Source organism: Uloborus diversus, chromosome 7, assembly GCF_026930045.1.
Source record: "Uloborus diversus isolate 005 chromosome 7, Udiv.v.3.1, whole genome shotgun sequence".
NCBI classification, from domain to species: domain Eukaryota; kingdom Metazoa; phylum Arthropoda; class Arachnida; order Araneae; family Uloboridae; genus Uloborus; species Uloborus diversus.
In genome coordinates, this window is record NC_072737.1 from 116208018 (window position 1) to 116421208 (window position 213191).

The window sequence follows — 213191 nt, forward strand, 5'->3', positions numbered from 1 at the left end:
CGTAAGTGGGTGTTTTCACCCTCCAATGAAAACAGAGCACTTTTTCGTTCGTCTATTTCTGATGAAACTTGGGAAAAATTACTGGTTATTAAGTCTTCAGAATAAAAATTATATGTACACTAGCAAAAATACCCGGCGTTGCCTGGGTTAGCAATAATTATCAGAAACAATCGTTATTTGCATTTGTTTTCTGTTTTATGTGAAAGAACTTACAACACACCTTTTTGACGTGACTTAAAATCTAGCTTCTTCCTTACTCATAAAACTAAAGTAGCAGTAAGTAAAAAGAGCAAAATAGTACTCATTTAGAAACGAAAACACGAAATTTAAGCGTATACAAATTTGAAGAATTTCCGAAATATGAAATTAAACTTCACATGTTTAAAAAGATTTATCAGTTAATACTTTTTTTTTTTTTACATTGAGTCTTACCTTCTCTGTATGTCTATTGAAGAACGAACTGTTTAAAAAAATGTAGCCGTGCCCGTGATCCCCTTAAACTTGCTTTAGTTATTTTGAAAAATCTCAATTATTGTGGGTTCTAGGTGCGATTTAAAATATTACCGAATTTGCGGGAATCGTTTTGGGATACCTTGGATAATGCTCCCTCGTCTTACTTTGTAAAACGGTATGTTACTAATTTTTGTTAAAGAGATATTGTCGCCATATGCTAAGATACTTTTGGTCACCATAAAATGGCGCTAAACAATTTCATCCGTAATGTTTCCAAAATAAGTAGTAAAATTTGGCGATGGTTTGAATTTGTGCACAAAGTCACATTAATGGAAGTTTTTGTGCTGTTTATGGATTTGCCTAATTTAGTTGCTGGGTTATTTTACAGTAAAAAAGGATTCTTTGATTGTGACGATATTTTGTTCATATGGTGAAAGCTGACAAACATTATTACGTAGTCTTTGACTTCAAAAACCGTGACAGTTGAAAAAACTGCCAAATGCATCCGCTACTGAAATCTTTCTGCATGAATTTTGGCGAGGTTTCTGCTGTTAGATTGCATAATGATTAAAAAAATCCAATCAGCACAAATAATAAAAAAAAACCATTAATTACACTAAAGTTCCGTTTAAAAGGAAAATAATCAACCAAATCTATAGTTATTATTAGCCAATCTTGAGGAAAAAACGTTACTTTTAAATTTGACTTGAGAAAAGCCTCAAACAGTCAGACGAAACACAAAAACATTCAACAATTCTAACTATGAACTGGGAGTTGAGATGATACACTAAATAATGAATTGGGTTGAGGAAAGCCTTCGAACATGGAACAAAAAATGCCCATAACTCGTTTTTCATACAACTTAGAACTTTCTAACAGATGCCATCTTCAGCAGAAAAATAACCGCTTTCGATGGACACATAATTTTAATATGTGCACGTATTTTTTAACCGTCATATTGGGGCATTTATGCGAAAATTTGGACAAATTAGAATAAAAAAGGGACTATCAATCGGATTTTTATCGAACTGGTCTACAAACCTCCCCAGTACCAAAAAGAACAAACGCTGAAAGTTTCAGCCAAATCTGCCGGGTAGTTTCTGAGATCTAAGGGAACAAATTTACCAAAGTCCATTTATATATATATAGATAAAAACGTGGTAATGTGTGTGTGTGAAGTAGATTTTCAAAATATTGAAAAAAAATCAAGAAATGCAATCGCTGCTCCTTTGAATACGAAATAAGTGGGAGATTTATTTTATTAAAAGAATTTACTCTTTATTAATTCGTGCTACATAAAATTGTAGTATAATATGGCATAAAAAATGATGGAAGTTGTAGAGTTATTTGCTTTTGAAAATTTTGTTTTTTTTTCCTTGTAATATGTTCTTAATATATAATGATGTGTTTTGTAATAAAAATCTGAGAATAAATTAATTGTAGATTAATTTCATTCAACGCACGTAATGATTTGATACCGCATTCAAGTCTTCCGCATTTTCAGGTATTTGCATTTTATTAGATAGTCTTCTGCATTTTATAAGGTAAGGGTTGGCAGGTCTGTATTACATAAATGTAGGGGTAATTGTAGGTCAATTGTCCGACACGTGAAGAAAGAATCGCCGTAAAATATAGAACTCTCGCGACAATCTGCTACTTAAAATTTTGCGATAAAATTATTTAAATCGTTAAAAATGTAGCTTGAAAATTAATGACCTTTCTTCTTAAGTTCTTAATTATTTGTTTTATGTAACAAAAGCAAAATATAGAAGTGTGTTTAGTCAGAATTTAAAAAAAAATATTTTGTGCATTTAAAAACAGAATGCCAATTTTTTCCAGTTCTTTCACTAAATAGAAAATTAGTAAAATTCTGGTAACTTGATAACCGTTAGACATTTTGTATCAAAACTTCAATTCCTTCCTTCCCCAGAATTCTAGATTTGAGCCTGTGACCTCTTGATCTCGCACTGTTGGCACGAACTGGGCTATCAGAGGGTCAAAACAAAGTAATTTATTAGGTCGAAAACTTCCGAGTTGTGGTCATTCGTGCGGCTGTTCGTATTTTGTGACCTTTCGAAAGTATTCTTTAAATTGCCCGAGTTAAAAATACAGTCGAATCTTGCTAACTCGAAGCTTGTAACTCGAATATTCCTTTATCTCGGAGTTTTCATCGGGTCCCGAATTCTTGAGCCAGTTGTGGAAACTTCCCATCACTCGAACTCAGAGCCCGACTATGATTTTTAAAGACACTGCGCACGAAATTTATTTGGTGCTCCCCCCCCCCCCCCCCCCGTCCGCTTATTCTATAGTGAAGATATTTTGATACTTAGCGTTAACGCAGCCACATGCTAAATTTAGCGGTACCTTTTATTACAATAATTATCCATTATAATATAAAATGTTTTCAAGCTTTGTCCGTTGTTGTAAACCGCAGACATTAAAATTATCTATAATAGAACTTTAAAAAAAGCAAAAGTGCGATATGCAATGAGTCCAACGCAAGCTTTACCTACAGAATTGGTGTCCCCAAATGTTGGTGACCTGGGCCCGTGCCCCATGTGCATTTGGCCCTTGCGGAACTACTGAAAGCTCGAAAAGTTTTAGCCGGTCCCTTGAGACTTCGAGTTATCGAGAGTTGACTGTATTATTTTATTACTGTGAAAAAATATTATTCACTACTGAGCACAAAATATTTTATTTTGTTTGAAAAAAAGAAGGAAAAAAAGCATTTCAATCTATTGTAATTTTCCATAACTTACTTGCTTAAGTAAAGAAGTATCAAAAGAAATTCGAATTCCATAAACTTATTAGCTTTCGTTGAAGAAAAAACATTGAAAGTGTAAAACAAATAATGAAAACTTGTTTTGCCTTACATAACATATTTTTAGCAAGAGTTCGTTTACATTTTTAAATCTTATTTTTGTTACGCAAACGTATCTCATTGTCTGCTCAGTTTTTTTTTTTTTTTTTCTTTTACTGTAATGCTGTTCGACAAACTTCTTTATTACAATAAACTGTTTTTGTTTTTATGCTGAAAGCCAGAAAATTTTACCGTGCAATCTAGATGCTTTAATAATAGAACATACTTGTTTCTTCTCAAAATTCTTTCACTTTACTCTACTTTTTTTCTCTCTCAAATCTCAACCGCTGTCGTTAAGTTGTTCTGTGGGCATACATTATGGAAGTTTATTTCCTTCTGACATTAATGGAGTTTTTTCAGTCAATAATTTTAAAATTTTTTTGATAATATTTCGAATATTATTAGTTTAAGCTATCTCTTGAAATAATCTTAGTCCGGCTTTGGCAGCAGCAAGTTTCTTCTTTTTGCGTCTGAAAACGGACTTTCCACTGACGTAAATGGGATGGTCAAGCGATCTATGGGTTCGATTTCATTCTCTCTCGAACGAAACGTGAAACGAAATTTTCGCTGCAGCAGTGATTTCCGTGGCGAAGTCAATAGTTATCTTCACTCCCCCGCCCCAAATTGGATTGAGAATTTTGTCAAACGAAAAGTTTTTTTAATCATTATTATTATACAAATTAGGCTCCCCTTGCCCCCTTTGAAGAACTCACATGAAACCAGTTTCAACATCTGCCGACCGAATTATCGAATAAAATTATTATCATATTGACTAGTATGTTGTGACCATCACGAAACTTTCTTCTGTATCTATCTTATGTTGTTGTTGTCGTGTGCCAGCCTGGCTTGCAATTTAGGGTGCGATGCTTCACTTTTCCAACTGTACCGTAATTTGGTGTGATGTCCGACTTCCACAGTAGGGGGGACCGGGGTTAGTTGTTGCAATTTTTTTCGATATTTTTTTTACGCTAAACTACTTCAAGTATTTACACGTATGAAACTTTAACATGCTTCTAGATTGTTTAACATTCATAAATTATTTAAAAAAAAATGATTAGAAGCCACTACTCCAAGATATTTCAAGTTTTTTGAATAGATGTAAATTGTATCAACTTACCGCTCCACGGGGCATGTTGTTACTCTATATGATGTTAGTTGTTACATGAGATATATTTTAGTAATAAAATGAATTTTACACATTTTGAGGTTTATTTTGTAATAATTTTAAGAATTCTTAACCACGTTAAAAACCAAAAACTTTTTGGCTTTACAGATTTACTACATTAATGACTTATTCTGATAAACTATCATCATCATCATAATCATTGTCCGCGCGCGCGAATTACAATTTTTACAAATATATAATTTATCAAACTTAGCACATCGGTTATATGCCCATTTGTCACAATTACGACACTAAAGCCATTTAGTTGGTTTTTCGGATTCTGTGTACGGTTTAGCGCACTTTATGCAGTAGCAATCTTCATCATCTTCATCCGAAGGACGCATTGTTTGGACGCACTTTTTTGCCTTTCTTTTTTTTTTGTCTTTTTTGATTTCTTCTCCGTTAGAGACAATTTCTTTTTCTCAGATTTTTGTTTCGCAGCTTCGGCTTGCAAAATATTTTTTGCTGGTGTATCTGTTAAAGTGGCGCTGACCTATGGTTTCCGCTGGCGAACCGTCTTCACTTCTGCACTGCCTGCAGCGTTGGAGAAAGACCTACATTCGAATAACACATTATTTATTATTATTATCATTGTTGTAATTATTATTGTTATTTATTCAACCATACCTATTAACAATAAAATGAATCATAGAATGAAAGAGATCAGAATTATTGTTATTATTGTTATTACTATCGTCGTCCAACTACAGTATTTTATATGAATTAAATCATGCAATTAAACAGATCAGTAATACTACTTACCACCACTAGCAGTTTTCATCTTACTGCAGAATCTCTCTAGTATCATGAAATTCATCGACTGCTTTTCGTAATGAACTGCTTGCAATTACTTCTTTAGCCACTGCCAGGTATGTTTCTCTAGTTGTTTTGCCTCTGTCCGTCTTATTTTTATAGTCCCCAGCCATTTCACCTTTAAAAAGAAAACATAATATTAAATTAAAACTTGCATGGGAGCAAGTTGTTACTTGTAACTACTAACCCCAACAAAACTGTAACAACTTGCTCCATATGACGCCACTTCAAATCTTGGCACATATTACAGGTATTATATCTTTGTACAAAACTTTTAAATATGTTAGCACTTACCTTAAAATGTAGGCTTTCACGTGGTATAGAAATCAATCCGTTATCTGCAACGACTTCGTCACAAATAGAAAAATAACAGCGGAAAGATAAATTACTTCCAGACCCAAAAAGCCGTTTTCCTTGAGCACTCTCCCTGCCACTGACTGCAAGCACTCCAGTGATCGTCAGGAAATGCAGATGGGTGAGTGCTATCATCAAGTGCAAAGAAAGTCAGTTTCTCCTGGCGGTTAATTTTAAATTCGAATGTAACAACTTACCTCATGTAACAACTAACCCCGTCTCCCCTACACACATGCCATAAGGTCCCGTTTATAGGCTAGGCAACCATTCACAGCATAACAACACATTAAGACAAGGACAGGAGAGAGAAAGTACATCCATACTCGAGCCGGGATTCGAACCCGGGACCTCCCCATCGCGTCCAACCTTCTCTGACCACTAGACAGGGCGGGCGGCATTTATCTTATATATTTTAGAAAAAGAAAAAAGCTTAAAAATAGCAATTTGTAGTATTTTTTTGTGAAATTTTCATCAATGAAAAAATAATTCGTTCTTTATCTAACAAAAATTTGGGCATCCCCTACTGCACTTCTACCAGCTCTTGTCCCCAGAATAATTTACACACACAATTCATATGTATAGACATGTACTCGTATACATACCTGCAAAGATATTTTTAATTCTACTAGCGTATTACACGCATTGAAAATCGAAAATGAGCCTCGGAAACTTAGCCAAGCGCATTTTTGTATTTCTGATAAAAATGTAGCATAGCGTTTGGGGAACAAGTAATTTTTAAAATACTGCATTAAAAATCTTTTTTTTTTTTTTCAGGACACAAAATGTCAACAATTATTAATTCTAAAAAGTAAAATAGTTAACGTCTCATTTTTGTTAACTTGTTAACTTCCGTACCCTCTTGAAAAATTTGACTGGTTTTATGTATTCCACTCTTCCGTAGAAATTTTCATTCCTGAAAAAAATATTAAGCAGTATTTTCACTCCTCTAAAATTATTAGCAGTATTTTCACTCCTCAAAAAAAAAAAAAAAAAAAATCTAGCTGTATCTCAATATGTACGTCCGCGCGCACATTTGGTAGTAGCGGAAAAACTTTTTTTTTTTTTGAAAATATCTCTTAAAACAGTTTTTGGACTCGGTTGAAAAGAACATTCTTCTCCGAGGTAAATATGTCCTTGATGTCACTCTCCCCCGCCACATATCGTCTGCGTCACATTCCGTCCAATTTTAGTCTTTTTTTCTCGTTTTTTCTTCTTTCTCCATTTGCCTGGTGTTTTGTGAGATACGATTCGAGCGGCAACGCTTGAGTTGCGCGCCGTTTCCCCCGTCTCTCGCCCGTGAGGGAATGGCCAGTGTTCGGATTATCACAGCCTCGTCAGGTGTGCCCTTTCAGCATGCTCAAGTTCTGCCAAGGATATGTGGTGCCTCAGCGTGCAACAGGTGAGCAGGTGCTTGAACTCGCAGTCTCTGGAATTGAAATTCACTAATTGAATCATTTACTGCAAGAATCAGTCAAGCGCTAAGTTTTAAAATTTCGAAAGAAAAAGAAAAAAAACTTTTTGCTTCTTTTTAGTTTTCTAAGAGGGATTGTGACTAAAAATTATAGACATAGATTTTTCTTTGCTAAAAAAAGTATAGATAAAAACGTTTAACACAAAAATGAGGGGACCGATTTTTTTAACGTCAAAAGAATTTTATGTAAAAAGATTTGCATAAAATTTCACAAACTTCATTTGTCCGAGTGCCTATATCATTTCGTGATCACTTTTTTTTCCATGTTAATCTCCAATCCTTCTCGGTTTTCCAATCAAATATATTTCACTGTATGTTTATTTCTGAAAAAGTATTGTAATCCCCATCGAACAATTTAGTATGACAAGATTTTTTCTCTTGAATAAGAAAATTGGGTGCTTGACTTGTTCCTGAAGGTTCATTTCACAATATTTTGGACAGTTATGTAGAGTCCGTAACATGACTCTTTTGCCGTAAGTATTTAACTTGCTGTTTCATTAGCAGATTATTTTGCTTTGAGTTTGTCTTACCATTACACAAACTCAAATTGAAATGATGTGCTAATCAAACAGTAAATTTAATAGTTCTGGGGAAAAAGTGTCATGTTACGGACTCTACATTTGTCCAAAATACTGTGAAATGGCCCTGAAGTAAAAGATTACATTGATGAATCTGTTTGATTTGGGGGGGGGGGATTGCCAACTCTCTTACGAATTTCATTCAGAGAGCAGCAAGTACGAATTTGTTTTTTGTTTTTTTTTTGTAATTTAACTGAAAAGTTCAAGCGAAAGTAGAACGGGGAATTTTTAAATTTTTACCCAGCATATTTTTAAAATGTATTCCTTATAATTATTCGACCTTCATCCCCAAAAAATTTTACGCGTCTCGTCTGCTTACTTAAAAGTTTTCAAAATTTGTTAAATTGGTTACTGTGTGTCAAAACTATATCTCTAGAACATTGATAGAAACGCAAGAGAAAATTATAATTGGTAAATATGGTGGCTCGGTGAAAACTCGAGATTTTTTATTATATTTTTTTTAAGTTTAATTATTAAAATGTTTGTTAAACGGAGTTCTGTGTACTTTTTTATTAGTACATTTTTTGTTCTTACTCTACAACAAATTTTAATTTCTGATGTGGGGGAGAGGAGGAAACGCAATTGATTGAGATGCGATACTTTTTGAACGTGCTCTTTTCACTACTTGTTATTTAAATTCTAATTTTTGTTGCTTCAACTTCATTTAAAATGTTGTAGCAGATATCTAGTAAAATAAACATGCATTAACTATAAATCTATTAAGAGTATTTTGTTAATTTTTATGGCATTCATTTTTGCCTCTTTTTCTTGAAATTAAGTAATATCTTCATTCATAGTCCTTTTTGTTTGTTATTATAAGGGCAAAAATGCCTTTTCTTGAGAACGCTTTATATTTTGTTCTCCTGTGGATTTTTTTTTTTTTTTTTTTTTTTGGGGGGGGGCACATTATCTGCAAAAATTATTCGGCGTACAGAGTGCAGTATCTTTGTACTGTAAAAAGGATCGCTTCTAGAAAATAATGGGCAGCTAAATGTGCCCAATTTCTGCCAGTAACTTATCTTGAAAAAAGAAAAGGGGGAATATTTTCCGCTAAAATCTAGTAACTTTCCTGAAATTTTTCTGGAATTTTCCTGAAAAATTCAAAAATCTCCCCGGTAAAAGCTAGTCGTGTCTCGAGAACCTTCAGAGAAAACTTAGGCAGGTTTACTATAACAGCTTGGCACCTTATTGTTTTATCTTTATCAAGAAAACTCAAAAAGCATGATTCCAAGCATGGCCAACGCTAAGACAGAATTGCAATTAAGTATCAAAAATCTATCTCTCCTGCAATTCTTGCAAATCTACAGAATCCAGAGACTTATTCGGGGGAGTTTATTCAATCTGGACGGGCCGTAATCGAACTGAAACCGATACACTTAATAAATACGCTCACTTAACTTTAAACTGGTAGCTAAAATTATGTTCCACAGCAGTGAGAAGTCCGCATTCATTCAACAGGTAACAATTCAGGAAACTTTCAGACAAAGATACTTAATTTTCCCAGGAAGTGGATGAAAACCTGGAATCGGGAAACGTTCCACGGATATTATCAACAACGTTGCGGAATTATTTTACCGTGTAGTATTACGCATACTACAAAATCAAAAATACAGACACTTTCGAAAGTTGACATTTTTTCGAATTTCTAGAGACGGAGAAATATTGCTCTGTAACTTTTGTTAAGCAAAAAAATATGTTTGAGCGATTCACAACTCTTCAGTTGCTAAACAATCACGCGTGTATCAGAGGAACAAAAGAAATTGACGCAAAGTTCTTTTAATCATCCTGCATCGTATAATGCTGGGGTTAGCTATTCCTTATTCCATGAGTTTTCGAACAAGAAGTTCCGTGTAGAACTAGACGAGCCTACTTTCCCGTATACCCATACTACTTTAGTACCTGATCAATATTCTCAAAAATAGCTTAAAATCGCAAATTTTTTCAAGCATATTTTTTTTAAATATTTTAAGCTGATTTCTAGGAATAAAATATTGATTACTTTTCTTCAAAAAAACGAACAAATAAAATAGCAGCACCTTTTTAAACAAAGCAGCTAATACACTTCTTTCCATTAAAAAAATTTTTTAGCAGCTTTCAAAACGAAAAAATAATAAGTTTATTAAAATAAATACATCATGTAAAAAAAATCGTTTCTTTTTCCCCTGTTGCCAAAAATAATTTTTTAAACGAATTAATGCACTTACCAAAATAAAAAAAAAAAAAAAACAATAAAATGTCAACTTAAAGAAATAATTTTCATTGTCAAAAAAAAAAAAAAAATCGTCTGCGCATATTTTTCGAGTTTATTCACCGAAAACTGAATACCTAAATTAAAACTTTAGCGTGAAAATAAAAACAAATTATATCAACAATAATTATTTCACAGTTAAAACCACAGCAGCGGAGTCGGAGTCAATCTCATTTTGGGATAAAAGAGTCGAAGTCGAATATCCAAGAATCGGAGTCAGTCATTTGTACTACGTGTATAAATGTTTGCCAAAGCTACGAAGTCAGAGTCGAAGTCGGGGAGTCGGAGTCCGATTAATTGTCGGGAACAGGAGTCAGAGTCGGTGTCAGGTGCCCCTAAATTCTCGGAGTCGGAGTCGGGAGTAGGTCGTCAAGAGCTATTTCCAACAAAGTTTGTGTGAAGTAAATCCGCCTTTAAGTTCGGAATCTATATTGACTTTCAGTTTCCCCTTAGGCGCTAATGTTAAGAGATTTGAACTGTTCAAAATTGAACGAAAACTTGTTCAAATCAAAAAGATATTTTCGATACATGTTTTTTATCAAAAGTTTTTCCCTACAAAGTTTGTTTGAAGCCACTTCGCTTCTAAGTTCAAGATTTATTCGTGATTTGAATTTCCCCGTAGGCGCTAATGTTAAGTTTTTTTGAACTGTTCAAAATTGAACGAAAAATTGTTTAAATCAAAAAATTAATTATGGGAATGAGATGTCCTCGCCGAGATCTTTCTAACAAAAAAAAATTTGTTCGAATCGGACTATTCATTCAAAAGTTATTAGGGGGGACAGACCGACAGACAGACAGACCGACAGACATTTTTCCCCATCTCAATACCCTACTTTCCAATTTTTAATTTTTCAATATTTATCTAACTATTTTATTTATTTTTGACTTTTTTTTGTTTTTCGGGATATTTTTAAGATGTATTAAGCCTTCTTTCATGCTTTTTTCTTCTTTCTCTGATTTTTACTGGGAAAGTAGGCTAAAAAGTGTCACTTACAATTATGGAAATGTAAACATTGCCTTCACAAATTTTTAGCTCATCACGACGTTTAGTTTTCAAATAATTATTTCCGGGATTGCAGAAAACTTGACAGCATACAAAAGAAACATAAAACTGAAATTTAATATGAAAATGTTTGAAATTTCATAAAAGATGCAAATTTGAAGGACTTTATAGGCTTTATAACTTCGTCGACCAATATATGTGGCAACTTATTATTTTTTTAATAAAAATCGTAAAAAAAAGGAAAAGTATCGCCGATACTCTGTGAATTCTTTTTGATAGTTGAAATATCATTTCGGGTGATGTAATTATTTTTTACTTACTACATTGCATGACTTGCAGCAAACCGTACATGTAGTCTGGCTCTAATAAGTTGGCTTCCGATTGGCTGAAGTTTAAAAGATTTCATTTGTTAAAATAAGGCTGAATCAAACTGGTTTTCTTTGCCGACAACTTTTTTTTTTTTACATTTTACCTAATCTAATAATGTTTCCCTTTTCTACTCAAAAGTAAATGAGGTCGTCCAGGGCTGAACATATTTCCACCAGACCACTTTTCATCTCATCCAAAAATTCTTATTGACAGGCAAAGCGATTGTGTTAGTGATTTTCAATGTTCGCAAACATGTATGCAATCAGTCAAATGGCACATTACAAATCCAATTTCTAGGAAAATGACTGATATTTTTTTCATTTTATTAATTTAATTATTTATTTTTACCAAAATTTACTTTGATTGATACATCATATAGCCGGAGTATTGTCACAACAGAAGGGAGGGATTTTATTACCTTGTCTGTCAATAAACTTAATGGCGGATTTACCACATCGCACATTTCGCTATTGTGAGGGGTGTCATAACCAAAAGATGTAAATTTGAAGGACAAGCTGTAAGGGAAGGACACCAAACTCCCGTTGGGAGCTACGATAATGCACATGATAAATGTTTTGCATTGCTCCGTGATAGGTAAATGGGGCCTCAAAAACGCATTGCGACTGGCCCCAAAACTTACAAACCCGCACAGTGTATAATCTCAGTATGCCAACGTATTGACGACGAATTACATATTAGAGCCTCAAGAGAAGAAGACAAAAAAAAAAATCGGACATGTTTTCCCTCCCGTGAATGCTGAAAAATGCGGAACCGTTACATTCTAAGTCACACTCCTATTCCAAAAATATCAGCGTTGACATTTCACTCTGTCAGTGAGGAATGTTTCTGGAATGTGACTTTCTTAGCCGTAATTTATCTGTGTCCTCAATTGATGTTTTTTGTTATTTTCCGATAAAACTGCTGCAGGTAGAGATTATTTTCTCAGCGTCTTAGTCTGAGCAATATTTTTTCTTTCAAATTTTCTTGAAAAACTTTTATATTTTGAGATTTTATTTATTATCGTAGGCTGCACTTTTAATCAGGGGGCCCCGATGGAAGGTGTTACTGTGACCTCCCAAAATTTTCCTTATCTGGGAAATTTAGGGATATAATTGCAATTTTTAAATGTCCAAAAATCTCTTTTCATTAGATGTGCATACCCGTGTTCTATCTTTCGTTAAAATTTGGACATCCGTCTGTCAAATTTTTGGAAACGGGCGTCCTTGCTTTTAATACTCTGTCAAGTCTAGAGACCAACTACAAAATAAATTTCTCTTAAAGAATAGTTTCCGAATTATTTTAAAACTCTTCTTTAAACTGCAGCAGCTATAGGAAGGTTAACGGTACGTAGAATAAAAATAAAATTAAGACACGATGTTTTTATTTATTTATTTTTTTATGGAACTAAAGTGAACTTAATTTCATTCTCAGTTCCAAATTTTTTGAAAATATCTTGATTAAGTTATCTTTTTGTGGAAAGTGAGGCGAAGTAAAATGGTAAGATATTATTTTATACAATTTGATGCGACACTTATCTGGAAATATTTCTGTCATGTTACTTGATGCCAGGGTTTGTGATTTTGTTTTGATTTTTTAAAAAAAAGTTGGATTTTTTGTATATTGGAATCGGATTTTTTTGATTAAAATTAGATTCTTTTGATTTTTTTTTAAATGTTTGAAAGCTTGTAGATATTAATTGCTTTACATTTAAAAACATAATATATTTCATGCAATTAGATGAATTCATTCAGCTTATTTTTAAAATTAAGATCAGTTCTCTAACTGTTCAATAATTTTTTAAGATTTATAAATACTTTATAATGCATGGATAAGATGGGATTTTGTTTTAGGCTTTGCTTGAAAGATAAGGTTTCCATCATCGTGTAAGTTTTTAGTGTAAAATATATTGTTTAATTACATTTCTTAACTACTCGTATATTAATCATGGTTACGGATTGCAATACCGCACCAAAAATAAAATTCCGGTATTCGGTATTTTTTTAACATGATACCGGAGTACCGGTATTAGTAATTTCTCAAAAAACATTCAAAAACATCATGTTTTACTGCTATATTGCATTATTTTGTGCAAAAAGGGCATTTTTTAATTATTGAGAACAAATATAAAATAAAGGGATAAATATCATAATAAAAAATCAAAAATAGCTAGAAACATAATGTATCTGTTTAATTTTTACAAAGCGTGGTACTCATTTTACTGAAACAATTTCTCGCAGTTGAAAATATTTTTTCTGAATTCACGCAGGCTGATGGTACTATTAATTAGCGCGATACACCTCCTGTAGTTGCTTGAAAGTCCTTCATCTTGAAATAATTCGGTCTTTAACTTGTTGGTTTTGAAAAAATCACTTGTGTGAGTAGTGTTTTTTTTTTTTTTTTTCATTATTATTTATAGCTGAACAGTTATTACTATTATATAAATATAGTAGGTAACTGTTCTTCAAACGATCTTTGCCAGTTTTTTTTTTTTTTTTTTTTTTTCAAAATTTTTTCAAATTATGTCTATTTTTAAAAATATGCTCCAAATGATGATCATGCCTTACCTCTTTGCGAATATTAAACGTGTTGTAAATATTATCTCGCTTGGTATAAAGCTGAATAGCGAGACAGAACAGCACGCTAATACCGGTGACAAAAAATATTGTTTGCTATACTAAAAAAAGAAAAAGGCTTTCTCAAAATTTAGTACAGTTGAGACAAATATTGAAATATATTTATATCATAAAGAATCCCTGCAATTGATGATTTAAATAAACTGTTCATAGCACACACAAGATCGTAATTACACTTAAAATTAGTTTTTACTACAGAGGGCAAGTCAAGGAAATGGAGAAAATAAAAACGTGGTTCACATAAACTCACGAAAGTGTGATTCATCACACCATCTGATGATGAAAGTATTATTTTGTAATATTTCCACTTTCTTTATTCATTTCTATTCTATAAATTCGTGTTTAGAAGCCAAATTTAACTTCAATAGATTGATTTTGGAAGTCTCTCATCGAAAAAGAAATTTAAATTTAGATTAACAGTAGTTATCTAATTAGCTGAATTGAAAATATTCTTTAATTAAATACTATTTATTATTTTTAGCTAATATCGAAAATACCGGTATTCTACTCCATCAAATTTCGCTATTGCGAAATTACAAAATAGCTCCAAATACCGGTATACCGGTACGTATTGCAATCACCAATAATGGTGTATAAGAAAAACTAATTTTTTGTTTTGTTCTAAACTGAAATTTTGGAGTAAAAGAAATATTGCAAAGAGTGAAAATCTGTTGCACACACAAAAAGAGGCATCTATGTAGTTTTGCATGGTGAAGTTAAGATAGTGTAATGCAGTGTAGTTAAATTTAGAGCAATACATTTTTTAAACGCAAAATGAATTCATAAAAATAAAAGCAAGTAATTTAATTAATGATTTTGTTAAAAGAATAACTTGATTTAAATCATGACTTCTGTTACGCTGATTTAAATCAGCGAACCCTGCTTGATGTAGATGGTTTGAGTTAATAAATACATGGTTTTTAAGATCAAGGTTTTTGAACAATACAAGTCATTTTCGGAAGTTGACTCTTTTATTGTAATATTTGAGCTACATATAAAATAATCGTTATGTGGTAAGTTCTCGTTATTAACATTAGAAATATTTATTCAGTGCAGTATTTATTCAGAAAGAGAATATTAAGCATGTTTTATTTTTAAGCTTTTGATAGTGATAAGCATGCGAGAAAAGTAAAATATTTTTTTTTCATTTTCTTATTTATTAATTTTTTTTATTTACGTATTAATTAAATCCTTTACATATATTCATTTATTCATTCACTTATTTTCTTAGGCATTCACTATTTTATTCACTCAATTATTTACTTATTAATATTAAAGTATTTATTCAAAAAATATTTAAATTTTCACTTAGCTTAACATTAGGACAAAGAGATAGTTTTCCTCTTTTATTTGAAGGTGTAGAAATTAACTGCCAGAAATGAAAAATAACATTTTAATGCTAATCTTAAAAAGTTTAGCTTCTTTTTTTTTAAAATATAAATAATGACACTAAATATTTTATGATTATTTCAAAGAACTCAAGATCGTCAACAAAGAACTCGCTTTGCTTGACATAAAATGGTATTAAATATGAAAAGTTCTTAGCAGTAAAGTTCAGTAATCGAATATCTTACAATGCTACATTGCTTAATGTCATGAGATCATTTATTATTTTTAATGATGTTCTAAAAGAATATTACATTGCAATTGAAATTAGTCTTCTCTTACAAAATAGGTTTGATTTCAAAAAAATACAATTCACTCATTTATTACATTTTGAAACTGGCTGTGAGCTCTCGTATTTTTCTCTGTCCACCTGTTTCCTATTACTTCAGTAGACATTCTGAGTTTTTGTTGATATTCAATTTTACTCTTTCCTCTTCCTAAATTCCCGTTGGGGAAAAAAATGCTTTGAATATATTCTTGATTAGAACACTTTCGATTGTTTATGCGCCGTCGACTACGGCAGAACAATGAAGATAAAATTAATAATGGCCGAGGGAAGACACGTAATGCCGTGATTTCATTCATAATTATTCGGTTCTTTTTGTCGGAATAAATATTTATCCCGAATAGAGATGGTCGAAGTTGGAGTGATTACCGTGACTTACAAGCGATGAGTAAAAAGGAAATACGCACAAAATCGCACGCCATAGCGTTAAAATTTCAAGGTTAATCCTCACGCCTATTGAACTTCGTGCAATGTAGGTGTTGAGACTTAGGAAGAAATAAATCGTGAGAGATTTTGCAAAAGATCAACGTTGTTCTTACAGTGATGTGTCTGATAAAAACTGAGCTCAGTCAGTTTTTATCAGACGCAGAAGACGTTTACGTTCGGCCTTGTCAGAATATAATTACATTAAAATTTATAACTTTTCCTGATATTATTATTATACAATAGCTGATATTATTATTATTTACTAGAAAATCGTCCGTTAAGGTATGACGAGTGAAAATTGCTTCTGCATTTAAACGTAGCAATTGTCTGTTTGTTGATCTTTTGATAGTTGAAATTTTAACCCTAACTCCAGTGAATTAACCCAGTAGATAGAGTTCATTGTTGACCACTTTTTCGTTTCTTCATTCTCCAAAAATTAGTCTTACCAGTAAAAGAATTAAGTTACCAGATCCAGTTCAGTCTTGTCAAATAACTGTGAATGTGAAACATTGCCAAAAATGTTATGAAATTATCATGTCGCGGTGCGAGTTTTATTGTTGATGACGTCAGGAGCTTTACTCGATCATTCGCTATTATATGGATGCCTCAATTGCCAAATCGATGAACTCCTCTTAAAAAAAAAAAAAAAAAAAAAAAAATCCTCAATTCTGCTTTAATAGTTTTTTTATCAATGCTTAGCATGTGAATTTATATTAAGTTCAGTACATTTCTGACCATGTGGTGGCAGAAAATGTAACACGACGGCCTATTCACTCCTATGGATAAATTTTCTTCATAACTTTTCTCGACTTTTTGTTTTACGGAGTTAATCGATTTGGCAAGTGAGGCATCCCCATATTATGAGGATATGGGGAAAATTAGGGAAATGATGACAAGTATAATTTTAAGCTTCAAGTTCTGTTCTTGCTCTTAGTCCTCGAAAAAATGCAATGAAGCTTGAACGACAGTTCTTATGTTTGGAATCATATCATTTTTGCGCTGACGAAACAATGTATGTTTCTACGATGTTTTCGTTGTCTTCCCTCAGTGTTGGGAAAGTGTTCGATATTGTTCAGTTGTCAACGCTAAATGTTCGATATTGTTCAGTTGTCAACGCTTTTCAAGAGCGTTTCGCCGCCACGCCGGCTGGCCAGGAATGAAAAGTGAAATGAAAATGTTTAACTTTGTTTCTCTCTCTCTTCAATATGTTTTGTTTTACGAAGTATTTTCTCGTAAACACGAATTGTATTAGTACTATACTGGGTTCACGGAAAGTGTAAGTTAAATGTAAATGAAGAAATATGCCATTTGGAAGAGTCAACCACGTGTTTGGTGTGGTCAATAACAAATCAGCGCCTAGCAGACGACGAATATTGGTATAAAATCCCCAAAAGTGGCAAACCTGATTGCAGCCCATTTGTTTTCTTTAGGGCTATCTTTTCGCTGAGCAGATTATAGCTCTTTAGAATGGAAGTTAGGATGTCTGAAATTAGGCAACAATAACATGAAGTTCCTCGCAAGCGAACTTTTGATATTAATTCAGTATACTGAACAGTCGTATAATCGTCTAAATCTAAAGTATACTTTAGTCGACACGTTTAGTGTCAAAAACTTTAATGATGGCCAATATAAGAACAAATACTAGCTTGATGTGATGGCTTTGATATGACGAAGAAAAGGTTGTCAGTTGAGGTTCGTTTTAAGATAGCTCGACTGTGTTTTTATTTATCCCTCATTGCTCAAAAATCTCTCATCATTTTTGCTCTTGACTTGTCCTATTAATTTCCACCAGCTGCTTTAGAGACCTTTGCTGTCTTGGTTTTGACTGTATGCAAAATCTGATAGTTCCTCAACTGAACTATTTATTTATTTGTTTTTGTAACAACACTCAACACTCTTTCTCTCTCTCTCTCTCTTGTGAATGTGAATTCATGAAACTTAATTTGTGTTCATTTTTGAAAAACAAATCTTTTTAACCTGTGTGTGTGTATAAATAAATTACAATGTTTAAAAAAAAAAAAAAAAAAAAAACATTAGCCCGTTTATATTTATAGTGTCGGCACTGTTATCAGTATGAAGTTAAAAGTGTGAATATGATGCAAGAAATAAATTCATGCCGTTAAAGAAAATTGTTTTTATGCGATTGAATGATAATGCTTCTTTGAATGATCAGTTTGCATTACGGAGAACTGATTTGACTGTCGTAATTTTTTCTAACTGCCTTATTATTTCGATCATAAAGTTTTTACTGTTCCGTTTATGGTCCTAAACAAATCCTTTGAAACGATTCTCTTGATTGGGTTCGAGTTTGATCAAGTGGTGAGAAGTTTCTTCTGTCGATTCTTTAAATTTTCTCGGTGTCTTTGACCTTCTTTTGTTATACAAGAGTACGTAAACTATAATTGCAAGTGAAACAATCGACTCTATGCTCCTATTTAGAGTCAGCGCTTAAACTTGAAAAGCTCTCCATTCGAGGTCGTACTCTATCTTTACCATTTCTTTAGAACACGAAATAGGCTGCGAAAAGTACCGTCTACGAATACTTCCGACTTCTTTTTTCCTGCGTGATTGTTTTATGCTCAGCCACAATAGTTCTTTTGATACGATTGGGCGTCTTGTAATCTTCCAATCGCTGAGAGAGCGGATTTTGTATGGATTCTGATGTGAAGCCGTAGTTGTGTTCTTTTTTTTGTTCATTTATTTTGTATGTATGTTTTGTTTTGTTTTCTTCTCTGCAGTTTACTTGTTACACCTCATCATGTAAAGACTCAAGATTTCTGAACCGTTCGAGCATTGCTTAAACATCTCACCACCCACAACTATACTAAAGGGTGTTTTTTTAGAGGTATAGAACTTTAAGTTCAAATAAAACATTATTAAATGATATAAATCGCCATGAGTTTGGCTTTATTCGATAGATGATTTTTTGCCATTTTTATTTAAATGTGATTTCTGGTATATGGCCACTTCGGCTGGCTTGGAGAACGTCTAATCGAGAAGTCCAATTTTCTATCACTTTTTGCAGCAATGGGGGCCGTATGTGAGTGATATGTGGCGAATGTTCTTGTCCAAGCCGTCAATCGTCTGTGGCTTGGCTTATCGGTGTAGGCCTAAGACTTCGCACAGCCCCACAAAAAAAAAAAAAAAAAGTATATAAAAGTATAGTCCAGCGTAGTTAAATCGCATGATCTCGCAGGCCAATTCACGGGTTCATTAAGCGAAATTATTCGTTCACCGAAAGTTTCTCTCAATCTATCAATTTGTGACACGCGCTGTGTGGCGTGTTGCACCGTCCTGTTGTCTATTTATTCATGATGAAATGGCAAACCAAACTAAATACAAAACAAGTGACAACTATCAAAATGGCCCACAGATCAAACATTGTTCCCGACTTAAAAGTCTATACCTCTTTAAAAGACAAAAAAAAAAAAAAAAAAAACACACACACACACACATTGAAAAGAAAAGCAATGTTTCCGTATTGGCACAGCCAAGCAGGAATTCGGGGATAGATACCTCCCTCCAGTGATGGTCCCATCAATTTTTCTGAGGGTATACTCCCAGTAATCCATTACGGACAATGTGTGTATGCGATCATATACATAATATGTTATAACATGAAAATTTTTGATGCTTGAGGGTTAACGCTGTGTCTAAAAAATGTTTGAGAGTATACGGCGTATGTGGAGTATACCCTATGAGAACATCATTGCCCCCCTACTCCCTGAAACTCTGAAATTTTAATTTTCTGGCAGAATTTTCTGCAAAAGAATACGTACACGACGAAAAGATTGAAAATACTGAACCTCATATCATGAATACAATTTAATAGGAATAACTTCGCAACATCTTGGTACTATGATAGGACAAAAAATGGTAGTAAGACATGCAACGATTAATAGAAACTGGTTATAGTAATCAGGAAATATTTTAAAACTGAATGAAACTAAAAATAAATCTACATCAAAAAGGAATCTAAGAAAAAATGTATCCTAGCAGTTACCCTCAGTTGAATAAGAAATAGTTGTGCAAATTATATTAAGGGGAGTCAGTACCCTAAATATTTTCTAAAATTTGATTTTTTGATTTTTATATATTTTGAAACTCCATTTCAATACTTTTTAATGATTCAAACTTCTTGATCGTGCTGATATTAGAAGTAAGTTAAGAAGTGCTTCAAAAAAAGGTAAACATGTGTTGATAAGGTATGATTTTCCCCTTTAAATTGCAATATCTCGAAATGGTATTTTTGAAACTAAATGTTCCTTTTTCTCAGAAACTAAATTGTGTTAGGCTTTGAAATTTTTATCACCTATTCCATATATCTAGTTGCATATACTGAAGTAAAATTTTTCTCATATTCCAAAAATATTTTTTTATAGAGCTGATTTCGTGTTGCAAAATGGCATTTTTTTGAACAAAATACAGTGACTTACGCATTAGAATTTTTTAAATAAAAACTAAGCTTCCTTTCTGTAAAATTTTACTTCAGTATAGAGAAAAGAGTCTACTTAAGATACAGAAAAAATTTCATCATTGTATCTTAAATAGATTTTCAGAAAAAGGTACATGAACCTTTGCAAATTAACATTAATGGTATAGGGGGTACTGACTCCTCTTAAAAATACAAAATTAATTCTAGCAATTATTATTAAGAGCAAGAAATATGTGTTGTACTGTTACTGCTACATAATTAAACACAAATTGTAAGTAATAGAGGGACGACTTGTGGGGGAAGTCGATAAGTATTATAACTCCAATATTTGGTGTTGACAGTTTGGAAAACAGGGAAGTTTGTTTACTTTGTCTCCCACAATTTTCTTTCTGCTGACTATCTCACCAGTCAGGGAAAAAACGCTTTCCGATAGGACAGAAGTTGCCATCACTGTCAAACACTTAAACGCAACTTTTACCAGTTCTTGAATTTTAAAGTTATAATTTCCACCGTAGTAATGTATAGGTATTTCCTTTAGTTTAAGAACTGAACCTTGAAACAGACTGCAAGTTCTGGCAGGAATGTGAGTTCAGTATATCGTCGCCTCAGAGCAACAGTAGACATCTAACCCCAGGAATAACAGTAAGGTACCCTACTGTTGCACTGAGGCGACGATATATCTGAGCATATTATGCATGGTAGCTCACACAGGAACTCAGCTCCTGCACGTTTTAAATTTAAGCGAACTTTTATATATTTTATTGGAGTTCAGACTATACGCGTGTGAAAATGAGATCTGCGTTTGAGAACTATTGGGCTTTCAGTACCCTTTTTGTCCGACAGTAATTCCTTTTGTATATAGTATAAGGGGTAAGGAAATTGATGTCCACATTTCCGACAGTTAAATGTTTTCGGGTCAATTTATAGATACTGTCGGGTTTTTTTTTTTTTTTTTTTTTTTTTTTGACGATCGATGTTTTGAAACATTAATGTTTTTCAATCGAAGTCGCTTTTTTGTGAGAAATTCTATTATAATTTTCAATTAAAATACAAAAGCATCAACATCGAAAAAACATCGATGTTTTAAAAACATGATGTTAAAAAACCGATGTTTTAACAAAAACATCGATGTCGCACCCCTAAATGAGAATCCCTGTATATGTTATGTACTCATTTCTCCTTGTCCCCCCTCCCTTTTTGGGAAACTGAAATGACGGGCCTGGTTTGATACTAAGCAGTTTGGGACAAAGTGAATTCTTATGCCAGCCCGCCCACTCTTAATATGAATCCAATGGCAACAACACTCCAATTAATAATATGGCTCATAAACACTTAGTTTTTAATCGATCTGAAATTGCCCTTTTATGTCCCAACTGAAACCAATCTCGAACTTTTTTTACAAGAAGAAAATGCTAAAACTCTCCTGCCTTAATTGGGGGCTATCTTGTCAGAGTGATCGCTATGCACCAGTGCCCATGTAGGTTCTTGACGTTTCTTCTATGAAGTTCGACAGTTTTATGTTTTAAATAACCTTCTCCCCCTTTTTTTATGCAGCTAATTTTAATCAGTTTCTTTTTTGGACGCATTGTAGTTGCTGTTTGGGTTAGTGGGACGCTCATTTATATTTTCATACTTCATAATGAAAATTGTATTTATAAATTTCATGAGGATAAAATACAAACACTTCATTTTGTTACAAGAAATCGTAATTTGTGCTCAAAAATTGCAGATTTAATTCATTAATTGATGTGTTACTAGTGGATCTATATTGGCTATCAATAGAAGTAATCTGTAGAAATATATATCTTTAGATCTATGGAAATGAAATGAATCCATCCATATAATCTATAGAAATAAAATGGATCAATCCTGAATTACCGAAAACACTTTTAAAACCTGGCGGAGAAACAAGATCGATTACTTTTCTTTCAAAAAGTACTCAAACTTCGAATTTAAGGGAAAGCTGAAGAAGGTCGAATGGAACAAAGTAATTGAAAAAAAAAAGCGTTTTCTCCCAGTTATAACCAGTTTTTAAACAATACTACAAATAAAATGTTTACATTCATTTTCATGAAAATCAAAAAATGCTTTTTCTCCCCTTCTTTTCTTATGAATTTTATGGCTTGAAATTCGAATTAAATAACGTTATCAATAAAATTCAATTCTTTTAGTTGTGTAATGTAGGTTGTCAGGTGATTTTAAAGTTAAATTACTCTTAAAATTCTTTTTTTTTTCTTTCTGCGAAGTTAGTACAGTCGAACTTGGTCTATTTCGAATGTCAAGGGACGGAAGAAAAATTCGAGATAGGGAGGTGTTTCGGGACACAGAGGTTTTGATTAAAGTTATAACGATAAGCTATTGGTTCTTTTGTATTGATAATGTTGATCCTTTTACAGTATGAGATGTTGCGATGCATTTATATCGATTGCAAGTTGATGAATAAAAATAAAGAGAAGAAAGACTAAAAAGAATAACTTTAAGAATAAAAATTATCTTTCAATTACTATCGTTCAAAAATGTTGAGATTTTTGTTTTTTCATCAATCGAAATAATTTAAACATTAGAATAGAGCCTAAAACGATAGTACATAACAAAATAACTGTTCTCAATGACTCGAAAGAAAATTGTTTTCACTGTCCGAAATTCCGACTTCCTCTCACTTGTTGTTTCTAAAGGGATGTAATTTCTAGAAAATTTGCTCCTTTTATATTGCTGGCAGTTGAGAAACGTTTTTTATTTCCAACTTATTGTATTGATGAAGATCGCTGGGAATCAAATGCGAAAAAGACAGTGTTGTCAAAATTCGAGATGTATAGGCTTTCGGCAGTATTCATTCGAGATTGACATGTGAGAAAACATTGAATTTATGCTATAAATGCAGAAAAAGTTTTAATTTTCGGCATAAAGAGGTTTTCGAAATAGGCAGGTTCGAGATAAACAGGTTCGACACAGATTACAACTAATGCACCAATTCTTATTTCCACTTTTTTCCCCTTTTTGAAAATTTACCTATCCGTATTGCGCTATTCCCATCAGTTAATTACCTTTTTTAAGGAAAATGGAACTCTTTTAAAATGATACTTTTTCGAGAGAGTGACTGTTACGGGCTGATGCTGTTATTTGCTGGCTGGCACCAGTTATCGCTGTCTTCTTTCGAGGTCACGTAGCGGGAAACTTTCTTTCAAATTTTAGTCGAATTTAATATTTGACGTCTAGCATTTTACCTCGTCTCAAGGTCAAGGATTTCACTCTATTTTCTATTGTCCTATCAATGCGTATGTTTTTAGCTTATTTTTGGCGAGACAGGATTTGTTGCCTTCTCAAATTATAATGAATGCCGCTGCGTGCGCAGATTCACCGAAAGAAAAAACTTCGGAAGGGAAATTTAACTTCTTAAACGAGTTTTCGATGACGAGATGGCATCTTGTTTACATACCACCTTCTATTTAGTATTCAACATTGGGTTAATAGTGTAAAACGCCCCCTTAAAAAAAAGGAAATAAAAAAAGACAAGAGTGGTAGATTAGTAAATTCTCTAAAATGTTTATGACATGAAATGCTAAAATTACACTTTGACCGTGATACGCTAAAGAATTATACTAGATCATCTAGGTATGCACTTTTTGAAAAACAATTCCCTGAGGCTTACTGAAAACGTTATATTTGAATATTCGAATTATTAACATAGAAATTAAGCATTCAATGAAGCAAGAGGATAGATTTTATCATGGTTTGTTGATACTATGTTTTTCGTAAATACATTTTTAACATTGACCTTGTTTCTGTTGCATCCAGGGCTGGCAAGTTTCTGCCGGGGCGGTTAAAACCACTGGTAGAAACCGGTTAAAACCGGCATGGCAAAAACCACTTTCTGCCATATTTACGGCAGAAACTGGCAAAAACTCTCAAAATGACAAAAAAAAAAAAAAAACTATTGACAGACAGTAGAAAATGCATGGAAAAAATAATTAATTGTTAACCAAAGCACAGTTTAATTCACAATATTATCACAATTCAGAATCAAATGTTACACTGTTTGGACCCAGCAGTTGCTTCTTGGAAAAGGTGGTTCCAAAAATCTAAATAGTTTCTCAATTTAATATGCACGAATGAGAAACTTTAGACTATTCTTGAAACTTTCAAATTGTATATTTTTTAAACTGGTTCATCATGTAGTAACTAGGGTAGTGGTAAAAATTCGACTAGTTTCGAGAAGTGGGGCCAATTTGTTTTGCAAAGCTGTGATATTAGGTGCAAAATCTAGATTAATATTGGCAAGTAAAATTTGACACTTTCTTCTTGAAGCACATGATAATTTCAATCACAAGCGATGTAGATGAAGCTTATTTGCTAGCAAATTACAAACAGTAATGCCATTTTAACTCTATATGTCACTCCTCTATCCAAAGCACGCATATGATTTTCGTCCTTTGTTAGATTAATCCAAATATTACAAGCATCAGCAATTGAAAAGTTCCCTTTCTGACCTAAATCAAGGGCACTAGCATAACATTTTATTTTTTACAATGATGAAATGAAGTTTAATTTTTACTTTCTTCTATATATAATATATAGAAGAAAGTATTGGATTCGTGCAAATTTTCGAATTTCGAATTTTGACGGATTCGAACGTTTTGAAGTGTGCTGAGTCCATTTCGACTATTTTTGGAAAATGTCTGTCTGTCTGTGTGTATGTGTGTGTGTGTATGTGTGTCACGTCTGTGTGTGACCAGTTTTTTGTGGCCGCTCTACAGCAAAAACTACCGCATGAAATCGAACGAAACTTGGTACACATATGTGCCCCTATGTGAACTTGTGCCCATTGGTTTTTGGCGCGAATTCCTCCAAGGGGGGTGGAGCAATGGGACGTTTTTTTGAGTTACGCGTGATTGCTATTCCTCAGGAAGTAACTGGCGGAATCAAACAAAATTTGGTCCATATTTTGCCATTAACAGGAGCAGGTGCTGATTCAATTTTGGTGTCAATAACTCAAACGGGGGTTGAGCTATAGAACGTTTTTTGTCGTCAATTGTGACTGCTGTATCTCAAGAAATAATGAACGGAATGAAAGAAAAATTTATCGGCAAGTAGCCCTTAGTAGGTGATAAAGAGCTGATTTTATTTTGGTGTCAACAGCTAAAAAGGGGGTAGCGCAATCGCCCGTTCTTTTTTTTCCATTGTGAGTGCCCTATCTCAAGAAGTAATGCTACGTTCTGGTTGAAATTTGGAATATATGTGAATCCATATGTAAACAGGCTTTGGTTCAATTTTGGCGCCAAGAGGTGCTGATTTATTTTTATTATCATTATTTTTTAGCGAATAAAAATAGTTTTATTAATGCAACAATAAGAAAGATAAATCGTAATAGATTGTCGTCTGCGTATTTCTCGTGATTTTAATTGTATGGAAATGATCGGAAATATTATCTCAATGATTTAAAAATTTTAACTGTTGCCATCTTATGTTTGTTAACAAGTAAAATATTTGTAATTAATTCAAGCAAGGCTTTTAAAATAACTTTCAATTTTCGCTCTTTGCTTTGCTTTTGCAATAATTCAGACATTGGGATGGTGGTCAAGTTTTTGCATGTGTAATTTCGTTTTTGTTGGGAATATTGCTTCCTCGTCAAGCATGGGGAGGGATCAGAAAAAAAAAGAAAAATATAGAAGAAAGTTTCGTGATGGCCACAACATACTAGTTTAGTTTACCTAAACAAATATCATTTAGTAATTACTTTAATTTTTTAAGACAATTTTAAGTTTTTGCCAGTTTCTGCCGGTTTTAACCGGTTAAAACCAGTTTCTGCCACTGGCATGGCAAAAACTAGTTTCTGCCGGCAGAAAGCCAACCCTGGTTGCATCTCACGGCTAGTGTTGTGCAACAACATTACACAGAATGAGCAACATTTAAGATAGTTTAAAATTGAAAAAGTAAATAAATAAAAATTAGTTATGCATCTTTTGTTATATGCTAGTATAAAACTGTGCTAGATCAAGGTTAGTCTCTGCTGTCCCCTGTTGGACATTAGATCAGTGGTTTCTAATTTGGGGGTAACTACCCCCAAAGGGGTGAATTGGGATTTTCCGAGGGGTAAGAATTAGTACAAGAATTGAGTCAATGTTCTCTCACTAAACAAAATTACTAGAAAACAAATAAAAAAAAATTCTAAATCGGTAATCGTTGTGATTTATTGAAAAGGCTATGTACTTGGAGCTCTACTTACGATGTACATTGGCCGAAACAACAATTCTTAAACAAATTGTGACAACTAAGCAATATCAACTGTCTCAGTGACTACTGGATTTGGTAACAAATAACTAAAAAAACAGGTACTTTGTAGTTTAAAGAAAATAATGCAATAGCAAATTTGTTTTCAGACAAGAACTTTCTTTTGTTGGGGGTAGGGAGGGGGGTAATTGCTAATAAATTACCCAATTTGAGGGAAAGAACCTTAAAAAGTTTGAGAACCGCTGGGTTTGACAGATAGCACCCCTGCCTTTTTAACACGCTTTTATTAGCTTCACCTGTATGTATGTATGTATGTATGTATTCCGTTACAAGATACATACATGTATGTATGTATGTATCTTGTAACGGAATCTTGCAGCTCAAATTTCGCCCAATTCTCGCGATCGGATTCTTTTGAAATTTGGCATGCGACCTCAGACCCGATGACAATGCAATATTCTATATACAAATTAATTAATTAACTCTTTTAATTGTTAATTTAGTCCAATTTTAATCAATATTTTGGCATAAATTCAACAATGTGAAAAAGGAAAAATTTTTAAAAATACATGAAAAAATGCTCGGAAAAATTATTTAAAAATATCTACAAAAACCTTTAATTTTTCTGCATCAGACAAAATTTGTTCCAATGTTCCAAGGTAATTAGAACATGAAATATAATTGTTTTTAACTAATTTCATGCCAAAATTTAGGTGAGCCTTCAATTGGAAACTCATTGTTGATCAGACCATTGTTGAACAAAACTTTTATTCAAATGCATCTCAAATTTTCAAAGTAATATAAATATGATTGCCGCAAACATACATTGATGACTCACAGTAGCTTCCCATCGGGGTGCGCTTGTCTTAACTTTAAGATATTACCTCGTACTCGTTTTATAAATAATTTCGTCCCCCGATAATTCTCCAACATAAGACTAAAAAACAGAAAAATAAAATAATAGTTTAAAAAACTAAGAAAACACACTTTCGTAGCAAAATGAACTAAAAAGTGAAAAATAATCTTTGGATGATAGTAGTTGACCAATCACTTAATTTCAATGTAATACAAAAAAGCGTGGGGGGCTTCTTATCAGTTGTCTTGAATTTCTTCCATTTGTTGTCCAAGCAAAAATGTAAATAGACTACACCCCACGCTTTTTTGTATTACATTAGAATTAAGTGATTGGTCAACTACTATCATCCAAAGATTATTTTTCACTTTTTAGTTCATTTTGCTACGAAAGTGTGTTTTCTTAGTTTTTTAAACTATTATTTTATTTAATAGCAGAACGGCTTCAAAAAATAACTCGTTACTGATTACTAACAACATTGCAAAGTTCATTGACAGCCATCTTGCCTTTAGAAAACGAGGTGGCTTACGCCTTTCCCATCTTATTATACATAACCCTTGCTCTACTACCTGCTCCACGCGTGCCCATCCACCCCTAATCGTATTATCTGCATGGGCGAGGTTACATGGACTTCTCCTATGCCCATCCTTTTTCCCTTTGCCGGATGTCGTTTGAGTCTCCATTGATCATTAAATTGGATGCCTGTGGTGTATCAGGGAGTTATGATACCAGGAAGTGCGTCCAAAATCACTTTTTGAAAGGTGTTTATTTTGTTTAAATGTGTAGGTCTAGGTTTTAAATCAGCTGCTTTCCCTCGTTTAGTTCCTCTGATTCAAAGAGGGATTTTTTCCATTTGTTAGCTTTTTCCTTGGATATTAGTAGGCTTGCCAGATATCTGAAATGTTCAACCGGGACACCGGAGTGCTCCCCCCTCCCCCCGCGCCGCAAGTATTAAAAAAGGGTACACACCCCTGGCTGGCTTTTAGAATATTTTAGAAGACAGCTCATTTAATTCATTCTCATTGCTATGGGTAAATACGGTCACTAATTATAAACCTAATACAAGGGTAATAAGAAATGAGACAAGCAGATAAATTTAAACATTTTATTTCCTGTATGTTAATATTCACAGCTATTTTAGTAAGAAGAAACACTTTGAATGAGGATTCAAGAATTGAACAGTATTCACATCACATACACTTTTCTTTGTCAAAGACTTTTTAGTTTTAATATTGTTGTAAAAATCCACATAAGCTAAACGACAAAGTAATTATCCTAGATAATCCTTTCCAGTTAATTGTTTTTAGACTTTTTTGGTCATCTGTAATCAAGTTTATCTTTTACCGGGACATGAAGTAAACCGACCGGGACACCGGGATTTTGTCTGAAAACCGGGACTGTCCCGGTCAAAGTGGGACGTCCGGTAAGCCTAGATATTAGTATTTCTATTGAATTCTTAGGATATTTCCATTTGTCATTAGCATATTAGAAAATTTCCTTCAATCATTGAATTTCTTTTCTAGAGCATCAGGGTAATCTCTTTAGGCACACAAGAACTTTTTCATTTGTTCTAATCAGAAAAACAAACAATAGTGCAGGGCTGACCAACTGGCTGCCCGTGGGCCGCATGCGGCCCGCCAACGTCTTATTCAGCATATTTCTTTTTCGACATTTTATGGTATCAAGAAGCATCCGAGACTACTATTCTTGGTCAAGCCGGGGTCCTCAAAATTTCCTCTTGATCGCTCCTTTACTCCTTTCATTGTATCAGGAGAAAAAAGGTACAGGACATCTACAGGTCAAGGTCAAGCAGTCCTACCTTGCACGCTGGTGTTCAAACGAATTCCTAGAAATAGTATTGCCTCGCGTTGGCGGAGGGAGACAGGGAGAGAAGAGAGTAACATTTCAGATAAGCAAAACCTGCCTGCAATTGGTTAAAAATCCCCCCCCCCCACCACTGTCTCTACGGACTGAAAATAACTTCAATGTTTGGAATCATATATTTATGCAAAAGTGCTTTTTCGGCGATGAACTTTATTAAGAATCGCCTTCGACAGTTCATTGTTAGACTTTCTTCGGCTGGCAACGACTAACATCGATGTTGACATTCTTGCCCTTGTAAAGAAGCCGGATCGGCCTCAGTTTTCCCATTAAAATACAAGCGAATTGTTTTATAATCCTTTTGTTTCATTGTTTTATAATTAATAATTGAACTATTAATTGTTATTGTATAAGAGGTAAGAGGTTATTGTTCAACCTAAAATAACTAAACACTCTTTAAAAACGAAAAGCAATTCTTTGCAATTTGAAATATTTCGTCAAATAAGCAAAAAATACAATAAATTACATTAACAGTAGCTTTAAAATGTAAAAAAATAATCACGTAATTCTATTGTTTATGGCCAAAGTCGCCAAGCCACAACGTTACTGTAATCCAGCCGATCATAAAGCGAAGCGAACTCCGACCGATTAGCGGTCCGATCTTTTGAACGAAAACTTTAAAATCCCGCTTTCATTGCTGAACATTTGTCTCACTTGCGATCTTTCCTTGCGTACTTGGATGATCTTCATATATTGCTTAATTTGTTCTTTTCACCAAAGATAAAAATCTTCCACTGCACTGACCTTGTGCACAGAGCTACCCTGTTGGACTAAAATAAATTTTGTTTCGTCTTTAAATTCCACTATCTTTTCCTTTAATTATGTACTGAATTGTTTGATAATCCTTAAAGTGTTCTTACCATTGGTGCCGAAACTCAGATGGATTTGAGCCTAGAAACAAATGTTGCTAGGTACAGTACTTTCTGATCATTTGGTTAGGAAAACTTAAAGCACCGATCCGGCCACATGATTCAACTACGACGAAAGAAGACACGTTTACCCGATTTCTTCCAGTTCTTTAGTTCGAAATATATCAAAGGACCTAAATTCATTGCTTTCAATTTAGAGAGAGAGAGAGAGAGAGAGAGAAATGAAGACTTCTCTCTCTCTCTCTTTACATTTTATCTATTCTCAATTCGCAACTCCAATAAACTATAGGGGGCACTGCAGCCACTGTCTAATGGTGGATGAAAAAGGTAAAACAAACAAGTGCCGTAACTTATAACTTGCTTTGACGCTTAGTGAATGACAGTATTTTTTCATCGTGTTTGTGGGAAACTTTTTTTCCTATTCTTCTGAAATTACATTACACCATAAACTGACTGAAGCCCGTAATTTACCCCAAAGAAAACACGTGGAATGGAATGTTTTACCTTTTTTTTTTAGTATTGTTAGTCATCGCAAGGTAGCGTATTCGAGCTCTGGAGTTGCGAATTGACGTATCACAGTAGGAAATTTCATTACAAAAAGCAGAGCTGGCTTTCGTATTGTCCTTTGGCAATGGGTTAAATATTTATTACAGTTCTCGCTCAACAATAGGTTAAAATAAATATTAATCATTTGGGAGACATAACCATTCAATGTTTAAATTAATTAATTAATTAACAAAAACTTTTCCGTTTCGATCCATCGCGCTTCGAAACCATGCTTGCCACATCTTAATTACACACAAAAAATTTGATCAAAATCGCTCCAGCCGTTTAAAAGCTTTATGGTGAGAAACGTCCGCACTGAAGATTTTTATATATTAAGATTTAAAATTAAAAAATAATAATAATAAAAAACAAAATGTGTAGGATCTCAGCTTCTATGAACTCCCATGCAAAGTAAGTCCTGCTTTAACGTTGTGTATTATTAACATAATATTTAACGTATTGTATTCGTAATATTAACGTATACGTAGTATTTATAACTTAATATTTAACGTAACGTATCTTAGAGAGGGAGTTTGCCTTTTATTCATTTCTCCCTTAATTTAGAAATGACTGCAATTTGAAATATATAACGTTTCACAGTTTAAGGAGTTTTATAATACTTTCGTAACAGCTAATAATTTTCTATTCCATAAACTCTTTTTTTTTTAATCTACAAGTTTAAAACGTTTGTTTTAAATAATTTGGAGCCAGGTGTAATGAGAGAAAGACAGCTGATGTTACTGAACTGTTGTTATATTTTGGAAATCTCTTGTAATTGATATTTCATTCGTAAAATCCCTTGTAAAATCCCTTTCATAAAAGCTTTTTAAATTTTCTGCTCCCCCCTCTCCTCTCTCTCTTTTTTTTTTTTTTGTAAATTTCCAAAGAATTATTTTCTAAATTTTTCTCTTTTTTTCCTTGTTTCTTTTTCCAACTCCAAATCGTCTGCAATGCTGAAATATAAAATTATTCAACATTTCTGAAACTTTTCAAAAGGCAGATGCTCCACCCCTTGCCCATGCTCAGCGCCAAAAAATTATGAATCACCGCCTCTCGAAATCTCGGGATTTAGCAACTTTCTATCATTCGGTTGAACGCTCGAAGAGCAACATCAACGTCCTCTGAAGAGTTCTTTTCTCTTTTAATGCTTTTTCCGGCATTGTTGTCGACTTATAATTTGATTTTCCTCTCTTCAACAACGCGATCTCGAAAACCTGTTTCCGCGTCTACTCCCCATCCCGGGGTCCAACGGCGTGTGACCTACTGTTTTCACTACTCTAGTGGTCTGTTGTGCTGGGAAGCCGCTTGTATCAAACCGTCCCGCGCGTGTGCTCAGAGCGTTGGATTTGTTTTCTCTTTTTTCATCTACTCGCATTTGTTCGCTTTGGAATACGAGAGAAGGTTGTTTCGGTTGCAAATCAGGTGAGTGCTGGTGTTTGTTTTTATTTTAGTTTTTGACGGTTCTTTTCTTGAGAATATACAATACAAAACCCGATAACATTGTATGAGTGAGGAGGCTTCGGAGCAACGTACAGACAAAAACTACAAATACAGTCGACGCTCGATATAACGACCATCTCCGTTCCAGAGAATAAGGTCTTTATAACGAGTGGTCATTATAAGAGATAGAATTTTTTAAAAATATACACATGCATCCTGCACGTTTCGTTGTTCCAATACAATTGGCACTTTTTTAAAGATTCCTGTAAAATGCCCAAATTATTTTTTATCATGGGATTTTTTATTTTTAATTATGGGTGCAAAATATTATGACAAAATATTTATAAGTAGAAAATATAGGAAAAATTGTATTACACTACTTACAAATTATTTATTTTCTGAAGATAAAATCAGAAAGAGTTACTTTCCTTTTAGCACATGTGATTTTTGCAAAGCATAATTTTCCATTTCAGTTATAGATGATAGTGCTTAGTGTTTTTCTTGCTTTTCAAAGAAACACTAAAAAGTCTGTCAAGCATTTGAAACATTTTTCATACTGGGAACTTTAGTCTCAATTTCTTCATCTGATCATGATACATTAATTTGTTTTTGTGCACAATATCGAGAGTTACTTCCTTTCTGACAGACATGTGTTTGACACATTCTAAATCATAATTGATTTTAGCATAACAGTCAAAGTTTAACACTTCATTTTTTTAAAGAAATTTCTTACAGCATTTCATCTTCATCGAAATTTTCATCTTGTATTGCCTGACAAATCATTTAAGCATTTTTCCTTTGCTTTTTAAAATCAGCATGGTGGAGGCAGTTCTTGATGGTCTTTTCTGAATTCCATGCTGATTTAGAAAGATGCAAAGCTGTAAGAATACCCACTTTGTAATCTTCACCTTCTTCGTAATGAAGGTAATTTCAAGTTACATATTAGTATCATTGGAAAAAAACACCAAGAATAGTGTTCGCTGAATTCGGTCGCTGTATTGGATTAGATGATGCAGAGCGGTCGTTATACCGGAAGCAAATTAACATACAGTTCATTGGAACAAAGTTGGGACTATTACCTCTGGTCGTTATAATGGATTGGTCTTTATAATGAGTGGTCGTTATAATGAGCGCCGACTGTACGATGAAACCCAGGGACGGATACAGAAAACTATTTTATAGGTGGTTATGCTGAAGAATGTCCCCACCCTCCACCCCTAAACGAACCTACGGTTTTCCGTACGAAAAACTTTCAAACTGCTTGGGGGTAAATAAAAAGCATTAAATCGGCCAGAAATAAGGCACATAATTGGGAATAACAAATTAATTTCAAAAGCAACGAAACGAAATAATAGTTCAAATATTTACTTTCAAAAATAATTAATGAATTGAAAATGTACACCAATCGTTTACATTCGTATTTTTTACAAAAAAATGTTTAAACACAATGTGGGCGGATACCGTTTTGTGGCCTTCATGACTCCCCCCCCCTTCCTTGTATCCGCCACTGATGAAACCCTCAACCGTAAAGTATAAATCTTTATGAGTAAAAGGGAAATTTTAATTTATTACTTTTTAAAAAGTCCTCGTTTGTAAGAAGAATATTTTGACTGCTGGGGGAAATTTGTGATGAGTGAAAAAAAAAAAAATAATAATAATGACTGAGGTAAAAATTCAGTTCTTTACGAAAAACAATTAATGAGTTGAGAGAAAGACCAAAGTAAGGACTGAATTTTTTTTTAACTCAAAAAATCTTAAAAATTGAAACTTTCCTAAACCCAATGTGACTAGTAATTAGTTGAAAGGATACGGTAACACAATGGAATCTCTCTGTATATTGTCCTTAAATATAAAATGTTGACTGAACGAGGTTTTGAAATATGAGTGTGTAATGAGTGAAAGTAGAAATAATGATTTGTCAAGAAAAATTCTCTCCTTAAATTCTCGGTTTTAACGTATGGTACAGAAGGTTTGTGTACTTGGACGAGTGCTTTTTCGAAAAATTAAGGAAAAAGAAGTAGTGGTTTTAATAAACGCTTCTTATACAGAAATAATGAAGTGAAAAAAATTGTTAAGTTCAACGAATAGGTGAATTTGTTGAAAAATTAATTAGTGATAAATTACAACATTAAAAAATAATCTGTTCTGTGTGATACGTGTTCTCTATTTACATTGTTATTTAAATAAAGAGTTGTATGCATCAAAGTTTCGTTGTTTTGATGAACGTTTTTCCTTAATTTTTCACTTCTTTGAAATAAAATGTGGTTTCATAATTATTCTAATTTAAAAAGAGAGATGAAGAAAAGTTTCATGAAAGTTTTGCTGAGTAGTACTTTATTTCAAACTAGCTTTTACCCGCGGCTTCGCTCACGCTGATGTAGTTTTTTTCAATCGATTCAAGTTCATTGTCAACACAGGCAGAGGTCAAATAGTTACCAAAAAATGGTTTGTCCCCTGTTTCGCCGACATTTCACATTGCCTCCCCTCTTTAATATATCAAAAGGTATGATTAAAACTGAAAATCAGGGGGGAGGGACAATTGAAATCTCGGCGAAATTAGGAAAGGAAGACAGCCAAAAAATCACACAATATAAATTAGGAAAACGTTCAGGAGTTGTTAAAGAAGTTAGTTTGGGTAACTCTCAAAAATCTCAATTTGAGTGGGGTCAACAATTCTTAAATAAAGTCAATCATTTCACTTATAATCCCAATCCCCGTCAAATGATGTTCAACGCTACACCGGCTATCTAAATTATTGTATAGCTTCTTACCGGAAAAATCGTCTCAAAAAAGAGTTAACAGTCACTACAAATCCTGATTTTAATAAATTTCCCTTTAGAGTGAGGCACGCCCCCGTTGGCATTTTGGCGTCAAAAACTTTAAACGTTTAAACTGTTGAAAATTTTCAAAAACCTAACTTAATTTTGGGAGGTGGGGGGATGGTAGAGGGCAAGTTCTATATGTAAAATATTTTTTCAGCGTTTTGTTGATTTACATAGAGTAATCAATAATTGTAGTAAAAAGTAAGGCTTCAAAAAGTCCTGTTTCTAATGCAAGCAATCATAAACTACATTAATGTTTTATGATTGCATGTTTACATGAGCTAACTTCAAATGAAATGACAAGACGAATGAAACATCTATTGGTTGAAGTTTCGTGTCAAATCAACAGAGAAAAGTGAAATCTTTTCCCTAAGTTTCTGTAATGTATTTAAAATTTTAATTTTTTTTAAAGTCGACCTATATTTAAATCACAAAATTTACTTTTACAGTTGTACATCTAATAAGAACTATTGCAACAATGATAATAGCTATTTTCGAAAATTAAAACATTGAATTATTAAAAAGCCTTTTTATTTTCTCTTTTTTCATTTCATTTTATATGCTATAATTCATCAAACAAAGAAAAAGACAAATAAACTAATGCAACTCATAGGTAATAAAGAATTGATAAAAAAATTAAGCGATTAGTTAAGTTCATAGTTTACAATCAAGTTTTGTTAGCAAAGGAAGGAAAAAAATAGAACAGTCCCCTTCTTAATAGTATACAGATAACTCGGGTTTCTGTCAATGTTATTGATAGAAATTTTGCATTAATGTTCGACCATATTCTTGAAGTAAACAACCATCTAATAAATGCGGCGTTTCAGATGTCGATAATACTGATTGCGCTTACAATAATTGAAAAATAAATGCAGTTTAGTGTAAATGGAAAATCGCCGTGGCAACGAAGGAAAAAAGAAAATAATAATGTGTTTATTAGATGTAAATAGTTACTAAAAATCGATGAAATTAAGATAGACAAAAAGGAAATTCAATGAAAGAATTAGCGTGAAGGTAGTGGTGTTTTGTATTATATGGATAAAATAAGTGCAGTCGCAGGATAAATATCGTTTATTGAACCATCATCATCATCACTGGCTCGACCCATTGTGTGTCCTGATCTTCCTTAAGTTTCTTCCAGTGCTATCTATTTTTCGCTTGACTTCTCCAATTTGAGGATTCGATATTTTTGAAGTCGCCTTTCAAGCAATCCAGCCATCTAATTTTTGGTCTTCATCTCAGACGTCTGCCTCAGTTGGTCTTGCATTTAGAATCTTAAGTGGGATAGACTTAAAAAGGTACATACGGATAACATGTCCTGCCTTTCATTACATATCTCGGTATAATTCTTTCAATGTCTGCGATTTCTACTTCAAAACTTTTTACTTAATCAGTTTTCCCTTGGTGCTGTTTCCTCCTCTTCTTCTTCTCCTTTTTTTTAATTCATAAAAAAAACTAAACAAAACAAAAAATACTGTTTCCGGTATGTAACATAGTGAACACTCGCATTTAAATATCGAGAGTAAGAGAAACACGAAATGCTTTGTTCGCTTTTAGTAAATGTACTTGCCTTAATTGCTTTTTGAAACAAATGCGATTCTCAGCACTAATAATAATCATTCCTTTTCGCAATGCGTAGCACAATTGAGGCCAGAAAGAACAAACTCTTTTGTCTTATTATAGTAATTAAACGTGTATGTATCTAAATGCGAAAGCTTAACTCTTTTTAAGTACTGTAATTAAAAACCAGTTCCGTGTTATGAAAATAGCCTCTTGAAGAAAGAAAACGATTTGCTTAAGCTTAATTGTTATCGTCTGAACCGTATTAAAAATGCTGGCATTACCCCCCGCCCTCCCTCTTATGTAACCTTTCTCGTTGCACAAATGAAACTTCTCGGCTGGACGTTTCTGCCATACGTCATAATGTATCTGAAGATTATGTCATTCTTTTTCTTGTCATTCATCGGTCGTGACTTGCTGTAAATCGTGAATTTATCTTAAGAGGGCATCAATGGCGAACTTAACTCGTGGAGCATCATCGAATATGCTCGTCTGGAAGGCTAGACTCCATAAATAACGACCTCTATTGTTCAACATAACCTTTACTTCCCCAATGGAATGGACATGGTTTCACGTCAAGAAACTTCCGGCGAAAGTGTACGCAATGTCTTCTTAATCTAACGATTAAAAAGATTAAGTTGCCAATTTTACTTGGTATGATTTCTTTAGTGAGTTTTGCGCCCTGGGCCAGTGGCGGATTTGCTGGCTTAGGCCTCAGAGAAGAATGGAACTAGGAAAAAAAAAATCCTTCATGTGCCTTTTTGGATCCTCTTCGGGGTTCCTATGTGATGAGAGATAAGATAAGATTTATTAATAAACACATGTTTACATAACAAACAGTAAACAAAACAAAATAAAGTTACACATCTTAATATATATATTTCTTTTTTGCGAACGTTTGTAACCATAAGGCTTTTAAACGGCTTGACCGATTTTGATCAAATTTTTTTGAGACCCTAATTTTATTGGGACTCCTTGCAACTGCGACACGGCAAATCCGCCCCCGGTTGTCCCTGATTGTAACATATTACGTTTTTTCTTTTGTGCTTTGCTTCCTGTTGATTGAAACAAAAACCTGTAACTGTATACCATCAAGTAACTTTCACTCTAAGGTAGGGTGTTTTTTTGTCTGCGATCGGAATAGCAGGATACTCTTTTGTTGGACCAATTCTTTTCACTATTTTCACTTCCTCTATGTAACTTTTTTTCATCATTTCCGCCTTAACTTTTGCCTTGAAAACAGTTTGATGAAGTGATTCTTTTCCACACATTACAATTTTAGCCTCGCTAACGTTTACCATCCTAGATTGAAATAATTTTATAGGCTTAAACGAAAAAGATTCTTGAGGGAGCAAAAGATGTTATTTAAAATGGATAATGCTGGATGTTTAGTATCTGAGGATGAATGATGAGTTCCGCTGAAGACTGGAGGAACTTAGTTTCTCTTAACATCGATAAAGTGCATTTAGTTCTTTAATTAGCAACGAAATGGAAATTGATCTTAAAAATTGACAGAAACAAATTTTCGCTTCTACAATGCAAGAGTCGCAACAAGGTGCGAAATACAGGGTTACTACAAATGTTTCATTCGTTTTGACGAAACGATATATATATCCAAGGTACAACGATGAGGGGAAAAAAAAGTTCCCACAAACTGCACAACATTGCGTTAACCAGATGATAATTTGTTTGTTTGTTTTGTTTTTGATTGTGTGTCTATGTGTTACAATATACGCAATGTTCATGTGGTCTTACAGAGTTTTGGGGACACATTATTGATCTTCTTTATGTACCACCACTACCAAAAACATTAAAAGTAATCAAGGATAGCATCCATGCGCCAGTGATGACCATTACCGGGACGGCGCGGCGCTACAAAATGTGTGGGGCGAGTTTTATCTACGCAAATGTCATTTCTGCTGCAAGGATGCTGTCCTTGTGTTCTTATAAAACGCTTTTGACGGTGGGGGCACAAAAACAGAGTCATTAATGTGCCCTCAAAGCACTGCAAGAACAGATGAACATCACGCATAGTGTTACACACACAAAAAGTAAATAAATAAATGAAGCTTTTAAGTTGTATTATTTTTGGCCCGATGAAAAAAACGATAAATTTCAACTTAGTTTGGTAGTCGGTTGTAGCCAAATTCAGTGACAAGCGTATAACAGGAGCACATGCAACCATACTTTTGTCTCTTTAAGAATTTTCTCAAAAAAAAAAGCGCATTTGTTGTCGTAATCGAGTCTAATCAACTCAAGGAGGATTCCTTGAATCAACTGGTAGTTGTGCGTGGTAAATTTTGAAATCAGCTGGAAAATCTCAAATAGCGGACAGTTTCTGAAACCCCAGATCCTCGAGATAGGCGTACAATGTGTATCACTCCTTGTTAGCGGACAGTAAATCAGCCGAGTTTCGTTTTATTTTTGTGTCTGGTAAGATTTTGCTCAGCACTTTTTGAGGCAAGCATTTTTTCTACTCCTTTACGATGTACTGGGACTAACCAGTACCGATAAGGGGATTAACAGCCCTTTTTCTTCGAAAACAGGAGCCTTTTAAGTCGAAGCTTATGAAAGTTTTGTTTCCATTTCATGCCCGAAATTCCAGCAAAAAAAGAAGAAAAAAAATCTTTCACTATAGCATGGGAGAGGAATTTATTAAAAAAAAATACTCTCGTGTAACTTAAGGGTAGCCCCCCACCCCCTACTAGATTTTGGGAGAGGAGCGGCTGCGCCGTGTCCTTTCCCTCTAGACGCTGATGAGGAATCAGCAGTATTGCCGGATTAAGTGAAAAGTAGCCGATTGGGATACATTTTGCTACCATCAAAAACAAAAAAGGTGCTGAAACTCAACGACATTGATTGACTGGTTTTGTCCAGCTAGGGGAAACAATTTAGAAATGCCTTCTTATTTTATTTTCCCGGAAGATTCACCGGATTATTTACTTATTGGGTAAGTTCACTTATATTCGCAATACTGTATGTGTAGGTTTAAAATATGAAATTAAAATGTCATTGTAAATTCAGACTCCCCAATAGCGAACACTCCCCGTTAACGGACAAAAACTTTGGTCCTGACGGTGTCCCCTATTGGGAGGTTTGACTGTGTATATTTTTCACTACACGCATAACAGAAGTGACTTGTAAATATTCAGGTGAACCAAATGACTTTAATTTTCGACCATGGGCAAAGCCGTGCGGGTGCCTCTAGAAGAGAGTAAAACATTTCCTTTGCTTTCTATTTACGTGATTAACATGTAAATATTTTTTGCAAAAATTCAAATCAACACATTTCCATAATGGAATGTTTAAATCATTCTTCTTGCTATTGTATAATCGTTCAAATAAATGCATCTCTATAATGAAATACACATCTCTGTCTCAGGGCATAATCGATTAACTATTTTCTATACTGAGGAAATCCTTTCATCGTTAAGAACTTTTTATTCATCCGATGAATAAGAGTATGAAAATGGCTGTTTAGCTTTACCGTAGAGTCGTTTATTCGTCGCGATCTATTTCGGTATTAAGTACCTTGACCTTGATATTTTTAGAAATAAACGGTGCATTCTACTGTAATAATAACAACTGATTAATAGCAGTTTTATTCCGCTAAAAAAAATTTAAATATATTTTCAGTTCTAATAGCGTTTCAGGTCATAAACTTTGTCTTCATTGTGGCAGTGAGGGAAGTTTTCCCCTGATTTCCCCCTCTTTATAAACCATAATAAAATACAAATTTGTTTTTAAAAAAACAACTAAGCTTGTAAAATATTTTTGTAGCACTTATTAAGTTGTGATCAACGTTCAGAAATTAGACTGTGCTTTGAGAAAAAAATAAAAATAAATAAACGTTCAGTACGAATGAAAATAGGTGGAACGTACAAAACACTTGCTTCTACTCTGATGTTGAATTTCGCTCATATTTTGTCCACGTCTTAAAATATTTTTATTTTAGATTTTCAGTAAACGTTTCATTAGGCTTCAAAAAGTGTAACAATATAAATTTAATAATAAACAACGAAATATTGAAAACGAAAAAATTTCTGAGTCGAGTTATGAGTTGGGGGAATGTGTAACTGTCGGTCTGTTTGTATGACTCCTCCCCCCCCCCACCCCATATAACTTTTCATGGAATAGTTAGATGGGCACATTTTGAGCTGACGAAAACAGTTAAGCCCAGTGGGAGAAAGCCTCAACTTTTTATGTAAAAAAAAAAAAAACACCCAGACTAAAAATTATTTTTATCCCCAGAAATGGAGTTGTTTCCTTCAGTCAAAAGTAGTACTTTTAGTCACTGAAATTGATAGAATAAGCAAAAAAAAATAAGATGGGACTCAGAAAATTCTTTCATTTCCCAACAGTTATTTTTTAATTAATTTTTTAAAATGTCCGATTTCTCAAACAAGGCGTCGACTTGATGACGTCACAAATGATGCTCTTTGGCGCAACTTTCTACTGTGTTTCCACCTTATGATGATCAAGAAACGAATTAAAATTGCGCTCTACGCTTGCTATCAACAATATCGTTGCCAACACACGTGAGTAAAGATGCGAATTAAATATTTTGCTCTGTGAATGGCAACATAGAATGGCCTTTCATCATTTGTGATGTCATCGGCAAGAAATGTGAACAATGGAAGCGCACCGATTTAAGTAATTTTTTAAAAATATTAAACTTAAACAAATTATTTTAAAAATGGTCATCCTATGTTTTTAAGCATGTTCTTCCAGAAAAAAAAAAAATACTTTTAAAATTTTGGAAATGACCCCATTCGAAGCAGTTGCCGAGTTTCTGACTAGGGTAATATGACGAACTTAGCATTTCTGTAATTCTTTCATTGACTACTAATTGTTTCCTTGTCATACTCATTTCTCTTCAGAATAACTTTGGCGATTTTATTTTTCATATATTACTTAATATGTTGAAAAATCTTTTTTTTTGACGAAGTTGAAATGAACGGCAAATTGTTTTCCTTTTTTATAGTTTGAAGTAAAATAGGGTTCATTTGCATATTACGTTAAAAAGGTTCAGGCTTTGTTTGGTAGTTCAAATATTAATTTTTCAATACTTCAGATTCGAGATTTTGCACTGTGGGAAATTTTTGCTACTACTCACTTATGTGTTTCTCCTGCTTTTATACTCAGACACTCAAAGAAAAGGGCAAGAATTCAAAATATTCCTTCCAAGAAATTTATTAAAATTTGAAATGTACTAAAACCGCAACGCCTGATAGTTGAAAGGAATAAGTGTGATATATCGTTTGATACTAATCAGTTGATATCGTTTCAATTTTTTAATCCAATAATATAATTGAATTAAACTGAGAACTCGGTGCCTTTGTAAAGAATAAAGTTTGATGTTGTTTTTTTATCGCTTGTTACAAATTGTTTTGATATCATTTTGGTGTTGATCAGTTCCATAATAAGCTTGTATGCTTAAATACTGAGGAGAAAAATGCTTGAATTTTAACTGTTTCTAGTAAGAAATTCATTAATAGTTGTAATTTTCTGAAAACCAAGTAATATCATTTGAAAAGGAAAAAAAAATCATATAGTTTTTATTTTAACTAATGGTTTTATTTTTACGTAAAAGAGATATGCTTTGTCTTCAAAAAATTGTTTTGGATGTTGAAAAATTTAACCCAATAGATATTTATATTATTAGGAAATCGATATTGATGTACGAGGATGTAGGCTTGTTTAGTTTTGCACGAAGTTATTAGAATGCTTACATGGAAAACATCAGCTTTTTTTTCCCTTATTTTAAAAACTCATGTACGATTAGTGCTACCTTATTGGCAGGAATGAGCGATTTTCTTACGAATATGCATATTTGTTTCAGTAGTTGACATAAGTAGCCTTATAACCTAAAAAGTTTAAAATCCACGTGAGAATTTGCCGTCATGCTAAACGAACCTTCCCATTCGATAAAGTTAACATATGATAAAAGTTCATTTTCAATGTGGTTTTTCTTTTCATTGCCTTTGGACGAAAAAGCGAAAAGTTTTCAAAATGTCTGCATTAGAGCTGGAAACACCTATCCGATTTTTTCATTGTTTGTATTTTAATAACTCCTCTTGTATGCTTTTAAGTACAGTTATACTTGAGAAGTTATGAAAATTTAAAAAAAAAATGTGATTTATCGTTTTTAGCTTGAATGCGGACCTTATTTAAATTTGGACTACCTCCTTTTTGCAGCAAACCCTTCAATTTCATTTCACATTTAGAGAAGCTTTGGAAACGAATGGAATTTGAGCTGCTCAGAGCTCAGCGGGTTTTAAAAAACCACATGCAGAAAGAAAAACGGAATGTGAAAATGTCCAATATTCATCTTTGGATCGCATAAGAAGCGCCTTCAGTGTTTCCTCCCTAAAGCTCTAGATTAGGAATTCTCAATAGTAGCCAGTGGCTACCAGAGTCGTAAAAAAGCCACTTTAGACTTTTGGTAGCGATTTTTTTTTTAAAAACATATATTTGTTCAGCGCAAAAAAAAAAAAAAAAAAAAAAAAAAAAAAACTGATGCGCTCCCTCGCTGAACTGGAAGCGTGTTGTCGTAGCGCGGTATATACGATATGATTTTTAACAAATTAAGAAACACATGGTCGCCACTTTTGGCGACTAAGACTTAATTTTTTTGGTAGCTATTTTTAATGAACTAGTCTCCCATTGGCGACTGGCGATCTCTAATCTAGAGCTTTATACTCCCCCCCCCCTTATTAATCATTACGTTTCTTCGTACTCAAAGTTTTTCTCCTTTTTTTTTTGCAATTTAAGTTGTGTTATAAATCCAAAACTTTCTGTTTGGTAGTACATTATTAGATGTCAATTAGTGATTAAATATTTTTCTTTCTATTGTTTTTACTCAAAATTATGATGAAAACACAAAATACGATAGATTGAATATGACCTGAGGTTCTAAAAATGTCTTCCAGTCTTTCAAAATGGCGTCATATTATTGTTACATTTTCCTAGTAATGAGAATGGGAGGTTAGATCTCGAGTTCAGTGATTTGGTTGTTGAACTACGTTTTGTTTTCCAAATTAATTATGCCACATAAATACAATGGTCTGCTTCTTTCATTCAAGCGATTTCATTATGGAACTCATTGCTTTGTTTTGCCGCTTCCTTTTTGTTTCAAATGGGGGGGGGGGGGGGTTACATAATACACTTTTCCGATCAATGTTTCATTTTTGTAATTTGATATGGGTATTATGGATGTAGATGTAGTTCGACTGATTTGAATAGTTCTAAAAAGCTTTTGACTGTGTATGGTTTCTCTGTTGTATTTTTATGATCATTTTTGTTTTAATTTATATCGTTCAATGAAATGTTGAAATCATTATCATTTCTTTCCACAAAGTATTTTCAATTGTTGAGTAGATGTCTTGGAAAGAAGAAATGATATATTTTATTGATAATATCATCTCGTTATTATTAGTCTTTGAGAGGAAGTATTTCTGGTGTAGGTATCTTTATTTCTTGGTAACAGGTGGAACTGTTTCATTAGGGAACTTATCTAAAAAAGCATCAATTGCTATCCTAAAATGCATGTAATGTATTATTGAGGCTTTTCCCCTCACTCTAACATTTAAAGTGTTCTTTTTTGATGATAAAATAAAGGTAATGAGAAAATAATTCCTTGCACGAAATCCTATTTTAGCAATCAAGTCCTTTTTTAAAATGTATGCATAACTTAAATTATTTATATCTTTAAAATTCATTATTGAACAGTAAATCTGCATACATTTTTAAGATTTTACAATTTTACAGACACTAAAGTTTATTTTCTAAGGGCATCATTGATACTTTTCACTACGAACGTTCTCTCTCTCTCTATCGGAGGAGGGCAAGTCTACCAAACTGACAAGGGGCTGCCTTGGCCCTGGACGGCCCTGAATTGAATTTGGAAAGAGAGCAGGAAGTCCTAATTAAGGGTCTAAATTTCAAATATGCTTTGCTGCTAATGAGAACCAGAATTGCTTTTCTTGCATTTCTTCAAATTTTCACTCGTTTCATAGTTGCAAAATTAAGAATAAAAAACTTTGTTATTTTCCTTTTCTGACATTAGAAATTTTTAAAAAAAGAAAAAAACTTCTGTTTTACGGTACAAAACATTTCAGGTTTCGGGGGGGGGGGGGGAGGTCGCTCCTCCCCACTCTGGATACGGTCCTGACCTTCCGAGTAGTTAATTTGATGGTCAAATTCTTTTAGGAGTGAGGGAAATACATCAAGTTCGGAATAACACGTTTGAATGCTGATAATGGAGTAAACATAGAATTTATAGTCCCTTGGAATAAGCAGTAGTCACTGTTTTGAATAATTTATCTTTATATATATATAAATTTCAAACATTTAAGTACTCGCTCACGTTCCTTTTGAATCATTTATTCTTATAACATACGCTTTATTTATTTATCCTTTTGTTTTTCATCATTTCTATCCTGAAAATTAAATTTTCTTCTTGGAAATTTATTCAAGTATTAAAATGCTGAAACGCGCGATGTGACATAATTAGTTCGTTAAAAACGCATTCCCGTGAAATTGGTTTCATACTTTTCAGCAATATAAGTGTTGCATTTGTCCCACAGAGCCGTTGAACAAAGTTCCTTAACCGTACAGTTGTAAATAAAAGTAACTCATGAAAGGTAGGCCAAATAAAGGGAGGAATTATATTTACGTTTACTGTTACAGAGTAGAATGCAAAATTGTACGGCTCAGATACCAATGTAATGGGCGCTGAGACGGATGGAGAATGAGAACAAAAACTATTTCTATTGCTTTATGTACCCTAATGTAATGAGATTTATAACAATCTTTCAGCAGTTTGATAATTTTTATGATTATTATTAGTATTTTGTTTTACTTTTATTTATTTTTCGAAAAACCTTTGCCAAGTCAAAGGACGTAACACTAAAGAACGGAATTAGGTTACTAAACTTTATTATGAAGGTATCCTTGAATTCTATGCCATGAAAGGAGGAAAAAGAAAAAAAAATCAATTGATTGTCGATTAAACATCTGAAATGCAATTCGACTGAATGTGAGGAATTAAACACAAACAGAAGGAAAATAAAGAACCGTAACTAACTGCGGATTTCAGAAATAATTATTATTTAAAACATTGTTTTCCAGCTATACTTGGAATGATAAAGCACGCAATAGAACATGATTTCTTAATAGTAAGCACAAGAAGCTTATGAATTAGGTCGTGTTATATGCATTAAAAAAATCATTAACATATTCTAACAAATATGAATCAAAATACCTAAAAAACCGAAAAATACCGAAAAATTTAAAAAATGTGCATTGACAATACTTCAGTTTCGTCGATAATTTTGCCTGAACTGAACACAAAATACTTAGCCATTCTATTTTAAAATTATTTTGTTATTCACGCGATTAATATTTGGTAATGAACAGGGGTATACAAAGGGAGGGTCATGGGGGTCTTGACCCTTCCCAAACCGTCGACAAATTATAGGCCCACGTTTTGCTCAAACACTTTTTCCTTAACTTAAATACATTATGTTTACGTATTTTTCATTCTGTTACCTTTTCTTCTTGATCGTAATTGTAACTTAATTGCAATTTAATACATGACTTGTCGTCATGTATTAAATTACAAAATGTGATTAGAGAAATAAAACTTATAAGTTAAACAATAGTAACTAAAATGAAAATACATATCGGCCTCGCTTCAAAAATAAATAAATACAAAGTAAATGAATTTAATGAAAATAAATATGCAATAAAAAAGGGAAATAAAAATAAATTAAACAGCAAAAAACTAAATGAAAGAGATCTTAGTTTTACTCTTTGCATCTTCGTAAACAGCCTGTTTTTGATGCAACAAACTTCCCCTGTGTTACTTTTGTTTTTTTAATTGCTTTCATTTTTTCTTGATGACCCTCTCTGAGGCTTAAATACCCATGTAATTACCACCCTTTGCCAGAAGGGAAAGGAGAGGGACCTGATCACGGCATACTAGAGTCCCTATATAGAAGCTACGGCTATATAGAAAAGGGACTCTAGGCATACGACGCACGACACACAGTAGCAGAACTTGGCGATTAATCGCTGCACACAGTGTAAAACCTTTTTTCCGCTAAAATTGAATCGCCAACTCGCCTGTAAAGTTGTTTTCTCTAATAACTAACTTTCCTTAAACTGGGAGAAAACGAATTGATCTCTACGGAAGTATCCAGTCTTATGCGAAGCTGTATGGTCTTTGATATGACTATCTGTTCTTTCTTATTAGCTCTTCAGAGGCTTTTGCAAGAGGAAATTGTAAAGTGATTTTTTCGGATAATCTTTAAAAATGGCCTAGAAAGAAACAGAAGATTTAAAATTTTGCCTTCTTTTAATGTTTTATTTTACTTGAAGATAGTGGAGAAAAATCGTAATTCTTGAAAAAATTTCGATTTTGAGTAGGTATGTAAAGCTTTTAGTGGTTCTGAGCCTGAACACATACTAATATTTGGAAAACGTGGAAAATAGCTTCTTATAGTTAAGCTTCTTTTTTCTTACTTAATAAACTTAAGGTTTTTTTTTTTTTTTTTTATTTTTAGCAGTAGCACTCGAACAAAGGATTCATTGACTATAGTGCACTCAGCACTAACACGTGAAGACAGAGTGAAATGTAAAAGTGCAACACACAAGGTAAAATATAAAAGGTAAACTGTAAAGCTGTGAAATGTAACAAGTAAAAAATGAAAAGGTAAAATGTACAATTATAAAATGCAAAATTGAAAAATTGTAAAAGTATGCAAAAGGATAAAATGTAAAAACAAGTAAGAAGTTAATAAGACAATCAGTCTCTTAGCCCCTGTCTTAAGTCCCTGTAGCTTTTACTCTGCCCTTTCAGTATCTATCATATGTGTTTCCAGACACTTCCGGGTATTCCCTGAGATGTACCGCATCCATAACAGTGTCGCTACAGCATAGTGCATAGTTTGGTAAAGAAAAGATTTTGAATTTAAGTAGGTGTCTCGCAAGGCAATCATGTCCTGTCTCTTTACGAAAAGCTGCAGCATCGTATATAAACTTGATGTTGTACAGTGTCCTGCATCTCATTAATCTCAGCCAGAGTTTAAATTATCGTCCCAATGAAGGTGTGATTTCACTGTATCTATGCTTGCCTTTCGAGGCACAAACCTTTTCCCGTGTGAAAAAATGGGTTCCTTGTAATCTCAAAACACGTGTATGCTTCCAATTAGAGCATCACAACGTTGCTGTCATATTTAATTCCAATATTGTTTTGCCCCGCTATTAAGTTCCCATTAAGAAACAAAAAATGCTGTTGTACATGTTTTGTCTTCTTACGCTTTGAACCGTAAATGTAACGATGTTTCTGTATTTCTCAGGAATACAAATGATTCAGAATTATATCTGTCCATCTTAGAATGAGACCAAAAAACGGCAAAGTTATTTTAGAGCTCAGTTGAGAAGTATGTTATCTGTTTAAAATAAATGTGTGTATTTTCAGCATAATTGCGTTATCGTTCCCAAAAACCATTACTTCAATCGGTACTCGGAACGGAGGAGTAATTCAAATTTTCTTACAAATTCATCGAAATTCCTGGATTGATATCTCCGTTCATAATTGTAGCATGTTGGAAATGTTTTGAGGAATGTGCCCGTGAAGCACGAAATTATCGTACCAATCAAAAGGCGTTATTTTAAGCGACTTCTTTTAGGATGTTAATAGTGCTTGATTTTAAATCAAACGCCAAGATTAAGTTGAAGCGTACTGAATATGAAAATTTCACACATGGATTACTATGTTAGTTTAGGAATATTTGAGATTATGGTCTAGAACAAGAATATTTAACCTTTTACAGTTCGGAGAACCCTTTGAGCTTGCCGTTTTAATGAAAGAAAAGTTTTTTGGAAACTTGACTGTTTTTTTTTAATTAAATTATTTTTAAATATGGAATAAATTTATTTTTGTCATAAAATATCTATTATATTTGATTTTGCAAGTAAACCGCACTTAAGAATCCGATCTTTTTAAAATCCTACTGAAATTTTGAATATTTGATTAGGCAAAAAGTGATCACTGGCGCAGTGTTTATTTATTTATTTATTTTTCTTTTAGGGCGGAAGGGGGGAGGGGGTTACGCTCAGTTAATGATACACAAAAAAAAGTACGTGAATTGAGAAAAATTGAGAACCATTGCAACATAATCAGCATAGAATAAATACATAAACAGAAAGCTATAGAAACCTTCAGAAAGCATCGCTCTTAAAGCATGTAAATTGATGTATTATCTTACAATATGAAACCCTTACTACAAAATTACGATATAAACTTTTAAGAATGCCTTTTTAGTTCCGCGGACCGGATTCGTTCCATGATCTCTAAAAAAGCTTTTCTCGTGTTTAAATGTTTTCTCCTGCTTTCAGGAAATTTTCAGTTTTGCCGAGTTGATAAAAATTCTGAGGATCGTAAAATATCTCTGGCTCTGGAACAGACTAATAGAAATTCGTTTTTCAGAAAACAATCTATTCGCAACTCCAACAAACTATAGGGGGCACGGCAGCCACCATCTAATGGCGGATGAAAGAGGTAAAACTAACGCATGCCGTAGTGTAGAAAATACTAATAAGCCTAGTAATTTTTGTTTGTATGCATGACTTTTTTGTTTTATTCTTTTTAAATTAATTTTTAAAGTCTTGTGGATATTCTGTTCCACGTAGAAAGAAATTAGAATTCAAGAAGCATTACTAAACGTTAGAAATTAATGCAAAACATGTAGTTTTTTGTTCTAAAGCAGCCATTTCCACGATGTTGAATCCGATATTTATCAGTTCTTAATGGAACTATATTTTCATTGTGACCATAAGAGCACTATAAATATTTCATGTAACAAATCCTTTGTTTACCAGTGTTATCAAAAGAGGAAGATGATACTTCTTTGTCTTGTTTGGCTAGTGTTAATTGTTTTATATTTGTAGCTGAGTTATTTCTCAAATTGCCGAATCGGTGAATTTTATTTTTCTTCTGTTCCGTATGTTTCTAATTTCTGAATTATGATTTAATTCTGTCATGCATCATCAATAACATTCTCACGGATACATGGTGGTAGTTTTCTTTTTAATTGATCTTCCATTATTTCTTTAAACTAATCGAATTCTGTAATCTTTCTACCATTTTATTCCACACATGATAAAAAATAAAAATGATTTACAACTGACGTGCGAAATCTCGCCAAGGGTTCTTTGCTCGCAGAATCCACTATTTTGGCGATGAAAATTCTCAGCGTTAAACATTTTTCATTTCATTCTATGATAATATATTCAAGAAAATATTTTGCAAACTGTCCATTCCAACTAAATGCTACAGTAAGATTAGGTTAGTTAAATTAATTATTTTTAAACTAGGCGGAGATGAAAGCCCTAATTCTTTTGCTAATGTTATCAAATCCTTCTTTCGAGCTTAAGAATAAAAAAAAACCCCCATATTTTTACAAATTCACACAAAACAATAAAAAGAAATTTACCTGGTATTTGCAACTCCAACAAACTATAGGGACGCTGTAGCCACTGTCTAATGGCGGATGAAAAGGGTAAAACAAACGCACGCTGTATCGTATAAATTGCTTCATGCTTAGTAAATGACAGAAATTTTTGTTCGTATAAATGATTTTTTTGTTCTTCATCCTTTTGAAAAGATTTTTCAAAGTCTTTTGATTATTCTGACCCATGTAGAAAGAGATGATGAGAAATCAAAAAGCATTACGAAAGTGAAAAATTAATGCAAAACACACACTAAGTTTTGTGAAGCAGCCATTTTCACGATGTTGAATTCGATATTCATAAATTTTTGGTTCACTTCGAACAACATTTTCATTTTGTACTGTTTTTTCTATATATTAGTACTTATTATGTCCAGTTTTGTGACATTTCCGGCATTTGTTGACATTTTCGTCACATAGTGCACATACGTGACCGTAAAACTGTCAAGAGTAACATTCCTAGATAATTTATTTCTATGACTACTATATGGTTGAATATTAAAAGAGGAAGATGATATTTCATTAAAATGCTCACGGATATGTAGTAACAGTTCTGTTTTAAAATCATCATGCATTTAATTCATTCGTCATGGAAATTATTTAACTGATAATCGAAATCTTGTCAAGATACATTATACTTTCACACAATACTAAAACCATAATCCTATAAGCAGATTTTTTGCAAAACTCTTCCACCGATAATGACAACTTTTGCAGAGCAAACAAGTAAAGTTGGCGCAATATTTTAGCGATAAAAATTCCAAGCTTTTATTTTTTATTTTTCAAATTCTTTACGTTCTTTCTGGATTTTTCAATCCGTTCTGTGATAAATATTCTCAAGAATATTTATTTACATACTGTCCATTTCAGTTAGATGCTGTAGTAGGGTAGTTCTCAAAAGGTGGGAACAAAAAAGTTAACTTTGAGCAATTTCAAAAATTTTCGTCATGGAAATTATTTAACTGATAATCGAAATCTTGTCAAGATACATTATACTTTCACACAATACTAAAACCATAATCCTATAAGCAGATTTTTGGCAAAACTCTTCCACCGATAATGACAACTTTTGCAGAGCAAACAAGTAAAGTTGGCGCAATATTTTAGCGATAAAAATTCCAAGCTTTTATTTTTTATTTTTCAAATTCTTTACGTTCTTTCTGGATTTTTCAATCCGTTCTGTGATAAATATTCTCAAGAATATTTATTTGCATACTGTCCATTTCAGTTAGATGCTGTAGTAGGGTAGTTCTCAAAAGGTGGGAACAAAAAAGTTAACTTTGAGCAATTTCAAAAATTTTCGAATTTGATATCAATTTTGCTTTTATTCTATAGTATGCATACCTAGAACACAATATATGAACATGAAAAGACAGCAGGTATTTGTAAAAATTGTTAATTAGCAAATTAAATCAGCAGTCTGTAGGTAACAGATTTTGGACATTGTTGTCCTGTAGGTAACGGATTTTGGACATCATCATAATGTAAGTTTCACCATTTTTGACAACTGTTAATCTGATTTTTAACTTTTCCAATGAAAATTTTATTTACTACTTTTTGAATTTTGCAATTTAATGATAAAGAGGATATTAATGAAGTACTTGAATGGCTATACATACTGCTCTTTACATATAATAAAGTTTTGGAATGATTTTGAAGAAGTTGATGAAAGGTAGAAAAAAGCTTCATGGAAATAATTATACAAACTTGTAGTTTGATTTATTGGGACAAATAAGGAATAAAAATGGAGACAAATAAATACGACATATATATTTTTAAAGGAAAAATAAACAAAATATGCTTTAAGAAAGAATGTAAAAAATGACATCAGTTTTAATAATGAATATTTTTTTCTAATGTCATAAGAATTAAAACGATGTCTAAAAAAAATTATTGAAAAAAGAAATTCGTATTTCTATTTGGAGATCGTTAAATTATGTTTAAAAGAAAGAAGAGAAAAAAAATTTTCTAAAATAATAAAAGCGGCGGGGAAAAAAATTGCTAGCGCAGGTGATAAAGGCGCCAAAACTGGTGCAGCTGACGATTAACTACATTTGTCAAACTGGAATCCCCCTCTGGTAACCTTTAGCTTTTCGGTTACTGTGTTGTCGCCAACGGAGGTTTGCTTGGCGATTTTCGCGCAAAATGGCTTTTGTTCGATCATAACCAGCCATGTTTCTACTGTAATTTATGTATTGTTCAATGTGTAGCGTATTAATTATGCAAAATACCAATGGATTACAGAAGATAACATCATAATAATCTTTTTTATTGATGTTAGAAAACAGTGGATTATAAAAAAATTATAAATAAACGGACAGAATTATCGGCGTCAAGATCGTAACGCGATTTGGACATCTCGCATGTACGTTTAAGAAAAATTATTTTTCTTCTAAGATACTGCATAAAAGCTTATGAAAACACTTTTAAACAATTGAAAACTGATTCTGAGGATCGATAAATACCTTTAAAACGAAAACATCATATACTTATAGTATGTTCCAATCTAAGTTGGCACTGAAGGGAAAGGTACGAGATGTGCTACTCCGCGACGAGAAGTAGTTCTAGTAAATTTGGAGGTTTAAACGGGTGTAAATTCATAAATGATGTGAAAAAAATAGAGACTGTATGTGGTTGAGACATGTAGTTGAAGTTGTTGTGTGTTAAATATGCTTAATTTGTAAGAATTTGATTACGAAAGGAAAATCAAAGCGCCGTAACTCGATTTCTGTCTTGGCGAAGACTTGAGTCTTCAAGGTTAACCTTGGCGGACTTCCTGTAGACTGGCAAAACCCCCAGAACTCGTTTCTCCCCACTTCGCATCGCCCAAGGAAAAACATCTGATTGTCATTATGACTCTTGAATGAACTCTCCACATTGTGGTCAAAGCGTTTTCGCTATTTCCGCCTGGTCTGTTTTCTCATTTATGCTTTTCATCGTTATTTCCAAGCAATTGAATACATTTTTAAAAACTGTTTTCGTGAGTAAGAAATAAAAAATGAAATGAAAATATTAGTTTTCAATTATTTACATGCTGAAATTACAAATTCACCAGGATTTTTTTTTTTTTCTTTGAATTTGAGATTTATTTACTTGGTAGTTTTAAATAGCTTTCGCTTCTTACATAATGAGCCCAAACTTCAAGAAAATTATTGTGAAAAAATGGAAGAAAGCCGAATTTTGTTTGAATGTAATGAATACTTGTTGTGTATAAATCCTTGCTACGGCAAAAGTCTTTTTTTTTTTTTTTTGGATCGTTTGAAAAGTTTATGGAGGAAAAAAAATAAAATGCTCTCACGTATGTACAGATACACTATTACAAATTTACACCGATGAACTGCTGCATGAAGAAGTTTTACTTTTCATTTTAAATTTGAAACATACACATCTCTCTCGAAATACGAAATTAATTCGCCCCACCCCCTCGAGGTTTAGAACCCCTCCTTAAATTAATTTTTTATAGGAAGTAAATTTACTCACTCCCAAAGTATACTTATAAAGTAGGATGCATTAACTACGCTAAGGTAAGTAAAATAATTTTTAATATATTGAGTTTCGGGGTTAGTCATATACTTTCACAGTCACGCAAAATTGAGTGCCATAACTTTTCTATTTGCACAAACCTCGATGCATTTTCGTTTATTATTTTTAACTTTTTTCATAAATAAGTTGAGCTTAAAATCGACCTTTGTTTTTTTTTTTTTTTTTTTTTGAAAAATTCAAAATGAATATCTTTTCTAAGCTCCGGAATGCAGTAATAGCTAATTGTTTCCATGAAGTTTCTAAGTTTTTTATTTGAATAGAATTTTTTTAAAAGGGCGATCTTTTTTTAATTTTTTTTATCAAAACTGGAGATTTAATCATTGATCTTTACCGTTATTACTAGAGTGTATAAAAGGAAAACGCTTAGACAGAGTTGAAGTATATTATTTTAGACAATAAAACAACGTTGAATAAAACAACAAATTTGCCGAGAATTGCAGACACGTGTTTCGGGGTTTCAAGGAACACCCAGTTTTAATGCAGAAAAGTGAGCACAATCTTTTTTTTTTTTTTTCGATGAAAAAGGGGCTCCTTGAAACCTCAAAACAGGTGTTTGTAGTTCTCTTTTTAACGATTTAACGCTGTTACATTTTCTTTTACTTTTCTGCACAAAGGTACTTCTTTGATTCATATACATATGTATAAAAAGACAGAATGGCACCTTTTCCCAATTCCGAAGTAATGGTTGGCATGAATTATTTGTTAATTACTTTGTGACCGATAACTCTCCGCCGCTGTAAAATGAAATCCCATTCACAACCTTGCATTTGTGATAAAAATATGAAATTTTTTGTTGTTTCGTTCTTGGTAGTTGAAATTATTTTTTCTCCCTCGCCAAATTCGGCAAGTCGCGCCGCTGACTGGCACGCGCCCTACGCAGAGTAACCTCGTTTCCTTGACAACGGCTGCAATTCGGCTCGCCTAGCTTTCCCTTCAGTGCCAACTTAATGTGAAACGAAGTATAGTTCTCAAATAATAGCATTGTAAAGATCGCAACTTTTGGACATGCATCAAATTTCAAACTTACTTTTTTCTAAAATCGTTTACAAAGTAAATAATCTGTCTTTACTTTTGTTATTTGTGTAAAATATTAACAAAAAATTATTCAGTGTAAGATTCATGCCTTTAATTTTTTTTTGAAACGTATGGAAATAATTTAAAAAAAAATTTTTTTTAATGGTACATTTGCTCAGTTAACGTTTTGGTATGTCCAAAATTGTGCTATTTAGCAAAGAAAATATTTTTTAAGGGCATTTGAAGAGCTTTTTTTCCATAATTTATGTCAATTCTTGTCTCTATACAGCATTATAATTTACCTCAAAAATTTTAGAGTTAATTAAAATGAAAGTTGTTTGGTGTTGAAGCTTCAAAGTTGAAGTCTGTGTTTGCTCCCACCTTTTGAGAACTGCCCAGTAACAAGGTTATTTAAATCAATTATGTGGAATTAGGTTAAGGAAAAGCAGTAATTTTTCAGCATGGCCCTTGTGTCCAGCCAATATTATTAAGTCCGCTTTTTTTCATCGAAACGAAAACCTAATATTTATTCAAATTCACTCAGAACAAGGTAAATAAAATGTGCACTCACAGTTATTTTACAGATATTTTTGATGTCACGCTGTTGGGATGATGATTCCAAATGCTGAATTACGCAAATAAAAAAAAAAATACACAAAAAACTGCTTGTTTTGCCCAAAATGGAACACGTGGAACGCAATGTTTTACCTTTTTCAGCAATTTTATAAATCACCGCAAGGTAGCGTATTCGAGCTCTGGAGTTGCGAATAACGTTATCCTCTTTCAAAAAAAAAAAAAATGCATCGAACAGACGAGAATTTCATGAAGTTTGTTAATACAGGGTTTTCTTGTGTTTACGTTTTCGTCATTTACGACAATCATCTCACTTTTTAGAGAGAAATAAGGAAAACTGACATTATTTTGAGAAGGTCGAGAATACCATAAAGGGACGAAATAATTTCTGTTGCTGAAAGCAATCTAAAACACATCGAATGCGTTAATAAATACTCATAACAAACTGCCTATGTTTAACAACAGACACACATGAAACGCAATGTTTTACCTTTTTCTTTAATTTTATAAATCACCGCAAGGTAGCGTATTTGAGAGCTGGAGTTGCGAATTCCTTTCGTGCAACTTGTCGTGTTCTCAGTTTGACCGAAATTTCTCCTTTTTCTAATGAGAAAATACAATCGTAACAGTGTCCATCTAGAATAGGTAACCATGCGATGACCCAGATGGGTCATTTCGATTCGTATGTCCTACTTAAAGCCCTGTATCCGTCTCTTAAGTGGCGACACACTTTGATCTATGCACTGCGTGCCGCTTTCGACTGCGATTGGAGGTGAGCAATCACGTGGGCTCAGTCCGCCATTTTGTGTCGCTGCCTGTGTGATTTCCGTGATTTCACTGTGCGGAATACCAGATATTTTCTCTTTGCTATTCGTAATTTTCATCAAAAGCTATTTTAAATGTGACGATGCCTTGGTGTAGTGCATTTGGATGTTCAAACAGTTCAAAATCGGGTCACAAGTTGTATCGATTACCTATGGGTAAATGAAATGAAGTGCCGCCTCATAGATTATGTAAATATTTTATCATAAAGAACTGACATCTGTTTGGTATTTCAAATTAATTTTGATACATCTACCTACTCCATGTATGTATCATGTACTTTTCGCACATTGCTTAACGTAAAAAATAGTTTGTGTGGAAAACATCATTTCAAATTTCAAACACTTTTCCACTAATAGTGAAATACTGTTGCAAATACAGATATATTCTGTTTTTCAATTCAATTCTGTGCAATTTCAGATACTTTTTGAAACTTTTGTTGAAATCGTAATATTTTTTACTTTTCATGAAAATGTCTGATAGTTTGTTGATTTTTATGGTATGATAAGGATATTTACTAAAATCATATATAGTTCCTTCAAATATTGTAAAGCTTAACTATGTAACGGCACCTAATAAATTGCTAGCAGCAGTAAAATATTTGCCCAGTTTTTAAAACTGATAGTTCTGAGTTTAAGAGAACAAAGCCGTCAAAATTTAAATATGCTAATTATTTTTATTTATTTCTAGTGAAATTTTTCTATTGTTTAGTTAGTTTCAAAATGTCTCAATAACTGTAGCAAAATTGTTTTAAGAAAACATAATTTTGCTTTTAATTGTGTCATAGGCATGAGTTTCAGTGTGTTGCCAAGTTAATTATTCATCTATTTTGTGCTAAAAACTCAAGATATTAAAAATGTGAAATTATTTATTAAAAAAAATTAAGTTTCTTTGAGATTGCAGTAACATATAACTCAAGCCAATTTATACAATTAAATGAAGATTTTTTTTTTTTTTTTTTTTTTTTTGTCCGGAAAAATGCTGTTTTCGTTTAATTATTACTTCGACGCGAAAATTTTTCAATAAAAAAATATATATGATTTATTCTAGTGTCTGTTGATTTATTAAAATTCATTATTGCAATTTATAACAGTTCGTCAAAGATGTAATCTGCACTCTTTTATTTGAATTCCTATTGGTATCAAATGATTCAATTAATATTATTTTTTTTAATATTGATTTAAAACTGGTTAAAACACTTTATTATGATTTTGTTGATTTTTTAAGAACTAGTAGTATTTTTAAAAATCTGGTTTAAATGAAAGGCATTTTTTAATGTAAAATTGTCATGAGAAACAAACAAGTGTTGGTAAAACGCAAAAAAAAAAAAAAAAAAAAAAGTCCTGTTGAAAATAAACCTTATTAGTTAAGGCAAAAAGAAATTTTGCAATTTTTTAGATGTGAATGATTTTCCATAAGAAAACTACACACATTAGTAATATAAATGATACATGAATAAGTTCAAACTCTTGCCCAAGTTACAAAAAATTCATAACGTAGTTAATTTAGCTCACTACTTTTCTACTACACCAAATTTCTAATAATAAATCGCATATTCAAAACACTTCAGGTAATTTGTAACTCAGAAGGTCTTTATGGTGGGGAAAAAAAAGAAATTGCTCTTAAAAATATCGAAAATTCCTTCGAAACACATTTTTACTAATATGCGGTTTAATAATAAAAAATACATTTTACTAAGATAAAATTCAACATTTTTGTACGTATATTTTCAGTTACATAAGTTACCCTAAAAAACCTGAAAACATTCGTTGATAAAAAGATACTTTTCAATGAGCGAAACTCTGTATTTTTCTACTATTGAGATAGGGAGAAAGTTGCGGAACGACACAAAATGGCGGACGCTGGAGTGTGTCGCCACTTAAGAGACGGATCGAGGGCTTTAGTCCTACTATGAGCTAGTTTTCCAAGAATGGCTGTACACACCCGCAATTGTCTGTTGTGAGTATATTTTCCGGCTTAGTTTTGCAGGATTATTTCATTCTTTATTTGTTGTTACGCGGTGGAAAATTATTTAAAATTCGTCTCCAGTTTACTTAATAACTTTTTTTTTTGAATTTAACTTGAAGCCTCACGTTATTATGATTAACCCTCAACTGGTGAAGGATTGTTTTTTCTTTTATAATACAAGTGGTGAGGTGATGTTTATGTAACTCCTACATTTTTTTCTTGTCCCCTCCATAAAATGAAGCACATTTAAGAAGCAAATTTTCAAATGATTTTTGTATTTATTTATGTAAATACAACTGAAACTGTACCACAAGTGATATACGTGTTATATATAAGTAAAGCGACACGTTTAAACATTCAAAACTTTTGAATGCAAAAGCCCAAACCGTTTGGCCGGCCCATCATTTATGGGGGGTGGGGACTGTTGACCCCCTCCCCTCCTTCCTCCCGCCTTTGAAAAATCAATGTATTTCCATACGTGTGGGTGGACGCGGTTTTTCAGTAAATATGCATTGAGTAGAAACTTTTTTCAACTCTTCCTCCCCCCTCCTTCCTTTTTCACAAAGTGTCGCGTTTTCACCTCCTCCCCCCTTTTGTCTCTTGTCACGGTATTTTTAATTGACTACTCTTATTTTAAAAAATGCGTGATGTCACATTTCTTGTTACCCCCCTCCCTTCCCCCTTGTCACGAATCCTCCTCCCCCCTCAAAACGTGACATCATGTGTGGGCAGCCCCTTAGGGCCTCAATCGTTACTCTGACATTGTTAAAGAATGCTTTTAAAGCAGCTTTTTAGTGTGATTCTGTGCATTTCGACAATTGGCATTTTGGTATGGTAAATGCTCAATGGAAATGCGACTTCTCCCCCCCCCCCCCCCATCATCTAATTGCATTTTTACTGTCTCATTTTCTTTTGCCAACTGTTTGTTACTTCAGGCAAAACAAGGACTTTAGTTCAAGGGAAGTAATTGCCTTGTCAATTGAGGCACCACTGAACTTCGTTAAATGATTTCCGAACTACTTCTCTCGTTCAGACTGTCAACTCTCAGCCTGTAGCATCGATATCCTCAGTAATAATAGCACTGGTCGGTTCAGAACGGACACGCTTTGTTAGCTCTTGCTCTTCCTTTGTATTCAATTCATTGAAATTTTCTCCCTCATCTCTCATCAAATCCTCAGCACGTATCCTCAACCAAACAAATGCGCCAACGTAGGGGAGTGTGTCGATTTTTTCCCTTTGAATTTGTTGTGATAGACGGTTACATCCTTCTTTCTGTATTGATTTGAAAGATCGACCTTCTTAAAAATTTCCATAAACGAAAATAGGTTTCCAAACACGAATTCAAAACAGCAAAGAAAAAAAAGCACAAAATATACCTAGTTCCAAAAAATGGCGGAAAGAAAAATGAACAAATGAAATAAAATATTGTTTTATGATTCTGTTCTGGCGGTTCAAAGTAGAGCGAATTGCGACAATTATAATTGCAAACTATTTTTCTCCCTATTACGGAATAAAATCCGTCAGTGGATCAGTTAGTATTCTTTGCCAAATATTCTACTACATATGTTCATCCATGTAGTCTTCCATATACCTTATGTGTAGGTACGTCACTTTCTGAAAAAAAAAAAAAAAAAAAAAGCTTGCTTTGCTGATACGACAGCTCAGATATAACGAAATAATACCCATTTTTCAATACGACTGCTGAAAAGTGTCATAAGCTCAACACTTATTTCGCTGAAAAAAAGAAAGTTCCTTCCAACCTTGAAGCTGCTCTGTCTACCAGGGGTTCCCAAACTTTTCCTACTCGCGGCACTCATTGAAGAATTAAAATTTTCTCACGACACCCTATTCTATCTCTATTATACGTATGTTTTCATACCAAGCGCATTCGTGGCACCCTTCGCTTATCTCTGTGGCACACCAGGGAGCCGTGGCACCAACATTGGGAACCCTTGCTGTATGCAATAATTTGGCTTTTATAACGGAAAGTTTATCATTTACTAGCTGTTCTCAGCATGAGTGCAATGCCACCTAAAGAAAGGGTTTGCTAAGCTATAAGTTACCACCTCCAGCCAGGGCTTTTTTTTAAGGCAGAACTACATGCAACGTACCAACAGCTCGGTCATCCCATCCAGAGACAGCAGTTTCGTCTTTGTTTGAACTCATCAGTCTGGAATAGGGAATAACCGAGCTGGAAGAATAGATGTCATCTCATTGAAGCTGAGAGTGCCTACAAACTGGTAGATAAAGTAAATTTTAATTTTTTAGAACACTTGTAGTTCCATTAGACTCTGCAATAACCTCATCCTTGACATTGGCATCCAGTGACATACCTTGCGGAAAATTATGTAACATTTCATGCATTTATGCTCGTACATCGTTTATCATTTGGCGACAGGTAATTTCCTTCGATTTATTCGCTTATGTTTCGTGTGCGATTTGAAGTGAATTAACGTCAGACGATTTTGACAGACCGCATAGCCGTCACAAAGTCAAACAATTCCTTCGGATGAAATTATTTTAAAAGGAAGTGCAACAATTTCTCTCCAATTGTGCAGTTTTACTCAAACCTTTCCCTGCACTGTATTTCATGTCTGTAATTTTTCATAGAAAGAAAATTTGCAGTCGTACCGTTGAACTTCTCGTTTTCCTCGAAAAGCTATCGTTTCAGCTGTGTTCTTCAGGCATAATGGCGCTCGAAACGTTCCGCTTTCATTGATTCACGATCTCTTCTATGCCTGTTTTCTCAAGGTTTTATGTATTTGGTTTCCCTTTTTTTTTATGCCGTCACGCATCGAGATTACAGATGTTCATTTCTTGTTTTGGCAGTATTTTTGAAAACTGATCAATTGTTGAATTCTAACCATTTTGTCTTTTATGTTGTTCGAGAATATTACACAATTTTTAATGATTTACAGTCTGTCTATATCATTCTTTTTAATGTTTTTGCCTCTTTCTGGAGACAGTTCATTACACTCATATTTGTTTAATGCTGTTGAGGCACATACTTCATTTTTGATGTAAATCTGTGAAAAGTAACGGACAGGAAAAGTAAATATTGAGCAAACGGTCTTTTCAAAAATTATCCCGAAAGCATTGGGGAAAATGGAAACATAAAACAGTTGGACGTTTGTTTGTATTACCTTTGAATCTTTCATTAATTTTCAAGTAGAAAATGTGTGGCAATCTAAAACATTAAAAATTGAAACAGTACTCATATCTTCTTTCCCTGTGCCGTCGTCCATTTCATCCTTAGAAGGTGTATGGAACTGATCACTATTTGGTCCTCTCTGTTTACGTTCATTTTACCTCCAAAACAAGGACGGATACAAGGGAGGGGCGATGGGGGCGATTGCTCCCATCTTACGCCGAGATGCAGGAACTCATCTTCGGAATATTTTCGATGCTGAAGTTTCAAAGGCGTAATTTTAGACTATCTTTTTAAAATGTTACGAAATAAAGAACGCTCCCTCGAAATTTTTTCAAAATTGTAGTTTTGAAAGCGTAATTCTAGCTTTAGAGATAGGTGTCGGAACTTTGTACAAGAAGTTTTTCAAAGTTCCAAAAAAAAAAAAAAACACACACACACACACACATACACAATTTTAGACGATTTTAGTTGATATGGCTCTCTTCCGGAAAATCAAAACAAAAAAGGCAATTATAGGACACCTTTGATGACGTTGAGGTAAGGGATAGGGTTCAGTTCAGTCCTTAGGATTTTTTTAGATACGTAAATTCCAACAAAAGAAGAAGAAAAATTTAATTTGAGACGATCTTCCATAATGTTAGGGTACGGAGGTTTGGGAATAGAAAAATCTGAAATCAATCGCCCCCTCTTTGAATACTTTCTGGGTCCGTCCTTGCTCCAAAAGGAATTTTACTTCGTGAAAAATACCAAAGAGTGTTTTCACGTCCGGATGAGCTGCGACTGAAAAGTTTTGGGAGGTGGGAGTTCTTGGTTTGCCGAGTGGAACTCCGAATTTTACCGAATGATAAAATACGAACATCGTCACATACCTGCATTTAATGCGAAGAGACATTGGTCATCATTGAAAAAAAATTGCAATATTGCACAGCTGCCTCAAAATTTTCCGAATTGTCATACAAAATTTGCCGAATTAAGAATTTTTGGGGAGGTTTACACGGACCATCCATCGGGGCGCCCCTTTTCACGTTTTAAAACAAACTTTAGCTTTATATCTGCATACTCTATAAATTGCTACTTTATCCTTAGAACACACATTATCATAGAATTGCAAGAATATAAAATTTCTTTAATAATGGTCCATTGACTTTTCTCTTGTGCTCTTATGTTCATTTGTATACAGTTTTTACATGTGTTTCCTTTCCTTTCCAAAGCTTTTATCTTTTGAAACCGCATTTTTCCTTTTCAAATAAGTAGTTTTTCTGAATAATAGCAATTTATATTGAAATAGTATTATTGTAATACCCAGTTTGTAATGCGATTTATATTTAGTTGATCACTAGTTGATTTGAATTAAAATATTTTACTTTGCCTGAAAATAATCAAAATACTCTCCGAGAAAGAAAAATTGTTACAAGAAGCTTAGAATCCCTAACTCCTTTTAAAAAACCGCTTTTACAGCTTGTTATTACTTGTCTAGCTGCTGCCAATTTTGTAAGACTATTTCGAATTTATAATTCTCCCTTCTTACATTTTCGTATTTTTTCCTTGACGAGGATTTCCTCATAACTCCATATGCTTAAAGGTTAACTGATAGATTTAGTTCCTCAGTTGTTGTTGTTGTTTTATAATTTAGTTGTAATAACCTTCTCGACTTTACCTCATACACAAGTGATGACTTAAAATGCTTAAGGTCCAAGGGTGCCCCGATGGGGGATCACCGTGATTTTCCAAAAATGCCCCTATGCAGCATATTTGGCTGATGATTTCTGACGACTATGAGTCGGAAAATTCGGAGACATAATGGGGTGGTTTCCTTCAGTCAAAAGTACTACTTTTAGTTATTGAAATGGATAGAATGAGCAAAAAAAAAAAAAAAAAAAATTACATGGACCCAGAAAATACTTTCATTTTCCCAACATTTTTTTTAGATTAATGTTTTAAAATGTCCGATTTTTCAAACAAGGCGTGGTCTATGACGTCACAAATGATGCATTTTGGTGCATCTTTCTACCACAGTATCTTGTTAATTTGTCACATAATGGTCTTGTAATTAGGAAGTTATTAACTTGTCTTCCGTAAAATTCTTCAAGTTACAAAATGCCTTTTTTTGCCGAATTAAGTTGGAACGAAGGGGCGAAACGCCCTCCCAAGATCTTTATAAGGTTTCTACTTTAGTTACTCTTATGAAAGGTGTACTTTATTTGTGATACATTTGTTGCATCATTGCGGGGAGCAGAGCAAAAGCTGATTAAGCATCTGGTTTTGGATTGGACCGGTATTAAAATATGTGTGCCGAAATCGGAAGGAGAAGGGTTATAATCAGACCGACGAAAGTTGTAAAATTTTAGGAGCACAAAAACATTTTTAGGTTCCAAAACAAATCATTAATTAAATCCTGGCTACGCCACTGTTTCAACGCACTATTTTCATCTACAGTGCTAGCCAAATTATTAGACTAAGACTTTTAAAAGCAAATTCTTTATTGATTACGTAGACACATTAACGAACAGTGAAATAATTATCTAATATTTAGTTTGCATTCCCTTGTTCTTGATGAGCATTTTAAGTCTTTTTGGCATACTTTTCACAAGGTTTACACCATTTCTGAACTTCTTTAAAAAAGGAGGTAAAAAAATTGTTTATACTCACTATTATATATACTCACCTACACATACTCACTAATTACCTAAAACTAACATTGAATATAACAGAACACACTAATATAAAGAACTAGTGAACTGTTTAAGCTGATTGAGGTTATGTTCCTGGTAGGTAGATAAACAAAGAACATAAACAAAGCAGACGGTGCTGCCACCTGCAAACATTAAATTATGCTAAAATAACGTAATAATCAGCGTACAGCATGTACTGTACTTTAACAGAAAAATAAATAGTATTTTAGTACAAATGGTATACAAAAAAAAAACTCTTTAGTCTAATAATTTGGATAGCACTGTATTGTGGCCGAACTAAGAACTGTTTTCTCGGATGCTAAAAGACCCTTTATCAAATTACGTCATCTGCATGACCTTAAAATTTGGTGAAATTTCAAAGAGATTGTTTAACTTAGAAAGACACGGTAAATAATTTAGATTGAACATTGTAGCTCTCAATATCGTTGCAAAAAGAGAATGTTACACGTTCATAGTAAACGCTAAATTAAAAATAACGTTAAATGTGCTTAAACATTTTTGAGACATTTTGATAAATTTCTTGAAAATTCTAAAATTTTCAATTTAAAATTCAATTTTGTTGAAATTGTTCTTTTCTAGAAACTATCTCTCCCAAGTAAAATAAAGTATGATTTTATTCCTCTAAAAATTATCTTATTAGTCTCGAAAAAAATCGACGCATTACCCATTGGAATTATTTTTGACATTTCGTGTGCAATTTGCTGTTTTCGTTTTAAAACGCATTTCTTTTTTCAAGGCCAACTTGCTGAATAATCATTATGATTGATTAGGCGTTCAACTTCGTGATTTATGTCTTGTTTAATGCTACTTCCTTGAAAAAAACGGCTTTCATCTTTTGAAGCTCAAAATCTGTGCAAGATAAAGCACATAAGTAAATAAAGAAAATTCTTCCCTATGTGTTTTTTTAAACTGGCCTCGAATGTAAACATTACAGAGTGTTTGAATGCAAATTCTGAGGTATAAGACACCCCACCTTACAAACTAAAGGTTAAAAAAAAAAATTTTTTTGTTATTTTCTTCTTAAAAGTGGGGTTATACAACTTGAATATTATTGGTTATGAAAGAACTGCTCTTCACATTGCGTGATTAAAAAAAACACACACGTACTTGATTTTTTAATACACTAGTATTAATATACAGTGAAACCTCTCTGAGCTGCCACCTGTCTTAAGCGGCCACCCCTCTAACGACCACTTCTTTGAGGCACGGATTTTTTTGCCCATATACTTAATGCTAAAAAAAACCCTAGCAACGGCCACCCAACCCTTCTGAACGGCCGCCGAGTGAATGCGCCCATTCCATTTTTCAGGAAAATCTATTCATTTTCTGTTTCTAATCTGCAGCTTTTTAGTTCAAAGAGGAGAATTCTTATTGGCCTTTAACGAATTCCGATAATTTTGGAGTAAACATTTCACTCATGTTTATTTTATTAGTTGGTCAGTGTTTGTGTGTAATCTGGGTAACAACATTGTCGGAGATCATTTTTTGAATCTTGAACTACGCATTGAAATTCTCAGCAATATGAACGTGGAAAATCGGCGAGAGAATTAATAGAGTACGATTTCGAATACTTTCCAGCACGAAACCGCAATGGAGAGCTTTGTTAATTACGCTGCCGACTGAGACAAACATTTTCTGGTTAACGATTCAGCGAAAATAAGCGTTTTTCAATCAAATCTAATATTACTTTGGGATTGGTTTAAATTAACTAATCAGTTCGCTGTGTGCATTATTAACGTCTTTTGAGCAAATACATTTTTATGCCTTTCAGGCTCTAATTCGGCCTCTGACAATCAATTAGCTAATACGTTGTGTAATCATGAGCAAACTAAACTTTCAACTGAAATGATTTTGGGGATAATTAATAAAGCCATCGAAAATTCAGATGCAATGACAAATAAATTAGTTAGAGCAATTTATTTGTCAGTTTGAATTGAAAAACATTTGAATTGCAACAAGCAACATTTTGAATTCGATTTGGTGAAGATTGAAAATTTAAGTCACAAATTGTACCCTTTCTTCGAAAAATGTAAACAATTAAAAAATATATACTATTTCCCTTTTAGAACGACCTCAAACTCCATTCTATGTATTAGACTTGCTTGTATTGTGTATTATAGAATTATATTACAACTGTACCGAAAACCCTTTAAAGCGGCCACCCCCTCTGAACAGCCGAAATTTTGCCGAACGGAGGGGTGGCCGCTCAGAGAGGTTTCACTGTATAAAACTTCCAATGGCAATAGATCAACGCGGGGTTCACAATAGCAACGGAAGCTACAGATGCTCTAAGCTGAAAATTCGAGAGAAATCTTTTGACACATCAACTGTAGTACGTAAGCATAATTCTCTCAAAGAAAGTGACACATCCGGCAGCAGCATACAATCAAACAAGAAGTTCCGTCTAGAACTAGACGAGCCTACTTTCCCGTATACCCATACTACTTTCTAGTACCTGATCAAAATTCTCAAAAATAGCTAAAATCGCAAATTTTTTCAAACATATTTTTTTTAATATTTTAAGCTGATTTCTAGGAATAAAATATTCCTTACTTTTCTTCAAAAAAACGAACAAATAAAATAGCAGCACCTTTTAAACAAAGCAGCTAATACACTTCTTTCCATTAAAAAAATTTTTTAACAGCTTTCAAAACGAAAAAATAATAATAAGTTCATTAAAATAAATACATCATATAAAAAAAATCGTTTCTTTTTCCCCTGTTGCCGAAAATAATTTTTTAAACGAATTAATGCACTTACCAAAATAAAAAAAACAATAAAATGTCAACTTAAAGAAATAATTTTCATTGTCAAAAAAAAAAATAAAATCGTCTGCGCATATTTTTCGAGTTTATTCACCGAAAACTAAATACCTAAATTAAAACTTTAGCGTGAAAATAAAAACAAATCATATCAACAATAATTATTTCACAGTTAAAACCACAGCAGCGGAGTCGGAGTCGAATATCCAAGAATCGGAGTCAGTCATTTGTCCTCCGTATATAAATGTTTGCCAAAGCTACGAAGTCAGAGTCGAAGTCGGGGAGTCGGAGTCAGATTAATTGTCGGGAACAGGAGTCAGAGTCGGTGTCAGGTCCCCCTAAATTCTCGGAGTCGGAGTAGGTCGTCAAGAGCTATTTCCAACAAAGTTTGTTTGAAGTAAATCCGCCTTCAAGTACGGAATCTACATTGACTTTCAGTTTCCCCGTAGGCGCTAATGTTAAGGGATTTGAACTGTTCAAAATTGAACGGAAAATTGTTCAAATCAAAAAGATATCTTATATACAAGTTTTTTATCAAAAGCTTTTTCCTACAAAGTTTGTTTGAAGCAAATTCGCCTCACAGTTCGGAATTGCTTTGAATTTCCCCGTAGGCGCTAATGTTAAATTTTTTTGAACTGTTCAAAATTGAACAAAAAATAGTTCAAATCAAAAAGTGAAATATGGGAATGAGGTGTCCTCGCCGAGATCTTTCGAACAAAAAAAAGTTTGTTCGAATCGGACTATTCATTCAAAAGTTATTAGGGGGGGACAGACAGACAGACCGACAGACAGACAGACCGACAGACAGACAGACAGACAGACAGACCGACAGACATTTTTCCCCATCTCAATACCCTACTTTCCAATTTTTAATTTTTCAATATTTATTTAATTATTTTATTTATTTTTGACTTTTTTTTGTTTTTCACGATATTTTTAAGATGCATTAAGCCTTCTTTCATGCTTTTTTCTTCTTTTTCTGACTTTTACTGGGAAAGTAGGCTAAAAATGATCAGAGTTACAACTGCTTGATTGTATTGATATTGTCATTTCTGATATTCGAGCTCCCTTAATAAGTCCTGACGCACATCCGTTCTCACTTGTAGAACTTCTTGTTCATATATACAATTCATTAAAGTGGCAGTGATAGTTTAAAAGTTATGGTAAGTTCTTGTTCTTTTTTCTCATTCATCAGTCATCGCCAACTCTCCAAACTATACGGAAATAAAATAATATTTCGATTTCATTCAAATGAGATTTTTAAATTATATTTTAGAGAAGAATTGCAGATGAATCTTATCACGTTTTTTTTTTTTTTTTTTCGCAATACGAAGGGAAAGGTAATGTCGTAATGAATCTTTTTTTTTATCTATACTCTCAGCATCATTATTGTTTAGCTTTCAGTACTGTGTAATTAGCTTTGTGATTAATTACATTTTATTAGACATTCCGCCCGAAACTGCTTTCTATCCTAAGATGTTGATTAGAATAAATAAACAAATTACATTTTGTGTTTTTGCAAATAATCTAAGAAACAAATCTTCTTTTTTTAAAATTTAAAACGAGTTTCCCTGTCAGCAAAAATGAGACGTCCATTTGATTGAACATTTTACTGATATTCTAATCAAATATATATATATATATATATATATTAAATATTTTATTTATTATTTCATAAATAATTGACAAGAATGTAACACTTTTCCTGTCCTCATCTTTTTTCTTAAACGATCTACCTTTTTCACTTCGTTTAGAGTAAAAAAAAATTTGCCTGTTATTAGTAATTGTTAGTAGACTGAATTGTTTCACAAAAGTCTTGTGAGGTCTCACAGAATGACAGAATGATTATTTGAAATATTGTGACATATATACTCTAACGCTTTATAGGAACATCAGACCATAATTAAATCTTTTTCATGATTTTGAGATTCAGTTCTTGCAGATTGCAATGAAATACAGCTGGGAAATAGCCGATGTAAGCTAGCGCTTTATTTGCACAGTTGAATGTCTAGCTTTCTGACAATACTCCAAACAAATATGTTTGCCACATTCATAGCGGCGAAACGAATAAATTTCCAAGATTTTCTTTTGTATTATTTTCCCTTTGAATTGCTTGAAGAAAGTAAGCTTCTTCCAACACAACCACAAAGTTTATTACCAAAAACGTTTGTAAAATTTCCGTAGCAAAAAGACTTAAGAGTTTAATTTTATTTTTTGCAACGTTTGAGGCTTTAATAAACTTCATATCGCCTCAAGGCTTTTCCTGGTGGCACAGATACTCGTATTAAGCTTTTCATAAAAAGCTGCTTGATGGAATTACACGTTTTTGAAATGTTTATCTTAGACATCCATTTTTGTTATAGAATGTTGTTTTAATTATACCCGTTTCCTGATTTTGAGGAAGTAATTGTGATTTGTTAGATGTTTCATTTATTTGTGGTGCTGATAATTTATTGTTTTACTTCCACTTGAAAAATAAATGACTGCAAGAGTTATATATAAAGAGCCGAGCTGTTTGAATTTTGCAGTAAAACTTGTCTGGTATTTTAACTCTCGCGGGAGGGAGAAACATGGGTCTAGATTTTTTTTTTTCCAGGTGGATAGAAAAGAAAAGAATTGCTGTCTAAGAAAGAAAAATAAGAAGGGGAAGTGCTCTTTCTTAAACTAACTGCTAATGCAGTTTGCAGTTCAGTTTATATTCAGAAATTCTAATCATGTACATTGCCGGCAAAAAAAATCTTTACATTTGGTTGGCAATTAAAAACTTTATATGCAAACTTCTTTTTATGATTTTACTTGGCATACTCCCTAACGATTTGGCCGAATACCAAATAATCCGCCTAATTGTGGCCGAACATTCGTTGTTCGGCCAATTTCCAAAAGAGCATGCCAAGTAATGTGACGTGGAAAAGTTATGTAAAGTTTTTAATTGCCAACCAAATGCAAAGATTTTCTTTGCCGATTCTGTACAAACTATGCAGAATTAATTTTTCTAGTTTCGTGAAAGTATCTCTTATACCCACGGAAATATAAGCATTTCTTTCAAAAATAAGATTTTTTAAAAAGATTTTTGGCTCATAACACGCGGAGTTTTCTGTCAAATGTTACCAAACTTTCAAAGTATTTGACTGCATATAAGAGAAACATAATAATAAAATTTGAAGTTAAAATATTAAAAATATGATGGAATATGAATGTTTAAAGCAGTTGAATTTTCACTGCGCATGCGCGAAAGATAGCAATTTATAACCTTCCTAATCCAAAGCCCAAGTAGATCCTATACCTCGTGATAAAATTTCAGCTCGATGTCTTAAAAATTCAAAAAGTAATACTTTGATAGGCGACGACTCGTGAGGGACGTTCGCAAATAATCTGTTTTTATCATGAATCACACTGAATGATGGATGGGAAGTGTTACCAGTTTGCGAACAATCCCTTAGGATTCGTCGCCTCTCCAAGAATTATTGAAATTCGATTCCTTAGATCGCTGATAACTTTTTGACTTTTTAAGAAATCAATCTGGAATTTTTTATCACAAGGTGTAGGATCAGTCTGGGATTTGGATTATGAAGGTTATAAATTGATATCTTTCGCGTACGCGCAGCGAAGATTCAACTGTTTTAAATGTTCATATTTCAACAAATTTTAAATATTTTAATTTCAAATTTTATTATTATGTTTCTCTTGCATGCTGTCAAATATTCTGAAATTTTAGTTACGGTTGACGGAAAATTATGCGTGAAACCAATCGAAAACCTTAAAATAAAATTTGAATTTTTGAAAGAAATGCTTATATCTCCGTGGGTATATAAGAGATACTTTCACAAAAATATAAAAATAAATTCTACATAGTTTGTACAATGCTGGCAAAAAAAAAAAAAATCTTTACATTTGGTTGGCAGTGAAAAACTTAACATAACTTTTTCTTGTCCATGATTTTACTTGGCTCACGCCATTGTGAACTAGCCGAATACCAAATATTCAGCCACAATCTGACCGAATATTCGGTATTCTGCCAAATAACTAGGGAGCATGCCAAATAGAATCATGACAAGAAGTTTCCATGTAAAGTTTTTAATTGCTAACTAAATGTAAAGATTTTTTTGCCGGTACTGTATTATCAGAGTATTCACCCTATTTTTCCACCCCTAAGAATTATTTCTCATCTTAGTTGCTCATAAGATGAAATGTTTTCTTCAATGCTTTAAAAAGTGAGAGAATGGAGAATTTAATGTATTAATGATTAATGAACTGTAGGTTAAATTTTAGATTCTTGTATTCTACAAATGTTGAACACGAAGAATAAAGACAGATTCAGCCGTAATAACTTCTTTACTAATAATAAAGCTGAAAGTCTGGATCTCTGTGACGCGGATTGTGCCTAGACCGTTCTGCCGATTTTTATGAAACTTGGCACAAAATTAGTTAGTACTATGGGGGTGTGAACCTCGAAGCGATTTTTTAAAATTCGATTTTGTTCTTTTTCTATTCCAATTTTAAGAACATTTTACCGAGCAAATTATCATAACGTGGCCGAGCAAATTACTATAACATGGGCGAGCAAATTGACATAGCTAATTGGCGAGAAATTCATCATCCATTAAAGAAGAAAAAACAACGTCAAAAAGCGCAAATTGCAGATTAAGGATGTCTTTTCATCCATAAGCCTGCTTTTTGCATTGAAAAAGACGTTCCCTATAACGCCGAAACACGTGTCTGCATTAATCAGCAATTTGTGCTTTTTTGACGTTGTTTTTTCTTCTTTACTGTTCAGCACAAAGGTATTTATTTATCTCATCATCCATTATTTGTTACTATGCAGGCGAACCAAATCGAGGCCTTCGAGATAGGAAGGCCATCCAACTAGCAAATGACGTCATCGTTCGTCGATCCACAATGATATTGGGAAGTGAGTGCTTTGATTAGTATTTTGGTTTAATTAAACTCTTTGGTTTATTTATTATTGTCTTCTACTATTTTAGTAGTATTAAAACTTCTACCTTTTCATTTGAAAACATAAAAAAGGAACCAATAATCATACATTAAAAAATACACTGAGCTTAATTCATAGTATTTCACATAAAAACATTTATAAGTCTTACAAATTATTCAAATAACTAAACACGATTTTATTTTACAATCTTGTAAAAACAAAGTGATAAATAAACATAGTTTTATTTTTCATTTGAAATTTTTTTTAACACTAATCGCATTTTAACTACTCGTATATTGTATTGAAACATTGAGTCTTAAGAAGTATTCAAATAAATAAATAAACTTTCATTTTACAATTACATCAAAACAAAAAATAATTTTACCATTGTATTTGAATAAGAATAAAATGAAATTTTAAAATATAAATAAACATTTTTACTAAAGTAAACGAGAAACATAACTGCAATATGTTTCAAAGACATAACATCAAATTAAAATACATAATACCAGATTATTAATGTTAACTTAGCTTAGCAAATTTATGCTTTTAAAAAGACATGAATGTTTGGGTGCCATCCCCCAAAGTAAACGGTGCCCTACCTCCTTCAATTATGAAAACTTCAAGAAAAATACCCCCATAAACATCTCCCCCATCTCCCTTAAAATTTCAAGGGCACAGTTATTTATAACTATAGCCGTCGAAAAGCTATCATTATTATGAGACTATGATTCCTACCCCTCCCCCCTTCGGTGGGCACTCTCGAAAAGTTACACAGGAATTCAACTTGAAAAACGTTAATTAAAGAATGAATTATACAACATCATGAATACTGTATGTTATACATAAAAAAAAAGTATTCAATATCAAAGCAGCCTTTTTTTTTTAATTGGAATTTGGCTACTTTTCCATTTTCAGCTTTTTCTGCTGCTAATGATTCTTGTGTAGGGGGGGAGGGGCTTTAATAGTTCATCATTTTAGGCTTTTGAAAAATTATTTTAAAGAGCATTAACTGATGACAAAGTAACCTTTTTCAAAAAACTTCTCATAGAATGACCATTTTATCAACTTTCTTCAATACTTAAAACTTCATATATGTTAAATTTAGATCAACATTTTGCTGAGTAGGCTCTTTTAGGAATTCAGTGTGACATTTTTGTGACAGGGGGAAGGGAGAGGATAACAAATAGTGTGACATCACGCGTTGTTTATAACAATATGCTCATGTTGAACAGCGTTACATGTAACAAGGAGGGGGGGGGGGATTTGTTCAAAATTTTGCAACATCCTTTATGGACAGCCCCTTAATTCAATTTATGTTACAGTTTCAGAGTTCCTGAAAGCTTTTTAACAGAAAACCCCAAGGAGTTCAAAAATTATATAGTTCAAGACATTTTGCCTTTTTTAAGCATAACAAACAAGCATAGAGCATTTGGCAAAAACACGTTGTATCCACTGCTAAAAAGTAATCTTTCGCAAGCCCAGAAATCATGAATACCGTTAACTCAACCACAAATTTGTACATAAATATCATAAAACTTAAAGACAACATTGCAAAAAAAAAAAAAAAAAAAACATATTTTTTTAAATTTGCACACAGAACCAGCTTGTTTGAATAACATTGCAGGGGCGTAGTTGGGGAAAATGTTTGAGTATCGAACCCACCACCTGCGGCGTTCAAAGCTAATCTTCTTACCTCAGAACTACGGAAGCCCATCAAGGAATGTTTTTTGATCAAAATAACACATGCTAGCGTATGAAACAATTTAATCGAAATCGAAAATATAAGATTAGTTCAGTTAAAAGCCTGTTTCAATAAACTTGTTTACATATTAACTGAATATCAACACCAAGTTACGTTGCTTCTGATGGCAACAAGTATATTCGCGGAAAATTTTGACACATGTATATTGTCAGCTTGGAAAATCCATTTCGAATGAATGCGTGTACAAGGTTGAAAAAATAAAGAAATAAAAAGTTGCAAGTTAACCGTTTCAAATATTAAAGCAGTATGCTGAAATTACAAATTACAGACAAAGATATCAGAAAGGAAACTGACAATTGTTTGTGTAATGGAGGAAAAGTTAAGTTACCTTAACTGCATGAAGCATAAAATGTTAATTTATCTATCTGAGAAAAGTACTTACCTCCGAACTTTAAAATTTATTCCATGAGGCGCCCGATTTTTTTCTTCTCATGCAGGTTGTTCGGTAGCGCAAATCGCTGACTCCCTTTCACTTAGCAGACACTCAGACACTTACAAGACTTATTATATATATATATTTTTTAATTGCCTCTACATTCCGGTACGTTTAAAGGATGAGATAAATCCAACAGTATTGTGTTCAAAAATGTGCATCCGAAGTTACATATTTCCTATTTCATCTATTTCAACCAGAGAAAGCAGCACTACTGTGTGCCTGCAAACTGCACTGCTTTCAAAGTTTCGCGCCAAGTTCAAAGATCGACGACTGGTGGCGTAACGAAGCAGGGGGGAGAGGAGTTGTCTGGCCTGTTATCACGTGGGTCTCGAACAAATGACCTTTTAATTTTCTAATGGGCAAAGCCGTGCTGGTACCTCTAGTTTGAAATAAAAGTAAATCTTCTATTGCATTTAGAAATAGTTCAGTTAATGTGTGTAAACTTTGAAGTGTTGAATTTCGAAGCAAAGGGAAATTGTGGTGCATAGTGAAATGATAAAATTACTCTGTCAGCAGTTCCACCTATTTTGTGTTATTTTAGTTACGGCATTGTACATGTAGCTGCTTGCAGTCAAAGAATATTGAGTATATGATAGTACAAGCTGTTTTTAAAATTCTCATATTTTAATACTACTCATAATGTAATACTCAATACGCTCATATTGTGGTATTCAAAATATTCATATTATAATATTCAAAATAATCAGATTTTAATATGTTGTGGTAAATCAGTAATAGTTTTGTTATGATAAATAGATCTCTTGTAGTTAATATTGTAAATAGTAATTCCAACAAAATTTAAATGCAGAAAATGGTTCAAGTTCGGTAGAAATGACGTTTGGGGTAGTCTATGTCCTAGCCAGAGGAGTTCAAATCTAATTGGGCACCAAGTTCCATAGCAGTTCCTTCTTCAATCATTGGTGTAGGATTGTCCAACGTTTTTCAATTCATTTAGAAAACAATTTATTACTGTCGTTGATAACGGATTTTTAACTTGGCAAGTTAATGGAAGATTATGTTCTCATTCGGACACTTAATTGAAAAGGAAAAAAATAAAAATATATTTTTTTCGTGAGTTTTCGGTGCACTGATTTCTCTTCGTTATCAATTTCGGGAATATTTCGATTACTGGAGGTAGCTTTGTGTAGTTTCTAAACTAGATCTTGCTCTATACGTCCGAACAAAGAACAGATCAAATTATTTAATTGTGATTTTGAAATAATTTTTGCATAATATATTCTTTGCAGAATTCAGAAATGTTGTGGGCATTATACTTTTGAAACATTTTGATCAAGATGAACTTTCACATTTTATTAGCTCTTCCTTGTAGGGGGACTGAAAAGGAGAAAGTTGCGAAAACCGGCCTCGATCTATCAACTGAAAGTAGCCATCTTCAGCAGGGCTACGGAGTTGGTGGGAAAATAACCAGTTCCAACCCCTTTACCCTAAAATCACTCCGACTTCTACTCGACAGCCGTAGCAGAGCTGTAGACTCAGAGAGAAAATTACCGACTCCGACTCCTTTACCCCAAAATCGATTCGACTCTGACTCTGCAGCCAGGGGCGCCCGAGCTGAAATTTTTCTGAGGGCAGAAGTTCTCAATTTGCCGAATGGAACTCTAAATTTCGCTGAATGATAATTTTGCCAAATATAACTCCAAATTTTAAGGAATAATGATTATCATCATGGAGTCACAGCGCATTAATCAAATAATCAATTTTTGTTTTAGCGATTTCCATTCTGCAATTGTAAATTCATATATAATTGGTCTTGACATTTTAAAGCTTGACCGCGAAGAGAAGGCGGCTGACCTTGAAGCAAACACATCATTTATATTGTTTGTTATAGGTTGGTTGTAATTATTTTGTGATAGATAGGATCAATGAGAACGACTCTCACTTTTAGATGCTTTCTGGTTGATTCTACCTATTACAAATGATACAAAATGAGATTTCGCTTCAAGGTCATCCGCCTTCTCTTCGTGGTGAAGCTATAGCTAGATATGTTTGTTGATGGAAATCCCTGTGTTACTGGAACAATTAGAATTAGTGGACCTTCTATTCAAACGAAGAATAATATTTGTTTTATTCACAATAAGTTCTCTTAGTCCTTAATCATCCGTACAGAAAGTAACGGTCTGGAAGAGATGAGGGGTATAACAACAGAGCTCATCCCCAGGATAAGTGGGGCGTTACGATCCATTCGCCATCCGCTCTGGATCCATTCATCTATGCAGTTTCTCAAAGACCCAAGACTGCTGCTGGGGAGATTGGGAAAGGGTGAAAGGATAGTGATTTAAGGGAGTTGGTGTGGGTGTACTTGGTAAAGCAATCGGATTCAGATGGTACATTTGAATGGAAAGGTGTTCTTGTTTTTGACTGTAATCGGATTAGGATCACTACTATCGCAAATTTCCATTACAGTGCCAGATGCTTGGCTGTTTGTTCGTAAATACCCATTATCCTTATTTATGGCATTTTTACTTTTCAGCTTAGGTAAATGTTTTATCGAAACGTAAGATAATTCACTTTTTCTTTTGTTTGTAAAATTGGAGGTTCGTGTCTTGCTTCGTAATCCTTTCCCTCTGACGACCATGCATCTCTTATTATGACGGTGGCCTGTGGCCTTTTTTTTTTTTGGATAGCTAAAAATTGTAACGATTTTATTGGTGTTGTACCATTAGGTAGTCAACGTGTTTGTCAAAGCCTCTATTGTGTGACTTGATGTATGATATGATAATATGGTTACATTAGTAAATGTTTACAGTTTATTTTCGTAAGCATAACAATTTATATTTTTTAAGAACGTTAGTGGGTTGTGGGTTGAATATCCATTCTTTTCGGCGAAGAAGTGACGGATTCACTTGTTAATTGTCCACCAATTTGCAATTGACCCCCACAACTATTAGGACCTAGAAGAGGATTCCAAAATGCAGATGATACATGTTTTACAAATTTCTGTGGTAGAGGAGTGTGCGTTTTGAGAAAAACGTGTATACAGGTCCCCCAAAGAACACTGATAATTGGATCCGTGCTCTTTGAAACCTTTGACTTCAATGGGAGGTAACTGTGACCTCTTAAAAATGGTCTTATTCGGCAAACTGTGACTGACAATTTAAAAAATTTGAAGTCTGTCACAGAATTGCAAAATTACGATTTTTTAAATCTTATTTTAATGATGCCCAATGTCTCTCTTCATTAGATGTACGTGTAGGTACGCATGCACTAATGCAACTGATCCGAACCTTGTTGCGTACCACTTCCAATATCTGAAAGAAATCGGTTTACCCCTTGTAATCAGTAACAGTTTAAAAAAAGTTGATAATAATAATAAAAACAATAAATATTGGATGCATTTTTTGTTTTGAGTTGCTCAAAAGCTCGTAACAAGTAACGAAGAATTTTTTTTCCTCTTTCTTTCATCTTTTTTTTTTCTCTCTCTTCTTTTTGCAAAATAGTTTTGTAAAAAGTTACTCTAATTAGTGCATAAAAAAGCAATTTTTACAAACAAAAATACTTTTTACTCTCCCAACAGTACAGTAAAACCCCTCTTAACGGACACCCCTCAAATGCGGACAATTTTTAATTCCCCGATTCCAAGGCAAATAACATAATTAAACCCCTATCCTGCAGACACCCCTCTATTGCGGACAAAAGAAATTGTCCCGTTAGTATCCGCATTATTTTGGTCGTAGAGTATTTTGCTCTACGATTTTTCTGAACAAATTAAATGAATTCCTTTCTTGCTTGTGAAGCAAATTATGTTGAGTCATTTTATTTCATTATACTTTTTTTTTTTGAACTGCGTACATTGTACTGTAACAAGTTTCGCCTTGGCAAATTTTCTGAAGATTTTTTGAAATTTATTTATTGATAGTTTTCCACTATTACTATTTCTTACATTGGATTGGTCTGGTAGTGTTCCTATTTTCGGTTCAAACGGTTCAAAAAAATAATCGTCGAAAGTTAATTAAAGATGGAACAGACGTTTGCATATTCTCCTTGAAGTATGTATTCTTTTTAGTGAAATATTTTCCAATAAAGAGCTACAGAGAAAAACCGAAGTAAGCGGGTTAAAAATCCGCCATTTGAGTATTATTTTCGCGAACCCTTGGTGGTCCCTCCCAAAAGTTTAGGTTTGGAGCGCTCCTAATTTAAGGCCCGTCGCAATCTTTTTTTTTTTTTGGGGGGGGGGGGAAGAGCTCACCTTTGCTTAACGTAAATACTTTTGCATGTCAAGTTTCCGATCCCTTTATGTTATATGGCCTCTAGCGACTGCGACACGGTACGTCCGCCACTGTTGAAACTTTGTTCGAGACTTCAAAAACAAGAAATTCCTTTTCAAGTGGTTTTATTTATTTATTTTTTTTAAGTGCCTTTAATTGTAAGTTCCTTATATTTCAAACAAATAACATTTTTGGAAATAATATTACATCAAATAATGTGTATTTTATTCTTTTTCTGAAGAATTACTCGAAAATCGTGTAGCTTAAAACCGTGTAATTCGGGGAATGTGTGTTTTTCAAAACTCGTGTTAAGTACCGTGCTCTTCGGGGATTATATTCGTGCTGAAGGTAACCCCCCCCCCCCCCCCCATTGCACTGAAAAAGCTCAATGTGCCCTTTGCTTCTCTCTGATAAAAATCATCGAACCTACACGCTCGTCATTTCAAAGTTTTACGGCGAGGCGTAAGGGGAATAGGGGGGTTCATGCAATTCTATAAATCTTATGAGATAAAAAACAACCAAATTTTTGTAAAATTCATAATGGGGTTGTTTTCTTCAGTCAAAAGTACTACTTTTAGTCACTGAAATTGATAGAATAAGCAAAAAAATATAACATGGACCCAGAAAATACTTTTATTTTCCCAACAGTTATTTTTTAATTAATTTTTTAGAATGTTCGATTTTTCAAACAAGGCGTGGTCTTTATGAAGTCACAAATGATGCACTTTGGCGCATATGTTTACCGCATTTCCACGTTATGATAATCAACAAGCGAATCAAATATTGCGCTCTACGCTTGCTATCAACCATATCGTTGCCAGTACACGCGAGTAACGATGCAAATTAAATATTATGCTTTGTGAATGGCAACTCTGAATGACATTTCATCATTTGTGATGTCATCGGCAGAAGCGTAAACAATGAAAGCCCTCCGATTAAAGTATTTTTTCTTTTTTTTTTTAAATATTTGTCAAATAATTTTAAGAATGGTCAGATCCTATGTTTTTAAGCATGCTCTTTCAGAAAAAAAAATTAAAATTTTGGAAACGATCCCATTGCATTGTTTCTGGCATCCCGTGGGGCAAAAGGAATGGGGTCGTTTCCAAAATTTTATAAGTATTTTCTTCTGAAAGAGCATGCTTAAAAACAAAGGATCTGACCATTATTTAAATAATTTGTTTAAGTTTAATATTTTTAAAAAATTACTTAAATCGGCGCGCTTTCAATGTTTATGCTTTTGTCCGATGACATCACAAATAATGAAATACCATTCTGTGTTGCCATTCACAGAGCAAAATATTTCATTCGCATTCTTTACTCACGTGTCCATGTTTTTTTTTTTTTTTTTTTTTGCTTATTCTATCAATTTTAGTGACAAAAAGCATTACTTTTGACTGAAGGAAACAACCCCATTAATTCCCCAAATGACGCACCTGCAGAATTGTGATGTGTTGAAGACATTCTGCTTTTCCAACAAGGAACACAGGGTCGCCGCTATGGGAGGTCACTGTGACCTCCCAAAAATTTCTATATTCGGCAGATTATGTGTGACGATTCGGCGAAATAAGGAGGTATATTCGGCAAAATCATCATCATTCGGCAATGTTTGGAGTTCCATTCGGAAAATTGAGAATTTCCGCCCTCCCAAAAATTTGCGTCCCTTGGGGATGTATTACATGTCAAAATATCTCTCGATTTTTTTTCTTTTGTGATGTTTTACTAAAGAATACGAAGATCGTTCATCGTTCGTGTACTCTTAGGTTTCACGCTGGCTAATTTGGCGATCATGGCCAAGGTCACTGCATTTGGCGATTGTGTTGCGTTAATATCGTTCCGCTTCCTTCCCATGTGAATGCGCGAGTGAGAACTTCACATTCGTGATTTGTGCATTTGTTTTCTGATGCGTATGTCTTAATGTTTTCAATTCATTCGAAGGATGCCCTTTTTCATTATGAGGTTTGTGTTTGAACTTGTTTTCCTTTGTTATGTTGTCTTGTTTTCTATCGTTGCTAAAGTTACCGTTTCAGTTGTATATTTGTGAATTTTAACGTGATTTTATCGCATTTAAGAAGTGATGGAGAAATAGTAAACAAATGTCTCCTGTGTCATATGTATGAGCCTCAGTGTTTTTAAATTTTATCATTCGTTCATTTTCTTGTTTGGTACTCAAAACTTACTCTGTTATTATTGAAGGAGTAACTAGTTAGTTTACTCAAGTTTTAATGAAATAACTCATTATGCTTTCTGACTGCAAATGTTTGCCTTTTATTAGAATTTCAAAATAGTCTAATAATTTAAAATTAAATGTTTTGAACTTTTTTATTGCATAGTATGTGCACAAATACTTTTATGTGCCTAAACTTAATTATAATCACAATTGATTCGCTGCATGAGTTGGAACTTGCTCAGTTAGAATCATCATTTTACCTTGGGCAATTATTAATGCTTGGTAAATTTATGAAAATCAAATTATGTTTGTGTGATTTTTGATTTCACTTTTTATCAAAAAGTTTTTTTATTGATTAATTTAGATCGGCCTTTAATTTTTATACTTGCTAGAGAATTCATTATTCTGACCTTGCACTTTTGAGAATTTCCTGCTACTCTTTTGTATTTGAATGCACTATTATGTAACTTAAATTAGGCTAATGTGTGGGAGGAAGGAAGGGGGAGATAATGACCCTCCTGGGCATGGGCGTATCCAGAGGAGGGCAAGGAGGAGCAGCTGCCCCTCCGTAGAAATGAGTTCCGACTCCGACGCTCTTTCCAAGCGCCCCCGAAGAAATAAAAATTACAATTTTAGGAATGTCATTTCGAAAATTTTCTGGGGGAGAGCCACATAATTGCTATTTTTGTCCTCATCTGACCTAAAATTGCATAAGGAGGAGAGTAGAAATATAATTTCAAGCAATGTCCAAAGTCTGTACTAGGAGGAAGGAGGCAATTAAAAATCACTATCTTGTTAAGCCTATGCTTGCCCATCCCTAATGGAAATCCTTGCTACAGCCATGCTCTTGGATTTGAGAAATTCATGTATTTACATTCATGGTTGTTTTTCAGCATAATCATAATATACATTTGGTTTATAGCCCCCTCCTTTAGAAAATTGAAATAATGCTGCCGATTAAAATGCATGTGACTTCTGTTGTAAAAGGGCAAGTGAAACCTGGTTGAAATTTTACTTTAATTTCCTATAAAATTGTGACTTAAAATTTTCCCTCACATTAGTGAGTTGCTACTCTACACAATACATTCTGGTGTATTTATGTTAAAAGCAACCATTGCAAATCCGTACCTCAGAGCCAGAAGGACGTAAGTCTAATTATGGTAATTTTACAGGAGAGAGGAAAAACTTTTTCCTGATGCATGCAAAGGATGGGATGTGCACTCTTTAACATTGGTATAAAATTGAAAAGAATTTTAAAAAGAATTACGTTCACATGCCCCGATGTGGAATAGGCTTCTACATACAATGCACCTAGAAACAGAAAATTGCAACTTTTGAACTTAGTCAGTCTGACTCTGAGGTACAGAACTGTGCTTTCATCTTCTGTGAAGACTATACAGTAAAATCCCTCTAATGCGGACACTAACAGGACAAAATTTTTTGTCCCCAATAGAGAGCTGTCCGCAGGACAGGGGTTTAAAAATGTTATTTGCATTGGAACTGGGAATTAAAAATTGTCCGCATAAGAGAGATGTCCGTTAGAATGGGTTTTACCGGGACCACCGTGACAAAGCGCGCGCTCCATTCGTCGCCGCGCGTTCTTTCTACCCGGGCCCGGAACACAGTTGAGTGAGTCACGCTCAGCGATCGAACGTTTTGCTTCGTTCGCTGACAATATACTCGATTGCAAGTTTTTTTTCATTGAAAGAGCAAATTAAATTTTCTTAAAATGTGTTTACCCATGAATTGTTTTCCACAGATTAAAGTAAAAAGAAAAAAATAACAACAAATAATTTTGAAGCAAAATATTTTCTCAACAAAAAGTAAAATGGTGAAAATCTTCAAAATAAATTTTCTTGAAAACGTTGCTAAAAGCCTGATCATCCAAAAAAAAAAAAGATTTTTCAACAGAAACAAATTATTAATTGCATATTATACATGACAATACTATGAAAATGTGTTTACCAATAAATAGACAAGGTATTTTTTTATTGTTATCATTATTATCTTGTAATGTATATTGATTTTTAAATTACATCAAGCGTTTAAGATAATATCGATACGTTTTCGAGCCTTTTAGTGGCAACTCTTAATTTCATTAAAATATGTAATATAAAATTAAAAAACAGAAACAAAGAAAGGTTGAAAATGATGTCATTTTTTGATAGGTCTTAAGATAAAAATATTTCTGTGTACAATTATTTTTCACTGAAAACAAATCCCAACTAAGCAAGATTGAGTTGAATGGTTTTTCGAGAATATATATACTAAAGCATATTTATAAATTCAATAGATAGGTCAAATTTAGAGTTAAGACTTCCTTTTGAAAGACACATGAAAGGTTCTCATATCTCTTTCTCTATAACACAGTACTTATCAGAACAATTATTATTGTAAAATAACCACCATTAGTTCAAAAAGTAAAAATAGTAGGTTAAAAAGAGAAAAACATAGAAAACGTTATATACTCATGCATATAACCAAAATAAATAAATTAAATAATTGAATATTTTACTAAGGAAATAAGAGAAAAATTTAGCAAATTCATTCTCCTATAATTTAAACCAAATGTGCAGCTAAAGTTTAAAAAAATATTTTTTTCTAAATATTCATTAAACATTGATAATCAATTGCATATGCACCGAATATTCAGTTGATATTTGGATTGGTATTACATTTTTACTTCCAAAATACCAATTCAATATTTTAAACTTATGAAATTACTTTTATTCACTTGTTTATCCATTCTAGAAAGATGGCATTTTAGAAAGTTATTAACATTAAAGTTATTCATGTAAAACTGAAAGATATTTGCTGTTGTAGGTATAGCACTAGATTGTAAATTGAAGACACTATATAACTTGCAATATGCTGTCCGAGATTCAGCAATCGAATTCTTAACTTTCCTTTTAAATCGTTGCACAGATTTTTTAACTTAATAAAAACAATGATAATCTGAACATTTTTACTAATCTTTAATGCAAGTGCAAAGCTGAATTTAAAAGATCGGAAGGGGAAGGATTCCTTTAAAAAAGCAATAGAGAGACTCACAACAAATTCAACCTGTAAGAAGTGTGAAACAAATGTCTTACGCAAACATTAAAACATAACCTTAATAAAGGTTACTAAATCATTTGAAGTAACATTTCAGATCACTTACCTTTATTTCAGTTAATCATCAATTCATTGCTTACAGAAAGGTGAAAGGTCAAACATTTTCAGTAACGGTCGTTGGAAAACGTAAAGCAAAACATTGGATTGTTGATTTGAATCTCAATCGCTTAGACTGTAGCGCCACCTAGGTTTTTCTCAGTTGTTCCAGGCCCGGAAGGACCGAAGAAAGCGCGCATTTTTGTCACGGTGGTCCCGGTTTTACCGTACAAAGATATGTTATCAGTTTTCCTTTCTTACATCTTCCAGATAGTGATTTTGATAAAAATTCTATGTAGCCTTTTATTTTTAAGTGCTTTTGGAGAAGAATCATAAACCTCTGTCCTTTAGCACATTTTTGTGTGCTACAGCATTTTTAGGCATCTTTCTCTATGTCTCAAGTTTTATGTAGAAGTTTCTGAGGTGAGATAGCTTCAATGAAGCATTGAGTTTCCTTGTTGTACTTGTCATCAAAGCATAGTTATGCACGTATGAAAAAAAGTGCTATCTAGCTTTCATTTATTTATTCTTAACATGGATTTTTGTGTTTCTGCACCCAAATTTATTTTCCATTTTGTCTTGTAAATTGCTAAAAGAATTCTCTTTATTTCAGACATCCTCAACAAAGTGCCACATACAACACAAACATCTTCCCAAAGCAAGCATGTGACCATGAAAACTGTGCAACTGCATAAAGACCCTGTTTGTGGACTTGGCATGGTTATTAGCTGCGGAAACACCTATGAAACTCTTTTACACGGAGCCTTCGTAGAATGTGTGCACCCTGGTGGCCCAGCTGAACAAGTTGGAAACATCTGTGCAGGTATTTCAATCTTGCTTCTTGGAACATTCATGTTCCAAGTTCATGTTTCAATTTTTTAAGAACTGATTGTTCTTCTTTCTGCTTCAAGTAAATCCAAATGATACTCTCACTTGTTTTTAAAAGTCAGGGTGTTTTGCTCTTCTGGATAACCTAACAAATTCAATTCAGGGAAATTTTTCTAAAGCCTGGAAAAATCAGGATTCTTTTCATTTCTGCTAAAAAGACTGGAGATTTTCCTATTTCTCAGGGGTGTCCACCTGGGGGGAGGAGAGGGGTCATGGCGCAGACTGTGCCATTGAAATTTTTAGAGGTGTTATGAGGGGTATTTTGAACATTTTGGGGGGGGGGACTTAGTGACTTTTAGATGGGGTGTGCGTCCTTGCCCTTAGAAGGAGCACCCCTGTATTTCTTATGGTTAAAAAGTCAAAGAGAAATTTTGCCTTTATTATTTTTCTTTAACTAGAATCTTTTGAAATAGCTCTGTTTTGCAAAAATGGTGTCAGTGGTGAAGAAGAGGCATCGGGTATGTGTGTGTGTGTGTGTAGACTCACTCAGGAAGAATTTTTAAAAGAATTAACCCAAAAAATGGAAGGGGCCACACTGGCCCCTTCAGCCTTTCTAGGTATACAGAAAATTTCAGTCTTTCTAGTGTTAATCAATAAGTTATTAAAAGTGTCAAATTTTAATCGCTCTAATCTTACTGCAATCGGTTTCCAAGGGGAAAATATCCTCCGAAACGATGGGGAAAATATCTGAGCCCTCCTTTAAAATTTTGCATATGGGCATCCATGCTCCTTGCTATTGTATATGGTTTTGCCTCAGAGCAACAGTAAGGCATCTAATCCCAGGAATAACAGTAAAATAACCTATCGCTCCGAGACAACAATATATTGATTTAATGATTGACGGTATTGCTATATTTACTTATAATCTGTAACTAAACAAATATTTTGTGTTTCTTTTTTTTTTTTTTTAGATTTTAAATTTATGAGTGTATATTACTAATACGTGAATCCCCTTCACAAATCAGCCATAGCAACACTCTACTGAAACCGAAGTGAATAGAATGCTTTGAGATTGTTGCAGCCAGGGACGGATGCAGAAAACTATTTTAGGGGGGTCATGCAAAAGAATGACAGCTCCCCCCCCCCCCCATGAATGAACCTACGTTTTTGGGTACAAAAAATTTCTAAACCTGCTTGGTAGTCAATAAAAAGCAGCTAATCGGCTAGGAATAACGCACATAATTGGGGAGAAACATTGCAAATTAATTTCTTAAGCAATGAAACAAAGTAATAGTTCAAATATTTACTTTCAAAAATAATTTATGAATTGAAAAGATAAATCTTTTACATTTTATGCATAAAAAATTTGAACACATTGTGGGTGGATGTTTTGTTGACGGTTTAGGAGGAGTCATGACCCCCATGACCCACCCTTTGTTTCTGCCACTAGTTGCAGCTGGTATAAAACCAACATTATTAGAGTTCAGTTGCACTTAACTGTCATGTTCTGCTGTGCCATCTTGTTTTCAAAGAAGGGAGCATTCTACAATAGCATAGGATAGTTCAGGTCAGAAACCCTTGTTGTATTAGTTGGCATTACATACTTTCAATCAACTTGGCGATTTATATTTCTCAGTATAACAGCCTGATTCTGAAAGAATGCAAAAACGTTAAATAAAAATTTATGCATTTGAATTGATGTTTTATTTATATATTTAAAACTGGAAAAGAATATGTATGCCCTCAATGAAAATGGCATCCGAGTAAATGTCTAGATTATCACTGTATTTATTGAAATACTTCAAAAGGATGGTGATAACTAGAACTCCTTAATGAAAAAAAAAAATATGATGGTTTAGCTTAGATTAAAGCAGCTTAGCATATAGGAACACCAAAAAAAAAGCTAAAATATTGTGTTACATGTTTACTTGTGAATTTTTTTGGAATCCATGTTCTAATGTTTGCTTTTATGTTTCAGGAGATCAAATTTTGTCTGTCAATGGCATTGATGTCCGAAATGATTATTATTTGGATGTAGTTGATTTAATTAAATGTTCAAATAGTCCTGTTGAACTTGCTTTTGGAAAGCCAGACAGTACTTTGTCACCCTATTCTCAGAAAGAAGTGATCGAGGTTTGTATCATATTTATAAGCAGTTATTAAATTTAGTTGAACAATGAAGGAATAATTTTACTGCTAAACATTGTTAGTTTTTCTTGTAGTAATAAGTACACCATAGTATAGTGAAAGGTTGAAAATTTACAATCGAATTTCAAATGTTGATGCAAAGCGTATGCATTCATATTATAACAGGGTTGGCAAGGTTTTGGACACTACGGTAAAAACCTTGGTTTTTACCGTCCTGTCCAAAACTGTCCGAAAGTGTCCAAAACTATATTTTTAGAAAAACGGCATTCCATGAGAAAGCTCCAAAAACAGAATAAAATGTATTGAAGTAATTTTTTATATTGAACATTTATTCAATGGTGTCCAAAACTATTTCTTGAGAAACTATATTTTGTGAGAAAATATCAAAAACAGAACAAAATGTGTCAAAATTATTATTTTTTGACTATTTAATATATTTATTCAATATGAACATTCAAGTATAAATATATATATGTAGTTTATTTATGCAGCTGATTTTAATCTAATTATGTAGAAATTAAGATCTTCATTAAAAATTTCAATTTGTATGCAGGAGTTTTTTTTTCCATAAACCAGATTTTTCGACATTTATGCATGTGTGCAAAAGAAAGTGTTCAAAATACAGTGCAATAATTGACTTAAATGCAATAAGTTACAATTTTTTGTCATTTCAGAATGTATTAAAAAAATATGAACTAAAAAAAAGAATAACACAAGTTTTACAGTATAAGTTTTTAATCATCAATTTCTTGTTCTTTAATCTATGATTTAAAAAATAATTTTCGTGAAAACATCATATAAAACTTATTTGCAAAAATCATTTAAAAAATTAAGCTTTTTTTCACTTAAATATGCACATTTAATAATATTCCTTTCAATTATAAATGAATCTGAAATTAGTTGTCTTGGTAGTGTTGTGAATTTCCTGTCATAACTCTACAAACTGTTACACAAGGAAGTTTTTATGTAGTAGTTATTGCCAATTTTTTTAAGTAAAATATATTTTAAAATAACATTTTAGAAAAAACAAGAAGTTCCGTCTAGAACTAGACGAGCCTACTTTCCCGTATACCCATACTACTTTCTAGTACCTGATCAATATTCTCAAAAATAGCTAAAATCGCAAATTTTTTCAAACATATTTTTTTAATATTTTAAATTGATTTCTAGGAATAAAATATTCCTTACTTTTCTTCAAAAAAAAAAAACAAATAAAATAGCAGCACCTTTTAAACAAAGCAGCTAATACACTTCTTTCCATTAAAAAAAATTTTTTAACAGCTTTCAAAACGAAAAAATAATAATAATAAGTTCATTAAAATAAATACATCATATAAAAAAAATCGTTTCTTTTTCCCCTGTTGCCAAAAATAATTTTTTAAACGAATAAATGCACTTACCAAAATAAAAAAAAACAATAAAATGTCAACTTAAAGAAATAATTGTCAAAAAAAAAAATCGTCTGCGCATATTTTTCGAGTTTATTCACCGAAAACTAAATACCTAAATTAAAACTTTAGCGTGAAAATAAAAACAAATCATATCAGCAATAATTATTTCACAGTTAAAACCACAGCAGCGGAGTCGGAGTCGGAGTCAATCTCATTTTGGGATAAAAGAGTTGGAGTCGAATATCCAAGAATCGGAGTCAGTCATTTGTCCTCCGTGTATAAATGTTTGCCAAAGCTACGAAGTCAGAGTCGAAGTCGGGGAGTCGGAGTCCGATTAATTGTCGGGAACAGGAGTCAGAGTCGGTGTCAGGTGCCCCTAAATTCTCGGAGTCGGAGTTGGGAGTAGGTCGTCAAGAGCTATTTCCAACAAAGTTTGTTTGAAGTAAATCCGCCTTTAAGTTCGGAATCTATATTGACTTTCAGTTTCCCCTTAGGCGCTAATGTTAAGAGATTTGAACTGTTCAAAATTGAACGAAAACTTGTTCAAATCAAAAAGATATTTTCGATACATGTTTTTTATCAAAAGTTTTTCCCTACAAAGTTTGTTTGAAGCCACTTCGCTTCTAAGTTCAAGATTTATTTTTGATTTGAATTTCCCCGTAGGCGCTAATGTTAAGTTTTTTTGAACTGTTCAAAATTGAACAAAAAATTGTTCAAATCAAAAAATGAATTATGGGAATGAGATGTCCTTGCCGAGATCTTTCTAACAAAAAAAAATTTGTTCGAATCGGACTATTCATTCAAAAGTTATTAGGGGGGGACAGACAGACAGACAGACAGACAGACTGACAGACAGACAGACCGACAGACATTTTTCCCCATCTCAATACCCTACTTTCCAATTTTTATTTTTTCAATATTTATCTAACTATTTTATTTATTTTTGACTTTTTTTTGTTTTTCGGGATATTTTTAAGATGTATTAAGCCTTCTTTCATGCTTTTTTCTTCTTTCTCTGATTTTTACTGGGAAAGTAGGCTAAAAATTATAAAAAACTCATTAATTAAACCTTGGTTATGTCTATATTTATGCATTACAAATATTGCAATCAATACGACTTGATTAGATTACATCCCTTTAAGTTTAGCATAGTTATGGACAGTCTAAGACAGTTTCGGAGTTTTGGACGGTAAAAACCACCTGTTCTGTCCTAAACCAGTTTTGAACAGTCCAAAACCCAACCCTGTATTATAACCTGTTTTGTTATTGCTACTAATACCACTTGGGAGGCACAAGCCTCCATTCACATAGTGATGGTTTAAACTAGGGTCAAGCTATCTTAATTTTTCTAAAATTCCTAATTTTTTTAAAGTGACCTTAAACTCCTAATATTTTGAACTTTGTCCTAAAAATCCTAATATTTTCATTTATTTAACATCATATATCTGCAGAAAAAGAGGAAGCTCTTAAAATTGATCTGAACTTTTTCTCCCTAGCCTTATTCACTTACTGTTTGTATTTCCAAGTTATGATTTAAGCAATTGTGTGGTAGAAATCACTTGCTTTGTCAAGGCTTGTTGCATTTTTTTTTTGTTGTATTATAGCACTTCTAATATGTTTGCTAAAATGTTTTGAGCATGTTAGCATGTTCGCTGTCGGTAGACTGCCCCTCACCAAAACTCTCAGATACAAGTAACATAACACACTGATTGAAGGTCACACTGTTCCAAAATTTGTCTCTACGTAAAAATTTGATCAACTGTGCTTCTTCTCTTTCTAAACACACAATTGGTGATTTCCCATTTGATTATCTGCTATAGGTAATAAAAGTTCAAAACAATGTTTGAAAAGACTTTATATGCAATACAGTATGAGCTAATTCCTCTGTAGTTTTCACAGTTTGAGGCATCTCTATTTTTATGAACTGTGCACAGAATTCCAAGATTCCGTTCTTTTCGTAGTGTCCAAGTCCCATATTATTATGAGTATAATTTCATAAACTACACCTGTCAACTTTTGTCCACCATATTTTATAAGTTCTGGAAAGATTTCATCAGATCCAGCAGCTTTATTATTTATCAATAACTCTTTGCTTTGCATCTCTAGTAGGTTTTTCAATCAAATCCTTTTCCACGTATTCTCCTGCAGAGGTTCTGGTTATATTATAACCTGTGATGGAGTCGGGCTGCAGGTATTGAGTGATTGATAGAAATGTTCTTCCCATCTTTCAATAACCTTTTCCTTTTCATTTATAATTACTCCATTTTTGTCTTTACAGAGGGCAGTCTTGGGTTTGAAGTCTTTGCACTCTGTTCAAAGCCTTATAGAAAGTTCTGCTTTCATTCCTGGACTTCATCCACTTGACTTCTTCTAACGTTTTCATTGCATCGTTTGCTTTTACTTTTATGTATTCTCTTCTCAACCTTTCAAGACTGTTTATATTCTTCAGTTGCTTTCCTTGTGAATTTCTTGTTAGTCATTTTTGTATATGCTTTATTTTTGTTTTTATTTGCATCTTAGCATTTTTTGTCAAACCAATCCTGTATTAAAATTTAATTGACATGTTTGCTTTATAACATTGTTATTGTGAGATTCATTAACCACAAAGTTAAACATTTTGTTCCTGAAACAGCTTATTGTTTCACACAATACACTTCTTTACTCATATTCTCATTTAATGGCAGACTTAAAATTGATTTTTATCCAATTTTGATATATTTTTAAAAATAAAGTGTTTTATTATTTCAAAGTTTAAGCTTTATCAAGTTTTGTAAATCTGTGTTTTTATACACTTTAGTATTGACTTTGATCAAATCAATATAATTTGGTTGTTTTTCCTCCAACTACTTTAGCCTTCCTTTACCAAATCCAAAATGTGGATTTGTAGTGATGAATCCCTTAAGACAAAATTTTCTGAAGGCAAGCTCTCAAGTAAGTTTCAGTTTATTTTGGATTTGCAGATACTTTCCTTTTATGCATGTTCCTTAGATTGTGGTAATTAGTACAAATGTGCTCAAAACTTGGAGAAAACATCGATTTTATCAATATTTTCTGCGTACCTTTTTTCTTCTGTTTGGGTGATAAATATACAGTAAAACCCCCTTCTAACAGACACCCCTCTTATACGGACATTTTTTAATTCCCCCAATCCCCCAATGCAAATAACATGATTAAACCCCTGTCCTGCAGACACCCCTCTAATTGTGAACAAAAAAATTTGTCCCTTTAGTGTCCGCATTATAGGGGTTTTACTGTAATTGATTTATGTGATTTTGTTTAGCATACATTTATTTCTATCAAAAAATAAATAAAAAAATAACTGACTTTCTATAACTGCAACAAGTTTTTTTTTTCTTTTGTGTTTTTAAAAATACAATTTGTGTTCATTATCAGTTAAGATGGTTTAAGTATTTTTTTATGCAGAGTTTTTCAAATTATTTTTTCCTACAGCATTTCATTAGTGCTTCGAAGTTAATCAAGTTGTTTTACGATATTTTAGAATCCATTGAGAAATTTTTGCTTTTATCAATCTTTAATTATTTTGAGGAAGTTTCTATAATTTTACCCAAATTCCTCTTTAGTGTAGTAAAATAGTTGTGTTAACTCTTAATCATACAAGCAATTTCATCATTTCTATTGTTACATTCACAGTTGTATTCTAGCATAGGTTGATTGGAAAATATCTATGTTACTCTTGCCTTTCCAAAGTTGGTGCATTTATGTCTTGTCTAACTGAGTCTAGGCATCACAGGCAAAGGTTTATTTATTTTCATTTACAGATAGTACTGCTTTTCCTGACACACCTGTTCCCAAACCAAGGAAAAAGTACATGGAAAGAGAAAAGAAACAAGATCAACTGAATCTTGATACTCCCGATATCACAATGAATCACACTAATAATTCTCCTGACAAGAAGTGGACAGAAAGTGATCACAACATGATTAACAAACATTTTACCATAGAAAACTGCAACATTCCTGATATTATTGCGTCTCAGATAAAGCATTTACCCGATCAGCACTTGAATGGGTGCAAGATTTCAAATGAACAGACGGCTCCCTCACCAGAACATTTTGAAAGTGATAATTATCTTCTTCCTGGAGAAGTGTACCATGTTGTGTTGGACAAAAAAGGTGGTTCCTTGGGACTTAACATTTACGTAAGTTACAATTTTAATGAGACCTATATTTTATGATGCATTTGTAATGTCATTTGTCTGTTTATGCATTACTTAAGAATTTTTATTTGAAAATTAGTAAGGTAAAGCCACCAATAGTTTACAGTAATACAGAAGAAACAAATTAAGAAGAGAAATTATAAGATTTAACAAAAATTTTAAAATGGTGCTAAATTTGGGATGCTTACCTTTTACCTTATTCTTAGCTGATCTTTTGACCCTTGGGTTTCTTTTGTTATGATTATTATTATTGTTCTTATATAAATGTCAACTTCTCATGCAGTGTCAACTACTGGTGGTTTTGCCTCTTTTTTCTAGTATTTTACTAGTACAAAGTTTCTTCTACATTTATTTGTTTGTCAATATTTTGTTAATATTTTGTAAATAGTTTGTCAAGACCTAAGAAATCAGACTTTTGGATCAATGGAACTCAGCTCCTCATAAAAGTTCTGTTTAAAAAAAATGCTACTTTTTAGAATTCATTAAGTTACTTATTACTGCAGTGGGCAAGTAAATGGCAGTATCTGTGGAAAGGTTTGAGATGTTTGAAGAAATGTTTTGGATTCATTATTAGTAATAACAAATTGTTGGAATTAGAGTTTTTTTTTTTTTTTTCACACTTTTTTCAGCCCAAACCAAATAAGCTACTATGACTTAGAAATTGAATTCATCACTTAATTTAAACTGAGTCATCTCCTGAATAAATATTAATTGCCAACATGTCACCACATTTGAAAGTAGTCAACATCTTAAACTTTTCTTTGCTTTTTTTATATAATACTAAAATAGCATTTATAGACTGCTTAGATACCATTGTGCCCTAAAATGTCTCCTAATTTCTGGATAATTGATCTGGAATGGGATTTCCTCTCAGTTGTCGGTTCTGTTCCAATTTTCGTCTAAGGACAAACTGGAAGATTAAGGAGAGCATATAGGGCCATTCCAAATACATTCTCTACACACTCAGGGTAACCAGGCATGAAGGCGGGCATCCCACAACCGTACCCTCTGCAGTTTACAATATTTCAGTTCTAAGCCGGGCACCCTCCAAGGACGGGCCCCTAGTTACTGACTTGCTGACATACCCTATTGACAGCCCTACACACTCTAATTTAATCTCTCCCTTATATCAAAAGGATGTCTTTGTGGTACATAGATGTTCTTAGTACTTACTCTTCATATTTGAACACTATAAATTTGCATATTGATCAATATCACTTCTGATTATTCTAGCTGCAGCAATTTTTATCACAGTCCACCCACTTTTTTATATTCTTGCATTTTCAACATTTGCTTGATGGTTATGATTTTTTTCTTTCTTTTTTTTCCCATGATTGTTCACAAATATTTCTCACAAAAGTATGGAATGTCAGGTTTTAAATAATTTTAATGGTTCTAATTCACTGGAATATTTGTGTAACTTCAAACCTAGCTTTATCCCTCTGACAGTCCTGGGTCATGAGTAAGATGCATGAAATTTTTCCCCATGAAAATAATTTTTTTGAGTAACTTGCCATGTAAATCAATGCCTAGCTGTCGCCCTGCGCCTGGGATCATTTGTCAACAAACATTTAGCATCAGAAAAATAAGCGTAAAATGCTTTCAAAATGAGCTGGGTAAGGCGTGATAAGACGTTCAAAACCATCAAAGAGTTAAAAAACACATTTTTTTTCTTTGCAAAAGTAATTCTGTATAATATGATTGTTTTGACCAAAGTTTTCTTAAATATAGTAACTTGTTATTATGAATTCATTTTTGTTATTAAATAAATGCAGAGCAAAATACATTTTTATGTGCTAGTGAAACCATATAAACTCTTCTATTTATAGCAAGGCATTGATTCATCTTGCTCAAAAGAGAAGCATATTTACATTCATTCTATTATACCAAATGGTGCTGCTGAAACAGATGGCAGAATTAAACCTGGTAAGATTTAAACAATGAAATAAATCCTAATTCTAATCAACTCTTTTAAATTTCATTTTAGGTATGTAAATGAATAATTTCTCTGAAAATTCCTGAGTTTTTATTAATTTTCTCATACATACCATTACTTCTTTCAGCATTTTTATGATTGTAAATAATAGGTTTACTAAAATTTGAAATTTTTTTTAAAAATAAAATTATAAGTTGCTGATTTGAATTTAAAAGAAAAAATAATTGCAAGATAAAATACTACTTGCCCTTTGTTGATGTCAAGGTGGGGGGAAAAAGGTGATTAAGAAAGGGTGTTAAGAAAAGTGATTTGGGGGTTCACGCCCCCCCCTCCCCCCCCCCCAAAAAAAAAAAAAAAGTTTGGTTTGACTTTTAAATGTTTGTTTATATTTTTTAAAGAATTTCCAAAAAAATATTGTTTCAAAACTCAAATGTCTTTCATATGTATATTAATTGCATAAAACGCTTTCATAATAGATAACCCGATGACTTGAACATTAGTACAAATGGCACAAAGCTCTGCATGAAAGTTTTTAAAACCTACCCGAAATTATTTTCTGGTTATAGCCCTACGCTAAGTGTAGCCCTGACAAAGGCAAAGCATTAATGAAAATTTTTCTTTCCCGTTGCAGAATGAAATTATAAAAATTGCTTAATGTGCAGGCCTATGTTAAAAGCACTAGCATACTTGTTTGAAGCTGTATCCTATGTATTTAAAATTATGAAATGTACATGAGATTAGGATAAAAATAATTTAAACTATATAAATTATCTTTGTTTTTATGTATTTTCATATGTCTGTTGATAAATATTATATTTTCAGGAGATAAATTGCTTGAAGTGAACGGTGTTATGCTGGACAATTTATCATATCAAGAAGTTGTTACGAAATTACGAGAAAGCCCTCAAGTTGCTCATCTCGTCTTAGAAAAAGGAGATTTGTTTGAAATTGGACAGGAAGATGAAAATATTCGGAACATTACTGACAAAGCACCTGAACGTTCTGATGTATCAGAAAAAATAAATGCTGAAAAATGCAATTCAAAGGAAACAGTTCACTTTGAAAAAAACCCGTCATTTCCAATCACCTCTGTTGAGAACAGTACTAAAAACATGACAAAGGAAAACATGGATAACAGTTTTTTAGCAAGTTATGAAATAGAAGAAAATACATATTCTTCGTTGCCTACTGTAGTCCAAAGTTCTTTGTCTGTTCATGATGCCAAAGATACCTCATCTGCTCTTTCATCACTTCAACCAAATGACACAAAATTGAATCATAGTCTGTCTCAATCTGAACATTGCATTAGTAATGCTAGTCCACATGATAAAATTCAGAATAAAAATCCCTATAAAGGTAGAATCCAAAATTCTATGTCATTGTACAAAAGCACTCCAAATCTTGCTGAGAATTCTGATGAAGAAGACAAACTGAATACTAGTGGATCCCTTTATAGAAATCGAAGTACTGATTGTTTGCTTTATTCGCCACATTTCATGAATCCGCATCAGGCATTGTTTGAATTATACAGGAATTATGCCTGTAACAGAGGTAAGCACCTCTTGAATTTTTATTTAAATGCATGCTGTCAGTACAAATGTAATTTGAAATATTATAGTTTTGTTCTTAGAAACATAATTGAAGTTTGAAACAGAAAAATCCTTGTGCTTCGAGATTTTTTTTTTTCTTTTTGATCAGTAATTCCTTTTGAATATTTTTAATTGACATTCACATGTGCCAACTAGTATGAAATTAGGTCGATATATATAGTATGTCAAATTTTAACTGTAATCATCAAACATATATTTTTTAGTTCTGTTTCAATTCAATTTTTCTTTTACTTTGTAGGGTCTTCAAGTAATATTCATCAAATACCAGCTGTGCCCATAAGAAAAAAGAAATTAAAGAGGCTGGAAGATATTTGTAACTACAGCAACTCTGGTTAGTATTTACAGTATCATTTTTCTAAATTTATACTCATTATTGAGTCTTTCTTCATGTACCATAAATTATTTTTACCCCCACTGAATGGCCATAGAGAGGCAAGGGATTTTCTCTCCTCACATAGACTGATGAAAATAAAAATACTTTTCAATATTATGACCTAAGTTTATTTTCTGTTTGTCATTTTAACTTCTTTGGAATATCAATACAATTAAAAATACATTAACGATATAGAATGTACTAATCAAATCAGATTTCAATTGAGACATTTTAATGACAAAATTTTATATGCATTTCATTACTTAGTAATTACTACATAGTGAAATTTTTATCCAAACCTAGATAAATATTTTTTTTTTTTTTTTTGACTGTATTTTCAAGAAAATAATTTATTTTCTGCCTTTTAGTTATTATATAAGCAGAATATTGAATTTTCACTTACAGGAGTACAGATTAAAGAGAGAAAAGGGGGGAAATATTGATTATTAATTTTAGCAATCCTTAACACAAAATTCTCTTTATTTTATGAAATAATAACTAAAATGAAGAAAATCTATCAAAAGTTTCATCTTTTACATTCTAAAATTTTCTAAGTTTTCTAAGGAAAATTTTCGTGACATAAAATATTGAATTCTAGGACATTATATGTACTATTTCAAACTGAGTCTATGATATCTCAGTCTTGGGACTTTATCTCTGATCCAAACTTTTTTTTCTTTTAAAATTTGCTGTGAGGTTTTTTTTTTTTTTTTTTAAATCTTTTTGCTAGAAAACTCTTTAAAAGAAAATTTTATAACTTTAAATAATTAGTATTTAGTAGCTAAAAACACTTTTTATGGATGTTTTTGGCTATCATATTATTTCTACACCCTCCTCCCCCCCCCCCTTTTTTGTATCTAGATACTTTTCCCTCATATTTATGATAATCACCTATTAGTTTTTCTTTTTGGGAAACTAAAAGATCTCAATAAAAAAAATCAGAAATATATATAGATGAAAACAGTCGGAAAAGTTGAACGCCTAATCAGTGAAATGTATCTCTTCCAGCGTGGATTTGAGGCCCGTTTCATACATTTCTGGCATCTTTGGAATCATAGGAATGCCTGAATTTTTTGGAATTAGTAAAACTTCTGTTTGAGCTGTTTTTGCCCTTAGTCACACTTTTCAGTCACGAATTCCCATCTTACAAATGACTTCTTTTGTGGAAACCAAGAATTTCATTGAACACACTTTTGGTTGACCTGACCATTAACTGAAATGTTCGCTGTTCGTTTTTGTACACTTTCCGGACATTGACTATCATTTGCAAGCCACTTGAAGCAACATATTGTATCAAATACTGTTTGTCCAGGCACAATACGCAACTGAACTGTCATTCTACTTGGTTCAACAACTTTAAAATAGCAGGTCTTTTGCTTAAAATTGTAAGGAAACCAAAAAACAATTCGTAAACTAAGAGATATATTGTAAATTATTTTCTAATAAAGTGAGTGACAGAAATAAATGACACCCATTTTAAAATGAAATAACTTTACTTCCATTCGATGATGCAATCGTTATCCCAGGGTTTTTTTTATTTTTATTGCCACATCCAGTATACTGCCGTGTTCAGCACAAAAGTGGAATCTGCAGTTGAGCTCAAGCTGAGATATTGTGTTCTAAAGTTTGGCTCTTCCATATATTTAATTCAGATGTCCCTTTTTTTTTCAGAATTTCTTTAAAAAAATATTTTTTGATCAAATGACCCAGAAACATTTTATTTATTAAATAAAATACGAAACAGAAAAACTGGGTTAAAAATTCTGTTTTGTTCAAAAGTGCAGATATGAATGACTACTTTTACTACTGTGCTTAGCACGACCGTATGAATAAACTGAAACTCCAGTTTAAGTTTTGGTGCAGCTTTAGAAACCATTATGCATTTTTAGTTTGGGATTTCTGTTGGAAAGAAAAAGAAAAAACAGTTTAGTTTTGATTTGGGCTTAGACTGGATTGGAAAAAATCTCAAAACTCAATAGCTTTCATTTTCATACAGTAAGGTTGCATTGTAAGGAAGGGAAATCATTCTTTCAAACAATATTAATCATGTTTGAAAGTCAAAAAATAGTTATTATTTCAAGTTTCAAAGGCAATCTGAAATAGAAAATGTAATTGTTATGATTGGACAAACCTTACCCAGTATTATTGGTTGAACGACGACTTGACTTAAAGCTTTCAGTTATAAAACAAAAAGTTTTTTTTTCTTTCTATTACCTTTATGTGTATTTCTGTCAAGCAGAAAAAAAAAGATGTGTGGATTGCCAGGGGTGGCATTTCAGCATTTCATTTGAGGGGGTCGAGTTTCTTAAATATGTATTATTACAGTGCGATACAAAACACACATTAGTTAGCAGAGAGTTAGAGTGGTCATAAAATCGGTTTACTATGAATAAAAATTTGTGTTTGGAAGCAATTAAAATTTTGATTCATTTTTCTAATAAGTTATCATACAAAACATCTTGATACTAAAGTTTTTATACCTCTTGGAAAAGTTTTAATGCATGATTTTTGGAATTCGGAAGAGCAGGAAATCGTGTTACTAATCTGTCAGTGCCCAGTGTCGTGCTGTTTTGCCAGTACAACTAAATAGAAAATGCCCATTGTGTTTCGAAAATAATTCTGTAACCTCCTGAGACAAAAAAAGAATCTTTCTTTACTAGCTGAGCTGATTGGAATAGTTAAAAAATAATTGAAGTAACAAAGTTATGTATGAAAACACTTTTGATATCTTGCTCTTCAAAATCACCCAGGCAACTTCAAAAATTGTGAGGGGCTTAAGTTTTCATCATTGAATAACCTAGTCTCGTCGGCGCTCTCAGCTTCAATGAGATGTCGTCTGCATCCAGCTCTGTTGTTCACTATTCCAGACTGATGAGTCCATAACAAGGACGAAACTGCAGTCTCTGGATGTGATGACCGGTCTGTCGGTATATTGCTTGTAATGTTTCTTGCCTTGTGCTAAAAATTTTAACTTATAATTGAAACATTTTATTTTTCGTTTTCAACATCCAATCCAGATAATATAGAGCCACCCATACAGAAAAATAATTATCATCAAATCTTGTGTTAATTTCATTCGAAACTGAATCGATTACTTCATACAAAATATTATGAAAACAATGTTTGACTTGACATCATATGGGTTTTCATCACTTTTTTTTTTTTTTTTTTTTGACGCCTTTTTAAAATTGGCTCGGAGGAAGAATTTTTTGAAAGGTTTCACGATTGATTGAAATATGCATCTATATAAAATCTAGTTTCAGTTTCAATTGTAGAATAAACTATGGTAGTATGCTGCACAGATCAATTGTAGATTGAACTGTGGTTTGAATAGTCCGAAAATTAAGGGTAGCAGATGTTTTGATAGAGTAAGGCATTTTTCAAAATCTTTCCTCAATACAAACAAATAGAATAAAAATTCAAACGAAGTCATACATGGTAAAGGGCATGAACTTTTTCACCATTGAAAGAATAATTTTGCAATAATTCTTCCAGTCGTCAAATTACTGCTTTGAAGTTAGAGAATTTATGGTTTTAACTCTTGAAGACCATCTTGTGTTACTCCGCGATTGCATAATTATAGAGCCCCATAAAAGGTATTTGTTGATATGTTTTTTTTTATTCAATAATCACATGCATTTTTAAGAAGTTTCTATGAAAGCATTATAATGTATTGAGCAGCTGAAACGTGTTTCTAGCAGAAGAAAGAGATGAACACTCATTGAATAAATATACACTTAAAAAATGAGCATAAAAGTAATTGTAAAATATCAAGGAATGTTCTTGTGAAAACCATACAGCCACACCACTTTGCACGAGCCTCTCATATTGGACATACCATTGTTACACTGGGCACACAAGTATGAAATATTTAGCCAAAATGAGGAAATTCCTTCTTTAGTTAAAATTATCCATGGTTCTCTATCACTTTTCTATGTTCTGAAAAGGCCAGAAAATACTTCATGAATTTAAGTCATCATCCAAATAACGAAAGACACTTTTTCTAGTCTTTGAATGCGTCGAGTTTCACAAAATAGTTACCGAGATCCAGCGAGATTTTTTTTAATGAACATTGGTTTCCGATTTACATAAATTGAATTCACCCATTTTCTATCATTCTGCTCATAAAATTTGGGAGTGCGACCGCCCCCTCTTGACCCTCCTATTTGCCGCCCCTGTCGATTGCATATATTTTTTAATGCTTAACCCATTATATGTTCCAAGAAACACAGAGCTATTATCTGAAATCCTATTTTTGTTCATAAAAAAAAACAATTTTTCCATTATTTCCAATGTTCCCCAATAAAAAACGGTAAAAAAACTGATTTTTTCCACCACTTCAAAATTTTCAGAAATTTTACATCCCTAGTATTATTACAGGTTCAAAGAATTGATTGTTAATGTTTACTTCTAGTACTGTGTAGGTTCAAAGTAATACCAAATTTCATTTTGGTTGGCAAAAAGGAAATGCAAAGTTGTTTCAGCGTATTCACTGCTGGGAACTGAAAGTAACAAAAGTTTAGTTCCCTGTTCTTATATTTTGCGAATGAAATGGTGTTTATTTATCTTCTTTTGCCTTAAAACCTCAATAAATGTCTTCTAATAGAAATTTCATGTGATTTATATGCTCATTTCTATTAGTTATTTAATAATTACTTTAAATGTCTCCAAAAGCAACCATAGTTGGGGACAAAAATGCTTCAGGTAAGAAAATATTTGTTATTAAAAAAATCTTTGACATTCATATCATTTACTTGAATGCTCAACATTCTGCTTTACAGGGCACAATATTTTTACTGTCAAACTTAATTTACATTAATTCTTACTAGAAACACAAAATTTTGTGTATGTACAGAGGTGTGAAATTTATAATAAATCCTTGTTATATTAAAGAAATAATACTTTATTTTAAAAATGTTGATACATTTAATATTGAGGGGGAATCCTTTTATTTTTTTATAAAGATACGATCCGTCTAGGCATTCTTTTTATACGTTTTTGGCAATTAATTTGTATTTCCTCGTCATGGTGCCAAGTTTGAATGAGTCTCTCTGTGAGACAATTCTTGTTTGTGAAGTTCTACGTCTTTGATTTTTTCTTTACAATAGTTCAGATATTCTCTATTGAGCTCATATTTGGACTGTTCATGCCGTGAAAGTGTTTTTACATATTTTTTTGCATTCAAAATTTTGGTCACAGATAGTTTTAAGACACAGAACTCCATCATGCATGAATATGAAGTCTCCATTTGGAAACCAAACTTTTAACTCTAAAACCTTTATTCAAGCACTTTTTCATGCTGATATTTGGTCCTCATGTCTTCTACAATGCTTAAACATCCAGCATCCTGAGCGGATTTTGCACTCCAATCCATAACTTGGGTGTGGTGTTTAACCGTTTGTGTAATGTGACCGGGAAAATACTTTACTGGTACTTCTCCTGACATACTGACTGCTATCTTTTGGTATTTTAAGCATTGATTTATCAGAAAACTATACCCTAAAGGTAAAAAGAACTTGAGTGCATGTAATTTGTTGTTATTTACTCCATACGCTTACAGATAGATTGTTAGTTCATAAACAGTTGCTTTTCTGTTAGTTTTGGCAATATGAATTAATTTCATTTCTCTCTCGCTCTGTTTTTGCAATAAATTTACATTCCTACTGCGTTTCCTTACTCTGGAACTTATATATTTACATTTTAAATTCAAAGTTATTTTTATTCTACAAGCAGATGCTTGCAAAATTTTTAGTTTTTAGCGATTTCTTGTTGATTATGGTGATTTTCTGGGATGACGCTTTATTGCAGCTAGTTTTCTAGAAAAAATATCCCTTTTTTTTGCTCATGATCACACAATAGTTCTTTAACAAAAGAAAAAAAGCTGCCGATTATTATCTAATTAAAGCTGCGAAAAAAATTTCATTAAGAATAAAATAATACTGATGCCAACCCAAGGAAAGAATATAAAATACTAGCACAGCAAGCTGACAGTTTTTAAATTATATTTTAAATTCGATTTTTTAAATCAAACACATGCTTTATGCAGTGCGAACAATTTCATTACTTTAGATCAAATGTTTCTCTTTTTTATAAATGCCAACATTTAACAAAATAATGTCCCCAAAACTACTCTAAAGGAGTGAAAATATGATTAGAATAACAAAACAAATAATCTTTCATAAGTTATTGCAAGTATATACAAAATTATTCAAGAAAAACTGAAAAAATTGCAGTTATTGTAATAATTTTCACACTTCTGTGTGATGGATCTTTCATGAAAATTAACAGAAATATTATTATGAAAGTAAAGATTCGAGAATCTTTTCCTTAAAGTTACAGGAAAAACACCAAGTTTCGTATTTTTAATACTGATAAATAACTCAAAAACAGAGAGTAGGTAACAAAAACTCAGAATAAGTGCTAATGCAAATACGAAATTTGAGTGTTGGTTTTTTACTATTAAGAAAAAAACGTTCAGCATTAGTATTTCCCTAGTAAAAAAGCTGCATCACATGGCTGTCGCTGGTGACTAAAACGACTATTTTGAAGCTATGGAAACAACTTTAACCAAAAAAGAGGCAAAAACAACTATTTCATATTTATTTGCAAAAAATGACTGTTTTAGTGAAACAGCAACTAAAAATTAAAAAAAAAAAAAAAACCTTCCAATTTCTTGTTCTTTGCCAAAAAATAGTATGAAGACAATTTTTTAAATAAAAAGGGTAATTATTGATTCTCTTCTGAGATAAGTGGAAATATTGGCATTTGTAGTGCATGATATAAAACGTTTACAGTTAATAAATCAGGGTGAGTTGAAAAGAAATTTGTTTGATACATTTTCATGTACAGATAAATAGGATGGACATAGTTAAAATTGCAGATTGTGAAGATTATTAATCCTAAACATATATACGAGGGTCAGTCAGAAAGTTAGTTGCACTGCTCAAGAAAACAAAAGAAGGATTAAAATTTTACAATAACTTTAATATTATCTTAAAGTTCCATTTAAAATCTACTTTTTAACGTAACCGCCTCCGTTATTTAAGCATTTGTCGAGTCGTGGTAGAAGTGTTCCGATGCCTTCTGCAAAGAAATCCCGTCCAATGTTCGATAACCATTATTGGGTTACAGCTTTCACTTTGTCATCCGAATGTTATCATTGCTTTGAAAGTTCTCATTTCAAAAGGCCCAAAAACATCTAAGTCAGGAGGTGAAAGGTTAAGGCGGCTATGGAAGGCGCTCCGCGTCGTCAATATCTGTACGTTCATTCTCAAACATGTTGCACCATTTCACGACAGCTTACCGTGACATTGCATTTTCACCATACACTTCATGCTACTGCCCATTAATTTCTCTCTCTCAGTGCAGTTGCACCTTTTTGCCCACAAATCGAATAACTGCATGCATTTCCAATTTGGATGCTACTTGCAGCTGTCAATACATGTTTGCGACTGATTATCAGAAAAACTAAACTTGCCTTGGGGAAGCCGGTTCGTCACATGATAAAGGTACATGTCTGAAGTGTTACCAAAGAATTTCATCAAAATCGTCTTTGACGGAACATATTTATGAAGTTGTGCAACTAACTTTCTGACTGACTTACGTATCTTCTTAAATGTAAAGTTTTTAAAAAAAGAAAGTAGTTCATCTGTAACTCATTTTTCTTGAACATAGCTTTTGAAATTTTTTAAAAATATTTTAGCTACAAAGCATCTACTTGGTTGTAAAAAATATCGTATAAGACATTTTCCAGAAAAAATTCTCTGAAATGAAGATTACTATTATTAGTTGTGTAAGCCAAAAAATTTTATGTTTGTGTTTTGACTGTGATAAAAGAATAGTATTTCATAATATTATGTATACTGATAGAATTTTTTACTTACTTTAAAGAAAAAAAATTCTCTTGATTATTCTCCTTACTAGATAATCCTCAGAATCTCATACCCAAACAGTATCCTTATAAGAGTATTCTGGAAGCACAACCTTCTAATTCCCAATAAATTTTTCTTTTTAAATGGAACTTGATTGAATCAATCCCAACCTATAATAATATCAAGGCTAATAGACTGTTTATAACCACAACAAAATCTTTAATTTATTAGGATGGAATGTAATAAAAAATTTTAAATGAGTATTTTTTTTTCCTTTTAATCATTAAAAGCGATGCAGAATGTTCTCACTTATTCATTTTGCCTCTTTTAGGTGTTTTTCTTAGTTGTACCTTGATTTTCAAGTATATAAAAAAATAATATAAATGAACTTACATTTATGCATCACTGTTTTAGAGATTCCTTTTAGTTAATGTATTTGTAAAATTTTTATACCTTTTCCCCCATTCTTTCTAAAACATTTATCGGGATATTACAAAAGGTTCTTTTTTAAAGCCAAACTAGACTGGAAAAATGGGCATTTTAGAGGTTTTTAAAATGAAAATTTAGACAAAATTTTAATGAAAATGCAATTTAGGCAAAAGGAATGGCATTTCCTTTGCCTAAATTGCAATAGACAATGAAGGAATGGCATTTCCACCATTTTCTTCAGGAATAAAAGAAGCAATGACTATGAAGTATTTTTTAAAAAATATCGAAAGGAGTTCTTTTGTTGCTTGCTGATATGTTCTATCACTAAGCAGTAGTATCTTGAGCAATATTTAAAAATGAATGAGCTTACATGAAATTCATTACTTATTTCAATTTGAAATACTTGAAGTACAGTATGCTGTTAACCGTTTAACCGCCGAACTATTGACGGATGATCAAATTTGAGTAATTTTTTGAAATTATGTCTATTTATGTCTAGTAAATACAGAAATAAAATAAAATTTCCAGAAAAAAATTTTTTACTATGATTTTCAGTGTGTTCCATTTTTGGAACATTGGCGTTTTGCATGAAGTTTTTTTTTTTTTTCAGAGAATTTTTTTAAACTAAGAGGTTTTGAATGCGGTTTTTAACTTAGCATACTTTATTGCGGAAAAAAATAATATTTTAAATTGCATTTGTGTACATATCAGAATTCAGAAAATCCAATACTGAAATATCTAATGCCCATCATATGAAAGGAAGGGTTGCTGGTGAAGTCGTTTGTCGCAATGGAGACATTTCTTAGTCGTATTTTTTTTGCACACCGCGCAACGTCCTTGGGATGCAGATACAATATAATGTCCGTCAGACATTCTTGACCGTTTATGTAAATGACAACGAGGCCTTGGAGGACTTTCCACTCGTACTTTTCTTCTTAGGAGGTGAGTTGTTATTTCTCTTCGGAACTCTAAATGCTTCATCTTGACTTCGTGTAAATCACAATGAAGTAACCAACTAGCTACAACTGAAATATTCAGCGCATTACTAAAAAGATTCCACTACCATTTTTTACTCCTCAAATGAGGTCTGTAGCTCCCTAAAAGTTTATCCAAGACGTCCACACCCCCCATTCCTTCATTGTATCTCTTGATAAGATGAGGTTGTGGCAAATCTATCTTGCATTTCTGCGCATTTGAGTAACATTTTACAGATGCAAGTGTCTCATGTGTATAACAATTAGATGCTACTGTAACCACTGCATTATCTTTCCAGCTGCACATGTACACTGATCCATCAGATCGATACTCAAAATTTCTGCGATCTTCTTTAGAAAGGGCTTTTTTGGATTTCCGTGGACAATGGCCAGTTCGGTTTTCACGAATTGTTCCTGTTGCTCGTACACTTTTTTTTTTTTTTTTTGATAGCTGAGAAATTAAGTCATATGATGTAAAAAAGTTATCAAAGTATACTTCATGCTTAGATGTGTCAGTCAAAACTGATAATAGATCATTTACAACTCTGGATCCTAATTGCAGATCAGGGGATCCTTCTTTTTTGCCTGAATAAATCTCCATGGAATATGGGTATCCACTTGAAGAGCACAGCATCCAAATTTTGAAGCCGAATCTTATTGGTTTTTATCTAATAAACATTTTACATGAATGCCGACCGTAGTAGGGAACCATAGATTCATCTATGCTTAATTTTTCATGAAATACACCAAATTGTTGAGGGTTTTTACACAATTCTTCGTAAATAAGGAAAACTTTTCTTAGTTTGTCATTTTGTTTTAATTCATGGTTGTCCATCAAATGAAAGTTGTTTTTTATTTTTCGAAAACGATTTTGAGGCATAACTGTTAGTACAATTGGCACAGATGTATCTTCTGCACTGCTCCAATACATATCTTCAGAAGGAACAGAATGGTACCCACTCAATAGCAACAAACCAAAAAATTGTAGGATTTCATCTCTGTCAACATCTATTCTTCCTCAGTGATATTGCCTAGTTCATCAGGGGGTAATTGGCATATATCTACATCTGACAAATCCGAATCTGACAATGTCTCTAAATAAGCCACAGCTTGTTCTACAGTAAGAAATCTCGTAGACATTTTTTAACATTTATGAACAGTTGGTATACGTCAAACAGAATTTCGTTTCGCCCGAAAACAAAGCTAGCGAATTATTGAACTGCATTTAAAATATGAAGAATAAAACTCACTAATATTATTTTTTATTATTACGTGACAATGCAGCTGTCCGAGCAGGTGTGGATTCGGAGCCATATAGTCCGTCAAACAGAAGACTGTTATTATTTTCTTTGCTAACGAAACGTCATATCCTTTCAAAATATAAACTTACTTGGTTTTGCCAACATCTACATCAGAGTACATTCAAAATGAGAAAAAAAAAGAAACATATATTACGAAAAATGAAATTTCCCCTTGGAAGTCGAACGATTTACTTCTTGGAAATTTGACTCCCTAAAAGCGCCAATGTTCCAAAATTGGAACATGCTATTTTGAAGGGGTACACCTTTCGGAAATATCATTGTACATTTCTACAAGCATTTTAAAATCATACATTGAAGTATTTTTCACAACTATAATAAATATCATCACATTTTCTGAAAAAACCAATTTTTGGTAAATTTTATAAGAAAAAGTTGCAAAAAGCTAAAAAAACACTCATCTTTGAAAAATCGCAATAAATAATTGAAAACATATAAACAATCAAGCAGGAAATCAAAAAATACTTTGAAATAAGACTAAACTGTGTTAAAAAAAACTTGTTTATTTTAACGTTATTTCTTGGGAAAATTTTCACTTAAATATGATGTTCCATTTTTGGAACATTGGCGGGTAAACGGTTAAGCTAATTAATGAGTGAATTGATTAAAATATTCTGATTTTCCATACATTCTAGATAACACCTTTCTTGTGAGAATACGCAAAAGCAGTCGGGGACTGGGTCTCAGTATATCTGGTGGACGTGATGCAGCTCAAAAGGATATATTCTCCCAGCTGATTCAGGTTCGAAAACTGTACCCACTACAACCTGCTTTGGAATGTGGCAAGCTGGCATTAGGTGATGTTTTATTAGAAGCAAATGGAATCAGCATGATTGGATTAACTAACACGGTAAGTTGTTTTTGTTATCTTTTTAATAGTATATTTACCCTATTTTTATCTTGTTGCTTACTACTTAAAGATAAGCATAAATGCTTAAGTATTAGATGATGTTAAGATATCGAGTATGTACTTACGGCTTTCAGCTGCATATTATATCAATAGGTATCAGGTAAACATCCTCCATAAAAGTTGAAGCTTGAATAGATGCTTCCATGTTTTCCACTTGATGGCGCCCTTGCTAGATCTCTCATTGGTGGGAAAGTTGAAGAAGGTTCTAGAAATCGTCGCATTGCTCATGCTAGATATACGTGGACCAATGAGCATTGAACATGTGTTATGAACTTGTGTTCTTAAGGTGAATCGCTGTTACGTTCGATGCTATCGATCTCTCTATCCATCTAAGTATGTGATGGTGGAACCATTGGAACAGTGTGAAAGCTGGTTTACTATTAGCTCGGTAGTTGTATCAGCGCGAGTGCAGTATGAAAGAATAATAGAATGATGTTACATTAAAGTGTAGTATTTTCGGCTTACTTCTGAGTTGTAGGGTATTAAGTTGAATTTCTCCATGATGAATTTCTAGATGGTATATGATGTGGAACTTAGTCTAATCTTTTTGCTTACTACTTGGAAAGTTGTACTCGCCGTTGTATATAGGATTCGTATTAGGTAGCTAATGGAGGGTATAGTATAGTGCAATATTTAGACATCTTTCTTATTGTTTCTATTAGTGCAATACTTAGAATACCCAATGGCCAGTTCATTCTTTATATTAACCTATTGTTTTTAATGTATTTAACACTTTTAGCCTCAATAAAGGCTTTTGTTATTTTATACAATCGAATCTTTCTTACAACTTTTGTCACATTTACGCTCACAATTTTACTTGAGTTTTCTGTCAACAATGCAACAGTTTTGCCTGCTTAAAAGCTTTCTTTTTTGTAATTCTTATTGTAAATTAGGAGGATTAAGGCAATTTGACCTATTACTATGGCAAAATCGTCCTATAAGTGGACTTGCACTACAATACAATTTTACTTACGCAGAACGGATTTAATGGGAGTTTTTAACAAGTGACCTATCACTGAGCTAATGCTAACCCCTGTTGTTGTTGTCCTGTGCCAGCTAAGTTGGCAATTTGGGGTGCGCTGCTTCACTTTTCCAAGACCCCCCCCCCCCTCCACCATATATTTTAGAAAACAAAATGAAATTAATTGTTTTTTCTACATATATTGTTCAGACCCCGAAGAGTTCCTATTTTTCCTACTTTTTCCTATTTTTTAGAGTACTGTCCTTATTTTCCTACTTTTTCCTTTTTTTTCCTACTTTTTCTTTCTTTAGTATAGCACTTCTAATTGTGCATTGATTATTATTTTTAACATGCCGCCCCCATAATTTTCTGCATGTTTCAAATTTGAAAAACAAAAGAAACAAGCGGTTCCTGAACTGACTACATTGACATTCCTGAACTGACATTGACTGACTACAGTAATTTCTTTAAGGAGCGCCGCGGCGTCTGCGTGTTTAAAAGCTAAATTTTCTCAAGTGACTTTTTTACCATTGCTCCGTTTATGATCGACTTTTCTTTTTATCGCTCCGACTTCAGTCCTACTGTTTTAACGAAACAATAAAGAAGTGGATACCGACACATTCTAATGCAATTATATATTACTTACTCGCAGTGGCGGATACACCCGGCGGGCAACCGGGAATTTGCCCGGTGGGCCGGTCATGTTCGGGCCGATCAGTTGCCCTGTCTACATACAGTAAAATGTAAATACCACTAAGTAAATTCTTTAGCTTCAATTCCTCTTTACACGCATAGGCTCAAGCCCATGGATGGAGGATGCAAGGCCGTTGCTAAGGGGGCCGTGGGGCTCCCAGTTTTTCAGAAATGGGGCTGCCAATTTCATTTTAGTAATGCAATAAAAAACAAAGACAAGGACAGTATTTAAAAGTTAAAATACTTTTGTCCATTTTTCATGAATTGCAATTCACATTTACCTTACTTATGAATGGCAATTCAAAATTGTTATGAATTGTAGTTCATAACAATTGCAATAAAAGTGACAAAAAGTATTTTTTCATTAAAGCTTCAACAGAAAATGCAATCTTAAAACACAGTTTGGAGCATCCAAAATTCTGTATTATAAAGATTATTTAAGTAAAAACCTCCTAAATGTGCGTTTCTAACATTTTTTTTGCGAAAAATAAAATATTCAGCTTCTCTCACTCAATATCCCTCGAAGGGTTCAAGCCCACGGTTGAAGACCCTTCAGTTTAAAAATGATTATATATATTTTTAAAAAAATGATTCCCAGGGGCCGCCGACACACCGACCTTTTCTACTTTCTACCTACTACCTACTACTTTTAGCTTTCCTATTTTTTTAATGAAGAATATCATCCTGAAAATCAGAGTATATAGAAAAGTACACAGGTCCCAGAAATATGGTTTTTCCTAGGAGAAAAAATAAAGTTTAGCGAGAGTGTTTGAAATTAATAGTCACACCAGTAGTTCTAAGTGTTTGAATGTAAAAATCATATATGAATCGAAAACTGAAACAAAACTTTATCAAGAGGTGAAGAAAGGAATGATATTTAAAATAAAATAGAGTGAAAAAAAAGACCAAAGATCATTAAGGTTATTTAAGGTTACCAAAGCACCGGATCAGGTCAAGAAAAGTTTTTTTACTTGGGGCAGCAGATGGCTTGCATTCCAAGCAAATAAAAATACTAGGCTGTAAATTGAAAATTTTAGTATGGAAAATCTAAATGTAAATGGTTTTGAAGGAGAACAGTGTTTGAGGGTGTTTCATATTTTTTATCAATAAAATAACTAAAAGAAGATTGGGACGTAGCCAAGAGGTGGGGAAGAGAGGGATCGAAAAGAGCTTATATCTTCCTTTTTAGTCACCAAAGCTTGCCTAAAGTGCGTTTTTGAAACTTAGCTTTTTAAGGAATTCCTAGGAAAAACTCCCGAACCCCATTCCTTAGTTTAACGTCATTAAAGATGGCCTACAACAGCGTATTTAGGATTTCAGCTTCGAAAAACTTCGAGGAGTATATTTCCGCCACAATCGACCTAGAAACGTCCCCACCCCATCATTAAAGAGCGTCAGAAATCAGTGTCGAAAAAATTTCGGAGGCCCCTTAAGCATCTCCTTCCCATAATATCATAGAAGATCATCTAAAATTACCTTTTTTGGGCTTCAAAAAAAAAAGTACGAAACTTCCCCTATTCCCCATTTTTCCCATAACATCATGACAGAAGATTTTTTGACCTATTCTCAAAAATTAAATTAAAACCTCAAATTTAAATCTAAACACCACACACCAAGCAATTTTTGTAACTGACCATAGTCTTTTCCCTATCGATCTACTTCGTTTCTCACTTTGATTCTGTATCATGTAAAAATTCATGTCATGGTGTCATGGACTCACAGGTTCACCAGACCTTTATATCTTCCATCGTCCACTAACCTCATCTTTCCGCATTAAATATTACCCCTCTGATTTCTCTTTCCGAAGTTTCGATTGTTTACCGGGACCAGGTGAAAGCTCTCAATCCTCTCTTCTTAGTAACACTACGAAAGATAGTTTAAAACAGCATTTTCGAATATACAGTATCGAAAAATTTCAAAGAAAGCCCCCCCCCCTCCTTCCCCCTTCGTCATCATCAGTAAAGCACATCAGAAATCTCGTTTTTAATGCTTCAATTTCGAAATAATTCCAAGCAGAGCATCGCCATAACTTCTCCTAAAATCATCAAAGGTCGATGAAAGTTTCGTTTTTGGAACTTAACTTTTGAATAACTGTCGATGTCCTAGTTTTTATCAAAAAAAAAAAAAAAAGCTTACAATTATACCTTTTTAAGATTTCAATTTCAAAAAAATTCTTGATGGATGTTGCTCGAATCTCTTCTTTCCCTAGCATCACCCAAAATCTTTTAAAACTGCGTTTTCAGAGCTAATATTTTGAAATTTTCTCGGACTTCATCTTCCTAACATGATTGAAGATAACATATAAATGCAAGTTCTGAGTTTCACTTCCAAAAAAATGCCGGAAGAGGACCCTCGAACCTCCGTTCTCCCTAACTTCAACAGAGATCATCTAAAATTGCATTTTTAGTACTACAATTTGAAAATTTTTCCGGGGGAGAGTTCCCAGGACCCCATATTTCTGACTCAATGTTAAACTTACAATTAAGTTTCTAATGTTAATATTTAATAACTTCCATACCCCTCGCCTCCCTAATAATCTCCCTATTCTGACTGAAGTAATGTTAGAAGAGATCATTACGTAAATAATCAATACAGCACCAGACACTTAAAAATACTTAAATAGATTAGTACAATCACCTTTTTTTTTACAAACAAAGGTTTAGCTTATCTTGTATCAATTGTTCACCATTAAAACACAGAAAAGAATTCCATCTGTTGAATTTTATTTAAAAGAAAGTATTTAATTTTTTTCAATAATTTCCTCACATTTAAGTGATATCGTTCCCCAATCATTTTTGTGAAAATGAGTATCTATAGGAACTATGGGGACGCGACATCCCTTTATGCCAGGGCCGATTTCTTTAACCAATCCGCCACTGCTTACTCATTAATTAGAAGCTTTAATTAAAGTAAACGGCCGAGTGTAAAAGAAGTGCGGGAAAAGCCGAATTTCCTATTCACCAATTTTTTGTATAGATGATTACAAAGGAAATGGAGCTCTATTTAAACAGAAAGGCAATGTAAAACCTTAAAAGGAACGTAAGGAAGCAAAAATTGAAAAACCTGTACACAGTACATATTTTCTTGATGTTAGTACAAAATAAAAGCGACATATAACAGAAATTCGCAAAAACGGAACACTTCAAAAATAATCACAGAAACTAACTTTTTTCATACATAAATATGATTATTGTTCATTCTAAATAGGAAACATGATTATAAAATTTCAGTTTCTTTCTTTGTAAAGAATGTATTTGCAAAAAAAAAAAAAAAAACTCGGCAAAACCTAGATGGGCAAAAGTTTCCGATTTTTGGAGAAAAATTAGAAATCAATTTAAATGCAAGATACCGTTTTTATTTCTTCACATTTTTTAAAGTTAGGGGGGGGGGGGGATAGAGCCACAAGCAAATATGTACTGTATTTCTTTTTAATACATATTTCTTAATCTGATATATCATCAATATCGAGGAGTTGCTCCCCCCTCCCCCCATCACTCTCAATTTCGTGAACAATTTCCGGATGAATATTTTTGTTGTATGGTGAGAAATGAATTGTTTACCATGCATGATTATCCCTTTTTTTTTCCGTGACAAAAATTTTGGAAGAAGGAGCTAAAAAATCATCAAACCAATAAAACAATATTCGTTTTTATTGCTTGTTAAAAATTAAAACTGGCCCGTCGTTTTGATTTTTCCACCGGGGATGGCTAGCAAAGTATGTGTTCTGAATGCAAATTTTGTCTGAAAACGATAAAAACCACACAAACTTATAGTTAAGCATTAATTTTCTAAAGCCAGGGAAGGGAGAAATTTTTCTCACTGACCCCCCCCCCCTAAATGAAGTTCCTGAAAGAAAAATTTTCTTGTATACTAAAAATATATAACATAATATAAACTCTTTAGTTTACTTATTTCGTTATTTATTTAGTTTAATTATTTTATTATGAATTTTATGTCCCATATTTAAGAACAAATTTATTTTAGTTCTGCACTTATAGTCTATTTCCTTTTTTTTCAAACTCAAACATCTGCCCCTGCTTATGCAAAAACGCATGTCAGTTGCTGATTATTTTCAACTAAAACTAATTTAATATTTGCTTTGCTTTTTGTATCATAGTTTATGACAACAGGAACTGAAAGTGTTAATATTTTCAAATGATAAATGGATGCTCTCAAAGGAATCTTTTCGTTTTTGACAAAACAAATCTTTAACAAAAATGGTTTTATTGCACCAAAATATGAGTTTTATTATTATTATTATTATTATTATTTATTCTTATTATTATTATTATTATTTCGATCGCTATATTGCATTTTATTCTTTTCTTCTTGAAATTTTTATTACTGTATTGTTGAAAGCTGTTTCTTTGTTTGGATTTTATTTTCATATTTTTGTATTTAGTACCTTTGTTTCCACTAGTTTATTTTTCATATTGAAAATTGTCAGTTTGTTTCTTTCGTTTTGTTATTTGACTCAGTCTTTCATTAAATCCCTTTAATAATTCAAAAGTACTGTTAGTTTATTTTTGGGACAGTTTTAAATCAAAAATACTGTTAGTTTATTTTACATTAGAAATGAAGTTTACACTAAATCTGTTTATTCTTATCTCTTCCTATTTTTTCCTAGTTTTTTAAGTGATTTTTTTCCTAATTTTCCTACTTTTTTAATTTTTAATTCCTTATTTCCTACTTTTTCCCCCCAAAAAACCACTTCGGGGTCTGTATTGTTTTTTCCCGAGAAAAGGTATTGCACACAAACCCCTTTGCGCAGTTTTGAAATGAAGGGTGTTTACAAGTACAGTGAAACCTGTGTATGTTGACCACTCGCGGTGCAGTACTTTCGCGGTCAACTTATAAAGGGCGGTAATGATTTTTTTTATTTTTTGTCATTTCTTGCACCATGTATTCATTTTTTGACGAATTCACCCTTACTCTTTCTGTTCAACTCACTTTCATTGTTTAACATTATGAAAACACTAATTAAAAATACTATTCAAATATTTTTGTCATTTTTTCCTTGTTTTCAACCGTATTAGACACTAATTCTAGAAATTCCATCTATGCCCAGCTAATTTTTTCTGGCTTTCTCCCTTCTCAATTAATTTTCATATTTCACACTTTTTATTAATCTCAAGTTCAGTTAACTTTCTTTTTGAAGCCTTTTTTTTATGAAACTTATAGCAAAAAAAGCAACAAGCTCGACTCTCCCAGTTAATAAAGGCAAAATTAAAATGTTCTATCTCTTAATCCCTTGCACCAGAAATATGTAACTTTACTCTTTACCGGTCCCAGATCTGCATACCCGCTGTACGGGGGTCCACTTCTTTAAAGGGGCTAACGGCCCTAGAAATTGAAAAAAACTAGCACTAAGATTTGTTACCTTTACATATAGACACTGCTGGCTATTAGGGAGAGGCCCTACATATTTTGTTGTGCAAGGGGCCCAAAATTTATAGATCTGGGCCTGCTGTTTAGCACAATTCCAATGTTGCCACAACATATTGCAACTGAAAGAAAAAACTTTGTACTTTTGTACTGTTACCTATTTTCTTTGAACAGACAACTTAAATAGAACAAGGAATGAAAAACAAGTTTGGACGATAAAGAGCAGCATAAGCTTTATGCTGCGGTTTTATTTAGTTAGTAGAATGCTAGTCTGTTAGTTAAAGCATTAAAAAATTTCTTGGAAAGCTATCAAAAAAAAAAAAAGAGATAAATAAATAAATAATAAAATATAAAATAATTGCTGAAGAAAATTTTAAAAAATAAACCAAGTGATCAACTTACAAAGGGTTTTTTACAATACTCCAAACCAAATTTGGTGTACATTAGTGGTCAAGATAGAGAGGTGGTCAATTTACAGAGGTTTTCTTTCAATATATAAGATAGGACTAATTCTGTTCCTGACAAAAGCAGTCAGCATAGACAGGTGGTCAACTTTACAGGTTTTACTGTATAAAATAATGGTGTTTGTTTATCAAAAAGTCATTTAAATGCCTTTTTTCACAATTTGAAACTTTGACTTTTGCAAGTGGTCTTGAAACTCATCCCTCATTTAAGGCAAAACTCTGACTGTACCTGCACCTCATGAAGTATTAGATTTGAACTTAATTCACTGAAACTCGTACTTTGAAATTATGTAGTGCCAGGGCCGTATGCAAGGGGGTGGTTTATAGGGTTCAAACTCCCTCCGAAATTTTTCATCCAAAGAAATGCTTTTGATTATTTATTTATTTTTTATTTATTTATATTTTGGTGACAAAAATAATATTGTTATTATTTTTATTTCAATTTTATTTGTGAAATGAAATTAGTATGACTCAAAAATTGCACAAACTCATTGTGTGTTTGTGGTAGTTATTGAGAAATTCATTTATGTTACAATATGGCGTTTTGTAAGAACATCCCCTCCCTCCATTTAGATAATATATTGTAACAAAAATCAATATAATACACATGAAACCAATTTGATAAACCTTGTAAATGTTTCAAAAAAATTTTTGGTAAAACCCCCTCTGAAACTAAAGTCTGGTTATGGCCCTGTGTAGTGTCTTGAAATATGTATGATATAAACCCTATTTTTACTTACCCTGCATTATAATTACAAAATACAAATAGCAACTCTCCTTTGAAATTATGTAGTGTCTAGAAACATGTATGATATAATTCATTTTACTTATCCTGCATTATAATTACAAAATACGAGTTGGAAAATGAGTGTTAAAATAGAATGATGCTGATGAACAAGATGACTGTATTTAAAGATTTCTATGTACTTTCAAAATAACAATTTTTGATATAAAAGGATTGTTAAAGCTAAACTTTAAACTTTTATTTCAGGAAGCCTTAGAAGTATTACGTTCAGCTCCCTCTGAAGTTCTTTTAAAAGTTTTTCGTCCATCAAAATCACTGATTCCTTCTTTTTCTCTTTTCAAGGTGCATATGTTATTTTAGTCTTACTATTTGCCATTTATAAAGTAAATTATCTATTTTACTGTTTCATAAATGTGGAATAAAAATGGACATAAAAAGTACAGAATTTTTTAATATAGCCCTGCTTATTCGTAGTAAAATTGAAAAGACCAAACAAAAATTTGGTTATAATCCTAGTTTTGTTACAAAAAGTTGAATGATACACTGTAAATAGTGAAGAATTGAAGCTACAGTGAAACCTGTGTAAGTTGACCACTTGCGGTGCACTACTATAGTGGTCAATACAAACAGGTGGTCAACTTACAAAGGTTGATTTATATGATAAGGGCTAATTCCCTGCCTGAAAAAAGTGGTCAACTTCACAGGTTTTACTGTATAACCTTATAGCCATTAATTAGTTATGAATAGGGATGACTGTGTGTAAAATATTCAAAGGACATAAATTTTGCACAGAAAAGCATTACAGATATTATGAGTACCAGATTTGGTTACTTTTTTCAAATTAGTATGCATTTAGTATGAAAGACATGATAATTTTTTTTTCTTTTTCATTGCATAAATTAATAATTTTTATAAAATATTTCAAGTTTTTGTTATCATGAAATACATTCTAGAAATACATTCTACATTTTTATTCAAACTATTCATCAGGTTATAAAAATTTAAAAGACCTGATTTTTATGCTATAGACATTCATACTTAAGGTTATTTTTATGACTATTTTTTAGTTTACTTTCTCCGTCATACATAATGCCTACATTTTACTTCCGGTTGCCGAAAATAATGAAAATTCCTCCCATCAAATGAATTAAACCAGAAAAACCATTAAAATGTTATAAAATCCCTCAACTTCCTTTTCTTTTATTGGTTTTAATTTTTGTGATAAAATCGTTAATGTATTGTATTAATTTAAAAACTTGCTTTTTAGGGTGGATTTTGGCCTTTCTTTGATTCATCTTCCAGTTCAGCAAGTAGTTCACTTTCTCGAACTGAGAATAACAGCACTTATAATGTTGAGACAGGGGTAATCTATTTTTTAATATTATTTAAATCAAACTCGGCTTATTACAGCTTTTTAAGTATGTACAACCTGTTTAAGTGTATGTATAAATGTTTCAATGAAGTTTTTGCATTTAAGATTCTTGTAATACATACATAGCTCATACTCGTACATACATAGTACACATATACATGTAGTGATCAGAACTACCATGCCTTGGGTTTCCAAGTCATGGTCATTGACTCCAAGATCTTTTGGGTCCTTTGAAATTTTGTTCGAAGTTCTAGGGTTTATTCATGAAAAAGATACATTTATTAAATACTTAACTAATAAAGAGCTGTGTTTTCACTAAAATATAGTTTTTTGACGAATCAGTCTGTAATGCACATTTTAAAAATTGCATATATACAAGATAAATTAAAAAAAAAAAAAAAAAACTTCCCCACTCTATCGCTTGATGTTATTTCTCTCTTTATGTTGTGTAACTTTCCTGAACTATCTTGTAATCTGTATGCAATACAATTTTTATGTCGTTTTTTAAGAAATTGTCCCGAACAAAAAATTGAGTGGTCAATTTTAGTACTTATTCTCACTATTTTTCACTTTACCATTTTTAAGGTTGATAATTGCCCAACTGCAATTGAAGGGCTCAGGGCAGAAATGTGACAAGTCACAAGGAATGACTTTTCGATCAAAATTTTTGTTCTCATAACTGAAATTGAAATAAATAGATATATGGAGAGAAACATATCCAGTTTTAGTATTGCAGGATATAGAATGTATAATACTTCTAAAAAATTCTACAAATATGTTTCGTAGGAAATTGCTGAAAATTCACATCATGTGGCTTATCACATTCTTGCCCCGAGCCCTTCAATTTTAGCTATTACAAAAAAGTGAATAAAATTTTTGTTTACGTGATCTTGGCTTTTCGTCTTCGTGAATTTCATGGGTTCCATTTTGGGTTTTGCAAAAAATGCCAGTGGTAATCTGCACAGCAATCCTAATGCTTCAGCAAACTATGAAGGAATGCGAAAGTCATCTTTTATGATTAGAAAATCAACACCATTCATGTTGTATGATTATTCGTATGTAAAAGATCCCTTGAGTATTTGTTTGTTTTGAACACTCTTGGCAAAATTAAATTCCTAGTGCAGTTTTGCATCAAAGAGAGACCAGGTGCCTCCATTTGGTGGGGAAACTGGGCATCAAAATTCTGTGTTTATGATATATGCCAATAGAGATATCACATGAAAGAATAGATGCCAGCTACAGGTCTCTTAACTAGTTCTCAAGCAGGTAAAAGTCCCTAAATGTCTGTTTTTCCAAAATTCCTTTTGTTCTCCCAAAATTCCCTTTTTCATTCAAAATCTCCGTTTCATTTTGAGTTTGCTCTGTAACCATTTTGTCGTTTGGCATTTTTTTCTCTTTTTCAAATTTGAATGTGTTGTTACACCTCTACCACTTTCAAATTATAACTCTATAATTTGAAAGTTTTGAATCAAATTTGGCATAGCAGCTAGAATGAAAAGCTATTCATAGATGTAATGAATTCATTCAGCATATTTTCTTGTTCTGGACAAAAGTAATTTTTATTGGAAACAAATAATAAAAGTCTGCTGATTTGCTGAAGATTAAATAATTGGCTAAGTGACAGATTATCAACTACTACCAATTAGTCAGTGCAATCTTAACTTTAACCTTTAAAAATGAAGATCAAGATACTTTTCAGTCCCTTTTCTAGAATTTAGATCTCACTTTCTCCCTAGACAGAAACAAACTCTGTTGGGAGCCCAGGGAAATGCACTAGGTTCTGCAAATACTGAGAAATTAGTATGCAACACCATTAAAAAAAGAAGGAAAACCTAGTATTATTTAGTCTGCAATTGAATGCCTAAAAATTTCTTTTAAGAATCAATTTTTGTTTGAAATTGCATAACTTCTCATGTTACTAATATAAGTGTATATTTGAAAACATTAGCCTTTTTGCCATATTTACTAGTTTTCATTTTGTAGGAATTTGAAATTACTCTTGTCAAGAGAGAGGGTAGTTTAGGTTTCACTATTTCAAGGAAAGAAAAAACTGGGGATAATACTCCTGAAGGAATCTATGTTAAAGCGTTAGTGAGAGAACCAGCTGTTTCTGATGGCAGAATTCAACCTGGTGATAGGATTTTACAGGTAAATTGATAATTCTGTTGTTCATAATTTTACTAATTTTATAACTCTATAATTTTTACATATTTTAAGATCTCAAGGTTAGCATTCTATTTTTACCTTCTTGACTTGTAAGTCAATAATCCTATCATTTTTGTTATGAAATAGTTTTCACAAATTTGAACAAAAAGTCAGAAAAATTCACTGCAAGCTCTTGATTTAAATTCTAATTTGTAGAATAATAATAATTAAAAAAAAAGGGTATGAATCTTTTAAAAATTGCAATGTTAATACATAAATTACATTCATGTCTCAATTGTTCAGTGATTGATGTAATGATAATGCTACAAATAATGTCTTACCTGGCCTTTTTATTTGTAGTTTTCCTCTGTTTCTGCAAGATTTGAGATACTGTCAGCCAGGGGCGGCATTTCACCATTTTATTTGGGGGGTCGAGTTTCTTAAATATGTATAACCCCAAAGCGAAACCAAACACACATTAGCTAACAAGAAGTAGTCATAAAATCGGTTAAGTATGAATAAAATTAGTGTTTAGAAACAATTAAAATTTTGATTCATTGACTAAAAAGTTATCATACAAAACATCTCGCTACTAAAGTTTTTATACCTTTTGGAAAAGTTATAATGCATGATTTTTGGAATTCGGAAGAGCAGGGAATCGTGTTACTAATCTATCAGTGCCGAATGTCGTGCTGTTTTGCCAATTCAGCTAATTAGAAAAGGTATTTTTTCCCCCTTTGTGCTTCGAAAATATTTCTCTTACCTCCTGAGACATAAAAAAAAATCTTTCTCTACTAGCTGAGCTGATTATAATAGTTAAAAAATAATTGAAGTAACACAAAGTTATGTATGAAAACACTTTTTTCATCTTGCTCTTCAAAATCACCCAGGCTACTTCAAAAACTATGAGCGGCTTAAACTTTTCATCATTGAATAATCTAGGCGCTTTCAGCTTCAATGAGATAGCATCTGCTTCCAGCTCTGTTATTCACTATTCCAGACTTATGAGTCCATAACAAAGACGAAACTGCAGTCTCTGGATGTGAAAACCATTCTGTCGGTATATCGCTTGTAATTTTTCTTGCCTCATGCTAAAAATTTTACTCACAGTTGAAACTTTTTATATTTCGTTTTCAAAATCCAATCCAAAAAACCATAATCCCAGCCAACCATACAGAAAAATGATTATCATCAAATCTTGTGTTAATTTCATTCGAAACTGAATCTATTACTTCATACAAAATGTTCAAAAATCAATGTTTGACTTCACATCATCATGTGAATTTTTTTTTTCTTTGCGCCGTTTTAAAATTGGCTCGGAAGAAGAATTTGTTTTTTTTTTCTTGATTGATTGAAATATACATCTATAAAAAATCTATTTTCAGTTTCAATTTTAAATTGAACTGTGGTTTGAATAGTCGAGTAGCGGATTGAAGATATATATTTTGATAGAGTAAAGCATTTTTCAAAAATCTTTTCCCGATGCAAACAAATTGGATAAAAATTCAAACGAAGTCATCGATATAAAAATGGAGTTTGGTAAATTTGTTCCCTTAAGATCTCAGAAACTACCCGGCAGATTTGGCTGAAACTTTCACCGTTTGTTCAGTTTGGTATTGGGAAGGTTTATAGACCAGTTCGAAAAAAATCCGATTGATAGTTCCTTTTTTATTCTAATTTGTCCAAATTTTCGCACAAATGCCCCAATATGGGGGTAAAAAAAAGCAGGCACATATTAACATTATGTGTCTATCGAAAGCGCTAATTTTTCTGCTGAAGATAGCATCTGTTCGAAGTTTCTAAGTGGTATAAAAAACGAGTAATGAGCTTTTTTGTTCCCTGTTCGAAGGCTTTCATCAATTCAATTCATTATTTAGTGTATCATCTCAACTCCCAGTCGATAGCTAGAATTGTTGTATTGTTGAATATTTTTGTGTTTCGTCTGACTTTTTGAGGCTTTTCTCAAGTCAAATCTTAAAGTAACGTTTTTCCACAAGATTGGCTAAAAATAAATAGATCTGGCTGATCATTTTCCATTTAAATGGAACTTAAATGTAATTAACGGTTTTTTTATTTTCATTTATGCCGATTGGACACTTACTCGCTATCCGATCAATTAGCAGAAATATCGCGAAAATTTTTGCAGAAAGCTTCAGTAGCTGATGCGTTTGGTAGTTTTTCCAACTGTCGCTGTTTTTGAAGCCAAAGGCTACGTAATAATGTTTCTCAGCTTACACCATGAAACAAAATATCGCCAATCGAAGAATCTTTTTAAAAAACTTTTTTTATTTACTGTGTAAAATAATCCAGCAACTAAATAAGGCAAATCCATATAAAGAGCAAAATAACTTCCATAAATTTTTATTTTTGCACAATTTCAAACAATCGCCAAATTTTACTACTTATTTTGGAAACATTTTGGTTGAAACCGTATAGCGCCATTTTATTTTGACCAAAAGTATCTCTGCATCTGGCGACAATATTTGTATAATAAAAATTAGTAAGAGGGGGGAGTATTATCGAAGGTGTCCCAAAATGATTCTCGCAAATTTGGTAACATTTTAAACCGCACTAAGTGCCCACAATAATTGAAATTTCCCAAAAAAACTAAAGCAAGTGTAAGGGGAACACAGGCGGCTACATTTTTTAAAACAGTTCGTACACCAATAGCCATACAGAGAAGGTTTTAGATGTAAAAAAAAGTACTAACAGATAAATCTTTTTAAACATGTAAAGTTTAATTTCATATTTCGGAAATTCTTCAAATTTGTATACGCTTAAACGTTGTGCTTTCGTTTCTAAATGAATACTATTTTGTTCTTTATACTTATTGCTATTTTAGTTTTTTGAGTAAGGAAGAAGCTCGATTTTTAATCACGTCAAAAAGGTTTGTTTTAAATTCTTTCGCTTAAAACAGAAAACAAGGGCAAATAACGATTGTTTCTCGTAACTATTACATACCCGGGCAACGCCGGGTATTTTTGCTAGTACATGCTAAAAGGCATGAGCTTTTTCACCATTGAAAGAATCGTTTTGCAATTATTCTTCCAGTCGTCAAATCACTACTTTGAAGTTATAGGGAAATGTTTTTATCATTTAACTCTTAAAGATTATCTTGTGTCACTTCGCGATTGCATAATTATAGAGTTGGTTGATATGTCTTTTTTTTATTCAATAATCACATGCATTTTTAAGAAGTTTCTATGAAAGCATTATAATGTATTGAGCAGCTGAAACGTGTTTCTAGCAGAAGAAAGAGATGAACACTCATTAAATAAATATTCACTTAAAAAATTAGCGTAAAAGTGAATGTAAAATATCAAGGAATTTTCTTGTGAAAACCATACAGCCACACCACTTTTCACGAGACTCTCATATTGGACGTAATATCGTTACACTGGGCACACAAGTGTGAAATATTTAGCCTATATGAGGCAATGTCTTCTTTAGTTAAAATTAACCATGGTTCTCTATCAGTTTTCTATGTTCTGAAAAAGCCGAAAATACTTTATGAATTTCTAAGTTATCATCCAAATAACAAAAACCCCTTTTTCTAGTCTGAGAATGTGTCGAGTTTCATTAAATAGTTGCTGAGAACCAGCAAGATTTCCTTTAATGAACAATGAACATTGATTTCCGACTTACATAAATTGAATTCACCCATTTTCTATCTTTCTGCTCAAAAAATTTGGGGGTGCGACCGCCCCCTCTTGACCCCCCTATTTGCCGCCCCTGCTGTCAGCCCCGCTTAATCGAGTAACAGACAAACGAATACCCCACTTATACAAATAAAACCTCCCAGAACCCATAGATGCAATGTTAAAGATCCTCGCTTAATCAAATAATTTCCCTGGATAATACTGATAAGCTTTTGCAAATATATTTGCTGAGAAAAATTTTGAATAAATTAGAAATAAATTAACTAAAAGTTATTATTGATTTTAAAATATTTAATAATATTTTTCAGGCAAGAAAAACAGCATTCATATTTCATCAAAACATTTTCACTATTCTAATTTCTTTTGTGGTTGCCATTTCAAAAAAAAAAAAAAAATAGGTAGCGCTGTCTGTAGTAACTTAAATTAAATAACACAAAGAAATATACACATTTCAGATAGTATAATCAATTGAAAAATATAAAATGTAAAACATTGCAAACGAGGAGGAGAAAGAAAGGAGTTAGAAAAGTGTTCCCAAACAACCCATGAACACAACAAAAATTTTATAACTCAAGTTGTAAGTTAATTTTTGTAATTACTAATTCAATAAAACTTAAATTATACTAATATTATATTATTTATACTATTAAACTGTTTTGTTATTTTCTTAGCTTATTTCAAAAACTTTTTATTCATAACTTTAATTATTTCCTTGATATAGCTATTGATTTATTATTATTATTATTACATTTTAAGACTAATGTTGTCAATTTAGAAAGGTAAAGAAAATTTCCTCGCTTAATTAAATACCCCTTTTAATCGAATAATATTTCTTGGAACCAACGATATTCAATTAAGGAAGGCTGACAGTAAATTATTTTCAATCTTAGCAAATCTTTGATTGCTCATCCATTTGCAAAAAAAAGTAACAAAAACTGGTGGAACTGACAACTTTCTTTTTGCGTACACCTGAAACAAAATAGTGACCATTAATTAATTTATTTTTTCTGTATCAAACAAAGCATATTCCAACTTTCTCAACTAATTAGAACAGCAGACATAAGTGTTTCCATTTTAACTGAAAATCCTAGGCTTGACTCAGTTCAAGCCGGGAGCTAAAAAGAAAAACAAATACCACGAATTTGAAAGCATCTTTTGAAAGGTATAAAATTACCGTTTTGCAATGCTCAAGAGCTTCTTTGCACCTACAACTCTGCAAGTTAGTTTGAAACCTGGAAAAGGGGTGCTTTTTGTTCCAAACAGAACTTGTAACACATTCTTTCTAATTCACTATTTAAAACTTTGCGATGAAAAAAAAATGAGCATTCAGCATATATTGATCAGGAGGCAGAGCCCTTGTTTTGTAAATTCTCAGATTACCTTACTTAATGGAAGTTATTCTTGCGGAATTCATTAGCACTTTAAGAAGATTTCTTAAAATGCTACTGTTACACTTTCTAGCTAAATTATTAATTTATTTTTAGTAAATTATTTATTTAAAATATGAATTTATAATTACGATTAGTGATAAGTAATAAAAAAAAAGTGCTGCTTATCAAAAAAATATCTATCATTCTCTAATCAAATAATTTTTTAAAAATACCAACCTTAACTGCAGTCAGAATTTATAATCATAAGTAATATTGTTTATTGTAAAAAAAGTAATAAAAGTGAGTATATTAAGTTGCATTTTGTACTTAAAAATAAAGAGAACTGTTGAATTAATGAAATATATTTCTATGTAAATAAAATTCAAAATTGTATTTCTAGGTTAATGGAACCACTGTTTCCAGTATGTCTAATGCAGAGGCAATTGAATTCATTCGAAACACTCCAGACACAGTAACTTTGAAGCTTTTCCGTGAGGATCCTCCTCTTACTCCTGGCAACTTCGAAGATGAATATACTATAACGAAACCACTAAGATGGGAAGCAGTTGAACTGTTAAATGACAGAGTGAAACACAAAGAAGTAAATAATCCTGAGAATGGTAATCTCAATCGAAAGATCAAAAGAAAAATCGGGAGGCTCTCGAATGCGCCTAGCAGCTCTTCGACAGAAAGCACCAGTAGCTCCTCATCAAGTGGGCAGGAACATTTGATCGATGAAAGTTTGGATGAAAGCATGGAACTATGTGGAATGTCAGAAGAGTTATATATGGAGGGAGGAGGTCTTCAGCGAAATCAGAGACCTAAGTCTCTTGATGTACTTAACTCTTCAGAAAGAAAACGATTGACAGGATTTGGTAATGATGATAGTTTCCACCGGCAGTCCAGCGTAATGTGCCCAACTGTGGAAGTAAAAACTGGTGATAATAGCGAGAACGATTCCAATACCGGAAAAAAGGGTAAGAATTTATTGAAATGGAGAGGTCACACTTTGCCAGATTCTGAAGAATCTAGTAGTCCTGAAATTTTGTATGAAGTGTCAACAGATTCATTGGATAATCCAAGTAGTCAAGTGCTTACGTCATCCACAACTGCATGTGATGAAGAGGAGGACAGTGATGACAGACCAATACCTTTCCCTCGATCTACAAGTTATGCTAATGAATGGGTATGTATCATTTAACATTTTGTTTTACAATTAAATTATAATATGTATTTTACCAAATAACATATTTGAATAATATTCTCTATTGAAAAAAAAATACATTACAATTTATTTAAGGAGTTATCTAGTGTATAAGACTTTTTAGTTCAAACAATCAATCCTCTCCTAAGGATTTGAGGCATGCGAATGCATCTTTCCACCTTCATTAAAATGCAGTGTGTTTCAGCTGAAAAGTTAAAACACGAATTTTGTTACTCTCACAGTTAGTGTGAATTCTCCAATGTTTTTCAGATTGCAACATTGTTTTTTATGCCAAAGTAATGCAGCTTTGTTCTTTTTTGATAGTATAATGGCAGGGATTTGTCAATGGTTTTTTAGTGGAATCAATAGTTCAGATTCAATTTTAAATATGGAATGTTAGGTTTTTACCTTCTTAATAATTTACTGAAACATTAAATTATTTGTGGCCACTGAAATAGTTTGTATTTTATCTGTAAAAATGTACTAATTCTGTGTTTCAAAGAGATGAATGATTAGGTCTAATTTGAACCTCCCTCTATTTTACCTTGCAAACATTATTAATCCTTTTTTGTACAAATGCTATATTTTAAGACACTTTCAGTAAAGCAATTTGCTTTCAACAACAGAAATATAAATGTATTGTATGGATCTTTTTGTGAAACTCAAACACTTATTGGAATTTTTGTGCAGGTACACACGTTTGATGTGGATTTAGATAGAGGATGGCATGGTCGCCTTGGTTTTAGTCTTTGTGATCCTAAAGATGAGTCTCCTGAAAGCCCCAGAAATAAGCTGCCCATTGCCTGTGAAGTAAAAGCAGTTTATCCTGTCAGTATTGCAGACAAAGATGGAAGGATTAAAGTTGGAGACCGCTTGGTTGAGGTTTGTTGTTAAGCGAGTTAAAACTTAATTTTTATAACTCAGTTGCAAGTTTGTGAGTTACATAACTGATGATGAATGAACGGGTTTGTTAGAGTATGTTTGCACTAGTGATGTTCCGGGTATCCGTATCCGCGGATTGCCGAGGGAAAATAAAGATCCGTATCCGTTATTTTTTTGTCGGATCTTAAACGGATCATTTCTATTTTAAAATTTCTTAAATATTTGAGTAAAAAACTCTTAAATTCCGTTTAAATTAAGTTTTATTCCCTATTTAAATTATAAGGTATCATTTCAGAAGCCAATTTGTATCCCCCTCCCCCCCAAAGTTGCAAGCAAAAAGGAAGGGGAAATACGTTTTAAAAGTTTGTATCAGTGTGTCTTTTTGTGGCATCGTAGCTCCTAAACAGATGAACCGATTTTGATAGTTCATTTTTCGTTCAAAAGATGACTTGATCAAAAGTGTTCTTAGCTTTGGGCCTCGTTTTTGTAGAACTTTAATTACCGGAGATATTAATTAAAAACCGACTTAATGTTTTTCACAATTATGGTAGTAAAAATTTGCCCATAAGTTAAAAATGATGGTCCTAATTGAAAGAACGAAGTTTTCTGCCTTTGAGATTTATTTGAAACTTCTAACTTATATACAGTAGGAGCTATAATCTTGTTAAATAAATTTTAAATGCAACTCGAAACCTTTATACGCGTGATCGGTAGCGATTTCATAGCCGGAAGATAAGTCGCCAAGAGGGGGGGGGGGTGCTACACCCCCCAGTTTTTCAGAAGTGGAGCCGCCAATTTCATTTTAGCGATGAAAACGAACAAAGAGAAAGAGAAACTCTTCGTTGTTTTGGAAAATTAAATTAGTAATTATAAATGAACAATTGAAATAATGGTGACAAAAAGTTTTTTCTGTGAAATTTGAATAGGAAATGTAATTTTAAAATACAACTTAGGAACATTCCTGATTCTCTTTTATTAAGAGTATCGGAAATGTACGCTTCAAACATTTTTATTAAAGCAAAAGAAAAAAGGTATTCAGTACAGTACACTCTTCACTAGACCGCAGAATGGGTATGTCTGCCTAGTCGGAAACTATGGCTCGGCTCAAAGGAGGGAGGAAAGGCGACATGGTGCACGCTTTGTCTCTTGGTGACCCTGGTTATACAAAACTATGCTTCATGATTCTTCAGTTTAAAAAAATAAAATAAATAAAAACATAAATAAGTAGGACAGCTTCATTAGAACAGCCCATAGGATAGGGTTCGTCGAAACGTTCCCATATGTATTTTTTTTTTTGATGAAAAATATTGTCCTGAAAATCATTGCTAAGTGGAGAAAAATGTATGGGTCGCCTAAATAAATTTGAAATAGAGAGGAAAAATAATAATAATAACAGTTAAATGCAAAGCGAGATTCAGAGTATTGTAATGAATACTCACACCAAAAGTTCTAAATTTTTGATTGTAAAAATCGTAAGTAAATCATAGCTTGATCAAGAGATGCAGGTGGCATATTTAAAAAAAAATGAAGTGGAATAGAGACCTAAGGTATCGCAGAAAATTACCACATCTGTTCTAAATGTTAAAAGTCCTTTTTCCAAGGCCGCAAAACGCTTGTATTGCAAGAAAGCAAAAATATTAGGGGGGAAATTGAAAGTTTTGTTATGGAAAATCCAAGCAATGAATGGTGTTTGGCAAAAGAAAATTGTAAGAAAATATTACCACAATATGTTTATCAGTAATTAAAATTGACAATGAAGAGAGGAGAGACGTAGCCAAACTGAAAGGAAGAGTGGGGAACTCCAAACCCTTCTTTTTACGTCCCCAAAGCTGGCCTGGAAGCGAGTTATCAAAATTTAGGTTTTGAAAAAAATCCCGGAAAAATGTTCTCAAACCCCATTTTTTAGCCTAACGTCATTGAAGATGGCCTACACCATTTAGGACTGCAATTTCGAAAAACCATGAGAGTGCTCCCAATGTAACCTCCGAGAAACACCCTCTCAATTAATCATTCATCCTCATTCAAGGTCGAATAAATTTCGTCTTTTGTACTTTAACTTAAAAAAAAAACTCCCCGAGTTGTCCCGAAACTGTCGTCCTCCAAATATTACCGAAGATCCTCAAAAATTTCATTGTTAAGGCTTCAATTTAGAACATTTTTCAGGGGAGAGATCTCCAAAACCTTCTTCCCCTCTAACAGTATTAATAAATCGTCTGCGATTACTTCAATTGAATTTCAATTTTGAAAATTTGCCAGGGGAGGACTCCGAATCTCTTCACCCATTAACATTAACAAAAATCATCTAAAATCGCGGTTTCTACGGATCAAAATGTTTTTCGAGAGAATACCACTCTCTCTCTCTCTCGCCAACATCATCGAAAAATGTCTTAAATCTCGCTTTTAGTGCTTCAATTACGAAACATTTCTGGTCGCGAGCCCCTTCCAAACTCCCCCCCTCCCTTCCATCGAAGGTTGGCTTAAATTACGTTTTCGGAGCTTTGATTTCAAGAAACTGGCGGTGCACTGAATTTTAACAAAAAAAGTCTACAATTGCATTTTTAAGATTTCAAAATTTCAAAAAATTTCGGGGGGGGGCGCATCTTTCTTCCTCTTAATATCACCATAGATTGTCTAAAACTGCATTTTTCAAACTACAATTTCCAAATTTTTAACGGCGGAGAGCCCCCGGACCCCCCTTTACGTGTCACAATCACAAATAATTCACAATTGGGAATGCGTGCTTAAGTTTGCATTTTGAAAAACTATAGAACGATGACCCCGAGTCTCTTCCTCCCTTAACATCACCATAGATCGTCTAAAACTGTGTTTTTCAAAAAAAGTCTTGAAAATTCCCGATGGAGAGCCCCCGGACCCCCTCTTCTGAACATAATTAAATATAACGTACGGTTGTGTTGGGAACTTAAAATTGAAAAAAATATCGGGAGAGGCTATCTTGGAACTCCTCCCCCCCCCCCCCCCCCAAACTTAAAATATAGTTTAAAAACTGAGTTTTTATGTCTTCAAATTGCGAAAAAATGCAAGAAGGTAGCCCTCAGACACCCTCTAATTTGGATTGAATATTATCTTTACGATTATTTATATTGCTAGTACTAATGTCTAGTAATATGACTATACCTGCTAAACCAGAAACCAAATCTTCTCTCTCTCTCTCTGCATATTCGAGCATAGGCTTGAAAAAATTAAGGGACTGCCAAAAGCGCGCCCCTCCCTTCCCAGTTTTTTGAAATAGCGACGGCCCTGGTACTCTTTCCAAAATTTAATGACCGTGTCTCTTTTTCAATGAAAGGAGCATCACAGACGGCATGGAGTTGGTGTCCGTTTCAAAGCTGGATCAGACGATTTGATTTCTTTTCAATATCTTATATAAATTTTCTGGAAGTAGCACAATTCTGCATGATGAATACACGTGGCAGTGATGAGAGGGAGGGAGGTCAAAAATGTTTTATTAATTGTAATAATTCTGATCAGTATGCTCTACTCTTTCATTGATTCATTTGCACCTTGACAATCGTTAAGAACTAGTTTTGAAGTTTGCGAATTACATATTTTTTATCCCTCCAATCGACAATTTATATATTTTCTTCATTAACTAGCTTAAGCTTATAAAGAATTTTTCATTTCACTTTACTCCCATCTTCTCTACCATTTTTAAACTGATTATTTCAATTTATCATTAGATGATTTTTATTAAAACTTTCAGTGATGTTGGTTTTCGCTGATGGAAGTAGAACAGTCTGTTCTTAAGGTGTTTAAATTATTTTTCGTAAATCATATTTACTTTCTTCCATATCTGATATGTATAGAAGGATATTTGATTCGTTAAAATTCTCGAGATCTGATTTTCGATGTGTGCAGAATAGCTGAATCCATTTTTGAGGATTTCCGAAAAATATCTGTCATGTGATCCATCTTTTTTGGCTATGCGACTTCAATTTTGGAAAACTTCCAGGAGAGCTCCCCCACTGTAACTCCAGAATGACACCCTCTTTATCATTTAAGAGTCATCTAAAACCGCGTTTCTAGTAATGCAATTTTGAAAAATTTATAGGAGAGAGCCCCTGATTCTCCCCCTCCCCTTCTTTCCTTAACACAATCAAAGACAAGCCTAAAATTGCGTTTTTGGAGTATCGATTTCAAAAAAATGCCGGGGGAATTGCACCGAAATTCCTTCCACTAATATTATCAAGATATATCAAAACTGCTTTTCTAAAGCCACAAGTTCGGAAGTTTAAGAGAAGCGCTCCTCTCCCTCCTCCCCACTCTCGTCAACATTATTAAAAAGTCGTCTTAAATTTTTTTTTGGGTTTCAATATCAAGAAAATTCCGGGAGAGCTTCCGAAAACTCTTTTTCTAAACGTCACAAAGGTCGGCTACAATTGCGATTTTAGAACTTCAGTTTCAGAAAACTGCTTGTCCCCCAACCATAGATAGCGTTTTTAAGATTTTAATTTTGAAAATTTTCCAGGGGCGAGCCCTAGGATCTCTTCTTTCCTTAACATTACCACAGATACTCTAAAACTGCGTTTTTTTGAACTACAATTTTGAAAACAAAGGAAAGCCCTCCTTAACACAACGGTAGACTATTTACAATTGCACTTTTAAAGTTTCAATATTGAAAAATTACTGGGAAGGGGCCACCAAACCTTTTGTTCCCCTAACATCACCAGAGATCGTGTAAAACTGTGGCTTTAAAATTACAATTTCGAAAATTTTCCGGTGGAGAAACTCCCCGGACCCTATATCTAAGTGACAATAAATTTCCGTTTCACGGTTCATATTGTATACATCTAGTAATGACTCCATCCCAAGCAAAAAGTTGTCCCTGTAATTATTCATACGTTTAAAAAAAAATAATAATAAGGTGTAACAAAATTTAGGGGTACCCAAAACTTGTTTACTCAAGGTCCACGTTTTAAAATTCGGGAAGGCAAGGCAGGTCAACAATCCAACAAAATTTCAGTTCAAATGGTATTTGTTAGCGCTACCCCCCCCCCCCCCCCCCCCGTGAATTTGACTGGAAATTGCACATTCTAAAAACTGTTATGTTTAACCCAATTCGAAAGCGAGAAAAATTTTGGGGGGGATTTTGCGCCATTAAGCTTGGGGGGGATGGGCACCCCTGTCTCTCCCCCCTCCCTTTCTTGAATTTCTTTTCATTTTACTGAGAAATAAATAATGATAAAAATTGCATTTTTTCAGTTCATTATGCATATTATTGCGCAGAATACTATTTTCATATTCTTCTGTAAGCATGCAATTCCATGTTAAAGAGGAATTTGCATTTATGCCTTCATTTAAACAAAATTTGTTAACCATCTTTTTGTTATGTATGTGCCCATATGAGATTCAGTTCAAATTTTGCGCACTTTTTCTAGTTTTTTCTCTCTCTCCCCTTATGTGTATGTTATGTGATTTCTTTTAATATTTGGAAGCCTTATACTGATTTGTTAATGCATGATTATGTTAACAAAATAAAAGTTAAAAACTTAATTTTATATATGTAATTGATAAATCTTCGTGTATAAAGGATAAATCTGCAGAGTAATGTAAATATTGCTTAAATAATGCTGTAAATAAAGATTACTAAAACAAGCCATTAATATGGAAATATTATAATAGGCTTTAAACTCATTTTGTTAGAGAAGGGATGTGATTATTCTCAGCTCTATAGTTGAGAGGGGAAATGTATTTTAGGGGTTTAATAGGATAGGTGTAATGGTTGCTGGATTATTGTAAGGGAAAAAAAATGCCTTTGTCTTCTGTATTTTAAAAATCTTGCTTTTTTTCTTTCAAGGTGACTTGAAACCGTTTAATATTAAATTTGCATTATTTTTTGAATAATAAATAAAGTATTTTAAGGAAGCTCACCTTCCCTATTACTTAGGGCAGTGATTAACATTTAAAAAGAATATAAAGTTAATATTGTTTACTTAACATTTTCTTTATAAATTTGCATGTTTCTTGTTCTTTTCCGCTTGTTTTTAGCTGTGTGAAGTAATCCAACAAATGGCTTGTGCTTTTGAAAATTCACTTAATGTTTACACCTTATTGTTCTTCTAGGTGAATCGAGAATGCATGCTGAGAAAACCAGCAAGTGAAGTGATTGATATTTTGAGGAAAACCAGAGGTGTTATCAGAATGGTTTTTTGCAGGTATTTTATTTTCTTAATTCAGAAGTTTTCCAAACAATCGATCATGCCCGAAATGAGGTTGCAAGAAATTATTTTAGTTTTTCCAGGTGGACAAAATGATTTAAAAAGCATTTAGTAAATAGATAAAAATACATTATTGGCAACCTTTTTTTTTTCAGAAAAAAAAATATATATGTAGATTTTCATAGTAAAATTTTATCAAATTCTAGAGAGATTACTAGATTTTTAGAAAAAGGATTTCAAAGAGATCGATTGTTAGTCATATAAAAGTCCTTTGCTATTTGACTATTTCAAATTTGGTACAATCAGCATTTAGACATTTTTGATTTTTTTAAAAATCTGTTTTATTTACTGGGAAAACTAGTGCTGTTACATATTTATTCGCACACCACCAGTCTGTAAGTTGTTTAATAGTTGAAAAAAATGAATCACTGGATCAAAATGTTTTAAGACTGTTTCTTTAAGTTATTGAAAAGATATTTCCTATAATCTTTTCGGAAATATATTTTTTATGGTTTTTGTAACATTTTGATGACTGAAGTGTATATTCGTACATTTTTCAGGTTAATTCAAAGACCATGATCTTGAAATTATCTCATGCCTTCTAGTCACTAATAGAAGTTAGTCATTCGAAAGCCATAGATCATCAAATTGAATCCATTTGAAGTTGAGAGTTATTGTAATATCTTACAAATTGCATGGTTGTACATTGCTTCATCATCATCTATTGCCATTTAAGAGTTGTCTCAGAGTAATTTATATTTTACACTTGTTTTGATTAGTGATGTGATCAATTTTCAGTATTATCCGTTGTAATTTACACATTATATGTATCTTGTTTAACATTTTTTTTCTCTCACTAGAATTAAATTTCCTCTTTATCATATGTGGTGCACAATGCTTTACTGATTCATGTTATGTTGCATGATAACATGATTTTTTTTTTATAATTTAACCTTCAACTTTAAAGTGATTTTTCAGTGCACTACTATATTATCTACTCAAAAGTTACTCTCTCCCTTTTTTTCTATTCAGTATCATTTTAGTTTATTTTTGATATATTTAAATCAATGTTCTGTTCAAATAATCAACATTTTAATATCCAAAGATTTCTCCCCCAATTCCGCACTGTAACTCATGGGAGCTAACATCGACCTGTCTGTTCTCTGTTAAATTAAGCATAATACAGTATCTTTAGATTATATTGTAGATCGTTAAATGGCTCTTCACATACACCAATATTTTTCCTCTTGGGGCTGGGGATAGAAACATTCTTCTTGTAATATTTAACCACCACTAAAGTTATAAAAAAAAATGTCTTTAGTTTTTTTAAAGGAAGAGAGTGTTCGATCACTGATTTCTAGTAAACAACTATTTTGAAATGGTACTAAAAAGGGAATGTTTCTATTCCCTTTTGTCTAACAAACAAAGTAATAAATCTTCAGCTTTCTTTTTCATTTCACACATAGGCTTCTTATCTGTAGAGAAGAAGAGCAAATGTTTAGAGCATTTGAATGTAACTTTCTCTTATGGCTGATTCCCCCTTTTTCCCCCTCTCAACAAATGCCATATAACAATAGGTTACTGTGTAATGCTTTCATTATATCATTGCATTTATACTGTAATGTGTTCTACTCATAAATTATCTTATCGCCATAGACCTCTAAATGCATTTTAAGAAATCAAATCTCATGATAATTGCTGTGACTCTCTTATATACAAAAATTGATACATAGAATTTAAGTGTTCAATATTTTAAAAAATAATTAAAATGATAAAGGAATGAACTATGATATTTTTGGTAATTCTTTCTAATGTGCTTGTATTTATTTAAGATATTCTTCCTATGTAGGAAGCTTAGTTTGTTTAGGTTTTACTAAAATGCATTTAGTATTTGATTCATGTGTTTACGCAAAACGTCCGTCCAAATAAACACTTGCTTAGCTTAGAGCTTAAAGTAGAAATTTAACATTCCATCCAAAGAAAATTGCATTTATATATATTTGATATTAAAGTTATTAGGTGAATCTTTTCATCTTCAGTGTTTTGTATTTCATGGAATTTCCCATAGAATGAAAAGATTTAGGATACTGTTGACTTTACTTTGTTACCATTACTTTTTCATAAATGATTTGTTTTAAAATATTAGTAGTACTATTTGTGAATTTTATAAATTATGAAATGAAATACTCCTTTTAAGTTCCTTCTCTTCTGCTTATACATGTAATTTTATTTAGAACATCAGCTGTTTCCTATTTTTATTTGCTGTTTGTTGAATTCTCATTTTAATATTAATCAAACATCTCATATTTTGATATTTTCAAGTGAATTGTATTTTTTAATGTTTAATTGTATTTAATAAATTCTTAACCAGATTGAAAATTTCACACAGCTTCAGAAATAAATATACATAACCCGTCATCATTATTTTGTATTTTTTTCAATTTTTATCAATAACATTATTTTTATTACATACTAGGTGTAAGTAATATCACAAAGTATTTGTATGATAAACAATCACAATGGTACTTACTTGAAAAGGTTTCGGGTGTGACATTGAAAATCTAGTAAATCTTCTCATTGCCTCCATAAGCAAGAATAATATTATAATATCTTCTTTTTGCCAGCAAGATAATTCTTATGACAGAATATACAGAAATGATTCTGCCGATAAGAATTACCCAGCTAATTCGTATAGATGCTACGCTGTAGTTCCTAGCATGTTTAAAATCGCTTTTTTTTTCCAGTGCATGATGGTCCTACATAAAAAAGAGGCTCATTCGTTTCGCGCGATTATCAATGATTTACGTAGCTTTGTTCAATTTCGAAGTTACACTTTGAAATTCACTTCATCAAAACAATATTAATAAATATATTAATTGTGATTCTTGGATTTCAAAATAAAATCCCTATTTTTCGAAGGCTTTCCTCCATTCAAATTATTATTCAGTGCTTCATGTCAACTTTCTGTAACAATGCTTTTATTAAAATTTGTAGTTTTTATCGTGAAGAAAATCGTTAAATAAAAGATTTGTTGCCTTTTTTTCTCAAATGTAAACAATTTTTTTTTTGGGACTTTTCCTGAAATGCGGGGGGTAAATGTTAACTTTTTGGTTATTTTCCAAAATTTTACTGTTTTTACTGTTCCTGCCTTCTACTCTCCTTACACAAACTAGATTGTATACTTAACAATTTTCGGAAAACAGTCTTGAAAATAAGGATAGTATTATTGTTATCCTGATTGTAAAATTTATTTCACAAATCAATGGCCCACACTCCCACACTAATCATTCGCCACCAAGCCAAAGGTGATAACATTGTAAATTCGGCCAAACTAACTGTCATTTAACAAATCTGTATTGGCGAACAGAACATTCTGAAATTTCCACACACATACACACAAAATTTTCATCTTGATGCTCAAAGTCCTTGTATATTTCTGGTGTTGGTGACTTTTCTCAATATCCCAACTTTTGCAAATGCAAACCTTTGCGATAATAAAAATGTAATAAAATTTAGCATAACATTTTTATTTCCAATGAAGCACGCGGTATAGACGTTATCCTTACTCTGTTTTGCATAACATAGGGATGAAAAATTTGAATCATCTTTCAAAAAAGGAAAAAAAAATGAGCTCTACCCTCTATTGAAATATCACTAGAGAATAGAATTTGGCATCTCGTTGAAAATGAAGAGCTGTATTTAATGAATTAATTCTTTCTCTTTGACTCTCATAAAAATTTCACTTTTAAGTGAAACCATTTTACTGAACAGATTGAGGTATCATTGTTTATTGAACATGCAGATGTTGCTGAAATAACAGGTTTAACACTAAAAAAGTTGCACTTTTTTTTAAAGCATTCGTCGAAATGTTACAATGCAAAACTCTGCTGAATGTATAATGTTCCCTGAAATGCATTGCCTTTGTCTGTGATTGAAGTATTAGTACAATAAAAATTTTACATATCATGACTATGTTTTTATCATTTTCATCTATGAAATACATAATTCTCAAACATAAAATATGCATGGTTTGGTTATTCATATCAGAAGAAAAAATATTTGGGTTGGATTGGAGTAAATGGAAACGATCTCTATTACTGCACTTGTGATAAGTTTTGTGACTAAACTGTAGGTGAATTAAGACTAAGTAATATATGGAAGAGATTTTACAAATTCATATGTGCCCTCCCCCCTTTATCCTGTATTTTTTATGTACTTATAAAATATTAAAAATCATGATATGATTGTTTGCTATCATACTGTTTTTGAGCAATCACAGTTGCTTATTGTTCTCACTTCACCATCCTTGGCGTTTGGTTCCTTTTTCAGCTTGGACCAGGGGCCTCTGCAGCATCACCGCCCACATCTGGTCCTGAGCACTGTCCCCCGGAATCCGCTGCTCCTGGTCGGTGGTGTCCATGTCCTACAAACACGCACGCTCATACACATGCACACTCTCACACATACAAACTCACGCACACACACGAGCATACACATGCACGCACACCAATATACACACGTAACCGCCAAGGAGGAGGGGCAGGTTTGTGGGGACAGGAGCCGTTTCTAGAAACAACTCTAATGAGTAGGGTCGTGTCGCAACTCGTGATTGCGAAAAATATAATTTGAATTCAAAATTTCAGAATTCAAATTAATATTTTTTTAGCAATCACAATTGCTTATTGTTCTCACTTGACTGTTTTGATGTCCTATCTTTTTATTTTCGCACCTCCACCCTCCGCATCATCACCGTCGACCGGGTCCTCACGATGCTGCTCCTATAGCGAAAACCGTCTCCAGGTTGCATCCATATCCTACACACACGCGCATACATACACAACTACACGCACACACAAACACATACATACACACACATACACCTACACACACATACACACGAATACATACAGACACCCACATACACACACGCATACATACAGACATCCACACATACACAAAAACATACAACTACCCACACATTCATGCCTGCACACAGACACAAACACATACCCCTCCACACACAACTACCCACACACTTATACCAGCACACGGACACAAACACACATGCCTACCACACACATACACATAACCCGTACACACAAACACATACCCCCACACACAAACACACACGCCTACATACACACACTCGTGATTGCGAAAAACATAATTTGAATTCAAAATGTCAAAATTCAAATTAATTTTTTGAGCAATCACGATTGCTTATTGTTCTCATTTGACTGCTTTTGGCGTCCGTGCCTTTTTCAACTTGGACCAGCGAGCAACACCGCCCACCGTCCTCTGCAGGCGACGCGGCGCGGCTGCTCCGCTCCTGAGCTATCCGCTTCTCCTGCTCGGAGGCGTCATGTCCTACACACACTCACACACACACGCCTATGTGCATACACACAGGGTTACGCACACACACAAGCCTACACACTTACACACACAACTATGCACAGGTAACCGCCCAGGAGGAGAGGCAGGCTTGGAGGGGGGAACAGGAGCTGTTTCTAGAAACAATAACTCCAATGAGTAGGGTCCTGTCTCAGTTCGTGATTGCGAAAAACATAATTTGAATTCAAAATTTCAGAATTCAAATTAATTTTTCTTTTTTTTTTCTTTTTTTTAAGCAATCATGAATTACTTATTTTCACTTGACCGTTGAATGATATCCACGTCCTTTGAAGCACCACCTTCTTCAGGTGCTGTTCCTCTGATCCTGAGCTTCCCCCAGCAGCACTGAGCAATGGAGTCTGCCCCGCTGGGCGACTGCGTCCATGTCCTATACACACATTCGTGATTGTGCAAAGCATAATTTTAATTCAAAATGGTAAAAATTCATTTTTCATAAAATCAATTTATTTATTTTGAGCAATCGGGGATTCGCAACTTCAGAGTTTGAATACGCTACCTTGCGGGGATCAACTATAGTACCGAAAAAGGTAAAACATTCCATTCCATGTGTTTTTTTCGGGTAAATTACATGCTTCAGACAGTTTATGGTGTATTGTAATTTATTGTAATTTCAGAGGAATAGAAAAGAAAGCTTCTATGCAAACACGATGAAAAATTACTGTTATAAGTTTCGGCATTTGTTTGTTTTACCTTTTTCATCCGCCATTAGACAGTGGCTGCAACGCCCACTATAGTATATTCGCGTTGCGAATTGCTTGGCATTCTGAATCACTACTGAGGTCCACTGGCCTGCTCTAAGGCTTCAACGCGCCTCCTGAGCAGAGGCATCCATGTCTCTCCTCCTGGGCAGTGGTGCTCATATCCCCCGGAATCGACTTCATTTATGCATGATCTTCTCAATTTCACACAATTATCTTTAAACGAAACCAGCATCCAGCCCCTGCCATTCATTTTGAATTTTGACACCTTGAATTAAAATTATATTTTTTGCAATTATGATTGTGATAGACTTTTTTTTTTTAGAGACAGGAAACCCGAAAAGTACGGTTCTATCGCAATTCACGATTGCGAAAAACAATTTGAATTCAAGACTCCGAAACTGATATGAATGCCAGGGGCTAGATGTTTTTTGGGGCTGCCTGCAGAATAAGAGATTCAAGTTCAAGCCATGGTCCAAAGAATATAAAAGTCGAGCTCTGACCCGCACGTGGAATAAATGGTGTCTAATATCTGCCCGATTGACCACTCGGGCGGGATCACTCGTATTTTGCATTTGATTGAAAAGTCGTAAGTAATTCTATACATTTTGCACTGGCTCAAATTAAAGAACCCAGACATCGCCAACTTTTTCTTCTTTACAATGCCGTTTAATGAAAACTAGAAAGGAGAGTGGGTTGAAACATTTTGGGCCCATCGCAGTCTTCTGAAGGTAGATTGAGAAATATTCCCCCTCTCACTCCCTCATTTTCTTCCTTGAAATAACCATAGTTGGCGCTATTGAATCTTGGCGTTTCTGACTATAAGTGCGTAATTTTAATTTGAAGTAAAATGCAAATAGCAATTTTATCCAATCGCTCTTAAATTTAAAAAAGTGCACCATTTTTATGCTTTCTCCCCCAAAAAAGAATTGATACTTGAAGAGAAATAGTTAACTAAGATCACTAATGTACTTTTCAAAAGGGAGTACATTTTTTATTAATTTATTTCCCATTTTAAATTGAATCTGGAGAGGAAAAGACATTTAAATCTTTAAATTTGGAAAAAAGTTAAAATTTTTACTCATTTGTTTTCCTATTTCAATGTTCACTGAGTGCGTTGTGCTAAATGAGTTTTAGTTGAAGCTTGAATGACAGGCTTTATTATTTTTAGATTCAACTGCACATTCTCGCTGGTTTCAAATGGCCAACTTATTTGTGAGGACTGATACTAGAAGGGGCGATCGCAACTCCCTTGAGGGACCCTACGCCGGAATTTTTTTCAAACTGAAGTTTTAAAACTCGGATGTAAAAGGAGGAGTTGAGTGGCTTTCTCCCGGGCGTTTTGAAAAATTTAAGACAGACGCGATTCTAGATATGAAAAATTTAAATCTTAAAAACGCGATACTATATATCTCGGGTAGTGTGATGGAAAGAATGGATTCAGTGATTTTCCTCCGGTAATTTTTCGAAATTGAAGATCTAAAAAGCGCAATTTTAGACAACCTTTGATAATGTTAGGGGAAGATAGTTTCGAAACTTTCCTTGGCATTGTGAAATTGAAGTTCTAAAGCGCCAATTTTAAAACCTTTCTTTCAACGAAAAAGGAAAAGAATAGGTTCGGAGTACTCCTTGGATAAATCTATATTTTAGTGACGTTAGATAAAAATTATGTGGTAACCCCCCCCCCCTCAAGCATGTGTAAATCAGATACGTAGTAGATACGGGTAAGTGCGTACCTAATTTTTAAAGATTAGTTTCTGAATGATGGTGCTCTGTTAAAAATTTTTGTACGTTTACCAAATTTTTAAGGTTCATTTTCAGGTCCTTTGTTAAGGTTTTCAAGCATATATTATGGCAATTAAACCATGAGCAGAAGCTTTAAGATCTTTTTTGTGGCACTTCTTCTAAGGGTCGCTAAGGGTTTCATCACGCATATATATTTACATTGAATTGAGCATGAATGTTACATTGTATTAATGAATTTGAAAGCATATTTTGTTAGAAACCTATATGTATAATTATTATATATAATTATGATTTTTGGGATTGACTTGATCTTTCTTATACATATTTTGATTTGCCTAATTTACAGAAGACATGGTCTTAATCTCCTTTCTTGATTTCCTAATTATTTAATCTCCTTATATTTTCTTATTTCTTCAGCCAGTAAAGCTTTATCTTTGAATAGCAGTACCCGCACAGCGATGCCCGTGCTAAAAATTTAATGGAAGTCCGTTGAATAAAAAAAAAATTGACGCCCCCTCACCCTCTGTTGTAAAATGGTCATTTTTCTTTGTATAAAATGCGTACGCACCTTTTCAAAGAAAAAAAAACCTATTAAAGTTTCTTTAATAGGTTTAACCTATTAAAGAAACTTTAATAGGTAGGGGTTTAAACCTATAATATAAGTTTAAACTATTAAAGTTTCTTTAAAAGTTTCTTTAATTCTTCCAAAACATTTCACTGCTAGAATTTTCAGTAACTTGCCAAGTTTAAATCCAGGATCAAAGAAAGTAAAAAATTGTTTTCAAAATGAACTGAAGAACACGGGGCAGCCCACTATGGAACTTGTTATCCGTTGAGATCAGAATTTTGTCGGTGACACCGTCTACTCAGAACCTCATTTCGACGAACTTGGCTACTTTTCACATTGATATTTTGTTTGGATATCATTCAGTTTTGCAAGCTAATCATAGTAATGTTCTTCTTTAGAATTAAATGTAAAAGCGAAGAAAAAAACAACTTCCATCCCCCAGCTTTTACGATGCACTGGTTTCTTTTCATTTGTAATTTCGAAGATATTTCGATAACTGGGGGTTTGTCGCTATCGTCAATTATGGGCTGTAATTGTTTGCTTCTATCACTATCAGCAAGGCCATGGCCGAAGTACATTAACCCTTGCTCTTTGGCGTCCACAAATTTCGCGACAATTGGGAAAATTGCTAAGACTCCTATTTTTCAAACTCTTCCCGAAATTTCTACATTGTCTGAGGGAATTATCATAACGTTGATCGTAAAATATGCGGAATTGGCGAAAACATTTCCCCGTCGCTTATAATTCCGTGGCGCCAAGTTTGTGGACCTTTAAGAAATTAAAATGAAGCGAAGCTAAAACACGTAACCATGGCAATGCGAAGCAAAACATCAGTAATTTTAATGGAGATTAGATTTATTCAAACTTTATTTTTAACGGCTTGTAACTTTTTTTCCTTTGGAGATAGAAGGTTATTTTTCCGACCATAGGTAGAGATATTTCTGGAGTAAAAAATGTCGCTTTTTCTAATGGTGTCAAAAAGAAAGCTGTGGGACAATTCCTTCACTTTTTATTGATAGATTTAATGAAGAAAGTATTGCCAAAATTTCAGCTAAGCCTAAAAAAGTTCGAGATAAAAACGGAAATTGCTCCCGTCGTAATGAAGTTAGAGCATTGAAACAAATTGCTTAGAACGCGGAAAATTCCACCCTTTTAAACGATATATAATATTAATATGTGCAAGTATTTTTTCACCCCTTTAATAGCCAATAATAGGCAATTTACGTGAAATTTGGGCCTAAATTTGAATAAAAAAAGAACTATTTACCGGATTTTTTTCGAATTATAGCCTATGTCTATGTTACTCAGTAAGAAAGCACCTTTCATATAGTGAAAGAATTTTTCAAATTGGTGCAGTGGTTCCGGAGATTACCTCGAACATATAAACACACAAAAATCGCTCTCTTCTTAATATATAAAAATCAATGTCCTAAGATAACATATATATATATATATATATATATATATATATATATATATATATATATATATATATATATATATATATATATATATATATCAACGCACAGCCGAAACCGCTGAAGCTTCAGACTTGAAATTTGGCAGGCATGTCCGCATGATTACGAAAGTAACCACTGAGAAAGGATTTTTTGAAATCTCAATTAGTTCGGGAGAAATTAATTAAAACCTCTTAATTTCTGCGAAATTAAAATCTGTCGTTGAAATTCAAATCCCTTATTTTCGAAGGCTTTCCTCCATTCAAATCATTATTCAGTACTTCATCTCAACTTTTGGTCGATAGCGAAATATAAATTTGATATTGTTTTTGTTTCTCACGTGATTCTTCGAGGCTTTTCTCAAGTCAAATCATAATGTTTCTGTCTTTTGCTTTCATTTTTTTCAAAACTAGAAACGAAGTTTTTAAGAACATCATCACAGGCGGACTATCCTTTTGAAGTTAGATGAGTGCAGTTTCCTGTTAAAGTTTGCTTTGCAATAACCATTAATAAGTCACAAGGACAGACATTAAAAGTAGCAGGGATCAATTTAAGAGAAGACTTTTTTTCACACGGCCAATGTTATGTAGCTTGCTCCAAAGTCAGTTCATCAAGCAGCTTAATAATTTTAGCACCAGGAAAAAAATAATAAAAATGTTGTATACAAAGATGTTCTTGCTTAAACATAGGTATAACAATAAAATGTGGATGGTCTGTGTTTGCAAGGATAATCAATACTTTAAAAGGATCGTTAATAACAGTTAAAGATCGGTTAAGGACAAGGGCATATATATAAGGAGTCCAGGAACCCCGGGATCCTCCCAAAATTAGGAAAAATTATAGGTAACTAGAGGACCCGATAGACGTTGTTCTGTTCAAACTTTGTAAATTGAAAAGTAAAAAAAATTCAATAAACTATCAAGTGTTTGAACCGTTTTGTTGAAAAAAAATAAGTAAAACGAAAAGGTTTTAAGCTGCTTGGTGTCAGAATGCGTATATTTATTACAACTTGATTTATCTAATGCCCACTGAGCAATTGTTATATTAACTATTTTTTCTCCCGTACTTGATGGTTTGTTCTTTCAGCCATACTCAAAGGATAAAAAGCATCCTCAGATATTAAGTGTAAAAAACTAACTACCCATCTAGAACAAACGGGAATACCCGTTGCAACATCCCCCATATGAAAAAGAATATAACAATGAAAAAGATATCGTTTAAAAAAATGATAAAGGTAAAAACAGTTCTCTGAATAAGCGAAAATCACTCATCCCTCCCCCCCCCCTAACGATGTAAAATAAACGCTTTCTTCAACTAAAATTGACTAAAAACTCTTTAAAAACGAAAAGCAACACTTTGCAAATGGAAATATTTCGCCAAATAAACAAAATATACAATAAATTACATTAACAGTAGCTTTAAAATGTAAACAAATGATCACACAACTCTATTGTTTGCAGCCAAAGTCGCAAGCCACCATGTTACTGTAATCCAGCCGATCAATGAGCGAAGCCAACTCCGACCGATTAGCGCTCCGATCTTTTGAACGGAAACTTTTTAAACTTCATATATTGCCTAATTTGTTCTTTCAACCAAAGATAAAGATCTCCCACTGCACTGATCTTTCGTGTACAGAACTACCCTGTTGTAATTCATCTGGACGAAAATAAAATTTGTTTCGTCTTTAAATTCCATCATCTTTTCCTTTAATGTACTGATTAGTTAGATAATCCTTAACGTATTCTTGACATTGGTGCCAAAACTCAGATGGATTTCAGCCTAGAAATAAATGTTGCTAAGTACGGACGGTACATTCTGATCATTTGGTTAGGAAAATCTAAAGCACCGATCCGATCACATGGTTCAACTACGACGACAGAACACACGTTTTGCGTGAACCTTCCAGTACTTTAAAATCTATCACGGGACCTAAAATCGTTGCTTTTCAGAAATGGAAAGCTTCATTCTCTCTCTACGTTTTATCTATTCTCAATTGACATATCACAGTAAGAAATTTCATTACAAAAAGCAGAACTGGCTTTCTTATTGTCCTTTGGCAACAGGTTAAATATTTATTTCAGTTCTCACTCAACAATAGGTTAAAATAAATATTAATCATTTGGGAGGTATAACCATCCAATGTTTAAATTAATTAATTAATCAACAAAAACGTTTCCGATTCGATCCATCGCGCTTCGAAACCATGCTTGCACACAAAAAATTTGATCAAAATTGGTCCAGCCGTTTAAAAGCCTTATGGGGACAAACGTCCGCACAGAAGATTTTTATATATTAAGATAAGTAATTATTATTACAGGGGATTTTCGAAACTAGGTGCACCAAGCACTGTTAACCCCAGCTAATTCCACTACCCGAGCAATGAAGGGTACGGGAATGCTAGTTCTTTATAATATTAGTAAAGATTGCTTTTAAACTCATTTTTATCTCATAATCATTGCTTTCATCTAAACTTTCTGCATTCTTTCTACCAATTGAAGAATCGCAGTAACTCTACCAAACGAAAATATCCAACCTCGCTTAGCTTTTAAATGGTCTACAAAAGTTCATTTTGGAACGCCAAAATACCTAACTGCTGCATTAAAATTATCTAATTGACACCTCATTTTTCAGTCTTTAAAGACTAGAGGTTATCCTTGAAATACGATTTCTCTTGATCCATTCTTTCGAGGATATGTTCTCCCTATTTTCCAAATTGAATGCACAATTTGGATTTAGTAGAAGTAATTGAAAAGGGTAAATAAAGAACAAAATGAAAATAGAAATTAAAAGCAGTTGCATAGGGTTACACTTGCTCCACAATATGGAACGCACTTACCCCATCTTACTTTAAAGAAAGGGAAAGTGCGAAAACTCTTATAAACAAAGTCTGGTTACAGTAATTAATTGAAACACGTTAGTAATTTGTTACTAAAAAATACAACTTAACTTGCTGACTTCAGTTGTTTGGCATGGCAACAAAATAAACGAAACTCTAACCTTTTCAATCTTTACATTAGAGTTCTGTACAAGACATTTACAGTCTGAGTAAAAACTTTAAGGCCAGCTAACATTTGTAAGAAACTAGACACATCTTTAACTTTGGATCAAAGAATCATTTAAGTTATAATTATTAACCTTGAATACAAGTAAGAAAGGCCAAACATTTCGTTTGTAAGTGTTTCTTTTATAGAAAATATTACAGATCAATATCTGAACTTGAGTAAAAACTTTAAGGCCAACATAGAAAAAAGCATATTAGGACAAAAATTAAAACATTTATGAGCTTGCATAGGAGTCATTTCTTCAAATTGCTTCAAATATTCTTTTTTTGTGGATAAAACTAGTTTTTGACAACGTTCAGATCTATTCTATGCCATTTATCTTCGATATTAAATTTCAGCTCTGTTTAATGAAGCAAAACGTCTCCCATTGTCATAATTCCCCATGTCATTGTACTAAGTCATCCCATACGTTCTATAATAGGCTAGGTTCAGGAGACTTAGTTGGTCATTTCAAAGTTTTAACATTGTTGACTTGGAACCAATTTTTTGCACTGTTACTCGAATGAATAAGTGCACTGTTTTGCTGATATTTCAAATTTCTCCCAGCAATAAATTCTGCATTTGATAAAAGATAACTTACGAGGACATTTTGATATGCTTGTGAATTCATTTTACCTGAAACAAACATAACGGAGCCCACACCATTATAAGCAGAGCATTCTCAAGTCATGCTAGAGTCTCCATTTAATTGGAGCTAGGAGAATATTTCCATTTCTTTTCGTATATCATGCCAATAATGCTTCCGTCTGTCTAGTCCATCTAAATTCCACTTATTTTCGTCAGAAACCTTTATTTGTACCCATTGGTTACCCCAGGTTATGATTTCCTGGCTTAAGTTCAGATGCCCTATGTTGTGCCTAGTCAGTAAATGAGGTTTAGGCAATTTTACTGCATAAATAAAACCTTCACACCTTCTAATTGCGATGTACATCGTTTTTGACAAACATTTAAACATATTTTTTGAATAAGTTTCCCGATTGAGTACTTTTTAGAAGATGTAAGTTTACAAACACTTCCTCCATCACGTAAAGACAAAACTTTAGGGCTTTCCCCGGTGTTCTTTTTACCATAGCTGTGTTTCAATTGAAAAAAGTTGTTGACTTCAATCTTCAAACTTCCATTTTTTTTCGCAACAGTTTGCCTAATCATCCCCGCTGAAGAAAAAAAAAACAATCTGCTCTCTTTCATGAACAGTTAGCTTTTTATCTTTCGATATCTGCACAAAGGTAACCAAAACTTTGAAGAAATTAATAATAGCACTACAAATTGAAGGGTTTCCACAATCTTTGTAACTGCAATCATGTTTGTTCTAGTATATGTACCTGTAGTTTAAAAGAAAACTAGTGTACTTAAAGTTTTTACTCAAGCTAAAATATTAACTATGAATATACCACTGCTTTTCTGGTAATTGCATACTTTACAAATACTGTCTGTTGAATTATTTCTTACCAATAAACATTAACAATCAATAATACAATACTATTAAAATCAATATAGTTTTATTTTCTAATTTTCACAAAAATATTTACTGGCCTTAAAGTTTTTACTCAGGCTGTAAGTTATCACTGATTGTGTTTTATCTATGAGTACCCGTGCCAATCTCTACTTATAGGATTTATCACTGGACCCAACATATTTCCCAACATATTCAATGTATGGCAGAAGTCTCTTCAGGTCAGCATTCCCAAAATTCTCAGGGGACACACTTACCCGAACTCACCTTAAATTTAAAAAATCGATCCTTGAACAATTTCTGGATCCGCCCTTGCTTATTTGGTGGGAGGAACTGAACGACATAACTCAATTCTGCTTCAATAAATTTTGACAGGAACAACGAAATTAAGCGCGGTTTGGTTTTTACCCACAGTTTTGGAAAAGGGTCCATAAGCTTAATTCAGGCTAACTCTTAACAGCAATGCTTAAAAAAGATTTTTTGAACTCTGTCTGCAAAGTCTTATCAAGCTCATCCACAGTTTCAAAAGAAAATGAATCTCAAACCCAATCCCAAATTTCAAACTTGGCCTATTCTTCAAATCTTGTTTCTGTCAGTTTTTAACTGGTGGGTCATTCCATACAGATTCAACGGATGAGTTCGCTCGACCATTTTTAATTTTTTTGAAACTCATATCCCAAAATGATGCATATGAATGATGTTTGAAATCACTTTTATTTTTTTTCTAACCTTAACCCTTGATTTTTTAGGGGTCATCAAAAGTGATTTTTGCAGTCAAAAATGGGACTTTTAGACCTTTTCATTTTGTACAAAATCTATTTGAATTACATTTATGGCAGTTAATTTTACGCTTTGATGTTAAAGTGCATTAGATGATAGTCTCACATGCTGAGTTACGTGGGTGTAACTTAATAATTAAAATAATGTCAACAGGTTAAAGTTCAAGGTCAAATGTAAAATTTTTGCTCATTTCAAAGGGTCATAACTCGCTTAGTTGACGAAAACACAAAATGAAATATGGCAAAAACTAATCACTGGAGTCACACTAATGAGAAAATACAGCTGTAATTGTGTGTTTGTTTACCCTTTACAAATTACAGCCCCTCAAAGATCAGAAAATTGAGAAAAATGACATTTTTAGACCCCTGTAAACCAAAAGGGGATGGAATCAAAAATGAAATTTCTTGGCCAATTGAATATTCCATTCAAGTGCTGTACATTTTATATATATTGTTTTGTGTATTTGGTTTGTAAAAAAGATACAGGTCTTTGAAATTGAGCAATTTTGATAGTTAATTTACACACTAAAACAGAAATAAAAAGTGTGAAAACTTCATTGCACTTTCTTAAATGGCCTATATAATATATTATACTGAAAAAACATATTTTAAGTATTAAAAAACTATTTTAATTTGATAACTTAGAAATATTTGGACATGAATGAGTAGTTCATACTTGATTGACAGCTTAAGTAGTTAATTTATAGACTATCTACACACACAAATTTTCAATACACACAATTATATGCTCTGTACATTAACATATCTAAATTGCCTTAAACATATGCAAACTTGTTTGAGTGTAATTTTGAAAAAATGAACTCACTTAGTAGTCCTATAGTTGTAATGGTGACTTCGAAAATGTACTAGGAGCAAGACAATGACAGGGGTTCTAAATTTAGTGATCAACACAAACTATGTAATAACTTTTTTGACAATAATGGGCATTTTCCTTTGATAGTCTTTTTAGTAACACACTATTCTTCATACCTATTGCTAGGGGACAATAATTTTACAGTGATAATATTTAAATACGGTGGCATAAAGCAGTGATTAAGTATTGTATTGAGAATTTTATTTTTAGAGTCAAACCTTTCTTGCAGCATTTTTTCAGCTAATTTAATACACTGAATACTCACAAGCATACGTGCAATGTTTAGTAGCAAAATTTCAGAAGTTATACATTTCTGTAGGAAATAAAATGTGACTTCTAGTAGTTCTTTGCAAGCTAGTTTTAGTAGTATCAATTCTTTTTACGGTTCTTCTGATTCTATTACAATGTCCACTACCGTGTGATATTGCAGAGAAATGCCATTCAGCTCTCAAGTTGACATCCGTTTCGTGATTACATAAATTAAGAAAGTTCTTTCTATTTTTGTTGTGTATTTGAGTAAAGTATTTCAGTACGCCACATGCAGTGTCACCACCAGAACTATAGTACTGAGTTCATTTTCTTAAAACTACACTGAAGCAAGGAATGAAAAACGCACCTTTTTTTCCTTTCTTCAACTATGTAGATAATGCTTTTGCAGATGTTTAGGCAAGTTACATAAGTTAATGTACAGAGCGTATGTTTGTATGTATTGAAAATTTGTGTGTGTAGATAGTCTATAATTTAACTACTTAAGCTGTCAATCATGTATGAACTACTCATTTATGTCCAAATAGTTCTAAGTTATCAAATTAAAATAATTATTTTTATACTTAAAATATATCTTTTTCCAGTATAATATATTACATAGAGCACACTATACGTAATTTAGGAAAGTGCAATGAAGTTTTCACACTTTTTATTTCTGTTTTAGTGTGCGAATAAACTAGCAAAATTGCTCAATTTCAAAGACCTATATCTTTCTTAAAAACCAAATACACAAAACAATATATATAACATGTATAATACTTGAATGGAATATTCAATTGGCCCAGAAATTTCATTTTTAATTTCATCCCCTTTTGGTTTACAGGGGTCTAAAAATGTCATTTTTCTCAATTTTCTGATCTTTGAGGGGCTGTAATTTGCAAAGGGTAAACAAACACACAATTACAGCTATATTTTCTCATCAGTGTGACTCCAGTGATTAGTTTTTGCCATATTTCATTTTGTGTTTTCGTCCCCTAAGCGAGTTATGACCCTTTGAAATGAGCAAAATTTTTACATTTGACCTTGAACTTTAAACTGTTGCCATTATTTTAATTATTAAGTTACACCCACGTAACTCAGCATGTGAGACTATCATCTTATGCACTTTAACATCAAAGCGTAAAATTAACTGCCATAAATGTAATTCAAATAGATTTTGGCCAAAATGCAAAGGTCTAAAAGTCCCATTTTTGACTGCAAAAATCACTTTTGATGGCCCCTAAAAAATCAAGGGTTAAGGTTAGAGAAAAAATAAAAGTGGTTTTTAAACATCATTCATATGCATCTCATTGGGATATGAGTTTAAAAAAAATTAAAAATGGTCGAGTGAACTCATCCGTTGAATCTGTATGGAATGACCCTGGTGTAAGTGGTCGCTAAAAATCAGGATTTTCAGGGGTGTCCCCATTAGGGGGGAGTGGATCATCGCGCAGACTGCGCCATTAAAATTTGGGGGGGGGGGATTTTTCTCCTTTTGGAGGGGGGGGGGCACCTTCGCGATTTGGTCTCAGAAAGTTCCAGAAGCCGCTGAACGCTTTTTAACAGTAGGAAACCGAATTGGCGTTTTACGAACAATATTTGTCTTATGAACAGGGCCGCGCCGTCCGTATATGCAAGGTCGTGCGGAGCAGTACGGCGCCGGAGTCAAAAAGGCGCCGAGTTCTACCAATCAAAAATTCGCCCAATGAGTGGAAAAACTCTACAACCAAAAAAATAAAATTGAACTTTTCATTATATCTATTAGTCATGGTGAAATTATACTGCTCATTAAGACAAGCAATTCTCCTCGCTGCCTTTCTAAAAGGAAAAATATTGTGTCCGAACATGCTATTCAAAAGCGCAATCTTTTACACCGAAAACACATGATGCTAATTTATGCATACATGAGCATTTTTCTTCATATGTGGAGCCGTAATGCTATTTCGTTATGTCTGTAGATTCACAAGGTTGAGCATACGAAGCGCAAGAAATTTGCTATTTCCCATTTTGGTTCTTGCAGTGAATACGTTGTATTATAATTTATGCACCTCCAGAATGCTGAGTTGAATGTTTTTCAAATATATTCTTAAAAAGAAAAAAAAATGCGTCTTAGGAAAACAAAGTGATTTTGATAAGAAAAAAAATAATGATGTTGGAGGAAAAACTTAAGTTTCTTTCAAAAAGAAATCATTGAATTAAAAATTTTCAATAGTTACAGCTAATTGTTCAGCTACTCCGTCCTCCGTCCTATTTCTTTTCTTTTTTTCTTATTATTTTTCTTTTTTCTAGTTCGTCTGAAAGACAGATTGTCTTCAAAATGCTACTCCCCCCAATTCTCTCCATCTCCCGCTGCCAAAAGTACTACGGAGCATCTCAAATTTCGTTTCCAGATCTTCAATTTCACAAAATTTCCAGGGGAAGTCTTCGAATACCAAACAAGATCGCTTGAAACTGCTTTCGAAAATCACCTAAAATTGCGCTTTTGGAACTTTAATTTCGAAAGATTGCCGGCCCTAATGTTACCAAATAAGGTCTTACAATCGCGTTTTTAAGACTTCAATTTCAGAAAACATTCGGGCAATGGCCTCCGAACCGCTTTCCTTTCATATCATTAAAATTTTGGTTTTAAAACATGACTTACGTAAAATTTAAGTGAAATAGCCTCTAAACTTCTTCTCCTAATATCATAGAATATTACTTAAGTTTTTAGGGCTTTAATTTTGAAAAAATTTCCATGGGGGGGGGGGGTAGGGAGCTCCAAAATCTCCTTCCCGTAAAAATCTTCAAAGTTGTCTACAATTGCATTTTTGGAAGTTGAATTTCAAAAATTGGAGGGGAGAGGAGGAATTGATCACTAGGAGCAAGTCCCCGTCTGCCTTTGGTCCCTTAATAGCCTAATGGGCATAATAAGGATTCCAAAACACCGTATTTTTGGGCGAACGTGCCGCGACGCTGACCCTGACGAGAAAAAAAAGTTTATAACGTGCCGACCCGATGCAGCGGAAACTGCAGGTGCGACGCATACGATGCATTTTTTTAAAAACAATACACGACATTTTACAGAAAATAAACTATTTTGAAAAGAAGGAAAATAAAATGTTTGGAATTTTTTTTCGAAATGATCAAAAACGTGTTCTGAATAAAAAATAACAAAATTTTCATTTTGAATTTCCGGTAGCATTATTAAACATGCTTTTTTTTATTCAAGCGATCAACTGTGCAAAAAATTGATGAATTCATAATCGGTGTGTCCCACATTTTTCGCACAGTTCAACTTCTACTGTAATTTAAGTCTTTAATTAACGGGAAGATTATATAAAATTATACCAGATTGTGTTTTATTTCTTTAGCTTTTAGTTAAAAGGATTGAGCTGATATCGGAAAAAATGTCCAAAGTTTCGAGTGTAGATCGGGAAAATTTGTGGAATTTTTATTTCGCGGTGAAGTCCGAATCTCTTGCTTTAAGCATCGTTTTTTGGACTAAGGTGCAGAAATTTAAGCGAGTTTATCCTGTAATTATTTCAAATTAAGTTCATAATTTTTTTAAACATCCACAACGACGATCGATCGTTCAAAGTTCTTTTCATGCGCAATATCAAAATTTTCGGCTGCGATCCGAAATTCGGCAAAGTCCGTGGTTTTCGGATTTAGGGTAATTAACTATCAGTAAGTTGTTAAGAAATTCTTTTTTTGAAATACTTATTCTGTTTAAATTGCGTTCCAGATACATCTTCAGAAAAGAAAAAAACTAACAGAAGCATTTCTAACTAACAGCGCATCAAGTGAAGCCTTGGTTAAACTTAAAGCGCGGTGCTTGCGCCGGATGCGGTGCAAACTTCCAAAAATACTGTAAGTGCGAACTTGCTGGCCCCATATGATAAGCTTTAAAGCCACAAGTGCTTTTAGGATTTGATATGAGCGCAAAAAAATAAAAAATAAATAAAAATAATAATAATAATTTGAATTTTGACATCTGAAATCCAAATTATGTTTTTTGAAATCACGAGTAGGTGCGTGTGTTTGTGTCTGTGTGCAGGTACGAGTGTATGGGTATGTGTGCAGGCATGAGTGTGTGCGTAGGTGTGTGTGTGTAGGATATGAATGCAACCTGGAGACGGTTTTCGCTAGAGGAGCAGCATCGTGAGGCCGGTCGATGGTGGAGCAGCAGAGGGAGGCAGGGGGAAATAAAATCAAAGGACGCCAAAAGCAGCCAAATGAAAACAATAAGCAATGTGATTGTTAAAAATAAAAAAGGGGGGGGGGAATAGAAGAAATGCAAAACCACATGAAAAGAACTTGATGAATAGGCGAAAAGAAGGGACGATAAATATTTTAGTAATTTTTTAACAGAAGGAAAAAAGGATAGGTGGAAAACTAGAACATCGTACTCGCGATTATGGCGAAATGCACATGTCCGCAATAAATGTATGCGCACAGAAGCAAATATTTTCTTGCAACAGCGAATGTATCTGTGCGTGGCCTTCGATCTGCGTCCATGTTATCTGATTACTACGTTTTACATTAGCAATTTTAATTTTAAACAAATTAAAAGTAATGTTGGGAGAACCTGAATGACTGTCACGAGATGCCCGTGCCCGCAACGAATATATTCGCCTTACTCGCTTGCGTGTATACTATTTATTAATAATTTTTACAAATTCATTAAATAATATGAGTTTAAAATAAATTAGAAGTGAAGAGTACGAACTTGAGCGATTATCGCGAGATGCGCGCCGGGGAGGGGGACGATGATTGGCCCTTGCGAACTGTCTGTCCACCAGTAATTTTTCGATATTGAATTGCCAAAAAATCTTTGATAATATTAAGGCAAAGGAGGGTTGGCTTTTTCTGCGGGAAATGTTTCAGAATTGAAATCAGAAACAAATGAAAAATTTCTGGATCCGCCCTTCAGATGGCGGGGTTGAGAGGAATCTTGATATTCTTATTTTCTCCAATTGATTAAAGCAACGTAAAAAGGTTTTCAGAAAATAAAATTGAAGATCGCACCTCATTGCATATGAAAAATAAAAGTGTATCAAGTTTGCCCCATTAACACGCTCTATGTACCTGTAGCAGTCCTTTGAACTTAGCCTTTTTTTCCTTTCATTTTGTTTCCAGCCCAGTTGATCTTTGACAGCGAACGTGTTTGACTCTCCGCGCACGTCCTGTTGTTGTTCTTATCACAATTCACCCTTTAGCTTTTGAATCGCAATTACAAAATGGGAGGAGACGACCAGATTAGAGTGGAAAGAATAAATAAAGCCCTCGAACAGTCTGTGTATTACCTATTCGGCGAACCTCGCATCCAGGGCATCTCGTGAAAGAGTCCACGTGACCGGAGGTCATTGGCTTCCTGAAAGCATAGTTTTCGTATTTCAATGATAGATGGCGCCACAATGTCAACCTTTCTATAAACAATAAGTGTTTCTAAAAAAACTATACGAATCCAGTACCAGAGAACTTATGTGCCAGTACTATGTAGCAGAAAGCCAGGGTGTGAACATTAGAAAATTTATATTTACTTCTCTCTTTCATGAAGAAGAGAAAAAAACGAATGAAAATAAAAAGTTCAAATTTAATATTTTTTCTGATGTTTGATCTGGGAGTACATCACCAATCAATGGGGTAGGAGTAGGAGAGTATGCTAAACTGAAGCTTTTACAGGGGTGCATACCTGGGTGGGGGGGGGGGGTTGTGGCGCAGACTGCGCCGTGCTCTTGCTTTTTTTTTTGTGTGTGGGGGGGGGGGGGGGGAGTGCACCTTTGCTCTTGAAGGAGGGGAGGGCACCCCTTGCTTTTAACTAAATTTAAATTCCCCAAAAGCTGCAGGAGTTAAAGTTCGCAAAATATGTTTCCAAAAATAATTGTATCAAATAAAAATTCAGGAAAAAAAATTAAAATATCTACTTGAACACGTAGGCGGTTCCGGTTGGTGCAACAAAAAAAGTTGTGGGAGGGGGGGGAGGGGTAAAAGAAGTGCGGGTATTATGGGACGGCGCCCTTGAAGCAGATTTTTTTTTTTAAATTGGATTACATTACTGGATTTTAACATTACTGATCAAATGACCTCGAAAAAAAATGTGGAATATTACCTCAAAAATCGGGACGAATGGCCATCGTAGATTTTCCCCTTCGTATTCAAAGTTACATTGTGAAACAACATGAGAAAAGTCCCTTTATTTGGAATTTTTTGTTCTAATTTTCGTGAAACAAATCAGTCCCCGGAGTAGAAAAATAAGTTTTTTTTTTTATCGATTATTAAATTTTAATTCTGAAAAGTGATGAGGCAAGCAGGTTATTTTTCTTCTTACATTAATTTATTTATTTATTTACTCGTGTATTGCTTCATTAACATTTTATTTTTTTCACTAAGCATTTTATTTACTGAATCAATTGAACAAAAATACTTTTTATAATCAAATAGAAAATATTTCATTCGAAAAATATTTTATTTTTCACCTAGCCCCCATAAAAAAAAGTGAAAATTTTCCACTTTTTTTTTTTTTTGAAAGCGCAAATTAACTGCCAAAAAATAAAATAATATTTCAATGCAAGTTTTATATTAAAAAAAAAACAATGTTCTTTCTTTTTGAACTGTTATTTTCAGAACAAATTTCCAATTTGTTCATTTTGAAAAAGCTCAGTCATCTTAGCTATTTCATTTTGCCTCATATTCCCCTTCTGTATAATCCTGTAATCCAAAGTTGCACAAGCAGAAAAAAAGCGTACAGGTTCGAGGGCGCATAGGCAGGAGGGCGCTAACTGGCTCAGGATCTCTCCCCCCCCCCCTCATCCCTGAATTACCTATCACATCCCGGGTGCTATGAATTCAAAGTTAATTACACTGGTCAACTAGACCGGGACTTGAAGGGAGTTGAGCATACATGGAAAGGCTGACACAATATCATTTCTGATTATTGTTACAAGCACGATAGTGATTATGAAAACCGTATGTCGTCGCCCCCCTGGGTGATCGACAACTCCGGGGGAGGCGGAAAGCAGTGGGGGGAGCCGTTTGCTAAAACACTCATAACTCGCGAACTATTTGAGAACATTGAAAAAAAAAAATGGCTATCGACGCAACAAAACAAGGGCTTTATGAAAGCTAAATATGTTTATGATCCTATCTTTATTGCTTTCTGAGTAAAATTCCATTTTTCACAAACAAGCAAAAAATTTTGAATAAAATACGCATTTATTTTATTTTATTATTTTTTTTTTAAGTATCAAAATTATTTAACTGTTTCGAGGATCAATAAAATCTGAAACAACATTATCCAGTGTGTTTAAAATTACTTAATTTTTATCAAAGCATTCTAGGCCCGTACCGAAAGGTTGATCCCTGTGAAGGTGTTAACAGACCTATCAGGAGGTAAGAAACACGGCATGAAACTGGTTATGGCAGTGAATATTCTCAATCTTTTTTCATTTTTAAGTCTTCTTGAACGTCTCGAAAAAGTGCAAAAAAGCTTACCCCCTCCCCAGGGGGTGCCCACAGGGGGGGGATTATGGCGCAAGTTGCGCCATCAAAATTTTTGGGGGGGATTTTTTTTTTTTTTTTTTTTTTTTGGAAATTTTGATTTTCTTTAGAACATGAAATTTTTTATTTTTGGAAGGAAAAAATATTTAAACTTATTCAACAAGAAATAAATTCATAAGTAATACTTTTTTCACGTACTCTTTCCAAAGTTTAATACCCGTGTCTCTATTCAATAAGGGGAACATCATAGACGGGATGGAGTTGGTGCCTGTTTCAAAGCTTGATCAGACGATTTGCTTCCTATTTAATTTATTATAAATCTTCCGAAAGTAGCACAATTCTGCATGATGATCAGTGGCGGATTGGTTGACAAAATCGGCCCTGGCATTAGGAGATGTAGCGGCCTCGTAGTTCTTATAGATATTAAATTTTACCTAACGATTGGGATATCACTTAAATATGAGGAAATTATGCTTAACAACTAAATATGTTTTATTTTAACAAAATTTAACAGATAGGAACACTTCTGCGCTTTAATGGTGAACAGATTGATACACTATTAGCTAAACCTTATTTTGGGGGGAAATTGTGATTGTAATTGTCCATTTAAGTATTTTTATAATGCCCGGAACTTGATTGAATATTTCCGTAATGATAACACTGCTTGGCTAGTATGTCCTTTTCTGCAGTCATAACAAGTAACTTAATTGCCCTGTTATATGAAACTAATCTAGCGATGTTCATTGGGTGAAAAACTAGGACCGTCTTAGAACGTAATGGGTCCCTCGACTCAAACATACATTACTGGACCCTGTCAAAAACATTCCCTTTTTTTATACTGCCATACCCTGACGACCCCTAGACTCGATGCGAGGTCAAAACCTGATGGGAGGGGTCGGGTACGAGTTCGGCAGCCCCTTAATTTTTTTTCAAACGCATGTATCAATACAAAGAGAGAGAGAGAGGAATTAGCTTTATGGCTTCTGGGAATCATTTAAGTATTTGCAATACAAACTTAATGGGAAGATTAACATTGAGTCTGAAATAGGGGGGTCTGGGGGGCCTCTCCCCCGGAAAATTTTCGAAACTATAGTCTTAAAAACTCAATTTTAGACGATATTTGGTGATGTTAGGGGAGCGTAGGTTCAGGGTTTCTCCTGCTGCAATTTTTCGGAAGTGGAAATCCAAAAACAGAATTTTAAATTATCTTCGAGTATATGGCATGAAGAGCGGTTCCGGCGGCTAGCTCGGAAATATATTAGCTCGGAAAACGCCGTTTAAGAAGATCTTTGGTGATTTTAAGTCAAGATAGATTTCGAGGCCATCCACCAGAAAAATTTCAAATTGAAATCTTAAAAGCCTTTTTTGGTGAAGACTAGGGCACCGGCAGTTACTCGAAAGTTAAGTTCCAAAAACAAAATTTTTGCTGACCTACAGTGATGTTAGAAAAAGAGTTTTCAGGAGGCTCACCCCGGAAAATTTTCGAAATTGAAGCACTAAAAACGAGATTTAAAACGTTCTTCATTGATGATGCCGAAAGAGAGGAGGGGACGGGGCACTTTCCCAGAAAATTTTTGGTATTTAATTTAAAAACACAATTTTGGACCATCTTTGGGAATGTTAACAAAATGGGAGAGGTTCGAGTACTTTCCTCCAGCAAATTTTCGAAGCTGGAATTTCATGTTATTGCGGGAGTGGATTCGGCTGTTCTCTTATGAAGTTATTCAAAATTGAAGCCCCAAAATTTTAATTTTGCACTATCTTCGATGATATTAGGAGGAGGAGAGGTTCTGGGGACCACCAGAATTCTTTCGACATTGGTTTTTATCAACTTATTTTCTTTTTAAGCTGAGGGGACTGAAACCGCGAGTTTGTACAGAGTACAGAATACTTTATGTTTCGTCAAAAATGTTTGAAACTCGCATTTCGGCGGTCTGTGGCCTTTGATTTGATAATCTTAATAATGTGAGTCTTTCAAGCTCCTCAATGGTATTTTAAGATTGCATTTTTTAAAATAATTTTACGGGAAAAATATTTTGTCACTTTTATTCCAATTGTTATAAACAGGGTCGCCGAGAGCAAAAGCGGATCCAGGAAAAAAATGACATAGGTCAGTTTTTTCACAGGCCCCCTTCTACACCTTTCACCATTAGGATATTTTACCCTCTGCGCGTGTTCAATTCCGGGCCCCTATTCTCCAACTAAGCTGACATAACCTCACGTCGGCCCTTGTTGTAAGTTGCATTTTATAGCAATTGTGATTGTCATTTATAAATAAAAGCGTCAAAGAGACCAAAAGTGTTTTAACCTTTTACGACAGCTAAGGTTTCCCTGTTTTTTTTTTTTTTTTTTTTTAATTTATTCATTTATTTTTTATTACACCACTAAAAACATATTGGCAGCCCCTGGGCCCGACTAACTAAAAGTGTGGCCCTAGGCCCACATTAATTTGGAGGCCCCCTCAAGACTATGCAATGTTTGATTTACATATTTAAAGTACGAATGCACTTTTGGAGGCCTCTTTGTCTAATCACACAACTATGTATAAATCACTTATGTGCATTTATGAATCCTCTTTGGGCCCCCTCATAATCGTGACTAAGTAAATTCGTTACTGGCAGAATGATTAAAAATTCCCCTTTAAAGAAGTTTTTTTCCAATTAATAAGTCATAATTTTGTATTTTTTAAAAAAATAGATGTATTTTTCATATTGTTGCAATGCTATGCAAAAATGTGGGGCCCCTTAGGAAGATGGGGCCCCAGCCCTAGGCTTAGTCAACCTGTGTGGTAATCAGACCCTGGGCAGCCCCATTTCAGAAATCCCCCCCCCCCTTTTGGTGACGGCCCTGCCTCCCTCCACCCGCATGCTTTAGCCCATGCGTAAAGAGGTAAAGAGGAGCTGAGGCTGTGTTTTGCGAATTTGCGTTATTCTAAACATATGCGCGCAAAATTTACAATTTGCTGTTAGTAGACAGGCCCGAAAGACTGCTGTTTGTTGATCGGCCCGAAGCATGACCGGCCCACCGGGCAAATGCCCGGTTGCCCGCCGGCTGTATCCGCCACTGGGTGAATATGTCTGACAGTGATGAGAGGGAAAGCGATCAAAAATGACTAAAATAAAAAGTTTTCCTCTCTCCTTAATTTTTTGGTTGTAATAATTCTGACCACTATGAACTGGTCTTTCTTGATTCATTTGCACCTAGATTTGCACAATCGTTAAGAACTAGTTTCGAAGTTTGCGAATAACATATTTTTAATCCCTCTAATCGACAATTACTATAGTTTTTTCATAAACTAGCTAAGTTTATATAGAATTATTCATTTCACTTTACTATCAAATCATCTTCTCTACCATTTTTAAACTGATTGGTTCAATTTATCATTAGATGATTTTTCTGATGGAAGCATAGAAGGTATCTGATATGCATAGAAGGATATTTGATTCGTTAAAATTCTCGAGTTCTGATTTTCCATGTGTGTTGAATAGCTGAATCCATTTTTAAGGATTACTGAAGAATATCTGTCACAGGGTATCTGTGTGCTATCCATCCTTTTTGACTATGTAACTTCAATTTTGGAAAACTTTCAAGAGAACGCCCCTCACTGTAACGCCTAAATAACACCATCTTTATCATCAAGAGTCATCTAAAACTGCGTCTCTAGAACTGCAATTTTGAAAAATTTATAAGAGAGAACCCCTGATTCCCTCCCGTCCTCCTTAACACAATCAAAGACAATCCTAGAATTGCGTTTTTGGAGTATCTATTTCAAAAAACTGCCGGTTGAATGACACCGAAACTCACCTTCCACTAACATTATCAAGATCAGGACCAACGCCAAGGGGGGGGGGTGTAAGGGGGGGGGGGGGGGTTACCCCCCCCCCGCATCCCGTTTTTCATAAGTGGGGCCGCCAACTTCCTTTTGGTGAGGTAACAAACGAAGAAAAAGGGAAACTCTTTGTTGTTTTAAAAAATAAAATAGTAAATACAAATGAACAACTGAAATAATAGCGACAAAAAGTATTTTTTCCGTAAAATTTGAATAGAAAATGTAATGTTACAATACAATTTAGGAACATCCATGATTCTCTTTTATTAAGATTATCAAAGTAAAGGCCGCGAAAATGTGCGCTTCAAACATTTTTAACGCAAAAAATAGTATTCAGTGCACTATTCACTAGGCCGCAGAGTGGGTATGTCTGCCTAATCGGAAACTATGGGCCTGGCTCAAACTAAAGTATCGCACATGAGTAAAATTAGCGTAATAGGATGGAGAACCGGCGCAAAACTAACATGATGCACGCCTTGTCTCTCGGCGGTCCTAATTATACAAAACTATGCTTCATGGTTCTTCAGCTTAATAAAAAAAAAAATAGATAAATAAATAGGATGGCTTCATAGAGGCCGCCGAAACATTCCCATATGTAATTTTTTTGATGAAAGAATATTTTCTGAAAATCGTTGCTAAGTGGAGAAAAATGCCTGGGTTGCCGAAATATATTGGAAACAGAGAAAGAGAGAAAAGATGAAAAAATTACCACATCCGTTCAAAATGTTAAAAGTTCTTTTTCTGGGGCCGCAGACGCTTGTATTTCAAGAAAACAAAAATATCAGGCTGGAAATTTGACAATTTTACGATGGAAAATCCAAGCAAATATACGTGTTTGGCAAAGGAAAATTGGAAGAAAGTATTATCACAATATGTCTGTCAATAATTAAAATTTAAAATGAAGACAGGCACGTAGCCAAACTGAGGTGGAGAACTCCAATTCCTTCTTTTTACGTCCCCAAAGCTGGTCAGGAATTGAGTTTTTAAAACTTAGGCCTTGAAAAATATCAGGGGAAACGTTCTCAAATCCTATTCCTTGCCCTAACGTCATTAAAGATGGCCTGCACATGAGTATTTAGGGCTGCAGTTTCGAAAACTATGAGAATGTTCCCAACGTAACCCCCGAGAAATGCCCTCTCAATTAATTTATCATCATCATTCACGGCCGAATAAATTTCGTCTTTTGGACTTTAATTTTAAAAAAAACTCCCTGAGGTCTCCCGAACCTGTCCGCCTCCTAATTTTACCAAAGATCCTCAAAAATTTTATTGTTAAGGCTTCAGAAAATTTTTCGAGGGAGATCTCGCTTACGATTGCGTTAATTGAATTTCAATTTTGAAAATTTTTCCGGGGAGGACTCCGAATCTCTCCACCCATTAACATTAGCATTATCAAAAATCTTCTAAAACTGCGTTTTCTACAGATCGAAAAATTTTCGAGAGAATGCCCCCCTCTCTCTCTCGTCAACATCACTGAAAACGTCTTAAATCTCGTTTTTAGTGCTTCATTTTCGAAATATTTCTTCCCGCGAGCCCCTTAAAGACTCCCCCCCTCCTCTTTCAGTGAAGTAAGTGAAGTAAATTCAGTAAAGCTTAAATTACGTTTTCGGAGCTTTGATTTCAAAGAACTGGCGGTGCACTCCATTTTAACAAAAAAGTCAAAAACCACATTTTAAGCTTTCATTTTCAAAAACTTTAGGAGGGATGGCGTTCCCATCTCTATTCTCCTTAATATCACTATAAATCGTCTAAAACTGCATTTTTCGAATTACAATTTTCAAATTTTTCCCGGGGGAGAACCCCCGGACCCCCCTTTCCCTGACACAATCAGAAATAATTCACAATTGCATGCTTGGAGTTTGAATAAGTTTGAAAATTTAGGGGATGACTCCAAGTCTCTTCCTTTTATAACATCACCATAGATCGTCTAAAACCGAGTTTTTTAACAAACAATCTTGAAAAATTTTACCGGGGAGAGCCCCCGGACACCCTCTCATAATCAAATATAACTTACTATTCAGAGCCGGCCTTAGCGCATGCGGGGCCCGATTGGAGAATTCTAGAGGGGCCCTTTACAGAATAATTGTACAAATTGAACTGTGCCGTCGATTTTTCCGAGGCGGGCAAGGAATCGAAACTGCCGCAATTATCCGTCTTTTTTCAATCGTTTGATTTTTACTTATATGTTTTTCTTAAAAAAGAAATCAATGAATGCTCACAAAAATAAGTGAATTTTTTAGAACGTAGTTAAGTAGCTCTGAGGTTCTTTATACACAATCATAGGCGGCTGGTGCAAGAAAAAAGTGTGTATTGTGGGGGTGGGGGGTTCAAAAAAAAGGGGGGCAAGCAGCGCCCTGATGCTAATTTTTTCCATTATTTTTGTGTAAAATCGGACTAGGTTATGGGATTTTAACATGCTAATTGAATAACTTCCAAAAAATGTGGAATACAGGCTCCAAAATCCGGACGGATGACCAACGTAGACTTCCCTCTTCCAACCCAAAGTTCTATTTTCGTGAAATAACAAGAGAAAAGTCCATTTAGTTAGAATTTTTAGTCCTTATTTATTTTCGTAAAATCAGTCAATGCACCCAGTAAAAATCTTTTTTCTGTCGATCATTATTGTTTAACTCTGAAAAGTGAGGGAGCAAGTCCCTTCACTCTTGGAAATAAGCGGGAAGTTGCCCCCCCCCCCCGTACGAGCCGCCTATGTGCGCAATTTATAGTTTTAACGGAAAAGCAAAATGTACCAAAATTTACCAGTTCTAAAAAAGCAATTTTAGACAGTCTTTGTTATGTCAGAAGTACAAAGAACGGAGTTGTAGGGAACAGGGAGCTCTTTTTTGAAATTTTTCGAAACTGAAGTTTAAGAAGGTAGTTTTGGTATGGACGTGAGGTTAGGGGGGGTAGGGGCGTTAGAGATCAGATAAACTGCGAACGGCTCCCGGAAGTTGTCGTCTGAAATCGCAAATTTCAGCAATTTTTTTTTTTGTAAAACTAAGGGAAAGGGGAAGAGCCGGAGGTTCCCTTCCTACTATTTTTTGCTATGCCCTAAATTTTTATGCCCTAATTTTTTCCGAAATTTTAATCCCAGTTAGGTGATGTTTGATGAAGATAGAGAATAAAGGGAGTTTGGTGATTCCCTACGAAAAACTTTTAAAATCAAAGGCTTTAATGCGCAATTTGTACTATCATCGTTCATCGATAACGTTATGGGATTCGGTACTCTTCGAAAAATTTTCGATATTGAAGTCGAAAAACGTAGTTTTAGACCCTGTTTGGGAACGACAGAGAAAAAGCGAAAGGATTCCTTCAGGATTTTTTTTTTTTTTTTTTTTTGAAACTGAAATCAATTTTATGCTACCCATGGGAAGGAAGGGTTCGAGGGCAGTATTTTCTAAAAGGGAAATTTTAGGCTGCCCTGATGCGAAGGAAATGGGTCATTAGTTAGGAAAAGGGATTCAGAGACCTTCCCCCGGAAATCTTTCGAAATTTAAATTTTCAAAATACTATTTTTGGCTACCTTTGGAGACATTAAGGGAGAAGGAGGGGAAGAGGGTTGTGTAATTTAAGAATCTTCCTTCCTTGAAAATGTTTTAAAATTGAAAACTTAATGATGTAATTTTTGTCAGTTTTTTGTGATAAAGTTGAGGTAAGGGAGGGCGTTCAAATAGGTGTTCGAGTAGCCTTCTCCTGATTTTTTTTTTTTTGATTGAATTCTTAAAAACGTACATTCGGTCACGTTAGAAGAAATGTCTGGATTTGATAGCTGCCCCAAGAAATTTTTCGGCATTGAAGATTGAAAAACCAAATTCCAGGCTGTATGTATAAGCGTTAGGAGAAGAATGGAAGCTGTAGGCAATTTGTGTTCATTAGAATTGTTATGGAGATGTTTTACGCATATCAAGCATGCATTATTTGAGGTTTATTATTTATTCAATTATTTATTTATTTTTCGGAATTGCACCAATGTCAGTGTTAATTGTATATTAGAGAAATTGTCATTGCTGTTGAGTTTTAGCATTTTTATCAACACAAGCAAAATAAAAATAATAATAATAATAATAAATTTATAAATGAAATAGTAGATAGCTTTGGAAATTCCTAAAATTTCGGCGTCTTAAGGCAATTTCCGCATTGCCCATGAAGAGGAAGATCCTGGGATAGGGACCCTTGGCTATTATGTTATTGCTCACTGTATTAATTGCCGATAATCATAAAAAAATTGTACATTGGTTCTCCACTCTTAGTTCCTTTCTTTTGACCAGAAGTTATAGGGTACAGCGGGTGCGGCCTTGGATGTGAATTTTAAAATGTTCAACTGATATATACTTTCATTTTTTCTTCTAGAAATTTATTTGAAACCAGTAGTTTTGGAAATATATTTTGCTAACTTTAATAGAGATGCTAAAAGCTACAGAAAATTCCCCTACTCCCTTAATCGCACTGAAAGTAGCTCCATACTTCCAGATTAAATATCAATAATTAATATCAGTTAAGTTCATTTGAACTTTTTATTTAATTTTTTTCTCATTTATTTTCGTGAGAAATGAAAAAAAAAAAGGTTTTGTTAGTACGGGGCCCCTGCTGGCGCGGGGCCCAATTGGGTCCTTTTGCTCTAATCGTCTTAAGGCTGGCTCTGTTACTATTATGTTTTGGGAACCTAAATTTGGGTAAAAATTATCGGGAGATATATTGGATCTCCTCTCTACTTCCTCTCCAACTTAAAATATAGTCTAAAGCTGCGTTTTTATATCTTCAATTTCGAAAAAATGCCAGGAGGTAGCCATCCGACACCCCCTATTTCTGATTGAATATTCTCCTTACAATTAAATTTATATTGCAAGTACTAAGGTCCAGTAAAATGATTATCCCTGCTAAACCAGACGCTAAATCTCTCTCTCTCTGCATATTGGAACATGCGTTTGAAACAATTAAGGGGCCGCCAAATGCGTACATCCCCCCCCCCCGCCCCAGTTTTTTGACCTAGCGACGGCTCTGATCAAGATCTATCAAAACTGCATTTTTACATAAAGCTACAAGTTCGAAAATTTAAGCGGAGCGGCACTCTCCCTTCCCCTACTCTCGTCAACATTATTAAAGATCATCTTAAATTTTTTTTCAGGGCTTCAATTTCGAAAAAACTCCGGGAGAGCTTCCGAAAACTCATTTTCTTAACGTCACAATGGTCGGCTACAATTGTAATTTTAGAGGATCTATTTCAGAAAACTGCCTGTCCCCTAACCTTAGATAGCCTAAAATAGGATTTTTAAGACTTTTATCGCGAAAATTGTCCGGGATCGAGCCCCCGAATCTCTTTTTTCCTATCATTACCACAGTTAGTCGAAAACTGCGTTTTTAGAACTACAATGTTTAAAACTTATCGGAGGAGAGCCCCCGGACCCGCCTCTCTCTCTCTAACACAACGGCAGGCTATCTACAATTGCGTTTTTGAAGTTTCAATATTGAAAAAAATAACCGGAAAGAGGCCATCGAACCTTTTATCCCCCAAACATCACCAGAGATCGCCTAAAACTGGTTTTAGAACTACAATTTCGAACATTTTCCGGGGGAGACACCCCTGGACACTCTAGCTAAGTGACTATTATATTTCCGTTTCAAGGTTCATATTGCATACATCTAGTAATGACTCCATCCCTAAACAGAAAGTTGAATCCATTCTCCCTGTAATTATTCATACGTTTGAAAAAAAAAAAAAGGTGTAGCAAAACTCAGGGGTCTTCAAAACTTGTTAACTCAAGGTCCACGTTGTAAATTTTGGGAAGGCGAGGCGGAACAATCAAACAATATTTAAGTTTAAATGGTATTTGTTAGTGCTAGCCCCCCCCCCCCCTCCCTCCCGTGAATTCGACTGGAAATTAAACACTTTAAAAACTCATGTTTTACCCGATTCGAAAGCGCGAAAATTTTTGGGGGGGAATTTGCGCCATTGAGCTTGGGGGGGGGATGGGCACCCCTGCCCCTCCCCCCTAGCACCGATGATAATGATGAGTTTGGTATCCCGTACGTCACTCTTCTACATTTAAATTAGAAACAGATTTTTTAGTTCGCCTGGAAATTAATTTTTGCTACAAAAAACTAGAGCTAAAAAACGAAGTTGTTCATGATCTATTTAATATTTTTGTAGTGAGTATGCCTGAAATGTCTTAACTGAGACCAGGGGCGGATTATCCCGCCGACCCATCGGCCGATGCACCCTCGAACGCCCTCTGCGCGCGTCTTCGATTTTTTTTTCTGCGCCTTAAAACTTGTGTGCGACTTCGTTTCTTTCTTTAGGTTTTGCCCCCACAAGCCGGGCACTTTCGATTTTCTTGAACAACAGCGTCTCCCCCCCCCCTTTTTTCTTGCGCCCTCTAATTTGTGCGCCTTTATTTATTTATTTATTTATTTTGTTTTTATTTATTTATTTATTTATTTTGCGCCCTCGAACCTTCTTTTTACCATTCTATTTTACTTTATTTGCGTCCTCAAACGTGCGAGCTTCAATTTTTTTATGCACTTGTTTTTTGGGGGTCCTTTTGGAAGTGAAGATTTGCGCCCTCTTAAGGGACCCACTCCGCTCCTGACTGAGATTCAACCTGGGGTCCTATGGGTTTAAAGCTTAGCGCTCTGCCAATTGAGCCACTGTGATGATTGTCAGTTGCTTGCGCTGTGTGGCAATATTACGAAACGATAATTTCTCTTCTAAAGATCGAAGATGATGCAGAGTGACATATGTTTATAATTTTATACAAAAACGAGCTGATGTGTGCATCACACAACTTCCTTTTACTCCAATTTAATGTTATTTCCACATTATTGGCAATTTTAATGTGATTCAATTGTTTACTCTCCAAATATCACCAACAGTGGCCAAAAAAAAAAAAAAAAAAACCGCCAAAATTTGTCGCCAAGTGGGCGAAAAAACTTGGCGACCGAAAGACTGGAGACATATCGCCAAGTGTCCGACAAATTATAACACCACTTGAGTTTACATCGAAATTAACAATTATTTCCCCCCAAAAAGGGGCAAAAGATCCCCTTAGGAACATCCGAATGCAACCAAAAGAGGGTGCACAACTAGACCCCACTAGGACTCTACGTGCCAAATTTCAACTTTCTAGGATATACCGTTTTTGAGTTATGCGAGATACATACACATATACACACATATGCACATACATACGTTACATACGGACGACACGAGAAAATTCGTTGTAATTAACTCGGGGGTCGTCAAAATGGATATTTCGGGTGTCTGTACGTTTCTAGGCATATATCCACGGGTGGTCGGATCGAAAAAAAACTCAACATTCATTTAGGGGTGAGAAAAATGGAAATTAAGGCCGATTTTTGAGTGAAATTTTTTTCGCGAATACAATACTTCCTTTTTTTGTAAAGGGAAGTAAAAATGAATGATACACACAATCTATGCTATTCAAAAGGGATTGATGAATAATTAAAACGTTTCCCTGTTTTTCAAAAGTTTCTCTTCTATCGTGTGTCCTTACGACAAACTTTTTTTTTTTAAATATTGGCTCTTGGCTCTGAGAGCAACTGCCTGTGTCGACGCTCGTCCCTCAGGAGTCAAAGGAAATCCACTAAAAATTTACCCTCTATTCTGTGAAACACTTAGAACAGAAATCAGAAACATCCCTACATCAAAAAAGTATTCTTTGAAAACCGTGTATTGTCATGTAAATATAGTTATCGTCAATCTGAGATTAGCTTAGATCAGCTTGCGAGAATAATAAAAGATTCGGTTTAGCACGTTTATTTTATTTACAACTTTTCTATTTACTTTTTTGAGCCCATGTGCTCATGTGTATTGATAAAAATGACCCGCAACATTTTCAGTAAAGCAAGGTTTACATAGAATTTATCAGAGCTAAAACTGTGTCACAGATAAAAAGAAGCGCCTTTGTATTCTTTTGCCGTACGGCATTAGAGGATTACAGTTATATGGATTTACATTTACAATAATCCTATTGCTATAAAATATAAAATGAATTACAAATTTTCATAATGGGTCATCATGTTGCCGTTCGGTCAGTTGTATGTCCTATGCGCGACTTCGTATGATGTTGATGATTTAGGGTTTTATAAATTAGGCCCTAAGTTTGTAAGCTCGCTAATCGTATTTGTCTTAATATTGTAACCAACTGACAAGCATTGTCTTACAATTAACGCTGCGTTATCTTTAAGAGGGAAAAAATACGTTGATTACAAATCCTCATATGTATATATAGTAGCCAATAATCGAGTAACGGTCCAGACGTTATCAACAATGACACTCGTACCACGGCATGATAATTTTAAAATATGTTTTGGTAAAGTTTAAAATGTAGGGAAGAGGATTTATTGTAACAAGGCTGAACTGGATCCGGTGACTTAACTGTTTTACTGGTAAGACTTTTAGTTTAGGAGAATGAAGAAACCAAAAAGGTGTCAACAATGAACGCTATCTACTAGAGTTTAGGGTTAATCCACTGGACTGACAAAATATCACTAAACAGGCAATGGCTTCGTTTAACTGTAGAAGCAATTTTCACCTGTCATACTTTGACGGGCGACTTTCTAGTTTCTTAAATAAAAAGGAATCTATTTTGAGCAGACTGCTTTGATTGCTGAGTTTCGTAAGGAAAATATAGCTGTGCCACAGAGAGATGGCGGATGAAGTATAAGCGGAAACAGAACACTTTCTTTTGTAACAGGTATTATCGAAGAGAAAGCACAAGCAGTTAAGTTTTTACTGCCTCTGGTGATCTCGCTGGTTATACCTTTTACAAAATGAAATGTTTCGTTTCTGCTTCCAGTTCATCTGCCACCTTTCCCATGGATGTAGTACTAACTATATTTGGGTTAAACCTAACCTGACGGAGTCGTAATGCTGTGATTAGGATCTGCGTAGCCTTCACAATGCTACCAGGTTAGGTTTGCCCCAACTATAGATACACAACGAGAAACCGGTTCCATGAGCAAATGAGACCAACTAGTAAACGGGCACGGGTTCGAAAAGCGCATTCGCGAAGCAAATTTTTACCGTAGCCTACGAGGATGCAGACAGCGTTGCATATCACTGGTTGCATCTTCGTAGGCTACGCTTTTGCCCGTTTGCTTCAAGATTCGAGTGTTCAATGGTGGCCAGTGGTAGCTGCTACGGAGTTGTTTATCTAGAGGTATACAGGGTGATCCGTTTTAACCTGTAAGATCTTTATTTTCGCAACCGTTGGGTCTACATGTATACTCCCAATTGCAAAAATGTTCAAAATCAGATGCAGAGTTAAGATGTTGAAAGTTTGAAGCAAAAATAAAAAGGAATAAAAAAAAAATACAAGGTTAAACTTTTTATACGGGCCCTAGGTCTCTTAACTAATATTTAAAGAAATAATCTCCGTTGAAAACTATTACTGGCACAAAATATTTGACATTTGTGCGACCAAAACTCAAGAAGATATTCCAGTTCAAAGTTTTAAGAGACCATGCAGAAGATGAGATTGGAACTTATCGCCCTTTCAGAAGAATTACAGGTCGTCAAAGTAAGAAAAACAAGGTATTTATGTTTTTCATCCGCTATTCAAAAATAAATACAAATGTTTTGCCGTGATGCACAAAAACACACTACAATACCTCGAACAATTTGAAAAATCACACTCTATACACACATATCATTTCAAACACTTGTTAACTGCTATATTTTCCCCAAAAGGTGTTATTGACGGCGAGTGAAAAGTGGTGTAAGTCACAAAACGCTGCGTTTCATATCTCGGGGAATATTATTCGTTCTAATTTCAAACTTTTTGTGTTGGAATTATTTTTCAATGGAGATTATTTCCCTAAATATAGTTAGGAAACCTAGGGCCCGTTTAAAAAATTAAATTTTGTATTTTTTGACTTAGTTTTGTTTTCACTTCAAACTATCAATATCTTAACTATGCATCTGATTTTGAACATTTTTGCAATTGGAAGTATACATCTAGGACTAACTGTTGCAAAAATAAAGGTCTTGCAGATTAAAACGGAACACCTTGTATACTAAATTTATAATCTATCCGTGGCTCAACTATACCCCCTATCAGCCACTAAAATTATCAATATGTCCTCAGTATTCCTGGAACACGATATTTAAATGCAATCATTGCTAATTAACACTTCAACGACGCACAGGGTCAACGAGAAACCATGTCAGCCTAGACGAAAACTAGGGTTCGATTCGGAACCAGAGAATAAGTTTTTGTTGGATGAGGGGGCACGGCGACCAAACTGATAAGAGGTTCACCTTGTCTGCCTGCTGCCCTGACGAAGCACGGCAGGGTTGCTTTGCTGCACTGATACTATTAATGCAAGAAAACTACATTTACAGACAGAGATATAGCTAGTTTTTTTTTTTTTTTCTTTCTTTCTTTCTTTTCAAGGCGTGAGCGCAAAATTACTTGACACTTTTCAGAGGAGTGAAATTCACTTTAGATTAGTGAAATGTTCGAAAACAGTAAAGTTTAACAGTAGTGATCAAAGTCATGACAAATGAATTTCTAAATATGAAATGGGCGATGGCAGGAAAAGTAGAGATGTGCACTGTTTTGATCTTTAACCGTTAGTACGTTTGATATTTAATATTTAAAAAATTCCAAAATGATCAAATTTAATTTACTTGAATTTCAAGAACTGTTTCCGGAAGATTTTCTACGATGTTGAATTTCTATTAAAAATAAAAAGCGTGAAAATTCACCAGACTAAATTTTTGAGGCGAATTTCCGATTTTCTTGTAGGTAGGGTTTCCAATCCTGCGCCAATCTCAGTCCCGTGGAATTTCGGGATTGTGAGGAGCCAGTCCCGTGGGATTGACGTTATTCTGTCAAAAGTTAAATTTTCATGTCAAATAGAAAAAGTTGGGCTTTTTAGGTAGGACTGCTTCTGTTTCTTAAATTAGTAGTTTTCTCGAATTCGGTACATCAATTGTAGAGTAAAGACACATCTCAATTAGTGACTGTCGTTTGGTACGCAAAAGTGTACTTTACATCTAACGTGTCTTAACAAAGCATTGCTTGTATTATATGATGGGAAAAGATTTTTGCACAGAAAATAATGTGCTTGATGAAATCGCGCGATGTGGCCCCGCTGCAATTGGTTTTACTAAACAATTCTGGACATTCAGCAAAAGATCCCCATAAACTTCACCACTTTCTAAAATAGATTTTTCTTTTCTTATGGGGATCATGATAGGGGGGTATTTGGCCTATTTCCATGCTTTGCATTAAAAAAAATAATAAAAGGCTAGATAAAAGCATATAAGATATCAAACATTCTAAATTTTAAAAATCAAAATAGTACACATCTCTTCTTCACCAGCCGTTTTCTAATTGATTATTCAGAAAGTTATTTTGTTTATTTATTTGTTTAGTTGTTTTTGTGGTATTGATCAAAATTATGGTCGTCACTGTTTTCGTATACTATTTCTCTCTCTAAAATAAAGTTCACTCCTTTAAAAACTGTCGAGGAGTTTTTACTCTCTGGGGGGAAAAACCACAGCTATATCTCAGCCTGTAAGTGAACTTTTTTTTACCTTCATTGTATAAGTGCAGCAAAGATACTCTGAAGTACGTCGTGAAGTTGCAAGTTTGTTCAAACAAGGCATATAAAGAAAAAGAAATCACCTAAACTGCGGTATTTTCGATGTAAAAATTATATTAATCATAGCAGTATTGTTCATTAATTGTTCATTATTAGTTAATATTGTTCAAATAACCAAAAAGTTATTTTATGATGTATTGATATCGTTAATACAGCAAATTAATATAATATTTCTTTTTTTATTTTATATGCATTTTTGATGTGACAACTTTAATTCATATTACATGTGCTTAGTTAAATATTAAACGGTCAGAAAAAAAGAAAATGTTTCATGACTGTGCACCCACTAATGCATATTTTCATTTCTGAATCCTATAACCGTAAAAGTAGCTAACAGAAGAAAAATGAGTAAAACAGCTAATGCTAAATTAGCTCCTTCAAAATTGATTAAAATGATAAACGATATATATTAGCTATAAATAATGAAAGAAACTTTAATTTTATGCCTTCATATTGTAATCTTCTATATATATATAAAAATGGAGTTTGGTAAATTTGTTCCCTAAGATCTCAGAAACTACCCGGCAGATTTGGCTGAAACTTTCACCGTTTGTTCAGTTTGGTACTGGGAAGGTTTATAGACTAGTTTGAAAAAAATCCGATTGATAGTTCCCTTTTTATTCCAATTTTAGTCCCAATTTTCGCATAAATGCCCCAATATGGGGGTGGAAAAAAACGTGAACATATTAACATTATATGTCCATCGAAAGCGCCAATTTTTCTGCTGAAGACAGGGTTGGCTTTCTGCCGGCAGAAACTGGTTTCTGCCCTGCCGGTGGCAGAAACTGGTTATAACCGGTAAAAACCGGCAGAAACTGGCAAAAATTAAAAAGCATCTTAATTAATTCAAGTAATTACAAAATGATATTTGTTTAAGTAAACTAAAAAATGTAATTTCATTTCATCATGGTAAAAAATAAAACTCATTGCCCTTGATTTAATTTGATCAGAAAGAGAACTGTTCAACTGCAGATGCTCGTAACATTTGTATTAATCTAAAGAAATAGAATCTTAAGGGCACTTAAGAAAAAGAAGTGACGTACAGATTTAAACAGGCAGTTACTGATTGTCATTTGCTAGCTTATATGCATCATCTAAAATGCTTGGGATTAAAATTATGTGCTCAAGAAGAAAATGCCAGAATTTTACTTGCCCATAGTAACCTCGATTGTATACCTAATATTACAGCTTTACAAAACAAATTGACCCCATTTCCCAAAATTTATTTTTCCTGTCAAATTTTAAAACCACCCCAGTTACTACATAGTTGACGAGTTTAAAAAATATATACAATTGAGGAAAGTCATGAATCTTTGCTGGATCTTTGATGGCATTGCCATCTAGTTCTTCAGTAGTGAAAGTATTTGCTATTTCTCCTCTATTCATATTAAATTAAGAAATCCTTTATATTAGAGACAGCTGCAGAGTGCAAAAAACATAATATTTGATTTTTAATGATGTTGTAATTAAATTGTGCTTTTGCTAACATTTCATTATTTTCCCGTGTTAAATTCCTATTGGGTATCAAAGATTTCTTTTATGTCATTTTTTGAGTTTTTGCCAGTTTCTGCCACAAGTGTGGCAGAAAAGGGTTTTTGCCATGCCGGTTTTAACCGGTTTCTACCAGCGGTTTTAACCACCTCGGCAGAAACTTGCCAACCCTGGCTGAAGATAGCATCTGTTTGAAGTTTCTAAGTTGTATAAAAAGCGAGTTATGAGCTTTTTTGTTCCCTGTTCGAAGGCTTTCATCAACCCAAGTCATTATTTAGTGTGTCATCTCAACTCCCAGTTCATAGCTAGAATTGTTGAATATTTTTGTGTTTCGTCTGACTGTTTGAGGCTTTTTTCAAGTCAAATCTTAAAGTAACGTTTTTCCCCCCAAGATTGGCTATTAACAACTAGATTTGACTGATTATTTTCCATTTAAACGGAACTTTATAGTGCTTTTTTTTTTTTTTTTTTTTTTTTTTGTGCTGTGATTGGACACTAAATCATTATTCAATCCAACAGCAGAAACCTCGCCAAAATTTATGCAGAAAGATTTCAGTAGCGGGTGCATTTGGCAGTTTTTTCAACTGTCGCGGTTTTTGAAGCCAAAGACTACGTAATAATGTTTGTCAGCTTTCACCATGTAAACAAAATATCGCCAATCAAAGAATCTTTAAAATCTTTTTTTACTGTAAATTAATCCAGCAACTAAATTAGGCAAATCCATAAACAGCACAAAAACTTCCATTAATGTGACTTTGTGCACAAATTCAAACTATCACCAAATTTTACTACTTATTTTGGAAACATTTCGGATGAAATTGTTTAGCGCCATTTTATGGTGACCAAAAGTATCTTAGCATATGGCGACAATATCTCTTTAACAAAAATTAGTAACATACCGTTTTACAAAGTAAGGAGGGGGAGCATTATCCAAGGTATCCCAAAACATTCCCGCAAATTCGGTAACATTTTAAATCGCACCAAGAACCCACAATAATTAACACTTTCCAAATTAGCTAAAGCAAGTTTAAGGGGATTACGGGCGCGCGGCTACATTTTTTTAAACAGTTCGTACTTCAATAGACATGCAGAGAAGGTAAGACTCTATGTAAAAAAAATAACTATTAAGTGATAAATCTTTTTAAACATGTGAAGTTGAATTTCATATTTCGGAAATTCTTCAAATTTGTATGTGCTTAAATTTCGTGTTTTTGTTTCTAAATGAATACTATTTTGCTCTTTTTACTTACTGCTATTTTAGTTTTATAAGCTAGGAAGAAGCTAGATTTTTAATAACGTCAAAAATGTGTGTGTAAATTCTTCTACTTAAAACAGAAAACAAATGCAGGTAACAATTGTTTCTCATAATTATTACTGACCCAGGCAACGCCGGGTATTTTTGCTAGTAACAATATAAGAAAATAAAGAGTGATTTGAGGATGCATTTACTATTTTGAAGACTTTAGTTTGTGTTGATTGAAAATATCGGATAGATATCAAAATATCCAGTATACAGTGAAACCTGTGTAAGTTGACCACTTGCGGTACACTACTTTAGTGGTCAACTTACAGAGGTTGATTTATATGATAAGGTCTAATTCTGTGCCTGAAAAAAGCGGTCAACTTACGAGGGTGGTCTACTTCACAGGGTCTACTGTATATCAAAATATCGAATATTTTCGAAAACATTATGATATTTTCGAACCCTGGTTACATGTTTTATTATTTGAAACATCGTTTCCTTTCTACTAATAACTTCACAAGCAAGCGTTTTGGAATGCCACTGATATGAAATGTTTTCTTCGCATTATTTGTTGATTTACGAAGGAAATGAGTTTAGTGCCTTTTGGAATGACTCAAACTTTATATTTTGTCTGTGCAAATATTTGAGCAACGAACTATGAAATTCCCAAGAACTAATTAGGACACATTTCGTTCTCCACAAAACTGGCAGAAATTTTATAAGCAAATTGATGCAACTTAACTCAAAAACATGTTTTTATGACTACTCAGCATTAATGAGCGGAAAAAGTAGTAAAATGAATGTTTTCATAACAGGACATTCCTTCTTACTTCAGCTATGATCTTCAAACTTCGTCGACTCACAGAACCTTTGGAACTCGCCGAAGTTCGTTATTACGACCTCCTCTCGTCCGGTAATTGGGCTCTATAACGTAAATATATAAGATATTGCATATTACTAAGTCATGATTAAAACTATTTTAATCATGAAAATTTTTAACAAAGTTACATCTCATTTTTAAGAATTAAAAAAGAAGAAAAAAAAAAGAATTAAGAGAGGCTTTTTTCATGTTGCGGTACAATTCACTTCACATAATGCAGTGATACTTCACTTTTAAGGTCACCTATAATAAGGTCAATAATTTAAAGAATGAACACTTTACACACGGACATAATGTTGATTTGTTTATTAATTAGAATGCCACATCTGTTCTGTCTGCCTCTTCCCACGGCTTCATTTATTTATTTATTTTTTGTTTACGTGTTTTAGATTCTTCATAGATGTATATTGAACAGGTGTATTCTGAGTTTAGTCCAAACGATTATCCTTCCAAAAAAATAAGGATTTGGTAACGCAATGAAGGGCCAAAAATCTTTGCATAGAATAGTGTAAAATTAATGCAAAATACGAGGGCAAATCAAAGTCTTTGTGCCTATTTTTTATTCACCCAAAACAGGTACGTATAGGTATTTAAAAATATACGCAGTGTACTACGTCCCTTACATTATTTCTCCACGTAGTCACCACACCGGTTCAGACATTTGTCCCATCGCAGCACTAAATTAGAGATCCCCCTGTGGTAGAATTCGTCCGGCTGCCCGTGGAACCACCGTCGGACCACATTCTTGGTTTCTTCGTCACATGTGAATCTCTGTCCTGCGAGATACTTCTTCAGTGGAGTGAAAATCACTAGGGGCGAGGTCTGGACTGTGGGTGCATTTCCCTGTAAATTGTTGTGGGCTTTTGTCCCTTGCTCCATACAAAATGAATAACTCTTCGCTGCTCATAAGCTGTGGACGTCTGAAGAACAACCGTCATCTAAAATGACTGATAGCAGCTCCGCTCTTTCGAGCAAAAAAAAACAGATACGGGCTGGTATGTTTCAAAGAACTGTCACTGCAGGGAATGTATACGTTTGCTTTGTATTCACAGCCGTATTTTGGCTTAAAAAAATAGCCGCAAAGACTTTTTGATTTGTTCTCGTATCATTAACCTGTGCTCCAGGCACATTTACAGTTGTGGCCAAATTATTAGACTAAAGAGTTTTTTTTAGTTAAAGAGACTCCTCCCCTCCCCCAAGAAAAGAAAGAAATAAAAGAGAAAAGTAAGAATAAAAAAAGGGAGGGGAGAGAAGAGAAACCAAAATTGCTTATTAGAAAATAATTTACTCCATTAAAAGTGCCATAACAGTAAATGTTACTTAATCTTTACGTTGCCGGCTTATTCGAAGTACCCCCCCCCCCCCCACTCCCCTTTGCTCCTTTCTTCTTTTTTTCCTTTTTTTTGCGTCAGTGTCGCCGGGCCCACCCCAGGGACCCAGGGCCTAGTTTCTGACTGGACTGACATATCCTCTCGTCGGGCCTGCCCCCACGCCTTTTTCTTTTTTTTTTTTTAATTTGTGGGAGAGTTTTTGAATATTATATGCTTAGTGAAACTCACACATCTGATCACTTCAGAATATATTGTAGCTCAAATTCAAGCTAATGCAGATGGAAAATAATGAAAACGACGGTGATGGCAACAACTTGCTGCTAAACAACTCTCAACATACCCAATGACTCTTTTGCATGTTGGTGCATTTTCAAATACTGTTTCTTATATTGTACTTCAACAGGTTATAACTTAATAGTCACGCCCATTTATAGCGAAGTCGTATATAGCTAATTTACGCCTATAGCGTAATAGTTTCGATTTTCCTTGTTTTTAAGAAAGAAATTTAGAAGAAATTTCATTTACAGGTAGGTAAAAATTTCTTTTATTGATATAACGAAACGTCGCCACTTCCGGAAAAAGAATAGACGGAATAAAATTATTGAAAAATTCGCACAAAAATAACTATTTTTGAAGTACCCATCATTTATTCATATTGTGACCAGAGTGAAATTATTCAAGAAAAGCAGCAAACAAAGGCAGGAAAAAAAAGTGATTCATTAAAACAACAAAATAAAAAAAAGTAGTGTCTTGTGCTGCACAGAAAGAGCAAAACCATTTAAAATTTTGGTTAATAAAAACTCCTTATTAATTAAAAAGGGCCTAAAATTTTTCTAATTTTTCAAACAAGTATATGATGCTCAATCATCAACTCATACAGTGAAACCTGTGCTTGTTGACCACTTGCGGTCAAGCACTTAAGTGCCCAAGATTGAAGTACACGAAATTCTGTACTTGACAATAGTGCTCACCTCACACAAATGACCAACTTACGAGCGTGATCAAATTTACAGTTTTACTGAATTATTCATTCATTTTTGATAACGAAATTACGGATACAGCGAAATTTTCAATGAGTCCCTTCAACTTCATCATAAACGGGCGCGACTGCACTTAGTAATGAAGTTTTCTTTCTTTTTTTCCCTAATTAGTTTTCAAACATAAACTATGTCATTTCATTTCTTCGAGTTCAGTTACAACTACAGTTTACATTACTTTGATTCATAGTATTAATATATTCCTTCGGGGGCTCTAACAGCAAAAGCAATACACCGAAAACAATGGTTCATCAAGTTGCTAATAGCACATCTCACGTCGCAAAACAAGAATAATTGAAGCTGACAAATAAGGGAAGCATAAATTACGCTTCCCCTATGTTTTACGCACACTTCTTACACCCCTACCGTGACTTGCAGTCACGCCTTTAAAACTACAACAAAACAAAGATCACTTTACAGTGAAGTGAATTGAGTGTGCATGTTTGTTTGCCTTCCAGCTGCTCTGGCAGGAATAGCAACAGCGATGTCTTATGCTGATTGGCTGCCGTTTCTTCGCTAATTTTACGATCACATTTTCCAAATGGAACAGATGAAATATCAGGTGTTTTATGCAGCTTTTCTTTTTGAACGCTCGTAAAGTTTTCAATTGCTCTCTCTCTTTGTCTCTTGATACAGCGATCTTCATCTTCACACCGGATCCGGGGGGTCCCCGAATTTAAAGTTTTGGGAGGGCAGAAATTCTATAATTTGCCAAATGGGGCTCCAAATTTTGCCCAATGTTGATACCATGAAACCTGTGTGTAAGTTGACCACTTGCGGTGCACAACTATAGAGATCAACTTACAGAGGTTGATTTATATGACATAGGACTAATTCTGTACCTGAAGAAAGCGGTCAACTTAGACAGGTGGTCAACACACAAAAGAGTGGTCAACTTTACAATTTTTACTGTACTTTTGCCGAATGAAAATCCAAATTTCGCCGAGTGGAACTCCAAATTTCCCTGAAAGACTATAATTTTGCCGAACAGAACTCCAAACTTAGCCAAATGATTATGATTTTGTCGAATGGTCAGACAAAATTTGCCGAATGAGGAAATTTTTGGGAGGTCGCAGTGACCTCCCATCGGTGCGCCCCTGACCGGATCCGTGCAATGCCCTGAGTTATTTAACTGAACTATTTTTCGCTAAAACTTTCATCTCCGTACATGTATTTCTTTTTAATATTGATCAAGCAGGGTTCGTAATTTAGTGAAGCTGTGGCACACGAATTCATTCTTTTTCAAGTAAGATTCGAAAGATTTTCTTAAAAATTATATTTGAATGCAGATGTGGCTGCTTTAATTTAAAGCGAGACTATTTTTTAACAGTAGATTTGATGGAATTAAAATGATATGTGATAAGTTGGCTCGTGTTTATTAAAAGAATCGTCTGCTAAAAGTCACTAATTCCAAAACTAGTTCTGAGACATTATTCGTCAATTCAAACATTCAAATCGCTATGTAAAATAGCAAAAACCATTTTACAGAGCCAAGGTCGCCCATATGCAAAATTGTAAGGGAAGGGAGCTCAGATATTTTCCCCATGTTTTAGCAGGGCATTTTCTCCATAGAAACCGATTTCAGGACAGACTAGAGTCATGAAAATTTGACATTTTTAATAACTTATTCATTAATGGCTGGAGAAGAAATATTTTGACATTTTTTGCAAAGAAAAAAGTACCAAAAGCAAAGAAGTTCTAATTTCAAAGGGGATGCTCAAGCCCCCACTTGCCCCCCTATATGGGCGTCCATGTACAGAACCCCAACCTCTACTAAGTTTATTAATGTAATTTTTAAATTGCGTAAATAGTTTAAAATTGTGAAATAACTTATTGAGAAGTTTAATTATTTGCAGCAACTCATTAAAGTTTTTTGTGGACTAAATGACTTTTGCAAGAACACCGACCCTACCTACGCTTTTGGCATAGAATTCAACATATTTATCATCTTATGCTTTCATTAAGGAACAAAAAGTTTGTTCGCACCATTTAAACTGAATGCTTTCCATACAAGATTTGTTAAGCTCAAGAAGAGCTCAGATTATTAGTCTCGAAAGGAATTTAAAAACAAGAAGTTCCGTGCAGAACTAAACGAGCCTACTTTCCCGTATACCAATATCAACTTCCTAGTATCTGAACAATATTCTCAAAATTAGCAAAAAGCGCAAATTATTTCAAACGTTGCTTTTTAACGTTGCTTTGCCATATTTTATTTTCTAGAAATAAAATATGGTAGTAGCACCTTTTAGACAAAGCAGCTCTGATGTATTTTTTTCCATTAAAAAATCTTCAATCGCTTTCAAAAAGAAAAAAAAGAATAAAAAATAATAACCTCATTAAAATAAATACATTATGTCAAAAAAAAGTTTGTTTTTCCTCTGTTGTCAAAAAATAATAAATAACAGGGATGCCCCCCTCGAGCAAAGGCCTCCCCCCAAATCTCGAAGACCCCCCCCCCCTTCTGTAAAAGTGAAAAATATCCCTCATAACAACCCCTCTTAAAAATTTCAATGGCGCAGTCCGCGCCATGATCCCCTCCCACCTTAGGTGGGCGCCCCTGATTAATGTACCTTTAAAACAAATAAAAACCAAGAAAATGTCAACTTAAAGAAATGATTTTCATACCAAAAAATAAATTTATTAACAAAAATCCTTTGCGCATAGTATCTTTATTTAGAAACATAAAGGACTCCGAATTTCTCCGCCCAACACTGAATACATAAATTAGAACCTTTGCGTGAAAATAACAAGAAGTTCCGTCTAGAACTAGACGAGCCTACTTTCCCGTATACCCATACTACTTTCTAGTACCTGATCAATATTCTCAAAAATAGCTAAAATCGCAAATTTTTTCAAACAAATTTTTTTTTAATATTTTAAGCTGATTTCTAGGAATAAAATATTCCTTACTTTTCTTCAAAAAAAAAACGAACAAATAAAATAGCAGCACCTTTTAAACAAAGCAGCTAATATACTTCTTTCCATTAAAAAAAGTTTTTAACAGCTTTCAAAACGAAAAAATAATAATAATAAGTTCATTAAAATAAATACATCATATAAAAAAATCGTTTCTTTTTCCCCTGTTGCCAAAAATAATTTTTTAAACGAATTAATGCACTTACCAAAATAAAAAAAAAACAATAAACTGTCAACTTAAAGAAATAATTTTCATTGTCAAAAAAAAAAAAAAAAAAATCGTCTGCGCATATTTTTCGAGTTTATTCACCGAAAACTAAATACCTAAATTAAAACTTTAGCGTGAAAATAAAAACAAATCATATCAACAATAATTATTTCACAGTTAAAACCACAGCAGCGGAGTCGGAGTCAATCTCATTTTGGGATAAAAGAGTCGGAGTCGAATATCCAAGAATCGGAGTCAGTCATTTGTCCTCCGTGTATAAATGTTTGCCAAAGCTACGAAGTCAGAGTCGAAGTCGGGGAGTCGGAGTCCGATTAATTGTCGGGAACAAGAGTCAGAGTCGGTGTCAGGTGCCCCTAAATTCTCGGAGTCGGAGTCGGGAGTAGGTCGTCAAGAGCTATTTCCAACAAAGTTTGTTTGAAGTAAATCCGCCTTTAAGTTCGGAATCTATATTGACTTTCAGTCTCCCCTTAGGCGCTAATGTTAAGAGATTTGAACTGTTCAAAATTGAACGAAAACTTGTTCAAATCAAAAAGATATTTTCGATACATGTTTTTTTATCAAAAGTTTTTCCCTACAAAGTTTGTTTGAAGCCACTTCGCTTCTAAGTTCAAGATTTATTTTTGATTTGAATTTCCCCGTAGGCGCTAATGTTAAGTTTTTTTGAACTGTTCAAAATTGAACGAAAAATTGTTCAAATCAAGAAATGAATTATGGGAATGAGATGTCCTCGCCGAGATCTTTCTAACAAAAAAAATTTGTTCGAATCGGACTATTCATTCAAAAGTTATTAGGGGGGGGGGGACAGACAGACAGACCGACAGACAGACAGACCGACAAACATTTTCCCCCATCTCAATACCCTACTTTCCAATTTTTAATTTTTCAATATTTATCTAACTATTTTATTTATTTTTGACTTTTTTTTGTTTTTCGGGATATTTTTAAGATGTATTAAGCCTTCTTTCATGCTTTTTTCTTCTTTCTCTGATTTTTACTGGGAAAGTAGGCTAAAAACAAAGCATATGAACAATAATTATTTCAAAGTAAAAACCATGTCTGCGGAGACGGCGTCCTTCTCATTTTGGGGTAAAAGAGTCGGATTCGGGAATAGAAGGTTTTTAATTCAAAGACTCGGAGTCGGAATCGGACACTTTTCCCTTAAAGTCGTCAACTCTGCCAATACGTGCGGAGTCGGAGTCAATCTCATTTTGGGATGAGAAGTCGGATTCGAAGACTATTAATTTCCAAGTGTCAGAGTCATTTCCCCTATACGTGCCTAAATTTTCGCCTAAGCTACGGAGTCAGAGTCGGAATCGTGGAGTCGACGTCCAACTAATTTTCGGGTACGGGAGTCGGATTCTGAGTCGACTGCCCTAACTCAAGGAGTCGGAGTCAACAGTTGGTCATCAAGAGCTATTTCTAGCATAATTTGTTTGAAGTAAATCCGTCTTGACATTTATATTGACTTTTAGTTTCGCCGTAGGCGCTAATGTTAAGGGATTTGAATTGTTCAAAATTGAACGGAAAATTTTTCAAATCAAAACGATATTTTCTATACATACTTTTCTTCAAAACCTTTTTCCTACAAAGTTCATTTGAAGCAAATTCGCCTCTAATAAATTCAAAATTTATATTTGCCTTGAATTTCCCCGTTCGGCGCTAGTGCTAAGTTTTTTTGAAGTGTTCAAAATTTAATGAAAAACTGTTCAAATCAAAAAATGAAATATGGGAATGAAGTGTCCTCTCCGAGATCTTTCGAAAAAAAAAATGTTCGAATCGGACTATTAATTCAAAAGTTATTTGGGGCCGGAGGCAGACAGACCGACAGACATTTTCCCCATTTCAATAACTTACTTTCCAATTTTTAATTTTTCAATATTTATTTAATTATTTTATTCATTTTTGACTTTTTTTTTGTTTTTTGCGATCTTTGTAAGATGCCTTAAGCCTTCTTTCATGCATTTTTCTTCTTTGTCTGACTTTTATTGAGAAAGTAGGCAGAAAAAAAGAGTTGGTTTCTGACATATTAAAGTTTTTGTAACCAAGGATTGACCCAGCTTTTGAAACTATTTTGTAAACTAGCAAAAATACCCGGCGTTGCCTGGGTCAGTAATAATTATTAGAAAAAATCGTTACTTGCTTTTGTTTTCTGTTTTAAGTAAAAGAATTTAAAACACATCTTTTTGACGTGATTAAAAATCGAGTTTCTTTCTTACCCATAAAACTAAAATAGCAATAAGTATAAAGAACAAAGTAGTATTGATTTAGAAACGAAAGCACTATATTTAAGCATATACAAATTTTAAAAATATGAAATTAATCTTCTCATGTTTAAAAAGATTAATCTGTTAATACTTTTTTTTTAACATGGAGTCTAAAACCTTCTCTGTATGGCTAATGAAGTACGAAGTGATTAAAAAAAAGTAGCTGCGCTCGTAATCCCCTTACACTTGCTTTAGTAATTTCGGGAAATTTCAATCATTGTGGCTCTTGGTGCGATTTTACCGAATTTGCGAAAGTCGTTTCGGGGTACCTTCGATGATGTTCCCCCATTCTTTCCTTACTTTGTAAAACGATATGATATTACTTTTCGTTACAGAGATATCGTCGCCAGATGCTGAGATATTTTTGGTCACCATAAAATGGCGCTAAACAGTTTCATCCGAAATGTTACCAAAATAAGAAATAAAATTTGGTGATTGTTTGAAATTGTGCAAAAAGGAAAATTAATGGAAGTTTTTGTGCTGTTTATGGATTTGCCTAATTTAGTTGCTGGATTATTTAACACAGTAAAAAAAGTCTTTTGAAAGTTCTTTGATTGGCGATATTTTGTTTACATGGTGAAAGCTGAGAAACATTATGACGTAGTCTTCGGCTTCAAAAACAGCAACGTTGAAAACACTGCCAAATGCATCAGCCACGGAAATCTTTCTGCAAAAATTTTGGCGATCTGCTGGTTGTTTGGATAATGAGTAAGTGTTCAATCTGCCAATCTTGTGCAAAAATCTTACTTCAAGATTTGACTTGAGAAAAGCCTTGAACAATCACGAAAAGCATAGAATGTCAACAATACAACAATTGTCGCTATCGACAGGGAGTTGAGATGATACTCTAAATACTGTATTGAGTTGAGGAAAGCCTTCGAACATGGATCTAAAAAGCTCATAACTCGTTTTTTATTCTACTTAGAAATTTCGAACAGGTGCCATCTTCAGCAGAAAAATCAGAGCTTTCGATGGACATATAATGTAAATATGTGCAAGTATTTTTTCATCCCAATATTAGAGAATTTATACAAAAATTATGTTTTATTGCCCCCCCTAAGGGGGTTTTGCCCCCCATAACGGGACGAAAACTACCCTATGTGTTATTCTGATGCATAAGCTATATTATTGTAAAGTTTCATCAAAATCCGTTCAGTAGTTTTTGCGTGAAAGAGTAACAAACATCCATACATCCATACAGACAAACTTTCGCATATATAATATTAGTAAGAAGTACAGTCGACTCGAACTACACAATGCGATCCGACTTACGCGAAATAGCTACAACGCAAGTTTTACACGAGTAACTCATATTAGAGCTAACGCGAATTCCTCTTCCATAACGCGAAAACTTTGCAGAAGAATTTCGGTTGAAAGCAGAAGATTAATTCATCTTTATTAATTCATCTCTGTTTCTTGTTCTTCCTCTTTAACTCGGTCAAAATAGACCAAATAGATTTGTTATGGTTGTATGGGAAATGGAATAATTTATCGCTACCAGGTTGGAACGGTTATATTGAAGGTTTAACAAAGAATAATATGGATTTTTCAAAGTCTAGAATTTTGTTCTTACCATTTATTCACCAACCTGCAAATGACTACAATACTATATGCACTACTTTACTTTGTGCTTTGGAGAATACAAAGCATTACTTGTTACTTTTGATCAACCTTTGTATGCAAAGGCTTGAGAAATTGTTGCTGCTGCACCTGAAGGATCTGATTAGGGATAATAGATACTGAGAGGCATCTTATATCCGTTAAATAAGGGAAAATGTTGTACTTGTTTCACCATTTTCACATAATTTGAACCAGAAAGAGTTGAACTTCATATAAATACTTCTTTTGAACATATTGCATAATTTACAAATTAATATGCGCTTTTTATAATAACAGTTACGTTTTTGAAATATTTGCAAAATAATAAAAAAAGATTTTTTTTTGACCTTTGACCGTGCATAAAATGTTTATATTAAGTGAGATCGATGGGGATTTTTTATATTTCATTTATAATTGTGTATTTTGTGTCTCTGCCAATTTTCAGCTCTATGTGAATTTTTCCGATTTTTTATTTTTTTTTTTGTTTATTTTGACCTTTGACCTTCCATAAAATTTTTAGTTCAAGTGGAATCGATGGGAATTTTTTATATATCATTCACAATGATGCATTTAAAGTCTGTACCAATTTTCAGCACTGTACGAATATTTTCAATTTTTTTTAAAAAAAATTTCAATTTTGACCTTTGACCTTGAATAAAATTTTTAGCCCGACTGGGATCGATGAGGACTTTACACATTTCACTTATAATGATGTTCTTAAGGTCTGTACCAATTTTCAGCTTTATGAGAATTTTTCCGAACTCGAATGTCTATTTTGACCGGGCTACTTCTTCAGACGAGTTTCCTGACGTGCATGCGCTGTCAGGGGAAGACTGATAAAAATCTGTGATCCGCGCGTCATAAATCATCATCATCTTCATGTTATATTTTAAGCTATACATATCATAACTGTATCTACTTGTACAGTACTATTAAAGTGCTGCATTTTAGTATTGCTTCATACTGTACGTACCGTACTGTTTTATTTTATGGCTCTTCATCCCGTTGATCTTTGATTTTGTACGTCGTAACAATATTTTATGTTGAATAATAGATTTTTTAAAATGCAGTAAAAATTCAGTTTTATATAAGAGATGGTAACACATAATTAAAAAATAGTTTAAAACAGTTTGAGAAATGTTCGCAAATGCCAAAAGTAACTAGTTATGCTAATAAAAAATTCGTATAATACCCTTTTTCACAGGACGAAATTTCAAATAACGCGAGGGGTCTTGGAACGCATCCTTCGCGTAAATCGAGACTCGACTGTATCTTTTATTGTTTATTTACTTTTTTTTAACACTTTTTTTCTCTCCTTTTGAACTTTTAGGTTCTATTGTTCATTAATCCATGTTTCTAAAAGTGATAATTTTGCATGAATTTCAGAGCGATTTTTTTTCTTCTATTTTTCGAATTTTTTATTCACATTAAATATCAAAAGCGAAGAAAGGAACTCTTCAAAAACTACATCATTGAAGCAAAACGTAAAAAATACACAAATGAACAAAAAGTAAAAACATTTTATCTCAAATATACAAGGGAAAAAATAACATCCACACAAACAATGACAATAAGAAGAAATGTTTGAAACAAGCTTAATAAAAAACAATGTGTCAAATCAGTTCATTCATACTTGACAAATTGATTGATAAAAATCAATTTTCAAAATAATTAGCTGCCTCAATTATACCAATCATTCATACTTCAGAAAACCCGTTTTAGTCCACACAATAAGTAAAAGTAAACTTCCATGTTCGTAAAATACGGCAGTGCTACTTTGCTACACTAGAACTATTGAAGTTTAAAATAACTGCACTCATAGGTAAGAAAATAGCTAAGGTCCTTCTAACAAGTCGGGGAAAAAAAAAACACCTTCCATATTCGTTAGATGCGGCAGACTCACTTTGTTGCACTGCAGGCAAAGATATTCGAAACTCCAGAGCTCGAATACGCTACCTTGCCATGGTTAACAATACTAAAGAAAAAGGTAAAACATTCCATTCCACGTGTTTTCTTTGGGATAAATTACAGGCTTCAGACAGTTTGTGGTGTAATGTAATTTCAGAAGAATAGAAAAGGAAGCTTCCCACAAACACGATGAAAAATTACTGCCATTCACGAAGCGTAGATGCAATTCATAAGTTACGGCATTTGTTTGTTTTACCTTTTTCATCCGCCATTACACAGTGGCTGCAGCGCCACCCATAGTTTATTGGAGTTGCGAATAGCTGCAGACGTTTTAGCCAGTTAAATAAATAAATAAATAGTAATGACAAAATTAAAATAAACAAATAACTTCCATGTTCACAAGATGCGGCAGAGTTACCTCTGCACCAGGGCCTTTTGAATAGTCAAAAAAAAAAACACTCTTAAGATGTAGCAGAACTACTTTGCTGTACTAGAGCTGCGTAGGTAAAAGAAACTACACTAGAGGAAACGATACAACTAAGCTCTTTTTAACGAGTCAATAAATAAATAAATAAATAAAAAACTTCCGTATTCGAAAGATGCAGTAGAGATACTTTGCTACACTAGAGAACTATGAAGGTGAAAAAAAAAAAAAAAACTACACATACAGGCAAAGATATGGCTACGCTCTTTTACATCAAATAAAGAAAAAGAAAAAAATAAACGCTCCCATATTCCTAAAAGATGCACCAAGGAGACCACCATAAACGATTCCCTATTTAGCTAAAAAAAATGCCTTTTCCCATTTTCAGAGCCCATCACTTGGCAACAAAGAAATAAAACAAAGATAAATTCTGTTTATATTAAGATACACTTAACAGAAAAAAGAAGAGAAAGAAATAAGCAGAATAATCATATGAATCAAGGTCGAGTGACTCATATCGCCTGAGATGTGTTTGTTTTGCGCCACAAAGAACCGTTTTCTAACGAAGTGGAACAATCGGCTTTGCCTGCGTAAAAAAGCATGTTCTATTTCTGTTTTTCTTTGTTCTTTACAAAAATTTTCAGATGTAATGAAAATTAATAGTTTTTGGAACAGCTTAACGCCATTCAAGTAGAAGTGATTGATGTGTTTTTTTAAGTGGGGGAATTTTCAGCCAGCTTTTAGCTTTTAAAAGAAATGGACTGGAATTCATTGGTATTTAAAAATGTCATAAATTTTAAAAAAGGTTATTTTCATTCTGATGAGCTCAGTCTGAGTTGGGTAGTTTTGACGAATGAAAGTACTTAATTATTCTTTTTAAACTTTAACAAGTCTGAATATCATTGTGTCAAATGGCTGTCAACAATATTTGGTAACAATAAAAAAATTAAAACTTGGATGAAACCAAAGAATAAAAATTTTATTGGTATGATTTTAGAAGCTAACGAAGTTTTTCGAGTAAACAGCAAGATAGAGGGGCAGTAATGACTTCATATGTTTTTTTTATTCAATGGACAAACATTTTCGACAATGTTTAGCAAGAAAATGAAGTCCCACGTCTATTAGCAAGAACTATAATAGTTTGCGTATCGTATGATATTTAGTTTGAATTAAAAAAATCTCAAAAGATGACTTTTCAAAACTAGGGAGAGCAACTAATTAAAGAGCATAGAAATTCGAAGGAAAAAAAAGCGTTACAACAAAATAAAAACTGAGTGTCAAACCTGTCTACATCCCTTGATTCTAAAAACTTTCATTCATTTAAAACAAATTCATTTTTTATCCAATTATTATGTCTTTGAATTGAATAACTAAGCTGCTCTCCGTGGATAGCTAATAACCTGTGTTTTCAGAGATCATGTTATCAAAGTTTAATCTGTATAATAAAAAACCTAATGGAAGTTTAGGCCAGAATAACAACTCAAACCAATGTTTATAGCCTTAGTAAAACGCTAAGGTCAACCAAACGAATTACTGAAGAAACTACTGTAAGTCATTAAGAATAAGAAATGCATAAATTGTTTGTGGTTAAAGATGGCAGATGTCATATTCGTTTGACATTCTATCATAAACGTCACATTAAAACATGAAATGCGCCACGCTACGCTGCACGACAAGATGATAGATAATATAACTAACATGATCCTGGACAGACAGAAGTAGCTTTATGGTTAGGAAAAATAAATTTGCCCTCCAGTAACTGAAAATAGAAAAGAAATAAGAAATACATTTGACCAATTACGTGTCGTCTGGCGTGGAGTCTAGGGTCGGCGTACAAAAATTATGCCGTATTTTACGGCGTATGAAATGACCTTGTTTGAGTCCTCACGGGGTTATTGTTCCATGTAATTTCGTGAATAATTGCATTAGGCAGTAAGAAATCGACGAGACAGACGACTTTTAGAATTTCCTGGTCTTGACAATGTCTTGGGGAAATCGGGAGTGGTTTGGTTTCTGAGCTGATGTCTTTAATATGTGGTCCCTATAAAGTACAGGGTTCGCATAAAAGAATATCCTGGTTTTGAAAAATTTATATTTCATAATCTATTGCACTTAACACTATGAATAATGCACAAAAATAAAGATAAACTGTCCAAGTCCTTCCAGAAGGGGTTTTTGGTCACAACAGTCCTTACACGTGTATAAACTACTGTATTATCATTAGCAACGATGCTAAAACCAAGGCCAATGTGTGTGTGGGGGGGGGGGGGAAGCGCTGCGCCACTGACGTTCCGCACTCCTGGATTGCCCGTGCAGGTGATGATGATTTACTCTTTATGCGTTGGCTGGCCAGATCCCCAAACCTAACCCCAAGTGATTTTTTTTATGAGGTTTCGTCAAAAACTGTTTATACATCACCATCGCCACTGTTGCCAATAAAAAAATTGCAAATAAAAATATAAACTTGGATGAAACCAATGAATATTAATTTTATTGGTATGATTTTAGGAGCTAACGAAGTTTTTCGAGTAAACAACAAGATAGGTCAGTAATGACTTATGTTTTTTTTTATTCAATGGACAAACATTTTCGACAATGTTTAGCAAAGAAAATGAAGTCCCACGACTATTAGCAAGAATTAGAGTAGTTTGCGTTTCGTATGATATTTAGTTTGAATAAAATTATTTTCAAAAGGTGACTTTTCAAAACTAGAGAGAGAAACTAACTAAAGAGCATAGAAATTCGAAGGAAAAAGAAGCGTTACAAAAAAAAAAAAAAAAAAAAAAAAAAAAAAAAAAAACAGGGGAAATTATGTGTATGAAGGGAATTTATGTGAAAATTGTGTCTTAAATTGGAATAAAAAAAAAGAACTACTAAGTCGGTTTTTTGTCGAACAGGGCAGAATGGCTTCGTCTGTCCTGCATCGAACGGTACCCGTATTGACCTGGTAAACATTGCCAGTTCGGAGGAGATAGGGTTTCAGACAGACAGAGGTGCACAGAAATTAAAGAAACTTCGCAATGGCGACGCACACCTGAGCTACTTTACAGCACTAGTGCTATTAGGGCGGAAAAACTAAACTTACAAGCAGAGCATATAGCTAAGGTCCTTTTTAAGACGTGGAAATATTCTTTGACATTTTTTAAGAGAAGTGAAACAGTGAAACATACGAAAGCAGTGAAGAACAAAATTGTGATCCATTTCATTAAAAAACTTTCTAAGCATGAAACGAAAGAAGGCAGAGAAAGAAGAGATACATACAATTTTGCTTTCAAACAGTTAGGGTGCTCGCCATTATGTACTTAGAAGATAACAAGATATTCAAATGAGAGATACACTGATTAATCGGCAGTAATTGATAACCGGAAACTTTGCCGATTGTTTATAACACGCCAATTTTCACTGATTAACCGATTAAAAATATTTTAAAATTCAAATTACTTGCACAGAACTAGAAACTATGCTGCTTGTGAGTTACACTTACTTTAGCCACCAGTTTGTTGGCATTCTCAACTATAATAAGATGGCAGCTGCCTCCAGCTAGGTTATTCACTACTCCGGACTGATGAGACCATAACAAGGACGACACTGCAGTCTGTGGATGAATAACGAGGCTGTCGGTACACTTCAAGTTTGCTGAATGAGTTCACAAATATTAAATAAATGTAGTTTTCTGAAACAAAAGGTAACATATCTTTATACATTTTAATAATGAAAATAATACACATTTAAAATTTAAAAAAGTTAAATAATTCATTTGATTTTTTTAAAATTAATTCAGATTTATAAAAATGCTGGAGGTTTTGGGATGGTTCCTTTTGCGAGTGTCTGTGTCTGTCAGTTCCCCCTCTCCTCCAAAATGCGCGAGGGAATGCTCAGTTTTAAACTTTTTGTTTTGTTATTCAGTCATGTATACAATAACAGCACACATTTTATACTGAGGTTGTTTCCTTCAGTCAAAAGTACTACTTTTAGTCACTGAAATTGATAGAATGAGTTTAAAAAAAAAAAAAAAATAACATGGACCCAGAAATACTTTTATTTTCCCAACATTTATTTTTTAATTAATTTTTTAAAATGTCCGATTTTGAAAACAAGGCGTGGTCTTTATGACGTCACAAATGATGCAATTTGGCGCATCTTTCTACCACGTTTCCACGTTATGATAATCAAGCAGCGAATTAAAGTTGCTCGCTATGCTTGCTATCAACCATATCGTTGCCAATACAAGTGAGTAAAGATGCGAATTAAATATTTTTCTCCGTGAATGGCAACACAGAATGGCATTTCATCATTTGATGTCACACGACAGAAATGTAAACAATGAAAGTGCACCGATTTATATATATTTTTTAAAATATTAAACTTGAACAAATTATTTAAAAAATGGTCAGATCCTATATTTTTAAGCATGCTCTTTCAGAAAAAAATACTTTTAAAATTTTGGAAACGACCCCATTGTCTTTAAAATTCAGCTTTTCAATTAAATTTTTTTTGGGGGGTGGGGTTTTAAAATATTTTTTTTATTTTATTTTTATGAACACTTCAAGCAAAGTTTTTTTCTTTTTTTTCAATTTTATTTTTCTATTTTTTTTTTTTTTGCCGTCTATCTTATATATAACTAGCAAAAATACCCGGCGTTGCCTGGGTCAATAATAATTATGAGAAAAAATCGTTACTTGTTTTTTTTTTTCTGGTTTAAGTGAAAGAATTTAAAACACATTTTTTTGACATGATTAAAAGTAGAGTTTCTTAATTACCCATAAAAGTAAAATAGCAATAAGTATAAAGAACAAAATAGTATTGATTTAGAAACGAAAGCACTATATTTAAGCATATACAAATTTCCAAAACATGAAATTATTCTTCTCATGTTTAAAAAGATTAATCTGTTGATACTTTTTTTTTTAACATGGAGTCTAAAACCTTCTCTGTATTGCTATTGACGTTGCTCGTTATCCCCTTATACTTGCTTTAGTTATTTTGGGAAATTTCAATCATTGTGGGCTCTTGGTGCGATTTTACCGAATTTGCGGGAATCGTTTTGGGATATCTTCGATGATGCTCCCTCCTTCTTTCCTTACTTTGTAAAAACGATATATTAATTTTCGTTACAAAGATATTATCGCCAGGTGCTGAGATACTTTTGGTCACCATAAAATGGCGCTAAAGAGTTTCATTCGAAATGTTTCCAAAATAAGTAGCAAAATTTGGGGATTGTTTGAAATTGTGCAAAAAGGAAAAATTAATGGAAGTTTTTGTACTGTTTATGGATTTGCCTAATTTAGTTGCTGTATTATTTAACACAGTAAAAAAAGTTTTTTAAAGATTCTTTGATTGGCGATATTTTGTTTACATTGTGAAAACTGAGAAACATTATGACGTAGTCTTCGGCTTCAAAAACAGCGACATTGAAAAAATCTTGCCAATCTTGTGCAAAAATCTTACTTCAAGATTTGACTTGAGAAAAGCCTTGAACAGTCACGAAAAGCAAAGATAGTCAACAATACAACAATAGTCGCTATCGACAGGGAGTTGAGATGATACACTAAATACTGTGTTGAGTTTAGGAAAGCCTTCGAACATGGAACTAAAAAGCTCATAACTCGTTTTTTATTCTACTTAGAAATTTCGTATAAGTGCCATCTTCAGCAGAAAATCAGAGCTTTCGATGGACATATAATGTAAATATGTGCAAGTATTTTTCCATCCCTATATTAGAGAATTTATACGAAAATTCTATTTTATTGCTCCCCTAAGGGGGGTTTTGCCCCCCATAACGGGACGAAAACTACCCTATGTGTTATTCTGATGCATAAGCCATATTATTGTAAAGTTTCATCAAAATCCGTTCAGTATAGTTTTTGCGTGAAAGAGTAACAAACATCCATACATCCATACATCCAAACATCCATACATCCATACAGACAAACTTTCGCATATATAATAGTCGTAAAATATAATGTTGCACTCGTATCACTGCCATAAGCAGGTAAACGGTAGTATCTGCAGAAATGAGGTTTTGAGATATCGTATTACCTCGCATTATACGGCATGCCGAAAAATCCGGGGGTCACCAGATTTTTAATAACACTTGCTGGTCCTTTTCAGCATGCCGGAAAAATCGAGGTTAGGAAAAAAGATTAACACAGTAAAACATATATGTTCAGCTTAAAAATGAATATTAGTTCTATACATATCTTATTTGTATTAATAAACAGTTTAATTTTTTAAAAATATTTACCAAAAATGTCTTTTGATATTTTAACAAGAAAAATGTTTTAATAACGAATAATTTTATAAAAATTAAATCAAAACTAAGGAAACATCAAGCAGTAAGTTACCGCCCCAAAGCCAGTGCTAAAGAATTTACCATAGCTATTCAATAAATAAAAATTAATCTTTCCTCTCTAAAAGGAACTTAAAATATTTTATTTTAAAAAATTCTGCACAAATCGTAGAAGCAATGCCTGCTTTTGAATTGTTAACTTTATTGGCATATAATCAAATCCGTTAATAATAACCGACCATAAATAACAAGTACATATTTGTTTCAATACACATAGATTTATAAAAGAGACTTTTAGGCTTTTTCAATATATATAGATTTTTTTTTTTTTTTTTCGTACAGTGGTTCGATTTCTGATTGGGGTTGAATAGGGAAATTTACTCTTGTTTTGTTGCAAAATAAACCTCAGATTATCCGGCACGCCGAAAAATTCGAATTTCCCGGCATGCTGGTCAACCTCGCTTTTTTCCGGCATGCCGGATAATGCGGGGAAAAACGGTATTTAAAGAAATGCGTTTTGGATTCAATGCTAACGATTGGGAAACATTGGAAATAGACGATGTTTTCACGCCTTTTTAAAAGCGGAAACAAAATAAGCAAGGTTCTACAGTAAAGCTAACGTGCAATAGATGACAAAAATGCAAAACAAATGAAAAATGAGCAGTTTCTTCCCTTTATCTGCACACGACAGATCACGTGTCTATACTTTTCTCCAAACCTTACGTTTAGCATCGAGCTTTAAAGTTGTCTGATAATTTTTTTGCCTGCATTGAATTTCTAATAATAGTAATAATGTCGATGTTACACTAAAAGTGTCTGTAGACAAATAACAGTCTACTCACTAAATATTTGAATTTTCATGACAAGTTAGCAACAGAAAATTAAATAAAATTTTGAAACATTTTTTAAAAGAAAAAATATGAAAATAGAGAAAAATAAGTCACCAATAACTGAAATAAAAACCATTAACTAATTCTGACGAGCCGAAATCGTAATTTAAAGGACAGCTGATGGAAAAATTATAGTATAAAAATCATTATCATCGTAATCAATCGGCGGCCGATTATATTTTGCAATGAATTGGTATCCGGTTATCGTTGGGTTTGCTTATCGATGCATCCTTAATTCACATGAAACATTTTAAAATTCTTGATGCTCTCTCCATCCAATCCCTTCTCTCTAAAATGTCATACATTTAAAATCCCAATTAGTCTTTCGACCCTTGTTTTTCACAATGGGAAATTTTCGATTCAAAACACAAAGCATGAAAATACATTCGATAAAATTGTTGAGACTTATTTTCTATTTTTAAGTCATGAACTATGCCTGTTTAGGCCTTAAAAATTTCCCTGCATAGGTAAATACGCACCTTAGCGTATCGAATGTACAAAAATAGAGCTCTAAATAGAACCCCGAAGAAATTGAGGTTTAGTTCCAAAATACATAGTTCTAAAAATAAAAATGTCTTATTTGTATTTTTAATGTCATTATTTTTTAATATTTTGTCTTAAATTTTTAATGTTTCATTTTTCATAAAAATTGTGTTTTATTGTATTTATTTTTCCTCATTTATTGATTTTTGTTTCTTTTTTATGTTTTATTTTAAATTTTTGATATTTATTTATCTTTTTTTGTGTTTTATAGTTTTTATTTTCATTTATTTATTTATTTTTACTTTTATTCATTTATTAATTTGTGCTTTTATTTAATTTAATTTTCTTTTTCAGTTTGAATAAAAATGTTTTACTTCCAAAAAATTTCTTAAGCATACCGCTTCTCAAACTGCAGATCGCGACTCACTGATAATGGATATGCAGTCGATTTTTAGCTACGCTGTAATATAATCCTCAATAACTAACTGGAGAGCAATCAGTTTTTCCTTTAGTATAATAGTGCAATAGTTCGTAAAAGATCTACGGTAAACATAAATCCCAAGTTTTTATCGTGCTCTGATGTTCTAACTATAAAAATGTTTTTATATGATTAAATTGAGGCATTATGAAAAGCTTTCCGTAAACATTTCGCATGACTCTCATTCATAACTTAAACTAATTTGACACGGCAATAAATATCTTCAATTAAGTCACATACAATATCTTATACCTGAACAATCACAATTTAATGTGATCGAGGCCTCAACAACTACATTTCAGGCACACATTTCGGGATAACCAAGTTAAAACAAAAAAGAAATGTTTCGGCGGACCGACCCGCAGCAATTTTTATCCCTCATCGCTAAAAAATGTCTCGTATTCGAATAATAATAATGTTTTACTGTGTCAACGGATTTTACGCAAGAGCGATAACTTGTCCCCAACTTTTTGTGATTGTTCTCAAACGTTTATTTACTCACGTATTATAAATATTTACTTATATTTACACTAAATTGCAAGAAAATCAATCAAAATAATTGATTTAATAAATTGCAGTAAGAAAATTATTGCATGAACATCATAATAACTTAAAAATAACGTATGCAATTGTCTTTAAAAGCTATTTTTATTACTGTTAAAAAAAAAAAACATCTGTCCGTGGGGTTTTTTTTTTTCCTTCAAATTTTTAACTATCTACGGGTTAAAAAAGCATCTCTGTAAATTTTATAGCAGATGTCATTGCAGGTACAAGTTGGCCGAAACGTCTAAAAGTGCATTGTTATTTTTTTATTATCATTATTTTTTTCACACTTTCTATGAATGTTATTTGAAGTTATTAAAAACCCAACTACGCATAAAGATTGTTTTCTTGGGCAATCACACCAGCTTATTGTTGTCACTTGACCATTAGTTGATGTTCCTTTGATTTTATTTTTCTGTGCTAATAATGCAAACTTTTCTGCTCTACGGGTCTCTGCGAGCATGTCGGCGGTGGCGTTCATGTCCCCAGGAATTGACTTTATTTATACCCGATCCTCTTGGCTTTACGTAATCCTTTTAAGACAAAACAGCATCCAGTCCCTGGAATTCACTTGAATTTTTACGTCTTGAATTCAAATTATATTTTTTGCAACTATGATTGCGATAAGAGTTATTTGTAGAACAAGAAACCCAAGGTTCTATCGTAATTCGTGATTGCGAAAACATAAGTTTTACACGAGTTAGTTTAAGGAGGGTTTAAGGCGTCAAAATTCGAGTCAATGCCAGGGCTGGATAGTGGATGTCGTGTGTTGGGTGTTTTCTGTCTTGAAAAAAAAAAAAAAAATCTTCTCACAATAGTAGCCGTTTTAAATCGTTCGGTTTCATGGAGTGGCTCAATGTTTTTCAATGATTCTAAATAATGGTTAATGGGAAATAAGTAAATATCTTTGTGCAAAGCAAACAATTAAACAGGGTTATTAATGAACAAATTTTCAAAAAATATCAGAGACGTATTTTGGGTTACAAGTTACAAGGAATCCCATTTTCAATACGGAAAGATGAGAGCGTTCTATGTTTTCTGCTTTGATTGATAGTTAAAGATCTGAAGAATATTGTTTATGTTTTTTTGGAACTGAAAGTCAAAAACTGTTGAAGAGCTCAAACGATTTGTCTTTAGTTTTATATAGTTAAAGCTGCAGAGATTCATTAAAATACTCGTCCAATAAATAATCCAAGACATCGTTATGCAAATTATGCAATTTTATGATTTAAAGTAGAAAATGGGTTTTGAACTACTTTAATTAATGAATTTAATTAACTTATCTCTGCCGAAAAAAAAAAGTACATTTGAAATATTTTCTTGCGTAACATCAGAGTTTCTCAGAAATAAAACTAGTTTTCTTTCTAATTGCTAACTTAATTTCACATCTGCTAATAATTATATGCTGATATATTCCACTTAGCCAAGGCCTCTGTCCTCGTTAACTCACGCCATTACGGATCAAAACACACGACTTAAAATGTGGCTTTTAATGGCGGCTGCCCGAGCGGTCTTACGCAACAAGCGAGGCCTTGTCAAAAGCATCAGGGGAGCTGAACCTACCGTGCTAACATTTCCGTAAACAAACCCGTGTCTGCTTCTGCTCTTTCATTTCCACTTTTTATTCGGTTAAATGCTCTTCTCATATTTTCAGGATTATTTCGACTTCGTTTGCTTTCGTAAAAATGGAAATTATCCTCGGAAATTGGTCCTTATCTGACAACCTTCTTTATGAGCGGTAGGAAATGTGTCATTATCTTTTTGTTTGTCAGGAAAGGAAGATGAGCTTGAATTAACCATGAGGCTCCTCATTGTGCTTGGAGAACTGCGTCAAAGGGTTAAACTTAATTCAAGGCTTATGACAACATTGGATATGTGGTCGCAGCACCTGCATCAACAGAAGGATCGCTATTCAAACAAGCTAAAAGGTTACGTTTCCAGTAACAAAGGTTATGAGAGGCAGCAAATATTGAAAATATAAAGACGGGAAATGTTCTAGTAATTTGTTAAGCTTATAAATCAGTTTCAATCGCTGTTTATAAATCGTAGTACTTCCTAACTTTTATATAAGGTACTAAACTAAAACACATTTTCGTCGATAAATGAGAATATGCAATATAATTCGTGCAAAAGTAATATTTTGCTATTTATATGAAAATAGCAAAAATACCCGGCGTTGCCTGGGTCAGTAATAATTGTGAGAAGCAATCGCTACTTTCATTCGTTTCTGTTTTAACTGAAAGAACTCAAAACACCCCGCTTTGACGTGATTAAAAATCGAGCTTCTTCCTTACCCATAAAAGTAAAATAGCAATGAGTATAAAGAACGAAGTAATATTCAGTTAGAAACGAAAGCACGACATTTAAGCATATAAAAATTTGAAGAATTTCCAAAATATGAACGAACAAAAACAAGGATCACTAAAAAAAAAAACAGTGCGCTTTTTTTATTTAATTAATTAAATAGCACACACACAAAAAAAAAGAGAGAGAGAGAGAGAGAGAAAGCTCTCTACTATGTTTCTCTAAGTATGCAAAAAGTTGAGTTTCCAAATATATAAATGACTTTAAATTCATGTTTCCTCCGGAGAAGCCTTGATTCAAAATGTTCATTGTGATTAATATTAATACTGCTGTTGTAAGGCAACGAATTTTTGAAACAATGGGGGGGGGGGGGGGGGTTCATCACTTAATGGGGAAATTACATGAAATTTACTGTTTTCAATCATAACTTTTTAAAATTAAGTTTTTTAGAAATAAATTATAGCTTATGTTGCTTCCTGATAATGTAGCTATCTGTGGTGAAAAAACGGTTAAAATCGGTCCTGTAGTTTTGACGCTTACCCCGGACGACCTTATGGAAATAGTACTTATAGAAATAGCCATTTATGTATATAGATTATGAATAACGTTTCATAAACTTGTTATGACTGAAACAAAATTAATGAGTCAATTTTTCGAAATTGCACATAGTTTGTGATCCTAATATTCCATGTTTCTGAATCTCTATATTGATAGTTTTGCTTTCCTCGATGATAATTTTACTGATGAAAAAGGTAGCAAAAGCATTCGGGATTAGAGCTGAGAAGTTAGTAGCAGAAATAAAAACAACGTTATTTTAATGCACTAATTTGCAAAAAAAAAAAAAAAAAAAAAAAATGCACACGTGTTTTAGGCTTTAAAGAACCCATTTTTCAATGCATAAAGTTTGAGCTTGTGGATGCAAAGTCACTCGACATTTCTTTTGTCGAATAATCCATGAAAAAACATTAAATGATGTGTAGCTCAATTTACGGCCTAAATACATTTTTATCAACGATTAAAAAAGAAAAACACGTGTTTTTTTCTCATTTAAGTATGTTTTAAGCATTTGTGTTATTTAAGCATCTGTTAATTGATTACTTCCTTATAATAATAGTAGAGTTTTTGCCAATAATAACAGTAATGATGACAAAGATAACAAAAACATTTCAGGATAAGAGCTGGCAAGTTTGTAATACAAAGAAAAACAAAGTTATAAATGGTCTAATTTGCACAAAAACAATATTAAAAAATTGAAAACATGTATTTCAGGTTTCAAGGAACCCATTTTGCAACGCAGAAAGTGAGATCTTTGGGGTGCTAAGTCATTCGACATTTCTTTTTCCTGATCATCCACGAATAATACCGCAAATGATGTGTAGCTCAGTTTGTGACCTAAATGCGTTTAAATAAATTTTTTTGAATGAAAAACGAGTTTTCATATTTAAGCATTCTTGCATCATTTGTAATTTTTTGCATTTGGGTATTATCAGATGACTCCGAGTTATTTTATGAATTTTTGTTTGGATAATATAAAAATGTTTTCGGAAATAAAGATCTTGGATAATATAAAACGCAATGATACTTTCGTATTTTTCGTAGACATTTTTGTTCGTTAATTTTAGAACAATTTAAGCTGTATTTCAAAGAATAATTTCATCTAGCGTCCTGAGAAAAAGCTTATTATCCGTCTCTCTCTCTCTCTCCCCCCACCCCATTCTGTTACTGGTTCAGTTTTGCAAATATACTTAACTTTCCTGAGATAATTTTTTTAAATCGTGGTTGGAGTCGGTTGTTTTTTTCCCTACATACCCCCCCCCCCCCCTATTTTTGTTTTTTTGTTTGCGGTATGCGGTATGTATAAACTAATGAATGATACTAATAAATAAAACACTTAAAAACAGTTCAATCAAAGCAGATTATTCCTGTAAGTGTATGTTCTACTTTAGAACTTTTATTCAGGGCCAAAGAGAGGCTATGCCACTAGGGGCCCACCTAAAAGTCGGAGTAGCAAAAACTTTAAGGTTTTATGGGGAGGGGGGGGGTGCCAGGCGGCCAAACTGACCAGGGTAACCTAGTAACCCAGAGGCCCGTCATTGCTAAACAAAAGAGAGATACCTACATAAAACAGTTTATGTTTCACTTCAATATGCAAATTACTTGCATAAATGCTTTCTAGAGAGGCAATAGATGATGATAGATTTACCGGGAGCCGGATAGCGTCCAAATCCAAAACGTCCATGACTAAAACGTCCAACAGACAGAACGTCCGAGGGACATGACGTCCAGCAGACATAAGGTCCGACGGATAAAAGGTGCACGGACAGAATGTCCTTATTTTCGGATAGCTTAGAACATAACATCCAGTTTTCTAAGTAGGATGGACAAAACTTCCGGATTTTAAAGAATTTACCACGTCGCAAAATGAAAGTTGCCTTGAACAACGTCCAACCCCCCAACCGAAGGATTACAAACTTGCAAATGATTTTTGCATGATGTTTTACATTTGGTGACAGACAAAGAGACCCCAAATCTGTAAAACCAACATTGGCAAGATAAGTCATCCCCTTCAAAAAATCCTCTATTAACCAGTCTCGCGTTTATAAGGTTACAATTTTTACAGTCCAAATAGTTTTTAAGTAGAAATTGCTTTCTGAGGACGTAAAAAGGACGAAAAGTTAAATTACTAGCTGCGTCACCCGGCTTTGCACGGTCCACCTCAAAAATAAAAGTTATGTCAAGTGTCTCGAGTTCGACACTCAGGCTTGGAAGAAAAAAAAAATCAGTAAAATTTTTCAGCAGATTGCAGAGAAATAACCCAAAAGAAAACATTTTAAATTTCCCGATTACAGGAAAAGCCTTTAAAATAAAAAAAATGAATTTTACTTGCCCATATTCAAGAAAAAAAATGGCAACAGATCTTTCATCTCAATGATTTTCTTCACCGCTATAAATTTTAATAAAAGCATCGCTGCGGAAAGTTGAGATGAAGCACTGAATAATAATTTGAACGGAGGAAAGTCTTCGAAAAATAGGGATCTTACGTCGAAATCTAAGTATCATAATTAATAGTTTTTAATTGATATCTCCGCTAATTATTATCGGAGGATTGTGTTAAATAGCCAAACATAAAGACGAGAAGATTACGAATCCATCGATACCTGGTTCGATGGTCAGTTCAATGTCGTTCGGGAGAAGAAACTTGGACATAGATACATAGGTACATACATACATACATAGGTACATACACTACACAGATACATACGCTCAGTTTTTAATTATGTAAGATTGGAACTATTACTCAAAACATCATGCTAGTAAAAATAAGTTAACTCAGGGCCCTGCTAGGTGTGGGGCCGCCCGGATTGCCCGGCTCCGGAGCCGCTTTTGGCTGCCAGTCCGCCCGATCATCGATTGTGAATCTCAAGTTTAATCCCTAGCTAAACAGCGCCAGTTAAACTTTTTCCAGACTATACACTCATAGTGTACATATTGTGGTTCTGTATCGTGGTATCAATTTATCACACACTACGCAATCGACAGCTGCTCGGAGGTAAAAAATAGACAACCGCACAGGGCCAGTTACCTTTTCGACGACGCAAGCTGTGTAAAGATGAGCACGGCTCAAGGCTCGTGGCTTGTCTTTGGCAGACGGTTTTTGCGAAACGAAGTATCAATGTGTGGGGTCGTTTCCAAAATTTTAAAAGTATTTTTTCTGAAAGAGCATGCTTAAAAACATAGACTCTGACCATTTTTAAATAATTTCTTAAGGTTTAATATTTTTTAAAAATTACTTAAATCGGTGCTCTTTCATCGTTTAAAGCTTCTGCTGATGACATCACAAATGATGAAATGCCATTCAGTGTTGCCATTCACGGTCCAAAATATTTAATTCGTATCTTTACTCACATGTATTGGCAACGATATGGTTGATAGCAAGCGTAGAGCGCTATTGTAATTCGCTTCTTGATTATCATAACGTGGAAATGCGGTAGAAAGATGCGCCATAGTGCATCATTTGTGACGTCATAAAAACCACGCCTTGTTTGAAGAATCGGACATTTTAAAAAATTAATTAAAAAATAACTGTTGGAAAAATAAAAGTATTTTCTGGGTCCATGTGTTTTTTTTTTTTTTTTTTTTTTTGCTTATTCTATCAATTTCAGTGACAAAAAGTAATACTTTTGACTGAAGGAAACAACCCCATTGCAGTTATCACTTACAACTTGTATAGTCATTTTCGTTTTTGTTTCTTCCGTTTTTAATAAACTTTAAAGCAAATGAATGTTGTAAATTTGGAGACTATGATGACTAATACATTGACCATGTTTCTCTTTCCAGTTCTGTCAATTTTATTGATTTGGGTACTCTGTTTGCTGTATTTTTACTAGGCTTCGACCGATGGCATTTTTTGGCCGATGGGCCGATGCCGATTGTTGGCCGATTGTTCAAAGATGGCCGATGGCCGATAGTTTTCCTCCAAATGGCCGATTGCCGATGACCGATGGCCGATGCTGTTGGCCGATGGCAAAAAAAAAAAAAAAAAAAAATCAAACAGAAATAAATTGAGAAGATCGTCAGGGATTTAAAGAATCATTGATTCATTTCACTTTACTTCCTTTCTACAAATAAGGAATTGTAATCACAAAAAAAAATCAGATTTCGACTTAAATTTCTATTTTACGATTACCCAATTTATACTTCAAGTTTTTTCGCCACATCTGTACATGCATATGTATCTAAGAACATATAGATGACCGAAATATCCATTTTGAACCCTCCTCAGCTAATTATCGCAAATTCTCTTGTGATGTATGATCTATGATCTTGTGATATGTTCTCGTATGATCTAAAAGTTCGAGGACAAGTTTTATAAATCCTTACCCTGAATAGTTCACATTACCGAAGCACATCTATCTACAAAATAGTCAGCTTGAACGACTATGCACTTCTGCCAACGTTCATGTAGCTTTTTTAAGCACTCCTGTAAGACATTTTTCGCAACCTCCTGTAAGGCCTCTTGCGCTGCTGCTTTAACTTCATCGTGGGAAAGAAGGCGATTTTCATGGTGAGAATGCACGGTTTGATTGGTCATTACTCTGATATGACAAGCAAATAAAATAACGTTTTGTCGGAGTTAGCTCCATGTGACTTTTACCAGCAAAAAAACATTTGCATGGACGCCGCTTTCTTCCGCCAAGAGAAGATAAAGCTGCATCATAGAAGGTAGCAAAAAATGGTTCCAGGCATGTTCCCAAAAGTTATATGAACACTGGCAGAAGTACATAGTCTTTCAAGGTGTCGTTTTGAAGGTGGATGTGCATCGGTAATGTAAACTATTCTGGGTAAGGTTTTATACAGCTTGTCCCCGAACTTTCGGATCGTACTACGTACAATCTGTATAGAGTGTAGTTATGCTTCTCCTTTTTTTTGACTGGTGTATAATGAAAGAGAAGGAACAACAGCCAAAAAAAGAAAGAAAAAAAAGGATGAAAAACAAAGAGACTGTTTAACAACCAATTGATTTGTTTTTTTTTTTTTTTTAATTGAACATTCCACTAAGATTTCAGTAATATTGTAATAATGTATGACTTTAGGTACATTAAACATAGTTAAAAAACGTTAAATTATGTTGTTTAATCATTAAAAAAAATAATAAAACTTTGAAACCGTCAACAAATTACGCAATTAAAGTGGGAAAATTGCACGTAGACATTTTTTAGTCATCAAATTAAACAAAAAAAAAATGTTACAGATAAATTACAATATTAAATCGAAATAGGAATATTTTTATACTTATTTAAAATTTATGAGTAGAAAAGTTTGCATTTTTCATGAAAGCTATAACTGTGGCATAAATTTTGCTGAAAAAAGAAATAGCCATGAAAAGAGCGAGGTTCTTGAAACGCCGCTACAATAAACAAACTCAATATTTACACCAAGTTAATAACTGAATACATATACTACTTGGTCTGATGTTTGCACACGTAATATTGAACAATTTGATTGTTTAATCTTTTATGAAGCTTTTTAAACAAGTTCAAATTAAATGTTTCAATTTAACAATTTTCTGAAATTTAAAAAATTGCATAATAGAAAATCCTTGAAACTTTTCTATAAAAAACGAAAATATCTTATTCATTGATTTTATGTAAATACATAAAAATAGCTACTTACAACAGAAAAAAAATCGATTGCTATTATTGATGCAAAAAACATGACGCATTAAGAAATATAGATGAAACAAGTATGAGAAATACGGCAAAATGACATTTCTTGACTAAAATAAATAATCGCTAAATATTTAAAAAATGCTTAAAACGACGAGGGAGGGTTAGGGGGAGTCACCCTCTGATTTTGGAGTAACTCACACTTCGACCTCATTTTTACTTCCTTTTACAAAAAAAGGAAGTATTTGCGAAAGAAATTTCACTCAAAAATCAGCCTTAATTTTCCATTTTGCTCACCCCTAAATAAATGTTGACTGTTTTTTTTTTTTTTTTTTGAACCCGACCACCCGCGGATAAGTGCCTAAGAGCGTATAGACCCGAAATATCCATTTTGACAATCCCCGAGTTAATTACAACGAATTTTCTCGTGACGTCCGTATGTATGTATATCGTATAACTCAAGAACGGTATGTCCTAGAAAGTTGAAATATGGTACGTAGACTCCTGGTGGGGTCTAGTTGTGCACCTCCTCTTTTGGTTTCAATCGGGTATTTAGAGGGGTCTTTTGCCTCTTTTTTGGGGGAGGGGAATCATTGTTAATTTCGATGCAAACTCAAGTGGTGTTATAATTTGGCGGACACTTGACGATAATTTGCCAGTCTTTTGGTCGCCAAGTTTTGTGACCAACTTGGCGACAAATTTGGTGATTTAAAAAACATATTTATTATTATTTTTAATCTGGTTTCAATTTGGCCACAGTTGGTGATATTTAAAGAGTTTTAACTATTGAATCACATTAAAATTGCCAATAATGGGGAAATAACATTAAGTTGGGGTAAAAAGAATTCATGTGCTGCACACTTTAGCTCGTTTTAGTACAGAACCGCTACCACCAACGCCTCGGAAGAGTTTCTGAATCTACTTCAGCACTTCCGAAGAAAAAATTCAAGTCCCTTTGATTTCCGAATTATGTCACTATTCAAAACGTCTTTAATCAATTTCTTACATTAATGCTTTAATGTCTTCCTAAACAATAGATAAAGTTTGAAAAAAAACCCTAGTTTTATGAATGGTATTAGTTTTAAACAACTCAGGAGTACAACTAGAGTTTAATTTCAGAAATTGAGGGAGTGGGAGGAGGGGCACGCACGTGTTCTCGGAAATAAAAAGAATAGTCATAAAAAATAGAGTTCAAAATAATCATAAACATTGAGCAGAAAAACCTTTCAAAACTTGCATCCGAGATTGTTTTGACGTGCAGTGGCGGATATATATAATATAGCAAATATTATATATATCCGCCACTGCACAATATAAAATATAGCAAATGTTGCAATTGCGCGAGAGGCCTCATAACCACAGGGACACCGTAGGAGTTACAAAAATTCTTCTGATAAATGTTTTACAACTTCTATGATAGAGAAATATTGCTCCAAAATGTATTTCGACGGGCCTCAAACTTGTAACTCCGCCGAAGCGATACAGAAAAGATTGCATTACTGTGATTCATATTACAAATATCGAAAAATTAAAAATTATCTTCGGTTCAACTGGAATCTAATAAAATGACACAAAAATCGGTTTCGCCATCTCATATTTGTTTCCATAGTCTCTAAATCGGCAATATATCACCAAATGATCGTCAGTCTGAGACGCTATATTAGTTTTGCATTGAAATAAGTAATTAATAGCCACAAAAAATGAGTAAACAGGCTTTTCAGAACACGCGATCGAAAACAAAAAGGGAAGTGCACAACTGGAACGTACGCACACCCCACATGCGAAAATTTATCCTTCTACAGCTTACCATTTTTGAGTTATAACTTATGAGAGATACATACGTACATCCAGCTGCAAGAAACAAAGCAATAATTAACTTGTTTGGTACCTAAGAATGCAGTATTAAAAACTCTTTCAGGGGTGACTGTTAGGGGTGTCATACTAAAATTTAAGTAAACAATTTTGTATGAAAACAGTAACTCCCTTTACTTTGTATTAAAAAGTAAAACAGCAAAGGTCATTTTTTTTTCAAAAACATCGGCCAATTCCATCGGCTTTTCGATGTTTTTTAAGGCCGATGGGCCGATGTTTCCTGCAAGTTAGCATCGGCCGCCGATGCAGATGCCGATGGCTAAATTGTTGAACCATCGGCGCCGATGCATCGGTCGAGTCCTAATTTTTACCAGTATATTCGCTGCGCTGCAAATACGAGTTTTGTCTAGGGCTGCTACAGAAGCTCAAGAATGAAATTTCCTGAAAACTCCAGGTTTTCCAGTTCCTTTTAGAAAAAAAAATCCAGGTTAATGAATGTCGACTTGTGTTATTACACAGGAAAAACGATTCAGAAACGTTCCTGGAATATAACCGGAAGCTGATGTGCCCATTTTCTGCCAGTATCATATCGTGCAAAAACCAGGAATGTTTTCCGCTAAAATTCAGTAACCTTCCTGAAATTATCCTGGAAGCCTCCTGAAACATTCAGAAATCATCGTGTACTAGACAGTCGTGTCTCTGGAACTTTAGAGTAAACGTAAGTAAGTATAGTATAATACCTTGGCACCTTTCTGATTTATTAAGAAAGTTCCATAACCAGTATTGCAAACATGGCCAAAGCTAAGTCAGAATTGCAAGCAATTATCAAGAATTTTACTCGCCTGCAATTCTTGCAAAGCAACGTAGTCCACACTTTTTCGCTCCCTTTGGCCCTTTGGAAGCTTAATCAGCATGGACGAGCCGTAATAGAACTGAAACCTCATAAACGGTCAGTAACGCATAAATACGCTCAGTTAATTTTTAAACTGGGAGCTAAAAATATTTTTCAGAACAGTGAGAAGTATGCATTTGTGCAACTTGTAACAATGCAGGAAACATTTTGACAATGATACTTGATTTTTCCAAGAAGTGTATAAAAACCATTGAGATCCCGAAAGATCGGAATGTTACACGGAAATACTCAGTAACATTTCGGAATTTTTTTTGCAGTGTAAATACCAATACAACATTTTTTTTAATGTAAATAAACCTCCTTTATGAATCAACTATTTCTTTAAAAAATATCAATAATTGCAATCAATATTGTAAGTTAAGATAAACTAAAAATTAAATTTCATCGATTACAAATGCTTTAAAAAATCAGCAATTTCCGATTGTTTTTTTTTTTTTTTTTTTTTGAAGGACTGAAATCTCAAACGAACTAAGCAATTTTCGGCAAAGCCAGTTTCAATGTTGGCATGTATCCAAAATTTTTTTTAAATAAAAGCACAAAGTTTGAAACTAAATTTTTATAACCATCATTCATTTCATGAAAAAGAAGAAGAAGAAGAAAAAAAAAAAAACAGAATGAAGGCTATTAAAATGCTTTTTTGAAATGTAGAAACAATTTTCACCCGTTATACCATGACGGACGATTTTCTAGTAAACTAAATTATGATATAATTTTGTTCGATGATATTTACGTGATGACATAATTTTAAGAGCTACAATCAATAATTTTTCCTGTGAAAATTGGTAACACTGGCGTGCGTTCATAGCTGCCAATTGTTTGCCTATAGTGTTATTTTTTTTTTGAGCAATCACGATTGCATATTGTTCTCACTTGACTGTTTTTGGCGTCTTTTGATTTTTCCCACCGCCACCCTCCGCACCATCACCGACGACGGGCTCCTCACGATGCTGCACCTATAGCGAAAGCCGTCTCCAGGTTGCATCCATGTCCTACACACACGCGCATACATACACAACTACACACACGCACGCATACAAACACATACACACACGCTTACAGACAGACGCCTACACATACACACACCTACACGCACATACACAGACAGACGCCTACACATACACACACCTACACGCACATACACAGACACAAACACATACACACACAAAAACATACACACATACACACAACTACCCACACATTCATGCCTGTACACAGACACAAACACATATGCCTACACACACATACACGTACCCCCCACACACACACATTCATACACACAACTACCCACACACTTATGCCAGCACACAGACACAAACACACATGCCTACACACACATACACATAACCCCTACACACAAACACATACCCCCATACGCAAACATACACGCCTACATACACACACTCGTGATTGCGAAAAAAATAATTTGAATTCAAGATGTCAAAATTCAAATAAATTTTTTTTTTCAACTGAACTGGTTTCTGTGATTATTTTTTTTAAACAGTTTTATTTTTTCAACGGTCTACTAATTACTTAAAGATAATAAATAAAATAATTGCTTGTCTTCCAATTAAATTTTTGAGTTGTAAATAGGAATAATAAAATGTTATTGATTTTGAAAATTATCATCAAAGGAGTTTTTTTAATTATTATTATCTGTTTAAGTGTTTTTTTTTTTTTTTTTTTTGTAAAAACAGAAAAAGAAAGCTTGGAGAAAAAGTTTTACAAATTTAATCCATCCGTGGAATTAAAATGTTATAGAAACGCTGATTTTATTTACTAGCATTTCAACTCTTGTTTTGTAACTGAATTCGTTGGTTCGACCAATTCTTTGGTAGCAGGGGTGCCCATCCCCCCAAGCTCAATGGAGCAAATTCCCCCCCAAAAATTTTCTCGCTTTCGAATTGAGTTAAACATAACAGTTTTTAGAGTGTATAATTTCCAGTCAAATTCACGGGGGGGGGGGGGGTAGTGCTAACAAATACCATTTGAATTGGAAGGTAGTTGGATTGCTGACCTGCCTTCCCTTCCCTAATTTTAAAACGTGGACCTTGACTAAACAAGTTTCGGGTACCCCTGAATTTAGCTACACCTTATTATTATTATTATTTTGTCAAACGTATTAATAATTACAGACACAACTTTCTGGCTTGGGATGGAGCCATTACTAGATGCATATACAATATGAACCGTGAAACGGAAATTTATTGTCCCTTAAATAGGGGGTGCGGGTAGTTTCTCCCCCGAAAAATTTTCGAAATTGTAATTTTAAAACCAGTTTTACACGATCTCTGGTGATGTTAGGGGAATAAAAGGTTTGGTGGTCCCTTCCCGGTAATTTTTCGATATTGAAACTTTAAAAGTGCAACTGTAAATCTTCTACCGTTGTGTTAAGGAGGACTTTCCTTTGTTTTCAAAATTGTAGTTCTAAAAACGCAGTTTTAGACTATCTGTGGTAAGGAAAGAAGAGATCATAGGGCTCGCCCCTAGAAAATTTTCAAAATTAAAGTCTTAAAAACGCTATCTATGGTTGGGGGACAAGCAGTTTTCTGAAACTGAAGTTCTAAAGTCGCAATTGTAGCCGACCTTTGTGACGTTAAGAAAAAGAGTTTTCGGAAGCTCTCCCGGAAATTTCTCGATATTGAAGCCCTAAAAACCAAATTTAAGACGACTTTTTAATAATGTTGACGAGAGTGGGGAGGAGGGAGAGGGACGCTTCTCTTAAATTTCCGAACCTGTAGCTTTAGAAACGCAGTTTTGATATATCTTGATAATGTTAGCGGAAGGTGAATTTCGGTGGCATTCCCCCGGCAATTTTTTGAAATTGATACTCCAAAAACGCAATTCTAGGCTTGTCTTTGATCGTGTTAAGGAAAGAGGGGGGAATCAGGGGTTCTCTCCTATAAAGTTTTCAAAATTGCATTACTAGAAACGCTGTCTTAGATGACTCTTGATGATAAAGAGGGTGTCATTCTGGCGTTACAGTGGGGGCGCTCTCCTGGAAGTTTTCCAAAATTGAAGTCGCATAGCGAAAAAAGATGGATCACACACACCATGACAGATATTTTTCGGAAATCCTCAAAAATGAATTCAGCTCAGCTATTCTGCACACATCGAAAATCAGAACTCAAGAATTTTAACGAATCAAATATCCTTCTATACATATCAGCTATGGGAGAAAGTAAATATGATTTACGAAAAATAATTTAAACACCTGAAAACCAACATCACTGAAAGTTTTAATAAAAATCATCTAATGATAAATTGAAACAATCAGTTTAAAAATGGTAGAGAAGATGGGAGTAAAGTGAAATGAGAAAATTCTTTATAATCTTAAGCTAGTTAATGAAGGAAATATATAAATTGTCAATTGGAGGGATAAAAATTTGTAATTCGCAAACTTCAAAACTAGTTCTTAACGATTGAATCAATGAAAGACTAGAGCATACTGGTCAGACTTATAACAATCAATAAAACATTTTTGACCTCCCTCCCTCGCATCAATGTCACACGTATTCATCATGCAGAATAGTGCTACTTCCAGAAAATTTATAAGATACTGAAAAGAAATCAAATCGTCTGATCCAACTTTGAAACGGACACCAACTTTATGCCGTCTGTGATGCTCCTTTCATTGAAAAAGAGAAACGGTCATTAAATTTTGGAAAGAGTACCAGGGCCGTCGCTATTTCAAAAACTGGGAGGGGGGTGCGCTTTTGGCGGCCCTTTAATTTTTTCAAACTCATGTTTGAATATGCAGAGAGAGAGAAGATTTGGCTTCTCGTTTAGCAGGGATAGTCATACTACTAGACTTTAGTACTAGTAATATAAATGATCTTAAGGATAATATTCAATCAGAATCAGGGTGTCGGAGGATTACCTTCTTGCATTATTTCGCAATTTGAAGACATAAAAACGCAGTTTTAAACTATATTTTAAATTTGGGGGGGGGGGGGAGAAGGGTTCCAGCATAGCCTCTCCCGATAATTTTTCCAAATTTAAGTTCCCAACACAATCGTACGTTATATTTAATTATGTTCAGGAAGAGGGGTCCGGGAGCTCTCCCTCGGGAATTTTCAAGACTGTTATTTGAAAAACACAGTTTTAGACGATCTATGGCGATGTTAAGGGAGGAAGAGACTCGGGGTCATCGTTCTATAATTTTTCAAAATGCAAACTGTAAGCACGCATTCCCAATTGTGAATTATTTGTGATTGTGACGAAAGGGGGGGGGGGGGCTCGCGACCAGAAATGTTTCGTAATTGAAGCACTAAAAGCGAGATTTAAGACATTTTTCGATGATGTTGTCGAGCACTCTCGAAAAAAATTTCGATCCGTAGAAACCGCAATTTTAGACAATTTTTGGTAATGTTAATGAGTGGAGAGGTTCGCAGTCCTCCCCTGGCAAATTTTCAAAATTGAAATTTAATTAAAGCAATCATAAAAAAATTATTAATACTAGACGTTATGCTAAACGATGGGGTCTGAGAACATTTTTCGGGATTTTTTCAAATTTTAAAAACTCATTTCTAGGCCAGCTTTGGGGACGTAAAAAGAAGGGTTAGGAGTTCCGCACTCTTCCTTTCAGTTTGGCTATGTCCTTCTTAGATTCGTTGTCAATTTTAATTATTGATAAACATATTGTGGTAATATTTTCTTCCAATTTTCCTTTGCCAAACACGATTATTTGCTTGGATTTTCCATAACAAAACTTCCAATTTCTCCCCTAATATTTTTGCTTTCTTGCAATACAAGCGTTTGCGGCCTTAAAAAAAAAGAACTTTTAATATTTTGAACAGATGTAGTAATTTTTTGCGATACCTTAGGTCTCTATTCCACTTTATTTTATTTTAAATATGCCACCTGCATCTCTTGATCAAGCTGTGATTTACATACGATTTTTACATTCAAAAATTAAGAACTTTTGGTGTGAGTTATTCATTACAATACTTTGAATCTCTCTTTGCATTTAACTGTTATTATAATTTTTTTCCCTCTCTATTTCAAATTTATTTCGGCAACCCATACATTTTTCTCCACTTAGCAATGATTTTCAGGACAATATTTTTCATTAAAAAAAAAAAAATAATTACATATGGGGAATTTTTCTGCGAACCCTGTTCTATGGGCTGTTCCAATGAAGCTGTCCTATTTATTATTTTTTTTAAACTGAAGAACCATGAAGCATAGTTTTGTATAACCAAGGCCGCCGAGTGACAAGACGTGCATACCCTTTCTGCGACCTAGTGAAGAGTGTACTTTACTGATTTTTTTTTTTTTTTTTTTTTTTTTTTTGCGTTAATAAAAATGTTTGAAGCGTACATTTCCGCGACTCTTAATAAAAGAAAATCGTGGATGTTCCTAAATTGTATTTTAAAATTACATTTTCTATTCAAATTTTACAGAAAAATTACTTTTTGGCACTATTATTTCAATTGTTCATTTATAATTACTATTTTAATTTTTTAAAACAGCGAAGAGTTTTCCTTTCTTTTCGTTCGTTTTCATCGCTAAAATGAAATTGGCGGCCCCACTTCTGAAAAACTGGGGGGTGTAGCACCCCCGCCCCTTTTGGCGATGGCCCTGAAGAGTATGTGAAAAATGTATTATTAATGCATCTATTTCTTGTTGAATAAGTTTAAATATTTTTTCTTTCCAAAATTCAAAAATTTCATGTGCTAAAGAAAAAAAAAAGTTAAAAAAAAAAAAAATCCCCCCCAAAAATTTTGATGGCGCAACTTGCGCCATAATCCCCCCCCCCCCCCCCCCCCCTGTGGGCACCCCTGTTGGGTAGGAGCCTGAAAAAGATCAGATTAAAAAGGTTGGACCTTTTAACGAGGTGAAAGGTTTCTTCCTTTTAAGCTTCGTCCAAACTTGTTACGTACAAATAGGCCATTAAGAATGTTTTTTGTTAATAAACATTATTAGAGTAAAGCGTCGTTACTATGAACATATTAGAACTACGCAATGAGTAGGTGCCTCCGTACTTTTATACTTTTATGAAAGGTCCTTATTTTGTTATTGCGAATTTTGAAAAGACTCCATTTTCAAGATCCCCTTTTCTCTGAAGGTTCTGATGAAAAAAAGTCCTCAGACACGTTTTGAAACCTTGAAAGAACAAAATAGTTCCCTGAACTACTATATACCTGAACCCTGACCAACATGAAGTATTTTTAAACAGTTTAAAAGTTCTAAAAAAACAAATGAGTTTATTTCAGCGTGGAAAGACACGCGCCGAAAGAGAAAATATGTCAAAGAGCTAAGTAGCCTTTTTTTTTACTGTTTCAGATACAGCGTGTAATCATTTTTGACAACATTCTTTTTACAGCAACATCT

The 213191-nt window shown here is 33.5% G+C and overlaps 1 protein-coding gene and 1 long non-coding RNA gene across 2 annotated transcripts; one reads left to right on the forward strand and one right to left on the reverse strand.

Moving 5' to 3' along the window:
* Positions 1-6750: 6750 nt before the first annotated feature.
* On the forward strand, positions 6751-135479 carry LOC129226854 (multiple PDZ domain protein-like). The gene is made up of 17 exons (XM_054861484.1): positions 6751-7044; positions 84013-84222; positions 86206-86360; positions 90045-90096; positions 91546-91925; positions 93773-93869; positions 94702-94878; positions 95236-95430; positions 95728-95820; positions 107091-107305; positions 115860-115955; positions 116881-116976; positions 118969-119133; positions 124560-125345; positions 126054-126245; positions 132327-132418; positions 132982-135479. The coding sequence occupies exons 1-17, from the start codon at positions 6999-7001 to the stop codon at positions 132998-133000; spliced, it is 3066 nt and encodes a 1021-aa protein (XP_054717459.1). The 5' UTR covers positions 6751-6998; the 3' UTR covers positions 133001-135479.
* Positions 135480-175105: 39626 nt separating this feature from the next.
* LOC129226386 (uncharacterized) lies at positions 175106-201366 on the reverse strand. The gene is made up of 3 exons (XR_008580781.1): positions 201229-201366; positions 190464-190652; positions 175106-175315 (listed from the first exon to the last, which is right to left on the reverse strand). It is a non-coding gene; the product is annotated as an uncharacterized LOC129226386 (long non-coding RNA).
* Between the last annotated feature and the right edge of the window lie 11825 nt (positions 201367-213191).

Bases quoted from the DNA above. Each gene is read 5' to 3' on its own strand.
- LOC129226854 (XM_054861484.1), top strand. From the start codon at position 6,999: ATGCTCAAGTTCTGCCAAGGATATGTGGTGCCTCAGCGTGCAACAG. The intron at 7,045-84,012 runs GTGAGCAGGTGC...TCTTTATTTCAG, and splicing joins GGTGCCTCAGCGTGCAACAG to ACATCCTCAACAAAGTGCCA. The intron at 107,306-115,859 runs GTAAGTTGTTTT...CTTTTATTTCAG, and splicing joins TGATTGGATTAACTAACACG to GAAGCCTTAGAAGTATTACG.